The 288358-nt window shown below is 39.3% G+C and overlaps 3 protein-coding genes and 1 pseudogene across 36 annotated transcripts in view; 2 read left to right on the top strand and 2 right to left on the bottom strand.

The window, feature by feature from the left end:
* Positions 1-97902, top strand: part of WNK1 (WNK lysine deficient protein kinase 1) — a 131820-nt gene extending 33918 nt beyond the window's left edge. The window contains exons 2-32 of one of the 14 annotated variants that reach the window (XM_034403437.3): positions 14450-14622; positions 24935-25155; positions 26907-27064; positions 41298-41386; positions 42272-42491; positions 44544-44880; positions 47702-47889; positions 49889-50143; positions 52954-54165; positions 58767-58838; positions 59967-60110; positions 60614-61078; positions 62066-62314; positions 62940-63040; positions 64219-64381; positions 64932-65048; positions 65902-66048; positions 67260-67317; positions 67951-68088; positions 69572-70971; positions 74307-74390; positions 76794-76871; positions 78165-78234; positions 80387-80460; positions 82789-83420; positions 84166-84368; positions 85645-85839; positions 86614-86706; positions 88614-88655; positions 92261-92442; positions 95026-97757. In XM_034403437.3, the coding sequence (XP_034259328.2) occupies positions 14450-14622; positions 24935-25155; positions 26907-27064; positions 41298-41386; positions 42272-42491; positions 44544-44880; positions 47702-47889; positions 49889-50143; positions 52954-54165; positions 58767-58838; positions 59967-60110; positions 60614-61078; positions 62066-62314; positions 62940-63040; positions 64219-64381; positions 64932-65048; positions 65902-66048; positions 67260-67317; positions 67951-68088; positions 69572-70971; positions 74307-74390; positions 76794-76871; positions 78165-78234; positions 80387-80460; positions 82789-83420; positions 84166-84368; positions 85645-85839; positions 86614-86706; positions 88614-88655; positions 92261-92442; positions 95026-95340 (7875 nt within the window). In that variant the 3' untranslated portion in view covers positions 95341-97757. Of the gene's footprint in view, positions 1-14449; positions 14623-24934; positions 25156-26906; positions 27065-41297; positions 41387-42271; positions 42492-44543; positions 44881-47701; positions 47890-49802; positions 50144-52953; positions 54166-58766; positions 58839-59966; positions 60111-60613; positions 61079-62065; positions 62315-62939; positions 63041-64218; positions 64382-64931; positions 65049-65901; positions 66049-67259; positions 67318-67950; positions 68089-69571; positions 70972-74306; positions 74391-76793; positions 76872-78164; positions 78235-80386; positions 80461-82788; positions 83421-84165; positions 84369-85644; positions 85840-86613; positions 86707-88613; positions 88656-92260; positions 92443-95025 lie in introns of those variants that run through there. The other 13 variants (XM_087873678.1, XM_087873682.1, XM_087873680.1 and 10 more) reach the window with 13 other exon arrangements.
* LOC148112772 (uncharacterized) lies at positions 3092-10715 on the bottom strand (annotated as a pseudogene).
* Positions 97903-104770: 6868 nt separating the features above from the next.
* RAD52 (RAD52 DNA repair protein) lies at positions 104771-130535 on the bottom strand. 4 transcript variants are annotated; one of them, XM_060694478.2, is made up of 12 exons: positions 130184-130535; positions 124198-124271; positions 123452-123553; positions 121327-121420; positions 119172-119239; positions 117415-117533; positions 117257-117332; positions 112590-112774; positions 110997-111136; positions 107898-107972; positions 106600-106800; positions 104771-105635 (listed from the first exon to the last, which is right to left on the bottom strand). In XM_060694478.2, the coding sequence occupies exons 2-12, from the start codon at positions 124267-124269 to the stop codon at positions 105574-105576; spliced, it is 1194 nt and encodes a 397-aa protein (XP_060550461.2). In that variant the 5' UTR covers positions 124270-124271; positions 130184-130535; the 3' UTR covers positions 104771-105573. The 4 variants fall into 4 exon arrangements, with proteins under 4 accessions (XP_060550461.2, XP_087729827.1, XP_087729825.1 ...); XM_087873701.1 differs by lacking the exons at positions 123452-123553; positions 130184-130535 and adding an exon at positions 123588-123652 and having other exon boundaries at positions 124198-124262; XM_087873700.1 differs by lacking the exon at positions 106600-106800 and having other exon boundaries at positions 105502-105635; positions 130184-130418.
* Positions 130433-279884, top strand: ERC1 (ELKS/RAB6-interacting/CAST family member 1). Of its 18 annotated transcripts, none has more exons than XR_015728842.1 (21): positions 130679-131005; positions 137587-138393; positions 156560-156976; positions 159921-159995; positions 161013-161168; positions 164242-164334; positions 166364-166531; positions 173340-173507; positions 176828-176965; positions 178016-178156; positions 180056-180196; positions 181724-181917; positions 185642-185653; positions 198054-198189; positions 201383-201514; positions 210305-210465; positions 246398-246542; positions 267868-267966; positions 269134-269200; positions 273150-273338; positions 279583-279884. XR_015728842.1 is itself a non-coding variant. In XM_087873693.1 (21 exons), the coding sequence occupies exons 3-21, from the start codon at positions 137725-137727 to the stop codon at positions 279718-279720; spliced, it is 3372 nt and encodes a 1123-aa protein (XP_087729819.1). In that variant the 5' UTR covers positions 130928-131005; positions 132360-132517; positions 137587-137724; the 3' UTR covers positions 279721-279884. The 18 variants fall into 18 exon arrangements, 10 of the variants coding, with proteins under 10 accessions (XP_087729823.1, XP_087729821.1, XP_087729822.1 ...); XM_087873693.1 differs by lacking the exon at positions 269134-269200 and adding an exon at positions 132360-132517 and having other exon boundaries at positions 130928-131005; XR_015728845.1 differs by lacking the exon at positions 164242-164334 and having other exon boundaries at positions 130674-131005.
* The last annotated feature ends 8474 nt before the right edge of the window (positions 279885-288358 follow it).

Genomic DNA, 288358 nt, shown 5'->3' with positions numbered 1-288358 from the left:
GGGCACTTTAGATAGGTCCTCTCGGGGGAAACCTTTTGTATCCAGGCGGCCCTTTCGAGGGGGAGGAGGTCGTTCCTACCGGCGCCGTCACTGATTGCATCGCGACTCCCCCCATTGGCGGCAGACTAGCCCTTTTTGTCATCGTGTGGGAGAAGTCTACTTCTGATAATTGGGTCTTGGCTACCTTAAAATCTGGTTTGGCCATCGAATTTCTTTCCCCTCCCCCGAGTACCTTTGTTTGCTGTCCAATTTCTCGTAATCCTGAGAAGAGAGCGCGTATGGACGCAGCGGTATGGCATCTTCTTTCCATGAGGGCTATCCAACCCGTTCCTCCTGAGCAGGTCAGGTTGGGGTTCTATTCCCGGGTTTTCCTGGTCCCTAAGTCCTCGGGGGGGTGGAGACCCATTCTGGACCTAAAACGGTTAAATCGATATGTTGTATACCGTAAATTTAAGATGCAATCGTTGAAATCCATCCTTGACGGTGTTAGGAGGGGCGATCTCCTTTCTTCAATTGACCTGACTGAAGCCTACTTGCATATCCCTATTCTCCCTTCTCATAGAAAATATTTGAGGTTTTGTTACGGGGGGGTTCATTATCAGTATAGGGCGTTACCCTTTGGGCTCTCGTCTGCCCCCCGTACCTTTACAAAGGTATTGGCGGCTTTGGCTGCTTCCCTCCGGGTTCAGTCTGTTAGACTTTTATGTTATTTAGATGACATCTTGGTGTTGTCCTCTTCTACTCACCAAGCTGTGTCGGATATTAAGTTAACTCTGGAGACGTTAGCTGCCCATGGCTTTTCTGTTAATCTAGAAAAGAGCAACCTTGTTCCCTCCACTTCTCTAGTTCATTTAGGGGCCCTAATTGATTCTGTGCAGAGTAGGGTGTTTCTTTCCCCTGACCGCCAGAATAGTTTACGGGACTTGGTAACTAAGATTGAGGGCTGTAGGTCTAGTTCTCCTTATCTTCTTTCTCAGTTATTGGGAAAGATGATTTCGGCCATTGCCATTGTTCCCTGGGCTCAGCTCCACACCCGGGAACTTCAATGGTTTCTCTTGCCTTTACAGAAATCGGGCAAGGGCACGTCAACCAGGCCGGTTCCCGTTCCCTCCTCAGTTCTCAGGTCACTCCAGTGGTGGCGATCCCTGGCGATATCAGCAGGCTGTCTCTTTCTAGAACCCCAGCGGGTGGTGGTAACCTCCGATGCCAGTCTCCGGGGCTGGGGTGCCCATTGCCAAGGCCAACTAGTCCAGGGGACTTGGAGTGCAATGGACCCTCTTCGTCCAATCAACTGGTTGGAACTGCAAGCTGTCTTCCTGGCTCTCCGGGCGTTTCGCCACCTTGTTTCAGGGTCCCATGTACTTGTACTGACGGACAATGTGACGGCCAAGGCACATCTCAACAAGTTGGGCGGCACCAGATCCAAGGCCCTGCTGTCTCTGACCATGAAACTCAGCCTCTGGGCGGAACGCCATCTCGAGTCTCTCCGTGCGGAGCACATTTCCGGTGTCGCCAACACCCAGGCAGATTGGCTGAGCCGTCAGGAGGTGGACAATGCGGAGTGGCGTCTTCACCCCAAGATCTTTTGATGCCTGGTTCATCGGTTCGGGGCCCCAGTTGTGGACATATTTGCGACGCATGTCAATGCTCAGTTGCCCCGTTTCTTTGCCCGGTACCCGGAACCTCAGGCGGAAGCCATTGATGCACTTCGGGCTCCATGGCCGGACGGTCTTTTGTACGTTTTCCCTCCAACCTCCTTACTTCCCAGGGTCATCCGCAGGATTCTGGACGAACGGGCGGAGGTGATTCTATTGGCTCCTCATTGGCCGCGCAGAGCATGGTTTGCGGACTTAGTCTCCCTCTCTGTCGCTCCCTCCTGGCGCATTCCTTTAGAGGCGGACGCTCTGACACAAGGGGCACTGAGCCACCCGGACCTTCCTTGGCTCAGTCTGACCGCCTGGAGATTGAGCGGCTCTCCCTGAGGAGTGCTCTGGCTCCAGAGGACGTGATTCGGACGATTCAGGCGTTGAGACTTTCCTCCACTGACAGAATATACTCTGCGACTTGGCGGTCTTTCTGTTCATGGGGTGACCGGACTGGTGTGAATGTTCTCCAACCCTCTATTATGGACATTCTTGTCTTTCTACAACGGGGTCTCTCCGATGGCCTTGCCCCTAACACATTACATCGCCAGGTGGCCGCCATTTCTTCTGTATTTACCTGCGGTTCACTGTCATCTCTGGCTCAACATCCTTTGATTAGACGGTTTCTTCGGGGTGCTACGAACCTTTCTCCTCCGGTCCTGCATTGTTACCCTACCTGGGACCTTCCATTGGTTCTCGAATCCCTCATGGGTCCTCCGTATGAACCGCTGAGGACGGCATCTCTGCGGTTGCTGTCTTGCAAGGTTGCCTTCTTGGTGGCTGTGACCTCGGCTCGCCATATTTCGGAGGTGGCGGCCTTGTCCATACGAGCTGACCTCTGTGTGTTCCACACGGGCCGTGTTGTCCTCCGATTGGATCCTACCTTCGTGCCGAAGGTTAACTCCGTTTTCCATCGCTCACAAGAACTTATTCTACCAAATTTCTGTCCACGACCTTCGCATCCTCGTGAGCGCCTTTGGCACACTCTGGACGTCCGGCGAGCGTTACAAATTGACATCAAGCGGACTGCTGCCACTTGCAGGTCGGAGGCATTATTTGTCTCCTTCCTTCCAATCTCATTGGGTCTCAAGGTATCTTCTTCGACTATAGGCCGCTGGATTCGACAGACCATCGCTTCAGCTTATTACCTTCCTTCTCTGCCGCGACTTCCCTGGGTGACGGCCCATTCCATACATAGCGCGGCCATGTCAGCGGCCTGGGCCACTCAAGCTCCTTTGTTGGAAATTTGCCGTGCGGCTACATGGACTTCTCCTGAACCATTCATACGGCACTATAAACTGGACAAATTTGCTTCGGCGGAGGCCGCCTTCGGTCGTCAGGTGTTGCAGCAGGTTGTGACCAGTGACGTGGTTTCGGACCAGCCTGTCCCCTCCCAGACTTGGGGACAGTGAACTGGCTGCTGTCTCCACACAACGAGAAGGAGCGTGTCAGGTAGGACCAACGCCCCTTTTCTTCCATATGAAGATGATGTTGTGCTGCAAAATCAGAGGCCAGGTTATCACCAGTATCATTAATTCAGAATTTCAGTTAATATAAGTACATACCAGTCTCCAGAGAAATTAGCCCAGATTTCAGTCTTAACACATGATTGGTAACATACTAAGATATGTATAAAGAGTCTTTTAAAAAAGGACTGAACTATCTCAGTGAGAGTTATATCATGATTATGGCAGAAGTGTGTGCTATATCCTATTCCAGATAGTTTATAATCTTGGCTCTAAAGGTTTTTATGCCTGCTGGAATCTGGTTATTTGCAATGTAAGAGACAAAACAAAGGAAGGTTATGTTGAAAGAAAAATCTCACCCTCCTTCTCAGTAATCCACATCAGTAGTGAATGAATTTTTAGATTCAAGTGCTCCCTAAGCATAAGGGTTACTCTGATGAGGAAGCAAGAGTGGGGATTGGAGAAGTAGGTGTAGTGTGATGGGAAATGACAAAGGACAACAATGTAGAAACCAAGAGATAAGCTATCTGCTGAATTTACTTTAGTAGATAATGAAAAAGCTCATTCCCCCGTTTCTCTATGATTCCTGACTTTGATTCAACCCATTTCCCAGGCAGAGTAGCTAGAAGGGCTTCCTTCGGAAGGAAGAAAGTGAACCAGGGGCTACTCAAGTAGAATATACCCACAGCTGTGATTTGAAGTTTATCTAGATTGTTGCTGAGAGAATAAGAACAGGTCTTAAACTGCTGCTTCCAAAACAGTTTACCTACTTCGTTAGACATTTTATTTTGAATGTTGCTTTGAATTTAGCTTAAACTAATTAGGCTCCAAATCTGTTTTGAAACTTGTTCCAAGTTCTCAAGGGTTGCAGCAGAATAAACTTATCAGATTCTATATACTTTTGGAAAAACCCATGTTTTCTTCCTCTTATATGCCAGGCAACTCCCCAATTTTCAGTTTACATGGGTCTCTGCCACAAATATCTTCCAATGTATTAATGACCTTATGTTCATCTGAGCTATCATCTTCAAATTTGATAAAGTTTCCCTATGTGCCTCATCCATTCCAGTACCAAAAAATGTTGTTCAGGGTTTTACTTTTAATTAAAACAAATTTGCTGATGTTAACATAACTTCATTATAAAGTTGAATACAAGGTTTATTTTATTTATTTATATCCCGCCTTTATTATTTTACAAATAACTCAAGGTGGCGAGCGTATCCAACACATCTCCCTCCTCCTCTTTTCCCCACAGCAACAGCCCTGTGAGGTGGGTTGTCCTGAGAGAAAGCGACTGGCCCAAAGTCACTTAGCTGGTTTTCTTTTTTTTTTTTTAATTGAAAAGTTTTACAAAAAACAAAAATTTTCTTCCCCCCACATTCCCCCGCCCTTTCCCTCCCCTCATCCCACCCTCCCCCCCAGACTTCCCAGAGCAAAATACAAGGTATTTCATTTAGCAATCATAAACTAGATTAAGCTACTTATCCTCAGACTACTAACTTCCCCCGAAACCTTAACTCCACTATAGATAATTAAATACTTCTAATACTTAACATTCAATCATAAGCTATATGATATTTTCTTGTCTGATACTTATTTTGAATATAGTCAATCCATCTTCTCCATTCCGATACATATCTTTCTTGTGTATAGTCCTTCAAGTACGCTGAGATTATCACTTAGCTGGTTTTCATGGCTAAATCAGCACGTGGTCTTACAGTTTCTAGCATGATTCCTTAACCACTAGACCAAACTCTTTATATAGAGTGGAGTATGTTGTCCTAAAATAGGAAGGCAATAAGGTACAATAGCTAAATTATATGAGACTTTTAGACCATAACAACCTGAAGAATAGCGGAGAAATAGCCTCCAAACTGTTCTCATTCAGTCTCTTGAAAATAGGATGGTACAAAGCCAAGAACAATGTGTGCCTTAATACAAAATAATGAGAGACTTTTTAGTCAGTACTATAAATCATATTGAATAACATCTGTAGATAGTATCTTGCTCTCTGGTATATTTAAATCATCTTTCCCAACTTTACCTTACTGATAGCCCAAGTGATGTAGTGAATTAGGATTAGGAGGCTTCAGGTTCAAGGCTGCTCATAACCATAGATACTCACAAGGTGATCTTGGATTAGTAACCAGCTCTCAAACCAGCCTGCCTCATAAATTGTTTTGGGGTTCAAAGAAAGAAATTCCTCTGAACTCTGCCTTGAATAGTTAAAATTTGTATTTCTCTTAGTTTTAGGTGAATATAACTTTTAATATTGGCCAGATTTAAAGATTTAAATTGTGGCATGATTCAGTGGCCTTGGGTTTGAGGGCCTTTTGAACCCAGGAATTTAGCATTTGTGGTGCTGGATAGGGTAGCACTGCCCTAAACAGACTCTGTGTACAATATGGGGGTCCTTCTGGATCTACGTTTCCTGCTCAAAGGACAATTGGCAGTTGTAGTTAGGAAAGCCTTTATGTAGCTTCGTGTTGTATGTTAGTTTTGTTCATGTGGCTATCCTTGGTGCAAAATGCAGTGTCATGCTTCTAGACCTGCATACTACACCTCTACTCTGCAGTCTGCATTGGTTGCCATCTGCTTCTGAGTTCAGTTCAAGGAACTGGTTATCACCTTTAGAGCCCTACATGGCGTGGATCCTCTCCCTGGTTATTCCCCATCCCAACAGGAGGAACAAGTTGCAAGTCCAATTTGCTAAGGTGCCTTGTCTGGTGGGAAATAAGAGGAGAAATTTCTGTGCCATAGTACCCACACTTTGGACTATCATCCCTCCCCCTGAAGTGAGATTGGCTGCAACTCCTGATGTTCTGCAAGGCCCTTAAAACCTTATTGTTATTGGGCATGGGGATCCTGTAGAAGCATGGAGCCTGCTAAATGGTTATTCTGCCAGTGTTCAGAATGCACTCTCGTGTGTTTTTGTTTTACTATAGTTTTAACTATTTCATGGCAACTTGCCATGGCCATCTTGCCGCAGCCAACCTGGCATGGCTAGTTTGCTGCGGGACAACTCACTGCGGCCAACTCCAAACAGGATAACTCAACAAAATGTTATCCACCATTATTTCTTTTACCCTATTTCTGTCAATGGAAATAAGGTTGAAGAAACAGCAATAAATAACATTTATGCATTGAGTTATCCCGTGGTGAGTTGGCCTGTGGCAAGCAAGATGGCTGTGCCAGGTTGGCCATGGTGAGATGGCTGCGGCAAGTTGGTCCATTCCATGTATATTGACCATTGTACTCAAATGTAATCAGCATCGGATTATTAGCCTCATACTTAAGTAGTTATACTCATATTTTAAAAATGACAGCAGAATTGCCTGTTTTTCTATATGTGTCTGTTACTAAATTTGGTTTCACAGATCTAAGACTCAGTTCAAAAGCCTTTCATTTTATGCTTGATTTTATTTAAATGAACTGAGTCTTAGATCTGTGAAACCAAATCAAGGCCCTTCTTTGTGTCCGCTTCTCATGCTTTTCATCCAAAGTGTAATCTATTTTGTACTAGATTTTCAAACAGAACTTGTCCTCTGGGTGGTAGATTTTTAAAAGTTGTCATTTATATGCTATTTGTAACAAAGATTCAGAAGTATTGATGAAAGTTAATAGCGTTTGTAGATATAGAATTGGTTGGATTCTTCCTAGCTAATAGCAGATGTGAAAGATCCAGTGAAAGGTAGTTGTCCTGTTTCCACATCTCTAATTTATGGAATGTTTTTAAAAGCATAACTGAACAAGCTTTTAGAGTAGAGTACTATTAATTTTTCCATCATGTGTGTCTTTCTAATAAGGAATTGAGACAAGGGTAGGTCATGTGTTCTTTTTAGAATGTTTTTATAGCTAATTTAAACTCTGGTGAAATCTAAACAAATAAATTCCTGAAAGGTTTTGCATGTTCTAGTTTATCAGATAATGTAACTTGGTTTTTCTAAATTTGTAGAACAAAACTTTGTGAGTGTCCTTGTTTTATGTTGGCATTTCCAAGCTGGAAAAGCCAAGATCCCTTATTCTTTTATCTTTGAAAATATAATACATGCTTCTTTCGTATTCAGCGAAAGGCAGTTTTTGCCCTCCCCAGACTTCTAGAAAGGCTCGAGGCTGGGGAGAGCAAACAACGGGCCTACTGTGCCATCGTGTGCCAGGAGCCGGGGGGGCGTGCGTGCATGCACAGGGGCAGGGCGCATAAAATTATGGGTGTGGGCACGCATGCGCGCAACCCCCCCTCGCTCCTGGCACGCGATGGCAAAAAGGTTAGCCATCACTGGACTATGCCATGGAGGGCTTTAATAATAATAATAATAATAATAACAACAACAACAACAACAACTTTATTGTTATTGTACGTGTATACACAGTATACTCATACAACGAAATTCACTTAACACCCAAAGACCAAGTCCAATACACACAGTAATCCCCAAACACACTTGGGTAATAACCAGCACCTTGAATGGTACCTGAAAGCATATTAGGAAACAGTGTAGCTCATATAGTAGAGATATATGAGCAAACCTTGCTGTTCACAGCACTGTGTGCTCTGCTGAATTCTGGACCACTTCAGCTTCCATCTTCACCATTAAAAATCTGAACCTATCTAAAATTGGATTGAGAAAAATCACCCTTCTTTTATTTATTTATTCATTTAATTTTTATTCCGCCCTTCTCCCGAAGGACTCAGGGCGGTGAACAATTAAAATAACATATATATAAAATGTGAATATAAGATGATTAAGCCAATTTGGTTCATTGGTTAAGAATCTTCAGCATAAAGATTTAGAACAATTAGAAGAGATTTATGCCAGCCCGGCTTGGTGAAATAAAAAGGTCTTAAGTGCACGACGGAAAGTACGAAGATCTGGGATCATTCGTATCCCTGGGGGTAACCTGTTCCAAAGGGTAGGTGCCCCCACAGAAAAGGCTTTTTCTCTGGGAACCACCAGTCGACATTGCTTTAGTGACGGCACCCTGAGAAGGCCCACCCTGTGGGAACGTGCTGGTTGGTTGGAGGTTATTGGTTGCAGAAGGTGGTCTCATAGGTACCCAGATCCTAAGCCATGGAGCACTTTAAAGGTAAGAACCAACACCTTGAAGCACACTCGGAAGACCATCGGGAGCCAGTGCAGCTCGCATAGGAGAGGTGTTACATGTGAGCGCCATGTCGCTCCCAATATTACCCACGCAGCTGCATTCTGGACCAGTTGGAGCCTCCGTGTGCACCTCAAGGGGAGCCCCATGTAGAGAGCATTACAGTAGTCCAGACGAGAAGTGATGAGGGCATGAGTGACTGTGCGTAAGGAGTCCCGATCTAGAAAGGGCCGCAACTGGCGAATCAGGCGAACCTGATAGAAAGCTCCCCTGGCCATGGCTGTCATATGCTCTTCTAAAGACAGCCACATGTCCAGAAGGACACCTAAGTTGCGAGCCCTCTCCATGGGGGCCAATGACTCGCCCCCAATAGTCAGCGATGTTATCAGTTGGCTATATTGGGATGCCGGCAGCCACAGCCACTCGGTCTTGGAAGGGTTGAGTCGGAGCCTGTTTCTCCCCATCCAGATCCGCATGGCTTCGAGGCACCAGGACATCACTGCAAGAGCATCACTGGGGTGGCCTGGGGTGGAGATGTACAGCTGAGTATCATCAGCGTAAAGATGGCACTGCACCCCAAAACCACGGATGAGCTCACCCAGTGGCTTCACATAAATGTTGAACAGAAGAGGTGAGAGGACCGACCCCTGCAGCACCCCACAAATAAGGTGTCTTGAAGTCGACCTCTGCCCTCCTGCCAACACAGACTGCGACTGATCAGAGAGATAGGAAGAGAAGCACCGTAGAACAGTGCCTCCCACTCCTAGCCCCTCCAGCCGGCGCAGCAAGATACCATGGTCAATGGTGTCAAAAGCTACTGAGAGATCTAATAGAACCAGGATAGAGGAGCAACCCCTATCTCGAGCTCTCCAGAGATCATCAACCAATGCGACCAATGCCCTTTCAGTGCTGTAACCAGGCCTGAAGCTAGACTGGAATGGATCTAAGTAGACAGTTTCATCCAGGTACTGCGGGAGTTGCTGTGCCACCTTTGCCACAAAGCGAAGGTTGGAGACAGGACGGTAGTTTGCTAGAATAGCCGAGTCCAGAGAGGGCTTCTTGAGGAGGGGCCTCACCACCGCCTCTTTCAAGGCGGAAGGCAAGAAACCCTCACACAGAGAAGCGTTTATAATCCTCTGGAGCCAGCCTCATGTAACCTCTCGGGAAGCCAGTACCAACCAGGAGGGACACAGGTCCAATAAACGTGTGGTTGCGTTCAACTTCCCCAGTAACCTGTCCACGTCTTCAGGGGCCACAGGGTCAAATTCATCCCAAATAACATCCTCAAGACTCGCCTCCATCACTTCGTCTGAACTTACCCAGTCAGAGTCCAAGTCTTTCCGAATTTGAGCGATTTTATCGTGTAGATATTGTGCAAAATCCTCAGCTCGACCTTGCAAGGGGTCTTCCCGTGCTCCCAGATTGAGGAGGGAGCGGGTCACCCTAAACAAGGTGGCTGGGTGATTATCTGCCGATGCAATAATAGTGGAAAAATAGTTATATTTTGCCGCTGCTATCACCACTAAGTAGGTCTTAATATATGACCTCACTAGAGTTCGGTCAGATTCGGAATGACTGGTTCTCCAACTACTCTCTAAGCGTCTTTTCCGGCATTTCATTTCCCTCAACTCCTCGGAAAACCACGGAGCCGGGCAATTTCGACGCCGGGTCAGAGGCCGCAAAGGCACAACCCGATCCAAGGCACCAGCGGCCATCCTATCCCAGGTTGCCGCCAGGTCTTCAATCGAGTTGTGAGCTAGAATCTCAGGAAATGGCCCAAGCTCCATCTGGAATCGTCAGGATCCATCAGGCGCCTGGGGCGGAACCATTTAATCGGTTCCGCCTCCCTGCGGTGGGGTGTAGCGGACAGAAAGTCAAGCCTAAGGAGAGAATGGTCTGACCATGACAAGGGTTCGATGACTATATCCCCTATATTTAGGCCATTCAACCACTGGTCAGATACAAAAATCAAGTCCAGAGTGTGTCCCCCCGTGTGAGTAGGGCCATGAACTAACTGGGTCAGGTCCATGGCCGTCATGGAAGCCATGAACTCCCGAGCTACCTCAGATGTTTCACCGATGGACGGCAGATTGAAATCTCCCATGATAAGAAGCCTAGGAGTCTCAACCGCCACCCCGGCTATTACATTGAGGAGATCGGGCAGGGCTGCTGCTACGTGGCAGGGAGCCAGGTAGGTAATCAGCAGGCCCATCTGTAACCCATGGCCCCACTTCACGTGGAGGGACTCACATCCGGCTGTCTGAGGAACAATGGCTTCCCTAGGATCAAGACTCTCCTTTATAATAACCACCACTCCTCCACCCCTACCCTGAGCCCTTGGCTGATGGAATGCACGGAAACCTGGTGGGTACATCTCTACCAGGGGGACTCCCCCTTCATGGCCCAACCAGGTCTCTGTAATGCCCGCCAGGTCCACTCTCCGCTCTTGAATTAGTTCACAAATTAGGGGGGCTTCGTTAGCCGCGGACCTGACGTTGCATAACATCAGCCTAAGGCTCGGGCCCTGAGACTCTGAGCAACCCAGGGAACGAGAAGAGCTTTGGGGGTCGGAGCATGACACCGTTTGAAGACAGTGGTTGCGTGCTCCCCTAGCATGATGTGGCCCCCTGCTCCCACCATATCTGCCCCTCCCAACCATGACCTTGATGGAGCAACCTCTTTCCATACAGGTATTAAGCCCCTCCATTCCCAGATCCGCACATCCTATGGTATAACTCTGGTCCCCCCTCTGGCCGCCCAGTGGGCAGCTCAGGGTAGACAGTGGCCACGATGACTTCACTTCCCAGCAATGTGACGAGCCACCACTGCCTAAGCCCTCTCCGTGCCCGGGAGCCTAGCCAAGCGGGAGCCCCTAAAGCCGTGCACCCGCCTCCTCAGCAGACTCACCTTCTCTTTCCACCTGGCCAGATCCGCCGCCTGAAACGCGATGCCCTTTTTTGGCCTCCGCATACCCCATTTTTGGAATTGGGGAGGAAAGCGTTTTTGGGCGGCAGACCCCCTTCCCGATTCCAAAAACGGTGTATGCGGAGGCCAAAAAAGGGCATCGCGTTTGGGAAGGAAAGAATTTTCAGGTGGCAGTGCCAGCCGCACGCCCCGTTTTGGATTTGGGGAAGGGATCGCAGCAATGCTGCCTGAAAATGCTTTCCTCCCTGATGCACATGGGAGAAAGCAGCAGCCATCAGAACTGCTGGAGCCGCTTCCAGGCAGGCCCTGGGAGGACTCGGAGCTCTCGGTGGCTAAAGGGGAAGAAGAAAACTCTGGGCACATTGAGACGACACACACTCCTGTTACTGGAAGAAGGGGAGAAGGGCTGCTTCTCCTGCAGTCCCCCCCGTCCTTGCGCCTTCCCTTGTGCCTGCACTCCTCCCTCCTCAGCCACCTTCACCTCCCAAACGGTCTTTGTTCCTAGAGGGGCTCCATCCACAGTCGAGGTTGGTTCCCCCCCCCTCTCTTTAACTGAACTGTACTGAGCAGCTGGGGGATGGCATGAAGGAGAAATGTCTCAGCTCCCCACAGCCGCTTGGCTTTTTGACTACCCGAAACGGATCAGCGCCGCCTCTGCAGTGGCCGGCTGCTGCTTTCTCCCAGGATCATTTATCAACAAGTCAGAAAAGCACAATGCAGTTCACCTCCAGGCAGTGGAGATCGTGGGAACAGTGGTTTTGGGTGGCAGCGCCTTGCCTTACTCCCCCTGTGCAGCGCCCGCTTCGCCAACCGAGTCCCAACCTCTGCACTTCCCCGGGCCACTTCCGGAATCAGGCTCCGACCGAGGCAGCAAAGGCGCAGGGGGTTTGCCGGGAAGCCCAGTTTTTACGAGATGGCAGCATCCAGGAGGACTGAAGTGCTACATCTCTATGGAGCCTTGCTGCAAGAAAGCCAGGCTTTCAACGCCTACGGTTATAGATAGGAAGACGGGGGCGTCTTGGGAGTGGAACCTTCGGTGCCAAGTCCTTCTTCTGCCCCCATGAAAATCATCCCCCACCCCACCCCACCCACTCCAGTTAAATGCGTGTAGAGTGATAGAGTTTGTTTTAAATGGATAGAAAGATCTGTGCTACTCGTTATCAAAATCTGAGTGGAAGTGAGACAAATTCCTTGTGTGTCCAATCACATTGACTAATAACATAACGGCTATGCTATGCTATGCTATTGGGTGAAATCCAGCAGGTTCTGACAGGTTCTGGAGAACCGGTAGCAGAAATTTTGAGTAGTTCGGAGAATTGCCAAATACCACCTCTGGCTGGCCCCAGAGTAGAGCAGAGTAGAATGGAGATTTTGCAATATCCTTCCCCCAGGAGTGGGGAGGGAATGGGGATTTTGCAGTATCCTTCCCCTCCTACGCCCACTAAGTCACGCCACAGAACCAGTAGTAAAAAAAATTTGGATTTCACCATTGTATGCTATGCATGTAGCTTTATCTCTTTAGGTCAATAACTACCAGTATAGCACGACTACTGAGGTATAGCTTTTCTTAAAATTTGTACATTTAATCTGTGTTACTTTCTCTTTCTTATGTAAACAAACTTTAGTTTAGCTCCTTGAATGTAATCTTTGCTGATGCCCTGATAAATATTAGATTAATTTTATGAAACAACAGAATCCGGATCCAGGTTTCTATAATAGTACTTAGGAGGAAAGCATAAATTCCATTTATAAATGCACAGATCACTTTTTGTGGCTTGGTTCATACACTTTAAGCCATAATATGGTCTGCTTCTTTTCAAGTTTTTTATGTTGAACAAATCCATCCACTGTGCTTTGTGAGCCATGGTTTACTTTATAGATATCATACTAAGTGCATTTTTGATATTCTAAAATTCTGCCTTTCATCAAGATCTTTTAGAAACACATATATTTGCATATGAGTGATCTTTTTCTCAGGAAGTGGGAGGGCCAACACTTTCTTATTCATGCTTTACATATACCGGAGAAGCAAAAGGAAGCTGAACTGAGTAATTGATCTTAGAAATGATATTGGAAAAGTTGATTGCTCAAATTTTGAAAGGTTTACCATCTACTTTAACTTCATTCTCATGTACTGATGACATAGGTATTGTGTTTCCACTATGTCATTTTGTACAGATTGTAGGACTGTTTCCCATATGATTCTTTTTACAGAGAGACTACTTTGAAGTAGGAAAAATGCATATGTTTGCATACTAAGAAGTTGCATGTTTATGTAGGCTATATATTGTAATAATTTCCAGTAGAAAAATCGTTGCATAAAACATAACTTGGGATTTCCTTTTCCATTCTTCTCACTCTTCCAAGTTGGTACCCTGTATGCATATATTGTATATTATCCAGTGGTTGACCTAATCAGTTAAATAAGTTATCTTAATTATTAAGTTAATATTTTCAACTAACTTTGTTTTTACACATTTCAATTAACCTGTACAATCTTATTTGAGAATAAACCTTAGTGAAATTAAAAGGATTTACTATTAGTACACAACAATAGGATCATATTCTTAAAGTTCATAGATCTTTTTTAAAAAGACATTTCAATAAAGGCTGATTACTATACCCTTAGATTATAGGCACATGGGGATTTGGTATTTGTTTTACGTAATTTATTTATTAAATTTATATGCTGCCCTGTTTGCCTGGAGGTGCCTCTGTATTGTTTTGTATTGTTTTCAGTGTTTTTCCATATTTACATTTATTAGCTTATTTTTAATTATGTCTTAAAGGGACAAATACTGCTAATAGAGTGAGAATTAATATAAGAATACAGAACAGTATTCTTCATATATTTATTTAAAATGTATCCTTTTTTATTCAGGAGCACTAAATTGTGTGCTTTGGATTGTCTGATAAGAGGCTGTAATAAAATTAGAAAGAAATTACCAAAGTGGTTTTTTTAATACAGAAATTTTTAAAGTTCTACATATAAAGAATGTCTGGAGCACTTTGCTTTTTAGGAGCAAAAGAAATAAATGTTTCAACATTTATTCATCTCCTACCATTTTTTCATGTTCCTCTTACATAATTCTTGAAATAGCCAAACCAACTACTGTTGGCAGTTTGTGCAGGAAATTGCAGATGAAAGTAATCAATAGTTTACACAAAGAATTGAGAGACTGTTAGTCAAAATACCTTTTCATGTCTTGTAACATGTAATCTTGATCCTTAAATATTTTACATTTGAAGCTAGCTATTTCTTTAATATTCATTTGTAGCTCTTTATAATACATTTCTGCTAATTATCTCTTTTAGGATCGGAAGCTGTCCAAATCAGAAAGACAACGGTTTAAGGAGGAAGCTGAAATGCTGAAAGGGCTTCAGCATCCTAATATTGTTAGATTCTATGATTCCTGGGAATCTACAGTCAAGGGAAAGAAATGTATTGTTCTGGTTACAGAACTTATGACATCTGGCACATTGAAAACGTAAGTATAAGCTAGTGGAGCACAACCTGAATTATCAAAAAGAAAAGGAAAGCATAGTAATTTCCATTTTAGGCACAAATCTCCTTAAATATGGCATGGAGTCTTTTTCTCCACTGTTTATGAGGAGGAGGTCAACATGTTTCAGTTTGGCTTCAAAATTATGAACATTCTGGGACTATTGCTGTTTTGTGAGCGGAAATGAGTGGAGTTTTTTAGAATTTTATTTGGCAAGCCACATCATGTCCATACTATAGCAAATGCCCAGAATTCCAGGCAAAACAAGTAGCAAGGGAGTCCTCTAGTGGTCAGTAAAGCATTGGCAAATATTCATAGTATTTCAATAGCATATAGTGTTAAAATATTCTTATACAGTATAATCAGAGCATTCTAATTCTAAGTAGTTCAGTTTAACTATTTGAAGCTAGAATTTCTTAATTGGAGACACATTTTTGAGGTGTATGCATACTTTGGGGCTCCGAATACAGATAATTCAAGAGTAGATGTGCCTGAAGACAGTACATTTTTAAAAAAAAATAAATTGCTTGAAGGACTACAAGATCATATAATTTGTGATATTACATGATGGGCAGGGCTGAATGTTTTGGCTAGTTTTGGGGAGGTACAAGGGAGTTAAGTGTTGAACATTGAAAAATGCTAAATCGTGCATCATTCATTTTACCTCTTTGATATTTACATTCTCTGAGCTCCCCAGATAGGCCCCACATTTAGACTATGATTGGTTACATCTCTGCTACCCTGTTTCCCCCAGAATAAGACATCGTCTGATAATCCCAATTGGGTTTTTGAGCGCATGGCAATAAGGCCAAGCGCTTATTTCAGGGTTCAAAAAAATATAAGACAGAGTCTTATTTTGGGGGAAACATGGTAAATATTGGAAAAGAATTAATGAGAATTTATAAGAGTACTGAGAATACTCTGAATACTCAAGTTAAGAATAGTTTTAATGTTTTTTAAAAAAATAATGTTATATTTATATTCTTCCTCCAGGAAATCAGTATACAGCAATCATTTTTGTTGTAAACCATGTAGTATCTGTCTCCTAGTAAGATCTTAAACATTAGAAATTTTAGAAGGGTTACAGCTGGTATTTCAATCGAACACATTAGAAAATATTCTTAGCTAGTAATTACCATCTGTGTTTAAGGATGGATCAGAGATCAGGGATGGACAATGTGGTGAATCTACAGGTTCTTTTATTGCTACTTGCCTGGCTTTCTATCATTCTCCTCCCTTTTTAAATTTTAGCTAGATTCTTTTAATTAAAAGGCAAAACAAGTGAGTTGCAACATGCCTGAAAAATTAAAAAAGGAGCATACTTTAGAAAATATATTACTTTACAAAGCAAAACTGGTTTTATTTTAATTTTTCATCATAAAAACAGTTAAGAAATCTTGAGTACGTACACTGAATATAATTCCTAGTTTGTTTTATTTAAGTATGAATAATTATATCTCGCCTTAATCAATACCCAGGGAACAGCCAGATCTTCAGAACCTTATGAAAGTCTTAACAAGGTTTGGGTCATCAGGATCTCTGGAGGAATGTTTTTTTTTACATGCCTGGCAAAGCCAAGGAATAGGCTTGACTCCAGGGACCAACAACATTACATTTTTTGGTGATGGGACATAAAGCACTTCCTCTCTGCTAGACCTGATGGGTTGGGCAGAGACAGTGGGGACTGCTGATCCTGCAAAGAGCCCGGCCCCATGCCATGTGGGGCTTTATAAGTGGTTTTAAAGCCACAGATACATTTACTGCTTTTAGTGCGGAGGAAAAACACTCTTTAAAATGGCTGAAGTGTTTCTTTGAACCTACAAGACCACAAAATCATTATGTGTATTTTGTGACTCTGTGTCTTGGAAGATCACAACTATTTAAAAGCCTTTATGTGCTCAATGTTTTCACCATCTACTATCCATTGAAGACTCCTGAATGTTTAACAAATGCTGTTTTGTTTGTTTCTTTGTATATATGCATGTATGTAATTATTTTAAGTTTAAGGCTACCAGATTCCTTAATGACTCCAAGTGTTTTACAATTAAAAAAGAAAAGCAACTAGTACAGAAGAAATTTACAACCATTCAACAGGCGACACACTAACAACAAAAAATAAAAGGAGAGGCATCTTATCCCAAGGCCTGTGAGAAAACCACGTTTTTAATGATTTTCTGAATGTCATTAGGATGGGAGCTCTATGAATTTTTGTAGTGATATAATTCCTGAGGACAGGAGCACATTTTCTGGGTCTTGTTTAATTGACAGGAACCAGGGTGCAACTCCACCAGACAGGAAGGAATAATTGATGACAAGAAGCCAGGCCCTTTGCAGCTTTATAGGTGATAACCAGACCTTGAATTGTACATAGAACCCACATCTTCCTGTGCAATTCATCTAGTTCTGGTGTCTTAAACTCATTCAGAATTCCTTGACCATGTTTATTCTCTGGCGCGCTGCTTGGAAGAATCCAAGAGCGTGGGTAATATCCCTCAGGTAGCCTGAAAACACTGAGTGCATATCACTTTAAATTAACTGTTGACTCCTCCCCTAGGGACTGGCTGAGGCTCAGTTCCTTTCACTCAGTGCAGCCTGAACGAGTGTCTTTTGGAACTTCCTCCTTCATTACAATTTCTCCTGTGCATTTTCCTTGTTTTAGTTTATTATTTTTCCTACCTCCACCTTTATTATTGTGAGTTTTACTGTCTTCAATTTTTTCGTCTGGCCAACCCTCCTACATCAAGAGCAGCGGCGTTCTGAAGGCGCGGGCCTTCAGACGCCCCGCCTGGGCCTCTCTCCGCCGCAGGGCTCTGCTTCTTATTTCTGCATCCCTGCGAGCCTATTGTGTGCCCTTTACAGCCCTCGCCGCCGAGCTCTGCCTCTATTCGGCATCTCTGCGCGCTACTTGTGCTGGGCGATAGAAGGCCTCCTGTCCCTTACCGCGGCCCGTCTCCTTAGCCGCCCACGCACCCTAGCCTCGTCAGACCTCGCTCGGCTTGGACGGCTTAAGGGAGACGTCAGGAGCGCTCGTCAGCGCGGGCACGAACCTGGGGATTGTTTCTCGGCCCGTTTCGTCAGCCGCCGCCCCACGCCAGCTGCGAGAGCCGCCAGGAGCGCCCTTATCGCCCGAACACAGCGGGAGATCGTTTCGCGGCCCGATCCGTTGGCCGCCATCGCGCCCCAACCGCGCCTGCTCCAGACCACCCTTGCAGGCCATTCAAGAGGCGTTTGGAGCGCTCCTTAGCGCTCGCGCGCATTTGAACGCTATCTTCAGCCGCAAGAACATTTCATCGCCTCCGCGGCTCCTCGTTGATTGCTGAGAGGCCTTTCCTGCCGGGGACCAGCAGACGAGGCCTCCTGGGCGTTTTTTCCCGCGCGGCCGCCATTTTGAGTCGGCCGCCATTTAGCTTTCTCCAGAACCTGATCTCCACAACATTCCTGGACCCTTTGGAACTTTTTGGCCATCCAAGGGGCATATGATTTCCTGCCCCTTCTCCCTTATCACTTACCTGGATACTACGCCTGCTTCTCCATTCCTAGTTGATCCTTCCCTTTAAAAAAAAAAAAAAAAAAAAAAAGAAGAATCTTTCCTCAGAAGGGGTGTGTGAGCGTTTTACCTTTCCCCCCTCCTTGTAAAAAAAAAAAAAAAAAAAAAAACTTCATTTACCATGGCAGATCTGGACTTTTCTTCTGACCCGGAACGAGACCAATCTCCACCTCGTCCTAAAAACTCTGACCGCTCGTCTGGTAAGGCACCAAAGAAAGCATCAAAAAAGTCTTCACGCTCGTCCAAATCTACCTCATCCAAAGGCCACAAGTCTTCCTCGGCTGAGGATAAGGCCGCTAAACGTCGCCACGACGCTCTTGAACGCCAATTCCAGCAGGCACAACGCAAAGTCCCACCTCCCGTACCCCCAGCCAGTCGTCCTGATGAGGAGCTTCCTGCGACATCTCTCATGGAACCCGTACCTCATCCGGATCTGCCTCAAGGATTAACGGCTGGAGCTGAACCGGCTACTCAGGGGTTTCTCTACCCCTGTCAGCTTGAACCCCCTGCTATCCCTTCGACTTCCTCGGCAGTTTATCAGCCTTCGCTTCCAGTAAGACCACCGGAGGCAACCTTCACGCCCACCGCGGCGGGTCTCCGTCCACCAGAAGGTCCTCCGCCTTCTTATCATGACATTCAAGCGATGATCACGGCCACAGTGTCTAGGATGATGGCGGGGGGTCTTCCCCAGGCCCCTTATTCTCAGGGGGTTCCGCTGTCATACATTTCGGAACCTCCCAGACCTACAACTCATCGCCACACTATCGATCCTGAGGCCTATTCACTTCGGGAGTCCAACCACAGCGAAGACTCTCAATTTGACGGGGATGAGGCGGATGACATGGAGCTCTCGGAAGACGAGGATGAACCTCCAGAGAAGCCCTCGTCTACAGGCCTCTTTCGACCTTCCCTCTTCAAGGTCCTGCTCCGCAAGGCCATTGCCACTACGCAACTGGCATCTTCCAAGCCCTTGCCAGACCCCGAGAAATCCTCTAACCCTCACGAGGCTCTCTTTGCCATTCCTCACCCCGACCAGGACTTCATTCCTTGTCCACAACTGTTTTCTGAAACCGTACAACGGCCCTGGACTCAGCCGGGGGCGCTCGCAGCGCCCAGTGGTCTTGACAAAAAACTCTTCTGCTCAGCGCCCAGCTTGCAGGATTTACTTGAACTCCCATCGGTCGACACTCCCATTGCAGCCTTGACGTCCTCTGCAGTGTTATCCAACGACATCGCGGACGGCCTGCGATCTGAGGACAGAAGAGCCGAACTTGTATTCCGCAAGGCCCATCAGACTGCGGCTTGGGCCATACGCGCCGCCACCTCGGTCTCTTTTTTCAATCGGGCCTCCCTGATCTGGCTCCGCCAGCTCCAGGAGCGGCTTCCGCCTGATGATCGGCGCCTCCATCAGGACGTTAGCAAGCTGGTGGCAGCCACAGAATATTCCGCGGACGCGGCCCTTGCAGCTACCAGGTTCGCTTCGCGTTCTCTGGCTTCAACTGTTACTTCCCGCCGCCTCCTGTGGCTTCGGCATTGGCGTGCGGACGTAAAATCCAAATGGAAGCTGGCCTCTGCTCCATATAAGGGATCCCGGTTGTTTGGGGAGGCGCTCGATCCTATCCTCATTGAGGATAAGGATAAAAGGAAGATCATGCCCTCTTCCTATCGCAGATCGGATCGACGCTACTTACCATACAGTCAGCGTCCCTCCTTTCGGGCTGACCCTGGCCCCAGCACCGCTTCCTCTTATCGTCCCTCCTCCTTCTCCTACGACCGTTCGTCCGACAGACAATCCTTTCGAGACCGCAACAGGAGGCAACAACCATCGAAACGTCCCTTTCGCGGAGGCGCCTCCCGACCCTTCCGGAGGGGAAAATGACTGCACCGAACCCTATCCTATCGGCGGCCGCCTACACCATTTTTCCCAACAATGGTCCCAAACTACGACGGACGAATGGGTCCTGCAAACCATTCGTCTAGGACTCACTCTGGAATTCTCCTCCTGTCCCCCTCATCGCTTCATCCGATGCCCGGTCTCCAGCAACCCAGAGAAGAGGCGCTTGATGTCCTTAGAAATACACCACCTCCTGGACTTTCACGCTATAGAGCCCGTTCCCACAGAACATCGTGGGACAGGTTTCTATTCAATATTTTTCCTAGTTCCGAAAAACGCCGGAGGCTGGAGGGGAATTCTGGATTTAAAGGAGTTAAACAAACTGATCACCTATCACAAATTCAAAATGCAGTCCCTTCATTCGATTTTGGCCGCCATCAGACAAGCCGACTACATGTCTTCCATCGATCTCAAGGAGGCCTACCTCCATATTCCGGTCAGGCCCTCCCATCGCCGATTTCTCCGCTTCTCCTACGACGACCAGGACTTTCAATACAGGGCCATGCCGTTCGGTCTCTCGTCTGCTCCCAGGACTTTCACGAAGGTCCTGGCAGTTGTGGCAGCCTCCCTTCGTCTCGTCCCCATCAGAGTCCTCTGCTACCTGGACGATATCCTTGTCCTCTCCGATTCTCGCCACAGAGCCCTCAGAGACCTGGAGGCAGTTCGAGATTCCCTCCAACGGCATGGGTTTTCCCTAAACATGGAGAAGAGCCATCTTCAGCCCTCCAATCGTATCCAGCACTTGGGAGCCATCATAGATTCAGCTTCCTGCCACGTCTTTCTGGCCCCGGATCGTTCCCTCAGCATTGCCATGGCAATCTCTCGGGTTCAGTCTTCCCGGACAGTTTCTATCCTGCAATTGTCACAACTCCTCGGGAAGCTGATATCATGCATCAACATAGTGCCGTGGGCTCGCCTCCATTCTCGCCCCCTCCAATGGTTCCTTCTGCCCCTTCAAAAGTCTCTGGGCAGCAATTCTACCTTAAAAGTCCGGCTCCCTGTTCCCGTCCTCCGGTCCCTCCATTGGTGGACCTCCCCCGCAATCTCCAAGGGTTGCTTCTTTCAGGAGCCAGAACGGATTACGGTTACAACAGATGCAAGTCTACTGGGGTGGGGAGCCCATCTGCACTCCAAAATGACCCAAGGTCTCTGGTCATCCTCGGACCTACAGCACGATATCAATTGGCTGGAGCTGAGAGCCATCCATTTAGCCCTCCGGCATTTCCATCCCGACATCCGGGGTCGACACGTGTTGGTCTTGACCGACAACACCACGGCCAAGGCGCACCTAAATCGAGAGGGCGGCACGCATTCCAAAGCTCTGCTGGACGAGGCGATCTCCCTCCTCTCCTGGGCGGAGGAGACCATTCTATCCATCTCAGCTCAACACATATCCGGAACGGACAATACTCGGGCGGACTGGTTGAGCCGCTCTCAAATCGACCATTCGGAGTGGCGTTTGGACCCGGTCCTCTTCCGGCTCCTGTCGGCCAAATTCGGTCGCCCTATCCTGGACTTGTTTGCCAGCCCCTGCAACACACAGCTTCCTCGATTTTTTTCCAGATTCCCCAGTCCGGGGTCCGAGGGGACGGACGCCCTGCGATGTCCTTGGCCCCGGGGCCTGCTGTACGCCTTCCCCCCGATACCCCTCATCCCCAGGGTAGTGCGCAAGATCCTGTCGGAGGCCGCAGAAGTCCTTCTGGTCGCCCCGCACTGGCCACGACAACCATGGTATGCGGACCTTCTGGAGCTGTCGATTTCCCGGCCGTGGAGAATTCCCCAGGACAGGGTCTCTCTCAGCCAGGGGGCCATCCTACACCCGGAACCGGAGTGGCTCCAACTGGCCGTCTGGCATTTGAGAGGGCCCTCCTGAAAAAGGACAACCTGTCGGGGCGCGTCATTTCCACCATGCAAGCCTCGCGCCGGGCTTCAACTGTGCGGATCTATGAGGCTACCTGGCAGGCCTTTCGCCGCTGGTGTCGGAGGAACAACGTAGACCCGGCCGACGCCTCGGTTCCCGTCCTTCTCGAATTCCTCCAGGACGGTTTGGACGACGGTCTCGCCCCGAATACCCTGAGACGACAGGTGGCTGCCTTGAACTCGGTTTTGTCTAAGTCAGCGGATCGTCCACTGTCCTTGGATCGGAGGGTCCGAACCTTCCTTCGAGGGGCCACCAACCTGCGTCCACCAGTAGTTCATAGGTATCCATCCTGGGACCTGTCGCTGGTGCTCCAGGCCCTCATGTCTCCCCCGTTTGAGCCCTTGTCTTCTATTTCGCTCCGACTTCTGACGCTTAAAGTTGTTTTTCTAGTGGCAATCACGTCAGCGAGGAGGGTCTCTGAGCTCGCAGCCCTTTCTGTCCGCTCAGACCTTTGCATTTTTCATCAGGACAGGGTGATCCTCCGGCTCGACCCTGCCTTCGTCCCAAAAATTAATTCGCTCTTCCATAGAGCTCAAGAGCTAGTTCTGCCGGATTTTTGTCCGCAACCTCGACATCACAGAGAAGCCCAATGGCATAAACTCGATGTCCGGCGCGCTCTCCGGTACTACATTAAACGGACTTCCCAGTTTCGAAGGTCGGAAGCGCTGTTCGTGTCCTTCCTGCCAGCTTCGATGGGGCACAAGGTCTCTTCGGCCACCATTGGGCGGTGGCTTAAGGCTTGTATTTCTACGGCATACACCCTTCGCAACAAGCCCCCGCCTGGACGCATCTTGCCGCACTCGACCAGGAGCGCCTCGACTTCGGCGGCGTGGGCTACACAAGCATCCATCCTGGACATTTGTCGTGCAGCCACCTGGACCTCTCTCACTCCCTTTGTGCGACATTATAAAGTTGACTCCTTTGCCTCGGCTGAGGCGTCCTTCGGACGGCGAGTTTTGCAATCAGTCATCTCTGCAACGGCCAACCGGGAGCACTCAGCCTTCCCTCCCATCTAATACTTGCTTGGGTACATCCCACGCTCTTGGATTCTTCCAAGCAGCGCGCCAGAGAATGGATGTTGCTTACCTGAACATCCTTTCTGGGCGCGCTGCTGAAGAATCCAACCCTCCCGTTACGGCTTCTGCTTCCTGATCATGGATGGACGTGACTCTTGGTTAGGTCTTCCTTCGTGAAAGAAACTGAGCCTCAGCCAGTCCCTAGGGGAGGAGTCAACAGTTAATTTAAAGTGATATGCACTCAGTGTTTTCAGGCTACCTGAGGGATATTACCCACGCTCTTGGATTCTTCAGCAGCGCGCCCAGAAAGGATGTTCAGGTAAGCAACATCCATTTTGATTTTTAATCTCATTTCTGTCTTTTCAGGAGTGTGTGTGTAAAATGTGTATCTTCCTTTTAGTGAATATTGAGCTGAATCGGGAATTAAATAATTGTTATCCTTTGCTGCATTTACTGAGCAGCTACTGATTCGTTTTTCTTTCTTTTATTCTGAACATGTTTGAGGAAGCTCTCTTTGTTCTCTTTACCATTATTCACTAATTTTTGGCTTATTGTGAGAGGAAATCCATCATTATGTGGTTACTTTCCCCTGTTTTTCCTGCTACTTCCAATTCCTTGTTGTGGAGCTAGTGTATCTGTCCTGGAAAATTCTGGATGACTTCTAAATTTTATTTGGGGGGGGGGAGGGTTCTGTCACCTTGACTTCATTGGGATTTTTGTAGCACAGTTATAGTACCACATACAGTTATAGTAATACTAGTTATTGAATAACATCAACTCAACGATTGGTGATCTTATGGTATTATTCTTCATCTTTGAAAGAAAATACTAAAGGAGAATAATTGTAGCTCAGGGTTGAAATGAGGGGTCCTTGGTGCTCTCTGAGCTTGCTTGTTTTCTTGCAGTCATTTCATTACCCAAACTAGGTAATATCATAAAAGAAAACAGTCAGCAAGGCAAGTCAGGAATTTGCTGAAAGGCTCATGCTTGGCAGAATTCATCTTCGACAGATTCCAGTTTTTTTATTATTATTACTTCAAGCCTCTGAAAGATCAGGAGTTTGTTTTTGGACAATTTCATCTTTCCCCTGATTGGGTAATCAGTACTGACATATATAATAGTGCTGCTTTTATTCCTTTTATCCTTTTCTATTATTCCTAGGTGTTCTCAGTAGTATTATCAAATTGAATTCCGTAGATTTTTCCTCCACTGATATACAATTCAGCAAATCCTACATTCTGCAAGATCCAACATAAAAAGTAGTACTAAATTGTTGGCAATTTTGCTTCCATACTTCAAAACAATTGCCAGTTCTGGTTTTGTAAAAGCTTGAGCCCCACAGTTACCCTGCTAGAACTGATGAATTGACTCTGTTGAATTTTTTCTTCCACTAAGCCAGCATCTCTATTGATTTCTTGTAAACAGAGTGTGCAAAGACAATATGATAACTATAAGTATTTTTTTTTGCTCCAAATTTAATTGCTAAAAATGAAGAAAAAACATAGTTAAATGAGATGCTGTGTTACTATGTAGCATACTTTGTGATTGAAAAACTCTAATGGCTTTTTTTAAAAAAAAGCACACAAATCTTTTAGTTTTATTTATATATAATGTACACAATGGCCCCAAATAGTATATAGCAATTTAAAATATTTTCTCTCGAAGGTCCAATGTAATTAAATGTGGGAGAGGTAATCTTTCTAATCCCTGTTGTTTTGAACTACTTAGCACCTTTTTTTAACTTTCAAAAAGAAAAGTATTTGAGTATTTCTCATCTTTGGCCAGTGTCCCCTAATGGTCGGTTCATTGAACATGAGAGACTGCTTTTTAATATCCTATTTCTTAAATATTTATAATGTTACTGTGTAAGCATGAGTTTCAAGATGAAGCTTAATTTTATTTGGGTTGTTCTCTCCTAGATATTTAAAAAGATTTAAAGTGATGAAAATCAAAGTGCTGCGAAGCTGGTGCCGGCAAATACTCAAAGGTTTACAGTTCTTGCACACACGCACTCCTCCCATTATCCATCGTGATTTGAAGTGTGACAACATCTTTATCACTGGCCCCACAGGATCAGTCAAGATAGGAGATCTGGGCTTGGCAACTTTAAAACGAGCTTCTTTTGCCAAAAGTGTGATAGGTAAGTTCCAGTTCTATTTTAAAAGGTCTCATTTGAAACTCTTAATAAAACAAAATAAGCTTGCTTCTGAGCTTTTTCCATATTTCAGCCGTAAAGTCTTTGATATAATAGACCTTGTACATTATGCATCTTTGGTATTTGGGTATATTGCTGGAAGAGTGCTGATACCATAGATTGTTACAATTAGCAGAACACTCTTGCTAAAACCATAATATATGCACTCTACTTAAATATCTGTTGCAAACGGGAACTAATGGGACACACAAAAGGGTGACACAAAACATCCATTAAAAAAAAAGCAATCTTACCATCTAACCTTCAGTTTCTGGGTTTTGCATTCACTTTGGATTTGCCAGATATTTTATTGCCATAGAACTGGTTTTAACGGCTCTGTTCTGCTATTTTCTGTGTGAAGGAAGCAGGCTAACAAGGGAGAAGATTGTCCTTTTTAGTCTGCACTTGTGTGTTTTTAAGAATGCAGTTCTTGTTTTAGATCCCTTAAAACTGATTTTAAGGGTACAGTTTTTATCTGCAGATATCTTGTCCTTGTCACAATGAAACATTTCCTGCTTTCCAGCCAGTCTAAAAACATTAAACATTAATGGTAAAAAAAATATGTGGAAATGACCAGTTTCCTGAACACAACATTGCCCTTTCCATGTGTTGTGTTCAACTTTCAATTGGAAAATTACCATATTCTCAGTTTTTGTTAACAGTTGTGTTAGTGTGCTGACTTTCAATTAAGACTTAGATACTAATTATTGAACCATGGGAGGGTGGATAGGGATTTAAAAGGTTGTCCATAAATTTGCATAAAACCTGGTTTGCGTGCAGGAAATAATTCTTTTCTTATTGTAAATATTTCTGGCTTTAAATATCTCTGAATACATAGTATAGTTTTCTACCATATGAGAAACTGCATTCATTTCATATCTTAGAGATAAAGCATCTGCTGCAAATTGTTTTTTGATTCAAGATGTTAATCACACACTCTGTGTCTATAACTCAATCTCTTTATATTTCTGAGTATTTTTGCCTATAGGATTTCCCTCACTATTTCCTGTATCTGTAGTAGACCTATTAAATGTACTGCAGGTGAAATGGTAAGTATGTGAAAAGGGCTCTGGTGAGTGGCCTTTGCAGAAAATTTTAAAAATCCATTTTTAAGAAGGCTTTATTCGTAGACAGGTTTTTCATTGCAAGGCTTTGTTTAAAAGTGACACTATTAAAAATAAATAAATGGAGCATTACAGGTCAGAGACTAGCTGTGGACGCTAATCAATATTAATTCTTTACAGCAGAGAGCAGGCAGGTATGCTGAAACAAACATTGCACCTCCTTTCTCAATGGGAGGGAAGGTAAGTGTGGCTAACAAATATTTGGTTTTCAGCCTAACTAGTCTCTTACTTTTATTTTTCTCCATTTATTTTCAATCTAGGATTCAACAGTCAAGTTTGTTAATTACTACTAAAACTTCTTATTTTATTCCTAATTCAATTTGAATTGTAATGTTGACATAAATGGTAAAATAACTATTTACCATTCTTCACTTCTTGCAAAGACCTTGCAATGGAAGACCTATGGGATTCATTGACGAAAAAGAATGACTGAGGGTATCCTCCCTTTTCTTTTTGCCTCCACTTCTTCTTTTCTCACAGGTCTCCCCATCTGCTCCGTTCTGCGGTGAGTAACGGCAGCAGCCTCTGCTCGCTTTGAGACATTTAGAGTCTGAATCGTTCTTTTAATTTAAGGTACCCCAGAGTTCATGGCACCCGAGATGTATGAGGAGAAATACGATGAGTCCGTTGATGTGTATGCTTTTGGGATGTGTATGCTTGAGATGGCTACATCTGAATATCCTTATTCTGAATGTCAAAATGCTGCACAGATCTACCGTCGAGTGACCAGTGTAAGTTTTGTATATATTTCTCTAACAATAAGTACATCACCTGTCACAGATAAACAAGAACTGTAATCTTCTATGAGAGTGGCTATATAACTTTCAAGAGTCCAAGCTGGAACAAAAGAAAAGTTTCCATATGTATTTGAGAGGGCTTGCTTTGGTTACCTCCCACTTTGGCTAATGCAATATGCTGCACATGGGCTGTTCTTGAAGGCTACTGAATGTAGCAATTTAGAGAGCTATGGGTGAATCAGATTCCCCCCCTCCCTCATATAATAACCTTTACCCTGAGAGTTGCATTGGTTACCAATTTCCTTCTACCTGCCATTCAAAATGGTGGTTGTCATCTTCACGGCTCTGAACTTTGATACCTTCAGGACCACATTTGTTTCTGTTCATCCCATAAGATCCGGTAGAAGAGGCTTTCTTCAGATGCTTTCATGGAGGGAATGTTACTTTCAGGGACCTTGAAGACAAATGTTTTCAGTTCCTGCCCCCCTGAAGATCTTTCCAACTCCAAACTTACTTGAATTTAGAATGGCCAGTAAAACTTAGTGTTCCCAGCCAGCCTCTTTTGAGGTTTTTTTAAAAGTCTGTTTAGTTTAGTTTTTGAGTCTGTTAAAATGCCTAATGCAAAATAAGGAATCTGCTAATATTGCGTGCACATCCCATAACATTGCTAGAACATATACGTCTCACTACTAGACTTTCCAAATTAAAATATTTGAATAGATTTGCATAGGGGTACGCACAAAATGTGCATTACTTCAAACTTGAAACATTGTGTCTTAGAAGGCCTACCAAAATATTCAAGTTGGGCTGTGGTTTGACAGAGCTAAAAGCTGAAACATTTCGGTTCTGGATTTTGGCTGAAACAAAATCTGGAAAGACCTGACTCTCTTTCCCCTTCTTTGCATAGCCTGGTCTCTAACACGCTGGCCAATATTCCTTGTGGCTTCCTTTCAATATCCTGCATGCTGCAGCTGATACAGAGATGGGAGGGGGAAATGTAGGGAAAGGAAAGCCTGGTAAAACTAAAATGGATAGACTCATTGGATATGCTATGCTTGAAACCAAGGACCAGTCAGGTCTATACAGAAGGTCTACCCAGCATCCTGAGTCTTCCCAGTGCTTCCCGTTTCTACCTCCACTTACCTGGTCTGATTTGTGACCTACTGGAAAACATGTACTCTGTTCCCATCCCCATTTGCCTTATGCTGAGTCTGACTGTTGATCTTTTAAGCTCAATATAATAGAATTGACACTAACTGGCAGAAGAGTCTCAGGGTTTTAGGTAGAATTAGGCTTTTTCTTGTTTGGGAGTAAATTCTAAATGCTGGGAGTAAATCTTAGATCTCTGGTATACAATGCATGTGCTTTGTCTTTAGGCTATGGTTTTCTGTGAAATGTGTATCAACAGGACACTGTAATAAAACTGCAATTAACACAAAAATATTAATGATACAAAATTGCAGTTTATTGTGTTTCTGTGTGTGATGCAATCTTCTGCCTTTTTCTCTATACATTCAGTTTTTACTGCAGGCAAATGTGCTGCAGTATTTATTTTGGATGCAATTTAATAATATAGTTAGTGCAAAGAGAGTTGTGCTAAATTATGCATTTATTGCTCCCTGTAGTGTCTGTAATTAGTTACTATGCTTTTTCTGAAAGTGTTTCTTAATTTTAAATGTGAGCAATAACTTTGCTAGGTTGAAAAGTTTAACATACATCTTCAAGGAGAAGAAAAAGAAATTGATTAGGATTTGATAGATATAATATGTGCAAAGTTATGTCTAAACATATTTGCTTCTTCAGATGAATGCTTTTATAAAGGGGTATATCTGTTCTGCCTCAATAGGTGGCAGTGTCTAGCTAACTTAGATTGAACTCAGAAGTTCAGCAAAGCAGCCCTGGTTAGTACTTCAGTAGGGGATTGATTGCCTAGGAATGCCAAGACTGGGAAGTCAGAATGCCAGAAGGAGGCAGGGGCAAGGCTCTTCTGTTCATAAGTAATCAAGGTCTATTTGAGGGCATTTTTTTTTTAAATGTATGTATGTTTGCATAATACTTTTTAACAATTTTTTCCTCTGCCTGTTATCATTCTGGCTTTCTGAAGTATACAGAAATTGCCAGCAAATCTTTTTAAGTAATTGCTACCTATAAAACTGTGCATACTCAATATCCAGTCTCCAGCCTCCCCTTTTTAAGGAAGACTGTTGAGATGGGTAATGGACCAACTTTGCAGCACTCTAGGTCAGGGATGTCAAACTGGTGGCCCATGGGCATGTGCAGGTCCCTGCAAATTATGAAGGTCTGGATGAGAGAGAACAGATTATGGTGAACCCACATAAGGCAGAGTTGCTATTATTACATTGGGATTTCTATAGATGTCAATGTGATCTCTGCACGAGCAGACACTACCCATGAAGGATCAGGTTTGTGATTTGAGAGTCTTCCTGGACTCATAGTCCCTGAGTTTCAGCTGCTGCGCCAATTATGGCCTAACTTGATGCAGGAGAACCAGGTTACAGTAACCAATTTTCACCTGATTGGACTATTATAGTGTACTTTATTTGGGCTGCCCATAAAGATTACTTGGAAACTGCATCTGTTCAGAAGCAGTCAGTATACTTTACAGCAGGGGTGTCAAACTTGATTTCATTGAGGGCTGCATCAGGGTTGTGTTTGACCTTGGGGGATGGGGGGCATGGCCAGGGTGGGTGTGGCCAGTTCGACATCACTCATGTCGGGGGGGGGGCTGTGGTGGCCCAAGCGCTCTGCCAGTGAAAATGGACTCCTGAGCTCTGTTGTGGCTGTGATGGCCTCCTGTAACCTTTGCCAGTGAAAACGGAGTAGGGAGTGCCACCTGCGGCCATCACGAGCTCCATTTTTGGCTGCAACAGCCCCTTGCAGCCCTCTGCAGCAAAAACGGAGCTTGGAAGTGCTGCCTGCAGCCCTTGCGAGCTCCGTTTTCAGTTGCAATGGCCTTCTGCAACCCTCTGCCAGCAAAAACAGAGCTTGGGAGACCGCACACAGCAATCCCAAGCTCTGTTTTTGGTGGCAGAGGCACTGCAGGCCAGTCCATTGCTGTTTCTGGCCCCCGGGTCTTGAGTTTGACACCCCTGCTTTACAGCAATGGGAGCCCAGAATACTGATTTTCTGAATCCTGCCCTAGTTGCTAATGTATTTCTGGGTACATTTTAATGTGCTTGGATTTATCTTTATGGCTTAGCATATTTGCAGAGCTGCTTGCTCCGCTAGATCTTGCAGGGCACATTTACTTATAGTTAATGATTTGGAGGTGGGGTGGGCTGAGGACCCAAAGCTAGAAGGTACTGCTTTTCTGTAACAACACCAGTGCTGTGGAATGGCTTCCATATGGAAATCAGATTCACTTTTCATAAGCTTCAGGAACTGTTGGAAACAGAACTATTTCAAAGGGCAATCTCAAATCAGCAAATATCTAAGGTGATTAGTAATCTGCCTAATTTATAAATTACATTTATATTTAAACTGTATCTGATCCACCACACATATAACATATAATACTGTATTTTTCGGTGTATAAGACGCACTCCCCCCCCCCAAAGTGGGTAGAAATGTCTGCACGTCTTATACAGCGAATGTTGCTGAAGCCCCACCCACCTGCTGGCCCCCACCCTTTGGCCTCTGCCTCCCAGCAATTTGCCTCCTTGCAGCAAACGGCAAACAGCCAACAGTCTGGTCAACTTCAGCCCAGCCTGATTTAACACGAGCAGCTGATTGGTGGATGGATCTGCCTCCTGGAATACCGCCTGTCAACTGTTCCAGGCTGCAGGGATCGCTGCCACCCGCTGCTGCCTATTGCTACCTCTGCACATCCTATTTTGGACCTTCACTCAGCCCATTTTCGGTCTCCACATGTCCCATTTTGGACCCATTCCAGGGGCAGGGCACGCAGAGACCAAAAATGGGGTAAGCGGGGGCCCAAAATAGGACGTGCAGAGGCCGAAAATGAGGCACGTAGAGGTGGCGATAGGCGGCAGTGGTGATGGATGGTGACGATGGGCTGTGGTGATCCCCGGCGCCTGGAACAGCTGATCGGCGGTATTCCAGGAGGCAGATCCAACTGCCAATCAGCTGCTCGTGCTAAGTCAGGCTGTGCTGAAGCTGACCAGCTGTTTGCTGCAAGGATGCAAATTGCTGGGAGGCAGAGGCAGATTTTTTTTCTTTTTTTCCTCCCCAAAAGCTAGGTGGGTCTTATAGTCTGAAGCGTCTTATAGTCTGAAAAATACGGTAGTTTAAGAATGTCTCTTGTGCTTTTTTCCTGTTGTGATTTATTAAATTGCTTTATCATCATTTGATTAGTTCTAAGTCCAGATTTCATATCATTCAGTGTTATCATTATTTCATCTCTATTTTTTTTTACCACTCTCTTAAATAGCCTGCTCTCTGTACTTCTATACAACCATATCGTTCCTCATTTCTCCATCTTCAACTCTATAGCTATTACACTATTATGCCTTCTTTTCAACATAAAATTCCTCTTTCCTGTCTTATTTTTCCTTGCTGGTGAATTTTAAAATAGACTAAAACATAGTCGTTCCTCTCTTGGCCATAAGACAGTAATAAAAATATATCCATTGCAATAATATTTTTATTAGAACAATAAAATTCAATAATAGTTGCAGATGTTTGAGTTCATTTGCTCTTTTATGAAATATTCTGATCAAAGCAAGAAAAAGATATTTTGAGCTGTATCAGTTTTCTCAAAGATCTTAGAAATCTTATCTGTTCTTTTCTCCAGGGCAAGAAGCTCTACACTGTCCCAGACAAACGATTGTCCAAATTTTGCTTGAAAACCTCCAATTATGGAACCCACATAGGAGGAAGCAAGCTATTCTACTGCTTAAAAGTTCCCACTTTTAAGTCAGGAAGTTCCTCCTTATTTTCCTCCTTAATTTGAGCTTGGATCTTTCTCTGTAAAGTTTACCTCCATTGGTTCTTGCCCTGCCCTTGGGAGCTATGAGAGCCAGTTTGGTATAATGGCTAAGATGCTGGCCTGGAAATCAGGAGACTGTTGAGTTCTAGCCTTCCCTTAGGCATGAAAGCTGGGTAGGTGACTCTGGACCAGCTCCTCCCACCCAGTCCCACCCCACAGCCAAACCCACCTCACAGGGTTGTTGTGGGGAAATGGGAGAAGGAGAATTAGGTATGCTCACCATCTTCAGTTTTATATAAAATGGTGGGATACGATACGAATCTAATAACACAGCCTTTTCAAGTATCTGGACACTGCTACTATATCTCCTTAGCCTTCTCTTCTTTAGATTAAATATCAGTTTTTTAATCTTTTAAAATTAATCTAAATTCTTTAGATTAAATACCATTCTTCATAGGATTTAGCCTCTAAGGTTCTCAACATATTTTTAATTCTTCTCTGTATTTTGTGCAGTTTCTTAGCATCGTTATATCTTAAAACTGGAAACAATATTTCCAGTTCTGTCTGTACAGCATAGAACAGAACTGTCACTTCTCACGATCTCAGTCTTGAACCTCTGTTGATGCAGCCTAAGATTTTGTTAGCTCTTTTGGCAGCTGCCTCACATTGCTAACTGTGTTTAATGTAATATAATGTAATGCTTACCAGAATATCCAGATCATTTTCATGAGTACTTCTTCTGATTCAGATACCTGTTTTGGATCAGTGTATCCATTTTTTTCCTACCTAAGTGCAGCATTTCATTTCTCCGAACAGCATTTTATTAGATGGGATCTACTGTTCATATTTTGAACCTTGAGCTGCTATTCTAATGTATCATTCATTCCCCTTCAGCTTCGTGACACCTGCAAACTTGATGGGTATTCCTTCTGCCTTCCTTTTTATCTCTACATATCTAAAAATGTTGCTTTGAATAACCTTAATTTTGATTTGATACAGATAGGATATAGTATTGTAAAATAAGGGAAGAACTCTCTTATGGTTTGTAAAGTTCATCATTTCATTTGAATAAAATTTGCTTTTGGATTGGAAACATTATTTCATACCAGCTGCAGCATATAAAGGGAAATTTAAACTCAGAAAATAACTAAACACGGCCCAGAGCTATAAAGTTAAACTTTTTAAATTGGTATAATTAAACATTCTAAGAATTAAAAATTGATATTGGTTCATGTGGATAATTTTAATATGCTTCCAAAGTTCTCTAATTTGACTTCTATTAACAAAGACTGCAAAAATGTGAAATCCCGAAATAGTTAAAGATCATAGTACAATTGTTTGTGAAAACAATAAATAATGAAATTCCAAACCATTCTATAACTATGCCGAACACCTGAGGCTAAGAACTCAGGTATGTTAGTCTCTTGTATTTCCATACAAATGTGTGTTAGATCTGAGTTTGTTATTAATTTCCTGGAGGTACACTAAGTATTTAACCACAAATGAAGACATACTGTTTCAGTTTGTTAAGGACATTTTGTCCTTGAGTCTCTTGGATTTATTTTCTACCCTTTAATCCATAATATAGAACCAATTGATAGGATTGATAGGTTTTGTTTTGTTTTTGTCCTATGGCTTTTCTTCTTACCAAGTTTTATTGCATTTGTCTGTAAATGCCCTTCAATTGTTATATGTGAAGCACAATGATTATATTTATATAGTTAGGAGTTCAGCTCAACTTGAAAACATCTTTCCAATAAAATTCAGCTTTATATATATGACTGAAACAGCATCCAGATAAGATGGGACTGCTGTTTACACATATAATAGAGTAACTTGGGAACATGTAGCAAATCAAAGATCTTAGGTAAGTGGAAACTTCAGTATTGACACAGTTGTTAGAATGTCCATCCGGCATAGAAATGTTAATTTTATGGACAACCAAATAGCACAAATAGAAATAAATCTTTTCTAGAACATGTAAACTTAATTAAGTCTTGGAATTATTAAATTAAATAACATTTCAGCTTTATCATCTAGAGCAGGGGTGTCAATCTTGTGTCATGGCATTGTCACATGACGTATCGTGACTTCCTCTTTGCTAAATCGGGTGTGGGCATGGCCAGCATATGACACATCCGACCCAAGGGCTGCGAGTTTGACAGCCCTGATCTAAACCATGTTGCTGAATTCATAAGAAAATAAGGTTAGGGTTGTAGTCTTTTCTCTATAGCAAAGGACCTAAATGCTAAAGCAACTCAAGAAGAATTGGGGGGGGGGGGAAACACCAGGAGCAATTAAAAATATTACTGTGTTTCCCCGAAAATAAGACCCTGTCTTATATTTTTTTGAACCCTGAAATAAGCGCTTGGCCTTATTGCCATGCGCTCAAAAGCCCAATTGGGTTTATTATCAGGGGATGTCTTATTTTGGGGGAAACGGTAGATGGAGACTGTTTGGCAGCATTTTCCATGTCAAATTGATATAATTGAATTTAATATTATAGGTTAAAAAATTAGTGATATCAGTTCTCAATACATTATTATATTTTATGGATAAATACAGCTTCTATATGTATAAATAAAATTTAAACAAATTACAAAGAATTCATACATTTTTCTTACATATTTCTTATAAGTATATATAACTTTTGTGGCTTAGTGTGAGAACACAGAATTAATGAAGTCTAGACTGTTTATATAATTGATATGTATCTAAATTATTATATATTTTTAGACCTAGATTTATAGAAAGGACTAAATTGATTAATTGCAAATGAAGGATCTGAACATTTAATATTTGGATTTATTAAATCCAGCTTGGTTTAAATCTTTTAGGCTACTTTATTCTTACTCATGAACTAAAACAATCTGGACCAGTGTTTTTGAAACCAGTGTTTTTCAAACTTGGCAACCTGGCTGGGGAATTCTGGGAGTTGAAGTCCACATGTCTTAAATTTGCCAAGTTTGAAAAATACTGATCTAGACTTATCCATGTTTAGAGGCTTTACTTATAATATGTCCTATTTTTCAACAAGGCATCACCTGCATTTATATTACTCAATCACTTTTAAAGGACAACCAGAAAATTCAAATTTAACTAGGCCAAAGCCTAGTTAAACAGTTGGTGAAAAAAATACAGTACTGTTTAAAGCAATCTGTTTCTAGTAATTTCAGTAGGAGAAAAAACTGTATACAATATTTATTTCATTTACTTGTCCTCATTTAACTTGGAGCCAAGTTAGAACAAGTGTTGAAAGTGTGATTGCAGTTAACTGACCTTTAAAAAATGTATGGATGACACATCTAACTAGAATTGCAGAAAATGGCAGTAAAGTTGCTGCATGCTTTAATAAAATCACTTTTAAGAGGGAAACTGCAAGTAATGCTAATAGCATCTTCCTGAATAAGTGTGATTCTGAGATTATATTGGATGTGTATGTTTGTGGAGAGGGAAGACAGAGGAGGGAGATATTAAATCTGATTCTACTTTGATTTTTTGCAGTTTTTTTTTTAAAAAAATAGATATACAGAATATACATATACATCTTATAAATTATCTAATGTGATTTTGGTTAGTGGCATGAATATTTGCTCACATGAATGCCAGTAACTATCTAATGAATGAAAATGAAGGGAATCTGTTTCATAAACTGACTTCTTAAAAAATATCACTTTATGGAATAATTAGATTCAGCAAAATATATCATAGTGTGGTTTTAAAATCTAATATGCTAATTAAAGAAGGTACCTTTACCATCTGCAAGTTAACTTTGCAATTAGATTATATTAATATTGAATAAACAGAACAAGAGCAGTAGTAGGCTATATTTTTATTTTTTTAAAAAAATAATACATTTAAAAGCTGTATTTATTAGGGCACACTATAGAGCCAAAAGGAAGGAATTAAATATGCAAGCCTCCCAGACTTTGTTGCTAATAATAGGAGTTTGTGTTTCACAAGGAGCATTGAGCAAATGAACTGCCTTGCATGTTATTGCCCTGGGGTTAAAGGGAAGCAAGGTCAACTTTGTTTTCCATTGGGATCATGGGTTCTTTTTAAAATTCCTTTAATGGTTTATAACAGCCTGCATCTAGTTCAAACTAGCACCAAAATAGCCTAGCAAAATAGTAATGTAGACTTGTAAAAGCACCTTGTTTGTGCAGCTTGACTCAGGAATTCACAGGCCAACATAATTAATGATAAAGGCTAAAAGAAGATTAAAGTAATTCTCAATAAAATTCATTTCAGACTCTGTATTTAAGTCTCTTGTTTTGAAGAAATCCTGAGCACCATCTCAACTGTTACAGGTAGTCGTCAATTTATAACAGTTCCTTTACCATTCAATGTCTCACTTAATAACATAAAGTTTGGGCTCAATTGCGGTTGTAAGTGGAGGACTACCTGTATAACTTTCCTGATATTTTACACACATAGGGATACTCCATATACATTTTATTCAGGCAGTTGTGTATTATACCATTGGTAAACTACAGCTGGTGTATATATAATAGTATATTTATTTATTTATTTACTTATTAGATTTATATTGCCGCCTATTCGCCCATAGTGACTCAAGGCGGCTTCCAGAATATAAAAAAACACATTTAAAAAACAGTAAAACTCATAAAAAATCAAATAAATTAATGCCACCTCCCACCCCAGCGACAGCCAATCACACAAGCCATTTAATGGGCTCCATCCCGCTCTGGGTTCCACAGGCCCGCTGGCAGAACCAGGTCCTCAGCGCTTTCCAGAAGAGAATTAGGGTGGGGGCCGTTCTAATCTCAGGGGGAAAGATGTTCCAGAGAGATGGAGCCACCACGGAGAAGGCCCTTCTTCTAGGTCCCACCAGGTATACATCTCCCTGTAATGTTGTTATGTATGTAATGGTGTATATATAATGTAGTTATGGATATGATTTAGGTATACTAGCAAACAGTTCTTTAAATACATTCTGCATCTCAGATTTTTTGAACAAGTCTTACAAAAATAAAGATGAAGGATTTTAAAAGAACAAATTGATCATCCAGTAATAACATTAAGTGGTAGCAGTCTAGTAAACTACAGAAGTCATCACAAAATGTAATAAAATTAGTCTAAATAAAAGCTTTACATTATGGAAAAGCAGCAGCAACATATTTTCTGTACCTTCTTTAAAAAGATATAATATGTATGTATTTCACTTTTCTGTTTGGTCAGTTTTTTTAATAAAACAGGTTCTTTTGACTGTTACAATGAATGTAGATAGTTGTGTGTGTGTGTGTGTATGAAAGGCCCCATGATTTTTCTGTGGCTCTCTTCATCTGAACTTTACTCAGAGTAGGCTGATGGCAGATCAGTGTGGAGATCTTTGCCCAAAATTATTTGACTTCAAAGTGCTGTTAGATACAACTACTCTGTCAAGTGTAAGAGTACTAGGGCAATTCCAGTTGTATTCTCTGAAAGTTAACTAATGTGACAATAATAGTGACAAATACAACAGTAATCATAACAATAATTTGATATAATTATTAATTTCTGTTCTGTTCTAGGATGGAATAAAATGTATTGTAAAATCTTGCAAAGATTGCAGTGGAAACTGAATAGGAAAGGAATTCTGTAACCTGGTTTTTTTCCCCTTGTTACTAAGTTTGCAAAACAACTGATAAGTAATCTTTCAAGAAATAAAAATATTTCATTTTCTCTTCTGTTTTCTTTATCTTTCTGCATGGTATTACAGTATATTGAATAGCACTGGTTCAAGTTCCTTACCACTTTGTAAGAAGTTACAGGAAAGCAAATGGGAGGAGCTGTAAACAGATTTACATATTGCATGACATTGCTGATGTGTTCTCTGTCTCGAGGGTCCTAGGCTGTGAAAGCAGTGTTCTCAACAGAGCTCTGACTTCTACAGACTGCACACGATGAGGGAAAGTAAAGTTGTAAATGAAGAGGATATGTTTCCTTTAAAGTTTGATGTGTGCTTTCCTTCTGCTGTGCGTTAAGCGTAACATTTAACAGTCTTTTCCAAATAGAACAGTTTTTTTCGCACATTTTGTATAACAGTATTTCCTGATGGATTTTTCAAAGAGAGATTTTTGTCCGGTGTTTCTCATCATAAATTCACACTGTTTCTGTTGTTCTCACAAGGAGTGTGTTAAAGAGGTAAGAATTTCAATCACACAGATACATATTTAAATCAGACTCTACTTGAACAATTATCAGATTATATATATATACTTAATAATGTCAACGCTTAATTTTAAGATTTAGTGTTTGTATATGGATAGGAATGTTCTTATGTAGGCAGACTAATTTCATAAAGATGTTAAGACTTATGTTTTGTGAAGATCTGGTTAATTTGGTATGTTACGTTCATGTTGGAGTGTAATAGAAAGCCTTTAATGTTTGAAGCTACAAGAATATATAATTACCATCATCTGTACTTTTCTAGCTGTTTGATCTAACTGGATTGTTCAGAATATTGGTTCTTCTACACTGAAGGTTGTTAACCTAGGAATAAAGTTAAGTTGCAATTTGTGTAGATACAATGAATTCTAGGACAACTCATATATCATGTGAGGCAGGCATGGTTAAATTCTAACTATAACTATGTGCAATAGAAAGATTCATCTTGTGCAAAAAAAAAATAAAAAAAAATCAGAATACCTGCTAATGCCCATGTTAAATATGTAGAAGACATTTTACTGCAGAATGAATATTCTGTTTTGTTGATCTGGTAGGAGCTCATTTTGATTGCAGATAAAACAATTTATCTGTAAGCATACTATAAACAGTTATGAAAAAAGTTTTGAATGTATTACAGAGAAATACATCCACCAGTCTTCAACACATTCAATGGGGAAGTTAAGACCTATCCAAGAGAGAAATACTTTGATCATTATGATTTTTTAAAATAAACAATTTAACGAACATCAAATAGAATTTTAAAGGTAACTGTCAGCTGACATGTTTGCAAGAACTGAACAAATGCAGTAGATGTTCAGTCTGGGAGATTATCATGTGAGAGAAAGTGTTGTCATAAAAAATTATATTTCTTAGATTTTTAATTTCATACAGTATCTATAGATAGATAGATAGATAGACAGACAGACAGACATAGATAGATGTTAGAAACTGGTTCGTATTGGAATTCCTTTGTCTTGTTCCAAGAATGCTGACTATAGATTTTTTTAAAAAAATCTAGAGTTCTTATAGATGTGGATCTGTAAAGTGTGTGTGTGGAGGGGACATGGTGGTAAAGGTTTATTTATAGTGCCTCAATGCATGCCTGCATGCTTGCACATATGTTTTCATGAAATACTACACATTTCCTTTTGTTAAACCTGAAAAGGTGGACTGGTATATTTCTGTATTGCCTATTTGAAAGAGTGGTATGCTTATCTCATCTATTTCAGCCTACATCTGTGTATGTTAATCCTTGAATTTTACTAACAGTGTAAACAAATCATTGATTTATATCACCTGAATCTAGATAAATAATTAAAGGAATTGGTGGAATATGAGTTAACTGAAATTCACAAAGATATCTAATAAGACTCGGAGGTTGGTACTCGTTTGAATAAAATGAGTAGTTTGGAGGACTATGGGGAAGATGGTTGAATGAAGATTAGATGGTAATTTGTTGTTTACAATTCAGTCAGATCTGACTTTCATGACACAATGGATTTCACCAGGACTGTCTATCAATAATGGCTTCTTGAGTTCTAGTAAGCTAAGGTCATGCTTATGCCATTAGTAATTGTAGTTAGCCACCTTGCTTTCTCTTGTGGGTTTTTTTTTTATTGCCCTCAATTTTTCCAAACAAGGAAATCTTCTCTAGTGACTCTTTGCATGGCGTATGCAAAATATGTAAAACTTAACTTCATTATTTATGTGTCCAGTGAGCACAATACTTGGGTATCTAGTGGTTTTTACTTCATCTGGTATTAGATTATGTATACTTTTGTAATACAAGTTATTCTTGAACAATAGTAACTTAAATAATTTTCAGAAAATTATCTGAACTTTGCTGTGCAACTTTGTTTATATACTAAACATTTTTTTAACTTGAAAGACTCCGTTCAAAATATTCTTTTCTGTTGCTGGGTAATCTTTGAGAGATATAAAATTTTCATATTCTATATATGTATGTGGTTTTGAATGTTATATCTTTCAACTGGGTCTGTGTTTTTCACCTGTTAGAAACTTTTTAATAGATGATTAAACATGGAAAATGTAAATAAATAAAAACCATGTTAGAAAATAAATTCTCCGTTCACTGACAGGATGAAAGAATGGTTCTTGTGTGATGGCACATGTTATGTGTGTAGGGACACCTTTTGAGAGCATGGAGAAATGACCATATTATTTTAGTAATATAGTATGTAGATTCAATGAATTAAAACTTGTTTATTATATTTTAATTGGGGAACAGCTTTAATTTTAATTACATTTGCGCATTTAATTCAAAAAATGTGCTATTGGTGTCCATGTTCTATAATGAATAAAATATATGGTCACAAGATAATAATGCCAATGGCCTTTGCTCTTTAATGAAACTAATGCTTTGGATTCAATTTGGAAGTGATTTTTTTTGGAACATTTGGGAATGTAACGTGTTATTAGTCTGCATTTCACTAAAGAAACTACCTCCATATCCAGAAGTGTGCAGCTGTAGGTGACAGCCTCATGATCCTGGAAGGTGACATGGTTGCTTTAATGATCCAGATGTCTGCCATGCTTGCATTCTGGATGATCCAAAATACTTCTTCTGAATGGAATCTGTATCATGAGCTGCTCTAGATGGGGCTAGCCTCCTGATGAAAGATAGGATGGTGATGATGATCGAAATGCCCTGTTCTTTGCTCTGGAAGCTCAACTGGGAGTTCAACTGAGGCTTGAGCCTGCCAATTTTCTGTCTGGTCACCTGTCCTCTCTTTGCTTGTGGGCCACATAAAAACAGTAGTGGCCTGGAATTGTCTCACCCATAAAAACAATTGTTATAAAAACAATTGCCTGTGAAAGTCTCCATTAGAAACTTTTAGAGGCAAAAAAAGTTTATGCAAAGATAGTTAGGGACATAAATAGAGTATAGCATAATAGGCAAGGCTTGTTTTCCTGAAAACAACTAACTAGCTGCCATTTTTGGGACCAGGGATTCCAGGAGATGGGTGGGTGGGTAGGTAGGTAGATAGATAGATAGTTGGATGGGTGGGTGGGTGGGTGGGTGGCTAGATGGATAAGATAGGATAGGATAAGATAAAATAAGGATATATAAAGATAACTAATATATGATCATGACTTTCTTTGTTTGGTGTTACTTCTTTGTTTCAGGGAGTCAAGCCAGCCAGCTTTGATAAAGTAGCTATTCCTGAAGTGAAAGAAATAATTGAGGGATGCATTCGTCAAAATAAAGATGAAAGGTAAATGTTCTTCTGCTTGGATTGAGCAGTAGAAATGGGCTGCATTGACAGTTTTGATTGAAAATCTTTCGGATAATCTGTAATGCATCACTACTCTAGTACAAACGTTGGCAAATTCTTTCAGTAAAGGGCGAAATCCCACCTCTCTGTGTCTGCAGGCTTAGTGCAGCTGCCATTGGGATGGTGCCAGGCTGCAAGCAAGGAATCTTCTGAGAGGTGCCCACCTAGTATGCCCTGGTATTTAGCCCTGTCCCTTGCCTTGGGAACCCAGCTAAAACTCTAACCTGGCAATCTCCATCTGTCTATCTGTTCTTTCTTAGCATATCGGCTGTACAAAAACAGGCAGTAGGCTGTATTTGTTCACAGGTCCTAGTTTATTGACTGCTTCTTTAATGTGTAATATATGAATGTGGTACTGATTTTGCACACATTAACATTTCTTTCAATCAAGGTCAAATTACACTCATAGTCTTTTTTCAAGTTGCACTAATTACTTTCTTTGTAGAAAAGGCATAACTTTCCAATTTGTCCCCTCTTGTTTAAAGAATGGGTAAAGCATTAAAATGTATTGACAGCATTTCATTTATTTATTAAGTAAAGATCTATTGCCTCATCCATTGGCTGTAGTATTGTATCATAATGGTGTTTCCTTCAGTTCTTTAAAAAAATAAGTGCTTCCTTTCTTTGGAGGACAAAGTGGCATGAATGCAATTTGTCTTTGCATAAGAATTAAGGTTTTATTTGGGAGGAAAATATGTTTGGTTCAAATGATAAAGTTTGAATAATCTTTGTATTTAGTTGCACTGCTTCTGTGTCCCTAAATCTCTTATCTCACTGATGGATCCCCTAAATTGTAACTTGTTCTCTTCTTTCTAAAATTATCAGATATGCTATCAAGGACCTTCTGAATCATGCATTCTTCCAGGAAGAAACTGGTGTGCGTGTAGAATTAGCAGAAGAAGATGATGGAGAGAAAATTGCTATTAAGCTCTGGTTACGAATTGAAGACATCAAAAAGTTAAAAGGAAAATACAAGGATAATGAAGCAATAGAATTTTCTTTTGACTTGGAAAGAGATGTTCCGGAGGATGTAGCACAAGAAATGGTGAGCAATAAAGGATTAAGCATCTGTCTCTAAATATAGATTTTTGAGTTTTGGATACAGTTTGGTCCGTTTGTATTTTGATAATTGTACAAAACTCAATACTTTAAAAGGAAGTGATAACAGAAAGCTTTAATTCATGAGTGAATTATGCACAAAAATTCTTAACTAAACCCATGTCTCTCCATTTAATACAAGAATATTTTAAATAGGCAAATAACAATACATTTTGGCAAAACTTTGAAGTAAATACTAACTATTTACATTAGCCAAGATCAGCCACATTTCTTAAAAGTGATTTTCTCCATTTTGTACATTGCCCAGTTCTGGTGTATATTTAATACAGTACTCCGATACGGTTAACATGTATTCAGGTATAATATTATGATATCCTACTTAGTTAAAAGCAATCAAATCACTTGAACACTTGCTTTTTTAAAAATGCAGTTTAGAACGTTTCTTGTCATGTTCCAGCAGAACTTTAAGCAAAATATTTTTATTTTTTTCTCCACCGGATAAGATTAATTAGCAAACTTTTTTGCCATCAATCTGAGACAGATGTTTCTAGATGTAATTTCTAAAGTTAACATACATAAAATATTTGACATTTTAAAAAAAATTTCCAAAGCAAATCCATCTCAAAATGGTTTGAAGAGCAGGAGGTATTAAACAACAAATATAAATATAAATAATGTAATAAACCTTTCATTTCATGGAGGTTCTCAATCATCCAGGTCATGGTTTTCATGGTTGTTTTCCAAAAAGCAACTGGACTGTTTTGTTTTTTTTCTTTGAAAATGTTTCCCCTTCTCATCCAAGAAGCTTCTTCAGTTGTAACTAACTGACTCAGAGAGTAACAATCAACCCTCAGAAATCTAATTTATTTATTTATTTATTTATTTGTTTATTTATTTATTTATTTATTTATTTATTTATTTATTTATTTATTGTTGGTTTGATTTATATGCCGCCCTTCTCCGGAGATTCAGGGCGGCTTACAAAGCGTTAAGCAATAGCCTTCATACTTTTGTATATACCTGCTTAGTAGGGCTTTCGGCCCCCCTAAGTGGTGTTCTTTTTTATACAAAATCAGCTTATTGCCCCCACAATCCGGGTCCTCATTTTACCTACCTCGAAAGGATGGAAGGCTGAGTCAACCTTGAGGACCGGATGTCTGCAAAGAATATAAATCTCTCCATTCCCCACTAGTCAATTAGAACTGAGCAAGTTTCTTGGATGAGTTGCCTTTTGGAAAAAGCACATTTAGGACTTCCATTTCAAAATTATGAATAGAAATTATTATTTGAAACAATAGCTGGTTGAATAGACACCAACACCAACATTTAATTAAAAGTGAATTGAAACAGTCAAGTCTTAAAAGCATCCTGGTTTGAGTTTACTTTATGACTTTAGTGTAGGTTACCTATTAATAAAACAGAAGACACTGCATCTAGATTTTCCTTCCATTCCTGATAGCTGTGGATCAGCTGTCCTATGAGGGTGAACAATAGTGGCTATACTATTATAGTTGCACAAGCGAGTTATTTCCTTGATAAGATCTCATAATATTTTGGGAGAATACTATGATGAATAATTTTTAAACCAAATATTTTCTTCTAATATTCTTGTAATAGTGAATGTTACTTTAAAACTGACAAGCTGATCGTTTCATTTTTATTGTGTCATTCTAGAAATGGCTGTCTTGGTGTAGTTAATACCATGCATTTCTGTTTTGTATGCCTTTTTATACCCTGTTTTCCTCAAAATATGACATCCCCTGATAATAAGCCCAATCAGGCTTTTGAGCGCATGGCAATAAGGCCAAGCGCTTATTTCAGGGTTCAAAAAAAATATAAGACAGGGTCTTATTTTCGGGGAAACACGGTAGTTATTCTTTTCCATTGTGAATGTTTTTATACATTATTTTTTTTAATTGATTGCTATACGCTGCCCAGAGTCACTTTCATGTGAGATGGGTGGCTATATAGATGTGATAAATAAATGTATTTATTGTAATTCACCATTTTCTAATAGTATGAACTGTTTTTGTTTCAGGTTGAATCTGGATATGTCTGCGAAGGAGATCACAAAACAATGGCTAAAGCTATAAAGGATAGGGTATCTTTGATTAAGCGAAAGAGAGAGCAGCGTCAGTTGGTGAGGGAAGAACAGGAGAAAAGAAAGCAAGAAGAAGTCAATCAGAAGCAGCAGACAGAACAGAAAACACAAGCAGGGGCTGCCCAGCAAGGAACAAAACAGGCTGTGCCTACTACTAGTGTCACTGCCATTCCCACCACTTCAACTTCTGTTTCTACCCAAGTAGAACCTGAGGAGCCCGAGGCAGATCAGCACCAACAGGTTCAGTTCCAGCAACCCAGTGTTTCTGTACTATGTAAGTACTTTCTATATGTGTCACCCAACTTCCATTTTTTTCCACTCTTGGATAGCGGAAGCTATGCTGTCATTAGAGATTAATGATAAATTTTTTGTAACTATGGATGCAGTTTCTACCTTGCTGTTATGTTCAGAAATAGACACTGGTTCCTGCAGGGACAAAGTAGTTGCAACAGAAGCCAAATCATCATTGCTAGTTTCATATCTAGCAGAGAGGACCATACATTGGCAGAATCGGTTGCTGCCATTGTCATCTAATCACAGTGGAGAAGCCACTCTTTTTCTCCATCTCACCTCCTCCTTGCTATCATTAACATTATTATTAAACTCCAATAGTCACACAAATTGTGATGTCATCAGACTGGGCGGGATCGAATTTCTTCTATTTAGAAGAGAACTTTTTTTAAAAAAACATTCAATGGTTCAAAAGACACTTTTTTCCCCTTGGGGAAAACATGCTATCACTCTACTACCTACATTACCAAGTAGTCCAGGTACATTGTCAGTAAATAAAGAAAGGCTGGCTAGGAGGAGACTTACCAAGGCAACTTGTGATCTTTGATGATGATGATCTTTCATCATCCCCAATGATGCCCTTGCTGTGATGTCCCGTTGCCTGGAGGCCGTGCGGATCTGGATGGGGAGAAACAAGCTCAGACTCAACCCCTCCAAGACCGAGTGGCTGTGGCTTCCGGCGTCCCGGTATACTCAGCTGGTACCATCACTGACAATAGGGGATGAGATCTTGCTCCCCACAGAGAGGGCCCGCAACTTGGGTGTCCTCCTGGATTCACGGCTATCTTTAGAAGATCATTTGACGGCTGTGGCCAGGGGTGCCTTTTATCAGGTTCGCCTGATCCGCCAGTTGCGTCCCTTTCTGGATCGGGACTCCTTGCGCATGGTCACTCATGCCCTAGTTACTTCCCGTATGGACTACTGTAATGCTCTCTACATGGGGCTCCCCTTGAAAAGCACCCGGAGGCTCCAACTGGTCCAGAATGTAGCCGCGCGGGTGATTATGGGCGCAGCTCGTTACGCCCATGTAACACCTCTCCTACGCAAGCTGCACTGGCTCCCGGTGGTCTTCCGGGTGCGATTCAAGGTGTTATTTATCACCTTTAAAGCGCTCCATGGCTTAGGACCTGGGTACCTATGAGACCGTCTTTTGCCACCAATAGCCTCCCACCGACCAGTTCGTTCTCACAGGGAGGGACTACTCAGGGTACCGTCAGTCAAATTATGCTGACTGGCGACTCCCAGGGGAAGGGCCTTCTCTGTGAGGGCTCCAACCCTTTGGAATGAACTGCCCCTGGAGATACGGAATATCCCTGATCTCCGTGCTTTCCGCCGTGCCCTCAAGACCCTGATGTTCCAACAGGCGGGGCTAAACATATGAACATGTAAATGATTTTTTAAATGTGATCTAATTCTGGGTTTTATTTAATTGACCAAACTAAGTAATAATTTTAATTAGCAATTTTATGATGTTTGTGTGTCTATATTTTTCTTGACTGTACACCGCCTTGAGTCCTACGGGAGAAAGGCGGTATAGAAATATAATAAATAAATAAATAAATAAATCTTTCCTTCTGACGTTGCTTCTGGGAAGCCAGCAGAGAAGGTCACAAATGGCGATAACATGACCACAGATGCTACAATTGGCTGGAAGTGCAAACTGGTTGCCAAGTGCCCCAGTTTTGTTCTGCAGGAACTTCAAAGACTGGTCATAATTCCCCTCTTCAGCACTGTCCTATTCTTCACAAGATGAAGCTACTAAATTATTTTCCAATGCAACCAAATACAGAATATATCACTGTCTTACCAGTATATAAAAAGAAAGCCGTAGCATGTGGCATATGAGTCTAAATGAATCTAAAGCAGTTGTGACTGCCACTGCCATCCTAGCATCATTGGTTAGAATCAGATCCTAAAAAATCTCCCAAGATGGGGCTGCATCTGAGTCCAGGTTAAGGATTAATCTCTAGACTGACTGTTCGCCTCTCCCCAGAATTACTTTCTAACCTCACTTCAAGAGATAGTCAGCTTCCTTGATCCATATATCCAGAGAACCAACCTAATCTACTACTGTCTGGAACTTATTTACATGTAATCCTCGACTTATGGCTACAATTCAGTTTAAAATTTCTGTTGCTGAGTGAGACAGTTGTTAAATGAATTTTGCCCCATTTTACGACCTTTCTTGTCACAGTTAGTAACATAGTTGTTAAGTGAATCTGGCTTTCCCATTGGCTTTGCTTATCAGAAGGTCACAAAAGGTCACCTTCACATGATTCCAGGACACTGCAACCATCAAAAATACATGCCAGTTGCCAAACTTCTGAATTACGATCACGTGACCGTGAGGATGCTGCAATGCTCATAAGTATGAAAAATGGCCATGGGTCACTTTTTTTCAGTGCTGTTGTAACTTCAAACGGTCAGTAAATGAACTGTTGTAAATCGGAAATACCTGTATTTGTTTGACAGATCAAATATAAATGGGAAATTGTAGTACAATATAAGACAACAAAACAATATGTGAAATTTGCATATTAGGATAGAAGTAATTGACTTTTTAAAAATATTTCATTGTTTTTCTGTATCTGTTCTATCTGCATTGTCTTTACAGATGTTATAATGCTGTTTCCCTTCTGCCTGAAATGCTTTAAATTTCGTTTCTGAGATCTTTGTATTTTTTTGGCTTTAACTTATCTTCTTGGCAATGTGTACTTTTTTATGTTTCTTGATCTCTGGCAGTTGATTTTCACATCCATCCTTAACAGTGTATCTAAAAATCATGTGTATATTGTATTTTACAGCTGATGGCACAGTTGACAGTGGCCAGGGTTCATCTCTCTTTAGTGAATCATGTTTGAGTAGCCAACAGACGGCTTCCTTTACTACCCAGCATGAACAGACTCTTCCAACACTTCCAGCCTCAGGATATTCAGTTCCTGTTGGCCAGCCGCAGTCACAACAGCCTGGAGGATACCAGACCTCGACGGTGGTAAGCACAAAATTAAGCAGAATGGCAAGAACCCTAGAATCTTGTTCTATTTTCCTGGATGGGTTTAGACCTTAAGTTTTCAGTCTGAGGTTGATCATAGGTAATTATAGAAAACTGTGTGTGCAAGCCTGTTGCTTGCCTTTCTCTAATATTGCTTTAAAATAGGAAAATTCTGAAAGTAAGCATAGTGAACTGAATGTGAAACATTTGCTTACTGGCAATAAAGGGACACACAGAGGTATTTGAAGCTGTAGTTTCAAGCATTGTTGAATTGTGGGTGGAATAAAAATCATGGGATGGAGTTTCTGACTAAATGATGACATTTATAAAACACGTGTTTTGTGAATGTGTTGCAAGTTTTTCATTGCAGCTAAACAAGGTAAGAAGTATTAACCATTATAGAATGCTGCATGTAACCACTTCAGTTTTAAGTGAACCTTATGTCTCCATTTATTTATAGCTCCCTTTTAATTGCTTATGGGCACAATTATCTTTCCCACTTCATGTGTTCATTTGTGTTACCCTATAATTTGTATCTTTCTCTGCTGGGTTTTCAGAGCTGACATTGGGGGTCTTCTAGAAGATCACACCTCCTATTCTATTTATTATACTTTTTTATGAAAAAATGCTACTTGTGGAGTCTGTACTGACACAAATTATAACTGGTTGTAGAATCTGACCCATAGCCAAAGATGGCAACATTTGGATAATCATATATTCATTGATATCATATTGATGAAGGTAGTTAGTCTTTTTTTCTACAAGAGAAACATTGCCATACATTTCAAATGCACTTATGAAGCTTTGTGCCCTTTTAATCCAAATGCAACATTTTAGTTTTAAGTTTGGCATATATAATTTTAGTTCCCTGTTTCCATTCAATAATATTGTTTAAACAATAACCCATTAAACAGTCTTCACATGCCTTGCTTCAAGGTTCAGTAATCATAAATAATACTAAGGGTATGTTAATAGTTCTTCTGAAGAGACCAGTTTCAAATGACAAACAGATTTCCAGGGGGAAAAACGTAATTCAGTCTGTTTTGGAAGTTACAATTTTGAGGGAATCTCAGTGGAAAGATGACTTGGGAAGAAAATGATTAAAAAGCCTTAAAAAATGTTTGGTGAGAAGAAAAAATGCTGGCTTCTGGAAGAGCTACTGCATGACTTTTTTAAAACTCTAAGTTGGTTCAATCAACAAAATAAGTAAATTATCATCTACCTTGGGAATGTAAACAGATTATAGAATCTTTATTTTGTAATGAACTCTTTTACCATATTGTTCATTTGTCAAATTTCTTTTTAATTTTAAAAGTCTGAACATGTGCAGGTTATAATGTGAATCGTTATTTTGTATCATATAATTCTTAGCTGAATAAAGTTGTAGAGAGATCCTGGCAAGGCATTATTTAGGAGGCCATTCCAGTTCGAAAAGAATCAACTAAAGTGAAGAAAAGTGCAATTTGGGGGTGGGGGGGGGGGGGGAAGGAGGAGAGAGATAACTAGAGACAGTTATATTAACATTTAATTGTTAACACTTGGAAGATAGAGCTCTTCTTCATTAAGAGCTTGTTTTCTATGCCTAAATGCAGAGGTCTTCAAAGTTGGCAGCTTTAAGATTTGTGGACTTCAACTCCCAGAATTCTGGGAGTTGAAGTTCATAAGTCTTAAAGATGCCAACTTTGAAGACCTCTGCTCTAATGGATCCCTTAAACACAACATCCTAATGGAGACCTGAACTTGGAGCAGATGCTTCTTTTCTACATATACTGTTTGCTAACTATTTTGTAATAGATTTAGTTTTAGTGGAATTTAATAGTCAGAGGAAAACCTGAAGGCCTCTAAGGTGCACGTATTAATTTTGTGTGGATTTCTGTCAAGTTTCTTCGTAACCCTGTCTGTTATAATCAGTATCAGTCTTCTGCCATGATTATCTCCCTGAGTTTCAGCTCATTAGTCATGTCATTTATGCTCATTTCTTTGTGTTTTTTTTTTTTAGCCTCAACATGGCTGTAGCATGTCAGTTTGTGCTTCCACTCTTTCCCCCTCTCTTCCCTTCCCCGTCCCTCCCAGTGCTCCTTCCACCCTGCCATTAGCATTGTCTGCACCTCTTTCTTCTTCCTATCCTCGGACTACCGCGCAGGAAACTTTTGGTGAAAAGCTTTCCAAAGCCCTGGAGTGTGTCCTGCCCATGCATATCACCTCTCCACGCAACCAACGGCGCTCCAGCCTGCCTTCCCTCTTTGTCAGCCCTGTATGTCACTCTCCTGACACATTAAGATAAGTTACCACTAAATACATCCTGGCTTCAGTATTGGATTACGATGGAAAAGGCACCATGGTTACTCTGTGCTATAGGAAAGCTAATTCCTCTCCTTCCTGAAGTTAGAAATTAATTTGATCAAAGCTTTGGGAAAACGCTTCAATGTATCACATAAATTATAGGCGCAATCTGAAAATTATTGTATTATTTCAAAAACATTTGAATGTTTTCTCAGTTTGGATAATAATTATAAAGGTAAACACTACGGTTGATTCTCATTATTTGTGGATTCCATAATTGCAACTTTGCTTACTTGTTAAAATTTATTTGTAGTTGCAAAATCAATAATTGGGCCCTTTTGTGGTGATTCATGGACATATAGAACAGTGAAAAATTTGAGTCACCCAATGCAGACTTTTCAGGATGTGCTAATTCTGTATTTGTGGTGACTTTGTACAGCATAACTTCTGCAGACAATGAGGATCCTCTGTGTGCCAGATTTTCTGGCAATCACATGTCCAACTTTTCTTGGCATAGTATGAAATGGTTTATCATTCCTTTTTCCAGGATTTTTTAAAAATATCCCTGCAGTCCTGGATTTCCTAGCAGCTTCTATTTAAGCACTAACCATGGATAGTACAACTTAACTTTTTCTCAGAATTGGCCTCAGTCAATTGGGTGCTTCTATCTGTTATATGTTAGTAATCCTGAAAATAGCATTTATTTATTGTTAATCAATAATTTACAGTACATGGCTGCCCATCTCAAACAAATGACTTTCGGTGACTAACAATAACAATAAAATAGCAAAAAACTCCAGATAATTTGCAGCCAAGTATTAAAAAGAAAATATAACAAAATTTCAATAGAAATACAAGATTTCAGCAAGATTACAAAATTAATTCACAGGGTCCAGCAGACTTAACTGTTACATAAGTTTGTCTGGTGGTGTATACATGTGTGTGTGTTCCTTTTCCTAAGATGGATTTTTAAAAATACATTTTTATTAAATTTCATTGTAAGATAAAAACGTAGGAGAAACAAAAATTAGAAAAATAAGAAAAGACAGTAGAATGAAAGAGAGAGAGAAATAACTTCCAACTTTCTACGGTACAGTACATTGCAAAAATAATACATCATCAACCTTTTGCTTCATATTTCACATTTCAAGCCAATTCTTTAATTACAAAATCATTCTAATCATCAAAATCTAAAATCAATTTTTTTTTCCAGTTTCAAGCAAGATACTTGGTTTTTTTTTTATTATTAAATCAATTGGGGGAGCAATTAAAATATTCAAAATTCACAAAGGAAATGGAAAATAATAAATATTAACCCTATAGGATCTATAACAAATAGGATCTATAACCAAATATTGTACCATATTATTAATCCTCTGATGCATGATGATTTTTTAAATCAAACAATACCTCATTTTAAACTTACTTGCACTGAAATATATTTGCTATAATAATTTACTTACTGCGTGGATAACTTTAGGGACCATTTGCTTTAATTGCCTGAATAACTTTCATCTGTAACCTGTTGAGTCTTGGGTGCTGTCTGAGCTTGGTTGTTTGCAGACATTTTGGTACTAGACAAGATAATACCTTCAGTGCTTTTATCTGTCAACTTGATGATTTCTCTGCTCACGCCTAACTTCCAAGTCATTTATGAAGAAGGTAAAATCATGTATGTATTTGGCTAGACAAAGTAGTAAAGGCAATGGAAAGAAGGCAGAAACAATTTTTAAGCTTCATCTGTTTAGGAAGCAACTGTTTGCTCTACTATCATGGAGGCTAAGGAAAATTATTCTCAAGACTCACATTTATGGATTTCAGGAAGGGTAGAAGCTTTCTCTTCCTTAAACCTTTGTGCCATATTGGGCCCCAGGGGTACTCCCAGTATTTTATGCACTGGGTGTTTTTAATTTTAGTTAAGAACAGTAATGGATTTCTTGTTTAATCTCTGGGTAGCAACTGGAGGTAAAAGTAAAGCGCTTGTGATTCAAGTTCAATATCTTGCAACTACATGCATATATTTTCTTGGTGACATACAGAAGTGATTGCAATTATTTTTTTTTAGATAAGGAGAGGAAATTAGAATCACTTTCCTACAGTACAAGAAAACATTTTCCTCCATTCCCAAAGGGATATGTAAGACTACTTGTCACTCCACATTTTTTTCTATGTCATAGGAGAATTTGCTGCTGCTTTTCCAGAACAATTGGAATTTTGATACATGGTCTCAATTGACCCCATTAGTATAAAGAAGAAAAACTGAGCATTTTAATCATATTGGAATGTGTTTAACAGAGCTTTATAAGAGATAACATACCCATTCTGGAATAATAAAATGCAACACTTGACAAATGTAATCCCTTTGTTATAATTAGGTTTTGGAGGTGTGAAAACAATGAATAATTTCTAGGCTTGTTGCAGTTTAAAAGCAGATTCTCTTCCTATTTAGACAACTATTTCTCAGGAGGTGTATTGTATTGCAAAAAAAAAAAATATGTATTGAGAAATGATAGTTTTGAAAGAAATCTAACAAAATCTGTTTATCTTAATAAAAAGATGGTTGGAAAAACAGCTTCTAACAAAAGCAAATATTCCTATAGACAACAGTCTCTGCCATGGATGTATTTAATGGATTTGCATAATACTCAAAACATTTTGTGTGTTAAATATAACCTAAATGTAGCCATTCTATAAGGTTACTAAAGAGAGCCATTTATTGAGCTGAAATGGTGATATGTTTCTGTAATGTCTGAACTACTTGTCTTGTTCATGTCAATACAGCCTCAGTCCATGATGCATCGGTATGGGGGAATCCCAGCATTCCTAGATTCCCAAGTAATTTTTTCTACCGTTCATGAACGGCCAGGCTCTTTCTCACCACCACCCACCTGCCCTTTGGGGGTGTCCATTTCTCAACGGCGCAAAAGTACTTCTATCCTTGAAGCCCAAACTTGTCATTTCCAGCCCTTGTTCAAGACCAGTCAAAATCTACTTCTCCCTAGTGGTAGTCCAACAATTTGGACACCAGAGACATTAGCGACAATGAGCACAACTGCTCATAACTCCACAAGAGAACACATTCAGGCTAACACTGTGTCGAACTCGACTCAAACCTTGAATGATTACAGACCTGGACAAGCAACTTCGGAAGATGCTACAAATGCGTTGACCCAAGAAGCATTATATTTAGTGGGCATGCACTATCAATCTCAATTACCTGAACACTACGAGACACTATCCTATAAGGCTCAAGGAACTGAGCCAAACTTGCTGCAAGCTCCTGAAGCGAGAAGTGTACAAGGTGGCCCTCTTCAGAATTCTGCTTTTGAATATCAAACAGGGCAGACGTTTTTGGCAAGACAAGTTCAAAATTTGAGATTGGATTCTGGAATGAATCCATTATTGCCAGTGTCTGGCATATCAGCCCCATTGAGCGCAGACACCATACAGATGAATTTTCATCCAGTCTTTGTTCCACATTCTGCACCTGCTATACTCTCTCACAATGGGGATGGTCAAACAAGCGTGTTTGAGTTCCATGTTCAAACTCCCAGTGTAACTGCAGGAGAAAGTACAACCTTATCTCAGTGTGTTTATAGAAATCGTCACACAGATTTTAACCAGGAGGAGTCTACCCAAAGAACTTTACAGCCTGTTCGTCTTCAGCCTGTAAAAGAGGAACAGAGTAACTATATGAGTTCTGAGTTCATGATGAGTAGAGGCAGTTCTGTTCTCCAGAGCTGGCTGGAAGGTAGCCCAGGGTATTCCAGTGACTCATCACAGTTAACTTCTTCCGATACTGGTGATTTTCTGTCGCCCCCTCCGACTGGGACATCTGTATCATATGCCACAGATTTCTCTTTTTCTGCTTCCCAAATGGCTCAGAAGGTATTGCCAGATTCACAGATCTTCATCCACTTTCCACAGGGAACTTCATCTGAACAGGCAGTCTCTGCATTGGTTTCAACAAGATCATCTGCATTCTATTCTCAGGTTACCAGTACAAATGCTTCCAAATTTTCTTGGGTTTTTAGTGTTATCTTGGCACTATAGTATAAGATTCCTTACATTCCTTTTTCCCTTCCCAAGATACCCTAGTACTGAAGGACAAATTGTTTCTCCAGGAATGTGTTGCCTGTTGAAACCATTCATCCTCAGTGGGACTATTCTGTGTAGCGTGTATTGATTGTAAGCAAATCTTGGTTGTAGGGCTATGGTAAAAAGTTATTACTTCATTGCATTAAAGTAAAAATCCTGTCTTTTTACTTATCTGAAGCTGAGTTTGGAAGCTCAGGTAAGTGAAATTTATAGCTTCTTTTCACCATCTGAAAATGAAAAATCTGGGAAGTTTAGATATTTTGAGAGCTCTTAGAAGCACTCAAACATCCTTGTTCATTTTTATAAAAAAATTAATCCAGTATTTCCTTATTCAGATTGTATATTATGATTGCTTAATGTAAAATCAACAGAAATGATGGTTCACATGTATGTTGTGCTTATACAGAACATATTTTGAACTTTGTAAAATAAATGTGCTGTGAATCCTTAATATTTAGCTATATAAAATTCAGGTCAACAAAACACTATAAAATTAATTAGGAGTAAGTCCTATGAAACTTAACAAAGCTTATTTTATAGAGAGAATTGTACTTACTGATTTTATGTTTTGAGGTTACAATCTTATACCAGCTTACAAAGGACTAGGCTCACTACACGTAGTCCTTAATTTATGGGCATAATTGACCCTGGAATTATGGTTGTAAATTGTTGCGGTAGCAGTTGAGGCATCATGTGACTGGACCACATTTTTTGTGGTAGTCATTAAACAAACGCCATAGTCATTAAGCAAGTCAATTTTCTCCAATTGAAGTTTCTTGTCAGAACCCCAAAATAAACATTAGACACTGGCAAAAAACACAGATCACAGTTATGTGACTGCAGGATGCTGCCAACGCCCCTAAATGGGAGTCAGTTGCCGAGTGTCAAAAATGCAACCACGTGATTATTTTGGGGGGGGGGTTGTTGCATCATAACTTCAAAAACAGGTTATAAGTAGCTTTTGGATGGGTCCATCATAATTTTGAACAGTCATTAAGCAATCGGTCATAAGTCAAGGACTACCTATAAACAATATGTGTCTGACCTGTAAATAAATATAAGTTGGATTACATTATGCATCGCTCAGCTTCTAAAATTGCATTACTTTGCACATACGATATTTTTATAGACGTATCATATGTGCAAATTAATGCAATTTTAGATGCTGAGCAATACATCATACATATATATATATATAGTATACTCAAATATAAAATTCTTCACTTCAACAAGAAAGTAATTTTGTCTCACAGTTTTCCATTTTCCAAGATTCTGCTTTCCTCCCCCATCTTAAACATTTCAGGAAAGTTTACACCCCAATCCATAATTGGCACCCATTGAAGATATGCATAAGGAGTAGTAGTAGTGAGACATGGGAGTCTGTCCTATCCACTCCTCTTTCTCCTTGATTAATGTGGTCAAACTGTGGCAATGAGACATCAAAACACCACAGAAACACATAAAACTTGCTTAATTAGACAGTAGAGGAACTGTATCACAATAAAGTATGTGAATTATACAATCTTCAGCTGTTTGAAAAACTATATATAAAACAAAGTTATAAACATAGATAATCATTTCCTCCCCTCCGGTCCACGGAAAAACCTCTCTCACGAAACCGGTCCCTGGTGCCCAAAAGGTTGGGGGCCGCTGCCTTACATCCGCTTGCTATCCATTCTGTTGGGAAATTGTGTTATATGTCAAGTCCCTTTTTGGTATGGGACTTGTATTTTTTTTTTCTTTCTTCTGTTGTTTCTATTACTACTTACTACTTTTTAAAATACATTAATGTTACCTAGCCTGGTAATGAAACATTTGGGAACCAAGATACAAGTTCGGAGAATGAATCTCCACTCTCATCCTACATCCAAGCTACAGATTATGTTCACCACTAACATAAACTTTTTAAAATGTTTATTTTCCCTGATCCAGTCTTGATTTTAGCAAAAAAGAAAAATCTGCCCTGTGTTCAGAATATTTAATTTCCTTCCATTCTTCACTAATTATCTCATCCTTCATCATAAATATCAAAACAGTCATGTTTTGATTCATTCTTTTTCCATATATGCCTGCACGAGTAGATATGCTTAACCACATATTTGAAACAATTCTTTTTTAAGCAGTGCAATATCTTTGGGTTTTCCAATAGCCCAGACACTTTTTCTGTATTTTTGTTCCCATCTGTCCCTTCATTGCACCTAACAGGATTAATTTTTATGCATTGAATTAATTCAGAATATTACACCATTTTTCTATAGTTATCCTTGATTCCTCCATTACCATTTTCCACATTCGTAACATACAGTTCTCACTTACATATGATTCAATATACCACTTAGATGATACCAATTCATGCATTTGATTCATATTTCAGCCCTTTCATTCATATTTAAACTTACACCTTCCGTTTCCTGCATGTCCCAAAGGTGCTTTTTCAAAAGGCAACTGGACTTTCTTTGTTTTTCTTTGAAAAAGGACCATTGAGACAACCATGACTTAGATAACCTAGAACAGGGGTCTTCAAACTCGGCAGCTTTAAGACTTGTGGACTTCAACTCCCAGAATTCTCTGCCAGCTGGAGAATTCTGGGAGTTGAAATCCAGAAGTCTTAAAGGTGCCAAGTTTGAAGACCCCTGATCTAGAATCTCCATAAATGTTTCCACATGCATTCAGCAATTCCACATACAGTATCAGACTACTTTCTTTTTAATCTATTATATCCTTCCTATTTCTCTTATTTCCGCACACGTGCAATTATTTGTTGCTTTATTTACTAAAGCTTACTCTTTACCATTTAATTCTCCACATTCCAAAGATAAATTTTGCATATGCTATGGCAGTTGCCAGACATTTAGCTCTGCTTCCATTGTACCTTTGACCAATCGTGATTTTCAGCTAACGCTTTTTAATAAAATAGAGAACTTGGAGACTAGATGACCAGCATTGGTCCTACCTGTGCCTCATGCAACGTTATCTGCTCATGGGGTAAGAATAGTACCAGTTTTCCCACATTTTTGCAGCATGCCATAAGTAGAAACAAGGGGCAGCTTTACTTCAAGCATGCTTTTTCCATGTAAGGTGGGAATCTCTGATGCAGTATTTCTCAACGATGGCAACTTAAAGATATGTCGACTCCCAACTTCCAGAATTCCCCAGCCAGGATGGGAATCAAGTCCACATATCTTGAAACTGCCAAGGTTGAGAAATACTGTTCTAATGTAAGTCTACCTTGCAAACTGCTATGTGGTTACAGCCAATATAAATACATGTAATATATTGCACACTCAAACATGTACCTTGGCCCCAAAACATCATCTGTCTCTATCTAAACACTTTGTACTATTGATTGCTATCTTATTACTATTTCTTGTGAGTCTAATAAGATCTGTGATGTGGGGGAGTGTTCTAAGAATCTTGGAAAATGAAATGAAAATATAAACAGTTAAGCAAATTGGATACTGAACCTTTCAAGATGGTTACATAATTATCAGGGCATATATTGCAAGACATTTCAAGAAACAGTATTCCCCCCACCCACCCCAGGATGACTCCAGAATTGTGTTCCATATTTCCCTCTTAACATAAAGTTTTGAACACTGTATGCTTGTTTAATAAAAATTCTTACTGTACATTCCTATATTTTCAGCTTAGCTAAAAAAAATACCCACTTCTTTTGTATAGCTCTCCAACCCTTTTCTCTCTTGCCACTCTTGTATTGCAAAACCTAAATTCTGGTTTTTACTTCTTTGAGAACATTTGTTTTTCATTATATATTGAGATACAGTCCAATACATAATACACATTTCATTATATGGGAATGATTGCAGAAGGTGGTCATTGCCATTCCAGTTTTACATCCATTCATAACTGTGTTGTTTTGATTTTGCTTGCTTACTCATTCAAAATTTGAAATTACTAACCCTTGCTTTGGGTGCTTTTTCTGGGAAAAAAAACCAGCTGATTCTTACAGTATCTCTGAGAAATTTCTAATAAGGTTCTTGGATTTGCTTAGATTCGGTAGAAAATACCATTATTTCACCTCACTACAGTTCAGCATTTTGTCTTCCTGAGTGATAGATTAGGTTGATATAAATCTTTGAAAAACCGAAGGAAATTTAAACTTTTAAAATAGAGATCAATAGCAATTTTCCTGTAGAAATTGAGTGTGTGTACCTATTTCTAGCACAGGCTCTTTTGGGATTTTTTTTTTTAATTAACACCTCCTCACACACACCCTCACAAACACATATTGTATTCTTATAATACTAGCAACTGAGTTTGATTACTGGAAAAATGCAACTGCTTTAAAGTGTTGCAGATGTGGGCACTGTGAAGTCCTTTTTAGACAATTGGGATTATTGCACAATCCTAATTGATTAAAATGAAATGCTTTTCCATTTCAGGGCAATTATTACTTCTGGTCATTATTGTTTCAATGTTCCCAATACAGAAATTGATGAATAGTCTGATTCTGATTCTTTTTCCCTTCTATGCAGATGCAAGGGCAGCCATCCTCAAATGAATCATCAGTGAGCGCATCATCACAACTTTTGCAGCAAAATCAATTGGTAATGATGAATGATTGTTAGCTGTATTATTTTGTAGATTCAGTGATATCCCTCAAAAGTATTTTCATAGCATTTTTGGTGTTTTTCCTCTGGATTTTTTTTTTTTTTTAATTTGATTTATATGCCGCCCTTCTCCGAAGACTCAGGGCGGCTTACAATGTGCTCAGCAATAGCCTTCATCCTTTTGTATATTTATACAAAGTCAGCTTATTGCCCCCACAAACTGGGTCCTCATTTCACCTACCTTAGAAAGGATGGAAGGCTGAGTCAACCTTGAGCCTTGGCGAGATTCGAACCCTGCAGTAATTGCAGGCAGCTGGTCTTAATAAGCTTAATAACAGGGTGCCTTAAACCCCTGTACTACCAAGGCTCTTGGTAGATTGATGTTCTAGATTTAAAAAATTGATATACTTATGGAAATATTATAAATTTAGCAACTGGTCTGATGCAACAACCAGACATTCTAGCTTTTGCACATTTTTCTGCTATTGATGCAGAAATATTTTCCATTTAACTCCACTCTTGCTTTAGTCTTTTCATTTTCCTTAGGCATAGAAGCCAATTTGATGAGTTGGACCAGTCATGCTTTCTCAGCATTTTCAGTCCTCAGGTTCTGCGGATAAAACCCCTCATTGCATCATGCATTGATAGTTTTGCTGCAAGAACTAGCAAGCAAAAACAACTGTATACTGGACAAGCGTTAATAAGAACAATTGATTTCAGCTAAATCAAAAGCTGGTTAATTTGGCTAAACCTGCTCTTAAATTGAAAAAGGAGGACCTTTTCCTCCATTTCTATTTGGCTATGAATGTTAAGTGTCCAAACAAAATTTATTGGTTAATTGTATAGCTATCCAATTTATACACAGTATTTTAGAATACTGTTGCCTATAAACGTTGATTTACAATTCCAAATATCCCCAGTGTTGAAGGGACTGGCTTGGACTGATTGTGGTTGTAGCCCAAGACTATTTGAAAACTACAACTTGCTCATTTTATTTTAGTGTCCGTATGATTCCTGTTCATAGAATCCATGCTTGCAGAAGGCACACCTATTCCAAATTGAGTATTTTTTAAATGAAATATTTCTGAATTCATTCTCTTTTTTAATTTCATTTCTTCATTTCAGACTACCCAACAGCCAACCACCTCTCAGCAGACTGGGCAATACCAAGTTCCACAGCCACCAGCTTCCACTGGAGCTGCTCCACTACAGCCAGTAACACAACAAGCTCAAGTAATGCCTATGCCTCAGGTACCTGCTGGGACACAGGTATAGTACAACTTGATATTTCTAAGCCTGTCTAAAGTTTATACTTTTACTTTCATGTGGATAAAAAAAACAGACTATAGATAACAGGATATGTATTGCGTGGAAAAATATAATAAAGGTGTGTTAATTATGAAGTCGATGAAAGGAAATCGATTTATGAAAGGGAAAGACATGCCTGCATGAGTTTGGACATGATCTAAAATTATGTAATAGGCTGGTTTTTGAAAAATGTAGCGTGCCTTTGGTATGTATAATTTCGAGAGTATATTGGAACCAATAGCTCAATAATCTCATACTGAACATTCCTTAAAAATGCTCTTTCCTATATGCCTTTCTCCTCTTGGCTAAGAAACTTTCCTGCTAGTTTTACCAAATATATTTTTATGCTTTCTTACTAAGTAAAATGTAACATTTTTTTTCTTTCTTGCACTAATGCAATAAGAACATGCTTTCTGCAACCCTGCTTCTTAAAACTCTATCTCGATTTTTCTTTACCTCCCCAGCTTCCTGTTTCCCAAACAGTGCCGACCATCCAGGGTGAATCACAGTTACCTATGGGAGCACCTTCCCTTGCTCAGCCTTCAGCTGCCCCAGTCATGTCTCATTTCCTCCCAGTGGGACAGCCCATACAACCACCACTTCTTCCACAGTTCTCGGCCTCTCAGATGCCCATGCCAGCACCTCATGTGTCTGTGGCTCAGCCGTGTTTCCCATCTCTATCCATTTCTATGGCAACTGGCATTAACCAGCCATTGCTTACTCTGGCAACATCTGCTGCAGCAACTGCTATTCCTGTGGGTTCAACAGTTGTCCCTAGCCAGCTTCCAACTCTCTTGCAGCCTGTGGCTCAGCTGTCCAGCCAGGTGCTCCCACAACTTCTTCAGCCAGGTGTTCAATCCATGGGATTGCCTTCTACGATGGGACAAACTGCTGAAGTTCCACTTCCAGCTACAGATGCTCTGTATCAGGTATTTTGGGAATCAAACAAAAGTCCCTCTCTGTAATCTCATCAGTTCCCCTATGTTTTAATTTCCATGAAAAATCTTGAGTACAGGCGCTCTGCTTTACATGGAAGAAGAATAAATAGGTAAATATAGTTTATCAGTGTACATGGGAATCTTCTGATTTAAAACTAAATCTGTGTCCAAAAAAACTGAACCCTTTATTTTTTAAAAAAAAGCAGAAATGCTTTTATTTTAAAAAGTAGCATTTATTAATTAATAGTGCAAAGGCAGCTATTAATGTCTTTAAAAAAAGGTAAAATTACTATTTAAATTCCATGTCTTATCTCATGCTTAAATATAAGAAGGGATGTGTAATAATTCAGATGCTTCCTTAGAATTGCTTGAAGAAAGTGAGAAATTACTAAGATAATTTTTTTGTTTAAATTTTGGCTATTCAGTTTTCACCTCCTAAACTAGAAACTACACTCTACTGGGAGTACAAACAATATACTTTTGGTTGGTTGGTTTTTTTGTTCTGTAAAGTTCACTGTTACCTTTTTACATTATGAACATGCTCAGCATATTCTCTCTAATTTTAGATTATGAAAATACTGTTTGCTTTATATTTTGCCAAACACCCCTCTTAGAATTAAAAAAAAATGGAAGGGCGGGGGGTGTCAGATGAAATGTAGAGAGTTTTTTTTTCCAACTTTACCATGAGTAGCATAGTTCATCTTGAATTTTAAGTGTTTGCAGCTGAAGCTCTTCTTTCAAAGAGGAGTAGTTGCTTGTTACAGAGATCCAGGCTGCACGTTAGCTTGAAAGGTAAAGTTGACCCTAAGGCAATATGCTATGGAGCTTCTGAAATAAGATTTTAAGTCTAAATTGGTGGTTGGGCAAAAAACACACTTTTAACAACTTGGCTTGCAATTTCTCCTTTCTTGTCTATTTCATACTGTTTCATACAAGTCACACTAAAATAAGCTAACATGGCTTCCTCATTTGTCACAGGGCTTCCCACCTCGGCTACCAGCACAGTATATTGGAGACTCAAATATTGCTTCCTCTTCTGTGGCTTCTGCTTGCCTTCCTTCTGCAGTATTGTCCCCTCCTTTACCCACAGAAGCATTGGCTCAGCCAAGCTATCTTGCTGCGGTAGGGCAGCCTTACATGGAACAGAGTGTTTTAGTTTCTTTGGGCAGTCTAGGAGGACAGGTTCAAGTGCCCCAGTCTGCTTCCACCCAGCAGACAGCATTAGAGGTAAATGGATGAACTGCATGTGGTTGGGAATGTGCTTTAGAAACGGGATTTCAGAGCATCAGTTATAGAGCCAGTCCCGTTTTCAGATTCCAGCTAATACTGTATGTTAACTTTCAAATGAATTTCTCTTACAACAGAATGTGATGCCAATGTGGAAACCTTGTTGCCCCTGGCTGTGCTGTTGGGAAGTGAGTGGGCCTCCCAGATGCAAATTACTTGCTAGTACTTCTCTCCTGGCTAGTAATGCCCCTTAAACAAGATACAGATTCTCACTAGTACCTGGAAAAAAAAATCTTTCCTCAGAACTTTTCTCTGCAGCCTTGTTATTAATGGAAGAGATTTGAATTACCCCTGCATTCTTCATTGGCTTTTCTGTTGCACATTCTGCTAGTAAGATTTCTGGTTGCATGGCAAGCTTTGATGTCACATTAATCTCATGGTTGACTTCTTGAATTTGCACGAGAAACCCTCTGAAAGTTAACAGTTTGAATTCACTTAGATGCTTTAAAAGATGTAGAGAGAGTGCTTTTCAAAAGCTTCTAGTTGCATAGATGATTGGACTATGATATCAGATTAAAAGAAAGAGTTTAAGAAGGTACTTGAATGTTAAGCTTTCTCATTGCAGGGTACAACTCCCGGAATCACGCAGATTGCACCTCCAGAGCCTCAGCCTTCAATACAGCAGCAACCTTCACAATCAACTCCATTAGTTTCTTCAATAGACAGGTAAATAGTAAGCTGCTGCTTTTGAAAGTCAGCTGTGATAGCAAAGAATCTGATTTTCTTATTGTCGGCTTTGAGAATGTTTTTAGTTAGTCCACTGTAGTACAGTGGACTAAAGCACTGTATTTAACATCTGCTGCTTGCAATTACTGCAAGTTCAAATCTCACCAGGCTCAAGGTTGACTCAGCCTTCCATCCTTTCAAAGGTAGGTGAAATGAGGACCCAGATTGTGGGGGCAATAAGCTGACTTTGTATAAATATACAAAAGTATGAAGGCTATTGGTTAACGCATTGTAAGCCGCCCTGAGTCTCCGGAGAAGGGCGGCCTATAAATTAAAGCAAAAAAAAAAAAAAAAATGCATGCAAACTAAAACTGTTTTTTTCAAATTGGAATAAATTTTCCGAGATATTTAGAGTATGCAAGAACCCAATACATTCAGCATAATCACCTAATAATAACTTTACTGTTATTCTTGAAGAAGATGAATCTTCCTTAAAGTAGATGATACCGTACAGTAGAAAACTGCATAATGTTTATAATTTATTGGGCTGTTGTAGATAGAGTTATTTTGGTGCATGTTATTCCGTTCTTTAAACCAAACTCCCACCTCCGGAGTTTTTGTCCTAGTCCTGGAACAAAACATTCTGATTTTGTTCTGAGCAAAAAAACGAAATCAGTCTGTTCTAAGTGTCCTCATTGGTTTGTTAATTTCTGAGTCATGATTAGCTCGAGGTTTTGTTTTTTTCCCCTTTTTAAATATGCTTCCAAGTTGACATTGCAGGTATTAGTTCTGTCCCTAACACTCTTGGCTCAGACCGATGGAGCAAGGAGGAAAGGTGGTTGGAGAAAATGGCAGTTGTACAAATCACATGTTTCGGCTCAGAGGAAACACTGCTCATAATAATGTTGAGGTTACAAATTCTAAGTTACTCAAAATAGTTTCTTTATTGAATGAAGACAAATATAATGTGTCTTCTATTAATTTATAATATTATATGTGAACTTTATATTGCTATTGTTAAAACAACATTATTTTAGAAGAGGATACTTAAATACTCAATATACTTGAATAAAAAAGAACGAGCCCACCATAACTACCTAAAACAAAGAAAAGAACTGTAAAAGCAATTTCATTTGCGAAATGGAAAGTATTGCTAACAATCTTTTTTTCTTTTTTAGTGCTCATTCAGATGTTGCCTCAGGCTTAAGTGATTGCAATGAAAATGTTTCAGCATCCAGTGGTAGACACGAAGGGAGGACTACAAAGCGGCATTATCGTAAATCAGTACGCAGCCGTTCTCGTCATGAGAAATCTACACGTCCCAAACTGAGAATTCTTAACGTGAGTTACCTGTTTGTGTAATATGTATTGTATTGATTGAAATATAGCACTAAGTAGTTTACTCTGTCAAAGAAGCTGGTTCCCATCAAGATAGAAATCAAAAGTCCACTTTTTCCAAGGGGGTAGGGGAGGGTGAGATTCAAAGATATCCTATTAATATATTTTATGACCTATTGTAAGATTTACAAATATATACAATTGCAATAGTGCTGTTGATATTACTGCTATCATTGTAAAATGATTAGTGAAAGCTAATTATTTGTCACTGTGTGGGCAGATTTTTCCCTTATGAAATGCTACTTTGTCTTAGCCCTTAAGCCTAAATCTCCTGTAGGCTTCTTGTTTTGTTAGAGTGTTCATTTTCTTTTTCTCAACGCACTTTTAGACTGGTGGCTCTGCTTCTCTCCTGCACATTACTTTCTGAGCTAGAAAGAGGAATAGTGTCCCATCTAGATGACTACTGCACACCACTGGTTAATAAATACTGCACTAGAGCTCAGCATATCTTCTGTATTCAATTTGCATTTTGAAAACCATTCTGTTTTTCCAGGTTTCAAATAAAGGTGATCGGGTTGTGGAATGTCAGCTAGAAACACACAACAGAAAAATGGTTACTTTCAAATTTGACTTGGATGGTGACAATCCAGAGGAAATAGCTACTATAATGGTAAAACAACTCATATAAGGACTTAGTTCACTGTTAGCAGCATTAGTTTCATTAACCTACCCTATCAGATTTTTGTCCCCAAAAATTTTAATTTTGGTACATTTTCCTCCTAAAATCTATACTATACTCCTAAAATCTAAAGTCTATTGCAGTTTCTACCCTCTGTTGAACAGTCATCTTTTTTGTATGAAAATAGTTAAAGCAAAATTCGGATGCAGGGATTATTGCCTTTTTTTCTGAACTATCTTTTATTTGGCAAATAGCTGCTTTAGCAGCTACTGTTTGAAATTCTGAAATCAGATGGTTACTGAGTAGCTTTACGTTTAGTGACAATTTTTTCTCCCGTCATTACTAGTGTGTGTTTGCAAAAAGATATAGCAACATTTATAATAAATGTTTAATAAGTTTGTATTGCTTTTCTTTTCTTTTTAAACTTGTTAATCCTTAAAAGAGAAGAAATTAAAATAGTGATTTATAGTAAGCAATGAAAAGTGACAAATGAGGAGCTCTATGCCAAATATAGACATATCTGGCTGTAGGACTGCAAGCTGCAAAAATCCACGTGATCACAAATGGGTAGCCAAGTGATAGAGAAAACTGTTGCCAACTCAAGATAGTAGTTGCCTGGATGTTTACTGTCCAGAATTATAGTTCTGATAATACTCAATTCAACTAGCATTTGTACATTTGAAAATCACTTGCCATTTTTTGGCTAGAAGATAGATGAAGAGAGTGTGTTTCCTAGAATGGTGTGCAATACATCTTTTACAGGTTTTCTAGGAGAGTGTTGCTATTTGCTCCAGACTATCCTGTAGCAATTCTATAATTGCTGTAATTCCAATTTTACATGCAGGTGCAAAATGAATTCATATTAGCAGTAGAGAGAGACTCGTTTGTTGAGCAGGTTCGAGATATTATAGAAAAAGCAGATGAAATGCTCAATGAAGATCCCAGTATGGAGGCAGAAGGCGATCAAAGTATGGATGGTATTCAGAACCAGGTATGGCTGATTTTGATGTCCTAGCATTTATCTTAAATTGTTTATTTCCTTTTTTTTTTTTCATTTTTGCTAAGCAATCATGACAAAAGATATTTATAATCTGAAATTGAACCATCATATGAATAATTGTGGGTCTCTGTCTTCTCTCCCAGCAGTATTGTCCATTTTATAACTCTTTATTGTAAGTTTTATTTCCTTCCCTTCCTTAAGGTCCTTTGCTTAGTTTCCACAGGCAGGAATGTGGGCATAAGTATGTTCGGTGGCAAGTAGCCTCTAGTTTAGAAATGTGTAGACTTCAACTCTCAGAATTTCCAGCTACATTTTAAATTTCTGAACGGTGAAAAATACTGACTTAAGAAAACATAACATAGGAAGGGGAAATTATGAGGAAGAAAGAACTACAAATTTAGTCCATCTTAAGGGTAAATAATGTGTTTTAAAGTGCCCATCTGTAAGCAATTAAGGGTAAAGAGAAATGTGAGGGAACCTTACCAGTCTTTTAGCAAAGATGATAGAATGTCCCTCCCTCCATCTCATTTTTTATTGCTCCAACTTACTGAATGGCCATTTCCTTTTATTTACTGTCCGTGTTGCAAACTGAAAAGGCAAATTAAGTGCCTAGGGAGAAGGCCAGTGAGGAAACTAAAGTTGCTTTGAAAATTGAAACATTTGAGAAATATTTTTCTTAACGTCAAATTTTCAATGATTAGATGATTTTAGTATTTGTTTAAATCAGTAATTTTCACCTGCACTAGAGTTGTCCAGAACAGCAAGCTGGGCAGTATATAAATTTAATAAACAAATCTAAAGATACAGTTTTCGCAGATTTAACAACACTTAAAAGCAAAATATCAGATTATTTACAATTGAAGCTATGTGTATTTCAGTGAGCAGAGTTTCTGTCCTGGGGTAACATATATTATAAGTAGCTGGAATATGGAGAGTCAGTTTAGTATAGTGGATAATTTGTTAGACTGTAAGTTTTAGATCTTCCTTAGGCATGAAGGTCAGCTGTTTTGGGGCCAGTCAGTTTTTTTCAGCCCAACTCACTTCCCAGGCTGTTGTTCTAGAGAAATTTGGAGGTAGGAGCATTATGTACACCATCTTGAGTCAAACAGAGAAAGGTGAGATAGAAATCAAATATATACACACACACACGCCTAACTAATTAATTGTTATGACTATAATTCTGAGATTTTCCTTCGTTACAGAAATTGGATGGAGACTTCAAGCAACCGGATCCTGTTTCTTCCATGCCACAAAAAATAGGTAAGTATTATTAAATTCTACTATGATTTGGCATTGGTGATTTTGATTTTGGATACTGTAAGGTTTCAACCACCTATTTCATTACAGTTAGTCCTTGCTTATTGCCTGCTTATTGAGCAACCATTTGAAGTTGCAACGAGTGGTACTCACAACAGGTCCTCAAAATTCTAGCTGTTCCAGCACATGGTCATGATTTGTGATCTTCCATGCCAGCTTCTCACAATCAAAACCAATGGGAAGCTGGCAGGAAATGTCACTATGTCACTCCGGTAAATTCCCGTGGTCCTCCTGTGCTTCCATGGCACCACAATCTGTTTGCCCTGGCTCCCTAGTTTGTGCATGGACTGCCTCAACCCCCCCCTCCCCCATGATACTCCCTCATAGCATTCCCCACCTCCTGCTTAATGACCTACGTGTCACCAGGCTACAGTGATGATTAGGACTGCCAAGATTGTCATCACTTAGTGGTGCAGTCACAGGATGTCATGTTTTATGACTGCATCGCTTAGCAGTGACAATCCTAGTCCCAATCTGTCATCATACATGAGGACTACATGTATAGTATTGAATTAGAAATTTGATTGCATGTAATTGCACAGCTATAACCAATTTCTTTCTTTCTTGTTATTTTAGGTGTACCTCCTAATTCATTTACTCAGGTAGTCCACTCTGCTGGAAGAAGATTTATTGTCAGTCCTGTACCAGAAAGTAGATTGCGAGAACAGAAATTTTTCACTTCCATTCCATCAGAATATGAGCTTTTTGATTCATGTAAGTTAAATAACATTCTTAGACAAAATGTTTGTTTGTACTGCTTTCAATTAACCCAATTAAGCTTGGTTTAATTGGGCTTTTTTTAATAAAAAATTGTGTAAATTACCCTAACCCAAACATTCACCTTTCACCAGATATACATATCTAGAGCTTAAGAACATCTTCAAAGCAGGAGTGAAATCCAACAGGTTCTGACAGGTTCTGGAGAACCGGTAGCGGAAATTTTGAGCAGTTCAGAGAACCGGTAGTGGAAATTTTGAGTAGTTCGGAAAACCGGCAAATACCACCTCTGGCTGGTCCCAGAGTGGGGTGGGAATGGAGATTTGCAATATCCTTCCCCTAGGAGTGGGGAGGGAATGGCAATTTTGCAGTATCCTTCCCCTGCCATGCCCACCAAGCCACGCCCACCATGCCCACCAAGCCATGCCCACGGAACCGGTAATAAAAAAAAATTGGATTTCACCACTGCTTCAAAGATTCTCTTTGTATGACTATTGACATGTGACATGCCATTTTGATCTATATTGGGCTTTTAATCTTTCTTGTCTAAAGCTAACCTGAACAATTGTGTTTTATCTGTTCATGATATCACATGACATTTTAAAAATAAAAACAATCAAAATGAGATCATAGGAAAGATTTAAAATATTAACTGTCTCATGAGTTTTCAGCTGTTTTCCAAGTTTTAAAAACATGGGTCAACTGGTAATAGTATTTAGTGGTTTTGTTAGTGTCACATGCTCCTGCTTTAGGCTATATTTGCTTTCTGTGTCTGTACACACACACACATGTTCTGTATTGATTTTAGAATTCGATTAATTTATCGTAAGCTATTGTACTCGTTTGTAAGGAAGACGGTACAAGTGGTGCTTGGTTATTGACCACTTGTTCAGCGACCATTTGAATTTATGAGTGATCTTTGAAGTTCCATCTGCGGCAGCACTCCCATCGTCATGTGATCATACTCGGGGCAGGGGTGTCAAACTCGCGGCATCACATGACTTTTTCACATTCGCTAAACCAGGCATGGGCAGCACATGACGCATCTGGCCCACGGGCCACGAGTTTGACAGCCCTGCTCTGGAGGGTCAGCAACCGACCTGGATTTTCAACCATTGCAGTGCCTGTGTCTCATGATGATAATTTTTGACCTTCCCTGTCGGCTTCTCACAAGCAGAGCCAATGGAGAAACCAGTTGAAAGTTGGAAGTTGTGGTCCTCTCAAGACCTCATTTAATGATCCGCTATAATTCACTGGACAATGGTAATGGGACTGCAGGGACTGCTGTCACTAAGAAGCAGAGTCACACATTGTGCTTTATGACCTCATTGCTTAGTAACAGAAATTTTGGTTCCAAATACCGTTGTTAAATAAGGACTATCTATAGAAGTGCAAACTACATTAGCAAGCATTTAGCATTACATTCAGTGCCCTTCGATAAGTTTTCCTGAATAGGTTGACTGTGTCTTTTTTCTTTCAGTTGCTTCCACATCTCATGGTCCTGGGATGAATCTCTCGCATTCTGCATCATCACTCAGTCTGCAGCAAGCTTTCTCAGATCTCAAGCATATGCAGCACACTGAAGGACCTAGCACAGCTCCCCCAATTTTTAACCAAGCTGTGCCTCCTTTTCCTACTGTAGCTTTAGGTGCCAATGGGCTGCCATCTACAACTGTAACTGCTTCTTCTGAGTCACTTCCTCCCTCCACTAGTATTTCTTTATCAGCAACTCAGTCCACAGAAACGGGGTTTCCAGCAAGTGAAGAATTGTCAGTCCCAAGCTCTCCACCACCAGTGTTGCCTGGGTCACAGTTAAATAGTGGGGTAGCTTTGAGTGTCAGCGCACCTTCATTTTCATCAACAACTGTAGTCCAGGCAGCTTCTGCTACTGGAGAAATTGTTACTAGTATTAGCACGCCTGCTTCTCTGACGTTGCCACAAGCTGCAACAGGGCCTAGTGTTACAGTATCAGGTGTTATGGCACCATCAGTGCCACCCCAGCAAGTTGGTAGTGCTGTTTCAACAACATCTCAAACAGTTCCTGTATCTATGGCCCAGAGCGTTGTTTCACAGTCTTCTCAGTTGAACACCAGCACTTCTGCTCCCAGCCTAGCAAAAATGGTAGTGGTTAGTGTGCTGCAGCCAAGATCAGAAAGTGAACAGGCATCAGAAAATCCACAGTTGTGCCATACAGGTGAAGTACCTGTGCATGTTTCTGTACCAATACTCTCTACAGGAGCCTCAGGTACGTCTAGCAGCAGCTCCCAGCAATCTGTGGTACAGCCACTGCCCGTCCCACCTATAGTTACCTCATCTAGCTTTGCAACATCGTTGGGTGCAGTCTCTACCCCAGTATTACCCCAGGTCCCTTTGCCTGGTGCCCTACCACTGGCACAGCCAGTAGCTAATATACCTGTTGTCCAGCAGACTTTAATACACAGTCAGCCTCAACCAGCTCCATTACCCAATCAACCTCATACTCATTGTCTAGAAGGGGATATTGACACCCAGCCCAAAGCACCTGGCATAGATGACATAAAAACCCTGGAAGAAAAGCTACGATCCCTCTTCAGTGAACATGGTGGAACGGCTCACCCCTCTGTGTCCCTGGAAACATCTTTAGCAATGGAGGCCACAGCCATTCCTGGCTTACCAAGTACTACTGTTGCACCCACAAAGCCGGTGGCATCCATTCCAAGTACCAGTGTGCCGCCAGGAAGTTTGGTGCTTGGTCCGACAGGTCTTCCTGTCATGACACCAGTTGTCACTCCAGGACAAGCAGGCACCCCAATTAGTTCTGTCTCAGTGACGTGCTGTCCTGCAACAGCAACAACTAAACCAGGGACGCCTCCTTCAAAACCACCTCTTATCCGGGCATCGGTAAGGAATCCAGTATTTTTATCAAAGCGTTTTAAATCGCATCAAATGAAAAGCCTGCTAAATATTTGTCTGTGCTTTCCTTGTTCAGCCTTTATAAGTTTCTTAGTGTTAGTTCATCCATTTTAGTTCTTTGCTAAATATTATAAATATTAGTGCTTTCTGTATTTCTGCCCAGAAAAGCAAAGCAAAAGAGGAATAATAGATACAAAAAGTTATGAGTGAGGTGAAAGGAGGTGGATAGAGAAAATGTTTACCTACTTATCATAATAAAATGTTGGCTCCCTCAATGAAATGGAATGATAGGGAATTTGATTGGATAAAAGGTATTTCACAATATCACACATATTAAATTATAAATTACCACAAAACACTGTGATACCTACCAACTTGGATGGTTTTAAACCTGATAAATTTATGGAGGGATAAGGCTATGGTGACTAAATATCATCATAGCTGTGTACTTTGTAAAGTTATGTATCTGCCTCCTCAGTTAATCCAGTCTAGTGGTTAAGGCACTAGGCTAGAAACCAGGAAACTCTTGAGTTTTTGTCCTGTCTTAGACATGAAAGCCAGCTGGGTGACTTTGGACCAGTCACTCTCTCTCAGCCCAACTCACCTCCCAGGTCCTTATTGTTGAGGGGAAAATATGAGGAGGAAGGTGTATTAAGTATATTCATCACCTTGAGATTTATGAAAATAATAAAGGTGGGATAAAAATAAATAAAATCTATGTGTGTGATGCACAGATATAACACAAAATAACAGCTGTTCATTGCGAATGGTCCTTGCTTAACAGCTTCACGTTCAGTGATTATCTGAAATTACGACGGTGTTGAACAAGTGGTAGTTATGACTAGTTCTCATATTTACGGCTGTTGCAGTGTCCCACTGTCATGTGACCATAATTTGTGACTTTCTCTGGCTTCTGACAAACAAAGTCAATGGATAAGTAGAAGGAAGTTGTATGTCGGGGTCAGTTGAGGTTCTTGCTCAACTGACCTACAGGATTCTCTCCTAATGATGCCAGACTGCCAGAACAGCCATTGCTAACCAATCCGGTCTCTGTACTATAACTATAATTCTTTGAGTGATCATATGTACATTCATGTGACCCTTTCCCTGCTAAATGTGCTTATTAATGGCACATTTATTTATAATGGCCTGGAACAGAGTAATTACCAGGAAATTGAATGCAACAGGATGGAGTCTATGCCAGGCTCCAGTAACCAAGGAAGACATGTTAAGATTCTTCTGAGCAATTTTCTTTGTTGCTTCTTATAGACAGAAATCTTGCCAAACTAATGCACTCCCTTCCTCCTTGGAATCTGGACAACAATTTCATCACGGTCTATCTTTGAAGCGTAGCTTTTTGCCAATAAAAACTCAGCCAGAGTATGTTTCAGAATATTGGTTTGTGTAGGAACATACCTCATATGTGTGAATCCCCAAATCGCTACTTTAAGATCTTCAATCACAGCTGAGTAATGTGCTGTCTTCATTTAGATATTAAGTGGGAGAGATTCATTGCCAAATTAAAGAGAACATTGATGAACACAAGGAAAACTAATAGATTACAGGAGTTTGAAAAAACTTGGATGGAGACTGAGTTTATTTTTAAGTTTTCTGGAAGAAAACAAATGAAGATCAAATTAACTCATTCTTTTTTTTATCAGTTTACTTACATGATAACCTTTGTGTTTTCTTATGTGCAGTTAAAACTTTCCCTAAACTATTCATATATAAAGATATATTGCAACAACTTGTAATGTTTTTTCAAAAAAAAAAAAAGAGAGAGAGGTAGATATCATTCCAGACTAAATTTTATACAGCTACCTATTTTTGATGGAGGAGTGGAGAGGGAGAAGTTCAAAACTCTGCATTCCATTCTTTAGACTCACTGCTATTACGTATAATGGAATTATCCAGAACTTTGTTATTAGGCTGATATTTTGGTGCATCTGTTTTAACAAATGTTGGTAACATAATTTTTCCCCTCTTCAATTTGCATGTTCCAGTATCTTTTAATAGAACAACCAATTTTATAGTTTCCTTTAGCATATTAGTTAACTTTTTCCTTCATTTGCATGGTAGCTAGGGCAGTCTCATGAGCAGTTCAAATAACTGTAACCTTCAACTGTAACCTAACTCTACCTAATCTTGCTTTGAATGTATTTATTTTTGAGCTAAGCATATGACAACTACTTAACCAAAGACAGTATGCCTATGTAAACCATATACGTTCAAATCCCGTGTAAAATACAGATGGGGTTTAAAACAATAACTATTCCCTCAGTGCTTCTTATTAAAATACTAGTGGTGTGCATTAACCATTTTGGTTTGGAATTCATTTTGTCACATTGAAAATCTGTCCAAATTAGCTTGGGTTAAGAGTTTACCCAAGGTCTCTAATGAGATTTTTGTTTTTCATTGATAAGCTTGAGAGAACTACAAATGAATATGGCTTTCTTATTTTTTAACAGATTGGGATAAAAAGTTCCACGCAAAATAAATACCTTTAAAGTAATAGAAATTGCTTAGTTTTAGACAAAAAGTTATACACTTTTTAAAGGGAAGTGCCAATAATTGATATTTGGACAGAACTAAACTATTTTTTCATGAAATATATTCTGCCCACTAGGTTTCAGATTATCATCTCCCCCCCCAAAAAAGGAATGCACATTCCACTTATTATGATCAAAACCTGGGATCTGAAAATGGTTACTTTCTTTGTTTTTGTTTTTGGTGTATTACTGATATAAAGAATTTCAGCAATTAATCATAACTGAAGTTAATGATGTTGTTTTAACTAGTGAAGGCTCTAGAACAGGGGTGTCAAACTCAAGGCCTGGGGGTCGAATCTGGCCCACGGGGTGCTTAGATCTGGCCCACAAGGCCACCCTGGAAACAGCAAAGGACCAGCCTGCGGTGCCTCTGCCAGTGAAAATGGGCTCCCGAGCTCCGTTTTTGGCTGCGACAGCCACCTGCAACCCTCTGCCAGTGAAAACAGAGCCACACGCAGCCCTCCCGAACTCTGTTTTCACTGGCAAAGAGTTGCAGGAGGCCATCGCAGTCAAAAACGGAGCTTGAGAGCCCATTTTCACTGCCAGAGTACTCGGGCCACCACAGACGCCTCCAATACAAGTGATGTTGAGCTGGCCACACCCACCCCAGCCATGCCCCCCCTGCCTCCCCCCCCCGAGGTCAAACACAATCCTGATGTAGCCCTCAATGAAATCCAGTTTGACACCCCTGCTCTACAATGAAATACTTTGGTTCCATGTGAAGTTTAATTTTTTGCTTCTGTCACTAAACTTTAATTTCATGTCTATCCATAGGCACTACCAGTAGGTTCTGAACTTCCAACTGGTGCTCTACCCAGTGAGCAGCCGCCACCCTTTCCGGGACCTACACTAACTCAGGTGCTCTACGGCTATCTGCTTCTTCTGTTTTTTCTTTCAATGAGCATGCTTCAATTAAACTCTATTGCATGATAATTCTTCCTACACCTTCTCTTATTAACTGGGCAACTTTTTCTTGCATAATCTCACTTAATAATAGAGAGACTTCTTATTTAAAGGTATTTCTATTTTCAGTCCCTCTCCCTCCCAATACAAAATAGCTGCTGAACTTTTCTGTTAACTGGTTTAAAGATATCAAGCTTCCTTGATATCAGTGCATAATTCCTTTTAAATGTGTTCTGACATTTGACGTGTAATTAGTTTGTGAGATGTATTTTTTTCCCTTTAAAAAAAAAGTACAGCCAGTCAATAAAGTCCTGGTGCTTCATGTTTAGTTGGTAATGGGGACCACTTCAAGGAATTGAGATGAAAATACAATGTCCCTGTTTTTGATAAATAGTCAGCTAGAAATCTTTGGGGCATTTAAAAGCAATGTTTTTATAGGAAGTATTATCTTCAAAGCCTGCTGATCAGTATATAACGGTATGAGTCTTTTGAGTTCTGTGGATCTTGATTATAGGAATTGGAGGGATCATAGATGAGTTATGACAGTTATCCTGATGGGATACAGAAGTGTTATGACAGTTATCCTGATGGGATACAGAAGTGGTTTATTATTGCTTCGTTATTCTTTTTGATTTTCCTGTGTAGTCTACAGTTCTTGTCTCCCATCCAAATACTAACCAGCCCTAACTCAACTTACGTTTGGAAGCCCAGTCAAGGTTGAACATGCACTTTCATCCGCTGAAAACTGTTGTTAGATACAGTATCTACATTAACTAATGCTGGAGAGGACTATGTGGATATATCATTTTAGAGTTAGCATGACTAAGATGTTGGGCAAGAACTAGAGAGGGTTAAAATTCACACTCAGTAATAGAGACCAACTGAGTCACTTTGGGCCAGCCACTCTCTTGGGGCAACCTACCTCATGTGGTTGCTGCTGCACTGACAGAAATAAGGACAATTCCTATGGAAATGGCTTCAGGCTTTTAGAAGAAAGGCAGGATCTCCCTCTCTCTCTCGCTCTCTCTCTCTCTCTCCCTCTCATTCTCCCTCACTCACTCTCTCTCCCTCTGTCTCTGTCTCTCTCACACACACATACACAAAACACAGAGAAAGAGAAAAATAAAAAGCAATGTCATATATGATTACATTTATATTGCAAGATATTTTTTGAGGGGGCCATGTAGCCTCTTGTGTTGGAAACACTGTCTGTTGTGATTGAGATGTGCAATATTTGTTAAGTTAATTTTAATGTGTCAATTGCTGCTTGCTAAACCAAATATAGTTAATGGTTAAACCAAATCTTAAATATATGCTGGCTTTCTGAGAATCGGTATTACTATAGTCCTGCTTGGGACTATTCAAACAAATAAACTGCTAAACTCTGAATTGTACAATTTAAGATTTATTTATATAAAGTGTCTTTACCTAGAGTCTGTTTATTTTAAATTATTTTCAATACTATTCCTTCATAACACAGTGTTAGAAGGGTTATAAAAATACAATTGGATATGCTTGAAATCTATATGTAAACTTGATCTTGTAAGTACAATAAAAAATAACTTATTAAAATTGTTACTTTGTTAAACAGATAGCATTCTACATAGTAGTAACTGGATTTTGAACTCATCACTCTGCACATTGAGAAAAGGGCTCTGAATCATTAGACTTAGATTCTTTCTTAATAGGCCTTTGAATGATTGAGCCCGAAGAATCAACTAAATCGTTAAGGTGTTTTCCAGTGTGTGAAGGAAATAGATGGCATTGGTGTTCCATTCCCTTTTTCGATTATTGTGCTATATAGCAAGAGTTGATATGTACACATGGATTACCAATTTACATTAACTACTTAATGTAATAAATATGAATCAAGTAGATGTGATTGTAATTTTACTTGTGCATTTGCCACAGATAATTTGTATTTAATCCACATTTATTATGCAAAAATATGGTTGTTGAGAAATTTCTAAATGGCAGTATGAAAAATACTGGAGTGGGTAGGCATATTTATATCCGCTCAGAAAAAAGAGGATCTGTGAGGTTTGTATCTTAACAGTCACAATGGCTCAGTAGACTTATTAGTGTACACCTATATTCTGTTTTAGTGTTTGCAATATATACTTCCAGATTTTTTCAAGTAAGGTTGCTATGAGCAAACTGAAGCTCAGAAGCAATAAATGAATATAAAATTAGAGACTTCATACATATGCCAAATGCCTTTGAATATGTTTGAACAAAAAGCTATAGTTTTGTGGATATAAAGATATGACTATTCAAATGTTTATTGCATGTTAAAGAACTTATGTGTATTGGGAGGCTTTTAAGGAGCAAAGTCTAATTATTTCTTCCTTCTTCTAGTCCCAACAACCTCTGGAAGATCTGGATGCCCAGTTGAGAAGAACTCTAAGTCCAGAGATGGTTACAACAACTGCATGTGTAGGTTTTGACCAAAAATAACTTGAATATATTCACATGCTTGTGACCTGATGCCAATTCTCCAGAAAATTTAAGAGTGCTAAGCAGATTTGCTGGCTATGTTTCGCTTGTCTCATGTTCTAGAATTGCCCATGGGCCACATATGGCCTCTTGCATGCCATTTGCAGCCCTGTTGACTTTCCTTCCAGGGTTGGGGATGAAAATTTTAAAATGTGTTCTTTAAGGGTTGCAGAGGTTTAATGAAGCGTCTTCAGTACTTTACAAATTCCAACCCTTCTCCACCAATGTAAGTTGATTCTTTCCATGGGATATTTGCCTATGTACTTTAGTTGCCACCCCTTCCCAAAGGTGGGGAATAATAGGAATCTTAAAGGACTGCAAGGCTTAAGGCACATACTTCCATTTAATCATCCCACTCCCTGAAACAAAATGAGAAAATTTTGTTAGCACCTCCTCCCTCTTTCTGATCATCACCAGGTAGAGCAAAAACAGTGGAGGATCTTTAGGTGTTTATTTTGGGTGGTTGAATGAACGTGAGGTCTGCTTTTACAGCCAATGAACACATTTAGAATATTGAGAATCTGTTGTGGTTTCTTTAATGAAAGGACTGCTTTGGAATTAGTGCCACATTGGGTATGGATGCTTATAACCCAATCATTTATAAGACGCAAACTAACAAAAAATCTTCCCCACCATTTTCTTAGAATCCCAAATTGTATTGACATATACAGCATTTTCCTTTTTCTGATAAGAAATACAGTTTCTGCCAAAACACTGGCCACCATTTTTATTTTCTCAGGAAGCTCATATAAAATCCAAGGGATTCTTGGAAACAAACAGTTGCAAAGTGCTTGAGTTTTGCTTTGTGCCATGGCAGTTTTCAACTTGTTATGCATCTCTATTTTTGAAATCAAAGTCAGATGTACATGGAACCTAGTCAATATCGAGCATCATCAATATCAGGCATCATCTTAACTGTCTCATGTCATAACTGTGTCTAAAATGATGCAGTTCAACATCTGCTCAGAGTTCTTTCCCTTTGACAAATACAAGGGGTGTGAATCTTTTTTACAGTAGCACAAACATTCTGGAACATTCAGTATTGAAATTAGCTGAACTATTTCCCAGTGGTGTCAATCTAGTACAGCGGATATTCATAAGTACTTTGCTTTTGTATCTGCATCTTAAGAAAAATGATGGGACAATTGAATGATGACATATTGATGATTGTCCCAACCTACAAAAGAATAAAAAGAACAAACTTTTTTTTTTTTTTTTGCTGTGTTTTTATAGTCTGTGCCACCTGTGGCAACTTCAGCAGTTACTGGAATGGTATCCACCTCAGAACAACCCACAGATTCTGGTAAGAGTCGCTGGTTATAACAATTTCTGGAAAGTAGAAAGCATGCTTCCGTCATTGCTGAAACTGAATGTTTTATTTAAAATTGTTTTGTAATAGGGTTAGAAGTCTTTGTAACAGGTTTATAATTTCAAAAATATTTTCTTCTAGAATTTGTTCACATCATAAATGAACAAAAAGTTACCTAGCTATTTAAAATGCTTGAGTTATCTATAGTTATATAGATAGAAAAAAATTGTATATATCACCCCACTATGGCTACATAAACATCTTGAGTTACATAGGAAAAAAAACCCTGACTAAAAAAGTATTATACATTTGAACCTATGAATTAAAAAGAACAAAATAAAAATTATATATATATATATATATATATATATATATATATATATATATATATATATATACACTTTTTAATTCATAGGTTCAAATGTATATATATAAAATGGTGACATTAGTGCATTATTTTTCAATTTAATGTGATTTTGTAGTTAGCAGGCTTTTCTCCTTTGCTTTAATTATGTGTTTGTAGATGCTTTGGATTCAGTTCTGAAAAAAATGCAGTATCTGACAGAAATACAGAATCTTGAAAACAGTTCTGGCTATTTTAAGTAAATGACTCTTAAATGCTGCTTTCATATTCCATGTGCTTCAAAATAAGTTTTTGGAATTGAATCCAACGAATTATTTGTGCTAATAATTCCATAATATGCTAAAATGGGTTCTCAAACTCTGGAGTAATCTGGATAGGTTCCCTCCTCTTCCTCTTTATGGAGATAGTGTTTAGTGCTTATCTGTACCCAGGAGCCCTCTTGGATTAATTTAGCCAGTAGGATAGGTAGTAGCCCTTCCCATATAGGCAAGCTTGCCAACACCAGGACAGCCTGTGACAGCCTAACCTGTACCTAACCTGTAATGGGAGTCGATGAAATACAAGGCACAAGGCAATTCTATGCCCACTGTGTCTCCAGGTTTGGATAGAAAGAGTAGTAAGTATTTTGGAACCTGCCACAGGCATCCCTAGACCCTTCATCTGACCCATGGCTGAGATGAGAAACTGGCATCCATTCTCCAGGGTCCTTTGCCCAGTTTCAACCACCTCATAAGGTACTGTAGGGAAAATTAATTAGCTTGAAACCCAGACTAGCAGTTTGGATAAAGTGGACTTGAGAAGAGAGAAAAATGACATTAGAAAGGGAAAGGGCCAGTATATCATTAGGGCTCCATATCTGGGGATAGCTCCTGGCTAATACGTTAGGTAAGGAGAAGTCCTAGTTGGAGAGACCCAAAGTTTCTTTGTTTTGGCCTTTCAGCAAAATATGGCTAGTAGAGAGCACACCTCTCTTGTTCCTGCTGCCTTGGAAAGAACAACATTCATCTCCCTTTTGAATTAGGAGGAACAGTCCCCTTCAATTCCAGGTTCACCAGGTTTGCCCTGAAACGCTGTTTCCATCCTGTGCTCTTTCTAAAACAGCCACTCATACTTGTGCCTGATGCCTGGGAATTCTGGGCAGCCCCAAGTGACTCCATTCTCAGCTACCCTGCGTCCCTCCTCCTTCAGCTGGGGTGAGCAGAGCAAAGCCAATGAGAAGGAGTATAAGGACAACAAACAGCTTTCAGAGAAAGAGAGGCTGGATGAGGTGATGTGGGAGTGGTGGCCAGTGTTGCTGTCAGGCAGGTGGCAAAGAAGGAAAGGCATCTAAGAGCAACATTGGTGCACATATGTACAAAAGGGGCAGCCTTTTCATTTGCAGTGTCACCTCTGCCAGCTTGCCTCTTCTGATCCACCCACGGACACCATTGTTTGCAAATGCAGAACTGGACTCCCTGTCTGGCTTGTCCAAAACAAGTGTCACCTCCCTCAAATCGTTCATCATCCTCCAGTTGTAAATTTTTGAGGTTCATGCAGTATTAAAAGATGTCCAAAAATAAAAGCTTGTTAGATTTCATAATGGAACATAGGAACATAACAAACTGCTGTATGGAGTTTGAATCTTGGCCTATCAAGTTCAATAATGTCATCATTGACTGACTTAATTTGATATAGCTAAATATTTTCATGGATTTTTTTTTTCCTCAGAGTATTTATTTTCCAGTGTTAAGGGATAGAGACCTGTGTCTCATTCTCATGTTCTCTTTCCATTTGATGTTTCAGGTTCTCAGGATGCAGAGAGCAGTGCCACAAGCAGCACCTCCAGAGTTGCAGTTCTTAAGATGGGTCGTTTTCAGGTATTAGCATGGAGTGTTGATTACTCCTTTTTTACAGATGGGTTTATCATAGACAAGCGGGTGGTATTAGAGCTTATCACCACTGCCAAGAAAGTTATAATTAGAAACGAAGCCAGAAAAGGGGACGATTTCATCCCATCCCAAACCTTCTTCCAGCCTTTAAAAACCCATGGCTTTCTGCCTCTCTCAAAAACGGAAGGGTTTTTAATTTGGATGTTTACTGTGAGGGCAAAGATGGCATAATTACAGGTAAGTTGAAAAGGTTCAAACATTGTAACTTTATTGTAGCCAAAAAAAAAAAAAAATGTTCTGATGTACATTTGCTTAGATATGTTGATGCCTGCTTGTTCAGTTATTTTGTTGCTTATATGAACAGAAGAAAAACTATATACAATTGTGTGGAAATGACCTCAATTGTGCCTCAATAAAATGTCAGGCAGAATGCTCTTCCTGGAATTTCCCACTACATTTCCCCCACAACATCAAGTTATTTTCTTATAATTCCTGTTCACTATCTTGGCCTTACACTACCCCCCCATCCCCCATTAGAGATAGAGTTTCATAATAATTGTGGTAAAATAAATTTCTTCCAAGAACACTCATATAAGTTATCGATTTCTTTTCTGTTTCATGACTATTATGCCATTATCTGTTGGGGTCGCATTAGGACCAGCCTACTTAATGTTGGTGGGGATTTTGCTATTCTCAAGTCATATTGCTCTGGCCATAATTTCAGCCTCTTTTCTTCAGGAATTGATGTTTTTGCCTCAGCCTGTTTTTTTCCAAGTTTTCTGCTGATTTGCCTTAGGTAGATAGCAATTTCCTAAATTGCTGCTCAGCTAATTTCTAGTTATTTAGTTGGATGTTAGACAAGCCCTTTCATAAGACATTATGCCTACTAAGAAACCAATACCCACACAATCTTTGATCTTGCAGTCTTCTTCCCTTTGAGCATTTTCAAACTTTATAATGATTGTGTTCACCTGGTACAATAAATAGGTAAAGGGGAGGTTAACATATTGTGTAAACAGGACAACCCAGCAGTAGTTGGATCAGAATAGGATTAATTTTAGTCCAAAAGTATTCCGAATTTAGTTTCTGTTGTGCTGACTGTGTTTGTGATCCTTGACCAATTTATATGGCTGCCCGTCTCATGAATGTGACTGAGCCGTTAAGAAAGCTTTAAAACAATAGCAAAAAGTAGAAAGAGCCACATAGACACAATCCGATTCAAAGTCTCAGTTGGTTGGAACATGCACCATATCTTCAGCAATGACCCAAATAGCCCTCTGAAACCCATGGAATCCATTAGTTGACTAACTGAAATCATGGGTGAGGGAAGCTGTATTACAAACTGACTTGGCATTCAGTAGCAACAGCCAAAAGCCTGGGTCTCTGAGGGTCCATTGGTCGGGCAGTGAGCTAGAGAACATGGAGCCAGAATGCAACACCAATACCAAACACTAGAGGCACATTCCCCTGGTAAATTACCTTGTGCCAAGGGTTTCCCAATTGCATAGGAATGAAATTTTAGAGAAGACACATAAAATTCCATCACTTTCTCTTCATGTTATTTTCTATGAAGGTTTCTGTGATCGTTAATTGCTAGCAATTGGCCATAAATATTCCTCAGAATAGTGGTTTACTACATGAGCATACAATTCTTCAACCAGGCATTCTGTTTCCAGAAAAGTGGAAAAGTCTTTAAAATAATATAAACATCCATTTTAAAAAGGAAAAGCCAAAAGTAAGATTTCCAAAGAAGAACGCTGAGGTGAAATAATTATTTCTGTTTCTGTTATGGACGGACTAGGTAGAACATTAACACCACTATTGTACAAGCTGGTAGTGGGAAATTATGATCCTCCATTGTCTCTTAAAATTGGCTGAGATTCATAGTTCAGGATCAGGAACAGTGTCTTGCTAAACATTACTGTAACACTTAAAATAGGAAAAACAGCCCAATACCACAGCTCTGATCAGGTGTTGATTTTTTTAATTTTGTGACTGGTATTGAAGAGTGATCATTTTATCAATGAATAGTCCAATGTAATGGTTGGCTTTTTAACTAAGTATCGGTAAAGGGGAAAGTATATTTAAAATGGTCATGGCTTTTTCCATTAAGCTTTTGGCGCATCTCTTAGGCCCTCTTATTAATTCCCCTTCTTTCTACAATAGAAACAAGCAAATTCTGCTTCATTTCTCTCCATATTTCTTTCACAACATAAAATGTATATTGTCATTGTTTCAGTGCAAGGACCTAAAACACTATACACTTTATGTGTTTCTACAACTAAACTGAATTAATAATATCTCTGTTACAATTAGGTGTCAGTGGCTGTAGATGATCAGAAAGACAGCGAAAGTAAACCCAAGCACTTTGATACAACAACCTCAGAATCCTCATCTTTGTCTAGCAGCAGTCCAGAAAGTACTCTCGTGAAGCAAAGCTCCAGTGGGACAGCAGATAATATCCCTGTTACTTCAGTGGATGCAGTAGATGGTGCGCTCTCTCCCACCGTTCATTTGCAGCCAACCAAGGTTGGACGTTTCCAGGTGACAACAACGACAGACCAAGTTGGTCGCTTTTCTGTATCTAGAACTCAAGATGAGGTAACCTGCCTAGAGAGAGAAGTTCCTGAAGTGGTCCCTTTGTCCATGGACTCTGAGCAAGTTTCTTCTCCACTTACAACTCCTAAATCAGAATTTGCAGAGAGAAGGCCATCTCTGCATCTGAATGGGCCATCCTCTGAATTGGAAGCTGCTTTCCTGAGCGGTGCAGCTAAAGAGTTAGATGATGGTTCAGGGAGTCCTGATTCGATCCACCCTCCAGCCTCAAAAATCAGTCTTCCAGTCCAGAGTCTCAGCAACTCATTCAACTCTTCCTACATGAGCAGCGATAATGAGTCAGACATAGAAGATGAAGATTTGAAGTGTGAGCTGCGTCAACTGCGGGAAAAGTAAGTTTTCAGGCAGGTTTATGGTAACCGGTGAGAAGAAATACTCCATCTCTGAATCAGTTTTCTTTATCCGATGCAAGAGTAAATAACTTTTAGGGCTGAGCATGGTTGGAATTTTGAGTGTTTGTGATGGGCACACTCACAAAATGGCTATCATGGGAGACTCGCCTAATTATAAAACTTCCATGATTACCTTGGCAATTGCAAACCATTAACCAGAAGGCAAGCTAGTCTCTGGGATGCTCATTAACAATCCAAGAAATTTTTGCTGGGCTCACAAGAATTTCTGCAAATAAAAATGATGCAATAGTCTGATTCTTTGACTTGCAACATCTTTTAACCTGTTTATTTTTTTTTTTAATTATTTATTTATTTTTAAATAGTCAAGGGGGTAAGAACCTTCTGTCTATATGGCTTATAGCTAAAGCTCTCCAGATGAAATTTATTTTCTGTATGAATTTTGTTTGAATTATCTCTAGGGCTTGCTCTAAGGCAAGCACTTACAGCAGTTAACAAAACTTCAAACCAAAATAAGCAGCACACACTCGCATTTGTGTCAGAAGTACCTCAGACGCTTCTGGGTTGAAAGGATTAGCCGGGGACATCACTGGGGGATGCCCAGTTGGGGTCTCCTTTCAATTCCCCATTATTGTACCCACTGAAGTGGTACATTGGTCTAGGACTTGGTAAGGTATTATGTAAAGGACTCACAAATATATAAGTATGCCATCGTTCCATTTTGCAGGCACCTTAAAGAGATCCAGGAACTTCAGAGTCGTCAAAAGCTGGAGATTGAACTCCTTTACACAAGGTTGGGCAAAGTACCTCCAGCAGTAATCATCCCTCCTGCTGCTCCTCTCTCAGGCAGGAGAAGAAGACCTACTAAAGGAAAAAGCAGCAGGTCCAGTCGCAGCAGTTCCCAGGGTAATAAGAGTCCACAGATTTTGGGTAAGATTTGTAAAAATGTGGGAAACGTCGTACTTGGTGCAGTTGATTCGACACTGAGTCAAAGGAGTTTTCATTTTTGTATTGGTGGCCCGGGTTATGTCCATTTAATTTGCTACAGTTTCAATTTTGTTTCAGCCAAACCACTTTACATGTGCATGTATGTGCACGCACACGCACACACACACCAAACTTATTAATCACCCATCTCCCTCACGGAGGGACAGTTATTTTCTTACAATTGGCCACTTATTTTATCATACTTCAAGTAACTCACCTCCTTAACTTAGGTGTCTTGACTATCCAGAATTCTCAGTAAAGGCTTTGCTGAAGTAGCTCAACTGTACCTAACTCTTCCCCTACTTATTTCTGTGGTGTCTGTAGAGACCATGTGACTGAATTCAATTTTATGGCTGTTTTTACAGTGGTGGTTAAATCAACTGTGATCATTAAGCGAGTCACATAGTTGTTAAGCAAATCATGTGATCATAAATTTAACTTATCCAATGGGCAATTTTGCGAGCCCTATCCTAATTTACTATTATATGACAACTGGATGCTGCAACCAATCGTAAATGTGAGTCAGTTGCCAAATGCCCCAAATGTGACCATATAACCACAGAGTGCGGCAGCAGTAATAATTTCAAGGACAAGTTGTGAGTAGCTTTTTTTCCAAGTCCATCGTAACCTCAAACAGTTGTTAAGCAATCAGTCATAAATTGAGGACTATCTGTGGGTCCTTCAATCTCACTTTCTAGGTCTATGGGCTAGAGATTCACAACTCCTGATCTACGTAGTAAAAATGAGTCATGTCATGTGAAGACAACAATGGTGCTTTGTTAACCTTTTTTTAAAAAATTCCATTCAATCGTCTGATTCTCAGAGGCTGCATGGAAAGGTCCCTGCAGTTTTCTTGGCAAGGTTTTTTTACACTGAGAAAAATTGAATGGCCCAAGGTCACCTAGTTGCCTTTGTGCCTAAAGCGGGACTAGAATTCATGGTCTCCTTATTTCTAGCCTGATGTCTTAACACCAGTAACGACTAATCATATGTGAACACTTGAATGTTCATTTGCAACCATAACCTTCTAACTAGAGATCAATGGTTTCTCAACGAATTTTACTCTTGTAGTTTCAGCCTTAATTAATAGCTAATGCAAACCCCTATCTGTCATTAGAGATCATGACTGGATTTTAACACGACGTAGTAGGATTGGAAAGCAAAGGCTTCACTATGTTAACCAATGCCTTAACTTCTGCTCTCCTCTGTCCCTGCACAGGAAACCTGTCTGCTCAGAGTGCCCCTTCAGTTCTACCCCAGCAGCAGACCCTGCACCCTCCTGGTAGTGTCCCTGAAACAGGACAGAACCATCTGTTACAGCCACTGAAGCCATCTCCTTCTAGTGAAAATCTCTATTCAGCTTTTACTAGTGATGGGGCCATTTCTGTTCCAAGCCTTTCTGCACCAGGCCAAGGTAAACATTGTAGATGAGTATCAGTCGTATGGAGTTTCAGTGGGGCTTATCTGCCTGTGTCAGAGGATGACAAGATTCCTAGAGCCCGGCATACCCTGACAAATAAAATTTAAGAGAGATGATTGAGAGGTGAGGGTGGAGGAGTAAAACGTAAGGCAGATGGCTGCAAGGAAGGTTTAGCCAAAATAAGAGAGATCGACTTGTCCGTCCCACTATACTTGTTTGAAACCTAAGTTTTCTGGAAGATTTGTACAGTGTACTCTGATCATTGATTCCCCCCTTATAAATAAATGTACAGTTTCATTGTATAAACAGATCAGGCATGTGAAATAAGGATGAAATAAGGAAGAATGAAATGATGCAATGTAATAGTCAGGGCTCCTTCCAAACCATAGAAAGCAAGTCATTTGGAGCATACTGATTTAAACCTTACATATCTATCAAATTGCACAATATTATGTCTTAATGTGCCGTTGCTATAATATATATTACTTGTGGCATGCAGTTGGATTAAAATAGTTGTGTTCTGGTATCAGAAACAACATGGTATTGGAGACGTGATTATGTGGGGGTGGGGGTGGGGTGGGTGGGTGGGGAGAAAGATCCTGGTTTCCTGTGTCTTGTGTAAAGCTGTCAATTGGTTGAGGTTCTTTCTCCTGTGTCTTGCTAATGCATTTCACCAGTCCAGCCTAGAGTTCTCTAACATCTTGTAGTTGTGTTCTATCTCCTGTCCTTGTTCTTCGCCCCTTTTTTCTGTTTTTTGTTTTATCACAGGCTGTGTGAAGTTTAACTGTGCATCTGAGCGGGTGACATTCAAGCCTGGTGGCAGGAGGACCCGATTTCTGAGTACGCCCTGCTTGGCTCTTTGTGTGTAACACCTTTACTCCTTCCTCGTCTTTTTGTTTTTGGCTACTTGGATCTGTTATCACATGCTGTCCATTTACATCTGCCTTCTTGTATCTCTCTGACCTTAGGGCTTGGCTGAGAAGTGTAGCTTGCAGAAAACAGTGTTCTGAAATTGTTACCCTGCTGCTCAGCTAAAAGGTTCTGGTGGTAGTAGTGGTTTCATGTGATCCTTCAGATTACAAGGAGACAACCTTAGGATTCCTTACCTAGGCCTTTAAATTTCCCTGTAGTGTATATAGAAATAATGGCCAGGAATAAGATAATGCCAGACAGAGAGGTGCTTACCCCTTTCCTAGTGGACATGACAGCTGTGCTGAACATGAGAAACTAATTCACACAACTCTGAAGTGAACAAATTGTGGTTCATCTGTCTGGGCTTATTTTTGTCAACTCAGGCAAACAAGCATGCACAGGTATGAATATAGCACTGACTGAACACAATAGGAGTTCAGTAAGATTAGGGGGATATATCTGCCCCGGGAGAAATGGTACAAAGATTTTTCCATTGATGTGCTTCAGATCAAGAAGATAATTTCCCCTGAACATAATGTAGCCAACTACTCACAGTTCAGTTAGAAACTAGGGAAAACACCTGATCTACCATGATTACAAAAATTTAGGAAGGCTAGAGCTGATTTACAAGCTGCATAAAGATATGGCTAGTTTAATTTACAGGTATTACGATCCTATCTTCTCATCATATGAGTGATGTGTGGACAGATGTTCATGCATGGAATTGGGGCAAAAGTATTTCTTCCCTTGAATTGATTTTAGAGGAAAGTTTCCTCAATCAGTAATTGAATTTTATATGCCTTAGTTTCTGAGCCCGGACATGATCTGTTAAATGGTGATTTAGCCAAGACTGAAAAAAAGTTATTAATACTAAATTGCAGTAAAATAAAAATTTCAGAAAACAGTAGTTACTTTGAGGATAATTAATAGCAAGGATGTGGCTAATTCACATGTATAAATTGCTCCATGGGATTTTTGTCGGGAGTTTTTTGGTACATAAAATATTCTGTGAACTATGAGCCATGTGGGGGAAAGGTTTGGGGAGCCTAAAAATAATGGAAATGTATAATGCCTTCAGTTTGGCATCACTTGATTTCTGCTGTCCCCTAAAACTTGGCAATGCTTGTGGAAGCATGGCTTGGCTTTACTCAATTCTTAACAGATTTTCTGTTTTCCTGAGGCCTGTCTTTTTTGTCAATAGATTGTATAGGGGAAAAGGTCCTTAATAGCAAATACGAGGCTGATCACCTCTGTTGCAAATAACACATGTCTTTATACACTTGACGTAAAAGTAGAAAAGGTTCAACAGGTTCCTTCTTACTTTGGATGGCACTGACCTCCTAGGAAAAATGAAATTGACTACATTTATTTTATTTTATTTTAGAAAATATTGCCACCTACTCGCCCATGGCAACTCAAGGCGGCTTTCACACAAATATAAATCAGCCAATCATTGTATCAGTTACAATAAAAACAGCAAATAGCCCCTGGTGGGTTTATTTATTGTTACTCTTTTTGAAGTCGATTAAACATAAGAGGAAAAGTTAGAATATTGAATTCAGTTCAGATAATCGAAAAACTAATTGAAATTACCCTATATTATAAAAAAAAAAGCTCACTGCCGTAGTGTACTTGAGAAATTCTAAACAAGTATGTACTTAAATTGATCTATTGTAGCTCTTTCTCTACTTGAAAGTCGTCATGCTGTAAGGCCACTCAAGAATTAAAAGCAGTGTCATCAAGGGATGATAACCTGTTGTGTTTTCCTACTTTATCACCGGGTGCTTTATGCTATTTGCTAATACTGTGTTTCTCACTGTTTCTCTTTAACCAATTGCTTTCTCTTTGTGCTTTAGGGAAGATGGTGAAAAAAGTCTGTCCTTGCAACCAGCTCTGTAGTAATTATTTCATTTTTGGTTACCTCTGAATTCTGATTGCTAAACTATGTTGTTTTGTTCAAGGCCATACAGTTTAACCTCCCTGAATCTGTCTTAAGCACAGCATCTGTTCTTTATATGCCTTTGTTCCTTCTAATAATATGTATTTCTGCATTACTGCAGAAGTAGATCTAGGCACCCTGTTACTACTACAAAGAACGACTTTGATCATCACTTAATGATGTACTTCTTGGAGATTAATCATGAGGCTCTAGCATATATTGGCTCTAGTAATTTTCATATCATATTAGAAGGCACATTCCCTTTTTGAAAACAATTTGGTTGTAATAATTATGTCAAAAGGGGGTTTCTGCAAGCACTGATTCAGCTGCATATGACCAGTATGCTATCCATATCTTAAAGGACCACTAGCAAGCAAACAAAAGACCTCAGGGTGACCCTACAGCAAGGGTGTCAAACTCAAGGTCCGTGGGGTGCTTAAATCTGGCCCGCGAGGGCGGCCTGCAAATAGCAAAGGACTGGCCCATGGTGCCTCTGGCAGCCAAAATGGGGTGCGGGGGGCTTCTGTGCCCCGTTTTGGCTGGCAGTGTGCTGCAGGAGGCCTCTGTCCTGTCTCACCCTCCCCCAGCCGGCCCATGGAGGAGAACTAAAATGCTGATCAAGCCCTTGAAGAAATCCAGTTTGACACCCTGCCCTACAGCATAAGAAAAAGTGTCGGTACAAGTATTTCTCGACTTATGACCATTCATTTAGCAACCATTCAAAGTTACAATGAGACCGAAAAAAGTAACTTAGAACCGGTCCTTGCTCTTACCACCATCACAGCATCCACAAGGTCATATGGTCAAAATTTGGGTGCTCAACAACTGGCATATATTTATGATGATTGCAGAGTCCCGGATTCATGTGATCACCATCTGTGACCTTCCCAGCCAGCTTCAAGTCAATGAAGGAAACCATGTTCTCTTAATGATCGCCTGAGCCATTTAACAACTGCAATGATTCCCTTAATAAGCATGTCAAAAAAGGTTGCAAAATTGGGCGAGACTCACTTAGCAACCACCTTGTTTAGCAACAGAAATTCTGGTCCCAATTGTTATAATTTGAGGACTTCCTGTAGATGAAGTGAAGCACTTTGGCAGGGTTAAGAAGGAGAGAGATTCAAGAGGTGGAATGCAGTGATGTAGCCATGGAGGGAAAGAGCTCCATTTATTCTTTAAAGATAAGAGCCAAAATTCTGTAATATTTGCTGTGACTGAGCAAGATTGAGGGGAGGTTGTTTTTTTTTTTTTAATTGACACTGATCCACATTCTTGTCAGACTCTTCTTGATGGCTGCTTTAACAGATTAAAAATTGATTACTTTTAACAATTGAGGTCATTTTTTATATGGTATAAATCCTTCTTATTTAATTATCTTAGAGCGTTTCCGAGGCAATTGGGTGCATGCTGAGCAGCCAGTGAAAGTGAAAGATTAGTCACACCTGAGAATTCACGCCATCAACTTACCCCAATGTCTTGTAGGCACTACCTAGCAATGTATCTTTTATGGCCATCAGGAAGGGGCTGAAGAATATCTTCTAGTCCCTGCATGAAACTGATGACAATGCTTTTAGGCATGATGTGAAGGTGGTTTTCTTTTCTTCACTATTGTGTGTTACCTGTGCTGGTATGTGTCTGGCTGTTTTTCAATTAGACTTATGCCCGTGTTACAGCCTGCGTCTCTTATTGTATCAAATATTGTTCCTTGGCATGTTACACAGTAACAGTGATTCAATACTATATTCATTTCTCTCACCTGGGCAAAGGATTCTTTTTTTTTTTTTTCACTTTCTTGTTTGCATGTTTACCCCCTTCTGTCTGTTCAGTTTGGGGGAGACGGTTACCTCTTATGTCATCTTAGTTAGTCACCTTGCTTGCTTGTACAGTATTTCACAGTGCAGTAACACCTTGCCTCACTGTTACCACAAATAAGGACTTTTATTTCTCTGCTTGCATTTTTATCAGGTCTAGGGATCCAGAATCCAGTTATTACTGTCTGTAACCTTTAGCTATTAGTTTCTAAGCAACAGGATCCAGTTGCGATAATAATACGATGCCACAGAGACTAAGATTGTGCAGCAGTTTGAATCTGAAGGCAAAAGTTCTTAGGATTACATGGAGTCCTGCCCATAGAACATAGCAATCCCAGGAAAAGATGTTTGGCTATGGAATTGTAGGCATATGTAATCCATGCCATTCATTATGACACACACACAGAGTAGCATCCCAGTGTAAACCTGGCCTTTTTTGCTTGTAACCCCAACATTGGGTATAAGTGTGAAAGTTGCAAAGTTTAAGCTTAACACACATTGCCTGTTTTGTCACTTGTCAGTCTTGCCTCCCACTGAAGATGCATGTGGCTGCACACAAGTGTAACACGTATGCCCCTGCAAGCTCCAAAGCACCTCTTTGCTCTCAGATCCAAAGTGCTGCTCAAATTCTTCATGCCTTCCAGACTTTTTAAAATAAAACTTAGATTCCAGTACTTTTTTTAAACAGCAGTATTGGGAGTACTTTCATACTGTTCTGTTGTGCTTTGAAGTTTTCTTCACATGACTAGGGGTTATTTAGGATCAGTATGCTAATTGACTTATACTGCAAATTTTTCCACATTAGATGTCCTGTACAGACCTATACAGTGATCCTCCTGGGTTCAGATTCTGTTTTATAAATTGATGAACATATCTGTTTTGGTTATGGGTGATTTTTTTTTCATAGCACATTGAAGACTTGTGTTGACGCTTTTGCTATTCAGCTAACTATTACAAGCAATAATACTTTTCCAAATCATTTCAGCAGATTTGCCACTTGGAAAGCCTTTGGCATACACCCATGGATATATTGGAATTTTCTTTATTCTTATGATCTGATTCTAGCAAGTGCCATATTTTTTATTTTTTTTATTTTTTCCTTGTGCCTCTCTTTTTAGATGTATTGAGATCATTCTGTCCCATGGTATGAACCCTTTGGAACTAAATATGCAGGCTTCTCTGGAAGCCACCTCTCAGTTTGAAGCAAAGGAGATTGTTTGTCATATGTCATCTTTGGTGCTGGGATGTGAAGTCAGTGGGCTCTTAGTACAATTTTGTTTCATGATTACTGCCAGTAACACAAGTGTTTCTTTCCAGTAATGTGTTCTTGAGGTTTCAGATTGTCCATCTGCAGAACAGAGTGGTTATCCTGATGAATATACAATTTCTTGGTATTGAACTGAGTGGGTTGGCAAATGGGTTAACTGAGCATAATAGGTGCTTGTAGACAATTGGGAGAAAACTTCCCGGCAGCCTGGTTATTAATGCCCAATGTTAATCCACTTGTCTGTGGAAAACGGCAACTTTGCAGACCACCCACTGATTTGAAAAATAACATACAATTACATAATTAACTTAATAGCAGAAAAACTGCTAGCTGAGCTCTAAAATCCTTCCTTTTCATTATGTCCAAGTAGACTTCATATGCATGGCTTTTTAAATTTTTGCTCTTATTTTGCATTGTAACTCTTGATGGCCTCCAGGGAATTCTGTTTCAATCAAATTTAAATGATAGCTGCTTTCCTTTTTCTAGGGACCAGCAGTATAAACACTGTTGGAGGTACAGTAAACAACCAGGCACCCCAGTCTCAGCCCCCTGCCTCTAGTCGGAAAGGAACCTTTACTGATGATCTGCACAAACTAGTGGACAACTGGGCTCGTGACGCTATGAATCTGTCTGGCAAGAAAGGAGGCAAAGGACATGGCAATTACGAGGCAAGTTTAATATTTTGGTTTTTATTCTATTTATAACTGCGACTTTTTAGATTTCTATTAGTTTTATATTGGCTGGTTTTTTTTAATTGTTATGTGCCATCAACAATTCTTGTTGGGGAAGATTGAAGATAAATTTGATTGATTGATTGATTTCAATTAATTGATCAAATTTAAATAGCCATCCATCTTCCCCAAAGAGAATTTTGGTCACACAGCAAAAAGAACTGATGCAGGTGGACCAAGTCAGTCATAGAATGGACCTCACTTGATAAAAAGCGCCTACGAAAGAGACCTAAAACAAGACAGATCGATGACATAAGCAAGTATTGCTGGCCCAACTGGCAAAGGGAAGCTCAGTACTGTATTGGTTGGGAACATGCGGAAGAGGCCTTCATCCTGCAGTGGAGAGACAATGGCTAGGATGATGATGATGATAAAGAAGAAGAATTAATACTGCAATGGTGCTTAAAAGTTTGTGAACCCCTTTGAATATTCAATATTTCTGGATAAATATAACCTAAAACGTGATCTCATCTCCACCCAATTCCTAAAGCTAGATAATAAGAACTTAATTAAACAAATGAGTGAAAAACGTATTAATTTGATTATTTATTAAGGAAAATTATCCAAAACCACATATTTGTGTGAGGCAAAAGTACATGAACCTCTAGGATTATCAGTGCATTTGAAGGAGAAATTAAGAGCTAGGTGTTTCAATCCATGGGATGATAATTAAGTATTAACATGGGAATCCCTCCTTTATTTAAAGAATAAAGAATCAAAAGTCTGATCTTCAGTACAGAACGATGCAGAAGTGTGTCATGATTGGAAAAGATTAAAAAAAACCCTATTTCCAGAGAGTTTGGAGTCCACTGTCAGGCAGATTATGCACAAATAAAGGCAATTTGACAGCATTGTTGCCCTCCCCAGAAGAGATCAACCAAGATCGCACCAAGAGCAAAATATATAATATTCTGAGAGGTTTCAAGGGGTAACATCTAAGGAATCAAAGGCCTCTCTTGCATTTGCAAATGTCGGCCTTTGTGAGAACCACCATCATCAGGACAGCACTCAACACCAGTGGTGTGCATGGTGGGACTGCAAGGAAAAAGCCACTACTCTCTAAAAAGAACACTGCTGCCAGTCTACATTTTGTGAAAGACGATGCGAATAAGCCAGAAGGCTATTGGAACAAATGTTCCATGAACAGATGAGACCATAATGTAACTTGGCTTGAATGAAAAGTGTTATGTTTGGCGAAAGGCAAACACTGCATTCCAGCATAAGAACATTATCCCATCTGTGAAACAGGCGAGTGACAGGATTGTGATTTGGGTCCGCTTTGTTGCTTCTGGACCAGGACGGCTTGAGAGAAGCGTAAATTCTGAATTCTACTGGCAAATTCTACAGGAAAATGTCAGGGTATCTAGCTATGAAATGAAACTCAAGTGAAAGTGAGTCACGCAGCAAGACAGTGAGCCAAACCACACAAGTTGTAGGACCAAAGAATGGTTCTGTCAGGTTCCGTAAAGTATGGGGGGGAAAAAAACCCTCAGCACACAAAAGCAGTAACCAAGTTTGTTTATCCTGATATCAGTATTAACTGACCACCTTAAAGTGTTAAAGGAATCTTTGTTGGAGCTGACGCTCCGTGCTTTCCATCACCCTTTAAGCAGCATACAGCTCCACCCCAGTGCAATCACTCAATTATCCAATTAACCCATATCCTCCCTCTCCCTCCGCAATCCACCGCTCCGGTTCCGCGCTGCTCCGTCTTTCCTTAATGTGATGGATGATGAGAAATTGCCTCAGTGCATGCCTCTGAAGTCATCTAGCATGCGGCTAGGGAGTCGAAGTGAGAGGCATACCTCGAGACTGACGGCCCAGCAGAGCAGGCACAGAGGAAGGGTCATCGGCGAAAGCGTGCAGCAGCGGAACGGCGATCCTCACACAAATAGTGACCCCAAGTACCGTTGCAGGTCTGGAGCTGACAGGTTCAAGTAGAAGAAAGTTAAAGGTTTTGAAATGGCCAAGTCAAAAGTCCTGACCGTAATCCTATAGAAATATTGCAGAAAGACCTGAAGCATGCAGTTCATGCAAGGAAATCCACCAACATCCCTTAGTTGAAGCTGTTCTGTAAAAGAGGAACAGACTAAAATTCCTCCAGGCTGATTTGCAGGACTGATCAGCTGTTAGCAGAAATCGTTTTGTTGCAATTATTACTGACCAAGGAGGGCACACCAGTTACTGAAAGCAAAGTTTCATACACTTTTACCACATACAAATATTTAGCTTTGGATCATTTTCCCCAATAAATCAGTGAACAAATATGTTTTCGACTATGTAATGTGGTTCTTTTTGTGTAATTTTAGGACTTGTACAAATAAAGAGATTACATTTAGGTCGTATTTCTGCAGAAATGATGGAAATTCAAAAGGCTTCACCCACATTTAAGCAGCACTGCCTAAGTGCCTTAGTTACTTTTTGGGGTCATGCTTGGATAGAGTTGATGAAAGAAGTTTGTTTAGCAACTCTCGGGTAGCTTGATTTGGGATTGATTTCAGTTGTTTTTGTTTGTTTTAGGGTCCAGGAATGGCAAGGAAGTTCTCTGCACCAAGCCAACTCTGCATCTCGATGACGTCCTCTCTTGGTGCTACCCCTATCTCTGCAGCATCAGCTACCTCCCTAGGCCACTTCACCAAGGCCATGTGTCCCCCTCAGCCGTTTGGTTATCCAGCAGTGCCCTTTGTAGCCCCCTGGAGTGGGACGGGTGGTCCAGCACAGCAGCCTTTAAACCAGTTCCAGCCTGTAGGAACTGCCTCATTACAAAGCTTCAACATCAGCAACTTACAGAAATCTATCAGCAACCCCCCTGGCTCCAATCTGCGGACCACTTAGTGATTCCCAGCCACATTGCTGGGTAGACCTTTGGGCAGGAGTTGGGGCCTGAATTAACTGCTATGCTCTTTGTGCCCAAAAGGGATGGATGCCCCTCTCTAACCATTGCTCTCTGCACTCAGTAAGTAAAGCCCCCCTTTCGGAAGATGGGGAGAACGTGATCAGGATCCTCTAAGACGGCACATGCTTCCTCTAATTCTTGCATGTGGCAGAATGTATAGAGATGGAAATCACCATGCAAGTCAGCAGCCTCTGACTGTAAAATTCACATGACTTAAGAGGCTGGATCCTATGGGTTGGGAAGAAAGTTGTTAGCCTTCGCATGAATCTTGGTATTCCGTTTGCCTTGTTCGGAAGAACTAAGCCCAGGGGGAAAGCTGTCCATTTTTCCATCATCTTGTCTATTCTTTCCTTCAAAGCATCCCATCACAGTTCCTGAACGAGTGAGCACACAGATGGACATGCAGAATAGCCCATGCTTTGAGATAAGTCTTTCCTGCTTTCAGGAAAAGATATTAACAGCTTTGACAGCAGCATTAGAGCAATTTAAAATGTTTAGAAGAAAAAAATAATAATTAAAAGTTCCCTGCGGACATGTACTTACCATCAGTTTTGATGTGGAAACACTGTGATATATAAATGTTGTTGGACAACAGTAGTTTAAAAAAAAATGAGTGGAGTATAGAGGGTTAAACAGTCAAAAAAGAAAAAATGGGAAAAAAGCTAGCTATATCCTGATACTTATTGGAGACACTTTAACTTTTTTCCTTTTTATTTTCATTGTATTAGATAAATGTGAATGTATAATTGTATAAATTAATGTACTTGAATACTTGTCTGTTCTCCCAGTATGCTTGCTGGATATTTTAGTGCCTTGGACTTTTTATTGCTTCTGCAGTTAGCATCACCTGCCCGGCAGACTTTAGACAGACCGAGGGAAAGGAGAGAGGGAGGTTATTTTGGACATAGCCACTGAAATACCAAAGGCCTAAAACATTGGATGCTTATACTGTAACAGTGTCTAGAGTAGGTGTTGGAGGGGAGCTACTGCAGCTGTACGTTGAAAAGGTAAAGCTATAGAGAGGTGGGGGGAAAACCAGCAATGGATATTGGTGGAGGGTACAGAAATGATGACATGTTGTGTAACCAGAGTAAAGCTGGGCTGAATGTGAACAGAGAGAGGGTGGGTGGGGGAGGGAAAGGAAGGAGAAAGGCTTGTCTGAAAGGACGGCTCTTAAGGGCAGGCTGACTGAAAGCTACAAAGGGTTTTAGGAGGGTCAACATGTGTTCAGAAACTGGAGTTCATCACTCGGGGGAGCGTGAAAAGTCTCCTGGGGTTTGCTCTTCATTGTCTTTAATTCTACCTAGGAAGGGCAGAAACAGATATTCCATGTTGCGGGTTTCATTGCCAAGGACAGATACACTTGAAACACTCAGAATCAAAAAGAACTTTGTTTTTGTTAAACGTCTAAAGGACTTAAAACTTGGTACCAAGACTATAACTATGTTGCCTTCTAGTAGGTGTGCTGTATCGCCTACTTTCCACTCAAACTCGGTTTCTAACTTGACATACAGGTTCTCTATTCAAATGACATACTGCAACCAACTAGTATTACTCTGTATTGCTGCAGCAGGCTGTGAAGGGTCAAAGTACTTCTATTTTGTATTTGGGAGTAGCTTTACTGCTGGTCTAAAAGTTTGTATACTAAGTAAAAGAAAAATCTCTCCCCTTTCCCCACCAAAAAAAGTTCCTTTAAGGTTAGCAGGGAATTTGTTATTTCTGTACTTGTTCACGCTACCCTCAAACATATGCACAGGTTTGTCTTTCCATCCCTTTGTCTCAAGTTGAAGTTTAGAGTGGCTTTTGTCAGGAAGGGAGGCCTCGGCATGGTGGCTGGAAAGCGAAAGACGGGAGTCTATAAGGTAGTTGGGCTTCAACCCCTTTTGCGACTTTAAAGTCCCCATTGTGACGGAATATGGGGAAGCTGTGGCTTCCTACTGTTAATGGAGAAGCTTTTACTTTCTGAGTTTGTGGCCCATTCTTCAAAACAAGAAATGAATTAATATGCAGAAAGTATAAAGAATCAGTGATGAAAGGTGCCACTTCATGGTTAGAATTGGTCAGCTGAGTGTTGCACGAGGATGGTATTTTGGTTTAATATGTTTGAGGTTGGGTTTTTCACTTAGTTATGCAAATACTGGTTTTATTTACCATTGATTTCCCTCCTGTGGATTAAATAACTGAGGTCTAGAAGAATTAACTAATGCTACTGAACTGTTAAATTATTTTGTGTTAATATTACACTTTTGAGTACCTTTTTTTTCCACAAGATCTGTTCCTGAATTACAGATGTTTTCTTTACATTATTTAACAATGTACACTGTAAAAATAAAATAAAAGAAATTCAAACCTTGGGCTTCCCTGGCCGTAGTTAATGGTATGTTTTGCACTAAATCCAGGCATTGCGCTTCATGTACAATTGCGCTTTGTGCTGCAGTTTGTTACCTTCTTTGTAGATATTTAATGAAATCATTCAAATAAACCAAACCTGCTTTTGTTGAGCTGTGGTATTTCATTTTCAATTGGCATTTGCTTCTTTCAGTGCCCTGAAGCTTCACTGTCAAGTGAGCCCCTGCTGCTGTCAGCAACGGTTACAGGACAGATGGTTCATCCATTCTAAAGCCAGGGCTGAAATCTCTGGCCGGAAACCCATCTGGATAAGGCCAAGATGAAGAATGCTACGAAGCAGTTATTCGAGCTCAGAGAAGAACTGTGTCTCCAACCAATACTTGAAAGGCTTAGCTATATTGATGAGGGTTCTGTGATGATTATTTTTTTGGAGACTTCAACAGGCATTACAAACTTTGAAATCTATGATGTACGTGGAAGGACTGAGAAGTTGCATTGGTAAATTCATCATGTCTTAAACCAGTGTTTCTCAACCTTGGTAGCTTGAAGATGGGTGGACTTCAACTCCCAGAATCCCCCAGCCAGCGCTGCTGGCTGGGGGATTCTGGGAGTTGAAGTCCACCCATCTTCAAGCTACCAAGGTTGAGAAACACTGTCTTAAACTCTCACGGTTGGGAACAAAAATAGATATCTGAAAGTATCCACGTGTGCCAAACCATGCATGGCCAAGTTGAATTCACTTGTCAGTCTGTTCATGAAGATTCAGTGAACGGGAGGAAATTATTTCCAAGATTGGAAGTTTTGAATTTTGAAGTGTAATAACCGGCAGAGACATATCAATTAAAAACAAAAATAATTCTTCCCCATGTTGTCTCACCCATGTTTGCAACTCCCTTGAAATTCTCAGTTCCCTCCAAGTAAAGTTCATGGTTCTTCAAGATCTGTCCATCCCTGCAGCTTTATTCCAGAATTTTTAGGTCATACCAAAGAAGAATCTTCCTTTTTTTAAAACCTATCTTAGGGAAGTACTTGAAAAGCCTTTCTTGGAACATAGTCTCTGATTCTAAGACATAACCTCCCATTGAGGTATGAAAAAAAAAGAACCCTGTTTCGATACTAGACAATTAATAGAACAGCAGGCCTTAAAATTGAAGTGTTTATTCAGCTATTGAAAGGCGCTCTAATTTGCCCTGTATCTTTGATCTGTGAGCACATTTGGAATTTAACATGGTAGTTTTTTATTTTTATGGTTTACATGAACTAGTTTGCACTCTAGTACAGGGATCTTCAACCTTGGCAACTTTAAGACTCGTAGACTTTGCTGGCCGAGGAATTCTGGGAGTTGAAGTCAACAAGTCTTAAAGTTGCCAAGGTTGGAGACCCCTGCTCTAGTAAACTAGTCTTAGAGACTAGCAGGACAGAAGCTGCTATACCTCTAGGAAAAAAAAGTGTGTGTGATCACTGTGATTTTATAAATCTGCCGTTATATGGGAAATGTATGTAGAATTTTGAAAGCTACTTGCAATACAGGAAAGGATAAAGGGAATAAGAACACGGAGCTTTGTGCTTGAATTGATTAGAACTGAATAAGCTATTACAGGAGCTGTTTTAAGTACTGTAGACTTATAGCTGAAATCCTTTTATTATTATAGGAATGGAAAACAGTGGCCTGGGCTACAACTTAGTTCTAGTATAATACTCTGTTTCCCCCAAAATAAGACATCCCGATAATAAGCCCAACTGAGCTTTTGAGCGCATGGAAATAAGGCCAAGCGCTTATTTCAGGGTTAAAAAAAAAATACAAGACAGGGTCTTATTTTCGGGGAAACACCAGGGGTGAAATGCTCCCGGATCGGACCGGATCGCCCAATCCGGTAGCGATAGAGATGGGTGGTTCAGAGAACCGGTAGCAAAAATCCCTGCCCCCCCCCATTGCCCAGCTGAGTCACGCGATCATCAGAGGCTTTTTTAAAATTATTTTTAAAAGCATTTTTTCTACAACCTCTTTGGCCCAAAAAATGCTTTTAATAGTAAAAAAAAAAAAAAGCCTCTGTTGATTATGCAGCTCAGCTGGGATCGTCAGAGGCTTTTAAAAAAAAAAAAAGCCTCTGTGATCAGGCTACTCAGCTGGGATCGTCAGAGGCTTTTAAAAGCATTTTTTTTACAACCTCTTCAGCCGAAGAGGTGGTAGAAAAAATGGTTTTAAAAGTTAAAAAAAATAATTGGTGACACCCAGTCATATTACCCCACCACCACCAAGCCACGCCCACAGAACCGGTAGTAACAAATTTTACATTTCACCACTGGGAGACACGGTAGTGTACTCGAACTCCAACTTTTATCTGATACTTTTGTGATTACTGTATGGAATAGTTACTGCAGATCTTGCAATAGTCAAATTGGAAGAATTCCTAAAGATTTCTTTTAGCCAAGTAAACATTTCCGTAGTAATCTTGGCAACGAGGAGATGAAGGAAACAAGGCAGTTATACAAATGGCCTGTCACTTCCACTTGCTTTTAAAGAATGAAATCAACGTAACCATTTTTCCAATAGGAGCTACTGGACATCAGTCATATTTTTTGTGCTAACCCCTGCTTCAAGACTGGAAGTTGTTTCTTTTGCCAAAAACTTTCATTCTTTGTAACGTTGAGTCTTAGAATCTGGAATGTATTTCTTGATTTGCAGTTTAGCAACTTCCATCCGGGTAAAATATAGCACATTTTTCCACTTCCAAGTTCTCAGGGTTTCATAGACGTACCTATGTAGTTTTCTTGGCAACAGTACATTTTAAAAAAAAACCAAAACTTCTAGTTTAGTGTACAGCTCCTGCATTTCCAGACAATCAAATACTGAGCAGGTCCAATGTTGCTTAGCTTTTTAAAATCAGCTAAGGAGTATTTGCCTTTATCTCTTCTATTTTAAGTTGCATATCATAAAATACCGTTTTTCCCAAAAAATAAGACCCGGCCTTGTATTATGATTATTATTTTTTTTGCTAACAAAGGCAGCAGGTCTTATTTTCAGGGGGGGGGGCTTTCACTTGTGGCAGCGGAACCCACTACTGGCCCACTTCTTCTGCAGCCGCTTGCCACCGCTTGCGCGTGTCACCCCAGGCCTCTGTTTAGCTTCCAGAAAGGCCTCTGCAACCAAGAAACGAGATCTGGATTGATGAACGCGTCACCCCCTACCCCTGGCCTCCGTTTCGCCATCAAGAAGCCCTTCCGGAAAGCCCTCTGCAGCCGGATCCAGAGCTCTGTTATCAGCTGCAGAGGGCTTTCCAGAAGGGCCTCTTGATGGAGAAATGGAGGCGGGCGGTGCGCGCGTCAATCCGAAGCCTGTTTCTCAGCTGCAGAGTGAAACAGGCCAGGGGCGATACGCACAAGCGGCAGCACATGGCCTCAGAAGGCTTGGTAAGTAGGGCAGCACCACCATCCCCATCCCTATCCTAGCTTAATTTTTACCCGTGTGCCTCGCCCCACCCCCTGCACCCCAGAGTGGGCGGGGTCTTAATTAGGACTTATTTTGTGGGGTAGGGCTTATATTGGGCACACGTGTAAAAATCAAGTTAGGACTTACTTTTGGGATAGGTTGTATTTTTGGGGAAACGGTAGATTTATATAGGTAGGAAGCTAGATATATTGTAGCAATCATAAGGTGTCTGGTTACTATATTGCTTGCCAAGGAAGTAGTGGAAAATTTCATGTGTCCAGCTAGATTTTTACATGAATCTTAAGCTTCCAAGAAAACACAAAATATCTCCAGCCCACCTCCAATGCCCACTGATGTGGTCCACCTGGGAAATATTAAGATGGTTCTGCAGTCCCGATCATGAACAAAAAAAATGTATTTTTAAAACATCCGTAGGTTAAAACCTACTTGTGCCTAGGTAACATACACACACAATAACTGCCACAGAATAAAGAGAGATAAAAAAATGCTAATGTGTCAATACCAATAGGAAGAAATGCCAACGTCTCTTTATTGAAACATTTCATTAAATATTTCTGTGTGTCCTGAAGCTTCATTATATACAATATTTAGCATTCTTGAGAGTTCAAATAATTTTGGTTTAATCTGCAGATCAGAACATAGTGGGCCAATTTTGAAAATTAAGGAAGTTTATTTCAAAAGAATGATCAAAGTTAAGTTATATAAATGATATGCATACATTACATAACATCTTGCAGGTGGGATCTTCCTAAGTCAATGACATTTGTGACATATGATAGTAATGGGATCCTTTCTGATGTTATCTATTGGTCCAATGGAACTACATCCTACAGATGATCTGGAGATAAGGGATTTATTTCAGCCTGATGTTATTGGTCTTGCAGAAAAACTGCTTTAATTATCCTCCTCCCTTTTGCAACAGAAAGAAAAGGTATACTGATCCTATTTTCACATTATATTGCAAGAATTATTTGGGGAAAAGTTGCTCAATTTAACAAAATTGATTGCTCACCATTAGTGTATATATGTGTGTGTGTGTGTGTGTATGCATATTCTTTCTAGCCAGGTTTTACCTACGTAAACTAAGTTGTTCTACAGCCCTGGTTTACGTAGGTAAAAAGTTTACGTAGGTAAAACCTGGCTAGGAAGAATATGCACATAAAAGCCTACGAAAAAGAAAAAGACATATATATATATGTATATATATTTTTGTAGATTTTCACGGGTACAGATATGCAAGTCTTGGTGTATTCGGGTCTTCTCCCGTGTAAGATTGAGAGCACTTTGGCAACGTTTCGGCAGAATCTCATCTGCCATCATCAGGCTTATGCAAGGGGTCTTTTGCAGCAACTGCCGTTACTATTTCAAATCTGGTGCTTTGTTGGGATGGCCCCACCTCTTCATTCTGATTGGTTGGGAGTCCCAGTCTGTGTCTATTGGCTTGGCTTTGGGTGTATGGTCGGTTTTTCTCCACCAGGTGGCCGGGCTTCATCTTTGTGGCTGGCTGAAATGTGATTTGGCTGGAGGTCTCGGGGTGTGTCTGTCTGGCTTCTGGGGTGTAGATTTTTCTGTCTGTGGGTGCTGGGACTCGTTTGTTGACAAGGGCTAGTTTCCAGATGTCTGGTAAACTGGAGGTATCGTCACGTTTATTCATGTTATGGGGGCGTTTTTCTAGTTCAATGGCTTCCATAATTATTCTCTTGTTGAAGTGTTCAGTTTTGGAGATTAATTTGGTTTCTTCAAAATCAATTTCATGTCCTGTTACTTTAAGGTGCTGGAAAAGGGAGGAAGTTTTTTCTTCTTTTCTGACTGCATTCTTGTGTTCTGCAATGCGTGCATTTATTCTCCTATTAGTTTGTCCAATGTATGTGGCTGGGCAGATTTTGCATGGTATTTCATAGACTCCTTGGTTTTCTAGCTGGATCTTCTCTTTGGGGTTTCTTAAGACGTTGGCTATTTTTTGGTCAGTGCAGAAGGCTGTCTTGATATTGTGTATGTGGAGAATTTTGCTGATTTTATCTGTGGTGCCTTTGATGTAAGGGAGGAGGGCGATGTCGTTGTCCTGTTCTGTGTCTTGGATCTTGAGGGGTGTCTCCCTTTGGATTAGGTTGGTGATAGTGTTTCTTTGGAATCCGTTAGAAATTAATATGTTTGTGAGAGTGTGTAATTCAGTTTTCAGGTGGTCTTTGTCGGCTAGGCGTTTGGTTCTGGAGATGAGAGTCTTGGCTACGGAGTTGATCTGTGCAGGGTGGTGATGTGATTGTGCGTTTAAGTAGCAGTTGGTGTGTGTTTTTTTCTTGTAGATGGTGTGTCCTAGGGAGCCGTTGAGTTTTTTGTAGATTAGGACGTCCAGAAAAGGAAGTTTGTTGTTAGCTTCTGTTTCCATAGTAAATTGTATTTTGGGGTGTAGGTTGTTGAGATGTGTGAGGAAGTTGTCCAGTTTTTCTTTCCCGTGTGGCCAAATTACAAAAGTGTCATCTACATATCTCAGCCAAAGTTTGGGTTTGTGTTCAGATTTATCTAAGGCGATGGTTTCAAAGTGTTCCATGTATAGGTTTGCGATGACGGGTGAGAGGGGTGATCCCATAGGTGCTCCTTCTATCTGTTTGTATCTTTGACCATTGTGGATGAAGTATGTGTTGGTTAGGCAGTGGTTGGTCAGATCTAGGATGTGTTTAGGGGGGTTGTATTTGTTTAGGATTGCTGTCAAGGCTTCTTTAATAGGCACTTGGGTGAAGAGGGATATGACATCGAAATTCACAAGTAGGTCGCTGGATTGTAGGTTTTGTTTCTATGAAGTGGAATGAGTTTTGTACGGATGAGTTGATGGATTCTGCGTAGGGCTGAAGTTGTTCGGCAAGAAATTTGGCAAGATTCTGTAGAAGTGAGCCTATGGAGCTGACTATAGGTCTGAGTGGTGTTCCTTCTTTGTGTATCTTGGGGAAGCCATAGAGCTTGGGGCATCTGGATGATTTCTCTCTGGGGATGAGTCTTTGCTGGATCTCTTCACTGATGGGAGAGGCTTTTATTTTGGATTTGGTGGTTTTTTCCAGGTAGGTGGTGGGGTCTGTGTTTAGAGGTTTGTAAGCAGGGTCTTGGAGTAGGTTGGATAGTTTGGCTTGGTAGTCAGATGTGTTCATCACCACTGTGGCATTGCTACAGAAAAATCTACACCCCAGAAGCCAGACACACACACACCCCGAGACCTCCAGCCAAATCACATTCCAGCCAGCCACAAAGATGAAGCCCGGCCACCTGGTGGAGAAAACCCGACCATACACCCGAAGCCAAGCCAATAGACAGACTGGGACTCCCAACCAATCAGAATGAAGAGGTGGGGCCATCCCAGCAAAGCAGACTACCACCACCAGATTTGAAATAGTAACGGCAGTTACTGCAAAAGACCCCTTGCATAAGCCTGATGATGGCAGATGAGATTCTGCCGAAACGTTGCCAAAGTGCTCTCAATCTTACACGGGAGAAGACCCGAATACACCAAGACTTGCATGCATGCATACATACATACATACATACATACATATATATATATATATATACACACACACACATATACACACACATATATTTGTGCAAGTGACTTAGAAAACATGACAGTCTGAATACAAACCAAGTAACCTGCTACCTCTCCTATCTACCAAGATGTGGTAGAGAATCCAGAGACAGTTTACGCAACAATATTTACTGCTATGCTATTTAATGCAAGCAGCACAATCAGAGTTCATGATTACATGAGATACTGCATTAATTTATAGATTTGAAAATGAATTATACTGTTCGAATGATTGATTTTTGTTTTCTCAGACTCTGCTAGTGGATCAATAAATAGACAACATAAAAAGTCCAAGATACACATATTTCCCTTCCCCTCCCCCCTCACATACACACTTAAAAAGCATGTTTTTCTATACTTCTAACAGTAAATTTTCCCAATATTTTCAGATTGTACCTCTTTGAATAAGTGGAAATCTTTTGTTGGTTTTGTTCATCAAAAAAAGGGACAATTATAATTTAAATTAAAAATGTTTTTTCCTGAACATTGAATTCATATCCAGCTTAGACCACTTATAACACATTTAGAATATATTATTACTAAAATTGCTCTCTTCTGATTGGAATGAAGAAAGTTAAGAAAGTGCCTTTTTAAATTTTAAAATAGAATTACATATTAGGGCTTGTAATAGTTAATTCTTTTAACTACAGTTGAAATGGCATTTTAAGCCATTAGTTAAATACTGCAAAGCAATGCACTTTTTTCTGTAATAAAATCTAGGAAAGATACTTTGGTCTGCAACTTTATTGGACTAAAATGTATTCTGAATTAAAACCCTCATGCTGAAATCTTAAGTGCTTTCTATGCAGGCTCCAGTCTTCTCTTTTTCATTCCTTGGCCTCTTCGGTAAGGGCTACGTTCAGCTGAAATAGAAAACAGTCGCTCAGAAAAGGATTTCCTTTTAAAAAATATATATTTTTCACCTAGTTTTCCTTTATCTGCAATAAAATGTGTCCTGTTTCATTTTTCACCACTGCATTTTAAGCAATTTTACTGACTTGCATATAACGCATAGGCTGGAATCCCTGGGAAATATAAAGATTTTTTTCTCTGCACTCTGCAGGATTTAGACATGGTGTAGATTCCTGTCCAGTTTCATGTGCTGAGCTAACCTATTTCATGTACAACATGCCTCATAGTCTAGAAGCGGCATTTTAGCTGCTTTTTACAGAGGAGACAATATGTTATTTGTTCTCCCCTATTACATGCATTCGTCATATATAGCCTAGTTCCATGATGGCAAACCTATGGCACATGTGCCACAGGTGGCACGCAGAGCCCTCTCTGTGGGCACGTTAGCCGTCGCCCCAGCCCAGCTCCACCGTGCATGCGCACGTGCCTCCCACCAGCCAGTTGGTCTTTGGGTCTCTGCCGTGCATGATGGTGGGTGGGGTGCATCTGGGGGACACGTGCGTGCATGCACAGGGGGGCGGGGCACAGGGGGGGTCTAGGTTGGTGCAGGAGGCTTTCCAGGGCAAAAACGGGCTGTAGGCAGGGCTCACGCAGTGACTCCACGCCCCATTTTGGCTTCCAGGTTGGTGCAGGCGGCTTTTCAGGCCCAAAAAGCCAACCCCCATTTGGACCTGGAAAGCCTCCTGCCCCAACCTGAATGCCAAAATGGGGGAGCGGGGCGCATGCACATGTGTGGGTGTGGGGTGTATGCACTGGGGGTGCTTGCACTGCATTTGGGGGGTTCGGGCACGGGCACATGCATTTGTACACCCCGTGCGCGCATGCGTTGGTCACTTGGCACCAAAAAGGTTAACCATCACTGGCCTAGTTAATATAGACAAAGTTACTTGTTTTGCTATCTCTTTTACAGTTTACCTGGTAAGTAAGATTTGGGACTGGAGGCCAGGTGCCAAGATGAAGGTTTTATATTTGATTGCTGATTATTTATTCTTTGTGGGGTTCGGCTGCGAGTCATCATGGTATGCTGTCCAAGAGGTGAACGTACGCATTGGACTGGCACTGCTCCTGTATTTTGATCAGTCACTTCCAAAGGAAAGTCCCAGAGTTCTGGATCATCTGTAATCAATCAGGTATTAAAACTAAAACCTAAACTATTGATTGTTCAATTATGCATGTGATTCTCAATAGCTCTGGATTGTAATGGAAGCCGCGATAATCAGGGTCAAGGTCAGATATGTGAATGTTTAAATCTGAGTTTTTCTAGAAAAAGGGAATGTGTCATGGCCCCGTCAGAGCCTGAGTCCGTGGAAGAGGACGAGGCGGAGCTGGGGCTGATGGAGGAAGAGGGTGCAGTCTCGTTGGCGCCGGAAGAACGACCGGAGGAGCAGGATGAGGCAGCCCCAGGTGTTTCGGGCCTGGGAAGGATTGCCAGCAAGGAAGAACGGGTGCAGGACAACTGAGAGAAGGGGGAAGAGAGGGCAGGCAGTGGAGCAGGGGAATGACGGAGCTCTGGCGACGAGCAAGGAATGCTCCTCCTGATCCCCAAGCACAGAGAGTGGAGAGAAGGCAGGAGCAGCGCAGGCTGACACGACGAGTCGGGAGGAGAGCACCCTGCCCCTGGGGTTACCTGGGGACTAAAAATTAAGGAGATGCTGTTGGGAGGGGTGTTTTGTCGGGAACAAGCCTTGAATCCATGGAGCCTCGTGCGCAGTTGGCGACGTCTGGATTTTGCTGTGCTTTGTCTTGTGTGCCTTGTCTGGTTTGCCTGCCTCACTGGACTTCTTGCCTTGGTTGCTACCTTGCTAACTTTGCTTGCTGGACTACTTGCAGCCAGAGGCTGTCGGAAGTTGAGAGAGAGCTTTGCTCTAGGACTTGCAGTAAACATGGGGACGTTTGGGGGAAAGTTGGAGCAATAAAGGGGAGTTAGAACTGTTCTCTGGCTGTGTTGCTTCTGTACCTCGCCCCGGGTCATCACAGAATGTGGGTGAATAGAGGGGTAACACTTTTGCTCCCAGTAACTTTTCATTACAAATGCCCCCTGGCTGTTTCTTCCTTTCGTTACAGTCCTTCCCACAGTCTGCATTCAGCATCAGACCAGGTGTGTTGGGGAGGAGTTGCATGAGAAAAGGATGCACATTGTACCGTAATAATTGGTGCTGTGAATACCATGAAAAAACCTTGAGCTAATCAACTTAAAGCAATTTTACACTCACCTGCAAGGAATTCATCCACAACAGATTGCGGTTGTACAGAAGAGTTGCCTTCCAAGGCAGTGGGAATGGACACCTCTGTATGCAAAGAACAGAATTGCTGAAAAAAGTGGAACAGGTTACCCGCCTTTCTAATTTGAGGCAGGGAGACAGGATCAAGGTAGGTAAAACTAAATTGGTGATGGACGAATGGCATATGGCGTCTCAGAGTCTTTTCCTTATGGCATCAAAGGAGAATCGGTGGCAACTCAACGGTGCAACGCCAAGTTGCTGCAGATCAACTTTCTACCCCTCTCTTTCTTCCGAGGAGGTAACAGATTGGGAAAAGAGATTTTATTCTCTCCCTTTCCCTTCCCAGGTCCCTTTTTTCTTTTGGCACTAAAGGACTAGAGTGGAGGGTCAGTTATCACTGGCCATTCTTGCTAGTGTCTATGTAATTTTTTTAATTTTAGTTTAATTAAAAGGCAAGACAAGAAACGATGGATGGAAACTAATCAAGGATAGAAGCAACCTGGAATTAAGGAGAAATTTCCTAACAGTGAGAACAATTAACCAGTGGAACAGCTTTGTCTTCAGACGTTGTGGGTACTGATGTTTTTAAGAAGAGACTGGACAGCCACCTGTCTGAAATGATATAGGGCTGTGATGGCACGGGTGACACGGGTGGCACGTGGAGCCATATCTGTGGGCGCGCGAGCATTGCCCTAGCTCAGCTCCAGCGCGTATGTGCGTGCCAGCCAGCTGATTTTCAGGCCTTCCGGTCCCACCAGAAGTTGGGAAATGGGCTGTTTCCGACCTCCGAAGGGCCTCCGGGGGTGTGGGGAAGGCTGTTTTTGCCCTCCTCAGGCTCCAAGAAAGCCTCTGGAGCCTCGGGAGGGTAAAAAACAGGCCTACCGGGCCGACTGTGCCATCGCACAGTGGTGTGTGTGTGTCACACACACATTGAATTATGGGTGTGGGCACACGCTCGCGCGACCCCACTATCTCCCCCCGCTTTGGGCACATGATGGCAAAAAGGTTAGCCATCACTGTGCCATCACTGATATAGGGTCTCTTGCTTGAGCAGGGGGTTGGACTAAAAGGCCTCCAAGATCCCTTCCAGCTGATGGATTGATTTTCTTTGGGGGGGGGCAAATCTTCTCAATATTCCTGTTCAGGGGTGGGTTTCACAAATTGTTGCCATTGGTTTGCCTTCCACACATGCACCCGGTCTTCGCGCATGCACTTTGCTCACACGCACACCTTCTGCACATGTTACTGGCCTCGAAAATGTGGCTAAATAGGATGGCATTACATCCAAGCGGATAGGTGGGCCCACCCGCAGTTGCCGCTACCAGTTCGAGCGAACCGGTCTGAATCGGTTGAATACCACCTCTGTTCCTGTTCTAACTACAACTCCTTATAATTCTCTTGAGTTACAAGGAAGAGCTATGATAGCCTTTCACTTCCCTCATCTCCCCGCCCCCCTCCCCATCAAATGAACTGTGTTGCCATATTTATGCTTAAATGATTTTTTTCAAGTGAAATCTAAAATCCATTGGAATACTTTGGGATAGTCATTGTATTTTGTTGATTCCCTCCTCCGCCCCCTTGAATATTTTAATTTAAACACTTATTGGAAAAGGTGTCATATATGTGACCCAACAGCACTTGGGAAAGTTTCAGGGGCAAAAGAAATCACTGCAGCTCTCCGATTCTTTGGGTCCAAGCCTTTCCCAGCCCTCTGAGCTCCACATCATTGTATTTTCTTGCAAAACTATATCAAAATTGCTTCACAAAATCTATTTACGGCTCAACTATTCAAATTTTTGTCAATTAGAATTGCCCCTTATAATTACTTGACCACCTCCTGTTTAAAAATGCTGATTGTCAGAGTATATTCATCAACTGGAATAGGATATGGTAACAAGGTCAGCCAATGTATAGGCATAGCAAATAAATCAGCCAATAAGGGTTCTTTGGGAGCTGAGACAGACTGGAGCCAGGATGTATATTAGTCTGCAGCTTCTGAGTCTGTGCAGAGAAACTAAAACTAGTCTGCTCTGCTGAAATGAAACTAACTGTTCTCTCCTGCCTTGTGATTTGTTTGTAACTGCTACTACGTTGAAGAAGAATCTATATTGGTATTGTACATTTATCTTCATGTATTATTACCTATCTAAAGAAATTAATGAATCCTGCTGCATCAGTCTGCCTGTGTGTGCTTTCTGGATTTGATTTTGCAACAAACTCTGACACTGATCTCTGCATTCCTAAAATTATTCCAGATTGTTTATTTCTCTACCTCTATTTTCTTTTATGATTTTCTTGTTATGGTAAAAGTGGTTGATATTAATAGGTTATGCGTTTTTGTGTAAAATAACCTTTGTTTAGCAGGTCATTTTCTCCCTCTGATGAAGGCACAATTAACATGGAAGGAATTTATTTATTTATTTAGTGTATGGCACGTGTTAGCCAGGGATCACCGAGGTGGCTGGCTGCCTCTGTGAAAGGAATTTTTTTGGGTAGTGTTATCTTTACCTGTGGGACGTCCGAATGCCAGCGGGCAATCAGGGGAGGCTCCTTTCTTGTCCCTACGCAGTTTATTCACTCACAGGAATTGAACTGCCTACCTCAGCGGTGCACAGGCCCAGCGTCTTAAGTGAGCCACCGCGGCCCCTATGGAAAGAATTAATCGTACTACTTACATTCTCCTCTATCCAGAGTTAATCAGAATAGAGCTGGAAGGGACCTTGGAGGTCTTCTTGTCCAACCCCCTGTTCAAGCAGGATACTTTATAACATTCCAGACAAGAGGCTGTGCAGTCTCTTCTTAAAAGAGACCTGTGATGGAGCACCCACAATTTCTGAAGGCAAGCTGTTTGACTGGTTAATTGTTCTCACTGTTAGGAAGTTTCTCCTTAATTCCAGGTTGCTTCTTTCCTTGATTAGTTTCCATCCATTTTTTTTTCTTGTCCCGTCTTCAAGTGCTTTGGAGAATAGGTTGACACCCCCTCCTCTTCTTTGTGGCAGTCCCTCAAATATTGGAATACTGCGATCATGTCACCCCTTAGTCCTTCTTTTCTCTAGACGAGCCACACCCAGTTCCTGCAATCCTCTTTACCTTGATCTTTAGTTCTGCAAGCTGAAACATCTGACTGGATCTGCTGTTTCTCCTGCATCTGCTGTCTGAACTGCTGTTGAAGCTGCTTCTGTCGTATCTTCCGAAGGTGAGTTGCGTCGTAATCCAAGGGCAGTGAGATCCTGTGATAACAAGAGTATAAACCAAGGGGGATTATCCCTCTAGTTCAGGGGTATCAAACTTGATTTCATTGAGGGCTGCATCAGTGTTGTGTTTGACCTGGGGGGGCTGGGGGGGCGTGGCCAGCTCACCGGGGGCACCTGTGGCAGCCCAATTGCTCCGCCAGGGAAACTGGGCTCCTGAGCTCTGTTTTTGGCTGTGACGGCCTCCTGAAGCCCACGGCCCTCCTGAGCTCTGTTTTCATTGGCAGAGGCACCATGAGCCAGTCCTTCGCTGTTTCCAGGGCGGCTCCATGGGCCAGATCTAAGCACCTGGGGACAAGATCTGGCCCACGGGCCTGGACTTTGACACCCCTGCTCTAGTTCATTAATAACCTTTCTTTCTTTCTTTCTTTCTTTCTTTCTTTCTTTCTTTCTTTCTTTCTTTCTTTCTTTCTTTCTTTCTTTCTTTCTTTCTTTCTTTCTTTCTTGGTTCGATTTATATGCCGCCCTTTTCCAGAGACTCAGGGCAGCTTACAATGCGTTAAGCAATAGCCTTCATACTTTTGTATATACCTGCTTAGTAGGGCTTTCGCCCCCCCCCAAGCGGTGTTCTATTTTTTTATACAAAGTCAGCTTATTGCCCCCACAATCCGGGTCCTCATTTTACCTACCTCGAAAGGATAGAAGGCTGAGTCAACCTTGAGCCTGGTGAGATTTGAACTTGCAGTAATTGCAGGCAGCTGGTGCTAGTTAACAGCACTTTAGTCTGCTGCGCCACCAAGGCTCTCTCATGCTGGATAGCAAGGCATGTTTACGGCATATTAAATTTCAATTCCATAATACTTATCTTCTAATAATAGCACTTAGCAATAGCACTTAGACTTATGCTTAACAGTTAACTCTAAGCAGTTTCACAGTCAGCCTGTTGCCCCCAACGATCTGGGTCCTCATTTTACCAACCTCAGAAGGATGGAAGGCTGAGTCAACCTCGATAACTTACTTAATAATTTCCTTAAAATCCAGGAATACCAGTATAAACTCACGAGAGCGGCATTCATGCTGGATAATAAATTCTGAAAGCAGAACGTTAGTACAATCAGAAGGCATCAGACTGAACAAAGCTGCTATAGGATATATGTGCCACTTGGATATGTACTTTGCCAATGTTGTACCCACTTAGGAAATAGGAAACATTTAGACTAACTTTTTTGTGACTGAAATCACAACATTTTGAATTGTCAAAATTCAAAATCTGTCAAGATTTTGAAATCCTGACTGAATTCACAAAAGCAATCCTGTATTACTTTTTCTTTGCCTCCTGCCAGAAGAAAAGTAGAATATCTGACAACACCCAGGAATGCCTTGCTGAATTAGAAGTTCAGAATGCATTTGACAGCAACTTTCTGATGTCACGATGAAGTTTAAAATTTCAAAATGTGTGCCCGAGGAGAAAACATCTAATGAAGCTGCTAACCTGTTTTGGTTTTGTTCAATAGAGTTCAAGGGAGAAGCCAACTTGCAAGATTTGCTTGGGGTTGACAAGGAGAAGAACTTCTGGTCTTCACTTCCTTTTTGCAAGCAGCTATTATATCTTGCTTTCTCTATAGTAGGCTCGAAGTCCTGCCTTTTAACTTTGTCCAAATCTAAATCTGGAGGCATCTAGCAAAAGGATAAAACAAAAATAGCCATTCAAGTAGAGAAGTTCAGAAAATAGTAGAAGCATTTCACAGAATTTACCAGGGGAAAGCTGCTCAGGAAATACCCCTCACCCCCACCCCAGTCTCCAGAGGTGAAGTTACCAGGGAAACAAGTGGTATTTTGTGCAGAATTTTCATCTTCACATCATACGTTTAGCCAATGCAACCTGAGCTAATGTGTGTCAGGGCGCTGATTAATCCCATTTTGCTTTTGGGTAATCGCACCTTGATTTAGAGACGTGAATCGTGGCATTTTTCTTGTGTATACCTTTGCAAGAAAATAAACCCCGAAGATATTTTTTCTAAGAAAAAAACTCATTTATTTGTTATAAAGAAAGTAAAACATCTTACTAGTCTAAAAATAATTAAATTGTTACATTTTGGCAAAGTTCCTGCCAGCTACCTCTCAGCAGCCGGACTTCTTGGCAAGAGAACAAAGAAAAGTGTGAAGTAGAAAGAAAGAATGCGGACATGCGTAGTTAGCTTACTGATAACAAAATTGGCAAGCTACGGAAAGTCTGACAGTCCAGAAATAAGAGCTCATCTGGTAAATACAAAAACGCAGTGACAGTGGGTTATTTATCTGATTAAAGCAGGGGTGTCAAACTGGATTTTTTTGAGGGCCAGATCAGCATTGTAGTTCTCCCCGGGCCGGCAGAGAGAGGGACAGCAGAGGGGAGATGGGACGGCTGCCTCCTGCAGCACCCTGCCGGCCGAAAACCAGCCCCGCGTGGCCTGTTTTTGGTCCTGTTTTGGGGCCATTTTTGAGCAGTTTTCAGCTGGCAGAGTGCTGCAGGAGGCCATGGAGTTTGAAAACAAGGCGTGGGGGGCCACACGTGGCCCGTTTTAACTGCCAGAGGCACCACCGGCTGGTCCTTTGATATTTCCAGGCCGGCCCTGCAGGCTGGATTTAAGCGCCCTGCGGACTGAATCTGGTCCGTGGGCCTTGAGTTTGACACCTCTGGTTTAAAGCAAATTACAATTATTCTTAGTGCCGTGTACCCTGTAGATCACCTTTGGCTTCTTTTATTTATTTATTTATTGGTTCGATTTATATGCCACCCTTTTCCGGAGACTCAGGGCGGCTTACAATGCGTTAAGCAATAGCCTTCATACTTTTGTATATACCTGCTTAGTAGGGCTTTCGCCTCCCCCCACCAAGCGGTGTTCTTTTTTATACAAAGTCAGCTTATTGCCCCCACAAACCGGGTCCTCATTTTACCTACCTCAAAAGGATGGAAGGCTGAGTCAACCTTGAGCCTGGTGAGATTTGAATTTGCAGTAATTGCAGGCAGCCGGTGTTACTTAACAGTGCTTTAGTCTGCTGTGCCACCAAGGCTCTGTTTTTGATTTTTATGACAATTTATTTATTTAAAACATTTCTATAGACAGCCACCTTTTAGCAAACGAAGGGCAGATCCCAATCAAAAATTAAAAACCATATTAAATGTAGGAGATGACCAGGCTGTTCCCGAGGGAGGAGTCAAGCACATCATCAGTCTAGAGTCCCTTTGCGCCCACGAGATCTAAATCCAGCCCATCTTGAATTCTGTTAACTCTTATCTACCGCCAATTTGCTTTGACCTCTTGTTGAGGGTGTTAGCATGCAATCATTTGAACCACACTGTCATGCCCCCGTCGGAGTCTGAATCTGCTGGGGAAGATGAGCTGGGACAAGAACAAGACAGAGATGGAGAGGCTGGCTCCGTTGGCCTTGGAGGAAACTGGTGAAGGGCACAGTCAGTCCAGGCAAGTTTTTCTGAATTAATAAGGCCTGCAGACAGGGAAAGCTCAGGAGAAGAGCAAAGACTACCTGCTCCTGAGTGAAGAGAGACGGCAAGATCAACGCAGATTGAGGAGGCTACGAGGGAGGATAGTGCCCCGCCCCCTTTCACCAGGCACATCTGGGGACTGAGATGTAAGGGGGTGCCGGTGGGAGGGGCATTTGTTGGGAACAAGCGTTGAATCTGTGGAGCCTTGTGTACACTTGCCATAGCCTAGAGCCACGATGGCGAACCTATGGCATGCGTGCCACAGGTGCCACACGGAGCCATATCAGTGGGCACGCAAGCATTGCCGTAGCTCAGCTCCAGCATGCAATCGTGCGCCATCCAGCTGATTTTCGGGCCTTTCGGGCCCACCGGAAGTTGGGAAACAGGCTGTTTCCAGCCTCTGGAGGGCCTCCAGGGGAGTGGGGAAGGCTCGTTTTTCACTCTCCCCAGGCTCCAGATGCTTTCTAGGAGCCTGGGGAGGGCGAAAACGGCCTTCCCCAGCCCCCGGAGGCCCTCCAGAGGGCAAAAAACGGGCCCACTAAGCTCACCATGCCATCGCGTGCCAAAAGTGTGGGGAGCACGGGGGAGGGGTCACGTGCATATGCACAGGGGCGGGGCCTATTGAATTATGGGTGTAGGCACGTGCATGCACAACCCCCCGTGCTCACCCCGCTTTTGGCACACGACGGCAAAAAGGTTAGCCATCACTGGCCTAGAGATTGCTGTACTGTGTCTTGTGAGGCTTGCCAGTTTGCCTGCTTCGCTGAACTTCTTGCTCTGGTTACTGTTTAGCTAACCTGCCTTAGTGGACTGCTGGCCCTGGTTGCTGTTTGGTTAACCTGGCTTCCTGGACTACTTGCAGCAAATAACCTATGCCTGTACCATATAGGGCTATATAGATGCTAGCCAAGAGCTTGAATTGCACTCAGACAAAAAAAAATTGGAAGTCAGTGCAGCTCCTTCAACAGGGGTGTTACTGGGCAGACTCAGGGACACCCATCACAATGCATGCTGCTGCGTTCTAGACCAGTTGAAGTTTCTGGGTGGTCTTCAAGGGTAGCCCTATGCAGAACACATTACAGTAATCCAAATGGAAGGGGATCAAGGCATAAGCAAGGCCTCCCAGTGAAGAAAAGGATGCAATTGGTGCACTAGACAAAACTGTGCAAAGGCTCCCAAGCTATGGTTGCCACCTGCTTCTCAAGTAGGAGTCCAGGAGACCCCCAAGTTGCACTACCACCTATCCAAAGATGAAATATCATCTGGATGTGGGGGACCAAAAACCCAGAGTCATCTCATCTCACCGGGGTGAATCAAACCCGGTCCTCCCACATCCGGACCCTTACAGCCTTCAAGTACTTGTCCAGCGCTGCCACATCATCATCGGTCTGGCTGAGGGTGGAGATATATCATTGGGTATCATTGCCATTGCAAAGCCCTAGTGCTCAACTTCTCTCCCCAACTGGAATCGGCCACAGAGGAAGGAGGAGAACCATCATAACACAGTGCCTCCCACTCCCAGCTCTCAAAGCCAAGCCAGGATACCAGGTTGAAGCTATCAAAAGCCACTGAAGGCCAGAATGGTTGCACCGCTTTCATTCTGAGCCCTCCGAAGGTCATTGACTAGTGCAGGGGTCGGCAACCCGCGGCTCTGGAGCCACATGTGGCTCTTTCATCCCTCTGCTGCGGCTCCCTGTCACCGGTCAGCTCCACAAATGATAGGGCTTTCGGTTAGGGCAGGTAGAGGAAAAAGGACACCTTGCTAGGAGGAGACTTTATGGTAGGGAAACCAGACTTCCGGTTGGCAGAGGAAAAAGGATGCCGTGCTAGGAAGAGACTCTATGGTTGGGGGGGGGAAACGACCTGACTTCCAGTCGGCTCCAGAATTGAACGGGGGGCTTCCAGTTAGGACCTTTGTGGCTCTTTGAGTGTTTAAGGTTGTCGACCCCGGACTAGTACAACCAATGCCGTTTTAATGCTGTTTTCTGGTCCGAACCCAGATTGAAAAGGATTCAGATAATCCGCTACTTCCAGGCCCATTTGTAGCTGTCAGTCAACAGCCTTCCCTAAAAGGGGAACATTTGAGAACAGGCTAAAGTTATCCAATTATAAGTTTTAAAAAGTAAATAAATCACGGTTAATGTTGTGGCAATGCCGAGGGATATTGAAAGAGGGGTCTTTAGACGTCTTTAGAAGCTTATAGTGTAATCTTAAAAACGATTATGCAAAAATAAATACAAGTTCCATTAACCTTACTATTACGGTAGTAATATGAACTGCAGGTTCAAGAACATTTATCCAAAGGGTCATAAGGTAGAAAACAATATACTTGAAGGTCCGCATAAAAATTACACGGAGGCACATGTGTTTTTGTGCAGGTTACAGAATCTTATTCAAAATAAGGCCAAAAAAAAATAAAAATACTTGTTTTATAACGCTAGAATAATGACATAATACTTTTGGCTTAGTTCTGAGTAATAATGAACAAAAGAGAGAACATTTCTAATTGAAAAAAAAAAGCCAAATGGTGAAATCTGGTGATTATGAAGAAGAAGAAGAAATGATGCAAGTTACTATTAATTTTACGATTTGTGCTCACTCCAGAATTTGGCATTTTTACTTTCTTTGAAACCTGCTCTCCTCCCTCTCCCTCCCCCCCCACCCCAACATACCTGACGGGGGAGCTTATTCACTGAGCGCAAGTAGTCCTTATCCAAAATACAGTTCCCAAGAGCATTACCAAAGCACCTGAAGAGACAGACGGCTGCTTCTTAAAACACAATTCTCTATTTCACAACAACAAAGTATTGTATGCGTTGGTTACTCTTACTTGAGTGCCCTCTTCAATCCATCTGTGACAGCCTCTTTCCTTGCTTTTTCAAGGGACAAGGCCTTCGATTTCAAGCCTTCACTTACTCCATAGCCAACATCTTCATGGTAAGCCCCATCCTGCAATATGAGTAGATTATGCTACATCCCCCCCTTACTATAATTACCTTAACAATTCTTTTCTTTTGAAGAAAAAAAATGGATGGATGACTGAGGTGCATTCAGTTTTTCTGGGATCCGCAGGGATTTGGATACTTACTCTGCAGTATCACACCACTTCAACCTATTTTAATTCTTCAAGGCAAGTGTATCTTTGGCCTATAACCGTGATGGCGAACCTCTGGCACGTGTGCCACAGGTGGCATGCAGAGCCATCTCTGAGGGCACGCGAGCCGATGCCCAGGTCAGCACCACCGCGCATGCCGGGAGACGCATGCACAGGGGTGGGGGATCGTGCACACATGTGCGGGGGTGGGGAGGTGCGGTGCCCCCCCCCGTGCCCCATTTTTGGTCCCAGGAGGCTTCAGGGAGGCCTGCTAGCACCAAAACGGGGATCACGCACGCATGCGCAGGGGGGCGGGGGGTCACGCGGGGGGCAGGGGGGTCACACTGACATGCACGGGGGGGCAGGGTCTGTGGGGCGGCATTGCATTATGGGTATCGGCATGCATGCGCACGCTATCATACGCACACACACACCTTTGGCACCCAAGGAAAAAAAGGTTCGCCATCACTGGCCTATAACAAGGGGGCAAAATATAAGTGGAATAACTTCGACAGCATTAAATAATCCCTTTCAACCAGTAACAGAACTGACAATAGTAACAGTTTTATGTAATAATAGGGTCTTTCCACTGACTATAAATAGTACCTTCAAGAGTTCTTATTCTGCACATTTGGGTATAATTTAACTCAGTGGTCTCCAACCTTTCTGGTTTAGCGGCCCAGCGGTGGAGGGGAGGGATGTTTCCATTCAAATGGCAGGCACACTCATGCACAGCTCCATTTCTGTGAGCTGCAGGTACGCAGGGCGCCACTTGCACAAACTGAGCTGCACATCCAAGCGTGAGCACCTGCCACTCATGCAAGTGGAGCTGCGCGCATACGCTTGCCCGCTGCTTGTATGGCCCAGTTCCGAACAGGCCGTGGTACAGGGGTGAAATGTAAAATTTGTTACTACCGGTTCTGTGGGCATGGCTTGGTGGGGGTGGGGGGTAATGTGACTGGGTGGGCGTGGCCAACTTTTTTTTTTTTTTTAACTTTTCAAAGCATTTTTTCTAATGCTTTGAAAAGCCTCTGCCGATCAGGCAACTCAGCTGGGATCGTCAGAGACTTTTCAAAGCATTTTTTTTTTTACCACCTCTTCGGCCAAGAGGTTGCAGAAAAAAATGCTTTGAAAAGCCTCTGAGGATCCCAGCTGAGCCGCGCGATCATCAGAGGCTTTTTTTTTTTACTTTTAAAAGCATTTTTTCGTCAGAAGAGGTTGTAGAAAAAATGCTTTTAAAAGTAAAAAAAAAAAAGCCTCTGATTATCGTGCAATTCAGCTGGGCATGGTGGGGGGGCGCAGGGATTTTTGCTACCGGTTCTCTGAACCACCCGCCACCATCGCTACCAGATCAGGCGATCCGGTCCGAACCAGGAGCATTTCACCCCTGCCGTGGTAGTAGGCCACATCCCGGGGTTGGGGACCTCTGATTTAACTCTCTGTCCCTAAAAACTCCACCTCATTAGAATCCCCACCCATATATGCGTGCTTACCTTAAGCTGAACTTTCACAAAAGCACAAACACCCACATAGAATTTGCCATTATTTAGATCAACAAAATCTGCAAAAGGAGGAAGAAAAAAAAGTTAAAGACTAAGGCAACAGGCAGTAACAGAAATATATAAAAATGCATATGAGGTTGTTTTTTTTTATAGGACCTGTGGTAGCTTTTATTTTTGAAAAGAAAACTAAGGTCAAACACAGTATAAATTACATAAAGAGGAAGCAAGAAAACATGCATAACTAAAATTAAATTCAATGGTGTCTGATAATTTTCATTGTTTTTAATAAACAGCTATTTATAATTAGCATTTATTGATTATAAGATATCATATTTGAGGTAAACAAAACCTCCATAAATATTATTCTGTGTTAATTAGAAGTACCAAAGAAACTTTACTTTGCACTGTATCGTCTATCAGTGTTTGACCTTTCCTAATACTGTAGCAAAACGCAAAAAGATACATTCAGGTAAAATGATGAATACACCTTGTCTTGTACTGTTAAGACAGAGGCGTGGGGGGGGAGGCAGGCGATCTGGACGTGCAGGCTGTAGGAAAGCCGAGTGGCAGTGGGCCGGAGCGGCAGGTGGCCACTCGTCTTCACGTCACTTGGGTTGCCTGCAGCCCACGCGACGCACCAGGATCGCCTGCCTTCCGCTGTGCCTTCCACTCTGCGCAGCTCCAGAGTGCGCCGACTAAGGGACCAGCGGATTGCAGCTGCTGCCAGATACCATCAGTTCCCACGCACTTGCTGGCTCTTGTGTGTGCATCAGGGGCGGGGCACCCAGCCAGGCTGATCACCCTGAAATCTTGTTCCCCTGAAAATAAGCCCTAGTGCTTATTTTGGGGCCCAAAAGAAAATAAGACCGGGTCTTATTTTCGAGAAAACGCAGTAGTTCTTAACTTACAAACTACCAATTTCAAAAAGTGTAAAGTATTGCAGGTGACAGAGGCTGGAGGTGGAGAGAAGCAATCACAGAAGGAATGATAACCCAAGAGGCAGTGAGCACCAATGACAAAAGTGCAACAGAGGGTCAAGACTTGAGAATATTGTACAAACTGGACCTGGCCTAGAGGTGAGTTTCAGAAGGTTCTGGACAGTTCTAGAGAACCGGTAGCGGAAATTTTGAGTAGTTCGGAGAACCGGTAGTAAAAATTCTGACTGGCCCCGCCCCATCTATTCTCTGCCTCCCGAGTCTCAGCTGATCGGGAAGAAATGGGGATTTTGCAGTAAACTTCCCCTGGATTGGGGACAGAATGGAGATTTTACAGTATTCTTCCCCTGGAGTAGGGTGGGAATGGAGATTTTACGGTATTCTTCCCCGCCACACCCACCAAGCCACGCCCACCAAGCCATGCCACACCCACTAAGCCACACCCACAGAACCGGTAGTAAAAAAATTTGAAACCCACCACTGACCTAGCCATAGGGAACAATTTTAGACATCTATCAAATTAGGAAACTAAATAATAAATAAATATGAGCGCTTGAGAGTATTAGCAAAAGACACATTAAAACTGTAACTAGTAGAATAACAGGTTATTGTGGTGATTTCGCTTAAGAGGTAAGAGAACTACAACATAGATGCGCAAATCTGCTTTCTGGCTGGCAAATACAATCTAAAATGATGAATATGCATCAATTTTATTTAAGGTTTTATTTAAGGTATTTAAGGTTGACTCAGCCTTCCATCCTTCTGAGGTGGGTAAAATGAGGACCCAGATTGTTGGGGGCAATACGCTGACTCTGCAAACTGCTTAGAGAGGGCTGTAAAGCACTGTTGAAGCGGTATATAAGTCTAAGTGCTATTGCTATTTTATATGCAAACTAATTCAAAAGAATTCTTGGCCACCCTCGTACTTCAAGATCTCAAGTTGCCTAAGGAAGAGAGGCAATTCTATAATTCCTCATAATATTTCTCATCCTCTTCTACAATGGATTTTTATCAGGAACACATGAGAAATAAGCAAAACTGCTTCCTAACTTTCCTCACATGAAATCTATTACCAGTTCAAAGAAGCTTCCACAAGCAGAGCAGTATTGCGAAACTCCCAGCCTTTACTTTTAGAGTTTATTAGAATTGCCTTTACGGTGGGAATATTTTTCTCACATTTTCAACCGAAACAAGTTTTTAATTGGACTCACCAACGTTCTGCTGAGTGACAGAATGAGCCCAGCCATTATATCCAAACATTTCATTGGCCAGGCTGATGACTCTGTGCCCCTCTATGTAGCAAACCTGAGAGCAGAAAGAAAGGAAATAAGTTTTGCTATAGCCTATCAAAGATCCATTTTTGTCTCATATTCAAGAAGGATCTATAGCCGTGATGACAAACCAGAGGTGGCACACAGCGCCCTCTCTGATGGCACGCGAGCCGTTGCCCCAATTCAGCTCCGCTAAGCATGTGCGCCCGCCTCCTGCTGGCCAGCTGGTCTTCAGGTCTCTGCCATGCATGCGTGTGGGGGGGGGGATGCGTGCATGTGCAGGACAGTGCATGCGTAGGGAACACGCGCATGTAGGGGGGCACATGTGCATGCGTGGGGGGGCGCTGCAGGAGGGCGCACACCAGTGGTGGATTGCCCCCAGTTCGCACCGGTTCTATAGAACCGGTAGTAAAACTGGTAGGAGGCTCCACCCACCGACCCTGTCATCAAAACGTCAGGGTCGCTTGCGTAGAAGAGCGTGCGCGCGGCCCCACTGCAAACCAGTAGTAAAGGTAAGTAGAACCCACCCCTGGCACACACATGCACAGGAGGCGGGACACATGCAGGGGCCATGCGCACATTGCATTTTGGGGGTTTGGGGGCACGGGGGCGCTTTAGGCACTCGGTCCGGAAAAGGTTAGCCTTCACTGATTTATAGCTATGTAATATAGTTTCTAAGTGACATAGCACAGCAAAAACCATAAAGAAGCAGGTAACAATATGCATTTTAGCAGGGCTTATTTTTTATGTTTACTAACTCAGAGACAGAAACCGTTTTCACGTAAATAGCTCTCTACATAAGAGCTATATATAAATATTAAAGTGATCAAATGGACTCTATTTCAGGAGGAGAAAGCTGGTAGTATCTCAAAATCTAGGCCACAGTGTGGGATGGGATATGTAGGGAACAAGGGTGGGATTGAGCACATTATTTGCGTCATGCGCCTTTAAACGTGTGAAAAGCTGTTAAAAGATTCAGCGCCACAGAACAAGAGATCCTTTGTACAGCTAGTTGGGCAAAACAGGCAGTCCTGGACTTACAACGGTTCGCTTAGTGACTGATCAGAGTTACGACGGCACTGAAAAAAAGTGACTCAGGATCGTTTTTGACACTCACGAAGCATCCCCAAGGTCACGTGATTTACATTCGGATGCTTATCTGACACATATTTATGACCGTTGCAATGCCCTGGGGTCATGTGACCCCCCTCCCTTTTGTAACCTTCTGACAAACAAAGTCAAAGCCGCTTAACAACCGTGTTACTCATTTAACAACTGCCATGATTCACTTAACAAATGTGGGAAGAAAAGTCGTAAAATAGGGCAAAACTCACTGAACACACTTCTCACTTAGCAACCTGAATTTGGGGCTCAATTGTAAATTGGTCATAAATTGAGGATTATCTGTACGCACCAGGGGTAAAATGCACTTACTTTCGCCACCAGATCGGAAATGTGCTCACGCGCACCTCTTCCGCGCATGTGCAGAGGGTCAAAAACGGGATGTGATGACATCCGGGTGGGTGGGTGGAGCCTCCCTCCGCTGGCCCTACCGGATCGCACAAGCCGGATAAATCCAGCTGGATTTCACCATTGGTACACACAAAATATAAAATCGGAATAAAAACTGGCATTTAGAGCCATTTTGCCCAGGATTATGTTTATTTTTCCTCTTGAAATCTCTGGTCAGCGGTTCTAATTTGGCAACCTGAAGGTTAGTACTGATTTTCAACAATCTGGTCTGGTGATACTAGCTGTTGACAGCTATATAGTACATGTGTTTTTTTTTTTAAAAAGTGTTAAAAGCATCTTAACATGCTACTCCAAGCCTGCCAGGGTCACATCTCTGGAGTTAAAAGAATGCTTTTCAGTATAAAGTAAAGGAAGGCTCTAATCCAGAAGTCTTCAAACTTGGCAGCTTTAAGTCTTGTGGACTTCATAGCTGACTGGAGAATTCTGGGAGCTGAAGTCCACAAGTCTTAAAGCTGCCAAGTTTGAAGACCTCTGGGTTAAAAGGATACTTTTCAGTATAAAGTAAAGGAAAGCTCTAATCTCTAATTTGTACCTTCTGTCCTCCTCCGGCTTGTCTGCTACTGATGTATTCTGGGCCCAGCCTCTGCCTCAGAGCAGCCTGAACAGCCTGATACTCGTCTGCTGTGTACTGGCACTTCACAAACACAAAAACCAACAGATTTAAATACCTTTCTGTCTTCTTGCCTCTTCTGGTTGTTTCCATTTCAAGATTCGGTTGGCTCACACTTAAAGTCTTTTTCAAGATGAAAGAATAAACTGCACTGTTATGGTACTGTCATCAATTATAAAATGATTTTTTTAAAAATAACATCTTTATAGAGTTCACTCCTGAAGTTTCGCTACCTCAATGCAAATCGAAGAGATAATTATATCAGCATATTGCCTAGTATTCCTCACCAAGAAACAATTTATGAATTCTAACCCCCCACCCCAGAAAAAGACCCAAACGGCACTCAAACTTCAAAATTGTACAAAGTCTTCTTTGTAAAATAATCTCAATAATACCTAAGCTTCACTTTTTCTGTACTTTTTCTGCATAGGATACAAAATACACTGAGATTATTTTGGAAAGGTTGATTAACACCAACCTGATTTTCATCCTGCTTCTATTAAAATTTCTAAATAAGTTTGCTACAGATTTGTTACGATGAAGTAGAAACCATATTCTTATCGTTAATAAATGTTTCACAATGCCTCATCCCGGAGAATCTTAGATAGCTGTAGCGAGATGGGCAGCAAAATAACTAACTAACTAACTAAAAGTAATGATATACTGACCTGTCCAAACCACGTACTGGGTGTGTCACTGGTGTTGCCATTGCCATCTCTTGCCATTTTTACCATGGACATCCCTCCAAAATAAATATATTAGAATTAGAATTAGAATATTCTTTATTGGCCAAGTGTGATTGGACACACAAGGAATTTGTCTCTGGTTCATAAGCTCTCAGTGTACATACAAACAACAAAAGGATAGGTCTTCAACCATAAATCATAAGATGCAATCATGAATTGCAAGATACAAATAACAAGTGATAAATCATAAGATACTAATAGGAGAAGGTAAGTTCCATTAATACATTTGAACCAATATTAATCCCAAATATTGCTAAGAATTAATGGGAAGATATTTCTTCAGAATTAGCAGAGCAGGACATCCACACAGAGGTTCTGCACAGATTTTGTTCTTTTTCCAGAACTTGATTTTTCCTAATAAATGCAAAAGAGAGCATTTTATTTCAGTAAGAGAATAGAATGCACCTGAAACTAAGAATAGCTTTCCCCTTGTACTACGGTACTATGACTCCTTGATCATTCTAATGACTGAGATGAAAGGCAGGGTGTTTTCCTGATTATAAAAATTGGATGCAAATATACAGGCATCAATTTCCATTAAACCAAAGCAACACTTATTTCAGAAAGGAGCAGACTTGTCTATTTCAACCTAAATCTGAACAGAATTACTCTGCACAAATGCTGACAGAAAGACTGCCTAAGCATAACAATCTGGTATTACTGAGTGCACTAGAGATGCACTACATCTGCCATAAATCCTAATAGGCACAGCCTGTCAGAAGTTCAAAAGCTTTGAAAAGCGCTAAATTGCTTATTCTCAAATGCATGAAAATGCCATTTTGGTTCTACATACATACATTTATCCATCATACACACGTACATACATACCTGTGTTTCCCCGAAAATAAGATTCTGTCTTATATTTTTTGAACCCCAAAATAAGCACTTGGCCTTATTTTCGGGGAGGTCTTATTATTTTGGAGCGCGTGGAGCAAGATGGGGCTCCTTTTGCCATCTTACCTGATATACAGTTCTCTGTTTAAATATTTTCGGGGGGGGGGGCTTATTTAAGCGCATGCACTCAAACGCCCGATTAGGCTTATTATCAGGGGATGTCTTATTTTCGGGGAAACAGGATACTACATACACAAATAAATACACACATACATACACACATACACAAACACACACACATACACACAGAGAGTATATACTGTGTTTCCCCGAAAATAAAACCGTCGTATATTTTTTTGAACCCCAAAATAAATGCTTGGCCTTATTTTCAGGGAGGCCTTATTATTTTGGGGTGCGTGGAGCAAGATGGGGCTCCTTTTGCCATCTTACCTGATATACAGTTCTCTGTTTAAATATTTTCGGGGGGTGGGGCTTATTTAAGCGCATGCACTCAAACGCCCGATTAGGCTTATTATCAGGGGATGTCTTATTTTCGGGGAAACAGGATACTACATACACAAATAAATACACACATACATACACACATACACAAACACACACACATACACACAGAGAGTATATACTGTGTTTCCCCGAAAATAAAACCGTCGTATATTTTTTTGAACCCCAAAATAAATGCTTGGCCTTATTTTCAGGGAGGCCTTATTATTTTGGGGTGCGTGGAGCAAGACGGGCCTCCTCTTGCCGTCTTACCTGATTTCCAGCTCTGTCTCCCTAAGCCTAACCAAAGAAATGGCGGGGACTGGCTGCGAATCCGCTTAAATATTTTCAGGGAGGGCTTATTTTCAGGGGGGGCTTATTTTAGCACATGCCCTCAAAAGCCTGATTGTGCTTATTATCAGGGGATGTCTTATTTTCAGGGAAACAGGGTATATATCTCCATCATGGTGTTCCCCTCCAGAATAACCGACATTATGCAGAATGCACAAAAAGGGATAAGAAACAGTAAGTCAATTAAAGGAATGAGAGAAAGAAAAGGAAAGGAAATGCAGCCATCTCATATCAAGAACATGCTCCAAGAGGAACAATTTCCCATCCCAGAAGTTGTTTTTTTTAATGGATCAGAATTGCATATATTTTACAGGCATGCCTTTGATTTTAAAAAGATATGGTTTGATTGACTATCCTTTATAATAACTATGAACTTCATCTACGCATCACAGGCTTTATAAAAATAATATTATAAGGCTTTCATTGGAACTCAGCAAAACAAGCGTTCCCAAAACATGCTTCAATTTGTTTCTCCATAATAGCTTTGCCCAAAGATGCAAATACATTCTAACTGAATTGAAAATTAATCTGCTTTCATCACGTTGCTACTCAAGGACTTGGGCAGTTAAGTTCCAATACTATTACTTTTCTCAGCATGATGTTTCCACCTTGGTGCATCTTGATCACATTTGGACTACATGTCCCACACTTCCTCTTCAGCAAGATGTCTGGCCTTCCAGCTGGGAGTGATTAATGTTTATCATACAGTGTCAAGTCAAGCTGCTTTTGCATAAAACTGATTGCCATCAAATCGGTGTGAGCTCTTAGCAACCCCACAGATTCTGTAAATATGTTTCATTTGTCTTTGAAGCAGTATAAAATAGTGTTATCATACCAGGAACAGCTAAAAGGCCCTAATTTAGGGTAAATGCTTGGAAAGGAAGCAAAGATAATGATTGTTAAAAAAAAAGTGGTCTCTTTTACATTGAGATGGATGAAGGTCATAATATAGTTTTTTTGCTGACACTATAGAAGCGGTTAGCACAGGTAGCCCTTGACTTATAACAGTCCATTTAGTGACCATTCAAAGTGACAACAGCACTGAAAAAAATGACTTATCACCATTTTTCACACAACCTTTGTAGCATCCCCATGATCGTGTGATCAAAATTCAGATGTTTGGCAACTGGTTCACACTTATGACCGTCGCTGTTTCCCAAGGTCATCTGATCCCCTTTTGCAAACTTCTGACCAGCAAAGTCAATGGGGGGGAAAGCTAGATTCACTAAACAAACAGGTTGCTAACCTATCAACTGCAGCGATTCACTTAGCAATCATGGCAAGAAAAATTGTTGTAAAATGGGGCAAAACTCACCCAAAACAAATGTCGCACTTAACCACACAAATTCTGGGCTCAATGGTGGTTGTAAGTCGAGGACTACCTGTAGTTGTCTTTTTCCATAATTATTTTTGACTTTCCAATCCATGATAATTCCTCCCTCACCCTCTCCGGGGGGGGGGGGGGGAGGATTTCCTAGTGGTCTCCCATTCTAACCATCTCTAGATCTAGATCTCCCAACTCTAGCCAGATCTGTAAAAACAACACGTCCTTGGTGGTTAGTAAGGCTCAACAGAGACTTCATTTCCTTAGAGTCCTGTGGAAAAATCAGGTGGAACAACGGCTGATGACTTCTTTCTATCGGTCTATGATAGGAAGTGTCCTCACCTACTCTATAACAGTATGGCAGGGCTGGGCAATTATGGCCCTTTTATGAACTGTGGACTTCAACTCCCAGAATTCCTGAGCCAACATGCTGGCTCAGGAATTCTGGGAGTTGAAGTCCACAGTTTATAAAAGGGCCATAATTGCCCAGCCCTGCAGTATGGTATCCTGGTCTAACAGCTGCGGACAGGAAGGCACTACAGAGTGAATTGAGTGATCAATTCAGCACAAGAAACCATTGGTTGCCCTCTAACACCACTGGATGACATCGCCAGATCTCCCTGTTTCAGCAGAGTAAGGAAGATATTTAGGGACAGGAGTGGGTTCTAAATTATTTTACTACCAGTTCTGTGGGCGTGGCTTATTTTGTGGGCGTGACTTGATGGCCATGTGACAATTCTTTAGGATTTAGCAGAGGTACTGGTCTACCAGGCTTTTAACTGCTTGCAGAGCTGTACCGGTCTACCCATTTATTTTTGCAGGTACTGGTTTACTCATTTATTTTTGCAGGCACTGGTCTACTCATGTATTTTTGCAGGTACCGGTCTACCCATTTATTTTTGCAGGCACCGGTCTACCACCAAACTGCCTTTTCCAACTGATCAGCTGTAGGGTGGCCCTTTGAAGCCCCACGGCAAGAGTTTAAACATTTTTTTTCCTTATAGCCCACCATCTGGGACTCAGGAGGCAGCAATAGATTAGGGGTGCGGCCAAATAAAAAGTAAGAATAATGCAGGGCGGGGGGGCAGAACCGGTTCGGTGACGTCATATCGTCACCGCTAAAGGCTCGGTGGAACCGGGCGGAACCGGGAGGAACTCACCACTGCTTAGGGATGATTCACACCCTGGCCAGTGTCTCTTTTCGCTTCAGTCCTCGGGCAGAAGACATCGAAGCATAGCCAGCTGGACCAACAGGTTTAAAAACAGCTTCTACAATTTGGTTTAATTTTGAAGACAATTTAAATTGAGAGATGAAGTTGAAATGTTAAAAAAGTGGAATGGGGAAATTGAGGAATATATCTAGCAATGGAGAAATAAGATCATTAACTGATGTTATTGTAAGAGATTAGGAATTAAGGGCGATTAGTAATATTGTTTATGTATAATGATAAGATAAAGAAAACATGGAAAGAGAATATGATGGCTGAAATTGGAAACGGAGATGTGATGTAAAATGGATTTGAAAAGAGAACAACATGGCAGAAGCTGAAATAATAAGATATGGTGAAAAATGATTAATTTGTGATAAAGGATTATGTAAAAGAGATGAATATGGAAAAATGGGAAGATTAGAATAGATTATTATGTATAAAATGTATAAGATGTGACTCGGTCAACACTCTGTTCATAAAATATGTATGATGAAAGAAAGAAAAAAAAACAGCTTCTACCCATGGGCTGTCAGACTCTTAAACACAATCACAATACGCACATATGGAAAAGTATGACTGGTCTTTTTTTCCCAATTACTTGTATAGGGATTATTCTCTATACCAGGGGTAGGCAACTGTGGCCCTTTTACAACCTGTGGACTTCAACTCCCAGAATTCCTGTGGCCCTTTTACAACCTGTGGACTTCAACTCCCAGAATTCCTGTGGCCCTTTTACAACCTGTGGACTTCAACTCCCAGAATTCCTGTGGCCCTTTTACAACCTGTGGACTTCAGCTGTTTGTAAAAGGGCCACAGTTGCCCACCCCTGCTCTATACTATTTATGGTGATTTGTATTTTCTGTTACGGATTGCACCAGAGAGGCTAAACCAATTTTATTGTATATATAGAGCCTTGATGGTACAGTGGTCTAAGCACCCTGTTATTAACACAGCTGCCTGCAATTACTGCTGGTTCGAATCTCTCCAAGGCTCAAGGTTGACTCAGCCTTCCATCCTTTCTAAGGTAGGTTAAATGAGGACCCAGTTTGTGGGGGCAATAAGCTGACTTTGTATAAATATACAAAAGGATGAAGGCTATTGCTGAGCACATTGTAAGCCGCCCTGAGTCTTCGGAGAAGGGCGGCATATAAATCAAATTTAAAAAAATATATGATGTACAATGACAATAAAGGCTATACTACTATCTGATCCTGATCAGCAGTTTATGATCAGCCTGAGGGGCCCTTGGTGCTCTCAGAGCTTCCTTATTTTCTTGCAGACGTTTCATTACCCAAACTAGGTAACATCATCCGTTGCTAGTAAGGCGTGAGCTTCGCTGTCAGTTGGCATTACATTCTTTCTAGCACTGATGATGTTGCCTAGTTTGGGTAATGAAACGTCTGCAAGAAAACAAAGCAAGCTCAGAGAGCACCAAGGACCCCCCTCATCATGTCACCCCTGAGCCACAAATATTCCACTTTATTACTAATTGTAACAGTAACAGAGTTGGAAGGGACCTTGGAGGTCATCTAGTCCAACCCCCTGCAGGAGAGCCGTACTAGGGATTCGAACCGCCGGACTGCCGACCACAAGCTCAGTGTCTTAGCCACTCAGCCACCTAGTCAGGCTATTCATTATCAGACTGTTTGCTATCTAGCTGAGCAAATCGAATGTTTTATCAACTTACGTGAAAGTTGGATTCCTTGAACGCAAAGGGACGGAAGAAATTCGGAATGGCGTTGTCAGGCAGCTCAGGAGGAGGGGGAAGATCGTTGAGCCCCTTTTATCGCTCCGGACAAGGCAGCTGTTAAGGGCACCACCCTCCCGGGTAAAAGATAAATCAAGCCCGAGGCCACCTCGGACTCCCCTAATATTAAAAAAAAAAAAAGCAGACGAACTTCCCGCTCGGGCTGACTGCGCTTGCGCCGGACCGCCCGGGAGGGGGAGGAGCCTGGAAGAGGACTGGCATAGGAAAAAAAAGGGGGCATCCGGGACGTGTCTGGGTGCCGCCCAGGCCTTCTCGGAGAAGGCGGGAGAACGTTTCGGCAGGAAGCTTCTATTGGTCTAAAGGTGAGAGGGAGAAGAAGGGGGGGGAAAGGAGCGCCACGCGCCTCTCGTGATTGGCAGGCATGGGTGGGTGGGGCGTTCAAGCGCTACGGTGAGCGGAGGGCCGAGGTGAGTCGACATTCGAGAAAAGGGGGAGGGCAGGGCGTGGGCTGCGCGTGCCGCCAATTGACCGTCCGGCCGATCGATTTCCGCCCCCCCCCTCACAGACACACATATATACTCTCGGCCGGCAGCCTCGGGGGGGGCCTCACACGCCAGCGGGCGGGGCTGACGGCGGGGGTGGGGGTGGGTGGGGTTGAGAGTGGGCGGAGCCTGCCTGATTCCGCGGCTGGAGGCGCGGGCGGGGAGCCGCTGGCTGAGGTGAAGAAGAGGCGCTTGCCCGGGTGCAGCGGGGCGAGGAAGCGGGCTTGCTTGCTTGCTTGCTACGGGACGCCGCTGACAGGTAACGGGAGGCCATTTGGGAGCAGCCTGGGGTGGGGGGGGAAGTGGAGAGAGCCGGCCTGGATCTCACTGGGCCACGGCCGAGCGGGATCGAGCTGGGCTGTGGGGCGAGGGTTCCTGTAAGGGGGGGAGGGAGGGATGATGTGGGGAAGGGAAGGTCTGGGCGGAGCCTGCCCGCCTTGGTCGTGAGGCTCCCGGAGCCCGGGCTCAGGGAAGAGGAAGGTGGCCCCCCTCAAGGCCTGCCTGGGCATCCAGGGTCCCTCGGCCGGGAGAAGGGCTCTTCGTCCTGGCTCCGTGCCTTGGAATTGAGTGGCCGAGCCTCCCCGCCCGGGAAAGAGCTTGTCCGTGTGAGCCCCCCCCCCCCCCATATCCCACCCCCGGTCCCTTTCTTCACCATCCGTGGAATTATACTGGACTGGACTGATGGGGTTTTTTTACGGGTTTTTAATAGTATTTGATCTAATTAGGCATTTTAACTCTGCATGATGGATTATTGTGGTTTTATTGCTGTGAGCCGCCCTGAGTCCATTGGAGATAGGGCTGCATATAAGCCTAATTTTATACATACACACACACACACACACACATATACACACACACGTGGGAGGTGTCCAATTTTACGTGGGAGAAAACCCGAATAACCAAAGACCTACATACAAACACCCACGAAAACCTCAGAAAACATATATATATATATATATATATATATATATATATATATATATATATATATATATATATATGTAGGTCTTTGGTTATTCGGGTCTTCTCCCACGTAAAATTGGAAGTGTCTTGGCGACGTTTCGACGAAGTCTCATTCGTCATCTTCAAGACACTTCCAATTTTACGTGGGAGAAGACCCGAATAACCAAAGACCTACATACAAACACCCGCAAAAACCTCAGAAAACATATATATATATATATATATATATATATATATATATATATATATATATATATATGTAGGTCTTTGGTTATTCGGGTCTTCTCCCACGTAAAATTGGAAGTGTCTTGGCGACGTTTCGACGAAGTCTCATTCGTCATCTTCAAGACACTTCCAATTTTACGTGGGAGAAGACCCGAATAACCAAAGACCTACATACAAACACCCGCAAAAACCTGAGAAAACATATACATATATACATACATACATATATATATACATACATACATACATACACGGTCCCACCTCCTTAAAAATAAAACAACTAGTGGTTTTTAGGACGAAGCTGTAATTAGCCCATCCTGACAGATGATTGACACAGAGCCTCGAGTTTAAAAAATATATATATAAAAAAAATCTTGACACATCAATGTCAAACCGGCCCCTTCTTCTGTTTGTTCTCTTTGGAGTTAATGTTGCCCACTGTGATCTCTGAAGGAGATCTGTTGGATCGATTTGAGGTAACAAGTTGTGCATCACTTCAGCAATTGGATCATTTTGGACCTTTGCAGAGATCCTAAGCAGTTAAGCTATTTGATGGGATTATAGATTCATCCTCACTTAACAGGTACTTGACTTATTCTTTCCTCCACTAATAATAGGCACTTTGAAATAGTAGATCAGATATTAAAGTGGTGATTTTTTTTAAAAAAAGTACAGATTAAGGGTACTGAAAGAGATAGTTAGTTGGTGGGGGACCTGGACAACTCTTGTCTTTTCCTACTTTTAAAAATCCTATTGAAAAGTATGCCTTGATGCCTTTTGTCAATTTAAATAGCACCCTTATAGATAAGGAAGTTATCTGTTGAGAATTACTCTTACATCTCCTATTGCATAATGTGATATTAACTTTGACATATGTAGACATCATTTTAAAAACTCGTCTGAAATCACTTTTCAAAATTACACAACCATTAAACTTCGAATTCAGTAATTCAGAATAATGAATTTGAATGTTTTGATTTGATTAATCCAAAAGAGGTATTAGAAGTGCTTTATAGAGATGTTTGTTGTTTCACATATTTGACTTGGTTTGTAATAATTTACGTATTGTAGACCTTTGTCTCTGTTCAGATAAGATTTTGCTATTTTTGGTTAGCCATAAAGCAGAGCAAACAGTTTTCTTATTAAAAAAGCATGACTAAATGGAGTAGATCCTCTCATAAAAGGGAGATGTCTATTTTTAGTTTACCTTCTAGAAAACAATAGGCGTGGTTTGCTATTGATTTAGATATCATTTGTTATATTTCAGGCCAGAGACAAAATAGGAAGGAGGGCCACCCTGAATTTAATACCTTTTTGTTCCTACTCTAGCAGCACACTTTAATATGTGATATACCCTGCTTAAGCCGCTGCTTAGAACAAGGAGTAGCTGCTTTCTATTAAATGACTCACTGCACTTTATGAAATCCAATGCATTTTAGCTACACAAGAAACAATAAATGGTATTGCGTATAGTATGAAATCGGCAGCTTTCTGCTCTTTGTTCATGAGGAATTGTAGTTCTATCATATTTTGTTTGTAGTGTATTTTGTTTGTAGTGCAAAACCAATGGGGAAGCCAGATTCATTTAACAACTGTGTCAAGAAAGTTGTAAAATGGGGCAAAACTCACTCAACGTCTCACTCAAGGACTATCTGTAAGTGTGGGAAAGAAGATAGCTGTCTCTTCATTTCTTGTGAAAATCTGTCTGAAATTACCTAATGGAATGTGGATGAGTTTTGGTTCTCATTATACCACATTACTGATAGTATCAGTGGCTCTGTCAGGAGTGTATCTTTTGCTGCATAATCAGAATTTTATACCAGTTGAATATTCTATAATCATAATGGTTCTTTTTAAAAGCCTGCTTCTGCTCCCTTTCTTTCAAAGGGAGATTCAAAGAAAAAAATTCATGCAGGCTTGCTTTTTTAATATAGTAACAATTGGTATGCTTGTGTAACATTATGAGCAACTTCTTTTAATCAGTAGTAGAGTAAGTGATCTTGAGAAATCCATACAGAAAACTGGAGAAGTCAATATAGAAATGGCGGGTCAATTTAATGTAGTGTAATTCTGGTGCTGTCACTTCATAAGCTAGATCAGAGGTGTCAAACTGGTGGCCCGCAGGCCAGATGCGTCATGCGCAAACCACGCCCACCCCAGCGCCACTAATGAGGAAAGTGTAAAGTGATGCGGAGAATTTGACATCCGTAAGCTAGATGAATAAAAATAATTAGTTGACTTGGCAACCAATGTCAAGATTTTACCCAAGTACTCCTGATTGTTTCTGAATCTTGACCTAAGATTTTTTTCCCCTATTTCTTGCCTTATGGATTTCTATTTCTGTACATTGTATATACAATTATTGTGTATCAGTAGTTTAATGGAAATGGTTTCACAAGGTGTTGATGATCAGAACCTGAATATGATTCAGAAGAGGTATAAAGCCTGTTTATACTTTTTCACTTTTGCCTGATTTGTACCTTATATGACACAATATAATTATGAAAACTCTGATAAAAATATTACATTTTCTTGCTGTTTTAATGGATATTTCAGCCCCACTTTAACATAAATCAGTTCCAAAATACCATTAATAAAAATGAAGGGCAAATAAATACAACAACAACAGCATTATAGAATTGCTGTTTTCATTTGTAGGTCATAATCTTTAGTATTTATTCAGTGATGAGAGCATACTTGCTTATGTTGTTGCTTCATGTTAGAATAAATGACACTGAATTGCCTCATACTAAATAGTTCTGTAATAAGATTTAGGATAATCTGTGTTACCTTTACTTTGTCTGTTTCTCCATGAACTATTTGCACATAGTTTGTGTCTCTTTCCTGCTCTTCTCACTGTGTTTTTATCTGGCTCTTGCTTTGCATAGATGTGCTTTTAGCTCATCCTATTACATCAAACAATCTTGGCTTCTCCACCCACAGCAATTCTATTTTTTTAACTAGTGAGTGAGAAACAAAAATGCCTCCGTGACAACTCTAATTTGAATGTGCCTTGACAAACTGTATAATTAAGTATTTTTGTGCAGATCCTGAGAACAAACAAATCCCAGCTCCCGAGAGTTAAAGTCAGGGTCTGTTTTCCAGCACTGACTTCAAGCATGAATCCCCATCTAGAGAGGTGATACAGTGCAGCTTATCCAAAGTGGAAAGAAATAGGGATCTATCTGTAATTGAGAAGGAGGACACACAGACTATTTGAATAATGAGAACAATCTTCATTATAATCTCAGAATGGGACCTTTTAATAATACTGAGTAATTCCAATAGTCTTAGATATTATGTTACTGATATTCTGTCTTGCTCTGCCAGTTTAGATTCAGATTTTTTTTTTATTTGGGCTACTGTATGAAGAAATTATGAAATTATATATTAAGTTGAGCAGGTAACGTCTACTCTCACATAATCATGTACAGAATCTGCTCTGTTCTACATGGTTGAGGAATCCTCTGATTTTCATTCCTACTATAGATGAAGACATTTACTGATATTATTACACCTTGCTCATCTGTATGAAGCAGACCAGTACATAGAAATCATTTTCCTTATGCTAATTTTCTGCAAACAGATAGTTCTTTTCAGAATTTGGTAACTGGAGAAGGCAGTGTTGGATTTGATTTAAATTGAGTTGATTTAAATCACAATTTAAATCATGATTTAAATCACTAGTAAAGAGGCTTGATTTAAATCAACTCAATTTAAATCATAATTTTTAAAGAGCAACTGTCATCTCTGCTACTCCTTTGACCCACTGTTGACTCACCGATAGTCCCAGTGTTGCAGAATATACAGCCTCATGCTACATAACTAAGCTCCATTTCATGCTGAATAAACTAAATTATTTATGTATCTTAAATAGAAAACTATCTTACGATAGATTTTTACCCCAAAAGTTTTTTATTAAAATAAATTCGATAAAAATCAAAAAAATCCGATTTAAATTTTAAAAAATCTGATTTTTTTGATTTTTTTAAAAAAATCATTGATTTTTATCCACTCTGGTTAAGACTAAGTGTTACTTTCAAGTTCAGTATAACATTCCTATATCTTGCCTGCCAAAGTCAATTTACCAAATTGTAATGAGTAATTGCAACCAGTGCCATTATTTTTCCTTTCCATATTCTCTTGTACTCCAAATGTCCCTCAGGGATATGAAAACATTTTGATTCAAATAGAGCTATTCAAAGCAGTTTGAATCAAAATGTTCTGCACATCATTTCTTTCCCTTCTGACAGTCTAAATATAATATTTCAAGTTCTCCTTCTGTCTGAATTCCATTCTACATTCTTTCTTTAACTTCTCACCAATTAAAAATTCTACACTTTCTACACCAGGGGCATCAAACTCGACTTCATTGAGGGCCGCATCAGGGTTGTGTTTAACATCGGGATGGGGTGGATGTGCCCAGGGTGGGCATGGCCAACTCGATGTCACTCGTGTCAGGGGCACCTTTGGTGGCCCGAGCAGTCTGCCAGCGAAAATGGGCTCCTGGGCTCTGTTTCCAGTTGCTATAGCATCCTGCAACCCTCTGCAGCGAAAACACAGCCCGGGAGGGCCACACGCAGCCCTTGTGAGGTCCATTTTCAGCTGTGATGGCCTCCTGCAACCCTGTGCCAGGGAAAACCAAGCTCGGGAGGGCCACATGCGGCCCTCGTGGGTCCGTTTTTACTGACAGATGCAACGCAGGCCGGTCCTTCGCTGTTTCCAGGGCGGCCCCACAGGCCAGATCTAAGCATCCCGCGGGCCAGATCCAGCCCCCAGCCCTTGAGTTTGACACCCCTGTTCTACACTTTCACTTTAATTACATTTTTATACTGGTATATATTGAATAATCTGATACATTTAGTTGATTAGTAGCTTTTCGTTGAACTAAGGCTGTTGCTTTTTATCCTTAACAATGATTTCATTATTTTTTATTTATTTGATTTCTGTAGCCGCCCCTCTCAACCAGTGATTCCGGGTGACTTGTATCATAAGTGACACAATGCTATTAACCATGCAGTAGTTGTGGTTTAGATGATGTTTTTAATCTGTTAAATGTTTTGATCCTTTAAAAGGAACAAATATTTTATTTAGTGTCTTATAAACATCACTGCCATATGTCACTTCTGAGTCTGTTTTACACTATGGTGTCTGAAATATTTCTAGCAGTCTTTCTGATAGATGGGATTTTTTTTTTTACTTCAATTTAATAACAAAATTCTAAATTTCAGCATTAAAATCTGATGACTGATGCTTAAAAAATAGCACAAATGTTTGTACCACAGTTTTTAAAGGCATGATAATTGCATTTATGCTGCTGCCTCTATTTATCATGGTCTTCATATCCGGGCTATTTTATTTTTCTATGTGTGTGCATAAGGAGCTAATTGATAAATGTTACAGTGCACAAGAGTAAAGACAAAGAGAAGAAAAGTAGAAAAGCTTGCGAATATAATATACAGATTTTACAAATACTCCTGAAGGAGATTCAAAATAATTGTAAAATATTAAATTTGCTTTCCTCAATAATACACCATGTATTTAAACATACCATGTATTATATATTTTAGTAATATAAGGAAATTTAAAGCATATTGAAAAATGGAATAGATTGTGGGAAATGAGATATTGATATTTTTGTTTCTGTTTCAGATGAGTGACATCAAAAAACTATGATTTCAGGAACGAATGTTAGGACCTAATATAAAAATAACCGGCCTTAAACGGAACCATAGGAAGAAAATTTCAAAGAATCTCAAGTCATAATCAAATTACATCAGAAATTCAATCATGTATGGAAGTGCTCGGTCAGTTGGGAAAATTGAGCCAAGTAGCCAGAGCCCTGGGCGTTCACCAAGGCTGCCACGTTCACCACGATTGGGCCACCGTCGAACCAACAGCACGGGGGGCAGCTCTGGAGGTAGTACTGGAGGTGGAAGTGGCAAGACACTTTCAATGGAAAATATTCAGTCCTTAAATGCTGCCTATGCCACGTCAGGCCCTATGTACCTAAGTGAACATGAAAATGTGGGCGCGGACACACCTAAAAGCACCATGACCCTTGGGCGATCTGGGGGTCGTTTGCCTTACGGTGTTAGGATGACTGCAATGGGCAGCAGCCCCAACATTGCCAGTAGCGGGGTTGCAAGCGATACTATTGCATTTGGAGAACATCATCTTCCTCCTGTGAGCATGGCTTCTACAGTGCCTCATTCACTACGCCAAGCTAGGGACAACACAATAATGGACCTGCAGACACAACTGAAGGAAGTGCTCCGGGAAAATGATATATTGCGGAAGGACGTAGAAGTGAAAGAAAGCAAACTTAGCTCCTCCATGAACAGCATCAAGACATTCTGGAGTCCTGAGCTGAAGAAAGAGAGGGCCCTGAGGAAAGATGAAGCATCGAAAATCACGATTTGGAAAGAACAGTATCGGGTGGTTCAGGAAGAAAATCAGGTTAGTAAACTAAAGACTTAAGCAGGAAAAAAAAAAAGGGTGTGTGGGAAAATGCAGTCGTGATAGCAGGAAGATTTTGAATAATTCATTGCTGTGAAATTCCACCATGAAGACAATAATCATCTTATCCAATCGGACTGGTTTTAAAAAGAAAGATTCTGTCTTAGCTTTTTCTATATTACCTAGGTAAATATTTAACTTAGGAGCAACTTCTTTCTTTCCCCATTTTCAAAGTCCCAAGCACAGGTAGTCAGCCCAAAATTTTCTGTTACTAGCCAAGACAGTTGTTAAAGTGAGTTTTGCCACACTTTATGGCCTTTCTTGCCCCAGTTGTCAAGTGAATCCCCTACAGTTAAGTTAGTAACACAATCATTACGTGAATCTGGCTTCCCCATTGATTTTGTTTGTCAGAAGATTGCAAAAGGTGATCACATGACCCCGTGAACCATGATAAATATGAGCCAATTGCCAAGCATCTGAATTTTGATCGCGTGATCATGGGGTTGTTGCAATAGTTGTAAGTGTGAAAAATGGTCATAAATCACATTTTTCAGTATCCTTGTAACTTCGAATGGTCACTAAATGAATGGTGGTAAGTCAAGGGCTACTTGCAGTATAAATATATTCTCTTGATTTCTTCAGGTCAAAATTCATTGCGTAATACAGAAACATTGTAATTCATAATATTAAGTAATTATTAATTTCAAAGCACAATTAATCAACAGTACCTAATTTGAAAACGTTTAAAATTTGGTTGCTACAGATAGATAGAATCATAGAACAAATACGCATAGGTCCAATTCCTACCTCAACAATGATAGAATACACTGCAAATTAGATAGGAAACTGCAAGAGTGGCAAAAACAAATGCAGGTGGTCCTCATTTAATGACCACTTATTCAGTGGCCTTCCAACTTAAAATGGCACTGAACAAGCTGTAGTTGTGACCGGCTTAGTGACCAGATTTGAAGTTCTGATGTCGTTCCCCCACCCACCACCCACCCCTGCTGCTTCTGGTCAGGTGATTTCACCTTGAGCCTTTGGCAGTTGGATCTACATTCATAGCTGTTTGCAGCATCCCCCAATCACATGACTGCACTTTGCGACAGTTTTGCCAAAAACTGGTACTTCATGTTTTCAGCAAAACCGCTCCCATAGGGAGCCATTGATTCGCTTTAATGACCATGACATTTCCTTAGCAACCATGGATTCACTTAATGACTGCTGTAATTTTCTTAATGACTGTTGCAAAAAAGGTCTAAAGTCGGGATTTATTTATTTGTTTGGTTGGTTGGTTGGTTGGTTGGTTGGTTGGTTGGTTCGATTTATATGCCACCCTTCTCCGGAGACTCAGGGCGGCTTACAATGTGTTAAGCAGTAGCCTTCATACTTTTGTATATACCTGCTTAGTAGGGCTTTTGGCCTCCCCTAAGCGGTGTTCTTTTTTTTTTTTATGCAAATTCAACTTATTGCCCCCACAATCCGGGTCCTCATTTTACCTACCTCGAAAGGATGGAAGGCTGAGTCAACCTTGAGCCTGGTGAGATTTGAACTTGCAGTAATTGCAAGCAGCTGGTGCTATTTAACAGCACTTTAGTCTGCTGCGCCACCAAGGCTCATTTTGGTCATGTGACCAGCCTTCTTTACGACCCTCACAAATTATGGCTCTGATGGGCAGACTCCATTATGGTCAGGGACTATATGCATCATTAGGTCATGCTTGCTTGTGTTTGTAACATCCAAAAATATTCATACAGAATGGGCTAGAGTCCTCATTGTTCACTTCAGGAAACTATTTAAAATAGAGCTGTCACAACTCTGCTTATTGTCTTAAGGTAAGCTATTTGTATATGGAATGAAAGCAATCGGGTGTTAAGTTTTTATTACGTTTTTATGATATAAACTGTCAGGAGTTTTAATTCTGACAATTTTGAATGAATGATCCTCTTATCTAAAAGTATAAGATATTTCTTTTTAATTTAAAAATGCATGAAAAACTATGGCCAGCCAAATAATATTCAACAGCAGAAGTTACAGTGGCTTTTCTATATAATTCTGCACACCCTTTCTAATTGTTCATTTAAATCCCACTATAATTACCACTATAATGATGGGCTTGTGGAACAATGGCCAAAAAGGAAGGGTGTTATTTAAAAGCATGGTGAAATATATAATGACATGTGTAAGCTTGGTGTCCTAATTTGCCAGTTCATGTCTAATTGAATTGTTTTACACCCTCTATACCACTTGCATCTAGTGATTTCTGCCCTTTATACTGAAGATCTGAATAATGAAATTTACTTTAAAGAAATATCCCCACATAGACTTTCAATTATGGTTTATTTGGATATTTTTAGCTGAGCTCAAACCACATTTATTGCTGAAAGTAGTAGTGTAAAGTAGTGTTAAGCAGTCTTGAATCAATCACTGCCCTAAAATGAATTGAACACAGTTTTCATTGTTTCTAATCAGTGTTGTCAATGTTGAACATGTAGGCTGTGAATTATTGAAGTTGTAATTCTACATGCCTGGTTTGGAAATCTTAGTATAAAGAGTTAATGTTTAAATATGCTAGAAACATTAGATGAGTTAGATCAGGGGTGTCAAACTCGCAGGCCAGATGCGTCACATGCTGCCCCCGCCTGGTTTAGCAAAGGGGGGGGAAAGTCCCGATACATCATGTGATGCCCCTGTGACAATGCTAGTTTGACACCCCTGAGTTAGATACTTTCTGCTGAAGAAAATGAGTTTGCTAACTTATAAGTTACTGTAGAAGTATCAACTATTTTGTATGGGATTGCATTATGATCAATGTGAAGTTCCTCATGTTTTTATACTTTATTTAAAAAGGAAAAGAAAATTATCAGACCAACTTCAATTTCAGCTTCTTATATGAATGGCATACTTGGTATGTTCAGAAAACAGAAGTATAGGTAGTCCTTGACTTAACGACCACAATTTCTGTTGCCTAAAAAGCCTAAAATTTCTGTTGCTAATTGAGACAGTTAAGTGAATTTTGACTCATTTTACAACCTTTCAACCTTGCACCCTTAAGTGAATCACTGCAGTTGTTAAATTAGTACGGTTATTAAGTGAATCTGGCTTCCCCATTGATTTTGGTTGTCAGAAGGGCGCAAAAGGTAAATAACATGGCCCCGGGACACTGCAACCATCATAAATATGAAGCAGTTGCTAAGCATCTGAATTTTGATCATGTGACCATGGGGTTTCTGCAATGGTCATAAGTGTGAAAAACAGTCATAAGTTACATTTTTCAGTGCCGTTGTAACTTTGAAAGGTCACTAAATGAACTGTTATAAGTTGACTATCTGTACTGTAATATTAAACACTGTTTTCGCATTAGAGTTGTCCGATTTTTAAGAATTAGAACCCTACTTTCCAATGCAAGAGTTCTACATACTTGTGCAATGTAATAACAGTATTGGTGTACTGCTTTCCATAATATCATTTATACCTATACTTTATCTAATAAAACTCTTTTTCCTAAGTATCCAAGTGGAAGAATGATATACGGCACAGCTCTACTGGAAAAAAAATTAGCTACCTGACCATAATGAAGCTTTTATTTAGTGGACCTTGCTTTACCCAACTTTCCATGCAATAGACTCTATTTCTGCAGTGATTTACATAATTTGCATGATTATGTAGTGATGCAAATGACATAAATTAATGCTGGTAGGTTAAGCCATCACAGTGACCCACATCATATTTGACAATTTGTAAATTACAAATGTAACTTCCTCGCTTGTACACTGAAATGTCATTTCATTATAATTCACTTTTTTTGGGGAGGGCAACTTTAGTTCTTCCAAATTTACTATACAATTCTAAATTTAGTCACAACATATTTGCTTTGGAATAAAACTAAGAAAAAAAATGGTGCATTCCAGATGATTTAGACTATAACTCATATGATCTGTTGCCAGGAATTGAGTTTTATTTATGAACCAGCTGTTATTTGGTTTGCAAGCTGACCTTTTCCTCTCCTGAGTCCGTAATATAACAAAAACCCAGGTGGAATATATCAAAACATGCCTCTCCTTTCCTTGATTATATGTCATGTGCTTGGAGATAAACAAATTTTGATTCTCCATTCTGTCTAACAGTATGTGTTATCCACCTATGCAAGCCCCTTCTTCAGAATCTTGTACCGCTTGAGTAGTTCTTTTGTTCATAATTTTAGTGCAGTTTTTAATAAACAGTAAAAACTAACACAAAGTAAACAAAAAGAAAAGAGAGAGAGTCCAGAAGGTTATAGGAAAAAGAAAAGAAAAAAGCAGAAAAGCAAAAGGCAACAAAGATAGTAATAAAGAAGTGGCTTCCAACTTTCATTACACGGAGCATGAACCAATATACTAACTTTTCATTCTATCATAAAGTTACAAATACAAAAACGCTTCTCTCCATAGCCTAAGTTTTAGCGACCTAGAAATCATATCTTTTCCATCCTAATTCAGCAAAAAGTCTGTTAGGAGTTACCAGAAATCTCAAACAAATAGTTTAGCCCTGATCAAATAGTCCAACTTTATATTCCTTATTTCTGTTGTGCTCAGTCTTGAATTTTAAATCATTTCTATGGTATTGCAGGATTTGATTTTTTATCAATCTTCGGGGTTTAAAGGGAGTCTTCAAAGCTTTCATCAACTTGTTTTTTTAAATCCCATAAAAAAACATAATCCTGGGTTTTCTTGTCACAGCTGTTCCATGTCCAGATCCTTTTCTTGATTTTCTGTAATGTTTATATCAGGTGAAAGTTTTGTAAAGTTTTTCTCATCTTTTAAAAGTTTATCCACTGAAATTATCGTTACTGAAATATTAGTTATTAATATGTCAGTCAATGTTTCAAAAATCTACTCAGCTTAGCTGTGTTAACTCTTTTCTGCCTGGACTTTAGTTCCCTCTAGTGTCCATTTGTAACATTTATCAAGTCTCCGTTCTTAATATTGGTTTGGTTTCATTTCAGTCATTTCCTGTGAGTATATTATTTAATTATATTTGTTTTTCAAATCTTACAGCAAAAATAACCAATAATCCAAATTTCTCTGGTCTCCCAATCCATTTAAATCTTTCTTAAATCAAAACCCTCTTTTTTTTTTCTTTTTTTTTTTTTTGGTTTTTGCCAAGTGTATATTATTTTAAATTCTTAAGTCTCTGTTTAAAAAATTTTAAATCCAAAGAAGGTGAAACTCACCAGATGTCAAATTAAGCTTATCGTTTTGAAGGTCTCTAATATCCACAAAGTGGTTAAATTGAACATTTCTGAATGTGATTAAAAAGTGAGTTTGGGTGGCTTAATGTTCTTATGAAAGACTGTATCTTCTGACAGCAAAGATGGCATCTCCCTTGACTCCTGGCATTCACTGGAAGCCCGGCTTGACCAAATTTTTTTTAAAGAGAATTGCCATATCATCTGTTATACATACAATACTTTTGAGCACACTTATGTCAGGCTTTTCTGGTAGCTGCCTGATAGGCATGGAGCACAGGTTGCTTTTCCATGTTACTTCTCAAAACTTCCATTTGATCAGTAGTGCTTGTCAACCCTTCAAAGTAGACTAGATCAGAAAACAGACTCTTTTAAGTTATGGACTACTATAATTCTGTTGTTGCTGGAACTAATAATAGAATCTTTAAGGCTTGACAGACTTTCTGCCTGCCTGCACGTATTTCAAACAAAATCAAGAGGGAATAATTTTGAGGGTGGTTTTTTTCACTCCCACTCCCACCCGCCTTTCAGAACTATGCCGATGTTTTGCTCTTCTATTCCTTCAAGAGTATCTCCTTCCTCTTCTACCTGTTCTTACCTTTGGACCAGTCTTGCAGGACAAAGTGAAATGATAGAAATGGCATTGAACTATAGAGCTGTTTTCTGAAATAGAAGCAAATTGATTCCGGTCTTTATTCCGTTTGTTTATCAGGCACATTCAACGAAAATCTCCCTGGTAACATTTTATTTCATGGTTACTGTGACAGTTGGGTATGTTCAACCTTTTGAAAATGGATGATTCATCTTGATGTTGTCACTCTTTTTGGTTGATGGAAAGTCTAACACTAGATCAATTTATTTATATTTGCTGTAATTAATGACGGATCTAACAGTTCCATTAATAAAAGTAAACAGGCATACCGTACACGACGTTTCTTTTTTCACTACATTCATACATGTTTTTATAATCTTAATTCAAATTTAGGATTTGAATTCAAATTTTAGAATTTAGAAACATTAGAATTTGAACTTTTGAGATGCATTCATTAGATATAATTTTTAGATATTAAAAAAGCATCACATCATTTGTCATATCATCATTTTTTTAGGTTCTAGTTTAAAATCTCTGTTAGTCTTTTTATTGTGGTTTTTTTTTCTCCAAAAGTAATTAGTTCCTAATATTCGTAACAAGTTCTCAGGTTCTCTGTTTTAATTTTGTCTGATAAAAAAATATGCTGATCATGAATAAATGTGAAGTCTGCCCAAACTTCATAGTTATCTTGACTTGCAAATGACATATTCAAGAGCATTCTTGAATGAGCAATGATCAAAAATGGAAGAATGAGGGTTCAAGCAGGGGTTTATAAAGTTGAATACTAGATTGGCTATGATCCAAGAAATTATTTTCTCAAACATCTCTTAAAAAGGGAATGGAAAATGCAAGTAGAAGCTGCCTGTAAAATAAACCGTTGTTCAGTACATCCTTTTCTTAGGCAAGTAGTGGATCCAAAAACGCAGCGTAGGGATTAATTATCTCAATGGATAATTAAGTAAGCCACTTTTGGTAAACCCTTACCAGTCAAGAAGGATACAGCCAATCTGTGGATGATCACTTTTTATGTCAAAACACATTATCTAGATTGGTCATTACAAGTAAATGAAACACCATATAAACATACATCGTGAAAATCATAATATTAATATGACTGTTCATCATAGCAGAGGTCTCCCTTGCTTTAGGAAGCCCAGAATAATCCAATCCACATAGCAACTGCTGGTAGTGGAGAAGGAGAATCGAGTCTTAAAAAATCATAATTATTTTCTGATGGACAGAGAATGGGTAAGCCCCTGCAGTCCTTTTGCCAGGTCAGTCACATATCAGTTTTCCAAACATAGTAGGAATTAATCTAAACAGTTTTTCTTCGAGCCCATCAGTTCCGGCTTTCACTGGAAATCTTAATTGCAGGAAATGAGTGGGAAAGCTGTCTTTGCTGTATGTTGATATACCTCTAAAAGACACATGCACAACTACAAATAATATTGGCCATTTTATTAAACTAGATTGCTTAGCAACATATGAAAAGGTATACCAAGTTCTTATGCTCTATGTAGCATCATATTCAAGTTCCCTTGTTATGGGTGCAGACAAAAGATAAACTGACATTCTTTGTTGGCATGTGACCTCAGAACAGGAGAAGTGAACAAAGGAGTATTTACTGATTTTATCTGATTTAGAAGCTGCAGACCCAATTAACTCTGGGTGGCTCACAGCATAAAAAAACTGACAGACGGACAGACAGATCAATCTACTATTTAGGCATGAAGCTGGAAACCAGGAGACTGCGAGTTCTGATTCTGCCTTATGTATGGAAGCCAATTGGGTAATTTTGAACCAGCTATCCTCTCTCAGCCCAACTTACTCTATGGGGGAAAATAGTAGCAGGAAGGTCTGTTAGGTATGTCCTCTGCTTTGAGTTATTTATAAAAATAACAGGCAGGATATAAATAATCTCCAACACAGAATCTATTCCCCCAACGTCCTCCCAACGGTAAACATATACATAAAACATATACTAATAAGGGTATATTGGAGCTGTAGCCCTTTTGTTATGTATGATCATGATGTAATAATGTTCATGATCAGGGTTAGTTATTATTGTTAAACTTAAGACAAAGCAGAAAAGTGATTCCTCTTTCTGATTAACAGAACTTGACTCCCATCACCCCCCCCCTCAAAAAAAAAAATCTGGAAAGTTTTACCGTCAGAGAGGAAACAATGAAATGTATATTCTGCATATATGCTCACATATTCTTCACTGCAAATTAGTCAAATATTAATAGAGAAATTTAAACATTGAACAACTTATAAAAATTACATTTGGCTAGATGGAATATATCCTACTGTGCATATTTGAAACAATCCCTGTAGAAGTAAAAGCCAACATTAAAAGACAACTGAAGGCGGGATTGAAATGAAAAGGAATAATTTGTCATAGTTGACCTCCAACTGCCACCAGGATATACTCAGGATGTGAGTCTTCCCTGCAGGAATATGTGATCATTGAATGTGTATCTTAAATGTCAGGTCTGTAGTCTGTCTTTTATAAGGGGCAAAGGAAAACATTAGGACTATTTAATTAGTCTTTAAATAAAAATAGCCCAGAAGGAACAAGGAAAAAAATAAGACATAAACCAAACCTGATAGAACAATGGGCCATAGCCCTTAACAGGGGAGCAAATAGTGGAGAATAGAGAGCTGGTCACATTGCAAAAGAGCCCAGGAGCTAAATAGAAATCAGGGTTATAAAACTAACTAGAGCCGTGATGGCGAACCTATGGCACGTGTGCCACAGGTGGCACACATAGCTATATCAGTGGGCACGCCAGCTCAGCTCTGGCGTGCATGCACGCGCTGGCCAACTAATTTTCGGGCCTTCTGGGCCCACCAGAAGTAGGGAAACAGGCTGTTTCCTGCCTCTGGAGGGCCTGGGAGGGTGTGTGGAAGGCCCGTTTTTCTTTCTCACCTGGCTCCAGATCCCCTGTATGCATCTGGGAAGGGTGAAAACAACCTTTCCCACTCCCTTGGAGGCCTGAAATGGCCCATTTCCCAACTCCCGGTGGGACAGGAAGTGACTTTTTTTGCTGTCCCCAGAGAGGAGTCTCTGGAGGCTGGGGACAGCAATAAAGTCACTTCCTGTCCCACTGGAAGCTGGAAAATGGGCCGTTTCAGGCCTCCGGAGGGCCTCCAAGGGAGTGGGAAAGGCTGTTTTCGCCTTCCCAGATGCATAGAGGGGATCTGGAGCCAGGTGAGAAAGAAAAAAGGGCCTACTGGGCCATTGTGTGCCAGGAGCAGGGGGGGGGGATTGCATGCACAGGGCAGGGCACATAGAATTATGGGTGTGGGCACGCGCGCGTGCGAACCTCCCCCACCTCCCCTTCCTGGCACACGATGGCAAAAAGGTTTGCCATCACTGAACTAGAGCTTAGTGTTAAGCAGATGCCAAAGACAAATAAATGTTATGCTTATCAAATAAAATAAATCCTAAATCAAGACTTAAACCAGAGATTTCATAAAAGACTGCATGACTGTGGGTTCACAGAACTTTGGTTTCCATCTTTGGTTCTAAAGTTGCACTTTCCCAGACAAAACTGGATGTGCATGGGGGGGGGGTGTTTCCAGACACACAGATCCTGCTCAAAGAGCAAGTTGTAGGTGTGGTGTTGAAGATCTTTGCCCAGATCCATCTAGTGCAGGGGTATCAAACTCAAGGTGCTTAGATCTGGCCCACGGGGCTGCCCTGTAAGGACCAGCCTATGGTGCCTCTGCCAACAGAAATGGAGCTCAGGAGGCCCGTGCACAACCTTCCCAGGGCCCATTTTTGGCCAGGACAGCCTCCTGCAGCCCTCTACCAGCTAAAATGGAGCTCAGAGGGCTGCAGGAGGCCGTCCCGGCCAAAAACAGGGTCCTGGGGGCCGCACACAGCTTCCCCAAGCTCCATTTTTGCTGGCAGAGGGCCACACCCACCTCAGCCCAGTCATGCCCCCCCCCTCGAGGTCAAACAACCCTGATGCAGCCCTTAGTGAAATCGAGTTTGACACCCCTCTCTAGTGCATCAATTGTACCCTGTCCTGGATTAATAGTGCTTTCTCTTGGGACATAGGATGTGAACCTCCTGTGTTGTGGTGCCTGCCCTCCGCGATAGCATTCTGCTGGCATTTCAAACAGCCCTGATCCTATCGTCCTTTCAATGGGTCTTGAAGATCAGGGCTACTTTTTGCCCATTCGGATTGAACTGTTGTGTGTGTCTGTTTTTCTTGATATGTCTTTTTATTTCTTTTGTTGGTCCTGTCGACTATGGTTTTATTTTTAATTTGTGTTGCCCAGGGTCACTGTTGACTTGGGTGTCCATAGAAATCTAAATTAGAAGTAAACAAGCATCTAAAACCCTTGCTGAGATTTATGACTTTTGGAAAGTAATGTGATAGTGGGAACAGAGAAATTTTTCTGCGTGTGTCTGCATTGAGATCAATCTTTTCAGGAGATTCTTTCAGGTTTCTTTGACTGTTGTTCCATTGTGGTCTGTGTCTGACTCGTTTAGCTCATACTTTCTGGAGCGGATAGGGGAGAACTCGGGGTCTTCTTTTCTTTGGAAGCATATGTTTGTCTAAAACCACAGAGCAAGTTGTGAGTACATTCATGCACATGTTTTATTTCATTGCGGTTAAAGAAAAGATGAAAATCCCAAGCTGAGAGTATTTATATCCGCCCACCTACCAAATATCTCTGTCTCCAGCCTTGATCAATATTGGGATATGAATCTGAGTGTGTTGGAAAGCTTGAATGCGGTTAAAGATAGATGGAGCCAGCAGCGCTTTGCTTTTAAGGTCATGCTTAGAGAGCAAAGAATTTTAGAGAATCAAGGGAGGAGGAAAGTATTTTAGTCATTCAAACAATACAAAAAACTATTTTAATCACACTGAACTACTTTAATAGCCATAGTGAATCATTGCATGGAAAGAAGCAACTGAAATATGTTAATATGAAAAAAATGCAAAACCCCGATACATTTGCATGAGTCACTTCACCAAAGAACGCTTTTTAAAAAAAAAAAAAAAAGCTTGGTTTGCTTCAAAGTAGTGGGGACCTCCTGTATGGAAATATTAAAGTATGCAAATTTAAAGATCATGCGGCCAGATTTCAGGGAGTTTGGGTAAAATAAATGATACCACACAAATACCTTCTGTACTTACATGCATGTCAGTGTCTGTCTCCCACTTACGGTGTACGTCTAGTTGAAGAAAAGTAAGAGAAAGAACCATTTGTTTTTCAAAATGATATTATTATTAATATTAGTATTATTACTACTACTACTACAATAAGGAAATGCAAAGAAAAAAATCTCACATTGGATAGAAGAAGTTGAATAAACACAAGAATAAATTATAAGTATTAATAATACATAAATAAAAACATAGGGAAACTTTCTGGTAACACATTTTCCCTTCTTTTTGGTTTATTTCTCCAGCCACTAACCACAATCCAGATAGATGGATGGATGGATGTTAAACATTAAACATTTATCTTAAACATTAAAAATTATTGCTACATATATTTGAATTCATATTCCAAATGTATAAATTTGCTCTGCTGATTAACATACTATAGTGGGAAACTTTTTTTGCTGGTTAAACTTCTGTTACAGATATACATCATCAATGAAACCATTGCTTCATGTTCCCCAGTTTTGGTCCTCCAATCTGATACCATCAGAAAAAGTTTCTCTTTTCCAGTGTTTTATTTATTTATTTTTATTAGTCATATTTCTATGCTGCCCACTCTCCGAGGACTCTGGGCAGCTTACACCAAAGACAGTATACTAAATAGCATATTGCCCCCTAACAATCTGGGTCCTCATTTTACCCACCTGGGAAGGATGGAAGGCTGAGTCAACCTTGAGCTGGTGAGATTTGATCCGCTGAACTGCTGAACTAGCAGTCAGCTGAAGTAGCTGCAGTACTGTACTCTAACCACTGCGCCACCTCGGCTCTTATGCCAAATTTGTTCTTGTTGCTATCAGAATATGTTTTAATAAATTCTGCTAATATTCATTTATTTTTTCTGGAATTATACTTATCCAGAGATCCCATTCAGAAAGAAGAGCCAGCTGCTCCACCTCTCAGCCTCCCTATGCATTATGGCGGCTACATGACATCATCCCAGAATTGGGCATCATTTTGGAACAGCCACAATTCATTGCAGCCAGTCCCAAAATGGTGCTCAAGTCTGAGATGGTGCCACAAAGGCTTGGTGTACGGTGAATCAGCTACTTTCTGAAGGAGATCTACAGAACAGGTAAATCCCCAAGGCATGATGGGGAGGAGGAAGATGGGGGAACCAGCGTGGTGAAAAGCAGGCCCAATGCCTGGAAGAACCCAGCAGGGTGGGATGGGGGGAAAGATACGCAGGTGTTCTGTAGCATCCCTGCAGTTGGTCACAAAGTGGATGGATTGCCAAGCCTAAATTTTGTTCCTGTGACTCGAGGGGTCCTGCAGCAGCCATAATTTCCAGCAAGCCCCTCTTAAGGCTCTTTGTTCATCTCCCTCATAATTTCAAATGGTCACTGAATGAACAGTCCTAAGTCAAAGACTAATTGTATTTCTTTGGAAGTTTTGCATCTTATTTTATCATAGTTTTAACTTATTCCACCTGTTTCGTATTTCAGTCAATTTTTATATACACCCTGAGAAATGATCTTGATTTTTTTATAAATATTTCAAATTCTGTCAGTTTTCTCTGTGTCCTTTTTTGAGATGACTTTTTATTCTTCTAATAAGCAGTTCTTGCTGTGCCTTTAGCCTGTTTCAAGCAGGGTGGATAAAAATTGATGATTTTTAAAAAAAAAATAAATGGATTTTTTAAATTTAAATCGGATTTTTTTATTTAAATCGGATTTTTTTATTTTTATCAAATTTATTTTAATAAAATGCTTTTGGAGTAAAAATCTAAAGATAGTTTCCTATTTAAGTTACATTAATAATTTAGTTTATTCAGCATGAATTGGAGCTTAGGTATATAGCATGAGGCTGTATATTCTGCAATATTGGAACTGTCGGTGAGTCAACATGTTCAGAGGACAAGCTACTGAGGGACAGAGATGACAGTTGCTCTTTAAAAATTACGATATAAATCGAGTTGATTTAAATCAAGCCTTTTTACTAGTGATTTAAATCATGATTTAATTTGTGATTTAAATCGACTTGATTTAAATCAAATCCACCCTGGTTTCAAGAGTCTTGATACACTATATTGGCATATGTGATTACATATTTCTTACTATAGCTTTCTTTGAAATAAAAGGTATTTGATAGTGAAGCTAATGGGGAAGTCACCAGACTTACTCTTGTTTTTAAAAACAAGAGATAGAATTGTTTCATTTACCACATTAATATTATACATTGTCCATAAAGCATGTATGACTTCTCTCTGGATGGTACTATATTATAAATTCCTTTTTCTGGTAGACTTTCACCTGCTAAAGTTTGTTTTGTTCAGTAATTTTGTAGACTAAGAAGTTAATGCTATTACAATTTGATTACATTTTGTTGAATCTATTATTTTTTTATTTTAAACTGTTCTAAGATGCTATTCATTAGAAAGGCAAGGCTCAAATTTCAATATCAGTAAAAATATTTTTTTCCTGTTTTATCAAATCATTGTGTGTTTTATGGTAGGTTACATTGGAAGAAATTCTATATGGTCTTGCTAACATTTGAACAGTTCCAGCATGTGAAATTGTATTTTTATTTTTGGATAGCATTGGAATATCTTTTCCTATTTGCTTTCATAAACAAAAAAAAGTTTTTCCTGTTCTAGGAATCTAATAAAATGCGTTGATGCCAAGGTGTTTCTGTTCTTTCCTATGTGGCATACTTCTGTTCCTTGGGTTTATTTTGACTATTTTCTGTTCATGTAGACATGAACAAAATGTTCTTTGCTTGACCTGATCGAGCTGAGAAATGTTCTACTGACAAGCTACTTATCTGTAAACATTTTTAATCTCTTTTCTACTCTATTGCCTTTGAGATTATTTAGCAATAGAGTACGTTTAAAATCAACTTTTTAATGTAAGATTCTATAGTATCATAGCCTTATAAGACATCTGTCCTTTTTTAGATATTCTATTCAATTGTTCTATATTGAACACAATATACAATAAATTTTATTGATTAAACACCTCTCCATATCAAAAAGCTTTCCAAAGAATTCTCCAAACACAGTAAAACATATTCATATTAAATTGTTACCTGTGGTGTCAAACTCAATTTGTTTTAGGTAGGCTATCTTCTTCATAATGGTCTTTGATATGAAAATTGCAGCCTTCCTAGCAATATGCAAATTCACTCCCTATAAGAGGTATGACTCTTTATCCTGATTTTCCCAATATTTCTTAGTTTTTAAAACAAGATTCCAAGTAAACATCCATTTCCCCAGAATATAGTTTGCAGTTATACAAGATACGTTTGATACCTTTAGAAGCAAGTGCACCACCATATACTGTTCTGACCCAGCTCCCCAAACACGACAAACCCTCTGAAGTGAACTCAAAAATTCCTTTATTTGGAGTGCCGGCAGCCCCGGCAAAAAATTTCTCTCTCAACGCAGGCTAACAAGTCCGGCTGGCTAGAAGATGAATAGTTGTCTGCCACATCTGTTCATCTCCACCCCCTGCCTTTTATCCCCAGAGGTAGGGTGGGGCTAGCAGCGGTGGCTCTTCCTTCCCAAGGATCGGCCCATGGATTTCCCCTGCTCTTCTCTTCTCTGCCTTCTGTGCATCTGCGCATCAGGCACTGGACCCAGCTGTTCCTCTTCTTCTTCATCAACCACCTCCAGACCTGGGGGCTGTTGACTCTCCATCTGAGGGCTGACGGACGGCCCAGGCTGCGCCCCTTTCTCCCTCCCTCCCTCTCTCTCTCTGTCTCTCTCTCTGCCAGCTCCATTCCCTCTTCCCCTTGAAGTTCTCAGGTTTCCTTGATGCTGACCCTGATTCCCATGCCGCCTCCTCTGATTCGGCTGCTGGAGGGGCCGGCGGCCAATAGGCCACAACATATACAATCTTTCTGCAAATGGAACTCTATGGCAGGGGACTCCAGCCCCTGGGCTGTGGGCCATACATGGAGTGTGCGAGTGCAAGCATGAGGGCACATGCACACAGCTCCACTTCTGCGAGCAGCGGGCACTGGCTGTCACATGCAAAGCTCCATTTGTGTGAGCGTGTGCACATGCAACTCACATAAATGGAGCCATGTGCATGTCTACCGCTTGCACAGAACTATCCCCATCCTCCCTGCCAAGCCGGAAAGGTTGGAAACCACTGCTCTATGGAATCTGTCATATCTTAATTGTTCAAAACGTGTTCTAAATCTGTTCTAAAGAAAGCTCTTCTAAGATGTGGAGGCATATAAATGATTAAATACTCAGTCTGAAAGACTAATTTGTGCCAAACCAGCCACTTCAAGATCTTAACATTTAAAGATATGATATAGTCTTAAAGCAGTATCATCCAAACCCTTCGTTTGAAATTTTTCTCAGCCTTCAGATTGGAGTGGACTAGGAATTAGACAGAGAATTCATGTTGTCATATGGTATTTATAAAGTTGGGCAGCCCAAATATGAGGAGACATACTAAGTGCCTTCAAAGTACATTTTAGCACTTATATACTGCTCCATAGTGTTTTACAGCACTATCTGAGCAATTTACAGTGTCAACATATTCCCCCGAAAATCTGGGTCCTCGTTTTTCTGATTTCAGAAAGATAGAAGGCTGAGTCCACCTTGAGCTGGTTGGCATCAAACTCCAGGCTGTGGGCAGATTTTGTCAGGGTATGTAGATTTAATAGCTGTAAGATGATGGAAGGTTGTAAGCGGAAGCAACTGTAAACTGATGCAATGGGAATGAGGCAGCAGGGTTACTGCCACTTTAAGAAGCTGGGTAAGAAACTGTCTATATAAAAGAAGCCATTAGAGGGCGTCTCTCTTCTCATGTTCTCTTCGTCGTGTATCTCATTGCTCACCTTGTGTCAGTAGCTGTATTATAAGGTATTTACCATGTGTATGTATGTATGTATGTGTGTATATATATATATATATCTCTTTTTCGTAGGCTTTTATGTGCATATTCTTTCTAGCCAGGTTTTACCTACGTAAGCTAAGATGTTCTGCAGCCCTGGTTCTGTGAAATCTCATTCACAAGTTTCTGGGCTTTTTGTATCTTGCTGACAAACAGCAACTCTGTGCTGCTCATTGGGAGACTCAGAAATAGCTATCTGAGTCTCCCAATGAGCAGCACAAAGTTGCTGTTTGTCAACAAGATACAAAAAGCCCAGAAACTTGTGAATGAGATTTCACAGAACCAGGGCTGCAGAACATCTTAGTTTACGTAGGTAAAACCTGGCTAGAAAGAATATATATATATATTGCTGTATATAAACCACTGTTAATTATCTAAAAGCGCTGTGTGTTGTGTGCTGTATTTTGGCTCCTGGGTTTATCTCATAATACTAGTCACGCTGCCTAAACTCTGGCAGATTTAGTATGTAATACTGCATTCTAACCACTGCACCTCCACAGCTCGTATGGATGAGACAGATTACTCGCTATTCTGGGTAATCTGTCACATCCAAAAATAAGTTCTTGACCCAACAGTTGGACATTTAATTGCGTGGTGACATTGCATCGTAAACTTGGTTCAGCCATTACTGCTGGAGTTGGCGTTGATTTGCCCACCCTTAAGAAGCATTTTAGGTTGATGTAGTGTATCTGTTTCAAAAAGGGATCATTTGTCCTTATAATTCTGCATGATTTGTAATCATTTGAACTATTTTCATATTGTATACTTTGATAATTGGAATTGGGGATCCAGGGTAGTTTTGATTGGCCAGCGTCTTCGGCCATTAAATGTAAAGAAGTAACCTAGAACTAAGGAGAAATTTTCTGACAGAACAATTAATCAGTGGAACAACTTGCCTCCAGAAGTTGTGAATGTTCCAACACTGGAAGTTTTTAAGAAGAGATTGGATAACCATTTGTCTGAAGTGGTGTAAGGTTTCCTGGTCCCTTCCAACTCGGTTATTATGTAAACTTCTGTAGTCCTTCAGTGAGTTCCTGCCTCTCATTGACCTCTTGAAATGTGGGAGCCAGGAATCTGTTTCCATGAAAATATTTATTATTTATTTATTATTAATTCAGTTTGTATGCCGCCCCTCTCCGAAGACTCAGGGCGGCGCACAATGCATTTAAAATCATTATAAAAACATTCAAAAATTAAATACATTAAAAACATTAAAACTCATTTACACCATTCATGGCTGGATCTTGCCGGATCGCAAGAGCGAGATCAATGGTCCCAGGTCTTCACCCAGGCCAGGTCTTCACCGCTTTTCGGAAGGCCAATAGGGTGGGGATGGTCCGGACCTCAGGAGGTAACTGGTTCCAGAGAGTTGGGCAGCCACAGAGAAGGCCCTCCCCCGCGGGCCCACCAGCCAGCATTGTTTAGCTGACGGGACCCTGAGGAGACCAACTCTGTGGGATCTTACCGGTCATTGGGAGCTATGTGGTAGAAGGCGGTCTCAAAGATACCCTGGCCCTGAGCCATGTAGGGCTTTAAAGGTAATAACCAACACCTTGAATTGTGACCGGAGACCAATAGAGAGCCAGTGCAGCTCGCGGAGAATTGGTGTAATGTGGGTGTACCTAGGTGCACCCACGACAGCTCGCACAGCTGCGTTCTAGACCAGCTGTAGTCTCCAAACACTTTTCAAGGGTAGCTCCATGTAGAGCGTGTTGCAATAATCTAACCGTGAGATGACAAGGGCATGAGTGACCGTGAGGAGAGCCTCCCGATCCAAGTAGGGTCGCAATTGGTGCACCAGGCGAACCTGTGCAAAGGTCCCCCGAGCCACAGCTGTCAGATGTTGCTCTAATCTTAGCTGTGAGTCTAGGAGGACACCCAAATTGCGAACCCGTTCTGAGGGAGACAATTTCTCCCCACCCACCACCCCAGAACCAAGGAACCAATTTACTAAGTATAGGTAAGACCTAACCTGGTAGAATATGAGAATAGAGTAGTAGATGGGCAATTTATTATATCTGATATATTAAGAACAAATTCTTTTTTTTAAAGAATATATAGAGTATATAATGAACAAGTTATTATTAAAAAAAACTTTTAAACTTTGTTGAAACTGTTGGCTTTAACTTTTAATAACATTAGAAGATCACTAATTGAACTGGATGAGTAAGGGATGCCTCCCGTACTCGGAGGTGTCCCAACACTAGGAATGTTTTGGGACACAACATTATATATTTATATTCTCTCTCATAAATCTGTATTGTATTTTTTCTTACTGAAATGATTATTGATTTGGATGTTTATTTCTCAGCATATGCAGATGACCATTCAAGCTCTTCAGGACGAGCTTAGGATCCAGAGGGATCTGAACCAACTTTTCCAACAAGACACCAGCAGTAGATCCAGTGAACCATTTCTGACCGAACTAACAGAAGAAAACTTCCAACGGCTTCATGCAGAGCATGAGCGTCAAGCCAAGGAACTCTTCTTGCTACGCAAAACCCTGGAAGAAATGGAGTTGCGCATCGAGACTCAAAAACAGACCTTAAATGCTCGTGATGAGTCAATTAAAAAGTTACTGGAAATGCTGCAGAGCAAGGGATTGTCTGCAAAAGCCACCGAGGAAGATCACGAACGCACAAGAAGGTTGGCAGAGGCTGAAATGCACGTTCATCACCTGGAAACTTTACTAGAGCAAAAGGAAAAGGAGAGCAGCTTGCTCAGAGAAGTGAGTTTATTCACATAATCCATCTAATCTTGCACATTTTTTTTTCTTGTTTTATCTTTTGATAGGAACAAGCCCTTGCAGATTTTTTTCCTAAGCTGTTTAAAGCAACACGCATCTTAGTCTGGAATCTAAACTTACCTGATTGGCAAATTGGTTGCTTATTCATAATTTATTCTGAGCTCCCATATCAATTGATAAATTCTGTATGTAGGAAGTTGGGGATGTATCTGGGAATAATATCAAAAGTATCAAAAAAAAAAAAAAGATTGGAAGCTGAAATTTGAAATTTTGGGTTGTTAATATCCATATATGTTTAAGTCTGGATTCAGAAATGGAGAGGATATCGATCAAGAACATGTCTAAAAATAAAATAAGCAACGTATTTATGAACTTTATTTTTTTGTTCTTTAGGAATTCATTCTTGTGCAAGAAAAATACTGGGAGCAATCAGGAATTTATCCTATCCTTATACAATAGCAATTTATCCTATCCTTATACAATAGTGCTGGGATGTGGTGGCTCAGTGGCTAAGATGCTGAGCTTGTCGATCGAAAGGTCGGCAATTTAGCAGTTCGAATCCCTAGTGCCACATAATGGGGTGAGCTCCCGTTACTTGTCCCAGCTTCTGCCAACCTAGCAGTTCGAAAGCATGTAAAAAATGCAAGTAGAAAAATAGGGACCACCTTTGGTGGGAAGGTAACAGCGTTCCATACACCTAAGACTAAAATGCTTCTGGCTCTTGAAAATGGCTGAACTGACTGGCTATTGCTTGTATGAGAAAAGGGAAAAGTAGAAATAGCATTCCGTGTGCCTTTGGTGTTTAGTCATGCCGGCCACATGACCACGGAGACATCTTCGGACAGCGCTGGCTCTTCAGCTTTGAAATGGAGATGAGCACCGCCCCCTAGAGTCAGGGATGACTAGCACATATGTGCGAGGGGAACCTTTACCTTTACCTTTATACAATAGCAAGTCTATTCTGTGTGTTTATAAATAGAGCCTACCTGAATCACGACAATCTGTACATTATTCTTTTATTTGATTTTAGTGGGAAGCTGTAAATGATTGTCTACTTCTATTTAGAAAACCAGAAATCTGGGCAACAATAAAGAATGACAGTTCTATAGTTTCCATAGAAACAATTACTTTACTATGAAGGATGTTTGAAACCATTTGCTGTTTTGCATCATGTTTCAAGTGGAGTAAGCATTATATTCTTCACTGATTTTCATATAACTTTATGATTAAAATTTATAAATTTAAGGCAAAACAGCTGAATTATTTTGGACAGAACACATTCATATAAACAAAATCAGACATCCATCATATAGGGCTCAGAGACTTTCTTATAGAGAAAACTTGCATTCCAGATTTCTTTTGTAGATTAAAATCGTATTTCAGCAAATAAAAGTCAAATGATGTAAGGAGACCTGACAGCTCTATGGGAGGTATACAGGTATGTAAGTGGGTGCTGAACACTAACAATAAAAATATTGAAGGAGACTTTTGAAGAATGGAATCAGAAAATAGACTCAATATCAACAATGTCAGTAGTGGTGTCTGCTTCTGTGGACAGACTGTATCCAAAATATGTTATTGAAGAAATGTAGAAAAAACATATCTGACAAAATAGAGGTGATATTGAAAATGGATTTACAACTTACAGTCTAAGAGAATGTTTTAGAAAAGGTTGTTTCATTGGATGTACAAAGAAATTGACTTACAATTTAAAAGGGAAATATACATTACAAACCAAGAAAGTGACTTGAATAATTTTCTACTGAAAATTACAAAATAGGTTCTTTAAGCCTTGAAGAATTCTTTGTGATAGGACAAAGAAGAAATGAAGTTAAATCAAATTGTACAACAATATTTGAATGAACTAAAGATTACAACTTCTAAAAGTAAAATGAAGGAATATAAAGTTGGTTTATTTGATCAAGAATAAAATAAGACATGTTATTTCTCCTGGCTCCTGAATGGATTTTCAGCTAACATCAGAACTGAAAGATAATGTTTTATGGATTTGTTCAGAGGTAAGAGATGATGAGATAAATATTTGTAAGCTTAGAGGTGGTGAAAAGTTATTACGCTTGTTTATACTTGTAATTATATTTGGAGGTCACTTCTTTATATATTTCTTTTTTCTCTTTTATTAGATTCTTTTTTTTGCTTTTGCTTTTCTTCCCCTTGCACATTTTACTCCTCTCTAGTTTTTTTCCTTTAGTCTTGATGCTTACATTACACCAATATTTAATACCTTATGCTAATATTTAATGTGATTTAATATTTCCTGATGTTTCATTATGAAAATTGCTATAAAAATGGGAGGAAAATTAGTGCATGATTTGTTTGTCATTATTCTAATCCAAGATTAACTGTGGTCTATAGTGCAAAACAGTTTCTAGTGTTTTAATCCCAGGCATTTTCATTTTGCTCCTTCTTAACTACAGACCATTTATGTCAGCTGCACTTTAATTGTTTTGATGAACAGTTCCTTGTTATCACTGTGGAAAGAGCTGTCGTCATTAGTAACTAGGTGGTTGCTACTCTGGGAATGTAGGAGTATCGCTGGCATAGATGCTTTATCAGCTTGTTAAGTACATAGCAGATTGTTGCTGTTATTTATTAATCCTGTTTTTTTCAAGTATTTTGTCCTTCTGGAAGACGAAAGTTTCATAAGATCATTGCTAATAGGTATTTAAATTTTTTAAAAGTTCCTTCAGCTATTACTTTTGAGTATGCTTTTTTTTGCGAAAAATCATTGATATGCAGTTCACTGTAGCTATTTCTTGTTTGTATAAAAAATAATAATAACCGTAGCTGTACCAGGAAAAAAGATGGAATCATTTAATACCTATAATACTTTTTCTATGAATCCCAGAAGTTCGATGCTGTTGTGTTTAGGTACCTACCATACTTAATATTTCTTCTTCTTAAATAGGAGATGCACCGTCGTTTTGAAAATGCTCCTGATTCTGCCAAAACTAAAGCTTTACAGACTGTTATAGAGATGAAGGTAAAAGAAACTAATTCTTTCTATCAAATGGAATAGTTTTTTCTCTTTTATTTTTTGAATTTTCATCCTGACATGTTGTACAATGCACTTTTTACCATCTCTGCTATTGTCAGGAGATTTTAGAGTATTGTTGTATAAATGTGCAGGACTATTTATATCTGGTTTATATTATGTATGTGAAATGAATGTCTATTTTACCCTATTGTCATACTTGCTATCATTAATTTTTTTAATATGTGCCTATTTTGTTATATATTCTAGATAATGGTTTGTTTCATAGGAAGGACTTTAATATAAAATAGTTTCAATAACAAGGAAATAATTGTTATATTTGAAACAGGAAAAAATTATTACGGAAAAAATTAAGAAATAGTACATCTTTTTCTAGATGATATTCTAAGTGAGCAGAGCATAGCTATTTTCATTGAATGTACAAATAAATACTTCTGACTGTGTTGCAGAAATGTATAAATGTTTTTCTATTGAAGCATTTTTTTCTTATTTGCCTCCAAGTTCTCAGTGTATTCCCAGTGTTATTTCTGGGTTCAAAATGCCAGTTTCCATTAGTGTATATCTGTTTTCTGTTTAAATTGTAGATGTCTGTGGAGATTTTCAGTCATCCAGGTCATGGTTGTCTCAAAGGTGTTTTTTTTTAAAAGGTAATTGAACTTTCTTGTTTTTCCCTTGAAGATGTTTTGCTTCTCATCCAAGAAGCTTCTTCAGTTCTGCTGAATGATGGAGAAACCTTTCATTCTCCACCATTCAGTCAGAACTGAAGAAGCTTCATGGATGAGAAGCAAAACATCTTCAAGGGAAAAACAAGAAATTACCTTTTGAAAAAGCACCTTTGGGTTAAACTGAAGATGCCTATTTAATAACTGCTACAGTTAAAAATTATGTATAGCACAGTGCTACAGGGAGAGGTTTCTCGGACATAAACTCAAATGTTATTAGCAAAATATTGGCTTTTTTTTTTTTTTTTTGAGGAAACTAAACCATTGTTCCATGTATTTGAAGGATTCTAAAATTTCTTCTATGGAACGTGGACTCCGAGATTTGGAAGAAGAAATCCAAATGTTGAAATCAAATGGTGCACTCAGCACAGAGGAACGTGAAGAAGAAATTAAACAAATGGAGGTGTATCGTAGCCATTCCAAATTTATGAAAAACAAGGTAATAATTAAACAGCGTATGTTAAAAAATAGCTTTCAATTCCCCCAAAAACGAATTCATCCACTGAATCACAGAATAGATAAAGGATTATAGTGATCTATTTTCTCTACTAGAGTTCCTTCAAATTAAGTGAAAATGCTTAAGCAACGCTATAAATCTGTGTAACTATCATTTAAGATTGGTGAACCAAATTTGATTTAAGATGTAGAAACCAGTTTAGGAAAATTGAATTGCGTCAGCACAATTAAATAAAACTGTGTGTTGTTCATACTCTGGTAAAATACTCAAGGGACATTTCTTGCATAAATTAATGTAAACAACTGTCCATGATATAACAAAGTGTCTTGGAGAAAATGATGACTTTGAAATTTAAGATTCATCAGGGTGGAAGACCTCAGAAGGTTACAAGTGGTCATGCATTGCCCAAACTATAATCAATATACATGTTTTTAAAGTCTGCTTAATGTTAGAGAAAAAGGAGGAAACACCCTGGGCTTTCTTTGAAAAATGCTGAAATTGGGGTCTGCATTATAAATTGTTGATTATATGCTAATTAACTTTGGGCAGTAGAGTAATCAGATTAAAATGCATAGCTTGCCTTATTTATGTAGCTTCCAATCAATTCAGTATTTGATGTGGTTATGATTAAAATACTAAACTGAGCTGAAAATAGTGAAAGGAAGCCAACTAGCAAATCCAAAAGTTTTTTTTTTTACAAGATTATTGTTTATAAGACATGGGTGAATAATATGGTTACTTGATGCCAAAAAGATATATCTAAGACTTCCGGAAGGGCCCAATTCAGTAATACTATAGCTGAAGGGCCATCATGTGCTCTCTGGAAGGTATGTGTCTCACATCACTTAAAGAAAGCACAAAGAACAGGTCTTCCCAAAAACATTCTAAGCAGGGATGGTATTCACTTACCTTCACTACCAGTTCGCAAATGTGAGCACACGCTCCACCTCCATGCATGCACAGAGCGTGAAAAATGGGACATGATGATGTCCGGGCGGGTGGGCGGAGCCTTCCACAGCTGCCGCTACCAGTTCGCCTGAACCGGGTAGAGCTGGCTGAATACCACCACTGATTCTAAGGGGTAGTTCTACATTAAATCCAGAAATGGACTAGGTACAAATGCAGCAAATAAAGTGTAATATAAATGAAAAAGCACTTCCTTATTTTGGATCAACGGCAGTTTCCAGTTAGTTTTCAAGAGCAGCAGTATTTATTTGGGTCGGTCGGGGAGGGGACGACAGGTCTGGTGATTTGGGAAGAGTTTGATCCTGTTACTCCCGAGGAAGTGGACAGGATCATGGGGAAGCTGAGCGCCACCACGTGTGTGTTGGACCCATGTCCCTCCTGGCTGGTTTATTTGGCCCGGGAGGTTACACGCGGCTGGATCCAGGCAGTGATTACAGCTTCTTTGGGTGAGGGGCACTTTCCGGCTGCCTTGAAGGAGCCGGTGGTGAGACCCCTCCTCAAGAAGCCTACCCTGGATCCAGCTACTTTGAATAACTTTCATCCTGTCTCCAACCTTCGCTTTATGGCGAAGGTTGTTGAGAGTGTGGTGGCACATCAGCTCCCTTTGGTCCTGGATGAAACATTATATCTGGACCCGTACCAGTCAGGTTTCAGGCCCGGGTACAGCACGGAGATGGCATTGGTCGCGCTGGTGGATGACCTCTGGAGGGCTCGGGACAAGGGATATTCCTCTGTCTTGGTCTTATTAGACCTTTTGGGGGCTTTCGATACCATCGACCATGGTATCTTACTGCGGTGCCTTGAGGGGTTAGGAGTGGGAGGCACCGTTCTTCGGTGGTTCACCTCTTACCTCTCGGGGTGTGCATAAGCGGTGTTGGCAGGGGGACAGAGGTCGGCCTCGAGGTCCCTCACATGTGGGGTACCTCAGGGGTTGGTCCTCTCTCCCCTTTTGTTCAACATCTATATGAAGCCGCTGGGGGAGATCATCCGTGGTTTTGGGGTGAGGTATCATCAGTACGCTGATGATACCCAACTTTTTATATCCACCCTGAACCAGCCCAGTGATGCCCTTGACGTGATGTCCCGGTGCCTGGAAGCGGTGCGGCTCTGGATGGGGAGGAACAGGCTTCAGCTCAACCCCGCCAAGACAGAGTGGCTGTGGGTACCGGCATCTCGGTTCCAAGGGAATATTCCATCATTGGTCATAGGGGGTGAGGTGTTGCCCCCTATTGAAAGGGCACACAATTTAGGCGTCCTCCTGGATTCATGATTGACTTTGGAAGATCATGTTGCGACCATGACCAGGGGGGCATTTGCACAGATTCGTCTGGTGCGCCAATTGCACCCCTACCTGGACCGTGATGACCTCCGCACAGTCACTCATGCGCTCATGACCTCCTGGATCGACTACTGCAATGCTCTCTACATGGGGCTGCCCATGAAGAGCACTCGGAGGCTTCAGCTGGTGCAGAATGCAGCCGCGCGGGTAGTGATGGGAGTGTCCCGACACACTCATGTTACACCCCTCCTGCGCGACTTGCATTGGCTACCTGTTGCCCTCCGGGTGAGATTCAAGGTGCTGGTTATTGCCTATAAAGCCTTACATGGCCTAGGCCCGGGGTACCTGATGGACCATCTGCGGCCAGCGACAGCTCCCCATCGCCCGGTGCGTTCCCACAGGGAGGGCCTCCTTGGAGTGCCATTGGCCAGGCAGTGTCATCTGGCGACTCCCAGGGAATGGGCTTTCTCTGTGGGCGCACCTACCTTATGGAATCAACTCCCCCTGGAGCTCCGGGTGGCCCCTGACCTGCCTTCTTTCCGGGTTTTTAAGGGGAGTTTTAATGGTTTTTAACACTTAATATTGATTTTATCTGTTTTTATTGCTGTGAGAGAGAGGGCAGCATATAAACTTAATTAATAAATAAAATAATAAATAAATAAATAGTTATTCTGGGAAACTGGTGTTTAATCATGGGTGGGTTTGTTAGCTGTTTATATGTTTGCGACGCTTTGCATCTCTTCAAGTAGTGGCAGGTTAAGAGGAAAACATTTTGCTCTAAATGTAAAAGAATTAACAATGTCGTGGCAGGTAGAGCAACTGAAGGAAGAGCTAAATACCAAAGAGGTTCAAGGGGAGGAACTGAAAAAAAAAGTGGCCGATCTCCAGACAGAGGTCTCTGCTGTAAGACTGAAGTTTCTTTATGCGGCGCCGCTCTGCTAGCTTTCTGGGGATGGCTTACTTTCCTTTCCTTTACCCTCTGCAACACTAAAGAGCAAGAAAACTAACCCTTCTGCATCTGTCCTCATTCACACCTGGTTGATATATTACGATGTATAATCTACTCCTTTGAACACCCAATATTAGTTGCTCAGTTTAAAAGATCACTACGGTTGCATGAATTGTAATTTTAGCGCTTAGACAGAATATGAAAGGAAATTGCCACAGCATGATTTGTATCTTTGAGATGCATGTATTAAGCTTTTGAAATGAATAATTTGATCTAGCAGAGGTAATCTTGTTTTAATAAGGTTGCATAGTTTTAATGCACTGTTAGGGGCATAAATGCGAATCTTGCGTTGCTTGAACTTCCTGGAATGATGCTTTTTACATATCACGCATGGGCACATTTCATCGTTTTATGATTTATTGTATGCAGCAAATTCAATTTCTAGTTCTAGTAAAATGCAATTCCCTGATATATATTTAAAAGAGGAATTTTACCATTTGAAAATGTGTGAGCTAATCTGTGGTCTTGAATCCATTCTGGGCTCCTTTATAGGTGGAAAAAAATGTTTTAGATTTTTTATTTTATTTTATAAGTAACTCAAAGCAGCAAACATACTTAATACTCCTTCCTCTTCCTATTTTCCCCAGAACAACAACCCTGTGTTGTGTGTTGGACTGATAGAGAATAACTAGCCCAAAGTCACCCAGCTAGCTTTCATGCCTCAGGCAGGTCTGGAACTCACAGTCTTCACCACTATACCAATATTTGTGTGTTTGAGAAACTTGATTTGTTGATTTTGAAAGTTTCTGAACTTTGTATCCTCCTATAAATGTAATCTAGTTGTCCTATTGTGTAGGAAATAGGAAACCATTGTATTTTTCATCTTAAAAATTAGGTCTTAAGGCAAAATGAAGTGAAGTTACACTTGTCTCTGAGGTCAGGTAGTAGATAATATTTATAACAAAGGAAGAGGAAATACTTTTTGGCATCTTGATATTACTATTAGATCTAAAGATGTTTTTAAAGAGCTGGAAGTCTAATGAAGGATAAAAAGACTTACTATTTATTATTTAAATTCCTTCCATGGACTGGGGTCAGCAATATGATACCCACAGATATAAAAGCATATTTTGCCCTCAAAAGATTTTACCCAAAATGATGGAATGAATTGAGATTGCTAACTTTCATCAGGTTTTGACTTCGTTGCTCAGTTTTATTGCATGAAATTTCATGAGATCTTAATGTTCTTGTATGAAATCTAGCAAGATTTTGCCATTTTCACATAAGGTTTTAAAAGATGGCCAGTATATTATAAGATTTTAGTTACGCTTCAACTAGTAGCTAATTATCCCCAAGCCTTGGAAATAACCTTGGAAATGAACTGAAACTATATTTGCCCGTGTATGTTGCTCTGGTTTACATTTATATTTTATCCTGCGTCTCTTGAGGTCTGAGGAAGCAATTAAAGCTAAAGTGAAAAAAGATGTGAGGTAATAATAATGCAGGCATGTAAAATGTTCTAGTGATAGTTTTCATCAAATCTGAATAATTTCTGCTTACTAAAAACCAGGGTTTCTTTTCCTGCTGTTCACTTTTGAGTGCTTAAAAAAAATACCTTATGCTACGACTGATTTCCTTGGTATTTGGGCCTTTTTCAATTTTGGCCTTCCACAAAGTGAGGCTAGTGGTTATAAGAGAAGCTGTTTACTACAACTATATAGTCTTATCGTCTTCCTATCAAGGAGCTTTCTTTTAGAAATGCTTTATTCTCTTTTCCTCAAAAACTCTTTAAACTTACACAAAAGCATGCTTTTTTCAGGTTTACTGTTCCTTTATTCAGATTTCTTGAGCTGGCTTGATGCCATACCTTTGAGATTGCTGGAAATGTGGTGCTAAACATGGAATGAAGCCATTTCCATAATGCTTCTGAATGCATTCTTGCCATTTTATAACATATATTCTCATACTTGGTTCTTCCTATAGATTGGTCAAGTGAAACAGGAACTATCCCGAAAAGATACAGAGTTGCTGGCTTTACAGACAAAATTGGAAACCCTCACAAACCAGTTTTCTGATAGCAAGCAACATATTGATGTACTCAAGGAATCCCTCACAGCAAAAGAACAGAGAGCTGCCATCCTGCAAACAGAGGTAACAAATATATCCCTAATACCAGGGAGTTCTGCACGATGATTGGGTTGGGCTGTGGAATGTGCATTCCTTCTGGGTGTTTTTTCTTCAGTTCTTCTTAAGTTAGAAGGAAAATCTGTGACTTCCTATGTTTTAAAGAGAGATTCAAATTCCATACTTGAATATCTCTTTAAATCATAAGAAAGAATTGAGAAAACAAAGAATCTGGTCTATTCAGCAATGTCCACTAGTTAATCTGTAAACATAGTACGAAGATAATAGTTCTTCTCTCCCATTGTTTATCACTTGCAGCTCGTGACAAGCCCTAGACGATCTCTGTGATCCCTAAATATTGATAATTCTCATAGCTTTTGTTAAATGGAAATTCCAGTCCCAATTATTGATATTAAATGAGGAATATCTGTCATTTGTTATCATCCATAAGCTTACCTTTCCTGATGTGATCATTTAGGACCCATTGAAAAGAAATACCGTATTTTTCAGAGTACAAGACACACCGGAGTATAAGACGCAGCTTAGTTTTTGGGGAAGAAAATGCGGGGGGGGGGGGGGGAATCTGCCTACCAGGTATTCATCTGGCTAGCGTCCTTAATCTGGTCAGCTTCAGCACATTAGTTTGCTGGTTTTGAGTGCACTCTCCCGCTTTTTATCTGTGCTTCTAAAGCACAGCTGAGAGGGAGCAGCAATGAGAAAAGCAGGCAAAGCACAGCGATCACTTCACTCTAGCACCTTGTTAGGGCTGGAAAAAAGCTTTTAAAGCACAGCTGAGAGTCGAAGGGAACAGGCAAAGCAAAGCACGGAAAATCGCTTCACTTGCTAGCACCTCGTTAGGGCTGGAAAAAAGCTTCGAAAAAGCTACATTCGGAGTATAAGACGCATCTAAATTTGCAGCCTCTTTTGGGGGTGGGGAAGTGCATCTTACACTCCAAAAAATACAGTAGTTTATTTTCATCCAGAGTTAAAACTGACTCTCCATTCCTACCTCCATTTTGTCTTCTTTAACTAGTCTATAAGACACCCGTGTCCTGTTTATCAGCTACTAAACTTGTTTACATCTGCATCAAAATTAAACCTGATTAAAGTTAGTTTCCTCTTAATCACGTTTTGTTATCGTGTTCCAAATCCTCCTTTCGGGTCGTAGTAGAAGACAAATGGTGCTCAATTTAAATGCTCGTATAAGACATTTAGAATTGACACTGAAAGAAGTACGAGATTATTTCACATTGGAAAAGAGATCATTTTAATTGACAACTTGCTGTCAGTCTTGAACTAGCAGTCAGCTGAAGTAGCTGCACCCTTACCACTGCGCCACCTCGGCTCTGTGTGACATTTTACATCCTGACTGTATTCTGCTTTATCTTTTATTTACAAATGCAGGAAGTGCTTGATTAATGATCACAGTTGGGACCAGAATGTGGATCATTGAGCAAAGTAGAAGTTAAGTGAGTTGACACATAACTGCTTCGCTCAACAACCACAATCCTGGCACTCTTGCTTGTAGTTGTTAAGCAATTGCACGGGTTGTTAAGCAGCTGGAATAAGAACCATGGGGTTCCTCAGGGGGATATGGGAGATCCTGTAAGGCTCCCCTCAGGAGATGAAAATCCTCCCTGCCAAAATCCAAGCAGGATTTTCAACCCACAAGCAAAGAGACACTCATGTACAGCTTGCGCCGAACCTCCCAAGGTCTCCTGTACCCCCTTACCATGCTGACACTGCTTGGATTTCATCTAACTCTTTTTTCTAGAGGCTGGATGAAAGAACTGCACGCTGAAAGAATTCAGCTTTCCTCTTTGCATGGTAAGGAACTCCTTCAATGGGATGCTGAAGGATTTCGGGCTCCATTTCTGGACTCCATTGAAGGAGTTCAGCTCCCTTCCATGCATGGAAGCAAATTCCTTCATTGGGGTGCAGGAACAGAGCCAAAATCTTCAGAATTTTGGCTCTGCTTCAGTGCCCTCCTCCCCCAAAGAGTTAAGCTCTCCTTAGGAGGTAGCTCTTTCAGCCAGCCCCAAAGATGAGAGGGGCAGCAGCTTGCAACTCTAGGCAGCAGCTTTGAGTGCCAGCTTTCCCATTGGCATTCTAGGGAAGCTGGCAGAGAACATTGCAGTCACACGATCATTTGTAGTTGGTGACAAACTCTAAAAGATCTCTCTCATTCCTGAATATTGATTCTCCACCATTCAGCAAGGGCTAACAAGTTGCCAAGCACCTGGATCCTAATTACTTGGTCTGTTGTGTGGATGTTTGGGTAGTTTAGGGGGGAGGAATTGTGGTGGGTGGGAGTGTGTTTGGGGATTGTTATGTGTGTTGGACCTGGTCTTTGGGTGTTAAGTGAATCTCGTTGTATGGGTATACTGTGTATACATGTACAATGACAATAAAGTTATTATTATTACTATCATATGACCTCAAGGGTGGTGGTGTGACATTTTGCGATGGCCAGGAGTACTTTATAGGCTGTAAAGTACCCTTTCCAACGCCATTGTAATTCTGGACCATCATTATATAAATAACCATAAATTGAGGACTACTGGTATGAGCAAACAGTACACATAAAAATATCAATTTCATGTTAGGATTCAGATCTTTAAAAGAGTTGTTTATTTACAGAAGTCCTTTAATCTTGACATTGAAAAATGAATGACAGGAAATTGGTTATTTGGTTCTTTGTTTTAAATATACCAATATCATAAATATAAAGGGAAAAATCAAGCATTTTTGCAGCTTTTACTCTAACAGTGGTATTGCCATTGGCTAATATGTTACTTTGACATGTATTTGTGTGCCATAGATTAAATACCGTATTTTTCACTCCATAAGACGCACTCTCCGCCCCCCCCCCCCCCAAAAGTGGGTGGAAATGTTTGTGCATCTTATGGAGCAAAAAATACGGGCCACCACAGTGGGGTCCTTTTACAGTGCTAAACCCCACTTCTTCTGTCTTTGTCATTGCCCGTTTTCCTCCTCTAAACCTAGGTGCATTATGGTCAAGTGTGTCTTATAGTGCGAAAAATACGATATATGCAGTGGTGGTATTCAATTTTTTTTTTACTACCGGTTCTGTGGGCGTGGCTTGGTGGGCGTGGCAGGGGAAGAATACTGTAAAATCCCCATTTCCACCCCACTCCAGGGGAAGGATACTGTAAAATCCCCATTCCCTCCCCACCCCACTAACCCGCTTTCCAGCTCCGTTCTCCTGTGCAGGGCAACAAAAGAAGACCCAGACAATCAGCTGCGACTCCGATCAGCTGGGACTCGGGAGGTAGCGAATAGATGGAGCGGGGCCAGCCAGAGGTGGTATTTACCGGTTCTCCAAAATACTCAAAATTTCCGCTACCAGTTCTCCAGAACCTGTCAGAACTGGCTGAATACCACCTCTGGGTATATATTTCTAGAAGACCATGTGTACTGAAAATAATACATATAGGGGTGGGTAAAATTTCCATTACCTTTTTAACTGGGAAATGTTCAATATAAACATAAATAACTATGTATATTTTTGTGTGTGTGTGTGTAATTGCTTCCTTAGGGCTAACTAAAGTTATGTATATTAGCCATAAGAGGGCGCCAGTATATTAGTTATTAAAATTTGTCTTCTGTTAGAATCAGAATTACAATAAGATTAGAATAGGATTAGTTTTCCAATTAGGTTGCAAATACCTAATTGGAAAACAGTTTGCAAAATACGAAATGATCATTTTCATAGCTATAAGTTGAATTCTTTCTTATCAGTTAAATAATTGTTATATTTCACTGCTTTGGTTCTGAAAGTTGAAATATCCTAAATTGACAAAATTCTAAATTTCAGGATATTTTTAGACATTAACTTATATTATGACTCAAAATGCTTTTTTATCTAACATTAATTTGATTTACAAAAGTTATACTGTTCTTTAAATGTTTAGCCTAACAATTTGGAGTTACCTGATTTAAAACTTCCATTTAGCAGTTTGAGGAGGGGCAAGGCAATCTTTGTATAATCTCTTACTGAATATTATAACAAAGAGCCTGAAAGAGAAAACAAATTGTACAGGAAATTGTACAATGAAAGTTACATGTAGAGAGCTTCTGTGAAGCATCATGATGAAAAAAAAAATGGTCTGTAACGGTATAGGAATGGAGATGACATTTCTTAAATCTTTATTATAAATTATTTTGTGATCCAAAAAAAAATTTTTTTTTTGGCCTTTAAAGCAGTATGGGCTTCTGTTATTTAGTACATAAATATGCATCTTCAGAGAGAACATGAATTAATAACAGCTGCCAGTATGTTTCACATTTGCCAGTGGCCAAGAAATTCAATATGTTTTCTGCATAATGAATTTCTTTGGGGTAATTAATGAATCAGTGATATGAATTACCACGGATACCATTGGATTTATAAATTTACATCTTGGGTTTTTATGTGGCACATCTGTTTTGTTTTAAGTTGCCTAAAGTTGGCAGTGACTTTTGTAACAGTGGTCTGAAATGCAAAATATCTTGAGCTTCTTTATTCCAAAAGGCGAATAGGTAGAGAGGATATTATAGCAAGTTTGAATTCGAGAAAGAGGCTTTAAAAATAGACCAAGGAACTTAGAATATTTTTGTAAATAAAGCAACGTTTATTTTGGAATAAAATCATTCATCTATATTTAATTTTATTACTGTGCACGTGATCTCTTTGGCTTACAAGAATATTGTGCCAAATCGTTTTCTTAAAATAATTTTTGTTTGTTTTGGATTTTTTTTAAAGTGCCAGTTATTTGGCCTACTCCTTACCAATTCAGTGTAGAAACATAAATTCAGTGCCCAAGAAATTTATTTTCTCATGTGAAAATATTTACTAATATTCCAGTTTTGTCTATTCTGCACATGTAAAGTAAATCTCTACTTCTATTTGATATTTAAATAAAATATTTAGGACACTCACTGTGATTTTAAATTTTAATTTTACACATACGTACGCACTCACGTACACATAGACAAATATCCCTTGGTTAAAGACTTACTGTTTAGCAACCATTTGAACTTACCTGTATATCTGATCAGCTCAGATTACAGCTTTTTAATAAATCTCTTTTCCTAGTTTGCCTAAGATACACAAAAGAAATTTTAAGAAATAATAATTTAGTTATATTTCTAGGTGCCTGAACTACAGTGATAGTAGAGTAGTACATCAGTTTGGTAGTAAAAATTCACTATTGTACCATACAGGATAGAAAGAACATTCAAAGATATAGTTTATTCCAATTTCTACTATAATAAGAGAATTTTCCCTGTTCTTACAAATTTACAAAATACAATTTGATAATTCTTTTGTCAAGTTCCTATTTTTTTAACCTTCTCCATCCCTAAATCCTTTTCTAACAGCAATTCTTCATAATTTATTATTTGTTAATCAGATTTGTAAGGCTGCCTGTCTATCCACTTTAAAACAACAAAAGTTAAAAAAAAGAAAGAAACCCAGGTCAAGGACCTCTCATTAAAAACACAAAGTACCTATGCTATACATCCTCACTGATGTATCCAAATTAGCAGCCTGGCCAGTACCTGGGAGAAGAAAACCCAGTAACACTGGGGTTGTCCATGTTTCTGGAGGAAGATTTTTCCAGGAACTGCTTCCTAGGACCTATCAGGGGTTAATATTTCACTGAGGGAACCAGGAGCATGCAGATACAATTGGAGTAAATAACCTGGCCCCATGCCATGTAGGGCTTTGAAGATGATAGCGAATACCTTGAATTGCATCCAGCAGCAACCTGATCAGCCAAAATATGATTACTGGATGGCAGTCTGCAGACACAATAAGAAATAAGTATGCCTTTCCCCTCCCCCAAATTGCCACAAGTTAGTCCTTAACACAGACTCTTATATGTGTTTAACTTGACTTGCTCCTCTTTCTCCAGTGGTTTTATGGATGGCTCTTTTGTCACTTCATTCCCCATGGTATATCTGAAAATCGGAGACTCTGTGGGTCTCTGATTCAAGGCCAACATTGTTTGTTCATTCCAAGATTGTAGCTTCAGTAGAATCATATATCATAGCTATAGGACCGTGATGGCGAACCTATTGCACACATGCCACAGATGGCACACAGGGCCCTCTCTGTGGGCACATGAGCCGTCGTCCCAGCTCAGCCCCACTGCACATGCGTACACGCCTCCCACCTGACAGCTGGTTTTGGGGTCTCCACCTTGCAGGGGGAGGGGGCATGCGGGAGGCGCTCATGCATGCACAGGGGGCACGGGAGAGCAGGGGGTTGCATGCGGGTGGGTGGGGTGCACGGGAGGGGGCATTGCATTATGAGTTATAAGTGCAGGGAGGCCTACTAGACCCAAAACAGGGCGCAGGGAGGGTGCGGCGCCTCCCTGCAACCCCTTTTTTGCTCCCAGGAGGCTGCAAGGAGGCCTATTAGGCCCAAAACGGGGCACGGGGGAGCGCAGGAGGGTCACGTGTGCATGTGCGGGGGGGGACACATGAGCATTGCATTATGGGTGCAGGCGGGCGTGTGCGCGCTTTCGGCACGCAACAACAAAAAGGTTAGCCATCACTGCTATAGGAACTACTCTAAGCTGGTCCATCAGTCGCCTGGGACAGACTGAATAAATAGATCCTTCTCCCTATAGTGGGGAACAGCAACAGAGAACCCCAAGCCCAACAGGGAGAGATCTGCGCCCTCAGTTTACTAATTCTTAGTGAGGAAGAGAAGAAGATAAATACAGTACACATGTATCGATCAATTATTTGTTAGTAATGTTTACTTGCTTAAAAGCATTTTAGTGAAAAGAAACTGGATTTTTTTTCCCCTTGTGACTGAATTCAGGTAGATGCACTTCGGTTGCGCCTGGAAGAGAAGGAGGCAATGTTGAACAAAAAGACTAAGCAAATTCAAGAGATGGCTGAGGAGAAGGGAACTCAAGCCGGAGAGATTCATGATCTCAAGGATATGCTTGATGTGAAAGAACGCAAGGTTAACATTCTTCAAAAAAAGGTAGGCTTACCAAACATTGTTTTAAAAACTGAAGTCTTTTATTTTCACCAGAATGTTATTTGTTATTTTTTTCTTGCTGCATAAATACTATAGTTTGATAGGGCCAAAGCACAGTGGCTTTCATTTTTTAAAAAAATCTATGAATTTGAATGGTTACCACAATAAGCCATAAGTAAATACTTATGGAAAGCATGAATTAAGTACAAGTTAACTACTATTCTTGTTAGACATTTAAGAAGTAATGATACTATAGTGTGTGTGTGTGTGTGTGTGTGTGTGTGTGTGTGAATGTATTATTATTATTATTATTATTATTATTTTGCTATATATAGAAAGAGCAACAGTTTCAATGTCTATATATACAGTGTGTTATCTGATTACAGTTCGTTTGAAAAAAACTAATCAAACTAACTAATTGCTCAAACTATATTGTATAATAATCAACCTGTTTCCTTCCAGATTATTTGGGTACAACCCCACCTTCTTCAATAATACAGGCTAAAGTAGTAAGGAATCATGAAATTATAGTTCAAACGTCTGGAGAAACCTATGCTTTAAATACTTAATTGAGCAAAAAAGTGGAATATAAATTGAACAAATAAATAAAGTGATCCTAGATATTTTGAGCAGCTCTCTTTCTGTAGTGCTTCTTTTATTCCAGTCTCCTCAAATAAATGGTTAGGGTTAACCAGGAGAAGTCTGGGAAAAAATGGTTTCATCAAGACATGCAAGGTTTTAGCTACAAGATGTTTAAGATTACACCTTGAGTATCGTAACTCTTCCTTGCAGTAGAATGAAAAAGAAGTCTTAGTCACTTTACTTAATTAATTCTCATTAAATTAAAACATGATTTGAATATCAATATCTCTTTGTTGATCTTTAAGTGCCTATCAGTAATTATATTCAGTAATTAGTTTAAGTGGGCAGGATTTTGTAAGAGTACTAAGAATTCTATATAACATGCAGAAAGTCTTTTGCTTACTGTTATTTCATCTTATTATACTTACATTCTACTATATTTTAACATATATAAGCATTACAAAACTAAATTATTATTGACATTCTTGAAAATGTGTTTTCGAGACTGTTTCACTGAAGTCTGTGAAAACTTCCTGGCTGCTATTTATGTGAACTGTTTGCTAATATTAATTGAGAGAAAATAAGCAGTGTGACAGCTTGTACAAGAAATAAAATAGATTTATAGAATAAAATGTCCTACGGAGCTTGAAAGTCTATGTCACGAGCTTTACTCTAATTTTAATAGGTCCTCTTTAATCATCTTCCCAGGGTGTGTAAGAGGGAGAGAGCAGACACAATGGATTGATGTAATATGCATGTGGTCTCCATTATTTTTAGATAGCTGAGACAGTTTTACATTTTAAATTGATTTAAATAGGGTATTTCTCTTAGAAAGAGGTTGTATTTTTATGGCTCTACTGAATGGCATTTTTAGTTTGCTTTTTATTGGTTTGAATTGTACATCATAGTTCTGTTGATTTTTAAAGTATACACACACACATACATATTTTCCCAGCAGTTTTTTCCCAGACATATTTAGAAGGATTATTTTTTTCTCTGATCTTTTTTGTGTAATCTTTTTGTATTTGCATTAGAACAAAGTAATTTGAGGTTCCTACACTACAACCATCAGTCCTCCATCAGTGTGTACACATTTTTCCTGTGCTTTTTAAATTTTTCTATTCGCAAGAAATTAAATAGGACAGTAATAGCTGATTAGACATTTCTCACATGCAATTACAATAAATGCCATTCTCTGAAGAATTTCTCGTGTGGAATTCTGTTATGGATTTCTGAACTTTGTAATAAATTATTGACTTGGAAAATAGAATTGATATTTCAATTAAAGTCAGTTTGGGGACATGTGTTAAAATAGTAGAGATTCCCACTTACTTGCTGGTACAAATTCTAAGATTAGACTTTCTCTATATGCCTGTAAAGACCCTTCATATGTATTTTTATTGACTATGTTTCTATTTTAGGCCACCAACTGATTAAAGATACATGTCTTAACTTAGTCTTCTGCTTGTTTAGCTACTGAACTGAAAGGGACTTAGTAAGACTTAACATTAACTACAGTTGAATTAACTGTTCGTTCAGTTGGCTAATAAAATATTGTAGTTTCCAGGGAGATAGCTGTTGGTCACTTCAGCAAAATACCTTGGGACACTTTAAATTCTTGACAAATACATCATAAACTTTAATGGAAAGGAAATCCTCTAAATCCTAACCCTAACTCTTTCCTGAAAGCCATACTTCTGATACCATTAGTTTGTTTATTCAGAGTGAAGCAGAATAGAATAGAATAGAATAGAATAGAATAGAATAGAATAGAATAGAATAGAATAGAATAGAATAGAATAGAATAGAATAGAATAGAATAGAATAGAATAGAATAGAATAGAACAGAACAGAACAGAACAGAACAGAACAGAACTCTTTATTGGCCAAGTGTGATTGGACACACAAGGAATTTGTCTTTGGTGCATAAGCTCTCAGTGTACATAAAAGCCATAAATGATAAATCATGATCATAGACATGATAAAAATATATTTATCATAAATCATAAGATACAACACTTAGTGATAGTCATAGGATACTAAATAAGCAATCAACATAAATCATACTAGGAAATTAAAACAATATAAATTGTAAAGATACAAGCAACAAAGTTATAGTCATAAGTAGAAAAGGAGATAGGTAATTGGAAAGATGAGAATAATAGTAATACAGCCTTACTAAATAGTTTGACAGTGTTGCAGAAATTAGCAGAATTAGCAGATTTAGCAGAATGATGACATTTGGGTGGGGGACTGTCCTTGTGTCTAACTGTTCTGGTGTGCAATGATAAGAAAATGCTTTCTTATTCAGACAAGCATAGAGCATCCTAAGTGCTTCATGCTTTTAGAGACAGAATTGAGCTTGAGGCCAAATGACTGGATTCAGTTGCATAAAGGCAGAAGACGCCTTAGAGCCTTGGGGGTCTTCCTGTGTTCCTCCTTGTTGCCATTCCCTCTTGTCTCTAGATTCTGCACAGTAGAACCATAAAGTCTGGACTTCAAAAATCTGGATGACCACCAGTTATCAACAGGGAGAACTTTCTGTATCTAGATTTTTACTGCCCAGACATTGTGGCTGAATCGCAGGGCCACAATAAAAATAATGGCCAAAGAGACTAGTGGCTATGACATCTTTCACTGCTACTCTCTAGTAGAGAATAACAATTAAGATTATCGGATCCTGATAACTGTGATCCCTAACTGTGGCCCCCAAGTTTTATGTTCTGTATCCTTCCCTTAAGATTGAAAATCTTCAGGAGCAACTAAGAGACAAAGAGAAACAAATGAGCAGTTTGAAAGAAAGAGTAAAATCCCTGCAAGCTGATACCACCAACACCGATACAGCCTTGACTACACTAGAGGAAGCACTTGCAGAAAAGGTAAGTCTGAAGGAAAGGAAGTAACATTTAAAGATTGTGCCATCATCACTGTAGACATCTGTTTGAGAAGTAATTCTCTGTGTCCTCTTTCATTTATTTTATTGCTTGAAACGAAGAAAAATATAAATGCATACCATGGCATTAACAATGTAATATAAAGTTGCTGATGTTGACCACAGAAAAAGTTTATGATATTCTGTTGAAAATTATTTATGTTCATTTGATGTCATAAATGTTTTATAAAGTTTGCCAAATTTCAATTCTACTGGAGTCATGGGTCCCAGATATTGGACACATTCTCTAAGTTAGTCCATTTGAAATGCTTTGGTTCAAAAGGTTTTACCCTGATTTTGCCCAGTCAAAGGGTACAGACATGAAAGTTTTAGTAGTATATAGATTTTTCTGTAGAGAAATTATAAATATTCTATATTAGGATTCAGTCACCTATACTCCAAATTGAATTCTAACCTCTTTTGCTTTCGCTTCCCTTTACCTTGGGGAAAGAATTGCAGGTATTAACATCTTAGTGTGATTACTGTCACTCTAAAGTGAATTTATAAATTTGTAAATGGCTATTTCAAAATAATCAGTGATGTTTTTCAATTTTTTTTAAAAAAAACCCAGAACTGTTATCTTTCCATAATTTGCTTTTTTTAATGTTTCTCATATATAACAAAGCCTGATGCCTCCATTGTGAAGTTCCTTTCTTAGTAACTTATAGTATTATGTTGCATCCTTTGTCATTTTTGTTAATGTTGGTAATGCCTTTTTTAGAAACAATGAGTCTGCTGTCTCAGTTCTTAGTTTCTGGAAATAAAAATCCTTGCAAGTTATTTAATCATTTATTTCAAATGTTGACCATTTAATGGTTTCAAAATAAAATGATTACAAGCGTTTATTTAAAATCACATTTCTCTATATCCATTAAAATCCAGTAAATTGAATTTACCAAGGCTAGTATTCTGAGTGAGACGGGAAGTCTGGAATCAGCCATGTTTATGTGCATTAAAAGATGATATTTCTTTGACAATAATATTCTGTTTTTGCCAGGAGCGTACTATTGAGCGACTCAAGGAGCAGCGTGACAGAGATGAGCGAGAAAAACAAGAGGAGATTGACAACTATAAAAAAGATATGAAAGACCTTAAAGAGAAAGTCAGCATCTTGCAAGCAGATCTTACAGAAAAGGAGGTTAATCTCAGAGATACATATATACGTTTTGGAATTGCCTCATTAAAATGGGCTTAGAATAGTTTCTTACCTACTGATACTGGTTAACGATAATGGTTCAACTATGAATTTAGATATTTCAAATGTAGTCTAAAGTCTATTAAGAAAATGGACAAGAGGGAGGATAAAAATACACGACTCTGAAAACAAATAAAGAGAGCACAAAATACACTGTGCTGAGAGTCCTTGGAATGCCATTGAAATAGACTGTTCCCAGTAGCCACTGGCTGAATGGGAGGGTACCCAAACTAGGCTCTCCAAAGGTTAGCTTACTGCTCTCTTATTGTGTGAGGGGGGTGGGGATCAATGGGAAGAGGTATTCCTTCAATCTATGGAGTTTGAAAATTAATTTAAGTTTCCTTGCTGAGAAAAACTTTAGAATCCGTTTGTCTGATTCTAAGCTGCCAACTAAGTTAAATGAGTAATTGCATCATTTGCATAAGCTTGTGTCAAAAGTAGGGGTAGGCAAAACATTGGCATTTGAAATATTTCAGTTGTTACATGCTCAGAATGAAATGTGCATGTTTTAAAAGTTGTTGTGAGTTCCAAACAACTTATGCTGTTTTCTTCGGTACTTGGAGCAAAACTTCAGATGGTATTTTCAGTATTTCACATGGAAACACTTTCAGTGTGTGTTGCCTGTGCCTTGTGATCTGGTATTTTTTGAAAAAGAAAATCGATCTAAGCTAACGTAGTAGCTGCGACCATCCATAAACTATAACAAAACAACAGTTGCTTAAATCTTAAATTCAGCCTTAAGCCTGAAGAGCCGTTGTGTATTTTGCACTATTGTTAGAGACAATCAGGGCTCCACAACTGAATTATTACAAAAGCTCCAGAATTGCAAGTCATAAATGCAAGGACCACTATTATTACAATACTGAGTTAGTATAGTTTAAGTTGCTCTGTTGAATTTTGGGCTATGTGTGCACTGTTGCTAATGAGTTGCAAATGGATGGATGTAAATGAATGTAAAAGCTTGAGGCATTGGCTTGTTTTGTCTTTTCCTTATTTAACATTAATGATATGCATGAAAGAGTGCAGCAGCCCACAGAAACCCAAAGTAAAACACAAATGTGGGAAGACCAGCAGACCAATTGTTTTTTGCTAGTCTTTAGCTTGTGAGACTGAAAGGTCTCCTACTGCTTGCAGTTGGATCTTATTGGGATTTTTAAAATAAAAATGATTACTTGGTGAATTTTTTCTGCATAATGGATGACAGACACTGATATCTGTGAACCTTAGGTGGAAAAATTAGGAAAGGAAAGACTTATTCCCAAATCCCATGGTTTTCTATAGCCAGAATACATGAAACGTATTCTTTTTTATTCTGTTGAAATGGTTGAATTGCTTCTATATATATTTCACTAGAAAATAATCTATTTAGAATGTTTTGGGAGAAGGCTTATTGTTCCAAAATCAAAACTAATTATGTTTCCCATTTTATACACCTTTACCCATTCTATTAGATGAAACAAATTTTTATGTTGTAAAAGAGAACAATTTCTCAAGCTATTTTTTTGGATTTACAGCATATTAAAACTTAAATGCATTTAATATTTTTATTAGTCTTGAAAGTTCCTCCCAAACTCCTATTGCTTATTTAAACAAATAGATAGCTATCACACTGAAAATAGTATGATAGTTATTTTTAAATCATATATCCTTTAAATGAGATTTAAACATTAGTAACTAAGTTGTAACTAAAAACACTTCAATTTTGACTCTAAAAATATGACCGTATATATGGAATGGAATGGAATAATCCATTATTGTAGTATGGTACTCAAGCCTATGAAAGAACACAATAAATATTTGAGAATGAGAGCAATATATGTTGATGCATTTATTGTCTTGTAGACTACACTCCTGGATTTGAAGGAACACGCCTCTTCATTAGCGTCAGCAGGATTGAAAAAAGACTCTAGACTGAAAACATTAGACATTGCTTTGGAGCAAAAGAAGGAAGAATGCCTGAAATTTGAAACTCAACTGAAAAAGGTAAACATTATATACCTGTCTCCTGTCTCCTCATAAATGACATTTTAATTATGACTTTAACCTTATTTCATTGTATCATTGAGTTCACTGCTATGCAGAATAAGATGTAAAATTATTACTGCACTTCTGTTTGGGAAGAAGTTCCTGCCCATTTTCATATGATATTTAAAATCAGATAGCCTGCTTCCTTATAGCACACATAAGTATTCAAAAGGTTATCAACTAAATACCAATAAAATAGAAATAAATCAGTTGAACATACATATATGTTGAATGAGTGTTGAAAGAGATGCTGATAATTGAAAGTCTGCAAGTCAGAGTCTTAAGAAAACTCATATTATGAACTAGGGAAGCTACTGAAAATCTTTATGGCAACACTTCCAATCTGGAATAGTGGCTTTGGGGAGGGGGGCTTTCTGAAATCACCGTATTTAAAAAAGATGAAAAATAGTCCAATTCTGTCCACAACCACAGATTTCTATATTTAGAAATTAGCCAAAAAAATGTATTATAGCTGGCAGGAGAGATGGACACCTGTCTTACTCTAACTAATTTATCAATAGTATTTCGACTCTACCCAGCCAGTAAAATTTTAAGTCAATTTTAAAGACAGTAACCTCTTGGAGAATGTTTGTGGTCAGATGTGTTTCATCCATTTGTTGTAGTTGCCATGTGTCCGTGCAGAGTTTATTGGGATTCCCAGGAAACTCATAAGGTATTAGGGTGAAATTGTCTGGACTAAAATCTGAGTGTCTTAAGATACCCAAACAAAAACAAAAACAAAAACTGGCAGCAGCTGGAAAGAAACAAAAATGTAAAAGACGCTCCAGTAGAAAATTAAGAAATATTGTGGTATAATTTATACCAATATTTTTTTTAAAATAAAGACTTATGCTGTTGCTTCTAGGATAAATAAAAATATTCAATATAAAAATATGGCTAGTATTGGACACTCACACATTAACAAATCTAAAGAATTCTTTATTATGCCACAGGATGGATTTGATTTAAATCAAGACGATTTAAATCATCTCTGTCCCGCAGCGGCTCCTCCACTGTTGACTCACCGAGAGTCCCAATATTGCAGAATATACAGCCTCCTGCTACATAACTAAGCTCCATTTCATGCTGAATAAACTAAATTATTAATGTAAAATAGAAAGCTATCTTTAGATAGATTTTTACTCCAAAAGCATTTTATTAAAATAAATTTGATAAAAATAAAAATCCAATTTAAATTTTTAAAAATCCAATTTTTTCGATTTTTTTTAAAAAAATCATTGATTTTTATCCACCCTGTTATGTCGGTCTGTGACTATAATAAGGATCTTATTTTATATGAATATTATAGGAGATATAAGTATAGTTTTTGTTGTTCAATAATTAATGTATCTTCATACTGGAAGAAGAACTGGGGTCCATTTTGTATGCAGTAGCTCTCCATACGTTCTTTTTTTTACTTTCAGAATAGAATATTTTGTAGCGTGGATGTGCAAAATAACTCTTAGAACGTTTTTCTTCAAAAAGGCTTACGAAGCAACCATTGAGGCCAGGGCCAATCCAGAGATGAATGATAGATTTCAGCAGTTCGAAAAAGAGGTGGCTCAGTATCGAGAAGAGTCTACCAAGGCTCAGGCTGAAGTGGATCGCCTGCTGGAAATCCTAAAAGAGATGGAAAATGAGAAGAATGATAAAGATAAGAAGATAGCTGAACTGGAAAGGTGAGAAGGGTGTAAAAGAGTGGGGAAGGAAAGGCAACTTTCATATTTATTGAGCTTCTTTTAAAAAGCTAGGCATTGGTTATGCACTTGAAAACAATATTTTCTTCATAGTTGAGACATCTGCCATTTTTTTACTATTCTGAAAGATAAATTGAAATTTTGGGATACTGTCTAATGAAGTATTTATTTTATGAAATAAAATTCATCCTTTTTTAAAAAACTAGACTTCCTTAATTTACTTAATATAGATTTGGTGATATATTTTACTTGTGGGCACAGTTTAAGATTTGGTTATTTTTATAACTTGACTACTATCTAAGGCAGAGATCTCCAATTGTGGCAACTTTAAGACTTGTGGACTTCAACTCCCATAATTCTCCAGCCAGCTATGCTATTCTGGGAGTTGAAGTCCGCAAGTCTTAAAGCTGCCAAGTTTGAAGACCTCTGGGTTAAAAGGTTAAAATAGGGGGGAGGGAATCTGCCTACCAGGTATTCATCTGGCTAGCGTCCTTAGCCTGGGCAGCTTCAGCACATTAGTTTACTCACTGGTTTTGAGGTTGAGGCTGGTTGGGGCTAAAAAACAGCTTCTAAAGCACAGCTGATTGTCGGAGGGAGCTCCAGTGACTAAAGCAGGCGAAGCGCGGAAGGGGTAAGAGAAGGCAGCAGCTGTCCCAGGTAGCCATTTTGGGCACCGCGTGTTGTGTTTTCAGCCTCCAAACGTATCGCATTTTCAGACTGCAATCGGCGGAGATGTGCTTTGGCGATACCCACAGCCTTGAAGGGCTCTCAAACGGAGCATTTGAAGGCTGAAAACGCGATGCGCAGAGCCCAAAAACACAACCCATTGTCGGTGGCAATCTCTGCAGCCAGGAAGAGGACGCATGGAGGCCAAAGGGTGGGGGCCAAAGGGTGGGCGGGGCTACATTCAAAGTATAAGATGCACCCAAGTTTTCAGCCTCTTTTAGGAGGGAAAAATGTGCGTCTTATACTCTGAAAAATATGGTATTTATTTCTTAGCATTTTTTGCCTAATGAAACAGAAAAATTAAATAAAACCTATTTGCTTTCAATTTGCTTTTCCATAATCATTTTTCACTGATATTTATGTTGCATTTTTCTTTCTCTCTTTTTCCGGCTCGGGTTGATTTATTGTATGGTTCCTTTGGCAATGCTTTTTCTGAATACGCATATTTCATACCCAGGGCCTGCCCCTGCATCACAGCCTGTAAGGAAAGGTTTTATGGAAGTTTGTAGGATACAGAATTTTGTTCAAGGCTAATTGTTTCTTTTCTGTGAGGTGCTTGTTTTTATACTCATCAGCTATAGTTTTTCTTGGGCTTGTTGAGTAATTATTTTGTGTATATTTATTGCATCTTAACAATGCAATTTTTATAATAGTCCAGTGGCATGAAATTACAAGGTCTTCAGAGTGATTTATATGTTTTAATCTCACTCTTTATTCATTTGTAATATTGCTGTGAATTTATAATGTTGCTGTGAATAAAATTCCCAATAGTGTTTCCCCATTAATTTTGAATCCATGTGCAAATAAGTACAAACAATTGAGGAAGCTATTGTAAGAGCATAGTGAAGCTTAGAGCATTTAGGGAGGGTTTTTTTTTACTATAAAAAACAAATATAAAAATAAATAAATAAATAAATAAGGCATTGGAAATGAGAAATGGATGTCTTGAAAATGAAACATAGTTTTCAGGAAATATGAAAAAGTTAGCAAGCTTTCCATTAAATGATATAGCTTTTAGTAAAGGGAATATTATGAAGTAAAGATTTTGCTTTATTAAAATCACTAGTTTCTATTATTGTTTTAGTTGATATGTAAATTAAAATTTCATTATCAAAGTGATACATTTGTTATCTAGCTCATAAATTTCATTTATCATTTAAGGGGTTGTGATAACACAGAATCAGGAAAACTCCCTTGTACATTATGAAAAGTTCAGAGTTATATATAATACGTACTGCATATAATACAGTACTTTGGAATATATGCATGCACAATGATAGCATATATTTGATTTTAAAAATATAAAGTCCACATTTAACGTAGAAACTACAAACATAACATTCCTGATTGTTGCAGCCTTTTTGTCATCAGAAGCGAATGATTTATCAAACAGATTGTAAACTGTTTTGCTATGTAATTTAACCTAATGCCATTTCTTGGCAAAGAATAAATTTAACTTTTCACAGTTTTAAAAGAATGGTCTTAGAAAGTAGATATATACATTTATATTATAATATCTTTTATTATAAGCAAGTAAGTGATACATAAAAAGGAAACATTGACTGCTATCTCTGTTTTTAAATTCTTCTTGCTTAGATGGGGAGGGGGTAGATTAAAACCTAAGTATCCCAACTAAACTGATTTCCCATGCTGATTACAACAATATTCAGGGAAGAATTGGTGATACGAGAGCAGCTTTCCCAGCACTGAGGCCAAAAGATTGTCAGTCCAGTAATAATCTTAAGTAAAAGAAACTTGACCCATGGAGGTCAACTTGAATCAAAGCTGGAATAACATGGTCTTTTTCTGTTCTACTAGAATTAAAGCGACACTAATATACAGCTTGTCTAAATCCACAAAAAATACGAAGCATATCATTGTACACAACTGTGATAGTTCAGCCAAAAGAAATGAAAAAGAGTATATCATTTATTCAGAATAACCTTTGTGGTGTCTTATCAGAATCCGTTGACAAATTAAAACCACCCAGTCATTGGTTTTTTTTTTTTCATGTGTTCAGGAGGTTGTGCTTTAATCATAAATCCATGGATTAATACCAAATGAGCAAAACAAACATTCAAAATTACCGCTTTGAAAATAAATGAACTAAGATATGTACATTATAAATTATTTATTTGAAATGATAAAATATCCTAATTTACAGTTTTAGCTTTGTGTAAAGATAAATTTAATAGCTTCCACCTTTCATTATTATTTACACTAATAAAAAACTTAGAAGCTTAGAAGAGGTATAACATCTAGACACTATAAAGAATCCGGAAAGCTGTAGATGCTTGAAGAAGAAAAACTTGAGAATAACATGAAATACAGTATTTCTTATGAAGTCTAATATTCATATATTACTTAAGATTTGTTTACTCATTAAATATTCTAGGTTCCCCTGAAGCTTCATGAGCAACATATGAAACCTCAGTTTCATCTAATCTCTGTCCTCTCATTAAATTTGGCTTCCTCTTTGAGATAATCTTTTCAAATAAATATTAGACTTGACTGAGGAACAGCCAAAAGAAACTTGGTATTGTCAGGATTTTAACTTTCCCACTAAGATGTTTAAGATAAGAACATTTCCTCAGTGGTAAAATCTTAACTTTTCATTGTGATCCACACAGTGTACTGTGTATTCTTTCAGTGTTACTTTTGGGTGGTGAGCCCTGAAAGAGTTTTTATTTATTTATTAAATTATATGATGCCCATCTCACTGAAGGTGATTCTGGAATCACATGTTATGTATGAAAATATATAATCTTAACTAGAAAGCTCTTTTGTTGATCAAGAAACTTTCTTAAATATTGAGATTTGACTGAAAATGTCTTACCTTGCTTTCTGGCTCTGCTTTCTGATGCTATGCTGCTTTTCCGTCACTCTTCTTGATGTGTCAAGTTTGGAGTGTGTTTCTCAATAAATCTTTCTCTGACTTTCTCTTTCTCATTCCCTACCCTGGACTTGCTGCTTGCTTCAGCCTCACTTCAAGGTCAGTATGTTAATTTCAAGATTTTATTAGACTGCTACGTCTGAAATTTGTGATGAAGCACTGCAGCTCTTTTTTCTTTTTTAAAAAATCTCAAACCGAGGATTTTCTGCACAACAGAGAAAAAATATGCTTTATTCATATATTAGCAGTGTTCCTATTACTGTGATAAGTAGGAGAGGATAGAACAAATAGTACATTAAGGATTAGCTTCTTCCCTCATCATCTCGTTGACATAGTTTTCATGTCACTCACATTCATTGTTCTTCCTTTCTGATCATGGAGAAGAGAGGCCAATAACAAAACCATTTGCCAGTCACTTCAGTTTTATTATTTAGTTTGATTTCTTATTATCAATTGTTTATTATTAGCTTTTGGTTCGGTGGCTTGTACAATTTCATTTATCATTTCAAAAGCTGTCATACTGCAAACGTTGTAACAAACCCACCCTCATCCCCCGATTTACAGTTTGCTGTGGATTATATGTGGTGTCAGGTCTTTGAAAAAACATTTGGTTTACCTTAAAAAAGAGTTATCATTTTTATTTGCTAAAATATTTGGTGTGATCCGGTATCTGAGAGGAATGTTAGTTAATGGCTCTATAAGTGTAATACCACAATGTAATAAATATTTTCTAGGTCTCAATCTTTGAAAAAGCATGTGGATACAAGAAGAGAAATGCATTTAATGCAGTCAATCATAACTACTCAAATCAGTTGAGCATCCTTTTAAAAAGAAAGCACGTTGGTGTAATGATGGATGTTTACAAAATGACCCTCAAGAATATAGACTACTGAATATGATGCCACTCACATGTTTCTTCTTTGCAGGTTTCAAGAATGATTGAAAGGGTATTAATAAAATTCTAAAAATATTTGTATAAGCAGGCTTACAATAAAAGTCTGTGTTGAGCTATCGATTGGTATTAACTCCACTTACTCATATATAGGAGAGGATAAAGTTGGGAAGCAAAACTAACAGTGAAATTCCCTGTTTTCATCACATGTAGTGGGAGAAAATTTAAAAACACTGTTGTGGTAATTTCATAGGCTGCATGTGCCATAGAACTTCCAAACGTTTAGCATTTAGCTTTATTAATGCCATATGGAAGAGGATGGTGAAATATCCCAGTCTTCTGCTAGGTAGATTTGTTTCAAGTCAGATCTAAAATACTTTAAAGTAAAAGGCCGCAAAGGAGAATTTTTTAATCCAAACAAAACAGCACCTTAATTTTCTTAATTTCTGACTGGATAAGAAGCCAGCAGGAAAGAGACCTAATCACATTTCACTAGCTAAATGTGAACAATACTGAACATATATTTGTTTAAAGGCATGTGCCAGAAGTTTCCACGGAAATATAGTTGCTAGGGAATTGTTTGGTATGTAGTGCATATTGTAAAAGTTCTGCATTTTTTAAAAAAAAAAACAATAGCCTTATCTCTGGAAGGAAGAGTTCAGCTGATTATTTATATGTAATTATTTTGCAAACATAAAATAAATAACTTTTAAAAGTAAATTACATTTACAATAAAAGCCGTTTCACCTTTCTGGCTGGATAAATATGCTACTGTAAAAATAAATGAATCATAGAATCAGGAATGGTCTGATATTCATACATTTATTTACTATACAGGTAATCTTTGATTTATAACTTATGTCTTGTTAAAAGGTTCTACAGATGATTCTCTTATTATAAATAGGATAATTGAGTGCCAAAGTATTGGGACATGAGAGATTTCTTTTTTCTATTAAATATACCATTTTTCCTGGTATTGAAAGAAATAGAATCTCATTGGAAAGAACTTCATTAGCTTTATTCTAGTTCTTGTACTGCTTGATGCTTCTTACTAATACTTTTAATTTTATCAATAATCCTAAACAATTGATTACAATTATACTTTGCCTTCAGTAGCACTTTATTGAAACCATTATTTGATGTTCAAAGTGGGTTTCATTCTTGGATTTCTAAAATCAGAATTAGCTTTTCATAGCTTTGCTACTAAATAAATGTTAATAAATAAATAAAATATTTTTAATATTTTTAAAGTAACCATATTCTTAAAATAACTGTCCAAGGAAAAACCTCAGTGTAAGAAAAAAAAAGTAAGTGTAAACAGTCATTCAATTTATTTTGGTAAACAGTCAAAATTAAGAGTTTTATATCCAAAAGTATAGATTTTAAACCTTGTAAATCAGGATCTCATTTACATGTCCCATCATGCAGAATTATAGATAGTTCTAAAAGATTTACAATCTTTTTGTCTTCTAATACTGTAATATTAATATAGTTCATTGACTCCCTTCACATACGAAATTAAGAATTATAGAAATGAAAATGCTTCTAGATGTCTGTACCTTTGAATTTTATTACAATCTTTTTTAAGGATTAAGTGCAAAATTGTCTCCTATTCATGTCTGACCATTTTCAATTCTACTTCCTTTTTCTTTCCTGTATAGTTATCTGTATATGAAATTTGTTTTTAAGATTTGAGTTTCCTGGTTTCCGGAAATAAAATCCACCCAATCTTCTCTAAAAACCCATTTGGGACTTCTTCCTGGCACACATACAACAGGCTAGTTATAGTTTTGTGACTTTTAAAGGAACAAACATTGTTTTTATTGGCATTGGATACCAAGTCTTATAAATGCAATGGAAAAAAAGAACATCAGCGTTAAGAAAATGACAAGGACTTGTGGCAAAAGCTGAGAAAGAGAACTCCTGTTTGACTTACAAGTTTTCATCTTAATAGGGCCACATTAATATTTGTCCAAAGCACGATAACTTTGTAACATTTAAATTTTAGTCTTGGGGATAGCTGAAAAGAAACAGGAGATGGATTTTAATATTTTAACCATATTACAAAGTAGATATTGTCATAAGTTCATTTTTTGATACAGGGACACAAGCAGGAAGTTGAGCAGAATTCTGTTTCACTCTTGCAGGGATGTCTTTATTGCTTTGATCTTAACAAAAATGAAGGCTTTTATCTGTCCTACTCCTGTGCCTATTTAATTCCTACTTCCTTATCTGGCTTGTTTTTTTTTTAATCTTACTCACTTATTCACAATGTGCTTGAAGTATATTTTGTTCCCATTTTGAACTTTAAATATGAAAACACAGTAAGGTATGTCTGAAGTAAGCAGTTACGTACTCTCTGCAAAAGCGGTGGTTGCCTCTGTAGATCAAACCTGTGGAATTAGTAGAGGAGCAGGAGCTCATTGATAAATTAAAAATCTTTGCAGGCCACCAAGGAATAACTGGCAAACCGATTGACTGGTAGGTAGCAGAGTGGTCGCAGGGCTGGAGGAGTTGTTGGCAGTGAGGCTTGGAGCTACTCAGCAGCATGTCTTCATATGGGAAGTGAATTAAAAATGCCAACCTTCACAGGTTTCTTGATGGTGCTGCTTGTTGTGTAGGCCTGCTTTAGATGTTGGTGGGCTCCTGTCAGCCATTCTCACTATCCGGCCTCTCCATCTTTTCCCACTGCATCTTCTCCAACAGATTATGTGCTAATCTGCTTATTAGCCTTGCAAGGTAGTCCAGACAAAAAAGCACAACCAGGAAATTACTAGCTCCATGTTTAGGCTGCATCGTGCAAAACTGAAAGTATTTCTCCCTTCCTTTTTTTTTTTTTTTTAATTCTCCAGAAAATTAGGGAGTCTTCCTTCTGAAACCAGTCCCATCTCCCTTTCTGTGGGCTGAGACATCCCTTCATGCTAGTTGTCTAGTCTGTGGCTTTCTCTCACTGTGGCTCTCTCTCTTTCTCTCTCAAAGCTTTTCCCAGGCTTTGTTTTTCTATTTTTGCTTTACTCGATAATGGGCTGCTTTTCTTTTTTTCTTAGTTTCCTCTCCTTTTTTTTTCTGTCAGTCTTCTAAAGTTCCGGCTTCTAATGTTTCTTGCCATCTTCTTTTACTGAGCTTAAATCTTCTTTCTTCCTTTCACCAAAAACCAAAGATGCACTGTCCAAGAACAGAGATATGCCAGCATCTCTTGCTTCTGTTAGAGTCCCCTTTATGGCTTCTGTGTGTGTGTGTGTGTGTGTGTGTGTGTGTGTGAGAGAGAGAGAGAGAGAGAGAGAGAGAGAGAGAGAGAGAGAGAGAGAGAGAGAGAGAGAGAGAGAGAGAGAGAGAGAGAGAGAGAGAGAGAGAGAATAGTGTTTCATGGTGCTAAAGCATGAAAATATGTTTAGGTTAATGAAACAAAATGAAGGAGGAAAGAACGTGCTCATTCTAGAACCATCTCGAGAGGGGGGAATCAGGAGGGGTGAAAGGGTTCCTTCACTGCAATGCATTCCTATTAAAAACAAAATGCAGAAGAGGATGTTCATATCTTCCTCACTTTTCTATCTAACCTTCCTTCCATGATACCTCTCACTTTAAAATCTGGTGCTTTTTTATTTCTTCTTCCTTGGAACTATCTATATTTTCATCTCTTAGATTGTTATTGTTTTTCTATGATTGCTAGTACAGTGTCCTTGTCCTACCTTGACAGAAATTCTGCTGTTGAAGTTTGCTTTCCTGTTTTATGCATAAATGACACCCTATAACATTACAGAGCTAGACACTATCTGAAGACATTGATTGGTTATCTTTCATCCATTTGTAGTCATTTCAGTAAACCTCCATTCCTCACAAACATATATTTCAGGGGCTCGTTCTCCAATTTAGAGCATTTGCCTCTTTCATACTTTTACTATATGTGTACTCTCTTTGCAGCCACTTTGAGAATTCTAGTGCTGGAAGATCATTTTACTTTTGTGATAATGTAACCTCTATATTTGACAGTTCTACATGCAGAATAAAAGGATAGAAAATTGGGGCTTCTTAAAATTGGACATATATTATATATATCTTTTGTGAATTTGGGTGTTAAAGAACATTCCTGAAAATACACTGAATAGCTAGGAAACATGAATAAATAACGGTATAAATCAATCCAATGTTCTCCTTTGAAGCACAAATTATCATGCTTAGCCTATCATATTTTGAACATGTCCAGCTTCCTTGAAAGGTCCACAGTGCTGGGAAGAGTGGAAGGAAAGAAAAGAGGATAATTAGTAGCAATGCAAATAGGTCCACCTACCTTCCTACTGATCAGCCTCTTCTTTTTCCTTCCATTTTTGTAGTCAATTTCAGCAGTAATGAATGTACCACTTAGAGACCTAGAAGGTGAAGCTGAGGACTAATCATCTCAGAGAAAATGCACCTAATCAATCAGTCAATCAATCAAGCCTCGTGCAAATCTTCAAATGCTTCCTGATATGTCTTTGCCCATCTTTCCCCTATTAGGTTCAGATTTCCTAGCTAAATCTGTAGAAATGTGTGCTAAGATTGCATAATGAGATATGAAATAATCGCACTGCTGTACCTTCCATAAGAAACACGTCACTTATTTTCCTATCTCCAGAAGATCTATTTCCTACTTTACTCTTTTTTGCTTTTAGTTCTTGGTTCCCTCCTGCAACGAGTCACAGATATTTGAGCTGTTGGAAACAAGGGAATAAAATAATAAACAATGGAAAGAGAGGAAATCTCCAACAGCTACCTTACTGAAAAGAATAGCAAGAGGCTATGAAGATTGTAAAAATGAGTAAATTTTTCAATCACCTGCTGAAATATTTTAGTTTCCTGATTTTAAAATTTTGTATTTCTTACTAGCATATGGTTAAGACATTGAGATAAAATCATGGGGATAAATTGATTCTCTGGCCACTTTAGAGTTTTGTGCAGATGGTAAAAGTTGTGATCTAAATATGACATTACACTTCTAGTTTCCTTCCATAGATGGCATACTTGCAAAGAGAAGAGCCTTCCATATCTTATATGTCAAGAAACCTCTTCGGTTAATTGTCAAGAGAACAGATAGGATGCAGGCAAGACCGTAATCTTCTCTGGGTCATCTGCCAAAGCAAGCAAGGTCAAAACAATATCTAATCAAAGAATATCCAAATGTCTAATAATGTACATAGCGCAATAGTCATTATTTGGCTAACGGCTTTTAAAGCCTCACTTATCTTAAAACAGCAATTCCTAAATGTTGTTATATTACAGACTACTATTCTGGTTTTCGTATCCTTTGCCATGTAAGGGGCATTCAGAAAACTTCTCCATAGTAGGAGATTCATGATATAACTATAGTATGCACGTGTGTGCATGCACACACACAAAGACATACACAATCACATAGACACAACCCTGGATATTCAGGGGGCCCTCCCCCATTGCTTCTCTTCATATAAGAATGTTCCATGAATAATAGTCTTAATTGATGAAAGATCTTAAGGGCCATTGGCATCAGTAAAGTAGCAAACTTACCCAAGGAGTGAGAACTCTTGTCTTTACCCTGTTCATATATATATATATTGCTTTTTTGCTTTCCTTGGTGGTCTTGCGGATTGTCTGAAAATTACTGCGATCTGCCATCTTCTTGGCTTTCAATCCAGGTTAGAGAGACCTATTATAAAGGCATTACTGTTAATGGTTATTTTATAACGCATTTTTCATGTCATTCTGAAGTATTTTTTTAAAAGTGCTTACTTTTTTTTTTCACGTTACATTTATTTAATACAGCTGGATTTCATTGTCTTTCACTCCTAACAGAGCAGAAAGTAGTTGTGTCCTGGTTTGTAGGAGTTCCATCTTCCTGACCAGAAGATCCTCCTGACAGTCTGCAAATTTTAATTACTTGCTGCTACATTTGTGTGATTGAGGCAGTGTAGGGATACAGTCAGGATACTGTGCATCTTGCTTCACATAGTCACTTTTACTGAGCTAGCTGAGATGGTTTGCCTTTAAACTACATCACACTTATTATCTTTAAGTGACCCTTCTGTTGTTGCCCGATCAAGAGTGGCTCAGAACACCCATGGACCTGTCCCAGCCCCACATATACAGCGTGATAGAAGTTGTTTATGTTATTCTGTGGTTGTGTAAATAATATAAAAGTGGGGGAGCTATCTGTAAATCCATTGTCTTGAAAAATCGCTTTCTGGTCAGGTTTGGAATGTAAGCTGTTATGAACCTCTCCAAGGGAACACACCAGTTAAAATGATCTAGCCAAGGTACTTGATCAATCTAGACTTTAGAATGTGCTTGAGAAATTCCCCCTTATCTGTTGGTGATATTTTCAAAGTCCTGGCTGGTTCTACGGATAGAAGAGAGATAGGCCAAGCAAATGATACTGCTGCTTTTTAAATGATCAAAGGGAATTGAGAGCAACAAAGGACATGGCAGAGGGTAAGACCACAAGTGGAGGAATTCTTGCAACAAATTGGTTCAATCAGTGATCATGGCTTTTCTTCTGGACATACAACATCCTGTGCTATAGCTGTAGATGAACAAAAGAGGTCCCATATCTATGCCTTCATTGCATCTGCAAAGAACAGACTGATGCTCCTCTACCACACTGTTTGGTATCTTCTCCATTAAGGTTCTGCAGATGGCAGTAGGGATTAATGGAGACCTATTATGATTAATTTTATTTGCTCTTTTCAAAGTTTATCAGATTTTCCTCAATTGGGAATTCTATAACCTTAATTGAAACAAAGTACAAGAAGGTAACTTCTGTAACTTCTTGTTTCGGTGTGCCCAAAGGATCTTTCAATCATGTAAATCCTCATCTGAAATCCAAGAATTATATATTTGGGATCCAGGTTTAATATTTTTTTCCTTTGCTGGAAGAACACAAAAGAGTACAATATAATGTTGGAACTTGATTCCACAAATACATGTTTAGATTTAAGTTATTTCCCTGTCTAGGTTTAGGGAGTTTTTTTCTTTCTCTTTCCCTGTCTCTCTCTCTCTCTCTCCTTTTAGTGCAGCTGCTAATGGATTGTGAAGATTAAAGAGTTCTGTAATTTGTGGTATAGGAGCTTTGTTCATGAAGAACTTCTATTCATTTCTCTTTCCCCTTTTAACCTATTGTTCTGTAAGGATACACAACACAGAAAATAAATTGCTGTTTCCTGACAGGTCATTAGAAGTTCTACCTCCCAAGTGCATAGATTTTTTTTAAACTTGTCTTTGATCAATATTTAAGCTCTCCTTTTTCTATTGTGAAGGGATGCACAACTTCTATAGTTCAACTTAAAGCTCTCTGAAGTGATGGGCATATTTTTAAAAGAATTTAAAGCATCTCTATTAGTAAATCAACACAAGTATTCATTTTAAAAGTAAAATGCATTACATGCAACTGTTGACCTTAGCAGTCATCCTATAATTGAATACTACTAGAATTCAATATAATTAAATTCTGCAGAATCATTTAATTTTTCATCAGAGATTTAGTGTAAGACAAGTGGGTTTTCAGGAGTGAGAAGAAATATATATGCTCTGCAACATATGCACTACTCATGTTACTAGTATGTAGTAAAACTCCAATTATTCTCATTCTTATTCAATAGTAGCACCATGCTTGGACAAATATGTTCAAATTATTTTCTTTTATTGATGCGGCTTTTTAATCCATTTCTGTATTTACTTCATGGAAAGAGTTTTCTTTTTCATTTCGCATATTTATTATGCACAGGGAGGACCCTTCAAAATTCTTGAAGCACCGCCTCATGCAAGTGCCGGTATTCTGAGGTGATTTCTATCCCTCTGGTAGGAAAGATTTTTAAAAAATTAAAATAAAAAAAAATACCTATTCTACCTTGGAGATTAGCATACTGTATTTAATGCCATCTGCACTGTCAGATGTTCACTAAACAGGCCAGATTAATTAGACTTTACACCTAAGAACAGTTCTCCGGGAGCAGACAACTAAGCAATTTCTCAGTTCCTCCTTATCAGTCTGGTGTCCCCATTATAAGATCATTGATTTTCCTCTTGAGAACACAAAAGTCACCCTATTTCCTTAGTGGGTCTGCATTTTTAAAATTCTGTTTTCACTTTATCATTATGGAGTACTGAATGTAGATTACTGAGGAAATGAATTTCAACAACTGTAGAATCAGGCTGCCACATAACAAAATGGACAAAAGTGAAGAGAGTCTGAATACAGTGGTGGGATTCAAATAATTTAACAACAGGTTCTCTGCCCTAATGACCGACTGGGTGGGCGTGGCCCTGGTGGGTGTGGCCAGGGGTGTGCGACAGGCAGCACTCGGCCTTCACCCCCCTGGGAGCAAAATCAGGCTGCGGAGGGGGACACGCCATGCCCCATTTTGTACCTAGGGGGCCTCCCTGAAGCCTTCTGGGAGCGAAAATGGGTCGCGGGGGAAGGCATGCCCCCTGTGGCCCGTTTGGGGCCTGGGAGGCTCCCTGCACTTACCTAGGAACCAAAATGGGGCGTGTGGGGACTCCTGGAAGGGGAGGGGAGGGGTCAGCCACCAATTTAACTACCAGTTCGCCCAAACCAGCCTGAACCACCTGAATCCCACTACTGTCGGAATACTTTCTGAATGTGCTATAGATCAGGCAGTTAGGCAGCCAGCAGGCCAGCAGACAGTTAAAGGCAAAAATGGTATACGCCTGAAAAGAATACACATTGTTTCCAATAATGACCTACTCTCAAGCAGAAAATTTTACATTAAAAGCTGTAATTTCCCACCGTTCCTCAGTTGATATTCATCAAATTTTATCTGGTTGCAAGATTTCCCATGCCTGTTAAACCTGATTTGGCTGCAAAGCTATCCAGTGTCAGAAGTGTGGTCTTCAGATGTGGACGATGATTAGGAAGACACATTTCAGTAATCACTTTTGTGCTGCCAGCCCCATCAGTAAAGCAACCAGCTGTACCACTCCTGCTCTGGGCCCTTCCAGACCATGAGCCTCCTCCACCCAATTCTTGAGAATATTGCATCTGAAAATAGAGCATAAACGGACAGGCATAAGAATGTTTGGCTGTACCAAGAAATGGTGGGAACTGGCGGGAATTGTTAGGATTTACTGCTGAAGGAGGCACACCATGATCAGGATTACTCAGAAGAGTGTAAAGTCTCCTGGTATTTCAGAAGCAGTCTAGAGAAGTTGCTGGTTCATTAAGGCCTCTGACGGTCCAATCTGTTTGTAGAACCTTTCTGAAACTTGACTCGGATTGTTTCTGGTTCTCTTCTCTTACTCACTTCTTTAGATGCTGTCCTCCTAGTAAGGTTTTTTTCTGTTTGAATGAAACTTGGATTGCATTCACAGTTTAAAGATAAACCTTATAAAATTTTAATATGATTGTAGCCCAGATAAGAGCTGCTTGTGAGGCCAGGACATCCAGGCATCTTAGGCTGCCTTATTTTTTAAGTTCTCCTCCTTTACAAGTGAGTGTTTCAGTGCCGCTCTGCATTCTCATATTTAACTCATCAAAATGGTGAATTTTGAAACCACACTACCTTAGCAGTGTAGATCAGATTCCTGGAGAGAAAGTTCTGGTAGTGGAGACTAATTCTGGTTCAGGTGCTAAACCAGATAGAGAAAGCTTGATGGCATTGCCTAACCCTCATTTAAAGAATTGCCCTCAGACAAGGTCACAAGCATTTGCTGTCTTGGAAAACTGCCTTTTTAATTTTGGTGGCCAGTTGAGCTAGCATATTATTCAATGTACAGTCTATGTCATGCATGAAGGCAAGCTAATTTTGCCTCCTGAAATCTCATTTCTATCACAGACTGTCTCTCTTTCATCTGAGCCAGGACATTCCACCCACATACAGACACACATCCTATAGCTTGGAGTAATATTTGCACTCTCTTGATGCCTTTAGAGCAGTGGCCTTTTGCTGAATAATTACCAGTTGTGGGAGAGATCAGTTCCTGTTTTGGGGACAAGAGTTATCGTTGTAGCAGTTCTTAAAAGAGTTATAACCACCATAAGGATTTGCTATGATCTAGAAAATTAGTGGTGCCCAACTCACATTGAGGGAGATGTTTAGACACAGCTGTGACAACCCTCTGGATTTCCTTCAGTACAATCTTTGCCAAAATTGTTAAGCATGTACTTGGTCACAATATCCAAGCACTGTGGATGTCCAGAAAGATGTAGCATTTGGGAGAAGGATCTTTTCTTCCCATACTTTGTGGTCACTCACCCATCTCCTAGACCAATATTGGTGAATCTTTTCTGCACAGAGTGCCGAAATGGGAGTGTGTGCACACGCGCGGGGGGGGGAGCGCCGAAAACCGGAAGAGCAGTTCCCTGGCGTGCATGCACGTGCCAGGAAGCTAAGCTTCCAGTTTCCGGCCTGTGCATGCATGCTGGTCTTCTGGTTTCTGACACGCAAAGACCATCTGGCATGCGCACACCAGAAACCAGAAGCTCAGCATGCCGGGGAGCTTCTCTTCTGGGTTCCAGCGCTCCCAAACGCACAAAGACCAGCTGGCCAGCACGCATGTGCGTGCCAGAACCCGGAAGACCAACAGGCAACGGTTGGCATGCCCGGAGAGATGGCTCTGCATGCCACTTTCGGCCTTTCGGCATGCCATAGGTTCGCCATCATAGTCCTAGACAGTTCGCTATTCACCCATTCATGAGAATCAACTGGTGAAAGAGTTTGATGGCAGCTAGGAAGATTAGCGAAAAGTGTGCCTGAAGCATGTGGAAGATTCATCAAAATTCCTAAGCTTAGGAATATTCCAAATGGAGTTCTGCACTGCTAGAGAGTCCATTTTTGGGAACTCATAAGTGGCTACTCAAAAAAACCATAATATTACCGTAATAAGTAACCAGTTCTTCTACAAAATTTTACCTTGCTTGGAGTGTTGACAAGATTCAGATTTCTTCAATGAATAGCTTTCCTAATTAGCATCAGTTCTGAAGTATATTTTAGAGGTTCCGTACAAATGAACCATGGACTCCTTTTTTTCCTTTAAAAAAATAAGATAACTAAGTAGGATTTTCTTTTTATTAAATTACCAGTGGTTTTCAAGTAAATTATTAATGTCGCTTTGTAGTAATTCTCAGTGTTTTATCATAATGAGGGAAATTATAGTCTTTTTGCATATTAAAAAAAATCTGGCTTGGAATCTTGAATAGGAATTAATTGTATAATGTGTTATGTGCGCATGCACGTAGATTGCAGGAGTGATCTGTTTGCATTCATTTGAATTACAATCTGGACGGCTGCTGTTTGGTCAAAATCTATAAAAGATAAATTTCAAACCTTCATAGAATTGCAAACAATTGCAAAGTTTGCATTTCAGGGACCAGAATTTGTACATTCAAATGGCAATAAAAAAGAAGCATATTGCTTTCCATTATAGGACAAATTCCACATATGTGGTTTATAATCAAACAGAATGGTAGAAATTATTAGACTTGGTTACTTCTAGAAGGAACGGTTAGTTATTTCTAAAACTGGAGAGTCAAGTATTATTTAAGTTATCTGTATTGAGTGTGAACATTCTCTTACAGTACTTGCTATTTTCAAATGTATGTGGGTCGCACACATGTTTGAATATTTGATTTCCTATTTGTAGGCAAATTAAAGATCAGAATAAGAAGGTAGCAAATTTAAAGCATAAAGAACAGGTGGAGAAGAAAAAGAGTGCACAAATGTTGGAAGAAGCAAGGAGGCGGGAAGACAATCTTAATGACAGTTCCCAGCAGTTACAGGTAACATCATATCATATATATGTAATGCATGATCATCTGAATTAAACTGCTTTGCTTTGCTTTAAAACTTACTCTGAATGAAAGATTGTTTTATACTGAAAGATGTAACTTTGCCCTCATAATATTCTAAGCTTCTGAAAAGAACAAATCATTTGGCTCTAGCATTTGAATCTCTCTCTCTCTCCCTCTCTCTCTCTCTCTCTCTCTCTCACACACACACACACACACACACACACACACACACACAGATTATACTATGCAGTAGTCAGTTTTTAGTTCAGTCAATAATCAACATAAAACAAAAGCATTCAAACAAAAGTGTTAAAAATACAAAGCATTTCAGGTGACTTCTTTGGTAAAAGAGTAAAATATTGTGACAAAAAGTAATTTAAGTAAAACTTTGAGACTAGAAGTAGAAATAGTAGTAATGCTAAAATACTAAATCTAAAACTACTGCTTCTGATCAAAAGAGAAGCATAAATTTCCTTGGCACAATGAAGTATTTTTTTTTTATGTATATCTTCTGAAACAGCCAACAATAAAACATTGAACTGAGCTAATGTTAGAGCCCTTCTCGGTTTGGAAATGGAGATAAAATTTAAACATATGGCAAAACAAAAGGAATTGCCTGCTGAGATATTGAGAGATACACAAACTTCAGTAAATATTATCAGACTTACAGAAGTATCTTTCTAAGCATCCTGACATTCCTTCATTTTTATACTTATTCAGCGTAAATTTCCTCCCATTCATCACAGAATATTTACAGGTGCTATATATTGTTGTAAACATATACAAAGATGAGTTTATGTATAATAGATGTTGTGTTCCATGGCAAAAATGTAGATCTGATTGCTACTCCAGCAACAATAGTTTAGAGTAGCTCAAAATAGGTTGTCCTATATCTAGGCTTACTTCTGATTGGCTCATGCCAAATTCAGTAAGATAAGGTTTTAGGCAAAAAATCCAAACATTTCACCAAAAACCTAATTTAAGGGATTAATGTATAACCTAGACATATGACTGATTCTTAAGTGATGATTTATTGGTAGCTAATTGTTTTCTGATAGCAACAGTTGTCACTTTCATTTCATTAATTTTTCCAGAGGATTTGTTGAATAGTAGTGTAGGTGTTTTTGTGTGTATATTTCTGAATGTGTAATATACAGAATTTATTTAAACATCAAATTAAATGTTCATCTGATTATATTATAATATTAAGGGCCACCAATTTTATGTGAAATAAAATTACCAACATTCTATATATTTCACATTTTTGAAAGTGGAAATTAACTGAATTAATTTTATTTACAAAAACAATTGCTCCTTTCCACCAATGCAGAGTACATGGAAATCTGTTACATAGCTCTGCTTTTTTTTTATTCTTCATGTTTCTACATAATTATTCAGATGTATTGTACTTGGACAAACAATTCTTTGCAGAACTGAAGATAACAACTGAAGATACTGAATGTGATAGTCTGGATTCTGATATATGGTAGACAACCTAATGAGTATTTTTCCTGTCTATGTAGTCAGAACAAACAGCATACTATAATTTTCTAGGACTGTCTTTTACAGACTGATTGAGTATAATTCTAAGGCTTTTAGCAGCTTTATAAGAATGTAGTCTAACAAAGCTGTAGAAGGCATAAAAGAACTAGTATTCTTGATGCCTTACTAGTTGCTCCATGAAGGTCATTCAGTTTATCATCTTTGTTGATAAGAGTATTCTAATACGAACACTTTTTATCTGTTAGATCCATGTTGCATTCTGCTCTTGTCTTTCCTATTACACATCCATTAGTAGAAACTAGGAAACGAACAAATCTTTCTACTTCGGTTTCACTTTTTTCATTGTATTCTACTTTCTTACTAGTTTCCCATTTTAAAAAAAAGAACCAAATAATTATATATAGGAATGCATTTCTTCTAATGTTTGGATCTTTTTATATTCAGTTTTGTGTTAATATGTATACTTTTGCCAGCTAGTTTCTCAAAGGTAATAACATTTTTATTGTTCGCTGTTAATAGAGTTTAGAAACTGGTACCAGGCTTCAGTTTGCAAAATGATCAAGAATTCAGATTTGACATCCCATCATTTTCCATTTCCTTTTAATTAAAATCAAGGCTTTATGCTCCACTCTTTTCCATGCTGTGTTTTCCTATCTTAATACCATGTTTTGAACATGTATATTTCACACAGCTAACAATATCACTCTTATGGACATATTGTAGGTATCTTTCATTCAGAAAGGCCTAGCAGGCCCTGATATTAAATACCATTTGTGGTAATTACAATGCTGTGTAGGATTCTACAGTTATGGAATTTATCCTGTCATATAATTGGCAGAATCCAAAGCACTTGGTAGATGGCCATTTTATCATAACAGCAAATCAATCAAATCTTTATTACAATCATACAGCATAAGGAAGGTATAACAGCTAGGAAAGGCAACTATTTCTTGTATACAAGTTCAGAAACAGAAAATGATCCAACATTTGCTACAATGCATTTCAAGTTTTCAAGATTTGATTAATCATCTCTAGTTGGTTATATTTTCAGGCATTAAGTGAATATTTAATGTAGCATTTTGATCTGTAAACATGTGTTTTATTCTGAGAAGATTATGTTTCTAGTCATATAGTACAGGTTTTTTTTTCAAATACAACTTATCTTATTCCTTTGTCTTCAGATTTTCACCTAATTTTTTTTCAGTTAGATCAATTACCAGTATCTTTATATGAAAGGGGGTTGAGAGATCTTAGTATTGTTTTTTTAAGACAGTTTTTCTTACGTCATTTACTACATCTCATGCTTCTTCTGATTTCTTACTTTTGAACTGTTAGATTGAGGGTACCTGTGAAGGAAGGGTAATGCTTGCTGTACATCTACATCTTCTGCCTACTAACCTGAATTGCATGTGAAGATGTGCTTTTGCACAAAAAAACTACCCACCAGTCTCTAGCTGTCTTAACACTAATTGCACTGCTATTGCTCATCTCAGTTTGCTAACTTTTGTCTTGGCTATGGATTTACTCCAGCTCTTCCTTCACCTTACATCTGTGATTTTCTTCTGTATGAAAACTTAACTTTGTGGAATTCCATTGCTGGAAACTCCCTTGTGGGTGACCTGGCACTTGACTTATTTGCTCTAGAAGCTACTTCATCTGGTGTCCTATCATTTTCCAGGATAGTTTGCATAAGAAGGATGATCGAATTGAGGAGCTAGAAGAAGCACTGAGAGAGAGTGTACAAATAACTGCAGAACGGGAAATGATATTAGCTCAAGAAGAATCAGCCAGGACACAAGCTGAAAAACAGGTTTGCATGCTTATGGTCACAGGTATTGATATTTCAGGTTAATATTGGTAATACAAGTAAAGGAAATACATTAAACCATGCGATGTATAATCATTTTTTCCAAATATATAAATTGTAGGCCTCGAAATAAGCCGCCTCAGTAATGCCATCACATTTCACTACATAAGAAGCAGATAGAATCAACCTTGTTCTAAGAATGTGTTACTAGATTGTTCTTGAGCATTGTTAGACTGCAACTTTTATAAATGGCTAACTGTCTTTGTTTAGAGATGTTATTGTCCAAAATATTTAAAAGCTGCCTGACTACTCCTGAACTGAACCACACAAATAATGTTTAAGACTGTAAGGTAGAGGGAATGAGCCAAATAAATGAAGTGAAAAATATGACAGGTACAGCTAGCATGACAAATGAAGCAGAGAGGGAGGGGAGGAAGAAAGGAAGACACAGAGCGTCAGGCAATTGTTTCAAAAAGATAAAATCCGAACCTTTTTCTCTTTGCTGCAGTAAAGACTAAAACCACAGTAGACCCAGGAACACAGTAGAAGTTAAGAACGGTTATGAGGTCAGATCCCTTTCATAAAGTCGTTTGAAATTTTTTTCCCAAAAACTATAGCTATCAGCTATCAAAATAAATCTCACAAAGAGCATTTTTCCACATATAAATAGAATATTGTATTCAAAGAAGAAATGAAGTTTTTTTGCTTTAATCTTGACCCCAGCCCCCCACCCCTGAAATGAAACTGTAATCCAGAGAGGATGAGGTCAGCAACTTCCCTAGCTAGCAGCTGTGTCTTGGGCCAGCTGCAGTTTTCTGGTCATCTTTGAAAATAGCCCCATTAGGTATCTCTTTGTGTTGCCGAAGGTTTTTCACCTGCTGCTCCAGCAAGAGTCATAGGTCCAAGAAATACTCTTGATCACCCACTGGCTCTTTCTGGGGAAATTCAACCCCATCAAGAACTATTGATGGAATTTCCATGGAATTAGAGAGTTTCTGTACTAATGAAAGCCATTTTATTTCACCTAGTCCCTCACAGTTTCCAAGCACTGGTCAGGACTTCCTGCTCATTGCTTCTTTGGCCTGGAGACATGATATAAAGTTAGGAATCATTGGCATATTGATGTTACTGAAGCATGCTAATGTTAACGAAGCCAAAGCAACAGATGACTTCTCCTGGTAATTTCATGTAGTTGTTAAATAAGATAGAAGAGAATGAATACCCTGAAATAAGGAGTTGGTTTGACCTTTCCTTCCCCAGTAATACTAATCAAATATGTTTTTCAAGAAGGAATGAAACCTCTGCAAAACAGTATTTTCAGTCCCCAGCCTGCACAGACAATTCAGAACAATACTATGGGCATTTGTATTGAATGTGCAACATGAAATAGGCATGGATTGGTGCTGTACTATAATGTTCTTAGATATGACCACTGTAATATAGTCAGGTCTGTGTGTGTATTTGTGTGTACAGACGCAAAAAGTATGTGCATGTATACAACACATACGAATGCAGCTAGGTCTTCCCATCAAGATGGTATCCATTTATCTATTTTTACTCACAATACTGTGTGTATGTGTATATTTATGTTGTGGCCCGCCAGTGGCCTGCACAGATTGTTGCTGATTCTGACGACGAGGAGGCTGTTGTGGTGTTGCGCCAGCAGCCTGTGCAGCCGGCGCTCGAGTCGGACAGCAAGGGGGCTGAAGAAGATGTGGTGCCGGAGGCAGGGATTCAGCCAGGGCCTTCAGAACCTCCAGAGGCTCATTTAAGTGCAGAGGATGAAGTGGAGGAGCCTCTTCTCAATGCACGGGCACGCAGAGCTGCCAAAAGGCAGAAGTGGTTACTCAGGAGGTCTCCTCGAGAATAAGGCTTGGGGCTAATTGGCCACTCCCTTAGCCTATTTAAGTTTGCACACAGCTTGTAAAAGTTGCAGGAAACAACGTATGTTCGCTCGATGATCATTGAATCTGGATTTTCTTTGCAAACCTTGCTTCTGGGCTTTTTGCCAACTCTCGTAAGACTTTATCTTTCTGTGGAATTTCTGGCAGGTTGTTAAGAATGTTTTAGTTAACAGCCTACATTTGTAAAAAACTACATTTGGAAGTAAATTGAGTTTGGTTCATAGTTTGTGTGTGCTGCATTCTCTGGGATCCATAGCTGGGGCAGAAGTCCTTCAAAAACTAATCCCACCCTTTCTCCGTGCTCAATCCTACCAAAACCTTTGTCCCACAAAGTCCTCAGCTGTCCAGAGCACATGTGAGTGATCTCCCATCATCTTTTTATCTAGAGAAGTTCCAAGAAACTGATCTTCTCACTGGTTCCTTGGTCTCTGCTGCAGTCATTGGTCCTGCTTTCGTGGAGCCGTCTTTAGTTTGCCATACCTTTCCCAAAAGCCCCTGAAAAACATCTTCTTTAAACATGATTATTTGTCATCAGTACCTTATTTGTTTTTTCTTTTTTTAAAACATGAGAATTTTTCCCATAGAGGACTAGAAAAGAGACACAAAATAATATTTCTGAATGTTGATGTGCACTCAGTTTTAGGAGTCTTTCCTATAAATATAGCAGCGGTGAAATCCGGCCGGATCTATCCGGCTCGCATGAACCGGTAGCGCCAGCAGTGGGAGGCTCCGCCCACCCGCCAGGACGTTACTACGTCCCATTTTTTACCCTCTGCACTTGCGCAGAAGAGGCAGGCATGCGCGCTTCCTTTCCCGAATCAGTAGCGAAGGTAAGTGGATTTCACTGCTGAAATATAGCCCTAAGACGTGAGAGCTCATCTTCTTTGCATTTCTGGAAAAATGGAGACCCTGTCTGCAAAAGACTTTAGCAACTCTATAACTCTTCAGCTTTCTCTTCTCCATGCTATGCTTCTTTAAAAAGCTCTTGACGGCACATTCAAATTGATATGGCTGACAATACATCAGGAATAACATAAACAACTGCAACCTTTTTCATGAGTTTTGCATCAAAGTCCAATTTTTATATTTAAGATTCTTCTAACAATTTTACTTTGAATAAGCCATAATGTAAAATTAGCTATTTAAAAAATTGTCTTCAAACCTATCTTCGCTATTTCATTCTTCAGTGTTTAAATCCTGTTGCCCTTTTCATCACAGTTCTAGCTAAATTTTGTTCATAGATATTTTTTAAAATTATCTTCTGATATAACTCTGTCCCGAAGTTTATCTAACCAAAGTACTCCCATAGATTAATCTATTACATATGGTTTCTTCTGTCCACAGTGTACTATAGCGCTGAATAAACTCAAACGGTGTTATCAAATTATCATTGATATGTAAATTAATCATCTGATGCAAAAGAGGAGTCTACTGGCTCAGACATGGGTGAATTCTCTGGAGGAGAACACAGTAAAGAACAGGAAGTGAACAGAGACGTCTAGAGCATTCTTCATATTTTTTTGAGATGTGTTCCAACAAATTAGGCAGGCAGTGGGACTGAAATTACTGTATTTTTCAGAGTATAAGACACACTTTTTTCCCTCCTAAAAGAGGCTGAAAATTTGGGTGCGTCTTATACTCCAATTGTAACCCTGCGTGTTGCCCAAAATGGCTACCCGGAACAGCTGCTGCCTTCTCTTACCACTTCTGCGCTTCGCCTGCTTTAGTCACTGGAGCTCCCTCTGAGGACCAGCTGTGCTTTTGAAGCTGTTTTTCAGCCCCAACACGAGCGAAGCGATCTTCCGTGTTTTGCCTGCTTTTCTAATTGCTGCTTCCTCCGACAATCAGCTGTGCTTTGGAAGCACAGCCCCAACCAGCTCCAACCTCAAAACCAGCAAGCAAACTAATGTGCTGGGACTAGCCAGATGAATACCTGGTAGGCAGAATTCCCACCCCTCTATTTTCCTCCCAAAAAACTAAGGTGCGTCTTATACTCTGAAAAATACAGTAGTTTTGGGATGTGTTCTGCTGCTTTTGGGGGGTGTTCCTGGTGTTTTAGGCTGTTGTGTTTTGTTTTTTTTAACTGACATTTTTAAGTTGATTTAGTTCTCTAAATCGAGTTTTACTTTGAAGGACTAGTGCAAATTAAGAATAGAAATTTTTTTGAAGCTTTACAACAGCCTTTCAGCTTACCAACAAACCCATAAATCCAGTTATTGCCTTCATATCAAGCTTCTGACTTTGCATAGAGGAATTATTTTTATTTAAGTAAACGTTTCAATGTTACAAGTTAAATCAAGCATCTGCTTTAGTTAAACAGACAGATTCATTTAAATAGAGGCCCAGATGCAGAGAGGGATAGAAACCTTATTGGTTATAGTATTTGGTGCCAGTTTATTGTCTTTTGCAGTTTTTTTTAATCTCTTCTTTTTTCTATTGCTTAACAAGCTGCAACTGCTATTTCTTCTCTTCATGTCTGGGAAGGTCGATAGATTTGAAGAATGGTTTCGTTTCTTTTTTTTTCAGTGAGGAAAAGATTTTAGGGTATTTTTCCCCCCATGATTCATGCCATAGTTTTGCCACCATATTATGCTATTTGGAAGATCACATTGAGTGCATACATTCTGCACACAGAGAATCAAATTCTCTCTTGCTGAGCTCTTTGAGGTAGTTCAGAAAAGAAACCAAAACCATGAGTACTATTAATACTACCTTGATTGTACGATTACAGTAATATAATCTTGGAAGTCTGAAAGCACTTACGTCCCCATCGCCTATCTTTTCTTTCCAGAGAACTAGGGAAGGTCCCTTCTGAGATGTTTTCTTCACCACCATTCCTTCTGCAAGCTGAGCTATCTCTTGTCAGACTTGGCTGCGGCTCTTCTTCCTGTCTCCCAAGCCCATTATAGCATGTCTCTTCTTAAATAAAACTGTAAGAAGTTAGGAAATGTATCTGTTGAGGTTGCAATACATATCGCATTTAGTCTGTAGACCCCAAAGATTAGTTTCAGTAGCCAAATCAAACAATCTGTTTCCAAACAATGAAACATACATTGAAAATGAGCATCATCTTCCACTCTCAAAAATATTTTCGTAATAAAAAGCTTTCTTAAACTTTTCCAGATATTTGTACTTCAGATTAGCATATTTTTTTCATAGGAGTCCTTAGTCCTGTGATGGCGAACCTAGGGGAGGCATGCCCGAAGTGGCACACAGAGCCATGTCGCCTGGCACGCACGGCATCGCCCGTTCCTCTTCCGGGTTTCTGGTGCGCATGCGTGCATGATGATCAGTTGGCTCTTTTCAGCACTCGGTGCCACATCCACGCACGCACGCTCGCTCCATTTTCAGCACTTGGTGCCTAAAAGGTTCACCATCACTGCCTTAGTCTATCTTTAAAAAACGTTGGATATTTATGGATTTGCATTGTTAGTTCTGTCCATGTGACTTCTACTGCATATCTGGAAGCAGGAAATGATTGACCTTAAAACCCATAACTGATATTACAACTTATACATGTAACAGTATATTTTATGAAGATCCGAAGGAATATAATTTGATAATAACAGTATTTCAGAATATTCTCAATTTCTGTGTCTTTAGTAGTCCATTTTTATTTAAAAGAGTTTCAACACTTGGATCTTAAATCAAGAAGCATGGATTTTTTAATATATCCAGATAACATTATTCTGAAGGACTTGTATTAGATGTTACATAATCTTAAGCATATGGGAGAGAGTGTTTGGGAATTTCTTTGTCAGTTATGCTAAAAGTATCTCATTTCTACATTGTTTCCATGAAGTGTTGGTAACTTGGTGCCCTATAGATTAATGTATTTTGCAGGGTTTGTTGAATGCCCCAATATCTGTGGTTTCCCTTTTAAACCAATGCATAAACATCTTCTACTTCTGCTGTTAACAAATGCTTTATCGCCTGAGAGATAATATTTCAACATGCTCTACTTCTTGTTGTTGAATGATTGCCATAATCTGAAACTGAGGTTTGTCTACTACCGGTATATGTTAAAGTTTGGGGGATGGCCAGAAAAGAAAACAAATACTTAGCATTGGGTTTTGAGGTTTGTAAATCTTAGTCACTCAGAACTTTTAGCAATTTTATGGGGAAATATTTTCACCAATCATTTTAAAGAAGAGAGATTTGACTTGGATGGATTATATTTTCAATTCTATTATAGTTATAATTATAGTTCCATTCTCAACGGCTCAAAGTTGACTCAGCCTTTCATCCTTCAGAGTTGGGTAAAATGAGGACCCAGATTGTTGGGGGCAATATGCTAACTCTATAAACTGCTTAGAGAGGGCTGTAAATTATGAAGTGGTGTATAAGTCTATTGCTGTATTTGGGGGGGGGAGGGTTGGGATTGTACTGAATATTGTCATAGAGCTAGAAAGGGTTGAGTGAATTATTCAGCTGAATCCTTTATCCTGACTTGGGATATTTTGCAATAGAACTAAGTAAATGTTGGGTACTATTAAACTAAATATATCATTAGACAGACAAACCAATTTGGCATGGGGCTTAAGGCATCAGATTAGAAACTGATCACAAAGCCAGCGGGGTGCTCTGACCTAGGCTTCCTGAGACAGTAAAAAGCACACAATTAATCCCAAAAACCCTCTTTTTATTTCAACAGCTGTGAATTCTGTTCATTCACAGCCTGTTCATTCTCATTCTGTTCATTCACAGATGAGTCACAAATAGTTGTAAAGAGTCCGACAGAAGTCTGCCAAAGTCCTTCAGGATAAGGCTGATAAGCACCCACCTTTATCTCCCTTGACACGCTGCCAAGACCTAATTGGCAATTAGTTTTGCAAGACCACACGGAACACAGAATCAAAACGGAGCTGCAGAATTTAAACCGGCCAGACCAAACAACATTGCTTCCTGCAAAGGCTCATGTGCCTTTGCTCCTCCTTTATGCCTTATGGGAGGGGCCAATCATCTCCAAGCCCTACTCCCCAGTCATCCCTTTTGTTTTAACTGTTCTTGCCTTCTGGCAGCTTTGCGCATGCGCGTACTGGGAACAGGCTCCCCCTTTTCCTCTGCCTTGCTGATGTCCGACTCTGGAGGCTCCGGAGTCTGCACATAACTCCCAGATGGCCCTGGCCCCATCTCTGCCTCTGACGCAGAACCCTCATCCGAGCCTTCCCCAGACTCCAGGACTGACCCATGTTCCTCCCCAGCCTCCTCACTGTCTGACTCTGCTGCCAGCTCACAGGCCGCCAGCGGACCACAACACGGGGTGACCTTGCACCAGTCACTTTCTCTCAAACCTAGGAAGGAGATAATGGCAAAATCTGAATTCTGAAAAATCTTGCCAAGAAAACAGCAGGGACTTTGCCAAGGCAATCTCCAGAATAGGATATGATTAAATAAAATAAAAAAATATTCAACTAAATTTGTTGCTATGTGAGCAAATCTCTTGAAGGTGGAGCTCATACTTTCTTTCCTTTTCCCTGATACTGCCCCTCAAGTCTATTTAAAAAGAAATCCCTCTAGAGCAGATTTGGAGGACTTCAGGAAGCCAGAGGGGGCAGAATTTAAGTCAACCATGTTACGGTTATATGTTTAATGGTTTGAGCATTTTACTGGTGTTGTAAGCCACCCATAGTTGTGTTTTAAAATGGGGAGCATACAAATCTTTTAAACAATGAATGAATGAATGAATGAATTAGTAGCATGCATTTTTGGTCCGTTTTTGGCCTCCCGAGGCCTTCGCGCATCCCGTTTTTGGTCTCAGCTTCCAGAAGGTGGGTGGGGGCCAGTAGGTAGGTGGGGTGATGTGGGACGGTCAGCTTTGCGGTCCCATGCGGGCTGGATTAATGGCTTCGATGGGCCTGTAGTTTGAGGATCTCTGGCATAGACAAACAAGACTGTTTGAGAGCCATTGCTTGAGTGTGCTACAATAATGGTTCTCATTTCATCCCATCTTTACCTTTCCCAGTAGGAGATGTTATTTCACCAGAACTGTTGTTTCACGTTGCTGTCTGCAATGTGACATTAACAAGGAAGACTTCAGGGGTATCTGTGGTTCTAGCCTATTGAAATCATCCAGGCTCTAGGAAGAGCCTTGACAAATAAATTTGCCTCTGCATAAAACATCTTCCATATCTACCTTTCTTTTATTGGTTTTAGGTTTAGTTAGATAAGAAGGGGTTGTCTTTTTGTCCTGTTTCTGATTTCTTCAGACTAACTTGTGCTGGTATCTTTCTCCTTTAGTAATCTACACTTTTCTTGCAATATATTTTGAACTGTATCAGATCTGATGGTCCAGCGAGGTCCGAGATGGTTCAAGAGCTGATAGATAAATAAGATGGCTCCATCCACTGCCTTTAATCAAACCATAGAGAAAAGCAAAACAGAATAGAGTTCCAGCACAAATACAAAACTTTTCAATTAGTTAAAGAACAACCTTCACTCCATATAAACTAAATCTTTGCTCTGAGCGAGAAAGATCTATTCGAATATTCTGAATATGATAGGAGAATTACTTTAATGTATTTGAGAATGTGTTAGTACAGTTTTGTTGAGATGCTGAAATTAGGAATATTGGCTTTGTAATTAAAATTTTGTAATATAACTTTTCTCTACATTTTAATGAAGATAGGGCATAAAAGATTTATTATCAGTGATTATAAATTAAAACCCAATATTGAATAGACATATGTGTAATAAAGAAGTGCTGCCTGTAATTTATAATAGTATCAATATATGTTATTTTAGACTAACCATGTTATTTCAACAGGGATAAATTGACCATTTGCAATATTTTTGTTCCATCACGCTATAACTCTGGTGAATGGCAAATATTGTTTCATAATCACATACTTTCTCTCTTCTTCCTCTTTATCATTCTTAAATTCCTTAGGTAGAAGAGTTGATGATGGCTATGGAGAAAGTAAAACAAGAACTGGAATCTATGAAAGCAAAGCTGTCCTCTACTCAGCAGTCTCTGGCTGAGAAGGAAACCCATTTAACCAACTTGCGGGCTGAACGGAGGAAGCATTTGGAGGAGGTGCTAGAGATGAAGTATGTCTTTGTTTCTCTTAATATTTCATTCTGACTTCTCCTTTAAGAATGATTGGTTAACTCCTCAAGTTATTGATAAAGAAAATTACTTAAATAACTGTTGTCTTCGATTGTAATGACAACTTTTTAAAAGTGGAGTTATGTATAAAAAATAGAGGTTATCCTGGTAGAAGTATATTTTTCCCGCCTGGCACCACACGCATTCTTATTCATAGATAGCATTATTTGAATTAGCCCTTATCTGAAATTCAAAATTAGAATAGTGTGTGTGTGTGTTGACGATATGATAATAATAACAAGAAAAAAGAATGGAAAGAATAAAAAGGAAAGGAAAAAGTAGGAATACAATGAAAGAGAAAATAAATGTATAAAGAAGTGACTTCCAACTTCCATCATAAGTATAAATAAATTTAGCAACTCTTCACTGCCTCTAAGATTACAACGGTTTATTTCTTCATCCCATATCCCAACTGTCATCTATAAACAAATCCATAAATCATCTTCTGGGTCAGCAGAAGGTCCATTAAGGATTTCCAGAAGTAAGATATCTTGCTTTAACTTTAACCAAATAAACCAACTTTATATGCTTTCCTTTTACTTCTAATAATCTTAATTTTTAGATCATTCAAATATCATTATCAAGATTCCTATTTACCAATGGCATCTCTCTTGCCTGGATTTAATTTCTGCATGTTCACTTTCATACAGACTATTTTTAAACTTAATGCTTTAGTCAAGAATGCTGTTCACATCCTTGGAATTAGCTGGTAAGGAACAATAGAGTTGGGAGACTTGTATACTGTTCTACAATGCCCTCCAGCATTCTCTGAGTGATTTACAACATCAGCATATTGCCCCTAACAGTCTGGGTCCTCATTTTACCAATCTCGGAAGGATGGAAGGCTGAGTCAACCTTAAGGTAGTCAGGATACTGATAACACCCATTCCAAACCTTAAGTCAAACTCCATTAGTTTTACATAGATATTAAATAATATGGGGAGAAGATAGAATGGGAAACAAATGGGATTTCTTTAAAAATCTCAGTGACAATTGCATTTTTTCCCATCCCAATGTATCTTTTTTAACTTCATACCATACCTTAACATAGTTATTTTGAAACTATACAATTCCAATTAGTCAAATAACACCCAAATATTTAACTTTTTTTGACTTTAAAACTATGTTTTTTCGTAAAATCAAATCCAAATCATCAACAAAGACTCTGAAATTCAAAGTCTAATTTTTAATTTTTAGATCCACTATCTTCTCATCTTGTCTAATATCTATTCAAAATTTCAAGAACCAAAATAAACAGAAAAGGGGACCAAGGACAACCTTGTCTTGTCCCCTTCTGGATATCACAATGTTTAGTCAATTCATTGAACCATTAAACACCATTTGAGATACATATACTACTTGATTCCTTGAATAAAATTATTATCAAAGTCCATATCTTCCAATGCTTCAAAGAGAAATTGCCAGTTCAAATTGTCCATAATTTTCTCAGCATCTGAGATTAGTGCAGCTTGTTTTAATATTCCACATACTTTATACTCCCCATTTAATACATTGTTTGTTCCATGTGGTCGAGGAAAAACAAATTCTGAAAAATGTGACTAGCAAGTTCCGTTATAGAGATTTTTTTTTAACATGAGTGTATCTCATTATACTTTGAATTCCAAGATCCCTGAGAATCATCCTTTAGAAAAAAAAATGTGCTATACTATCTAAATGAGCCATGACAGTCTTGGAAGGAAAACCAACTGCTGAAAACAGGACCAGTTGGTGATTTAAGGGCCTTGTTCCAATCAACAATTGCTCAAGATGTTAATGATGTTGGAAAAAGAGATTTTTTCTGCTGTTCACTTCTTAAGATTTGGCTACTACTGTACTCTTGTTTCCATTCTGTTTTCAGAGTAAACTCTTCTTACCACTGCCACTCTTCCTGAGTTTGTTTACAGAGGGAGTGTTATGAACAGTAAGATGGTGCTGTAAAAATTTGGTTCTCATTCTAAGGCAACCCCAGAAAAAGCTAGCACATCAATTCCAGTTGCAGGTTGTAGAGAATAAAACCTGTCTTATATTGTTTTAATTGAGTTAAAAGCTAAATATTTATAGTGGGATGGAGGACCCCTCTCAGGAAGCTTTTTAATCAGAACAGATGTCTGAATTCCAGTCAGCTATACACAACTTTGGAGTCATTTTTCCTCTCGTATTATTAGATTATAAAATGCTTATAGAAATGTAGTTGGGGAGAAAACTCTCATGTGCTTTTGGAATGCTATGTTTGGTGCTGTTGTTGGAAGTCTCAAAGGGACATTATGGATGAGCAGAAGTTTTATTCTTTGTGGTAATTTTTGCAAGGAAAAAAAAAAGCTTTGGATAGGTGTTACTTGTCTGAAAGACAGAAACTAATAAACGACATCAACTAACTAAATAATAAGATAGTGCCAAGAACCAGATTTGAAGACTGCAAAACTGTGATTCAGAGCATCTGTGGGTGTGCCCATAGCCCTTGTCAGGATCATCTGAAAACAGCTGCATCTTCTCCTGGCCTCCCACAACTGCCTTCCCTTTGAATTCAAATTGCTATGCAGCCCTGTATGTCTCTAAAGGTATTTTTGTTCATTTCTAAATACAGTAGTTGTCTTTTCTAGCAGCTTGATCATAATATGAAATTCTTACTCTGCTTCATAGGTGGCAAGGAGAGGGTTGGAGGAGTACTGAAAAAGAGAAATTTAGTTGTTGCCTAATCCTATTTTTCATGCATCCAAGTGGAATAGCCTCTGTAAAACACGAAGCATTGAAGAAGGGATGACGCAATTATATAGCTCCTGCTCAGATATGTAAACTTAGAATTTGGTCCTCCTGAGCAAATTAATGTTCTGCTATTTTTTTTTCATTCCCTTCACTTACTTTCTATGTGTGTCAGTATAGCTGAAGGATGTTCTGACTAGGCTTCCCAAGAGCATGAAGCAGACTCCTTGTCCTGACAAAAACACCTTTTTATTAAGTTACTGTGAATTCCTCTCATTCACATCCAGCAGTCTTTCAAGGGAAAATTTACAGTCACAGACCTTATCTGGCTTGGAGAGCTGCCAGGCCAATATCTTCAAAACTTGGCAAGAAGTCTCTGAGAGTCATGAACCAATTAAGCGAACTAATTGTCTCCTGCAAACTCCCCTCCCCTTTCGCTCCTCTTTATTCCCTATGGGAGGGGCCATTCACCATCCAACTGTAGCTTTACTCCTGAGTCGACCCTTGTTCCTTAGCTGTTCCCTTTTCCTGGCAGCTCTGCGCATGGGAACAGGCTCCATCTGTTCTTCTGCCCCACTGATGTCCGACTCCGAAGGCAGCTGACAACTGTCAGGTGGCCCTGGCCCCATCTCTGCCTCCGACACAGAGCACTCATCAGAGCCTTCCTCAGACTCCAGGACTGGCCCATGTTCCTCCCCAACCTCCTCACTGTCCGAATCTGCCGCCAGACCCGCTGGCTGCTGGCTGGCCACAACAAAGGAGGTCTGGACAGGAGTTCAGCCATGACAAGAAGTTTCTCAGATGGAACCATATTTTCCAAGAGGCAAAGCAGATATCTTTTAATTAATGTTTTACTGAGGTTATTAGATCATTAGAAAAAGGAACAGGCCCTGAGCAATAGGCAGCTGAAGCAATAATAAATGAATATTATTAATTTACAGGATACCCCTTTCTGAGGGGTTCGTTATTTTGATGCTAGGTTTAGAAGGGAATCAAAATTGTCCAAGAAAAACTGGATAGTGACCTACATAGGTCACTCAATCACTGGATAGAGTGATGAAATCAATCAAACTTACTCTACTGTTTATATACTGTAAATTGGTAACTTGTTTTTGCAAGTGCCCTGACAATAACATGGTGATGCCCCTTTGACAACACTTCATTTTCAGTAGCACAGTCAAGTGTCCTTCAATATTGAGTTCCACTTCTCAGTTTTTAGTATCAACTGAAGATTTATTTTTTTTTAACCTAAATTTTGAATGTTTGTTGGTGTGTCAGTAACAGTTATGGATGAACTACTGTTCCTGCTTTCTTGCATAATATTTAACCATCATATGCTTTCATTGTTTTAATTTATTTCTACTCCAGCTTTGAAATTATTACAATGAAAATTGAGTTGTACACTTCTTAAATAAGTAAAAATGGTTCATTTAAAGAAACTGCCTGGCTAATGCCAGCAAAAAAGTATAAAACACAAACGACGCATGTTCAGAGCCAAGGCATTTGACTTTGAACTCTTCAGTAACTTTCCATAGAATATGGATTAATTTCTTTGGTCTGATCCAAAGATCGTAGATCAGAAAAAGATTCCGCTGTAGGCCAGCTTTCCATTTAGGTTATGTGTGAACTTTAAGTGCCAGGATCAAAGTTTGCCACGGCTGGTTGCTGTAATCTGGCCCACTAGCTGCTCCAGCATTTCAGTGTAGCTAATGAACTACAACCGGTTGTGCTGTGGTTTGTTGTATCTATCGTCCAAAACATGGAATTCTGCGGAGTTTTTTTATGTGTGTTTGGAACAAGCCTAGGAGCTGTGCCTGGTTGCAGGAGGGAATAGCGTTTGTGGTTGTAGCCACAGAGACCACCAAACTGCATTCCTACATTGAGAAGCAATAATATTCCAGCTTCTGGAGCGTAAAAACAATATTGCTGCCAATTTCAGGTGATACTAATAAAGGAGAATATTTGTAAGTGCAGGGTTGAAATGAGGGGTCCTTGGTGCCCTCTGAGCTTGCTTGTTTTCTTGCATATTACCCAAATTAGGTAATACCATTAGTGCTACTAAGGAATGCAGTTTGTTGTCAGTTTATATTCTAGTGGCTTGCCTGTCAGTGTTGGTGGGAGTGGTCTTAGCGATTTATTTTTTGGGGGGGGCTTCGGCAGTTTTTTGATTGGAGTATTGTTTACTTGATTGCTGGTCTAATGTTAACCTTAGAGTTAATCTGTGCTGGTCTGGGTTAATGATTGCTGGTGGAGAGGTGCTTCAGTCTTTTTGTTCCTTTTTGGGCTGGGTGATAGTGTTTTTTGCATAATCTATAGATGTTGTTAATGTCCATGTGTCTCTAGTGATGGTTGATTTGTCGGAGTGCCAGGCTTCTAGAAATTCCCTAGCATTTTTTGCATTGGTCTAGGATGGTCACATTTTCCCAATTGAAACTATGGTTAAATCAGTCTATATGTTGTGAAATTAAATTTCAGGTGAAGTAGCAGAGTGGGGATTCAGCACAGCATAACTCATGATTGATGATTTTAAGTTAATTTGAAATATCAATGGATATGTGCTGCCAACCCTCTATTAATGAACCTCTGCCTTTGGTCTCAGTAGAAACCAATTTATTTTCATAAATATTAGACGAACATGAATTTTTAGGACATTCACAATATGTTCTTCTAATAGTGCTTCCTGGATTGGAATTCAATTTTTTTTGTCTTTTGCTTGAGAACCTTTGATTGGTTCTGGCATCTTTAGCTACTTCGAGATTTTTGTAAGAGAAGATATAGATATTTTAAATGCATGAATAAAAATTGCCAGAATTGTTTCCAACTCTTTTACAGAATCTTACAGTAAAACTCTGCAAATGCAGAAGATTATGTTACTTATTCCTGATCTCTTTTTTTTTTAAATAGACACTTTCACAAAAGATATCTAAATGCAGTATTATTTTTGTTTGTTTTATGAAGTCTGAAAATTTATGCACAGACCTTCAGTACCCTTGAGAGAACCTACCGAATGCCAAGCCTTCCTCTGGCTACTACAATGCATGAACAGAATCAGTATTATTTTTTAAAAAAAATCTGTATTTCATTACAGCAAATAGATGCTTTTGAAAATCACTCATAGCAAAGAGCTAGTCTTTTATCTTCCCTGTTTTGTTTTCCTCTGTGCAACAACTGAATGATTACTATGAAGCTTTCCTTACATCAACATTTCTTCAATTACTGACAGTTTCCTTCAGAGGCCTTTCAAAAGAGATTTTGCACAATATGCAGCAGCTGAAAGATAGACTAGCTGCGCTTACTGTATGCTTCCTTAACTTTTGGCAAAAGTTCTTATGTTTACTTGTGGTCCAATTTAATCAAACGGAAAAATTGCAAATCACCTTGGACTTTTGGCTGCATTTTCTGAGGAAGTACAGCATGTAGATTTAAGCCCACATCAAACTAGTGCACATTTATGTAAGGACACCACAGCAGTTCCATATATTCCACATTCAGATGTCTTCACTCACAATTAAACTGGTCCTAATACTTTAGGACTTCCATAGACTTTGTGTAATTTTACCAAAGCCATACAGTAGTGGCCAAAATTGTGGAAATCTTTTTGGAAAAGTGTATTTTTGAGGTTTGATGGCTAATAACATCACTTTTTTTTGGAGTTTCAAGATAATCATATTCCACTGCTGGAATGGCCTGGGAATAGCCTACACCTTAACCCAGTTGAAAATCTATGGAGCCAACTAAAGAAACTTGTTAGTCAGAGGTGACCCGGCAATAAAACCCAGTTAATAGAAGCAATCATTCAATCTTGGTTTCACATTATAACAGCTGCAGAACTAAAGAACTTGGTTCACTCCATGGGAAGGCGTTGTAAGGCCGTAATTCATGCTAAAGGTTATCCAACTAAGTATTAACTGACGTGATAATTTTTGTATATCTCATTCTTTTCCTACGTGTTTCTCTTTTCTTCTTTATACTGTAACTGCAAATCCTTCATAAAAGTTACTGCATTACATTCTTGATTAAATTATCTTTCCATTGATATATAATTTTATGGTACTACTCTAAAAAAAAGTGGTGTTATTAGCTAGTTTTAGAAAATACACTTTTCCCAAAAGGTTTCCACAGTTTTGGCCACTACTGTGGCCAAAAAACTACCTGTTTCCCAGGGTATCATTCCCTTTCTCATAAATGTTCATAGCACTTACTAGTATATATGCATTGTTAATATGCTACATATTTCATTAAGTATAGACCAGGGGTCTCCAACTTTGGAAACTTTAAGACTTTGTGGCTTCGCTGGCTGAGGAATTGTGGGAGTTGAAGTCCACAAGTCTTAAAGTTGCCAATATTGGAGACCCCTAGTATAGACCTTGCTCTATTTAACAGAATTTTCAAGTAAAATTAATTTACTGTATTAAGGTTCGTCATTATTGATTTAATATAGAATTGCAATAAATACTAGCTTTTAGTAGTTGCCAATAGTTTATTTTACACATAGAGTTTTTTTACGGTGTTTTTTTTTTTAATGAGCAAAGTTGCAAGAAAAGGGAAAATGGAAAACTACACCATATGCCCATGATGGTGAACCAATGCACGCATAGCCATATTGGTGGGCAGGCAAGATCAGCTCTGGCGCACACCAGCTGATTTTTGGGCCTTCTGGGCCCACCAGAAGTAGGGAAACAGGCTGTTTCCTGCCTCCGGAGGGCCTCGGGGAGGCTGGGAAAGGCCCGTTTTTCTATCTTCCCAGCCTCCAGAGCCTTTCTAGGAGTCTGGGGAGGTCAAAACAGCCTTCCTCACCCCCCCGAAGGCCCTCCAGAGGCCAGAAACAGCCCATTTGCCAACTTCCGGTGGGACCGGAAGGCCCATTTTTTGCTCTCCCCAGCCTCCAGAGCCTTCCGGTGGGACCAGAAATTGGCAAACGACAGGGCACATAGAATTATGGGTGTGGGCACGCGCACACATGACTCACCTACCCCACTCCTGGCACGCGATGGCAAAAAGGTAGCCATCACTGCCATATACCATATCAAAATTAGCTTGCAATCTGTTTTGAGTTATATATTAAGTGTAGAAAGAATTTTCTAATTAATATCTATTTTTCCTCAGATTCTTTAAAGATATGGTGCAGTAGTTGATACAGATTTTGTAAAACAGAGGAATATTAAGCCTCTTTAATAGGAATCCACAGAAGTGTTTAATAGGGGGGAAAAACAATTTTTGGATATATTTATTTACAACTGTGTATGCCACATGCAATCACTAGGACTGGGGTAGAATACAAGGCAAAAAAAGAAATGAGAAAAATGCCATGAAATTAATCACAATCATCCTTTGGTCAAAAACTTCTTTGAATTAAAACAATCCTTTGGCCAACCGTAACTTCATGGACAGCATACTCCATTGCATGGTAGGAATAAATAATTGATATTGATACATTTTAAAAGGAAGATAAAAACTAATCCAAATTATTACAAAGTAACTAAAACAAAAATCAAAAAGAAAGCTACCAATGCAATGTTTTACTGTAATATATACTGTAATATACTATAATATATTCATCAATATTATAAATTTTTTCTGTTTTACACAAATAGTTCACAAGAGGTTTTCAGTCGTCAAATAAACATAGATCTTGTCTTTCCTCTGATCAAAGAAGCCAATTTAGCCGCCTCAGCAAGTTCTACAGTCTTCACCAAACATTCCTCCATTGTAAGAATTGCTGAGCCTTTCTATCTTTGCACATTCAATATATCTGGTTATCATACACAAAAACAAAGAAGTTCCATTATTTTTTTTCCAACTCTTTGTCCATCAGTCACAAAACAAAGACCTCTGGTCTTAATTGTATGCTACTCTTTAAAGTCCTCTGAATTAGACATATAAAAAGTATTTAATTTTCACAGGAGAATTGACAAACCGAATAAGAAAAACAGAGAAGGCTAAAGTGACTTCTTTGATCAGAGAAAAGACAAGATGATGAAGAGAATAGGTGCCAATCAAATTTTTTTATTGTTGTTTAAAATAAATTTTTAAATTGTCCTCTGCATGCAATCACTTTTATGATAAGATGCATGCTGATATCTGCTGGCTCAAACAGCAAAGTACGTGTACTTATAATGAAAGAAATGTGAAATAATTATGAAACCTTTCATTTCAGCTTACTAGCTACATAATACAATGAGCCTTTAAATAAATTTAAAAAATGATCTCTGGAAAAGCTGCAAGATAGTTTTATCTTGATACAATTTTAAAGTATCTTGAATATTTTGCCTTAATTCTGAAAATAATAATCTTATCTAGGAAATGTCATGGAAATTTTGCACGCAAAAAAAAAAAAATCATTCGCTCATGCTTTCATTCAAGATTGAAGATCTTGACTGAGAATATTTGTGCTTCCTGTTCTATATGTTTACATGCCTAAATAAAATTTTCAAAGTGAATATGTGTTCAATGTACTCCTCACCATCTGTCTGCCTTGTCTTCAAAGAGGTGGTCTAAAGGGCTGAGTTAGAATTAAAGGCTGCGGAAAGAGAATAGTTTTAACCACTGGCATCTTCACAAACTGCACACAAAATGTGCTAATTTGGAGGTCTTGGCTTTGAAAATGGAGAGTTGGTTTGGGGTATAATTTCATAGCCTTTGTGTCAAATGAGGCATGAAACAAACTGGCAAAAAACGGTAATGGAGCCAGTGGAGCTCGTTCTGTATTTTCTGCAAACAAGTTGTCAATGAACGGTACAGCTTCAAGAACATTGGGATTAATCAGAACTGCAGTCGAGCAATATTCAATGCCTGTTTGAGCTGCAAGGCAGAATAAATAGCTCAGTGTCAAACTAAAAGTATAATAAAATCCTGTAAAAGAACCCCGAATCTCCATATATGGCTAATCAAGTAGCTCTGCATATATGGCTTAGCTATTTCACAGTATGATAATGTTGACCACTATAGTTTACCATTCCTTTGCAACATGGAGTGTGTAAAGTAATACAACATTTGTACAGAAAACTTAGATTTACAGTCAGCATATTTCGAAAACCATTCTTGGCTGATAATTTGTTCTTCCTTGAGAGAACAGTCACAGTGTCTGATAAACCCAGAAGAATATTTGTAGCTTACTTAATAGAAGTTGGCTGCGTATTGTTATTCTAAAAATGTATACCTGAAACATGAAAGCCACTTAAGAGATTCACAGAATCAATTTTTAAAAAAGTAATCTGCTTTTGGGCACTATTGCTATCACCACCTTGATCCTGATCCCTCATCACTTATAGAAAATAATTGTATTTTGGAAAAAAATCCCATATATTCTCTTCCAATACAATATGTTCAGAAATGAGATGTGGCCATAGCCTATACTTTAAAAACTGTTAAACTTAAAATATATCAAAACATTTGAATCAAAGATAAGATAAAAACTAACAGAAGAGTATTACTGGATCTCTTTTTTCCAGTTCTGAATCAATTGGCACCTGTTTTGGAAGGTTATTTTTCCAGTTCTGTCTGTGTTCCTGTGAATCAAAACTCTTTCCTGCTATTTTTTTTTACACAAATACAACCATGACCATACAGGTACGCTCCATGCTATAGGAATATACTTCCCATTCTATAGGAATGGTCAGTTTAAAGAAGGGTATGGGAAAATTTAAAGTCAGCCTGTTTATTTTCTAATGCATATCATGCAACAAAGTTTCAAGATTTAAAAACTGCAGGAAGTGATTCATCACAGTGCTGTATGCATACAGAACATTATTCTGTTAATTCTGGAATTATATGTTGCAGATTCATCAACAATGTTGTTAAAAGATATAAGAATATTATTTGTTTACTTATTAAAATTTATTAAGAGCAACTCTGGGTGGTGTACAATAATCAATAAAGCAACAAATATAAAACTACAAAAATCCACATTGAAAAATAAATATTACAACTAAAAACAAGTATCTTGGTGGCACAGCAGACTAAAGTGCTGTTAAGTAGCACCAGCTGCCTGCAATTACTGCAAGTTCGAATCTCACCAGACTCAAGGTTGACTCAGCCTTCCATCCTTTCGAGGTAGGTAAAATGAGGACCCGGATTGTGGGAGCAATAAGCTGACTTTGTATAAAAAATGACACCGCTTAGGGGGGGCCAAAAGCCCTACTAAGCAGGTATATACAAAAGTATGAAGGCTATTGCTTAATGCATTGTAAGCCGCCCTGAGTCTCCGGAAAAGGGTGGCATATAAATCGAACCAATAAATAAACAAGCAAACAAACCCTAGGCAAAAAAGAGAAGAATGACCAGCCCAACAATGGAGCCATCAAAGCATGTCTTTGGTTCCCAGGATCCTCAGGCCTGATAACATAACCAGATCTTGAGGGGCTTCCGAATATCAAAAGGCATGGAACTAATCTAATCTTGGAAGTAGGTCCCATGGCAGAGAAGGCACGTCTCTCTGGACTCACCAAATGTAGGTCCCTAATCCATTTACAGTAATCAATTCCGCTATCGCCACCTTTAGAATGAATGTCTCCAGAGCAGAATTGACTTCCTAATTCTGGATCTATTATGCTCCTGGGGTTTGAAAATAAAAATTTCCTACCGTCCAAGAAAACAAAATGTTTTAGGGTGGAGTGATTCATCATGGCATGTAAGCTCTTGGTTTGCTTTGAAGTTGAGCTTTTATTTTAGCCAGTCTTAAAATTATAGCTCTCTGTTTTGAAGAGAGGTACAAAACCAGGGTGGTATTCTAGTATTTTAAGTGACAGAAATGTGGAAATAGATAATGATCTGCAGAGTTGGCTGATCGGTTATAAGTGTTCACTATCATTTTATCATCTCCATATATATTGGCAACATGTACTTCGTAGGTTTTCAGATACGTCATCTATGGACACTTAAAAGTAATCGAGCTATAATGAGTATCAAGTATTTCTCCTGTGCATTGCTTGGAGAGTCCAAGCATGGGTTCAATTCTGTCTGATTGGCCAGAGACTGAGCTGTAATTTCTTTGGCCACGCCTCTTCAGCCCGGCTCAGCTCCAGTTTTTCAACTCAGTCAGCCTAAAGAGACACAAAAACAGGTGCTCCTTTGAATTTAGTCTACAGGACAAGAAAGACAGGTTAATGAAGATTGCAATTCTTTATTGTTAGTGGGTTGGAGTGCTGCGGAGCGTGCAAATCATTCTCCCACACCAATATCGGCAAAGCAACAGCTGCCATTGCCATGCCGCCGGGAAGGTCAGAAAACCCAAGATCGGTCGCTCCATGCAGGCCTGTCAGCTAGGAAGAGAGCACTGGAGCTTTGAAGGACCTCAGAAGACCGAGGCTTCAGTCGGATGTGAGGGAAGGCGGCCAGACCATGCGCAAAGTAAAACTGTGTTGTCAGTTTTCGCGCTCTTCTACTCTTTGTGGCGCTTGTGACCGTGTTGCCGGTTTCGCACTTTTTTTTGCCTTTGCCGCATCTGCTGCTGCTACCCTATTTCCCTGAAAATAAGACATCCCGATAATAGGCCCAATCAGGCTTTTCAGCACATGCCCTAAAATAAGCCCCCCCTGAAAATAAGCCCTCCCCATAAAATATTTAAATGCCAGTCCCCGCCATTTCCTCTGATTTCCTCCACGTGCCCCAAAATAATAAGACCTCCCCAAAAATAAGGCCAAGCAGACGAAGCAGGACCGTCAGATTTCGGTCCAAACTCTCCAGAACCACGGTTTCTCTGGGAGAAAAGCCAAATGACACCCTCCACCAGTCTCATACATTTAGGAGCAGTGATCAATACACACATGTCAGGTTTTCCTTTCTCAGGAGAGCCGATCCAGCATAAGAGCCATGGTGATGCAGGTCAAAACTCTTAAGACTAGTACCATTGATTCTTCTTTCACAACTATTGGGAAAGATTATCTCCTGCCTGACAATCATCCCTTGGGCTTGATTTCATACACAGATCTTACAATGGCTCCTATTGCCCAACTAGAGATCAGGGCTCAGCAATTCCAACACACGGATCCAGGTTCCTTGGCGGGTGCTCCGCTTCTTGGACTGGTGGACATCGGCAGCCATGGAGAAAGGCTGTCTATTCAAAGAACCCACCCGGCTGGTCTTGACTTTGACCTTTTCGGCTGGAGTGCCCACCTGGAATCCCAAGTGACCAAGGGTCAGTGGTCACCGGAGGAACTTCCAAATGACATCAATTGGTTGGAACTAAGAGCGGTGCATCTGGCGCTGTGCCATTTTCAAGAGGCCTTGTCAGGTCATCACATGCTATTACTGACAGACAATGTGACAGCCAAAATGCATGTGAACCGACAGGGAGGCACCTGTTCCAAGGTCCTGATGTGCGAGGCAAGGGAATTAAGTCTTTGGGCAGAGATGCACCTGTTGTCATAATGAGCGGAACACATCTCCAGAGTCTCCAACACTCAAGTGGACTGGTTGAGTAGGACAACTATTGACCAGTCCGAATGGCTACTTCACCCAGACCTATTTCACCAAATAATAGAGAAGTTCGGTCATCCAGCCATAGATTTATTTGCCAGTCCAATGAACACTCAACTTCCGAGATTTTTCTCCAGGTTCCGGATGCAAGGGGCTGAGGGCACCAATGCCCTTTGCTGCCTGTGGCCTTCCGACCTGTTATATGCCTTCCCTCCGACCCTTCTCATACCGAGAGTCATCAGAAAGATCTTGGAGGAGGAGGAGGTGCTGCTAGTGGCACCTCACTGGCCACGGCACCCGTGGTTTGTGGACATAGTGAGACTTTCCATCTCTTGTCCATGGAGGATACCCCCACACAGGATCTCCCTCAGCCAGGGGGCCGTGAAACACCCGGACCCTCAGTGGCTCCAGTTGGCAGTTTGGCACTTGAAAGGGAGATCCTGAGGAAGGGTCAGTTTTCTGGTAAAGTAATTTTGACTATTCTATCTTCTCCACGCCCATCAACGAACAGGATATATGAAGCCACATGGACATCCTTTTGTTGCTGGTGCGCTAGGGAAAAATTAGTTCCCACATCAGCGACAGTTCCCAGGATGTTACACTTCTTTCAAGGGGGATTTGATAAAGGATTATCCATGAACACTCTCCACAGGTAGGTGGCTGCCTTGGCCACAATCCTACCAGGCGGGGGGAATGATCCCTCTTTTCCAGCACCCCAGGGTGCGTAGTTTTTTGAAAGGGGTGTCCAACCTATTACCCCCAATGGTCCATAGATTTCCAACTTGGGACCTGTCATTCATCTTACAGGCACTCACATCGCCTCTGTTCGAGCCCTTAGGGTCCGCCAACCTCAGGCTACTGACCTTCAAGGTAGCCTTTCTGGTAGCGATCACATCTGCACACAGGATCTCGGAACGAGTGTCCCTTTCTGTACGACAAGATTTGTGCATTTTTCACCCAAATAGGGTCATGTTCCAATTAGATCTGACATTTGTCCCTAAGATTAACACCTGGTTTCACAGGGCACAAGAAGTCATTTTACTGGATTTTTGTCCAAATGCCAGACATCCAAGGGAACGACGATGGCATACCTTGGACATCCGGAGAGCTCTTCGCAAATACATCAAACGAACTGCCTCATTCAGATGGATTGAACCTCTGTTCGTTTCATTTCAACCCAGGTCTATGGGAAAGAAGGTATCTCCACCCATCATTGGACACTGGCTAAAGGCATGTATTTCATTGGCCTACGAACACCAGGCCAGGCCTACACCAGACCGTATCATGGCACACTCAACCAGAAGTGCAGCCACCACGGCAGCTTGGGGTACGCAGGCTTTGATTCAGGATATTTGCAGGGTGGCTACCTGGGCTTCTCCTTCGCCATTTATCAGGAATTACAAATTAGACATGTTTGCCTCAGCTAAGGCGGGGTTTGGACGACGTGTGTTACAGCGGTTCTGCCAGCTGAGGGGACCCTGAACCAGTCTGTTTCCCACCCTAGGACGATTTAGCTTGGGTATATCCCATGCTTGGACTCTCCAAGCAGCACACAGAAGAAGGAATGTTGGACTTACCTGAACGTTCTTTCTATGTGCGCTACAGAAGAGTCCAATCCCACCCTGGTACTGGAACGGTCCGGGGTCCAGGACTAATCGATTTCATCAGTTTGGCCACGTCCTCTCCAGATCCAAGTCTTCGTCGAAAAACTGGAGCTCAGCCAGGCGGAAGAGGCGTGGCCAAAGAAATTACAACTCAGTCTCTGGCCAATCAGACAGAATTGAGCCCATGCTTGGACTCTCTTGCAGCGCACATAGAAAGAATGTCCAGGTAAGTCCAATGTTGCTTTCATTAATCAATCTTGGTCCCTACAGAAAACATGCTTAAACTTCTTAAGTGGATTATTTAAACTATCAGTTTCTATCATAATCTTTGTTTTATTTCTGCTGAGAATACATACGCAGACAGATTTCATATATGCACCAGAGGAAAAACTGGCAAAGGAAATTTAGGAACAATCATAAATAGATTAGGAATACTTTCCTTTTCTGTGTGTGTGTGTGTGTGTGTGTGTGTGTGTGTGTGTGTGTGTGTAAATGTAAGTGTAAGAGAAGCTCTTGGCTTTGGACATCAGAAATTGGATAAAAAAGTTAGAGCAATTCTATCAGAGAAAAGAAAAACACTAATACAGTTCAAGGAATCTGATTACAGGCCTTGGTTACAACTGGGTGGAATTGGCAAGCAGGAGGCAGGGTGATGACTCTGTTAGTAACAGTATCACTTTTGAAAAAAATAACCTCTTAATGTGGTTACTTGCTTCTTGGCAAGAAGCCACTGCCTGTTCTTAATTTCCCTTTTTGCTTAATTTGATCCTTGAATTTCACATTTTCCTAACTGCCCATCTAGTCTTCTCCACTTCTATAATGAATGTTTAGGATTATTATTATTTTTTTGTAGCAATGTTTGGGGTTGTTGTTGTTTTTATTTGTTATGGACAGCCATGCTTTATTACATAGCTCATGGATGGATGGATTTGTTTGTTTGTTTGTTTCACTTTTCCTAAATACAATTCTCTACAAAACAACAACCCTGTGAATAGGTTTGGCTGAAAGAGTAGGTTGGCCCAGAATCAACATGTGAATAGCAATCGCTGAGGATGGACTTACATCTTGGTCTCCCCAGTCTTAGCCAGAAGTGATTCTGCTCTTCCTAAATGAAAACATAGTCTATATTAGAAGGGGAAGAGTGATCTGGGCCATCATGATTCTAGTATACAATACCTTCAGCCCTTTTCTGTATTAACATTTACATTATTTTCAATCCATCCTCTCCTAAAAGATAAAAGACGTGGGAACTCAGAAACAAAACTTCTTGGTAGCTGCCCTGGCCTTCTGGAAGAAACTCTCTCCCCTAAGATCAATGCTGTCTTTTAGAATGCTATAAAGTCTTGACTTTTCCAGCAAATATTTGGGGGCTAAATATCTTGGAATTTACATTGCTATTTTAACCTAGAGCAAAGTTTCTGATAGGTGGCACACAAGTAAAACAGTACAGTAATAAGTGACCCAAAATAGCCCAATTAGGGTCTATTTGTTTTTGTTGTGTTCTTGTTCTAAAAGAGGCAATGCTGGTATGTTTGTGCACCTTCCTTCCTTCCCCAAAGTGATTATATAAATGCTGCGATTGATCATTTTCTGTTCTGAACTAAACAGTTGGATATAAAGCAGGGGTGTGTCCCACCTTGACAACTTTAAGACTTGTGGACTGGTGAATTCTGGGAATTGAAGTCCCCAAGTCTTCAAGTTGCCATGGTAGGACACCCCTGGTCTAGAGCAAGGGTCAGCAACCTGTGGCTCTGGAGCCGCATGTGGCTCTTTCACCCCTCTGCTGTGGCTCCCCATCACTCAAAATATGCGTCACAACCCCCAATGTGTGATACCCGCCGGCACATGATTTATTGAGCTTTTCAACCCCCAGTAGGCCAACCATGGATAAATCCAAGAAAAGAAAAGTTTCAGAAGAAAACAGAACATTTAACTCTACATGGGGCTCCCCTTGAGGAGCACCCGGAGGCTCCAACTGGTCCAGAATGCAGCAGCGCAGGTAGTGACGGGAGCAGCCTTGCGCTCCCATGTAACACCGCTCCTGCGTGAGCTGCACTGGCTCCCAGTGGTCTTCCGGGTGCGCTTCAAGGTGTTGGTTATCACCTTTAAAGCGCTCCATGGCATAGGGCCTAGCTATCTTCGAGACCGCCTGCTGCCACCAACCATCTCCCATCGACCCGTGCACTCCCACAGAGAGGGCCTCCTCGGGGTGCCATCAGCCAAACAGTGCAGGCTGGTGACCCCCAGGGGGAGGGCCTTCTCTGTGGGGGCACCTACCCTCTGGAATCAATTGCCTCCAGAGATAAGGAGAATCCAAGACCTCAGTGCCTTCCGCCGTGCCCTTAAAACCTTCCTTTTCCAGCAAGCCGGGCTGGCCTAATTTTTAAAGTGTTTTTAAGTGTTTTGTTTATTGTTTTTAATTAATGGGGCCAAATTTATATATGTATATTTTAACTGTATTTTAATATTTGTACTTGATGTTTTTACTTGGCTGTTCACCGCCCTGAGTCCTCAGGGAGAAGGGTGGTATACAAATTCAAAATAAAATAAAATAAAATAAAAATACATATGCTAGTTTTGTGGCCGCTCAAGAAATAGTCAGGTACGGGAAGGGTTTTGTGGCTCCCGGTGTTTTCTTTTTCTTTGAGTGTTTAAGATTGCAGACCCCTGGTCTAGAGGGTTAAAGAGTGTCCATCTGTTCCATAAAGTGTTGCTTGAGAAGACAAAACAGCCAGAAATTAGTGGATGGCTTGGTCTTTTGTCTCACCATTGGCAGCTGACAGAAATGCTGATGAGGTGACAATGAAGAAAACATCTGCTCCCCTGCTGGATAGAAGAACATGGGCAAACCTTATTATTCTCTTTAATAGAATCTTGTTAAAGAAATAATAAGTATCCTTTCCTAGATGCATATCAGCAATTTAACCTACTATTAACAGATACTTGAGGCAATATATTTATATATATGTAAAATAATATTTCAATTCTGCTGCATACAATGTGGGCATCCATCGGCTGGAGTTAATACCAGACAGTCTAAACAAGTAGAAGAAAACAGCAGAAGTGATTTTAATTTGTGCAATTGTTTATAAAAGACAGATGTGGAAAGTTTATTATTAATTAAGCGCATCCCATGTGATGTGTGAGAGGAAAAACATTGCGTTTAGCATTGCTAGTGTATTTGCTTCACTGAAAATCACATTGCGTGTTTCCTGTTGTATAGATCTGTATAGCTTCAAAGCCGGGTATTTTAAGAGGAACTCTATACATAGATACATTTGTGTATATTTTACTTCAAAAGGAGGCCACAATGGTTATAGGAAATGGGATTTTTCTTTATAAGAATCTGAAGTCTCATGTTGGGACTGAGAAACGGTGGGTGAGCAAAGACCCTCTAAAGAATTTAATATCTGAATAAATTTGAATCTGAAGTTACGTTTTGGTTTCCTTTTCTTTTGTTTTTCCATACTGTCCATCGTGACTCTTTCACATTACTTCTCCATATGGCTGAGCTGAATATGAACCGCATAGTACAGTGGTTTTTCAGCCTTGGGCGATGGTGGTGGTGGTTGTTAGGTAATACATATACAACATGAAATCACAGCTGCCAGTTCTTTAGCTGGCTTTCATTCGCATGGAGTTTTTCCCAAGAACCTAGGAGGTTGAAATGTATCAGCATAATAGATCCAAGCATTGTGGCGTTTTGTAATTGACAGATGGAAATGTTGTCGATGTGCAGTTTTTCGAAGTGCTGGCAAGGCTTTTTGGTATGGTACCCAGTGTGTCAATAACCACTTGGGACTACCACAGCCAGTTTATGCCATAATCTTTCCATTTCAGTTTTCAGGCCTTGATTGTTTGTGATCTTTTCTATTTCTTTGTCTTCTACTATCTCGTGGTCATGCCGCACCAATTATTTATTTATTTATTTATTTATTTATTAAATTATTTATTTATTTATTAAATTTATATGCCGCCCCTCTCCGGAGACATTTTCTTCTTTTCAACCACAGACAAAAGTGGTGTATTATGCACCAGGATTGTCTTAAGTTTGTATTTGTAATTATTAGTTTCTTGTAGCTTTGATCTAAAGCTTACACCTTATCAGGGCTTCCAAACATCTAGTTTCATTTTCCCATTGCCATTTGCTCTTTGCAGAATTTTTAAAAATCTGCTTTGTCTTTTTTTTTTTTTTACTGCAAATGTTAGCATTATATCCACAGTTATATAATATGTGAAAACCTGTGCTTACTTTCATTTACTAGTTGTTAGTACTGCTTTCATTGAGGAGTAGTATCCTTGCCTTGTTGCTGGCATAAAACTCTACAGTGGTACCGTGGTACTCAATTACTCAACTGCTTTGAAACTCGTCAAATTTGGTACTCAACATATTTTGACGTGAATATTTTGTCCTGGTATTCATCGTTTGTTTGGTACTCAACGTACAACCTAAAATGTTAGTTGCCTTGTGACTCATTACATTATTCCTTATGGGAAAATTTTGTTTGGTACTCATTGTTTTTCATATCGTACCTCCCAGAGCCAATTAATGATGAGTACTGAGGAACCACTGTAATTTTATTTATGGCTTTTAAGATGTCATATTTTGTTGGATTGGGCATGCAGATCAAGTGGCAAGTAGGGATTCACAAATTGCGAGTTCATAAATGGGAGCATATAGTTGTCATCTGAAGAAAACAACTTTCAGTTTTGGATTAATTTTTTTTTAATTTTATTTTTATTGCATTTTTTCTCTTTACATATCTCTATTACATATTTAACGATCTGTGACATTATTCATACAGCGAGAATCAATATTCAATACATTATATACATTCTATTTCTAAACATTCTATTCCTTTATGTACATTTCCATTCCTTATTTCTATTATCTATCTATTCATACCATTTCTCCCATACTGCATAATATTCCGAGTCATCCTTTCCCTTTAGCTCTAGTGTGAGTTTATCCATTTCCGCGCAATCAAAGCTTTTGATTAATTTTTAAACAGAAGATGGACATTCACCAATACATATTTTCCTATTACTTTCAGTGCAAGGTAGGCACACTGCATGCCTGTAGACTGGCTTGAGGGGGGGAAAAAGAGGAAAACTACATATTTAGAAGAATTAGGGAAAACAGATGACTCTTAATTAAAAGAATTTGTCAGCACTCCAGAAGTTTATTTCAAAATTTATTGCCAAGCTTTCAGAGTCCCTTCATATTTTGCTTCCCGTGACATATTTCAAGGAAACCAGAGTGTGCTGTTTTTAAACTTGATTATAGGTTGAATACTGCCAAGTAATTATCTGCCCAGAAATTGCTTTTCTTTCTCTTTTTTTCCCCTCCTTTTTTCTTTATAAGTATGCATGAGAGGAAAACTTGCTCAGAGTTGCTAGTATAATTAACCATTTCAGGCTGGCCAAGTTTCTACCTAATAAACATTAGATTTCGCTTACATTACCTGCTATAATCTATAACTTTATGTACGTTTCAGTCTGGCTTCACAACTTATTGAAATTCTGACCACTTCTTTACTTTTATTGTGAGTAGGTCCTAAATTACGTTTAGATGTATTTTAAAATGTGGTAGGTTTATTAATCTAGTAACTTATTAAATGATGTAATTGATTATCGGTTATTAAATTGATATACATTATGTAATTAATTACAAAAATAAATAACTCAGTGTAGCAACATACTGTTAAATTTCAGCTTTCAACTGAGAATTTGAGCTCAAATAAAAAAGAATTCAGTTGACCAGTTCAACAAAGTTGTATTGAAGGTAGAGACGCATGATGGGAGAAAATTTGCAGACTTGCTTGCGGGATGAGACAAGTTGGCCCTTTAAAAAGGGCTCTGCTACATTGAACCAATGTGGGTCATTGCCGCAAAATGAACAGTGGAGAAGAACAGGAAATAATGAACCCCAGAAGAACAATGGTGCATGACAAAATTGATGGACAGGAGAGCAATGTGTCATAGAAAACAATGGAACTTGCTGACAGAGTTAATGAGGGAGTGGTGGTACCTGAGCAGCCTATCCTGAGATACTGCCCAGTTGTTAGTGGAAGTCAAGGATATTGACAGAGAAGAATCAGGGAGTTGGAAGTCAATTGGGAGCCCATGGCACCAGCCACTGATTGAGGAGGTCCAGGATGCTAATAGTGAAATCAGAGCTGGCTGAAGACCTAGAAACAGTGAACCAACTCACAGTAGATGGCAAAAAGAGCAGGAATCTCCCAAGCACCACACCCTCTAAATCCCCAGAAAGCCAAGTCATGAGTCTTTCCCAGGACAACAGTTGAATGGTGACTCTTAACAAGCAGCAGCAATTTTCTTCCAGAAAGATTCCTCCCACATCCCAAAAGCTGGAAACCCTGTTTATTGGACCGTTCTGTGTAATAGTAAGGATCAGTGCTGTGGTCTTTCACATTCAACTGCCAGACACACTGAAAACACATCCAGTTTCCTATCAGTTCCTCCTAGTCCTGCAATTTTCTTTTTTATCCTTTGCGCATAGCTGTGTAAGAACTCTTGGTGCTGGAATATTGGAAGGAGTCTTTGATGCCTAAGCTATCCGACTAGCTACTCTGTCAGTTTCTGCACCTGCTAGCAGTTCTAAATGGGAGAGGACGTTGTTTGAGGAGAGATGGGGCGGGGGCACTTTGCACAAATGAGAGAGGACCTGTTCCCATTGAAGATGTGAGGGAGAATTCTATGAATTCCTGGCAGAGAGACAGAAGAAACCAACATTCCCCTTTCCTACTATCCTTAATCAGGAAATAGAGGGAAAGAAGCCTGAAAACGGAAGTAAAAAATAAGAGGAAGTGCTTCGTCTGATTTTTTTTTTTTAAAAAAATTGGAAGTGCAAGAAATGGCGTGATATTCTCCAGCTACCCACAACCAGAAAGAGAAAGGAAGCACTTGACTTTCTGAAGTCAGACTCCCTTTCTGACCTGCTTTCCATTGTTTCTGAGTTTCTAGCTCCTGGTGACTCCCTACCTTGGAGATGATCACTGCTTTTTGACTCCTAAAGTGGTTTATTTGAGCTCCCCTAGACCAGACTTCGGAATTTATGACTAGCATCCCTGGCAGTCTCTCTTCAGATACCCCGTCTCTCTGCTACAGCACACGGGCAACGCTCTCCTCTGCTGCAAACATACTCTTGCCAGATTTACAACCTCTAGTGTATGTGTTATCTCTTGTTTATGCTACCTTGTTGAATTGATTTACAGTTAAGCTAATAAAAGTTCTGAGAACCGGTATGCTATTCATTCTTGCCTGTTCACAGCTGGACTCGCAGGAGGAAGAAGCCCAGAGCTTAACCTGTGCTCTGAAGCGTAGATTTCTGACTCTTTTGCACTGCAACAGGGATCATTTGTTCATCTCGAGGCTTCATTCTTGTCCGCAGTAAAGATGCTAATCTAGCTGAGTTGTGTCTGGGAGTCTTCTGCCAAGCCCAGCTGAGACCTGAATTAAGTGTTTGATTTATTACCAAAACTGGGTGTGAAGCCTGAGATGAAAAGGAGTAGCTCTGGGTTTGTATTGATTCGGAAAGTACAAATCAGATAATATTCACTGAACTAATTTTTCCTTGTTATTTAAAATATGGTCCCTCCTCTTTTTTTTTTTTTTTTTTTGCCACACAATCATGATCTACTATTTTGGCCTAATAAACTGTTCTGTAATTACTTGTTGCCGAGATTTTTCTGTTTTGTTTCATGTACCTCAAAACTTTCGATTGAATCCCTTCCACATATTAAGGGGTAATGGTGTCCATGTTGTCCATTGCCCCTTGCATTTTTTCTGCATTTTACTTTTAGAGAATTCTATAGCTTCTCTCCTGAGTCAGTCCTGTTTGCCAACAACAATGATGTTTTCACTAATTTGGAAGAGGCAGTATGAATTGGAAGTATTGTTATATTAACTGAACTGATACAGCATGTTTCCAAGTGTAAGGACTTCATTCAAATATGGTCTTTCTGATTATGTGTATCTGATATTCCATCTCAGATTAAAAAAAAACACAAATTTCTGATGACCTGACGTGCACTGATAACATACCACAATTACTAATCTTTTGAGAACATCAATAACAACAACAGAAATAGTGAAAGGTAGAAGGGAAGAAGGCAACAGAGCTCTTAAGAGGTCTCTCTCCAAGAATCTCAGCGACAGCATAAGAAATTGGATCTGGAGCTCCAAGCTCTCCTCCCCATTGATTTTCATACATCTGGAATTGTAGGTAGGTAGGATAGACAGACAGACAGACAGACAGACAGACAGACAGACAGACAGACACTGCTAGATAATAGATAGACAGACAGACAGACACTGCTAGATAATAGATAGACAGACAGACAGACAGATACTGCTAGATAGATGATAGATAGATAGATAGATAGATAGATAGATAGATAGATAGATAGATAGATACAGGTAGGTAGGTAGGTAGGTAGGTAGATAGAAAGACTGATAGACAGACTGATAGACTGATACAGACAGACAGTGCTAGATAGATGATAGATAGATACCGGTAGATAGATAGATAGATAGATAGATAGATAGATAGATAGATAGATAGATAGATAGATACATACATACATACATACATACATACATACATACATACATACATACATGGTGAATCGACTTAACCATAGTGGAGCCCAGTATTTTGATCATAAATTACTGTGATCGTAAGTCGGCATCATGTGGCTGACTCAATTTTAAAATCGTTTTACAATGGTCATAAAGTGAATCACGCAGTTATTAAGCAAATCCATCATATCCAATGGATGGGTTTTGCCATTTTCTACTGGAAAGTGATGAAAACCCCCATCATAAATCATGGTCATGTGATCACGGATCACTACAATGTTTCTAAATAAAACTTTGGTTTCACTTGGTACACTCTACACTGAGTTTGTGAGTTTCTGGCTCATTTATTTTAGACATCAGAAGCTGCAAACGTTAATTTTATTTTTCATGTAACCAAATGTGACAAATAAGAGAGGCTGATGTTAGATAGTAAAGAAGGGGTTTAATTGAATAGTAAGGACAGAGCAGAGTATCACTTGCAAAGTGAGATATGCTTCATCTTTTTCTAGCAATATTTGAATACTTCCCACAAACTGCTCTTAACATTGTAATACTGAGTAGAGTTACAAAGATAGAAGGAAATTATCAAAAAGTTAAACAATTGTCTGCAGTTTTCCAGGTTTAACCCAGTGAAATTATAGAATAAATGGGAAGCATGGAAAACACAGACAAAGGAATAGAGACACATTAATCTTTCATTAATGACTGTATGAGATGATGGTGATATGAACCTTATTTCTTTAGCTCTAACAAAAGGCAATCATTACTCTGCAGAATTTCAGAATAAGTAATGGCATTTTATTTTCCACCTTATTTTCCAGAATTGAGGTTTTTCCTGCAGCCACAGTCAGCCATTCAAAATCCATAGCTCTTCAACGTTTGCCAGCAATTGCAATATTTTAAATTTGATGACATAGCTGCAAAATTGATTCAGATCTATTCTGTTTGTAACCTAGCAGTCCTTCCTATTTGTTCCAACCCAATGAAACCTTGGAAAGAATTTACAGTACGCAAAGGGACTCCATTAGCAAGATTACTCTCTGAAAGCAGAACAGAACTAAATGTGGTGTGCAAGGAGAAGCCAGCAAAAGCAATATAGAGTTCAAAAATAGGTTGGATCAAACCAGGAGCTGTCAAAAAATAAAATGAGAGGGGAAAAAATCACAGTGCATCACTATGGGAGAAACAGTTGGGCAACGGCTCAGAATATTGCTGGCTGTTCCATTCAAAGCTCTACTCCATCATTGTCATTTACAAATCTACACATAATTCAGAACTCTAAATTTGGGGGGGGGGGGTTTAATAACCTCAAACAAATATAACCGATTTTGAAGTCAATTTTCCCCTTGCTCTATTTTACACAAATGGAAAAAAAAATTATGACCAGTTGCTTTTTTGGCTTCTAGTAATTTTTTTGAGCAAGTTAATCTAGATGAGCACTTTTAATATGATTCCTATTCATTTAAAGTAGCTTTTTAAAAAAAAATTACAGAAGAGTTCTAAACTCTCCATAAAACATCTCTTTCAAGTACAGCTTGACTTTATGGATATGTCCATGTAATTTTACAGCAACTATACAAAAGTGGTTTGTAATTGCCTTCATCGGGGGAGGTGGGGTGTTGGGGTGTTGTTTTTTCTTACTTCCCAACCTAGCCTATAACCCCAAAAGTCCCTGGAGGGGTCTCATTCAAGAGGCCCAACCTGTATGGCTTCCAAGCCAAGACAAGGTCAGCCATTTGCTGAGAGAAATATTTATAGGTAGCCCATAAAATGGTTCTCAACTTCCTTCATTTATAAGGAGTGACCTATTAAAGTTAGAGATAGAATTTACCAGACAGTCTTGATCTGATAAGTATACAATCTGGAAATCATACCTGCTGTTTTTAAAATACCTTTTAAGGTTCCTATTAATCATACTTGTCAGGTGGGAAAATGTGGATAAAATCTTATTTAAAGCTTATATTAAGGAGCTATCCTATAGGTATTTCTAACATTCAGTAAACATCTTCAGAGATTAAGAGTTTGAAAGTTGGACTCCTATTTGATCATTGTGAACGCTTACGTGAGAAGCTATATCTAGTCTGTGAAATTGTGGGAAAGAGAATACTGTCATAAGAAAACTAGTAGTACAGGTAGTCCTCAATTTACGACCAACTGAGCCCAAAATTTGTGTTCCTAAGTGAGACAGTTGTTAATTGAATTTTGCCCCATTTTATGACCTTTCTTGCCACCATTGTTAAATGATTCAGTACAGTTGTTAAGTTAGCAACACATTTGTTAAGTGAATCTGGCTTTCCCCATTGTTTGCTTCAGTGGTGAAATCCAATTTTTTTTACTAGCAATTCTGTGGGCGGGGCTTGGTGGGCGGGGCAGGGGAAGCAAAATCCCCATTCCCTCCCCACTCCTGGGGGAAGGATATTGCAAAATCTCCAGTCCCACCCCACTCTGGAGCCAGCCAGAGGTAGTATTTGCCAGTTCGCCGACCTGCTCAATTTCCGCTACCGGATCTCCAGAGCCTGTCAGAACCTGCTGGATTTTACCCCTGCTTTGCTTATCAGAAGGTCATAAAAGGTGACCCCAGGACTCTGCAACTGTCATAAATATGAGTCAGTTACCAAGCATCTGAATTTTGATCACGTGACTATGGGGATGCTGCAACAGTTGTGTGAAAAACAGTCATAAGTCACTTTTTTCCAGTGCCATTTTAACTTTGAATGGTCACTAAACAAACTGTTGTTTAGGACTACCTGTATTTTGAATTATTTCAGCCATACTGTTTTGAGATTTTGTTTATAATCTCATTTATTCTGTCCAACCAAACAGAAATGTTGGAAAGAAATTAAACAAAGCAACTTTATCTGCCTATCCACTAGCAAGCTAACTCTCCAAAAACAGAACAAAAGTAGTATCAAATATAGTGAAATGGGAGAAACCAACAAAAGGTACATTTTGCTTGAAAATGTGCTGCGACTGTTTGGGAAGGTAGATTAAAAAAATTCTAAGAATACTTCTCAATGCTTTCCTATGGCAATGTCTCAGGAGGGTTGCCGACTCATCCATCCTAAGCCCTCTTTGTTCAGGTGACCTAAAGCAGAACTTTTTTTTAAGGGACTGGAAAGAATTGCAGAAGATACACTCTGCACAGTTTTTCTGACTGTTTAACAAAAAAAACCTCATCAGTTCTGTTTTGTTTGTTTCCTGCTGGAATATTGTCCTATATTAAAGCCATGTAGGTGTTTTTGATTTCAATTTAATGCTACTGTAGTTTTTGCTTTGTCGTTTATTTATTACTCTTTTGTTACAGTTGCTTTTATTACATTTTGATTTGTCTTTCAAAGCAGATTAAACTGAGATAAACCCTCCCTTAAAATAAGGGAGGAGAAATAGATGGAAATTAATTTTTCAAGGCAAGATGATTATGCATGGTAGAGAAGTATAAAGAAGTATAGAGTGGTATATAAGTCTACGTTCTATTGCTGTTGCTATTTCTTCAAACAAAATCTAAATACAATTTTATCAGATAGATGGGCCTACTAAACAGATGACATTTTGATCACGGTCATGCTTGGAAATGAGTGGATATTGTAAGGTAAATCAAGAGCATTGCCTGAGAAATAGAAACCTGAGGAATACTAATTAAAGTGAAGCATTTGTTGTGAAAAGAGATTAAACATTCCAGTACGTTTTACACAGGGGTGGGTTCTACTTATCTTTACTACCGGTTCGTATCGCACCCGCACACTTGCTGCACCTACCTGCGCTCTTCTGTGCATGCACAGTTCATTTATGATGGTGTCCGGGTCAGTGGACGGAGCCTTTCGCCGGTTTTGCAACCAGTTCTTGTGAACCAGTCCAAACCGGGGGCAACTCACCACTGGTTTTACAATGGGAATTAGGAAACTGTAGTTAAAGATACTTTCTTACTTGTCCATTGTCATTTCCCAACATGCAACTCTCAGAATTTTTTTTTTTAAAAAAAAGTCCCCTGAGTGCTAACAGAAATTTTAAGAGATTTGTTGCTATATAGTGACATGGCGGATATATCTCTTGCTATGACCTCATGCCCCCCATTTCCTTCCATAGCATGAAGCTTTTTAAAAACCTCTAATTTGCTCGGGTATAACATAAGGAAGGAAGGAATAAACTTTTTTCCTGTAATTGGGAGTTAAAAGTATGGAGTATTTGTATGTCTAACTCCCAATTACCAGAAAAGCTTTGATGTGTAAGCTATTTTTAAAGTAAATAGCCACAACACCTTATAGCTATACTGTACAGTTAGTGCTGGGAGCTAAGATAGAATGTCTGGCTGTAACTTCCATGGGTGTTTTCAGACAAATTTAATGGCACCTTTGCTAGAACCATTTCATTTGAATGAACTTTTACCTCCAAAACAAATGAGAATTGGTCTTGTATGTGCCATATTTGGACTTAACTGTTTTATATAGGCCTCTCAGATATTTTATAGTTCAAAAGCAAAACAAGAGTTTCCAACATATGTTAAGGTGGGCTTGTAATGATGGAAGAAGACGTAGAAAGTCCCTTACCCTGGACAACATAGTGTCTTTGTAATTTAAATATCCTCTAGGTTTCCAGGGCTAACAAACATTTTCTTCTTTTAAACTTCTACCTTTGTCTTACTGCAATCCGACACAGCACTTCATGTTGCTCACAATTTGAGAATAGATTTAAGAACCTGTTACTTATTTATTATTATTTATTATTTATTATTATTGAGATGCATAGCTCCCAGGTGATGCTTGCATTCAGAAAATGGGTGTTGAAGACACTGATGAATTGAAGGCTACACTATGGCTAACAGTTACTAATTCCTGTTTATATCAGTCTCCTATGAATTGCTCATTTATACCTTTCCAAATTCCGGTCCAATTAAAATAAGGTATTATTTTTTAAAAAAGGAAGAAGAGCCTTATATGAATATTTATTTATTTATTATTTATTACATGTATTTATATGCCGCCATTCTCCCGAAGGACTCAAGGCGGCGAACACAAGTTAAGAAACAAGTACAATAAAATCCCATTTTAAACCAAATAACTAATTAATAGTAAATAATAAAACCCAGAATCAGAGTCAGCCTATTTGTTTGAACAGCCAAGTCTTCAGGTCCTGACGGAAGGAACGGAGGGAACGGAGATCAGCAGCCGTCCGGAGCTCAGTAGGTAATTCATTCCAGAGGGTGGGAGCACCCACAGAGAATGCCCTACCCCTATATAACAGTTTGTGTTTAATGCAGTTCATACCTGAATGTGACAAAGCCTTGTTAAGAATGATTGAAGTGAAGCATAATAGTTGCATTCTGCTAACAGATAATAAAAATGTATTTGGCATTATCTCTAGGCTGTACTTTTGATCATCAACTTTCTCCCTGTTCTTTTTTAAACCATTTCTTACTTTCAACGACGTCTTTTGTACTCAGGTATTAATGGTCCTTCATTTTATAAAAATGGTTTCGCCGATAAAAGCGGCAAAATCTAACCATTTTTCCGCTCTTATCGCATCTGCAGAGAACCGCCCAGCCGCCCTGTTTAGGGTGACCCACTCCCTTCTTCGGGGGGGAGTGCGGGAAGATCCCTTGCAAGGCCGCGCTGAGGATTTTGTGCAAATCCTGCATGATAAAGTCCCTCGGATTCGGGATGGCTTGGACTCCGATTGGATGAGTCCAGGGGAGGAGACAGGGGCAGGCCTTGAGAATATTATCTGGGAGGAGTTTGATCCTGTGGCTCCCGAAGATGTGGACAGGGTTCTGGGTAGGATTAGTGCCGCCACATGTTTATTGGACCCGTGTCCCTCCTGGTTGGTACTGGCCTCCCGGGAGGTTACACGAGGCTGGCTCCAGGGGATTATAACTGCTTCTCTGAGTGAGGGTGCCTTTCCCGCCGCCTTGAAAGAGGCGGTGGTGAGGCCCCTCCTCAAGAAGCCTTCCCTGGACCCGGCTGAATTAGTTAACTACCGTCCGGTCTCCAACCTTCGTTTTGTGGCGAAGGTTGTTGAGAGTGTGGTGGCACGACAACTGCCCGGGCACCTGGATGAAGCTATCTATCTAGACCCGTGCCAGTCGGGCTTCAGGCAGGGGCACAGCACAGAAACGGCATTGGTCGCGTTGGTGGATGATCTCTGGAGGGCTCGGGACAGGGGTTGCTCCTCTGTCCTAGTCCTATTAGATCTCTCAGCGGCTTTTGATACCATCGACCATGGTATCATGCTGCGGCGGTTAAGAGGGTTAGGAATAGGGGGCACCGTTCTGCGGTGGTTCTCCTCCTTCCTCTCCGACCGCTCGCAGTTCGTGTTGGCAGGGGGGCAGAAGTCGACCTCGAGGCATCTCGCATGGGGAGTGCCACAAGGGTCGGTCCTCTCGCCCCTTCTGTTCAACATTTATGTGAAGCCACTGGGTGAGATCATCCGTGGTTTTGGGGTGAAGTGTCATCTGTACGCTGATGATACTCAGCTGTACATCTCCACCCCAGACCACCCCAACGATGCCCTTGATGTGATGTCTCGCTGCCTGGAGGCCGTGCGGGTCTGGATGGGGAGGAACAGGCTCAGACTCAACCCGTCCAAGACCGAGTGGCTGTGGCTGCCGGCGTCCCGATATAGTCAGCAGGTGCCATCGCTGACTATTGGGGGTGAATCTTTGCCCCCCACAGAGAGGGCTCGCAATCTGGGTGTCCTCCTGGACGCACGGCTGTCTTTAGAAGAGCATATGACGGCCGTGGCCAGGGGGGCCTTTTATCAGGTTCGCCTGATCCGCCAGTTGCAGCCCTTTCTGGACCGGGACGCCTTGCGCACGGTCACTCATGCCCTTGTCACCTCCCGGTTGGACTATTGTAATGCTCTCTACATGGGGCTCCCCTTGAAGAGCACTCGGAGGCTCCAACTGGTCCAGAATGCGGCCGCGCGGGTGGTTATGGGCGCAACTCGTTGTGCCCGCATGACACCCCTCCTGCGCGAGCTGCACTGGCTCCCAGTGGTCTTCCGGGTGCGATTCAAGGTGTTGGTTACCACCTTTAAAGCGCTCCATGGCATAGGACCCGGGTACCTTCGAGACCGTCTTCTGCCACCAATAGCCTCCCACCGACCAGTCCGCTCCCACAGAGAGGGTCTCCTCAGGGTGCCATCAGCCAAGTTATGTCGGCTGGCGACACCCAGGGGGAGGGCCTTTTCTGTGGGAGCCCCAGCCCTGTGGAATGAACTGCCCCCGGAAATACGCAAGATCTCCGACCTCCGAGTGTTTCGTTGCGCACTGAAGACCCTGTTGTTCCGCCAGGCAGGGCTATCAACTTAATAATTTTAATTGGGGTATTTTAAATGTTTGGGGTTTTAAATCGGCCAAATCTATGTAATTATTTTAATTTTTAATTATTGTTGTGTGTTGTGTTTTTAAATTGGCTGTACACCGCCCTGAGTCCTTCGGGAGAAGGGCGGTATAGAAATAAAATTATTTATTTATTTATTTATTTATTTATTTTATCCATTAAAAATATTGATCCTCATGCTTTTTTAAATAGTGACTACAACCAGTCTATTTTAGGGTGCTGCTTTGGGGTCACTAGTATGGAATAAAATTGTCTTTAAGACACTTTTTTAAAAAATTTGATTTATATGCCGCCCTTCTCCGGAGACTCGGGCGGCTTACAATGCGTTAAGCAATAGCCTTCATACTTTTATATATTTTTATATAAAGTCAGCTTATTGCCCCCACCATCTGGGTCCTCATTTGAACTCATTCAGTTCACACTGAACATTCAAAATATTTTACTGTTACAGAAAAGTTAATGGGGGGAAAAACTAAAAGGGATTTCTTCCTTTTGACAGTTACATATTTCGTGAGCAGCAATATCAGCAATTCTCTTTGGTAGGTTGTTTGCTCATGTCTGAACTTCTTTACGCTTCCCACATCAGGAACCCAGGCATTATTTGTAACAATTCCTTCCTGTTGCTTTCTTGTTCTGCTAGAACGGGCAAGATTTTTCCTCCCTCCAATGTAGAGTTAGTGTCTCTCTGGGGTACGTTAACTAAATAAAAGTTCAGTGTCCACAGACCATCAGTCTTACTCTGCCCCTTATTCACCCTTCCCATCACCCGCCCACCTTCAAGCTAATCAACCCAACTCCGGAGGCTTTGAAATGTTTAGTAAGAAAACAGTTCTGTTTTGACAGACAGCAATTACAGCAGCTGGCTGAAGGCAGATTTTACAGCTCTTTAGGGGATCCCTTATGAATAGTAACTGAAGTTGATGTACTTTTATACAACAGGCTCCTTGGTTCAGATCGAACAGTGTCTCTCAATGGTTGCCTATAGACTTTGGGAGAAGAACTAGAACTATCACAGAGTAACCTCAGACTGCCTCTGTAGTAAAGTCTGTGATATGAGGCACCCTACCCTCCACCAAGTAGCTGCCCCTCTCGGTTGAACCAAATTTATTTCCATAAGTACGTTCTTGATTTCCCAAGCTAAAAAAGTAATTGAGGTTATGTACGCAACAGCTGTCATTAATCTTTATTGTTGCAACAACTTGTTTGCTCAGGTGACCCGTGGATTCCAGCATTTACCATCCATTTGTTCTCTACAATTATTGGAAGAAACCGTTAGTCGTAACACCTAAATATGCAAAAGCAGTGCAACGAGCCACCAAACACCAGGAATAATCACTCTTGAGCTTGCTGGTTGTGTAAATACTAGCTCATCCCTCTCTCACATACAGGTTGACAGGAAATATAGCACTTGTAATTAAAACTTCTGGGTCTGTTTTTATTTTAGTTCTGTTTCTTGAAATATCCTTTTGGAAAATTCAGTGATTAAAACTTTAGTTCTTTGTCTTAAAAAAAAATCTTTCTTGTCATGGTGTTCATAGACTCTTAATCTTTATTGATCCCCAGAATTTAATTCTTGTTTCAAGAATATGTTACTCTGTTTTTCAGTTAACCTCTTAACCTGTGTCCAGGAAAAAAAAAAAATCAGCATGATTTCTGTTAAAGCATGCATCGTTCTCCTGTGAAGTTGCAGGAAAGAGAAAAATTTCTGTTGCTCCTTTGAGAATTCTTCTGCAATCAGATGAAAAAGCAATTATCTTTCTAAGAAACACTGGCACCACGTGAAATGTATTAAAATTGATCCCTTAGAGTCCTTGTAATAAAGTTTGGCTACCATGCTACAACAAACTTAATGTGTTCTTGTTGTAGCTGTATACTGTTTCTTTTTGGTAGATTGAGAAAATGTATTCAATCTTTAATGCTAATTAACAAAGAATTATAAATATCTATATACTGTGGTTTCCTGGAAACATTTTTTGTTTTGTTTTAGGATTTTAGTAAATGAGGACAACTCAAACTAATGGAAGGCTGAAATAAAGATTATGTTTTAAACATATTAATGCATTTAAATGACCCTAGTCCCTAATGATGGGTTTCATTTTTCAGTATTGCTATCTAGGAATGCATCAGTCCTGGCTACAAGAACCTCGTATTAGGATTTGGGCTGCAAGGAAGTTTTTGGGGTGTAGTATTTGTATTAGTATTTTCTACTTTCTAAATTATCCCATTTTGATCAGCACTTACAACAATTTACCACATCCTAACTGAGTTCTTGACAACTCTATAAACAAACCATTTAAATGTTTTTTAACATAGCTTATAGGAATCACATATATATTAAGAGAAATGAAAAGCTTTCTAATAAATTGTCACATTTATTTACATATTGTATATAAATGTAGCCCTCTTTATTGCATACATGCACACACATGCACAGAGAGAGGGGGGGGAGGGTTGGAGTGACTGATTTATATCCTTTATGTAAGAATAGTGAAGTATGTCCTTATGAAAATACATTTTTGTTCTGCACAGCAGTCAAGATCTTATCTTAAGAGTAAGAATATTGTATTGATTTAACAGTTTTAAAAAGTCAAGTTACTAGCAGCCAAAGTACAATTTTTTTGTGTCACAAATTTTCTGTACTGTCTTGATAATAGATCCAACATATAGGTTTTCTTAATGTAGTATTAAATGTTTGCCAGTCTACTTGATGGGCATATAGAGTATTTTAAAAGTTAGCAGCTGTAGGATGCGAACACCAGCAATAAGTTGCACCAGTGTGGTTCAGACCTATTATTTCACTTAAATAATTGTAAGGCTGTCCAGGTGTCTTAATGTAAAAGCTGTTCGCTCAGACAGGAAATTGTATCTTGTTCTGAGGTTTATTTTGTAATAAAATCCATAGACCTGAGGAATGGAGCTCCTGGGCCATAAATCATTTTATGAGTGGACTGTTCTGACCTCAGGCCATTGAATTTTTTTCACGTCATTGCACTGTGGGAATAATAGAAATGTAACCAACACATGGGCTTGACCCTTGATGTATCTTTAAGTAAGAGACCAGTCTATAAAGTCATATCTGAGATGTCTTTGTAGTATTGGTTACACATCTGAAGGGACTCCCTCAGTGGCTCTACAGGGAGTTCAGACTTCATCAGTATCTAGATAGTTTTTCCAGAAATGTGGAGGTGATTCTTAAATAGTTGTGGTTTTTTTAAATCCAGAAATAATTCATGTCTAAGGTTTCATATAATTCCAACGTTTTCATTATAAATGAAAAATATTTAGCTGGGTCCCTGTACTACTATTGCCTCTTCTGACAAACATCAATTATAATTTATAGTAAATATTCAGACAGTGAAATAGATCTGCAATATGGCAGTCCTTTGAAATTATTTAATAAGTTGTTGAAAATGTTTAAAATCTAGAAGATGCAAAATTATTTGGTTTTTTTAAAAAAAAAAAAAACATTTAAATGATTTGTACCGCTTATGTATGTGTTTTTGGAACCTAGAGCTCAGTAGCATAATATCTGGGGCTCTGAAAAGTAGATTCAGGAAACATGTAGACCATGGATTTTCCAGCTGTATTTTAAATGTGAGCAATGTTTAAAAGATTCTTAAAACATTATGCATATATTATTTGCTTAATTTAGCTGTTAGGCAACTAACTAACAAATATAAAAACCTCTAAAAGCAGAAATAGAGCTAGACACATTTCCTAAGGAAGCACAATCAGTTGCTTAGAAGTTACATAGAAGGTTGTATCCCAGGTGCCCAGCAATTGCTCCTCTAAAAATGGGTGAAAACATGAGCATGGAAAAGCAGTTCTGGCCTATTTCATGGAGATGTGATGGAAGGAGAAAAAGAAACTTTTGGAATATATATAGAAATGTTCTGAATTCTAGAAACAACCATTTTCATGGATTCCCTTCCCCCCCCCCTTGCAGATTTCATATCAATAATCAACATAAAGTTGTCCAGAAGGTGGTTTTGCAGGATCCAATCTGAGTCGGTCACCGGGACCAGAGGTTTAGTCTTCAGAGCTTTTGGACTTGTGTGACACATTGTGGTGAGAGAGAAGTTCCCTGAGGATGGGCTCCGGCATGAGTCCGAAAACTCAGAAGACTAAACCTCTGGTCCCGGTGACCGACCCAGGTTGGATCCTGCAACACTAGCCCAGGATATGTATATTTGCCTTTATTCATGAGAAGGTGATTAAAGTAATACAGCTAAAGTAATACAGACTGCCTCCATTTTCACCTTGCCAATTCCATTTGAACAGAATAACAAATCTAGAACATACGTTGCTGCATGGGTAGGCTCAGATACAACTTGAGAAATACCCACAGTTGAGTATTAATCTGTGAGCTGCTTGCAGTAGGACCATGCAAGCAACCTGTGTTATAAGGTACTGCTTTAAAGCTGTGATGACTAAACCTGGTGAAGTAGAGAGTTTCCATGCATTTGCTGCTACCTCGTACACTAATCAGTGGCTGCACATGCTGACAATTTTGTTGAGCAGGAGGAAATATTCAGGCATGATCTCTCTTGTTGAGAGTTCTTTTTCCCTTTGATATTCTAAGAGTTTATATTGCATTTAGTAAAAATGCAGGGCATTTTAAGTTGAAAAATAAACTGAAAATTCTTTTAAATTTAACTTTTATAAATTATAAGGTAAACTTATTATTTAACTTGCATGTAAACTTGTTCTGAGTTTAACTGGATATAGGTTGCTTTAGGAAGCTGTCGATGTGTGCGTGTGTACATACAACTTTCTTGCATAAAGGGGATATCCAGGATATAGTCATATATTTAAAAGGACTGTCAGTTCTCTGATAGAATCTCATTGCTGTCATGAGCTATCCCAATAGATTTATTTAGCAAATACTTCTGCTATAAACTCCAGTGAATGCTAAGCCAACGGGGCTTATAGTTCCCTCAACATATCATCACTTTCAGAGTCCTAAAATGACCATAGCTTTAACTAGATGCATCCTGATATTTTAAAGGGAGCACAAAGCAGGAATCGGCATTAAATTATGAACAGGGCAAGATACATTTGCATATTTTGAGCAGGGTGAGTGAAATTAATCAGTTCTTTTCTTTCTTTCTTTCTTTCTTTCTTTCTTTCTTTCTTTCTTTCTTTCTTTCTTTCTTTCTTTCTTTCTTTCTTTCTTTCTTTCTTTCTTTCTTTCTTTCTTTCTTCTCTTTTTCCAGACAAGAAGCCCTTCTAGCTGCCATTAGTGAAAAAGATGCCAACATTGCTCTCCTGGAGCTTTCGTCCTCTAAGAAAAAAACTCAAGAGGAAGTCGCTGGATTAAAACGTGAAAAAGACCGCTTGGTTCAGCAGCTGAAACAACAGGTACTTTTGCAGCGCTCTGAGGCTTTTAGCTTATCAGGAGCAAATGCTCGATTCCCGCTTCCTCCAGCATCTCTTTCTTCCAGAGCAGAATATCTCAACCTTAGACGTTTTAAGATGGGAGTTGGAAATCTGGGAGTTGAAGTCCACACATCTTAAAATGCCCAAGGTTGAGAGACATTGCAATAGATGACTTATGCTTTTCAAATTTCTCAGAAATGGAAACACCACTACACCAAAGAGCCAGGCATTCTTTTTTCAGTATCTGCTACAGTTAGCAGAGAATTTACTCAGAAGGCTTTCCTGCTACTAGAGTGAGAACCAAAGGCTGTTCTTCTGCTTTCTTTCTTTTTCCTTTTGCTCTGTTTTATATGGATTATGCCCCTGAGCATAAAGTCGCAATATACATGATTCTCAATGAGGTGCCTTCCAGAAGTGTTGGATTTAAATTTCGTTCCCAATCCAGTGGCATGAAGGTTGTCATAAGGCAATTCTTTTACAGTGTAACCTCTCTTAACATTGGTTTCTTTTGATTTTAGATTTATTTATTATTATTTTTGTATCCTTACAATTCAGCATTACCTCCAATATCAAGAATTCTCATTCTGGACAAGTTATAAGTTCTACTGTACTCAGAACTCAGCTGATGATTTCAGAGAAGTTATTTTTCAACTGAGTATGTTTGTGATAGCCACCTTGGAAAAATGAACAGATTCTTATTAGTATTTTTATGGAAAGAAAGTAATACATGGTTGGTAGATTAACATGCTTAATAAGGAGAAGTGTTTATCTTTTCTGCTTTTTGTGTTACCCAACAACTGCACTGATTTTCCTGAGTGGTCCTTGCTTGTGGGTTGTTATACAGCATATGGCTAATTGTGAAGGGGCCGTTTTAGTAAGAGTCCACTCTTTGTGAAATATACTTGGCAGAAAGAACCATTGGGGGCCTAATTTACTATGTTTAGTGCCAACATCCCTTTTTTTTTCTTTTTAAGATTTTTAGTTTTCTTAAGTTTGTTCTTCTGTTGTAGTTATAAGATATTTGATACTCTTGATTTTTTGAAGACATTATTTTCCCTTCGTGGTTTTTAATTAATTTTAGAACCCCTCTAGTTGCTTTTTGCAGGTGAACTTTTGCCATTTTTCATGCATTATTTCCTAAAGAGGAAATATAATTGTCACCATATATTGTCACCTCACAGTAGCTACTACAATCCTTTCCCAAAACATAAGTGGCTTCTCAGCTGGTTCATGATAGAATATAGATTGGGAAACTGATTCCTTATAGGTTTGAAGAATAAATAGGACTGCTTCAGGAATATAATGCGATCTAACGAAGCCCAGATATTATGATGAGGATAAGATAGTATACTCATCACTGAGCCCTACTTATGTACGGTAATAAGTCCCAATAGTTGGAATTACTGTATTTGTATATAATTTAACTATCAAACATGTGTCACAATATATTTCTGTTATGCCTTGTGGCAATGTAAAGTATAATCTGCTGTTCTGCAGATTAATAATGAGAGAAACCAGTGCAAATTGATTTCCCTGTGATACCTTCAATAGTTTAGGTTTCAAAAATTTTGTATGCTCCCTCCACAAGTCACCTTGTTTGAGTTGGTCAGCCTTATAAAATTAGTACAGAAAATAAATGATTAAAAATAAATCTTTAGGAAAAAAAAAGCTGTGGTTTCCACCTTCAACGTGTTTATTGACATTCAGAGAGCTCTTACAGCAGTAAGAAAGTCTAGGAAGAAATAGAGCAGTAATTTGATGCACAGTCAAGTTCAAAGACACAGGTTTTGAACAGGAATGAAAGAACCACAATTTATGGATAAAACTTAATTTCTCTTAGTATGATCAGTAATGGAAGTATTGTGCCAAGTAAGAGTGATAACAACTGCATAGAAAACATTTTTGGATAATTGAACATACCACTGGAATTGGATAAAATTCACAGGAACATTTCAATTCAGAACAACTTCATTAATAAGTACCGTAGTTGTTACAGAGAGTTGCAAAGGTACTAGCAGGACCCTGAAAATTGGGGCAGAATGGAATTACGTAGCTGATGCACAGTACATGTGGTTCTTTTGGAGGTAATGGAACTGGGGTAAGAATTGTGGCTATTGGAAAGGAAATGGTGGTGAGGACACTGTGTGAATGATCTGGTTCTTCATGCTGGAGATGGGAAGAAGAATTAGACTAAGAAGACAGTTGTTCTTGGAATCAAAAAAATAGAGAAGATGATAATGGCTGTCAAACTACATTGCATTTCGGCAGTTTTAGCTGTTTAAGAATCACTGACTTCAAGGCTATCAAAGAGTTCTTGGCTGCAAGGAAGATAAGGATAGTGTGTATCTACACAGTGGGAGAAGAAGACCCAAGGAAAAAAAACCAATACTTTGCTAGCCCTGAGTGTTGGCCAACTAAGCATAATTAATACCCTTGATTAACTCAAAGGGGGAGATTCACTAATATAAGTTATAGCTTAATTTAGCCATCCTCACCATAATAATAACATGAGATGTAATATTATAGGCGGTGACCGTTTTAATCACTGAATAGTAGAAGCACTTGTCAGAAAGTAATTTTCTATTTTACTGCATGTCAAGAATGTCCGAAGTTCAGCAAAGAAGAGAAAAGGGGGAACACTAGATGCTTAAGGTAAATGTTACTTATGTGATTAGCCTCAAGACTGAAAGAGAAACTAATATTTTCTATTTTTGACTTATATAATCAGTAAAATTTGGTTCACAAGAAGATATTCATATGCTGGAGTTTATCTGACTAGATCCTCAATAAATGCATTGGTGGTCAATAAATTTCCAGGCATCCTTGAAAACTGTTGGTTTTAATCTGCAAAACTGAATGTGGCTTTGTTTCTAGAAGACCACTTCCTCCCTGTGGAATTGTCAGCACGTTGAGGTAGGCCAGATCAGGAGACAGACTTTACAAGAACTACTGGCGCTCTACTTTATTGATGTAGGCTATCTATAATAATAGAATCTCGAAAGCCTAGAAGTACAGGGGGTCAAGGTGTGGGGCAATGTTAAGTTTCATTCTAATCTTTCTCATTTCTTCCCAGGTTTGCTCGCTTCCTTGCTCTCTTGCTTACTTCCTATTAGCCTTTGCATTCCTTCTCCAAGGTCTTTTCTGTGGTTCTCTATCAGAACTGACCTGCATACTTGTTCCACTTGAGGATTCTTTCTCTTTTTTCATTTATAGTAGGTAAGATCGGTGGAGATCCAAAGTCAGGCTTTTTCCAAGACGTTCTTCCCTTGATGTCTAACCCTGGCCCATTCCATAAAACCTTCAAGACAAAACTGTTTCACAATGACTTTGGAAATTAGAATAGTCTGCGTCGTTGATGTTTGTGCTAAATTACTATCCTGTTGATTTGGATTTTTAATTTAGATTTTATTGGGTTTTTTTCTTTGATTTTAATCGGGATTTTTTGTTATTGCTTTATAAACCACCATAGATCATTTAGATTCATACAGTGGTATGTAAGCTTAGTAAATAAATAATTATTCCGGCCACATCTGTTTCTGAGAGCACCATTCCTGGTGTGAGTTTACATATCTGCTTTAAATCAGTGAATATATTTTACAAGCCTTTACAATAGTAATGCATCTCAAATAAAAGGTTTCCACTTGGTAACATATAGAAGAAGGCACGTTTGATCTGCCAAGGGAAGAAATTTTAACAGCATGAACACTCAAGCAAATAAAACTGTGCTCTGGAAGCAGAATTACAGTTAACTCTGTAGTCTAACAAATTGAATTTTAATGTAAGAAAGAACTCTTTCTGATTGGGAGGACTGCATCTTGTACAATATGGATATACCAGTTTCACATAGGTTTATTTAATCCGCTCCAAAAGCATGAGTTGTTTTATGGTCTCTCATGATCTCCATTTTTTTTTTATTTTTCTTTTAATCACTTCATACCTAATACAAGTAGTCCTCAACCACAATAGGAACCAGAATTTCAGTGCTAACTAAGCAACACTGTTAAAGCAAGTCATCACATGACCAGACCCAGATTTACAGTTGTTGTCACCATGGTCATTAAGCAAATCACATGGTCGTTAAGTAAATCTGGCTTACCTAATAGACTTTGCTTGTTGGAAGCTCATTGAGAAGGTTGCAAATCCCCATCATGGCTGCAGGACACTGCAAGCAGCCTAAATGGAAGCCAGTTGCCAAGCACCCAAATTACGATCATATGACGGCAGCAGTGGTGCAGTCGTTGTAACTCTGAGTCTTTGGGTCATAACTCACTTTTTCTGAGGCTTTTGTAACTTCAAACCATCATAAAATGAATGGTGGTTAAATTGAAGACTACCTGTAATTGCAAAGTTAATACAAATAAGGGAGAATATGTGTAGTTCAGGGTTGAAATGTGGGATCCTTGGTGTTCTCTGCCTTGGTTGTTTTCGTGCTGACGTTTCATTAACCAAACTAGGTGATGCAACCCATATATCCAGTATGTAGAAGTTGTGAGAACTTGATACACTATTTCGGTATGCTGTTGTAACTGGAAATTTAAAGTCGCAATATACATGATTCTCAATGAGGTGCCTTCCAGAAGTGTTGGGTTTAAATTTTGTTCCCAATCAAGTGGCATGAAGGTTGTCATAAAGCAATTCTTTTACAGTGTAACCCAGGGGTGGGTTCTACTTACCTTTACTACCAATTCGCATCGTGCCCGCGCACGATTCTGCAGGCACAGATCACCTATGATGACGTCCGGGTCAGTGGGCGGAGCCTCCCACCGGTTTTTACTACAGGTTCTTGTGAACCCGTCCAAACTGGGGGCAGCCCACCACTGGTGTAACCTCTCTTAACATTGGTTTCTTTTGATTTTAGATTTTTTTTTTGGGGGGGGGTATCCTTACAATTTAGCATTACCTCCAGTATCAAGAATTCTCATTCTGGACAAGTTATAAGTTCTACTGTCCTCTACTCAGAACTCAGCTGATGAATTCAGAGAAGTTATTTCTCAACTGTAGCACATTCTTTCATGAGGGTCATGCTATGCTACCTGTTAGGACAGAGGTCTTCACACTTGCCAGCTTCAAGACTTGTGGTCCTTAACTTCCAGAATTCTCCAGTCAGCTATGCTGTCTGGAGAATTCTGGGAGTTGAAGTCCACGAGTCTTAAAGCTGGCAAGTGTGAAGACCTCTGTGTTAGGACTTTTTAAGATGTTTAAAAAATTGTTTTGTCTAAAACACGATATATAGTTTGTAGCATGATGCTAAACAAGACTGCTTTTTAACAACATTTAATATGCCTTGGTAATTTCTCAGATTGATGTTCTCTTATCAGTATGTCCAAGTTTTACACTAAATCTCCCTCATCTTTATCTTTAATTCTGAAAACCAGGATGCTTAACTTCTGCCAAATAAATTCTGAGGTTAATAATTCTTCATTTCCCAAGAATATACAAATATGTATTAGTTAAAATTGAAGATGTTCTGTTTTATGTTGTTTGTTTCTGTATCTCAAAAACTGTCTGCTGAGATTTCAGCCTTACACCAGATTTAGAAGAATCTGACTTGGAAAAACTGGATTCAGATCAACTTCTTCTTGATTATCTGTTCTTTCTCATTCTTTCCAGATGTTTAAACTGCTGCAAAATTCTGTTACATTTGTTTCCTCTTTAAAACCTGATTTCTCCTTCCTATATTAGATCCTCTGCCTATTATGATACCACTGGGATTTTATAAACTTTTGGCTTTCCTGGTTCTCCCTCAAAACCTCCAGTTGTCAATAAATCAAGCTAAAATTTGCAGCTTTTTTCTATTACCTCCTCTCCTCTTACCTTTCTGACTATGCTTCTGACTATGATTTCTGATATTTCTTCAACTGAACTTCCTGACCTACAGTAATGCCATCATCTTTGACAAGAGAGGGACACGTAAATGGGGGAAAAGGGTCAAATTTCTCTTGGGGGGAGATTTCCCCCCCTCCATTCCTATAGACTTTATATATATTCTCTTATTTTTCCACAATCTTCTTTTTGTGGGGGGGGTGGATTTGAGTAGTAGTTTGCTGTCAATTTATACAATAGTCCAGTCCAGGATACTATTATAGCAGAATGTTACAGAGAAACTGATACCAGCTGGGATTGTGCAAAATGAAGTTAGTTTGGCCTCTACAGCAGTCATTTCTGTGGGTCAGAGCAAATGCAGGATAAACAGAAATAAAATTGGCAAGAGGAAATAATTTTTTTCCCCATCCTCAGTAGTTTCAGGAAAAGGATGAGTGAGGGGAGTGACAGAGAAAAAGTAACTTCCACTTCTTCCAAATAACTACTTACCCCATCCATATATTTTGACATGCAGATATGTAATTAACAATAAATAAGAAATTGATGCTTGGTGAAGTTGGGCTGCAGAAGCATCTTCACAATGATTTAGGAAGTGATTCTTCTGAATTTGCACATCTAAACGTAACAAAGGGGAGTGTAATCCCCCAAAATTAAACAGCTAAAATCTAACTTTTGCCAATTGCTTTTTACAAAAATATCTTTCATGTATTGTTGAAAGTTACTGTCATTGAATCCCCAATAGGATCACAAACTTTATTATACATACCTAGCAGGCAAGTCAGGGTAGGTTTTTTGTTTTGTTTTGTCCCTTTACATAACTTGTGACAAGTTGATGTGTCTGGGCAAAATGCCATCAAACAAAATCATCAAATGGTTTTCTTACCAGTTTTTGGCTGATTTGAGAGACATAGGATGGTATAGGATAGGAATGGAATGGAATGGAATGGAATGGAATGGAATGGAATTCTTTATTGGCCAAGTGTGATTGGACCAGTCGTGGGTTTCAAATTATTTTACTACCAGTTCTGTGGGCATGGCATGGCTTGGTGGGCATGGCAGGGGAAGGATACTGTAATATCTCCATTCTGTCCCCAATCCAGGGAAAGGTTACTGCAAAATTCCCATTTCCTCCCGATCAGCTGGGACTTGGGAGGCAGAGAATAGATGGGGGCGGGGCCAGTCAGAATTTTTACTACCAAACTACTCAAAATTTCTGCTACCAGTTCTCCAGAACTGGTCAGAACCTGCTGAGACCCACCTTTGGATTGGACACACATAGAATTTATCTTTGGTGCATATTCTCTCATGTACATAAAAAGACAAGATACATTCATCAAGAATCATAAGGTACAACACTTAATGAGGTTACTAATAAGCTATCAAATCGTACTAGGAAACAAATAAAAACAATATAAATTGAAGGATACAAGAAATATGGTTATAGTAATAAGTGGTAAGAGATAGATACTAGTAAGGAAGAGAAGAATAATAGTAATACAGTCTTAGTAAATTATTTGACAGTGTTGTGGGAATTAGTTGTTAAGCAGAGTGATGGCATTCGGGAAAAAACTGTCCTTGTGTCTAGTTGTTCTGGTGTGCAGTGCCCTATAGCGTCGTTTTGAGGGTAGAAGTTGAAACAATTTGTGTCCAGGATGCAAGGGGTCTGTAGATATTTTCACAGCCCTCTTTTTGACTCGTGCAGTATACAGGTCCTCAAAGGAAGGCAGGTTGGTAGCAATTGTTTTTTCTGCAGTTCTAATTATCCTCTGAAGTCTGTCTCTGTCTTGTTTGGTTGCAGAGGCAAGCCAGACGGCTTCATTGTTTCATTACTATTAATTAAAGTACAAATAATTAGCAACATTAAGAAAATACTTAGGTATTTTTAGGTACTGAAAGATTATGTCCGAGGAAGAATAGGATCTAGATGTTAAGTCAGAAGGCGGCTAAGAATTGCCCTGATTTCCTGAAGACATGAATAAAATCAAAGTCAGCCTTGAATTCTTGGTTCTAAAGAAGGAGAGCAGTGGTGAATGAGCAGTGCTTATTCATCAGGAAGAAATCCACATCTAATATTGTTCATAAGCTACACCCATGCCTCTTATTTCCATAGCCATCTCCTTTGTCTACTGGAAGACTAGCCACATTGAACCTCTGCATCAGATAACAGCGAAGGCTCTTGGCAATATTAACCAGCGGGCTTAAGGAAAATACTAGTTTTATAATTCAGCCAAATTTTATTACTTTTCTGAAAGACACAATAGCAAGGCCAAGTAGGATTCTTTCCTTAAATAATGTTGCTATCAGCAGTGTTTACAAGGTGCAGACAAAGGGACATTCATGTGTGCATGCATAGCTGTTTCAGGGCTCTTGCAGACAGCCTGTGTTAAGCTGACACTGAACAGTCCCCATCACTTTAGAATTCAGGAATTTTGAAGTATTGGGAAAGGACTTTTTTTTTCCCCCTTGCAAAAAATAGTTCCTGGAGTTGGGGTGAGAGGGTGGTGAGGAATGGATAATCTTTTCTGCCTATGTATCACTGAAATGCAATTGATATACTGGTATATATCAGAACAGCAACAAAGATGATTATGGGATTGGAGGCTAAAACATATGAAGAATGGTACCAGGAATTGGGTATACTTAGTTTAATGAAAAGAAGGACTAAGAGTGACATGATGGCAGCCATGTTCCAATATCTCAGGGGGTTGCCACAAGGAAGGGGGGGGGTCAACCTATTCTCCAAAGCACCTGAAGGCAGGATAAGAAGCAATGGGTAGAAACTAATCAAGAAGAGAAGCAACCTAGAACTAAGGAGAAATTTCCTCACAGTAAAAATAATAAACTAGTGCAGGGGTCTCCAACCTTGGCCACTTTAAGCCTGGAGGACTTCAACTCCCAGAATTCCCCAGCCAGCAAAACTGAGGTCCTCCAGGCTTAAAGTGGCCAAGGTTTGAGACCCCTGAACTAGTGGAACAGCTTGTCTTCAGAAGATGTGGGTGCTGCATACTGGAGGTTTTCAAGAAGAGATTAGACAGCAATTTGTCCAGAATGGTATATAAGGTCTCTTGTCTGAACAGGGGGTTGGACTAGAAGATCTCCAAGGTCCCTTCCAACTCAGTTATTTTGTTATTCTGATGTAGCCTTGAACTCCGCTATATAAAAGCAAATGTACAAAGTAGCTCTGTTGAAGATAGGTTGATTAGTCTTGGTGAGATTGGTTGCTATTTCAGTTAATTTCAGAACAGTTTAGTGCCTAAAGGAAGATTTTTCTTTTAAGGCAATGTGTTGACATTCAGCAGCTGAATAAATCTAAGTCCATATGATCCTGAATAATTCACTTACACATCTTTGGTTAAGAATCAGGCATCCTGCTACTGGGTGTGAAAGGAGTGATAATGTAACACAATTGAAATTCTCTCAGCCTGCTTCACTGTGCTTTTATGATAAAGTCCTTTTCTCATTGTCTCTCCACAATTCTCACTTGTCAAGTGCTGCCTCCTGGACTGTCATTACAGAAGCTAGTCTGGTTTTGAAGTTTCAGATAGTAAATGCTAATAGATATAAGTTGCAGTTTCAAGTGTGCAAAATTGGAATGCCGGTCTTCATAATGTCATAATTAAAAGACAGTATTGGCTGATATAATTGTATTATACAATTGAAATATAAGACCTGCTCTAAATTGGGGTGGGGAGGGGTTAGAATCCTTTACCTATAGCAGTGATAGCTAACCTTTTTGCTGTCGTGTGCCAAAAGCGGGGGGAGAGCGGGGAGATCGTGCATGTGCGTGCCCACACCCATAATTCAGTGCCCACCGTGCTCCGCCCTCCCGCGCATATGTGCGTGCTCCCTCCGCTTTTGACACATGATGGCACAGTGGGCCCATTTTTCACTCTCCCCAGGCTCCAGAGGCTTTCTAGGAGCCTGGGGAGGGCAAAAACGGCCTTCCTCAACCCCCCTAGAGACCCTCTGGAGGCCAGAAACAGCCCATTTCCTGACTTCAGGTGGGCCCAGAAGGCCCGAAAATCAGCTGGCCGGTGGGCACATGTGTGCTGGGCTAGGGCAATGCTCATGTGCCCTCAGATATGGCTCCACGTGCCGCCTGTGGCACCCATGCCATAGGTTCGCCATCACAGACCTATAGGATGTGTGCAATCCTTGAATCCATTTTTGCAACTTGCAGTGTCTTATTCAACTGAGTACTGTTGCTGACTTCCCACCATTTTGTTTGGCCAGTTAGTCATCACTATCATCTAATGAGTAGGGTTCTTTATGCCATCTCTCAGGCCTGCATCTATTCCTCTTGGGTGTCTGCCTATTCCCATGTCTCTTCCAGCAGGTGAGAAGAGCAAGAGAAAGATAAGAGTATTCACCATAATTTCTTCCCTTTGGACAGTATTATGGACTTGAATTCAGTAGGAGATTTGGTAAAAAAACAGAAAACTAAGATATCTTTCTTTAGATCAGTGATATTAAAAATAACAATTGTTGAATAATTGAGTTTGGGGTAGCTACTCTTCAAGAATGCTTAAGTTAAGGATTGTTTTATTCATATTCACTTTTTACTATATTAGAAAAGTAATTTCATTCACTTTCTTGCTCCATAGAAAATATGAATATGGATATATAACATCTAGTATGTCTCTCCTTAAGATTAGAAGAGTATTTATACTCCCAAACTATGCAAATTTCTTCTTCCATCTTTCTAAAATTGGCTGCTTTTTAAAAATCTCCTTTTTATTCTTTGTGATATTCTTCATTTGCAGTGTTTTGGTGTACATTTAAATAAAAATGTAATTTATAAAAACAAGATGGGAGACAATTAGGAAGATAGTTTAAAAATATTATTTTGGACATGCCCAGAGGGGAAAGGACATTCAATAGCCAGTGATGACAGCAGTGAGAAGGAGACTTATTGAGGCCATTTTTCAAATAGCTTTAGTGTATTTGTTGCAGTATATCTGTTGCAAGTAAATATTTTGTACATACCAGTAGTTATCACTTAAGTATGCAAGACAGCTGAACTATATCTTGTACCTGTGAATTTAATTGTACTTCTCATCTTCCCTTCAGTTGGCGGAATAAATAGTCTTTTCTTTCCTCTTATTCTCATTAAAATAATAGACTTGAAAATCTATATGAAGTAATTAAATTTTTGGCAACTCTATTGACACAATTAAATGGTAAAGTTTAAATCTTTTGTCTATGCCCCATTTACTCCAGCAGTTTCTTTCTTTCTTTCTTTCTTTTTTTTGAGAATAAAATAAAATAATTTATCTATTTATTAAACTTGTATGCTGCCCATATTGCCATAGGTGACTCTTAAATGAAAGAGTTACATTAAAATATAATATTGTCAGTATATAAAAGTACATTAAGTTAACTATTATCTACTACCAATTCTTCTCCAAAATAGTATGTTATGAACAGTTCTTAATAGAATATGAGTATGAACAATTATTTTAATAGCCTTGAACAATACACCCAGCATATTTTAATACTTTCATTTAGTACAAACAGGATATTCGTATAGTGCTATAGTTCTGAACCTCTTTATGTATTGATATTACTAAATTGAAAACTCTGTACATTGTTATATTAATTTCTTCAATTATTCCTAAAAATATTAATTCGGAAACGTCAATCTAGCATAAGAAACACTCATCGCCCCCCCCAATCTGATTTTCTAGATCCAACCTAATAGTTTGTAGCCTTTCATATGTGATAATCTTTCAAAATATTGTGCCTGTTAGGCCTCAAATGAATTATTTATGCCCTAGAATTAATATTTAATATTTCCTAAGAAATGTTTGGCATGGCAAATCTAACAAAATCAGCTTATCAAGAGTCTCTCTTGAAAATGAGATAGACGGCAAATAAATTTAATAAATAAATAAACATAATATGTTGCTAGTTACTTTAAAACATGGTAAATCAGTAGCAGAGCCTTGCCTTTGTGGCATTTGACATTGAAATTCAATTTTCATTACTTTCGTCATGACAGGATTGAGGAAAAGACAATTCGAAAGAAAACTTACAGACAATTTAGTGTGTTAATGGAAAACTTGAAGCAGAGATGGAGCAGGATCATCTGTAATCCAGGGAAACTTTTTACCCTCAGTTTCTGGCAATAAAGGGACATTACACAGAGTTTTTCAGTGGAGGTTGTGTATTTAGTTTATACATTTAGTTAAACATGATAGTTTTTCCACATCTGCTTGTAAAAACATCAAGCTAGTGGCTACTTTGAGGTAAAAAAGCTTTACCTTTCTTGCCACCCAATGAGAGCATGTCCCTTCAGCACTGCAGCATCAGTTACACACTGCTCTCAGATTCTTCTAACACATGGGTGTCAAACTCAAGGCCCGGGGGCTGGATCCGGGCCGCAGGGTGCTTAGATCTGGCCCGCATGGCTGCCCTGGAAACAGCGAAGGACCGGCCCATGGTGCCTCTGCCAACGAAAATGGAGCTCGGGAGGGCTGTATGCAGCCCTCCCAAGCTCCACTTTCACTGGCAGAGGGTTTCCGAGCTCAGGAGCCTGTTTTCTCTGGCAGAGCGCTCGGGCTACCACAGGCGCCCCCGACACAAGTGATGTCAAGCTGGCCACGCCCACCCCAGCCCCCCAAGGTCAAAACACAACCCAGATGCGGCCCTCAATAAAATTAAGTTTGACACCCCTGTTCTAACACAAGCACAGACGTCGAAGTAAAAGAAAGAAGAGGTATTTCCTCTTTTCCTCAGAGGAGGAGAAAACCCACAACCAAAATAGATGATGGCAGGTTATCATAGAGAAGAAAACTGCTGCATAGGAAGCAGGGTGGATTTGATTTAAATCGAGTTGATTTAAATCACAATTTAAATCATGATTTAAATCACTAGTAAAAAGGCTTGATTTAAATCAACTCGATTTAAATCATAATTTTTAAAGAGCAACTGTCATCTCTGCCACTCCTTTGACCCACTGTTGACTCACCGATAGTCCCATTGTTGCAGAATATACAGCCTCATGCTACATAACTAAGCTCCATTTCATGCTGAATAAACTAAATTATTTATGTATCTTAAATAGAAAACTCTTACGATAGATTTTTACCCCAAAAGTTTTTTATTAAAATAAATTCAATAAAAATCAAAAAAATCCGATTTAAATCAAAAAAATCCGATTTTTTGATTTTTTTAAAAAAATCATTGATTTTTATCCACCCTGATAGGAAGGTACATAGGTACTCTTTGATTGACAGACTGTAAGCAAGAGAGGATATGGTTCACCTACTGCACTCATGATAATAATGTAAAACAAAGCATATGGTTTTTCTTTGGAAACTTTCTGGGCAATAAAGCTTAGACTAAAAGGCATAGTGAAAATATTTTTCCATCATGATACAATAGAGGCAGTTCTGTCTGATTGGATAATGATGATTGGATAATGCTGGGTTCTTACAAGAAGCTGTAATGTGCACCATTTATTTGAGATACTTCCGTAAAGGGTTCATACTCATATTCCTATTAAAATATCACATGCCCATTAAAACATTCTACATTCATTCTACAGATACAGAATTGTCTGTGTTAAGCTCAGTAATCAATTGTTGATCATCAAATTACTTACCAACCATATCAAATTAATAGCTATTACTTTCTCCTTCTTTAGTGTATTTGACTATGATATGGATATGTATTTTAAGTACAGCATTGCTCTACAGAAGTGTTCCTAACCTTGGCCATCTCAGAATTCTTTTCAATGGTCAGGCTAGCTGTGGAATTCTGGGAGTGGAAGTTCACACATCTGGAAATGGCCAAGGTTGGCAATACTGCCTTATAAAAGTCAAGAAGATTTTTTTAAAAAATATGCAATTTACATTATTCAATAACAAGATGTCCATTGAAACCAAAAAACAACTTTTCTCTCATATTGATAATACTTTTTAAATTAGGCCAACTGCATCATCTTCTCCATCTGCCACATTCATGAACCAAATATGTACTAATCTTTCCTCATCACTGCAATCTTAATTTTAGCTACAGTTTTCTTTAGGCCTCTTAGATTCTATATTATTCTAGATTCTTAGATTCTATATTATTCTAGATTCAGCTTTTAACTTGCTTTCTATCATGTCTCTGTCTTAAAATAATTTTCTTCTTGTTCTCGGGCAATTTACTTGAACACTAAATATTTGAACATTTTAAACAAGTATAGGCAGAAACAGCTCCACTTCTATGTTAATATTTAATTTTTAGTTTAATTTAATTTAAACTGGTTCTTAAATGACAACCCAGTAAGTTAGACTGATTACAAATTGTTAAAAGTGTGCAAATAAATAGCAAATATTCTGTTCAAAGATAATCTGCTGGTAGTCTGCTTTATATTCCAGATCTGTATATGAACATGGAAATCAAAAGAACTTGAGGTATATCATACCACAAGCTGCTATTTTCAATAAAATAATTATCCTATTAGTTTAGAGGATTCTTGACAAAGTTTTCGAGACATTAATAGATTTGTCAGAATTACTTCTCATCCTGTTACATCATCATATTTTTTCGCAAAAGCTTAGAACATTACAGTAACCAATTTTATATTAATGCTGTTTGACCTCCTTCTGTAGCTATATTTTTAAAATAGTTTCTCACAGCTTATTTTGGAAGTGTACAGTGTCTAATTTTTGGCATCACAGTAACAAATCTAAATGTTCCAGAAAACAGGGAAAGAAAGAAAACCTCTCAACAAAGATGAATAGTGAAAAAAGTTCATTGCTGTGCCAAAGCATTAATAGCTTCTTCTTAATCGCCATTAGTCTTCCTTATCAGAAACCAAGAAACATTCATTTATCCAGGGGGTTTTTTCCTCTTTATTCTTGGGAGAGGAAACAAATTATTAGTCAACATAGGCCTGCTTTGGCATTGTTAATTTGGAAGCAACACTTTATCATATACGTTATATTGTATATTTTATATATACACAATATATAAATTATACATGCACACATATGCGTACATAAACTGAATGTTGTCTTTCAACATTACATAGGTTACATTTTAAGATCAAATTACTCTTCTCTAGTAACGCTATGCCTCGTGTATTTATGCAAAGTTGTAAAATAGTAAAGATTGTTAAAAGATTAAGCATATTTCACTTAAAGCAATTATTTTTAAATTCCTCATTTTATCTTTTTTTACTAAATGCCACTCTAATTAGCTCTGCCTTGTTCCATAATCAGACAAAAACAATTCCCAGGAAAAATCTCATTTTAACTGCTGCCTTCAGATGGAGACGTTTCCAACTAGCCTCTATGAGCACATCCAGCTGTGAAGTGGCAACTTGCACTATCAGTCTAATGTCACTGAATTATGTCCAGAAGGCCTTTACAAAACATCCCTGCATTTCATCCTTCAGCACCAAGTTTTCTTCAGCTTTGCTTCTTTACGCTGGGAAAATGGAAATTCAACTTGGTTCTTTAAAGTGAGACTTTACATTAGGTTTTGGGTGGGCTTTATTGATAGTATTGATGGTAAGAGCTGTGGTGGCACAGTGATTAGAATGCAGTATTACAGGCTAACTCTGCCAACTGCCAGGGGTTCAATCCTTACTCTCTCGAGGTTGACTCAGCCTTCCATCCTTCCAGGGCCGGTGAAATGAGGACCCAGAATGTTGGAGGCAGTATGCAGACTCTGTAAAACCTCTTAAGAGAGAGCTGAAGAGCATTATGAAGCAGTATATAAGTGCTATTGTTATTGCTATCTGCAGTACTAGAAAATGCATCAGAGACTTAAAAAATAACCTACTGATCAAGAATAAATGCAATGAACTTGTATGTGACTAATATCAGATTATAGGTTGCTTTCACAATCCTTCACAATTTAATAAAGGAAAAATACTTATTTTCAGAAGGGAAGAATTCAGTTATGACAGAAAGGCTTTGTTACTTATTTAGACCCATATCAGAAGGTGCCAAGCAATTAAATATCAAGCCAAAATGTTTCTCTACTCCAAATTATTTGTATGGTTAATTTATACCTAAGTGCTCATATTACTCTGAATAGGCGCTCACTTTTACATTTTTACTTTCTATTTTCTTTTTCTACTATATCTTAGTGTATATACTTTTTTTTTTTTTGCTTTGTTATTTTTTACTAGTTCTGGTATTTTAAGTCACTATTTAAATCAATGGATTCCAATAATTGGCTAAGTTAAAGGGACATAAAATAAAAATAATAGTTTCATTTCCCAGTACATTAAAATACAAGAGTCACGGATTGTATTAATTGCCTTTTATAATAGGGTTGGTTCTAGTTAGTGCTTGCAAGGGGTTCATCAATAATCTGCAGGATTATAAAGGAGAAGTCAGTTACAAACCAGTTTCTTTCTTTTGTGAAAAAAGCTATTTGGCTGTGTTCATAAAACCACCAGGAGTTAGGGTTAAACTGGGAGACTTTATCTTTCAATGAAAACCGATCCTCATCAATTCAAGATTAGTTTGTGTTTATTTTAGCTTTCCAGCTGTAATTACTTCCATAACCTAGACTGAATAACACATTAACATTATATATGAAATGTGAAGTATACAGATACATAAGTGGAGAAAAGTTTAAGAAAACTGCAAACCCTCAGAGCTGAATAAATGTAAATCTATTTTCTCAGCCTCCTACCCCATCTTCATGCTGTCAAATTTCTACCTCTGTCGTTTTTCTGGAAAGGAAAGGGAGCAGATGGGCTAGAGACAAAGAAGGGGAACAGAAAACCAATAAATTTTCCATTCCAAGAACTCTCATTCTGGCTTTATAAAAAGTTATTTTGTGAAAGGGCTTTAGATTCTTGCGTTGCTTATCCATTCTCAATATTTTAACTTTCTTTAGCATGTCACTTAAATTTAGTAACTCATCCAAGTTTTGTCTGAGAAACAAAAACATCCTGGTTCGTTATGATGAAGTGTGATAATAAGGGAGTAACTATTAGATTCAAATTTGTAACAAAATTAATAGTTTCTAATAAATTTGTAAAATGTACTTGAGAACCACTAATTATCTGCTTCCTTGTTTTCCTCCCTAACCCCACCATTATCTTAATAACAATCTGAGGACGCAAACAGGTATTTGTTCTTCCTCTGAGTTTAAGAGTTTCATGTCTTTAGCATGCATCTCCTAATCAGTCCACTTGAACATACTAAGTCATACTGCAAGATCATTCAACCAATTAGAGAAAATGGAAGGTGGTCTTGAAAGGGTGGAAAGTCCTCATCTATCTAATATGACAATCGCTGAGAATTCTGAGAGCTGAAGTCTACACATCTGAAAGTTGTTCAGCGGTCTGACTTTATGATGTATATGTCATTAATGATGATGATGATGTTATCCATTCAGTCTTTTCCAACTCTTGGCGATTCTATGGGCCAGGTGTCTCCACGTCTTCTGATCTTACACTAGTTCTTTGAGTTGTTCTATGCTTTGGCTGGTGTCAGCTTTGATGGTGTCTAGCCACCGTGTTCCTTGGTGGCCTGGTTTTCTTTTACCACTAATTCTTCCAAGTATAATTGCTTTTTCCAGTGAATTCTTCTACATGACATGGCCAAAATATTATCAGCCATCTGTTTTAATTTTTATGTTCACATATGCAATGTACATATGTGAGAATAATTTGGGCTTTCCTCTCTGGAAAGAGCATAATGTGGGCATTTTAGTGTCCCTCATTTCTTTCCCACAGAATTTAGTAATCAGCCAGATGCCCAACCAAGAAATAGTAGTACAAGATTGTTAACTGTAGCTAGTAACTGGATCTAAGTAAATAGGAATAGTTCCATGGAGTGAAATAAGATAAGACAAACAGGATAACCGAATAAAGTTCTACAAAGTAATTTTCCTTATTCTTTTGCTTTTCTTAGTAACTGTGTGTGCTTATGTTATATTGTATTTTATGAGTACATATAATTTTTCCAACTATAAAGTCAAGACAATGCAATGTTGTCTGAAATATCTCATATAAAAGCCTCACAATAATATTTCAATTAAATACAAAGCCCTTAAAAGTTAAATAAATAAAAATTGGCTCCATTGATCCTCTGTCAGAAAATAATCAGTTCTATTTTAGGAATATTGGTATAACTTATTCATTTTTAAAACTTACTTTTATAAATCCTGGAGGTTTTCTTCTATGACGATACCTGTCTATTACAGCAATATATCATATTTTGTAGCTAGGACTATACATTCAAATGTATGTGTCCTTGAAAAAACATATTTCTCTCCTTACACTGTCTTTTCCAGGCAAGACTGGGAAATTAGAATGGGCCAATTATGGTGTGTTAACTATAATGTTTGTCCTGAAATTTCAGTCAGTTGCTATCTTCACTTTTTGAACAATTCAGTCAGTCCATAATTGCAGCTGTTATTTCTTAAATTATACCTAAATTATCCCCTGCTTTCACATTTTTGATTGTCGTCATCCAGATAGTACCCTATCCATGGGCTTACTCAAACTTGATGATTGCCAGATACAGACAATAAAATCATTTGCTGTAGATAAGAATTCATATTTATTTTAATAACAATGATATTTATCTGAAATAAACCCATCAAATATTCAGGCACTATGTTTAAAATGTTATCTTTAAGAAGCTATTGTAACAAATTGCCTCCAGTGCTTTGTCAGCAGAAAATAGTTTTGAATTTTAGAATTTCAGAACATTGAGAAGATATATTTATTTGGCTCTTACATTACATTGATAATTTAATCTAATACTGATTTCATTTCACAAGACTCTTGTGCCAATATGTCAAAATCTACTTACCCTAAATCAGGGGTCAGCAACCCACGGCTCTGGAGCCGCATGTGGCTCTTCCATCCCTCTGCTGCGGCTCTCTGTCGCCGGTTCACTCCACAATTGATAGGGCTTTCAGTTAGGACAGGTAGAGGAAAAAAGACGCCGTGCTAGGAGGAGACTATGGTGGGGGAACTGGACTTCCGGTCGGCTCCAGAATTGAACGGGGGGAGCTTCCAGTTAGGACTTTTGTGGCTCTTTGAGTGTTTAAGGTTGCCGACCCCTGCCCTAAATAATAATGAGGGCCTTTCGCAATCTGGCATTTTATGAAAAACTGTTATTTTCTTAATTTTCCAATAGTGATTTGTCATTATATGAAAACTATTTTTCCCTCTGTTGTGTGCTGGAATATGCCTATATCTACTTCTTCTAATTTTTCAGTATTTATCTTTAATTTACAATCATCCACTTAATTTTCCTCTTTGAGTACAACTCCATTTTTGTCTGACATGTTTAGATCCATACTCCTTATTTGCATTCTCTATAAATCACTTGATCACTCAGATGACAAAATGGTGTCTGCATACAAAAATACACACATTTTCAAATCCCCAGCCCACACATTCGTGTCATCAAGAAAAGGTTAATATGTATTAATCTCAACTGAGCTTCTGTGGAACTCTTGGGTTCCAGGAGAGGTCGCTGAGGGTTCTGCAAGAGATAATGGTAAAAAGAATAATAAACATTGTTTTTGAACTTTGCTCACTGTGGAATGCTAGCTATAGATAACCACTTTTCTGTAAAGATCCTCTGAAACCTAAAAAATATTTGAAATGTTCTGCCAGGATAGAGGAGTTAAATGCTACATTAATCTTTAAATATATCAAATTCCTAAGGAGCACTACACATCTTTGCCTTACTCACAGTTCAATTTAGAACTGTCCGCTGAAGTTTCCATTTATTCTTGTGCTTGCTTAACTACAGGTAGTCCTTGACTTACCACAGTTCATTTAGTGACTGTTCAAAGTTATAACGCCACTGGAATAAGTGACTGATGATTGTTTTTCACACTTATGACCATTGCAGCACCCCCATGGTCACATGATCAAAATTCAGATGCTTCACAACTGACGTATGCCAGTTGCATTGTCTTGGGGTCATGTGATCCCCTTTTGTGAATCTCTGACAAGCAAAGTCAATGGGGAAGCCACTTATCAACCGTGTCCCTAACTTAACGACTACAGTGATTCACTTAACAATTGTGGCAAGAAAAGTCATAAAATAGGACAAAACATACTTAATAAATGTATCAATTAGCAACAGAAATTTTGGGCTCAATTGTGGTCTTATGTGGAGGACTATCTGTACCAATATATATTCATTTTCCGGAATTCACCAACTAATCTTCAACCTGATATTTGCCCGGAACATTCTGTTCAAGTCTATTATCTCTAAATCAGCACATGTATTAATGGTGGCTCAGTGGCTAAGACACTGAGCTTGTCAATCAGAAAGGTCGGCAATTCGGCGGTTCGAATCTCTAGTACAAGTCTCCTGCGTGAGCAGGGATTTGGACTAGATGACCTCCAAGGTCCCTTCCAACTCTGTTACTGTCTCATTCTTCATTTTATTCCTTTCTCAGCAATTTGTTGAAGAGTAACAAATTGCATTAAAGAAATAAACTTTCAAGATCTACAGCTCACTTCACCAGATATATGAAGTGGCTGAATCGATATGAGATTTAAATTGGTGTAAAGCAGGAGAATAGAATGGAAAGGAAAACAAAGTGATTCTTCAAAGCAGGATATAAATACCCTATCAATTAACCGTTGTAATGTGTTTTTTAAAAATGTATTTGTTGAGATGGCCTGGAACCATTTGATATATGTGTGTGTTTCTTCCGCTTAATTTTGCTGGTAAAGTTTCTTTGTTCCAAAATAGCTATTTTGAATTCTGAAATAATTGATACCCTGGGAGCTGAAATACTTGTTTTGAATCCTGATGTGAAATGTGTATCCATTAATTCTTTTTACACAATCTGGTCCATTAACTATTTTAGCCAATTGCCACAACTGCTGTTTTACCAAAAGCATGTTCATGCTATTCTATGCAAAGTAGGATCGCTGATTTATAGACTACCTTGAAACCCAACATTCTGTTGTCAGCATCCCACCAAATAGGAGGTATATAAACTATACTACTATTCAGGATAAAGTGGTGTATGTGAGAGGAAAGTTCTCCTCTCTTATTAACTGTAATGGACTACAGCAGATTTCTGGGTAGGAGGGACCATATTCCAAGGAGTGGGGTGAGTCAAGAGGCAGCAAAGGATTGTGGGAACAGGAGGAGATTCAGCATAGCCATTCTCTAGAACAGGGATGTCAAACTCGCGTCGTCACTGCAGCATCACATGACATTGTGACTTTTTCCCCCTTGCTAAATCGGGCGTAGGCGTGGTCAGCGTGTGATGCATCCAGCCCGCAGGCCGTGAGTTTAATCTCCCAGGATATAGCCATTAGGTGAGGTCAGTATAGGTTTAATCTGACAAGATTCTGTCTATACGGTATATTCAAATAAAGAACTGAACTTTGACTAGATTGCGTCAAATCATTCTTTAGATAGGCCTGACACTTGGTAATGTAATGAACTTATTAATGTAATGAATATATATTATAGATTTAAAAGTGTAAATTAATGTTTTATGAAATTGACATTTCCTTTTATCTGTTTTGTAGACTCAGAATCGCATGAAATTGATGGCAGATAATTATGAAGATGATAATCTGAAATCATCTCATTTCAATCAAACTAATCATAAGCCCTCCCCAGACCAGGTAAGATTATAGTTGTTCCTTTTTTTTTTTTTTTTTTACTAATCTGTTACTACTGAAATATGCCCGTTTTTTAATTGTATCTAAGAGCAGGATCAGTTCTTCTGAAATAGAATCGAAGAACTGTTTGTTGCAGTTATATCATGATTTTCCTTTTCTTTTATAAAGTTGGAATTCTCACTAAGCAAATTATTAGATTTCATTGTTTCAGAACTCTTCTTGGGACTGTATTGGTGGACTGATTGTTCTTATAATAATAGAGTTTATCTTTATTATGATGTCTGACAAATTGTATGACTAAATAAATAGCTAAATTAATTAGCGTCTACTTCAAATAAAAGAAAATATAAAATTGTACTAGGTCATTCAGGTAATCAGAATGTAGTGTTACAGACATTATAACAAAATGTTACTAAATTCAAGGAAATTAAACTAATGATCTGATAAAAGTAATTGTAGATAAAGTAGATCAGAATTTTCAAGACACTTCACCAAATCTTATAATTATATGTGAGGACTATTTGAAACTGCCACTTCATTTGGAAATATATATGCTCAAATAAGATCTGTGATTTATTGCTTATTCTAAGGCAGAGATTGGCTGTCTTCCCCATGGCAAAATCTCAGTTTTTACACTAAATGATCATAGGCTCCTTACCTTACAAGTTTAGTAAAACTTGATGTAAAAGAAATTAATTTATAATTTCTGATGCATGGGCTAGCTTTCTATGTTGCTGACTAAACTAAAACATGATTTGGATGATATCAAATGGCTTAGCAAACACAATAGCTAATGCAAGAGAACTTTCTAACTGGAAAAACATTAGCAGTAATATAAGATGGCCAGCTTACTGAAAATATTAATACTGGCTCAAAGAAAACTAAGAACTCATGGATTTTTCCACTATAGTTCTCAATGGCCTGGGGAGATTAATGAGATTTTAGCCATTCTAGTTCATAAAATATGCTATAATGATATTTAGATTATCATGAATAAGTAAATTATCCAAACATACAATGATTCAGAACAGTAGAATAGAAAAGTATGCTAAAATAGTGCTCCCTTTCCTATTACATTATTCCTTTGAATGATTTAAATGCTAACCAGATCTTTATTTCATTCCCATGCTTCTCTGGTGGTTTTCCCCCTTGTCTTCTCTCAACCAATAGGATGAGGAGGAGGGTATTTGGGCATAGCCAATCAGATGCTCTTAGTTCAGCCATTTTGTTCAGAACGGTGAGAATTGGCTTTATTTACCAGTAGAAAAATATCCAATGGTCACTCTTGCATCTTGCTTCTGTGTGATTATGTGGTTTAAGTGTCTTTCCTTTCCCTTTTAAATGTGGTCTTTGCATGTAGAAGTTATTCCTACTTTTTGTTGTAGCTTTATTGTTTTGTAATTTATGTTAGCTTTGAATTGTTTTGTGAGAATACTCTCCCAAAGCATGCAATTGGATTTGCAGCAAAGCAATAGCATGATTCATGAAGGAACAAATGTTTCCATTATAATTTAACAGCACAATTTGAATATTGTTTCCCAATATTTATGTCTAGAAAACTTTTCTGACAAAGTTGTCTGTTCCATCTTTTATTATTAAATTACACATAAATAAAATTATTTTATTTCCACTGCTTATATTATAATTCATGAGCAAAATGAACTATGCTGTTGACATTGCTGTATGTAAAATTATGTAAAAGGTTCATTATAATAAAATTAGATTGGAAGATGAATAATGCACCAGATTCTGTGTACACATTTTAATTTACTAAATCTATATATTGTTATCCTTTTTCAGACACGCAAGTTTAAATTTTAGTAAGACAATCTGAGAATTAAATAAGTAATCCCCTTCGTACAGAAAATTGTTTAATTCAAGCTTCTTTGTGATTTCGTAGTGTTTGAAGTTGCTTTTTTGTCATGTCTCTATGTATGTTTAAATGGTTTGTAATAATAAGTGAACTATATTGTTGAAGAATGCTAATGAACAGGAAGAGATGAGGTAAGTTAATTAGTTCAGATACATTTTTATTGTAAAAAGTAAGTAGCAGGCAGGGTTTCATGAATAATGAGAAAAGTGCAGTTGAAGGAACATACGCACTTTTCTAAATCTAAATCATTGATTTTTATCCAGGTTGGTTGGTTGGTTGGTTGGTTGGTTGGTTGGTTGGTTGGTTGAAAAGTGGAGGTCCCAGGGTCAGATATATCAAAGAATAAGCAGGAAGATAACAAGAGGATTAAGCGATTAACCTCAAAGAGAAAATGAATAGAGGAAATTGAAAAATTAGAACATCACAAAGTCACAGATGTTGGAAAGATGACTAACTGGCAACAAACTGGAGAGGTGGAAATATATTGAAGTATATGAGAGGAACCTTAACTCCTTATCTGTTGTATCTTAGAAGAGCTGATATCTAGGTCTTATTGCTTCTTACAAGCAGCATAAAATCACATTATCACTATTTGTGGTTCCTTTTTTCTATTTAAGGCCTATAAGTATTAGTGCACTTCCAGTTTCACAAACATTTTAAGAAAAGGAAAAACTAGCACATAAAAAACATTTCATGCTGCCAGTAAGGGGAGAGGAGCAGAGAGTTAAAGAATCAACACTTGGGTGGCAGAGAAAAGTAGGCCGATAGGAGAGGAATTAAGTGTGGATAGCAAGAGAGGTTACTAGTGAAAAAATCCTATGTGAAGGTTACCACTGGAATGATAATTTATGAAAGATGTTCCATAAAGATAAATTCTTTCCTTGGTAATTTGAGTGGATGAGAAAATCAAACAAAATTGTCACCTTAGTGGTGATTATACTACTTGGGATGGTTGCCTTCTAGAGATTTATGAACTTGGAATGCCTATCAAAATCGTGGAATATAAAACTTGTACCAAGGGCCCGAATCTAATTAGAAGTCTGGGCCTCAGATTCTAGTCCTCCTTTAGACATGGAAGGCAACTGTGTGACTTTGGGCTAGTTACTTTCTCTGAACTTTCATCAACATTAGGCTGTAAGACAATCTAACCGATGAACAAAACACATCACATCATATACTGAGCGCTTTGTAGTAAGAACTAGAGGAAGCACAGTGAAAAAAACAAACATATCCTGCAACTATATGAGACCTATGCTAAGAACAATCCCATAAGATAAATTAATGAAGTTAATAAATTTCAATCCTTAGCACAGCTGAAATTCTTCTCTGCATTGAGATTTAAAACGTGTAACTAAATAATACTTTGTGATAGTCAGTTTCTGCAATTCACTTTGAAGCAGGGTGGATAAAAATCAATGATTTTTTTAAAAAAATCAAAAAAATCAGATTTTTTTTATTTAAATCAGATTTTTTTGATTTTTATCGAATTTATTTTAATAAAAAACTTTTGGGGGAAAAATCTATCGTAAGATAGTTTTCTATTTAAGATACATAAATAATTTAGTTTATTCAGCATGAAATGGAACTTAGTTATATAGCATGAGGCTGTATATTCTGCAACACTGGGACTATCAGTGAGTCAACAGTGGGTCAAAGGAGTAGCAGAGATGACAGTTGCTCTTTTAAATTATGATTTAAATCGAGTTGATTTAAATCAAGCCTTTTTACTAGTGATTTAAATCATGATTTAAATTGTGATTTAAATCAACTCGATTTAAATCAAATCCACCCTGCTTTGAAGCAAGTTTAGGAAATTCAGCAGCAAGTTATATTCAAAAAATATTGAAAAACAGACAAATGAAGAGATGCTGCTAGGGCAGAATCACTTTTTTTAGGTAAGGAAGCCTCTTAAAAAAACATTCCTGCCTGTTGGGAAGGACCCCTCTCGTTGATGGGCGCTCTAGAAGGCATGTAGGTGGTGCAAGGACTTGTGATCTGGTCCATCAGCCCTGTCTATTTGGCAGGTGCTTTTGTATCCTCTCAAGATAAGCTCTGCCGCTGTGGGAAGTGGTGCAGCTCTTGCTAAGTGGTCAGCTCAAATTAGATGTGGGAGAAGTCTAGAGATAAGACATACTTACTGGTGAGGCAAATGAGTCCCAAGGGAAATAAGCAAACTCTTCAGAGATCTCTGCTTGGCTCCAAACCAGCGGGGTCAGCACATTTCAAAAGTAAACTATATACTGATCAAATTAGGAGGCTTCCCACAAGTGATAAAGATGTTGATAACAACAACTCCTATTAGTTAATAATATAGTCTCCTCTCCATCTGCAAAGGCAAAAGTGAAAGAGGCAGAAAGTATTTAGGCAAAAAGTTCCACTTTCAGACATGTAGTGTGCTTTTGATATATTTTAGTTGTCAAGAAGGAGATACTCCATGGGAGAAAGATATGTCAATCATCTCAATAAAAACATTTGTTTTAATCAGTGAAGACCTATTCAAACACTCCCTCGTGTTTTAATTTTTCTTCTGTAACCAAAGACCGTTGATATTTTCCACCTAGGTTCCTTGTGCTGTTATTCCATGCTGCCTCTTTATACAGCGCTAAAATGTTAATCCCAATGTTGTACTATAAACAGGGTTCTACCAGGGAAAGGATTTTGACACCACTAATCTAAAGCTTTCAGCTCCTCCTATTGCATGGCCATTAATCCATTCACAGAGTGTTGGAAACATAGCAAAGGAGCCAGAACAATTGTGTATTCATCGACACTGTTGAAAGTAATACCAGCACCTGTTTCTGTTGACTGAGAGATTATCACACTTCCACATTCATTATTAGGGTTAAAGGGTATAGTTGGAAAGATACCTTATGCCTGCTGACAAGCAGCAGGTGCAGCCATAGTTCTGCTTGCAGTGAACGTTTAGGCAGCCAGAGGTTTGCCATTGGTAGTCTTTGCTGAAGTTCTGTAGATCATTTGTCAGAAATTTCATTTCATACTGCCTAATGTTTCATTGGTCATGATCAAAAAGAAATGTGGCTCCCTGCATTCAAAATATTTGAAAGTAGTATTCTAGGGTACAGTAATTTGGTGGGGAGGGGTTGTTGTATGAAATGTTCATTTCCTAAAAGTAATTTTTAGTTAAACAAAAGTTGACTGCAAGTCTTCTGAGACTGGATCCACACATACCCTCCCCTTGCCCAGTAGTTGGTGGTTTCTCTCAGCTTTCCTCCAGTTTCTTTTATTAAATTTCATTAAACATTCCCTTTGTTTCTGTTTCAGGATGTGATTGAATTATTTTCTGTTATTTTAGGTAATTCAGCCTCTTTTAGACCTTGATCAGAATCGTAGCAAGTTGAAGTTATATATTGGACATTTGACAGCCCTATGCCATGACCGGGACCCTCTGATTCTCCGTGGACTCACTCCTCCCACATCGTACCACCTGGATGAGAATCGTGCAGCTTGGGAGAAGGAGCTGCAGAAGATGACTCTGGAGCAGGTCAGAATCTGACGTTTTCGTTGGGATGCTTAAACTGGGAGCAGGTCATGGCAGTTCCTTAGTTATGTCTGAATTTGTTTTGTTTTCGAAATGAAAGTGTGCAGTTTTTTACTTCAGAGTATAAAGGGTACTTCAAGGTGTAGGTACTGCTTATTCTTAAATAATAGGAATTCAGAAATATATTGTCAATGCATGATTCAAAGGTAAATTCCATGTTTCTTCCAGAATGGATAGAAAAGCCCCCAAATTCAGTACGGTCAGCTTAACCGATATTAGAATAAGTAAAATAACATCTATTAAAGAGAAAAATTTTGTGAGGACATTTTATCCAGAGTGTAAAATTACTTTATACACAACTTCCAAGAAATCCTAGCTGATCTATGTCACATTGCCCTAGACATGCCCAAAGACCCAATTAAATTTTTCCCAGGTCCACCCTAATTACAATTAACCGCCGTTTATAGAGTGTAAGATAGCTTAAAAGCCTGAGATTCGTTCATATATTACTGAGCTATTAATCATTACATCCAGACAAGGCTAAAGTATACCCTTTTTTATAAGATTGGTTCCAAGCATTTCTGGTGCTTAAAGTATAAATGAGCAAATCTGCCCTTGAATTAACCTGGAATAGAATCTTCAGTGTGTTTGTGTTGAATCTATATAAAAGGGATTTGCAAGTGATTTAGAAATATGCTACTGCAGTATTTCAGCAAAAAACAATATTCTCTTTATAAATCCGAAATATCCTAGTTGGTCAGACTGAAAATTACTATTAATCAGTATTTTTCTTCCTGTTTTTGTAATCTAGAAATTCTAGATAATATTTCTTATTCTGTATATGAAAAGCTTTGTTTTCAAGAGGGTTTTTTGTTAAAATACCTAAGTGAAACCTCAGCAATATGTCATAAAACACAATATATATAGCATAAAACACAATATATATCAAGAGGTTGACAGATAAGTATTAAATCTGGAGTCTTTCATTGAAAAATTATTATATGGCTAAAACAATGCAAGAAATTGTTTGGATCTTGAAGAATGGATATGGTTCCTAAAAATACATGTGCACATTTATTTTGCTGATAATAAGCTTTATGTTTCAGTTATATTTCTTCATTCTCCTTATAACTGCTAGATAACTAATGATGTGGAAAGTCTGTTTCACCCCAGATTCTTGTTTCTTTTACTTATTGCAACAAAGCTTCTGATATGACTTGATATCTTTTCAGAGTATGTATGTTTTTTACATGCATTTATGTATTTATTTGATTTCTATCCAACCTTTATTTGTACAGCTCAAGAAAGCATTATATAGTGCTGTACAAATAAAGGTGGAATAGAAATCAAATAAATACATAAATGCATGCAAGAAACATACATACTCTGAAAAGATATCAAGTCGTTTCGGAAGCTTTATAATAGTCCTATTTTCCTCAGCACAACAATCCTCTGGGATGCATTGGGCTGAAAGAGAAGGACTAGCCCAAAGTTACCCAACTATCTTCCCACATTTTTCTAGTCCAGCACCTTAACCAATACATTAAACTAAAGAACTGCTTGTTTCTCTATCACCGTGAGGGTGAACCTATAGCACACGTGTCACAGGTGGCACACAGAGCTGTATCAATGGGCACATGAACTCAGCTCCGACAGCTGATTTTTGGGCCTACCGGGCCCACCGGAGGTTGGCAAACGGGCTGTTTCTGGCCTCCAGAAGGCCTCTGGGGGGGGAGGCCGTTTTCGCCCTCCCCAGGCTCCAAGAAAGCCTCTGGAGCCTGGGGAGGGCAAAAAACGGGCCTACGGGGCCCACCGTGCCATCACATGTCAAAAGCGGGGGGGTTGCATGCACATGCGTGGGGGGCAGAGCGCATTGAATTATGGGTGTGGGCATGCATGCGCGTGACCCCCCCCCGCGCGCGACCCCCGCTTTTGGCACGCAGTGGCAAAAAGGTTAGCCATCACTGCTCTATCATGTACATTTGAATATACATATATAACCATGTATTATATTTGCGTACTTAGAAAAAACTTTTGTGACTTCCAAACATAAATTATACGGAATCTTTCTTTTACCATATTATATACCTAATGCTGCTGGATTTTCTATTATTAACTGTTTGTATCCCGAATATCTTTCTCTTCGTGCTTCAGCATGACTCGGTTTAGTAACTGAATTTAAATCCTATTCTTTGTGAAACAAATCTTTCACCATCTTGGGCCTCAAACTTGAGCTTCTGTATCATTCTTGATTTAGTCCCCCCCACCCCCGTTCAATTTGTCAGTCTGATTTTTACAGGAGTTGCTATGATCAGTTAGTCAGCATAAACATCACCTTATCAGAATTCCTTTTGTATATTTTAGTGGAAGGAGGTTTTCATGCTTTGTAGCTATTACTCTTAAACTAATAGAAAAAAAGCATAGATTTGGCATTAGAAAACTTATATAATTTTAAAATTAATAATCACAACAATAATAAAAATTGAAAGAAAAGGGCAAAATCTTACCCTGTTCATGAGGGGGAAAAAATAACATATATTTACCCAGAAAAATATTTTTTCTTTTTTTCCAACTTTTGACAAAGAATAAATACATCAGTAGTCTTTTGCTACAGATGTAAATTTCTCTGGTATTCTATTTTAATTCTTTTAGCTAACCCCCCTTCCTGAAAAATCCACAATGCTATGTCCAAATCCTGACAATATAAATAATAAGAACATACACATGTATAGTATTAGAGGAAAAAGAGATATCTGAAGAACACAGAACTTGGAACACGGTCTCTTGCATAGAGTAAATTTCAGATACATATCTACTTTCACTTTTCTTATAAATAAGCATGCTGTGGCCAAAAAGGTTTAATCCCCAATGTATATCCATAGTTGGTTCCTTATTTTAAAAATCACCCTTTTCTCAAGTAATATCAGCTGCTACTACCTCAGAATTCATGAAATAATACTTCTTCCTGACCTCTAGATAACTGTATTCTTCAGTTACTTGAATAAATCAAAACATCTGTTAGCCAGTAACATAAAGCAGAACATTTAAGCATATAGATAATCATATTCTAATCCCTATACAAATATGTAACAGATAAAAACATAGGAATCATATTATTCCAAATCAGTACCGTTACACTTTTTAAATCATATTTGCTTTCTATATCAGGAGCTCAGTTCCATTTTGTTTACTTTCTTATATTGAACATTAATGCATAGACAGTGAAGGCTGTGAATGTAATGAGCCAGTGTTCCAATTTTTTCATTAATAGGCCTCATTAAAACAATACCCCTTCTTCCTTCTCAATATATCCATATTTATCTGAAATATATATGTCAGGGCTCTGTGTCTCCAAGAGTCCAAAGCCCTCTTAATCAAACTTGGCCAAAATCAAGTTTGCACAAAAACATTTTTACCAGTTCCTATGACATGCAACTCATCTTGTGCCAGCAGTCCACCCAGAAAATTCAGACCATGTTTCCAGAAGCCAAATATCTCCAGTTAACTCTTTTGGATAGTCCGTCATTCACTTGTATTATTATTTTTTCCCTGTACTGGTTGTCTTCCATGAACTAAGTTTTTAGCTTTTTTCATAGTTCTTAAAAGTCCATTATAATTTTGTATCTGTTCTATTCAGTGTAAATTATTCCCATGTTGATTAGCAAGAAATAGTCAATATCAGTGGGTTTTAAATTGATTAAAAACACACCCATTTATATGGCTACTCAATATTGAGTGCTGAGTTTAGCAAGCTTCGTCTTGGGTTAGGACAAGTGCAATTCCACCAACATCAGGCTATCACTCTGGAGCCTGGTTTCCAGAAAAAGCAATTTCTTAATTTCTTTCTCCAATACCTTATCTTTACCATCTGGAGACAGCCAAAGACTTTAGAAATAGTCAACCTAGAGCTTCCAGAAGCAGTTGAATACACCTGACTCCAAACCTGCAAACAGTCCTTCCTGATGGCTTCATACAGATATTAAATAAGATGGAAGATGACGTAGAATTTTGCAGGATCTCCAAGACAGGTCCCAAAGGGTTAGGTAAATGTTTTTATTTATACATATATATATAAATAATATATACACACACACACACACTTGCGCGCACACATATATATACACACACACATATACACATATGTATATAAATATATAAAAAAAAATTTTTGTGTGTATATATATATATATATATATATATATATATATATATATATATGCATATTCTCTCTAGCCAGGTTTTACCTATGTAAACTTAGTTGTTCTTCAGCCCTAGGTTGAAGAACAACTAAGTTTACATAGGTAAAACCTGGCTAGAGAGAATATGCACATAAAAGCCTATGAAAAAAGAAAAAAGATATATATATATATATATATATATATATATATATATATATATATATGTATGTATGTATGTATGTATGTATGTAATATGTATATACACACACATACATACATATATATATATATATATATATATATATGTTTTTCTTTCTTTTTCGTAGGTTTTATGTGTATTTCTATTTAGCCAGGTTCTACCTACGTAAACCAAGATACTATGTAGCCCTAGTTCAATGAAATCACAATTCACTAGTTTCTGGGCTTTTTTTCTTTGCTGCCCATTGGGAGACTAAGATAGATCTATTTCGGCCTTATAAGGCCTCATCAGCCAGCAGCAAAGGGTCTGCTGGCTGCCAGAAGAAAAAAAGCCCAGAAACTAGTGAATTGTGATTTCACTGAACTAGAACTGCATAATATCTTGGTTTACATAGGTAGAACCTGGCTAAAGAGGAATATATATACATATGTATGTATGTATACACACACACACACACATACATACATACATACATATATACATACATATATACATATGTAGGTATTTGATCATTCGGGTTTTCTCCCACGTAAAATTGGAAGTGTCTTGGCGACATTTCGACGAAACTTCCAATTTTTACGTGGGAGAAAACCCAAATAGCCAAATACCTACATACAAACACCCGCGAAAACCTCAGAAAACAAATATATACATACATATACATATACACATACACATACACATACACATATACACACACACACACACACACACATATATATGTATGTATGTATGTATGTATGTATGTATGTATGTATGTATTGCAATTGCTCCTAGAAGCACGAAGCCGAGAACACCAGCCTGAAGATGACGAATGAGACTTCGTCGAAACGTTGCCAAGAAACCTCCAATTTTACGCGGGAGAAAACCCGAATAACCAAAGACCTACATACAAACACCCGCGAAAACCTCAGAAAACTATATATATATATATAGTTTTTTTCTATCGAAGCACCTGGTCTACCCCAATATGGGAGGGAGCATACTGCTTCCCTTTCGCCTTTCAGCTCCAATCCAGGAGCCCTCAAGCAGTCGCATTCACAACAAACCGTTTTATACCAAATTTATATTTGTTGATAAAGAAATAAAGGGAGACTAGATCTATTTCAAGCTATTTAGCTCTCATCAGCTAGCCATACCCTTACTGGAGATGCCATATTTTCATCAGCCATAATTTAAAATTGATCAAAATCATAGATGTCTTTGCATAAAATACTGTGGTCCCTCCGTGTAGCTTGGCTTTACTTTAACTATACCAGTTTTTCAATATAGTATCACTACCAAATATTTATAAATGCCATAATAAGATTATACATTTAGAAATATATTTTGGACTGACATGTAGATACTTCATATTTCTTAACACTGTTTTAAGTACATTTTACGACCTTTCCTATCACAGTTGTTATCATGGCAGTTACTAAGTTAGTAACATGGTTGTTAAGTGAATCTGGCTTCCCCATTGACTTTGTTTGTCAGAAGGTCACAAGGGTGAACACATGACCCCAGGACACTGCAACCGTCATAAATATGAGTCAGTTGCCAAGTGTCTGAATTTTAATCACATGACGATGGGGATGCTGCTTTGGTCGTAAGTATGAAAAACAGTCGTAAGTCACTTTTTTCAATGCCATTGTAAGGTTGAACTGTAGCAAATCGAGGACTACCCATATCTAATGGATCAAGGAGCTGCAGTTGATTTCAGTGTATATTCAGATTATATGATCGTCTCCAAAAAAAACATTATTTTTGGAGACTTTTATTTTTTTAACAACTCTTAGAGGGAAAACTGAATCTTGATTTGGCCGTTTAATGAACCCGAGTGCAGGAACTGAAAGTTTTCTTTTTTTTTCTTTTTCTTTCCTTGCAGCTTCACAACGAGCTGGAAAAGGCCGAGAAGGACAGCGCAGAGCTACAAGAGTTTGCGAATGCCATTCTCCAGCAGATAGCCGATCACTGCCCAGACATCCTGGAGCAAGTTGTCAATGCACTTGAGGAATCATCGTGACTGAAGCCAGCACTGCTTCTCCACAGCAGCCTGCCACGGGGTCAGGCCCTCCCAGTTCAAGGAGTCATGAGAATAATAAAGCATATGAAAAGGGGAGGGGGAGGAAACACTCTTGGTGCACCTTTTTATAAACAAATGAACATAAACTGGTAATTCCTCCAGTCGATAATGCCTGCATTCATCTTCTTACTGCCTTTCTCCGTCGGAATATATGCCGCACAGTTACTTTCCGGTTGGCTCTGGGTTGTGTCTGCTCTGAAATTTGCCAAGACTAGAAAGTGTGACGAGGGCACTTGCCTTTATTTTACTTTCCAAGTAATGAAAATCTTTGGCCTGTGTGGGGAATTCCATGTCCTCTAATAGTGTCTTACAATTGGCCAACATCCGTTTAGCTAAGTTTGCTGCTTGCGTCTCTACAGGAGGGTTGATCCTAAAGGAGAGGTGGGAAGTGTCCCCCATTCTTAGTGATGCATTCTGTTAAATGCGTTCCTGTGTTTTTCTTATTTGTTCTGCTTATTGTGAGCCTCACTTTTTGTTTACCAAATGAGCTATGAAATCTGGTGGCTGGTTTTTAGTCAATTTTACTATAACACTATTGTTGCATTTTTGGTTGAATTGTGCCCTTCCCACTTCCCACTTCTCTCATTTTATCTGTTTTTTTGGGTTCTTGGGGAGTTGCATCATATTCACTGTGGTATGTTCCAGAGCCTCCATCAGCAATTGAGAGATCAGAATAGTTTCTCTACATGGTATTAGGTTAATATATTGCAATTCACAGCCTAATTAGGAATCTGAACATTCATTTGAATTTTATTAATATTGAAAGCACATTTTGACTAAGGGCGCGACTAGTTCTATGCATAATTTATTCTTAAAAACGTTCACTGGAACAAACTTTGGTTTTGCTATATTCCTACCTTCATTAAACTAATTGCCTTATTTCAGGCTTCAGGGTCATGAGGAACCTTTAGAACAGTGTTTCTCAACCTTGGCAACTTGAAGCTGGCTGGGGAATCTGGGAGTTGAAGTCCACTCATCTTCATAGCTGGCTGGGGAATTCTGGGAGTTGAAGTCCATTCATCTTCAAATTGCCAAGGTTGAGAAACACTGCTTTAGAGCATAAATATGCTCCTTCTTTGACAAAGAATGCAATGTCTACAATATAGTCTCAGTCTTAAAAAGATTTTTTTTTTCCTTCCTTTCTGGATGCTATACATTTAATTCTTCATCGCTAAGGTCCCCTTTTCCCCGCTGCCTCATCTCTACCCAGCACATGCCTATGTTCAGATCTGGAAAGCCAGCTCACACGACGTCATGCATTCGATTTTGAAAGAATGCAGTCAGGCAAATTAGGTGTTCACGATGTCTTGTAGATGGTTCAGAAAACGGATTGGGCATAAATAAGCTTGGTTTTGAATTGTAAACAGTCTTTCATCCTATGGGTTTCCTAATGAAGGGTTCGTATTGCTCTTAGTTAGCACTTCCATGGTTTTAGAGATCTGTAATGATAGCTTAAAAGCAACTAGAGCCACTAGTTAATGCTTTTTGACATAAAAGAGAAGAGACCTGAGTGATCTTAAGTTGGCAGTTGCCTTCACCGGAAGGCATATAGACAGCAACTATACATACTATTCACCCATGTCTCATATCAAAGCCACACCTGTGGCCCTATTGCTTGAATGGCATATTTTGGTAGGACCTGCTGCTTTGAAAGCTTCCTTTCAGGTTTTCCTCCTTCATCCCTAATTACTCACTATAGGAATTTAATGCTGCCTATAAAACCATCTCAGCCTTCAGGCCTAACATTTGCCACCAGTGCTTATCCTATTGAGTTATATGGTTGGATCTTCAGCTGCCCTTGTTCCCTGCTGTAAAATAATCCATTCTCTGTAGGAAAAGCTCTGGAATTTCCTTATCTCTGGTTGAAATTACTTCTGCTTGTAAACTTAGCTGAGATGCTCCTTGATAGCTTTTTCTTTTGTTTTGTTTGAAGGGGGAATTTTTCTGAAAAATGGAGAAGATAGTTTGTGGTTGTTCCTGCATTCTCATGTGCTTATTGCCCTGTTTATGCTAATGCTTCCTGAGCATTTAACTCTTCCCCTACATTTGGCTACACTAATGCAAAACAGGATCTGTTACAAAAAATATAATATTCCGAGAACTTCTTAAAGGTCCCACTGCAAAGAAATGGTGATAGGTACTATTGTTTGCATTCCATTCACTACATTCTGGAAAGGGGGGGAGAAATTTGTTAAATTACTCTTATTAGTATAGCAGCTGTTGAACCCTTGCCATTCTTACCACAGATCTGGACTGGAGCTCCCGTGTTGCTCTTCTTTTCCTTCTTGTATAAAATCTCTTCCCTCCACCGTGGATTCTCTTGCATTTTGAGGATGGATCTAAGCCTTCAATAAAAACTTGGGAGAGAGAAAAATGCACAAAAAAGTTCTTATCTGCAAACAATGATCTAACAGCAGTAAAATATTGCAAGTAATCTTGATGCCATTTGGAAAGAGGGCCTGTCTTTTTTCACATCTCTGGGAACTGTGGGCCTTAAATACAAGGTGTTGGCCATGAGTTTGTAGAACAACCATTCTATTCCGGTTAGCCATGTCATCTGGGAATTCTGGACGCTCCAATCCCAACCTCTCTGGAGGTTGTAAGGTTAGAAAGTAATTCTGGAAGAGCATGATATTCTTATTTCCTTTTTACCATAAGGTAGAAGATGGTTAACAATCTTGTAGATTTAAACAATATTGGCTCCATTGGAAGACAAAATGAAATACTCAGACCTATGTCTGGTAATCTGATATTTCATTGAATGAGTCACAGCTTTCCTCAGTTTTGATATCTTTATGGTCTGCTACAAGTAAGACCAAGCTTTTGTGTCCAGAAAATATACCCCGAAAGGTTTTTCTGGAAAAGCATTCTTTTTTTTTATGTGCCTTGTTAAGCACTTCAGTTTTACATGAATTTTATTTAGATTAGCAATGTTAATAGATTTTTATTGGGCAACGAGGCTTGTCCGTTTTGAGAATTGTTTTCCTTTTCTTTCAAGCTCTGAAAAGCTGGTTTTCTGTTAATATGTTTCGTGATCTCCAAAGATGCTACACAGAAAGAATTTGAACATATTAAGAGTTTCTTGAAAGAATAAGGTAATTTCTTGTGCCAGCCTCGTTAGATTGTTTAATGATCCAGGTTTTCACTCTGATTTTATCAAAACCAAATTTCAAACATTTTTTTAAGAGGAAAAGGGAACTTCAGCTTCAGAATTATGCAGTTATAGACAAGAGACATGTCAATGTAAAACACCTTTCTTTTTTAATTATTCGTTACAATGACTACTTTTGGCCCTTGTTTTTATGTAGGAATGCCAAGTACTTATCTGAGAACTCCCAAAGACTTGCAATAGCTAAAGAAACAAAGAATATAGCAAAATAGATACCAATTTTTTTTAATGTGGTGGGGGAGGGTTAAAGATCGCTGGAAATATATACACATCCACGTTCATCAGTAGTATTAAACTTCTGTTTTATCTATCAATTCTAATATTCTGTCAGGAAAATTTCTGTATCTGAACATAAAATAAACTTCTAATCTCGTATGAGTAAATGATCGCCATAGCATAGAATCCTGGAGTGACCTTATCAAATGGAAATAGGATGCATTTTTGCCATAGTTGTTGGAATCCAAGAGGTGCTACTTTAGCAAAAGAAGTGAAAGCAGATTGCTGCATATCTAATACCTTCTTCTCTGGAAAAGGTGACAGAGCAGAGAAATTGGGCAGTGGGGTGGTTGGGGGCTGCCAAAGTTACCAAGACAAACTCTTCTCTTGCCAAACACTCAGTCTTTATCAGTGCAACCGGTGCTGTTTTTGTAATAACCGTTTTTTACTTTTTTTCCATTTATAAAGGAAGCTGTTACCTTCTGAACAAAATGGCTGTTTGTCGACATTTTTTTAAAAACGAGAATAAAAGCATTTCCGAACTTTTCAGTGTCAAAGTGTAAAACATAAGAATACTGATTTTTTTTCCAGTGCGTGTGGTGAGTGCTGTAACCCTGTCATCATTGGTATTCTTAAATCTTTCAGGGTTGGGTTTGTTTTGTTTTTTTAATTTTATTTTTCTGTTTCGTTCTCTGCTTGTCAATTTACTGTCTGTGTGATCCTCTGGCTGGGGCAGTTACTGACCGTGTGTCTATTGTCTGATTTTAAATAAAATTAAAAAAAAGGTAGAGTAGAAATCGAAAAGTTGTACTTTAAAAATATAAACACTAAATGTATTGTCCAAAGGAATTCAAATATGAATAGGCAAAGTTGTGAACTCCTCCTTTTACAGTTATCTTAGGCAGTTCCCAATCTTGTTCGTTTTAAGCATGGTTGGTTGGGGAATTTCTGGAAGTTGAAAGTCCTTAAAGTTGGCAAGATTGGGAAACTCTGGTCTAAGGAAATGGATGATTTAGGTTCAAGTTACCTTTTAGTTGCCTTGGTCAGACTTGAGGAAGACGAGACCAGTGTGGCCTTCATAGGAACATCACTAACCCTTGGATTTCCTCACTGTATCACTATGGTAATATATATGGAGTCCCTTTACAAGAGAAAAATAAATTAGTCCTGCAGTTGTGGGTTTTTTTCCTCAAGTTTCCTAGTTTTTTTAGTAGTACAAATTTAAATTGAAGGGATGCACGGAAGCTGGCATTCATATTTTGATTTTTTTTTTTTACACATAAATTATATTTCCAATTCTTCTGTCAAGAGTTCCATTGTTTCTTTGAAAATATAATCTTAAAGGGCTTGTCATTGTGGTAGAAGATTTCTACTACTGCTCCAGGGTTTGGCTAACATAAATATGCATAGCATCATTAGATTTATTATTGCTGCTAATCATATCTTACAAAACATGAATGTACTTTCGAACGTTTAAACCTGGTTAGTTTGGGGAATACCTATCAACCTTTTCCATTTGAAATAACCAGTGTTTCAGCAGAGATGTATCTGATTTACTATCAAGTGTTCCTGCCAGAATAAGAACGCTGAATTTATTGCAGATGGTTTGTAATTTCACCCTTGGGACATTCTTATTAATGCTGCATCTTAAAAGATTTGAGCCAAGTTTAATTCGTAATTGCCTTTACTTTTTCCCCCATCTGTTTTTGGCTTAGATGAAGTAATGCATCTTTCAGACATTCAACAAATAAACTAGAATTTGTCATGAGCATCTCCTTAAATACAAACGGCTCATAAGCCTAACTTACCTGTATTAGCAGTCACATTACTGATGGCTTGTACATACCATTTTAAGGATATGATCACATTGGTTCAAGTGAATGAGATGCTCCTATACAACCTGAAATGCATGCTGTTAATTCTTCCCGGCCAAAATAGTTGGTTATTTTCATCAGACTTAGTTCATGATGAACTTAGAACACTAAGTTCTGTTCTATCAAATTACTCACAAAGGCAGCATAGTAGGCTGTTATAGGGGTGAAAAATAGTGGGATGGCTCCCCGTGTTTATAATACTGCAGGTGGGCATAGTAAAGATGGGATATTATTTTTTTGTCTACTTGGAAAGTGATGTTTTGCACTTTAATAGAGGAGGAGACAACTTTTGCATATATAGTCTGACATATGTTGAGTTCCTTTTGGAAGGACTAGCAGTGGGAGATAATAGATGTCTGTAATACAAGTGCATATGCTGCCTTCGACATAAATGTGTTTAATTGATGGAGTCATGTTACTGACAAGATAATGAATTGCAAAGAAATTGTGTTATATATTCAACTTTGCCTTGATAATATAAACATTTTTGTTCAGTTGTTTCTTTTTTTATTAACAAAGTTCATGAGGAGATTATAAACTTGTTTAAAAATTAGATGTTATGTCCTTTTTTATATATACCGTATATTTAAAAAAAAAAATCTTTGTACAGTAAACTTTAAAGTCTCCTATTCCAAGATGTGAAATGTGCAAAGTAATGAGTCTTCTGACATCACACTTCTTACAATATCTCAGATGTGATTATTACACAGAGGATGTGTAGATCTGGTGGGAACCATCTTGGGAGAGAGTTGGCGAGCAGCATTCCTCCACTTAAGGCATGTTGATTATGCGAGTGCTTAATCATAGATGACACATTGATCTTTATAAAAAAACAAAATGTCTGTTGGATGGAATTGGCTTACCTTTTTTGCGCAACAAAGGATGTGTTCATCTGTATAGCTTTATGAATATAGTTTTTACAACACATGGTCCCCTATGCTTCTGATTCTCACAGTCAATTTTCTTCACCATGCAAAGCCATGGCTGCTAATATCTCTCCACTTCTGGTGCCCATCACACATCTATTTACTTTGTGATACATGCCCGAAGGAAAGAAATTTTTTTCTACACAATTCTGCCCAGAGAAAATTCACGGGGCCTTAGATTGTGGCTTGTCCCCATTGTTATTGACAATGTCACTCTCATAAACTGACAGTGTCAATTGCATCCTCACTTTGTGTACTAGAACAAAATTAGTTTTGTTAGTCTAATGGTATTGCCATGGTTTCAAGAGACATGTTGAGACTCTTAAAAATGTGCAGAGAGAAGAGAAACCAGGATGATTAGAGGACTGGAGACTAAAACATATGAAGAACGTTGCAGGAACTGGGCATGGCCAGTCTAGTGAAGAGAAGAACCAGAGGAGACATGATAGTAATGTTCCAATATTTGAGGAGCTGCCACAGAGAGGAAGGGGTCAAGCTATTTTCCCCAAAGGCCAGACAAGGAATAATGAATGGAAACTGATCAAGGATTCAACCTAGAAATAAAGAGAAATTTTCTGAGGGGAGAACAATCAACCAATGGAACAGCTTGCCTTCGGAAGTTATGGAAGCTTCACCACTGGAGACTTTCATGAAGAGATTGTCAGAAATGGTGCAGGGTCTCCTACTTGGGCAGTGTTGTAACCTAGGCCCAAGTAGGTTATTAGTAGTAGTAGTAGTATTACCAGATACAATCAGTCCTAAACAAACATATTTTATTAGAACAGCCAAGAATTACTTCATTTTCAGCTTAGTCCAAATTAATTCCAAAACAAATTCTTCATAAACAGTCCTTTGGCCTTATCACCAACCTTTGTCTTCTTTGGCACCCTGCCAAAGGCTTTTCTTGGCAAAACCCCACAAAGTTCAGAAGCAAGAGACGCCGACAAGAAACAAATGTAGCAACGTTGCTTAACTACAAAGATCCCAAGAGCCGTTGCTGCTCTTTTAAGCCTTCTGGGAGGGGCCAATCATTTCCTGGCCTTACTCTCAAATCGTCCTTTTTACTTTAGCTGCTCTTGCCTTCTGGCAGCTCTTCGCATGAGTGCATTAGGAACAGGCTCCTCCTGTTCCTCTGCCTCTCTGTTATCCGCCTCTGGAGGCTCTGGGGTCCGCGCATCGCTCCCCTATGGCCCTGGCCTCATCTCTGCCTCCGACGCAGAGCCCTCGTCCGGACCCCCTGACTCCAGGACTGGCTCATTGTCCTCCCCAGCCTGTCCGACTCCACTGCCAGCTCCACAGGCTGCTGGCAGACCACAACAGGTGGGGTTGGACTAGATGATTTACAAGGTCTCTTCCAACTCTGTTAATCTGTTTAATTTTCCCATTCGCACCTAACTATGGCACAAACACAGCCTGGCAATTTTTTCCTGCCAAGTTTCCATAATGATTGTCCCCAGGTTGTTTAATAATACATTTCAGCTCAGCAGTTTGAAAAGGCCCAAGGTATATAAAACGTATAATGCTTGGCACCCACTATTTAGAATTGAGGTCTGTCACAGATGGAAAATATTCTAATTTGGCTTAGAGTTCTGATTCAATTCTAATTTGGACCTCTATTTAGAGATGTATTGGTGGGGGGTGGGGAATAACATTAGGGCAGAGAGGAGAGAAACATGCTACATGCTGATTGTATGGATTGAGAAGCTTGTGTGGCAAAACTACACTTAAACTTAATTGTTTCTGGCACACTTAACACCATTTTCCAGGAATTTAAAAGGGGGTGGATAGCTGAGCCTAGGGAAGGAGACATTCTTATGCCAGCATGAAGTACTCTAGAAGCCCTTTGCTATTCATTACTCCCTCACCTTCAAGGCAACTTGAAAAGATTCCCATACCAAAAGTACGTGTGTTGCCAATTACCCCTCTATTAACCTGTACAAGAAATGGGAAGGTAGCTAAAATCCACCACCATCACCCACAAAAATAGAATAGAAATAAATAGAAATAGAAATAAAATTATTATTAATTATTATTAAAAGAAACGGGGGGGATCCAGTTTTTTCATATACAACCAACTTGTGGTGCTTTTTCCCACTTTAGGATTGTATCTCCTTAATGACAAAAGATCTGGGCCATTTTTAAAGTCAGTTTACTGAAATACACAGAGGTATTTTACAGCAAGAATGTGGAAACCAGAGTTCTCTAGTACAGGGGTCTCCAACCTTGGCAACTTTAAGACTTGTGGACTTCAACTCCCAGAATTCCTCAGCCAGCCAGCTGAGGAATTCTGGGAGTTGAAGTCCACAAGTCTTAAAAGTTGCCAAGGTTGGAGACCTCTGCACTAGTGGATGCTTTTGACCCCAACTGGAGATGGAATTGATCAAGTGGTGGCT

The sequence above is a fragment of the Pantherophis guttatus genome, chromosome 7, assembly GCF_059756535.1.
Source record: "Pantherophis guttatus breed Tessera chromosome 7, ASM5975653v1, whole genome shotgun sequence".
In the NCBI taxonomy this organism is placed as follows: domain Eukaryota; kingdom Metazoa; phylum Chordata; class Lepidosauria; order Squamata; family Colubridae; genus Pantherophis; species Pantherophis guttatus.
The sequence above is the reverse complement of the archived record's forward strand: the minus strand, read 5'-3'. Positions and strand labels throughout refer to the sequence as shown.

Bases quoted from the DNA above. Each gene is read 5' to 3' on its own strand.
- ERC1 (XM_087873693.1), top strand. From the start codon at position 137,725: ATGTATGGAAGTGCTCGGTCAGTTGGGAAAATTGAGCCAAGTAGCCAG. The intron at 161,169-164,241 runs GTAATAATTAAA...ATGTCGTGGCAG, and splicing joins CCAAATTTATGAAAAACAAG to GTAGAGCAACTGAAGGAAGA. The intron at 178,157-180,055 runs GTTAATCTCAGA...ATTGTCTTGTAG, and splicing joins CAGATCTTACAGAAAAGGAG to ACTACACTCCTGGATTTGAA.
- RAD52 (XM_060694478.2), bottom strand. From the start codon at position 124,269: ATGTCCATGGTAAAAATGGCAAGAGATGGCAATGGCAACACCAGTGAC. The intron at 112,775-117,256 runs GTATGTTGGGGT...TCCTTTTGCTAG, and splicing joins TGAATAAGCTCCCCCGTCAG to ATGCCTCCAGATTTAGATTT. The intron at 105,636-106,599 runs GTAAACTGTAAA...TTTCTATTTCAG, and splicing joins TCCCAAATCTTACTTACCAG to CTGAACGTAGCCCTTACCGA.